The sequence below is a fragment of the Streptopelia decaocto genome (assembly GCF_964273445.1).
Source record: "Streptopelia decaocto genome assembly, chromosome: 1".
Classification (NCBI taxonomy): domain Eukaryota; kingdom Metazoa; phylum Chordata; class Aves; order Columbiformes; family Columbidae; genus Streptopelia; species Streptopelia decaocto.
Window position 1 is genome coordinate 128,097,386 of NC_138663.1, and position 211,983 is coordinate 128,309,368.

The 211,983-nt window shown below is 48.8% G+C and overlaps 2 protein-coding genes across 5 annotated transcripts; one reads left to right on the forward strand and one right to left on the reverse strand.

Annotated features, from left to right (window-relative positions):
* Positions 1-90,928: 90,928 nt before the first annotated feature.
* On the forward strand, positions 90,929-195,101 carry IGSF3 (immunoglobulin superfamily member 3). 3 transcript variants are annotated; one of them, XM_082043701.1, is made up of 10 exons: positions 90,929-91,413; positions 121,296-121,673; positions 158,122-158,532; positions 159,374-159,763; positions 161,424-161,825; positions 165,361-165,765; positions 183,611-184,021; positions 185,576-185,983; positions 190,843-191,274; positions 192,144-195,101. In XM_082043701.1, the coding sequence occupies exons 1-10, from the start codon at positions 91,371-91,373 to the stop codon at positions 192,392-192,394; spliced, it is 3,531 nt and encodes a 1,176-aa protein (XP_081899827.1). In that variant the 5' UTR covers positions 90,929-91,370; the 3' UTR covers positions 192,395-195,101. The 3 variants fall into 3 exon arrangements, with proteins under 3 accessions (XP_081899827.1, XP_081899829.1, XP_081899828.1); XM_082043702.1 differs by lacking the exon at positions 90,929-91,413 and adding an exon at positions 93,552-93,672; XM_082043703.1 differs by lacking the exon at positions 161,424-161,825.
* Positions 195,102-196,479: 1,378 nt separating this feature from the next.
* On the reverse strand, positions 196,480-206,813 carry ADPRH (ADP-ribosylarginine hydrolase). Of its 2 annotated transcripts, none has more exons than XM_082043752.1 (4): positions 206,351-206,813; positions 204,781-205,127; positions 197,741-198,101; positions 196,480-196,982 (listed from the first exon to the last, which is right to left on the reverse strand). In XM_082043752.1, exons 1-4 carry the CDS (start codon positions 206,422-206,424, stop codon positions 196,595-196,597), a joined length of 1,170 nt encoding a protein of 389 aa, XP_081899878.1. In that variant the 5' UTR covers positions 206,425-206,813; the 3' UTR covers positions 196,480-196,594. The 2 variants fall into 2 exon arrangements, with proteins under 2 accessions (XP_081899878.1, XP_081899879.1); XM_082043753.1 differs by having other exon boundaries at positions 206,416-206,810.
* Positions 206,814-211,983: the final 5,170 nt, after the last annotated feature.

The window sequence follows — 211,983 nt, forward strand, 5'->3', positions numbered from 1 at the left end:
TGGTGTTTCATTTCCCGTGCTGGGAGTATATTAGCATATTTTCTCTCCTTACTGTCACACGCAGCAATGAAATACGCTCTCAAACAATTGGCCTGGGAGCTTCCAGCGACCACTTATAGAGAGAGAAATACAGCATCTATATAAAGAAAATCAGCCTCCATATTCAGCTGGCACCGCTCAAAGCTGAAAGGCTTGCAAACTTCCTCTGCAACAGGGAAGAAAAGTCTTAGGCAATGGGAAGAAATACTGAGTGAGGAGTACAAGCCAGGAGGTACTGCTACAGCATCTGTGCAAGCAGCAGCCTGTGAAGACCCAGCACAGCTCCTACATGCAAGAGCCACAAAGTGCTTTCACTCCCCCAGCTCTCCAGTGCTCACCAGCATCATTCTTGTACCTCTGCAGCTCCAGGCTCATGGGGCAGCAGCAAACCTTCTGGGATATCAGCTGGGGCATTTCCCCAGGCGGGTACAGTGTACAGACAAAGACTGGCTTTCTGGAGTAATTTTAAAATGAGTTCTTCCATCAGAAATAGTTCTCCAACTCATTCAGGATAAAAGGGGATGTGGAGGACGTTTGTGTGCATTGACCCAAAAATACACATCAAAGAGAATGCATTTGGTATCAGCCAGAAACCCAATAAAAATGTCTTTATGGACACAAACGTCCTGTGGATAGATGTGAACAACCAGATTTCTCTGGCTATTACCTCTCCTGGGAATATCTGAGATAATACTGAGGCATGATTTTTTTTCTTTTTCCTAGAAGGGCAACACATCTGTGTTTTCTGCTGAGGTCAATTAGAGCTATGGGAGATCAGAAGCTGATGAAAAATGAGTGCCTTGCTATTGCCTTGCCTCCTGAACTAGCGATTCTTTGATTTCTGGGTTATAGTAATGCACTTACTTCAGAGTCACATGTAGAGCTCTTGTCTGATCCTGCCTCTTCCCCAAGAGATCCCCTCCTGAAGGAAGACAAAAGGATGGAAGCTGGTTTGGTTGGTCACCTTTCTTCCACCCCATTTCCTAGGTAGGGGCATGTCCCAGAGGATATGATCCTGTGGGTTGCTGGGGCTTGCTTGCCCCGTGGGTGCTTGCCCGCTGCCTCCTTGTTTCTTAACATCTGCAGATGCAACTGGAGGCCCAAGGCCTTGCAGAATGCATTGGTGAGGCAGAAGGGATGGAGTTGCCTTGCTGCCAACATGACTCCGCTCTTGGGGATACAGCTGGGCACAGCTCTGATCCATCGCCTGCTCAGGGGTGCAGCAGCACCTGGAAGAGCATGGTCTTCCTCCCCCCAAATGCCAAGGATGAAGCAACACTCAGCACTCAGCTTACACTGCATCTCCCTGCTTCCCGTGCCAAGGCTGCTGTGTTTTTGTCCCTAAGGGAGAGCCAGCCAGCTGTTCGCTGTACAACAGTGCCTGGCTGACATCCCAAAGTGTTTTTCTGCTTTCTCTCCTCTCTTGACAGAGAGATGAGTGGGATTATTTGGCTGAGGTTTTTGCCAGCACCAGCCTCTCTGGTGGCAGCCTTAGAAAGAGGTCATCCCTTTGGCAGTGAAAGAAAGGCATCACCTTTCCTAGCACTGATACGTACAACAGGGCAGTCCCTTGGCTGGCATCAATCTCTTTAATTCCAGCAAAATCAGACAGGTCCCTGGACCGATGTCAAATTGGGACCTGCCACCTTTCTGCTCAAGGATACATATGGCACGTGCTGAGGGCCTGTCATGGTGGTACAGAGGGCTTGGTGCTCTACCTCTTCCAGATGGGCTGGAGGTCTCCTGCAGGCAGTGGGGAACCCCTGGCAGCCAGAGGCAGGTGGAACCCAGAACTTCTGGGGCACCCAGTACAGGCAGGTCCCCTGATGCAGTGCTTGCGTTCTGCCTGGTGTAAGAAAACAAGTCTCTGAGAGGTCACTCAAACCCCAATGAAAAACAGGTCCCTGACAAGCCAGAGTCAATGGTGGGTGAACTAAACACTTGTAAAGCATTTCTGAGAAGTTCCTCTGCTTGGTGGCGTGCAAGGAAAAGCTCTGGGGGACGGACAAGGGGTCTGGCTTTGGCTAGAACCATGTATGGAAAGCTGGAGCTGTGGCTGCTCCAGTTAAACCCAAGAGACAAGAGAGAATGTCTGTGTGGTTTGAGGGCGTTTTAGGCAGGTTTTGTCCTATTGTGTCTGCAAGTTTTGTGACTGCAGTATCTGCAGTCACAGAAGGAGAGCAAAGCCCTTTTCCTACAGCACTGGCCAGGGTCATGCTCCTCTGTGCTGGCCCTGTGAAGCCTCCCCACACCCCCCTCCTGGGAAGAAGTGGCCCCTGCAAGTCATGAAAGAACCGATTGCCTCTGTGAGCTGCTGGTGGTGGACAGCAGGGGTCTCGGCTGGACCCCCCACAGCTGCATGGGATGCCAGCAGGAAACTCAACTAAGGACTCTGCCCGTGAGCTGGCTTGTGACACCTCAGTATCACAACGCGGTGGGGCTGCCAGGGCTCCAGGGCCTGGCGCCTCCCTCCCGCTTTTGCTTGCAGTGGCTGGAGGACCACACCAGCATGTGACAAGCTGATCCAAATGACCACAGATTGGACAAGTTTCAACACGTTTTTAATGCCTCACAAATCCTCCCCTTCACCATGCTCTAGCCACAGCTGCCTGACAGGCTTCCCATCTACTGATCCACAGAGACTTTCTCATCTCATGTTTGCCTGAGGAGTCCAAAGCATGTGACTAGCAGAAGTAGCAGACCAGTTTTTTTCCTCCCAAATGCAAACGAAAAGCAGCAACGCTTATTAGTAGCAGGCGGCCTCTCTGTGGCTTAGCTCCCCCTTGCAACCCTCCAGCTGATGCAGGAGACAAGCACTTGGTGAGGGACACTGAGGGCTGGACATCCTCTTGGTCCTGCTGCAGCCTGCTCCTCTGCAGCCTTTCCCTTGCGCCACTGCTCCACAGCTGGCACCCAGAAATGGACACAAAAATGGATAAATAGGAGTTGTTTCTGTGCTCGGGGCAAGAGGCAGGGCCACTTCCATGGAGCAAGTAGCACACCTTGTTGTCTCCCCATACTGTGCAAAGTCACTTATCAGCCTGGTTTCCTCCTGAACGGCAGTGTTCAGACAGCAGAAATCCAGAGGAGAATTTTACCTGCTGGCAGGGTCTTTCCAAGGCTTTTTACACAAAATGTAGGGGCTATACCTGCTCCTGACTGGCCAGGGAGCCTGTTAATCTCTGGAGATGTGTCCCCTTTTGCTATGTCCTGGTGGCAGAGTGACAGTGTGGCGGGGCTGTGATGTGGGGTAAGGACAGTGTCTTTGTGCTTGTTTCTGGGGTAAAAGCAGGAGAAGGGGAAAAGCCCAGCTCCTGTGAAATACTGAGTGCTCAAGGTTAGGTAGGACAGATGGATCCCTACCTCACCTGTAGGTGCTGGGTGTGGCAGTACCCCAGGCCCTCTCGTCAAAAAGCCTGACATCTCCAGCACCTTCTAATAATTCTAAAGGGTATTTGGGCTTGTAGCATGACTGGGTGTAAAGCATGTGCCTGTTACAAAGCTGTGCCAAAGGAGGTTGAGACCGGATATTAGGAAGCATTTCTTTACAAAAAGGGTGGTCAAAAACTGGAACAGGCTTCCTAGAGAGCTGGTTCATGCCCCAGTGTTTAAGAGGCGTTTGAACAAAGCCCTTAATAACATGCTTTAGTTTTTGGTCAGCCCTGAAGTGGTCAGCCACTTGGACTAGGTAATCTTTTGTAGGTGCCTTCCAGCTATTCTATTCACGTGCAGGTGGAGCAGTGGCTACCTCCTGGCAGAAGACACACCTCTCCTGCAGTGGTCTGTGAGGGCTCCCTGTGTGCCTGACAGTTAAAAGAACACTCCCAAGCTGGTGGAAGGGCTGGCTTGCTGGCCATCTTTCGTGGCAACCACCCCTCTCTGTGGCACGATGCCTGAGCTGGAGCTGGCGCAGAAGCGTGGCTGCGACAAGGTAAGTCATGTGGGCAGTGGTCTCTTTACAGGCTGTTTGTGTCCAGGTGCTGGAGAAAGTAGAGCTGGGCAGGAGGCTTGGAGACAGGAACAGGCAACCTGGCCCCAGACTAGCAACAGACTGTCCCCGAGGCAGCTCCCAATGCAGTGACTGCCTTGTCTGCCAAACCACAGCAGGGAGCGTGCCCCCGGGAATTGGGGCCACGTGGTGGGAAAGGGATATTTGCCAACTGGAGATTACACTGTGGTGGAGCTTGAGAACTAAAGGTTTGGGGAAGGGATGGATGAAGTTAAAGAACAGCAGGGCTGCTGGCATTGCTTTTGGGTCACTGATGCTGGGACTCATCCTCTCTTGGTTTTGTTGACAGGCACTGTGGTTGCCAAATGCTTGATGAGGGTGCCTGGAAAGGCGCCTTGCCCACTCCAGCAGGTGTGGAGTGGGGAGGAAAGATGCTCAAGGGAGAGAAAGCAAGCTTTAGCTGGTCTGGTGGGTCTACCCTAAAAAAAAGGTAGGTACTCTTTGAATACCACACAATGGGTATATTGATAGGGCGAGGACAGGAAAAGGAGTTTTCTGACATTTGTCTCTTACCATATTATAAATGTTTTTCAATGCCCTGCTGCTCAGGCAAATCATGGGATGACCTAAGCAGGACAGTCAGAGTACAGGGTAATTTCCTCCTTGTGCTAGATGGGTTGCTTCTCAGCCCCAGCTACTTCTCATCTGTCCTATGTTGCTGTTGCTTTCTCGCCGCTTTTCTTTTGGAGGAGACCAGAGCTAAGAGTGGGGCTTATCCCAGCTGCCTTCGGGAATGGTAGATTTGTAGGGAGAAGATTCCTTATGCTGTAAAAGGTAATCACATCTAAATATCACAAGAAGAAGCTTTAGTTCTTCCCAGCTATTGCCAGGGTGAGTTCTAGGGGAACTGTGAGCCTGGGGTGAGAAAGGGTGTGGAGAGGAAGAGATGGCTTCTGGAGGGAGGAATGGCCTCCTGTCTAATATTTGCGCGGCTCTTATGCTTGTGTAGAAGAGCAGCCCTCAGGCCATGCAGCCCCAAATCTTGAGCTGATTATTAAACCCTTATGTACACAGCACTTCACAAAATAAGAGATGCCCACACTGTGTTGTCAGGGATGAGATTTGGAGGCTCCTGTAGTGCTGGTCCCAGGGGAGGTGTGTCTCTGTGCTTCTCTTTGCCCTTGTCCTCTGCTGAGCCCCAGCAAAAAAACCCTCCAGCAGTGGGGGAAGGCTTTCTTGCAACAATGCTTATCCACGGGGACAAGGATTAAGCTACAGTGTTCTGCGATTCATTTACCACACTCCACCAAACAGCCTTTGGTTGGTAATAATTTTCACTCACTGCAGTTTTGTGTTTGGAGAATTAATTGCTTTAATAAGGAGTTTAATTTGAAGTGCAAAAGTAGGATAAACAGCAGAAGTGTTGGATAAGTGCTGAAGACTGTTTCCATAAAAAGAGATGCTGCCCCACTACCCCGCAGTAGGAAAGGGTGTTGGGGCAGGGGGGCTTGCATCTCCGTGTCCTGCAGCTGGGTTTCACACATGCTGCTGCTTCTGCTAACAAAATCCACCCAGCCAAGTGCAAATGGTGTGGCACAGGGTCCCTGTGCAGAGGGGAGCTCTGATGAGATATTCTATTGGGAAACAATATGCTTTTGCATGTGGCAAAACAGCATTTTCAGGGACCCCCGGCTCCCAGGGGCTTTCCTGACGTGTCTCCATGTGCAGTCCCAAATTTTGTAATGTCTTGGGACGTTAGGACACCAGAGCAAAAGCAAGGGCTGCAGCCCTCCCCCTGCCAGAGCACAGCACGAGGAGCTGTGTGGGAGTGATGCACCTTTGCCACCCTCGCCTCCAGGCTGATTTCGCAGCCTGGTCATTCCCACAGTGAAGATGAACATTTCTGACTCCAGCTGAGTTAAAGAGCTTCAAGAACAAATGAACTCCAAGGCAGAAATTGGCTATTTTCCCTCCATTCCCTGAAGCAGCTATCAGCAAGGGGAAAAAAAAAACCCTCAGTTTTCAGGGCAACTGAATCCGTTTGCAAATGCCTGTCAAGTTCGACAAATAGTTTGGGCTTAAATAATGGAGGGTGGCTTTTTTTCAATCTAAATGTTTTATTCCCACAGTTTCTAAACAAAACATTACACTTTTTCATTTTGAAATAATGTTCTGTTGTGAAATATGATTTTTTTAAAAAGCGTAAAGCAAAACAGAAGCCCTGAAAGTGCAGTAAATGGCAGTGAATTTTTGTGTCAAAAGCAAGGATTTAGCCAACCCACGGTGTTTATTTTTCCCATGGTAGGTGTCAGCAAGCAAACTGGAAAATCTGCATTTCTGGACAACCTGAAATTATATTTTTTTTCCCCGCCTCTAACAGAGAGCTCAGAAATCGATTTTCACAGGTCCATTTTCTGAGCAATCTCACTGCTGCTGTCAAAATGATCTGTCTACTCTTATTTGTACCCAAAACGGACAGATAAAGACTCCTAAAGTAGAGGTGTAGAGGTACAATACCTCTTCCTGCATTAGTCAAGCCTATTGGCATCACTCTGGTACAAATAAGATGGACCTTTTTCTACCCCTTTTCCCCAAGGCAGCTCACATTGCAGGTGGCCGTAGTCGCAGGATCAGTGCCATTGTCTTGCTCTGCCGTAGTTCCTGAACTTCCCAGGGCCCTTATTAATTAATTAAGCCTTGCAACAGTGCCATGAGGTACATGTAGCATACACAGTGATTGCTTTCCCCATTGTCAAGATCCGCATCTGTCAATGCTCAGTCTTTTCTCCATTCTTTTTCTCTCTTGGACTCACTCTGTGCTTGGGCTCTTCCAGCCATCTCTGCCTGGCTCCTTTCTGCCTCCATGGGCAAATCTATGGCATATCTATCCCACACAGTCAGACAAATCACAGTGGTGCAAATCGTTTGGCCCCCTAAGCATTGCTTGATTAACTTGGTTTGCTGGCACTATTGGGTTGTCCTACCAGTAGGCAGAGGGAGCTGATGACCTAAGTTACCTTAATTTGTTGTACCTCTTGTAAGCCTGGTAGCTCCTGCAGAGAACTGGCCATGTAAAAATCTCTGATGAAGCCCAGCCACCAGTGAGCTGCTGTGCAGCTCTTGATCCAGTGGCTGGTACGGCCCAGCCCGAGCAGTAGCCAGGCTTTGCTTGGACAGCCTGGGGTTTTAATTGCAGCATGCAGGCTGTTCCAGCGGGGTAAGTGTCAGCTGCTACCGCAGTACAACAGCTCTGCTTTACAGGAGAAACAGCTTAGGAAACCCTTCCCTGATATCAGAATGAACAAAGGTCCTCCTCCTTTCTCAACACTTCCCTCAGAGGCTCACTAGCCAGCTGCGAGGGTCTAATCCTTCTCCATCGAGCATTCACCTCATAGTCCCTCTGCCTGGTACTGGTGTCTGTCCAACACTCTGCATGCTGATACTAGTTCAAATGTCCTGTTCCACACCCAAAGCAGGGGAGAACGCAGGACCGTGTTCTCTTTGTTGCTATCAGCAAGCTGTAGCCATCGGCTCTCAAAAAAAGGTCCCCACATATTCCCACCCGCTGGCTGGTTTAATATGTTTCTCTGTGGTCCTCGCTGCCGGTCCCAGCAAGCATCCCTGCCCATCTCTTGCGGTGAGAGCCGGTGGTTCCTCCAGGCAGAGGAGCTGAAAGTGTGGAAATGCAAATGCAGCTGCCAAGAGAGGGCGATGAGGCACCGTCGGAGGCGAGGCTGGCTGGGGACCAGCCGGAGGAGCTCCATGGGCAGCTCTGGCCGGGTGGCCCTGCCAGCGCCGGGGCTGCTGTGCTCCCAGCTGCTCCAGCGCATGGGGCTGAGAGTTCTGCCTTGTAATTTCTGCTCTGCAGACACAGAGAAAGAGTTGGTGCTTTTGTGTAAGGCTCAGCAGTGAGAGGGTTGCACAGCCTGATCTGCTGCAACATCCCACCCATGTGGGCTATGAGAAAATCCATGTGGGCCTACCCGTGCCCGAAACTTGCTCTTTCTCAGTGCGCCCCAAACATACATGGGTGCTGCCTGCATGTGGGTGTGGAGCAGGCTGCTTGTGGAGGGGAAGGACAGGTGGTTATTCTCTCATACACCCTGCTCAGTGCTGGCTTTCTAACCCTTGTGAGGAGATTGCAGGAGTGGAGTCCAGGGACATCAGACCCAGTATGTATGTTGATGGTGATAGGACAAGGTTCTCCTTGCCTTCCTTTCTTCCAGCCTCAGAGGCAGGGGCTCTCCACATCCTAAACTATCCTCTGGCTGTGAGCCATGGGTCATGGATCTGCTGGAGAGGGTCCAGAGGAGGGTCACCAAGATGATCAGAAGGTTGGAACAGCGAGTTGGGGTTGTTCAACCTGGAGAAGAAACAGCTCTGGGGATACCTCATTGTGGCCTTTCAGTACAACGGGCCTGTAAGAAAGATGGGAACAGACTTCTTAGCAGAGCCTGTTATGATATGACCAAGGGGTAATGGTTTTAAAATACAGGAGAGGAGATTCAGGCTAGGCATGATGAAGAAATTTTTTACAATGAGGGTGGTAAAACACTGGAACAGGAACAGAGAGGTGGTAGATACTCCATCCCTGGAAACATTCAAGGCCGGGCTGGACAGGGCTCTGAGCAACCTGATCTAGTTGCAGATGTCCCTGCTCATTGCAGAGGGATTGGACTAGATGACCTTTGGAGGTCCCTTCCAACCCAAACTATTCTATGATTCTGTGCCCAAGCCAGCTCCCTTTCTGTGGAGGTGAGCTCCATCTGCACCTTCAAAGGGAGGGCAAGGGCTGTCCCCAGCCAAAGCACCCATCCAGCTCCTAGGCTTGCATCAGCCATGGTTGTGTTGCTCCCTAATAGAGCAAAACCCGCCACCTGTGCTTTAAGCAGCTCTCTGCACCACTGAAACAAACAGCAACATTTATAGTAATGTATATGTTGTTTAAGGTGAAGCCAGGGTCAGTGTATTACTCAGAGGAGAATCTCAGCAAGAGCATGAAAACTATTTTGTGTTGATTTCTGAAATCTTTAACTGTCTTTTCCTTAAGAGGGATGCTGTATTTGAAAGTGAACATTCAAAAGTAGCAAGTGGGACTTTGCATTGGAGGGGAAAAAAAAAAAAGGCCAGGGCTTGAAATACCAACTTGTTTTGCATCTCCCAGAAAGCTGCTAAGGTCTGGGGCTCTGCGCTCCTCCTTGGTAAGGGGCAACATTAATACTGACCTAGATACTCGTGAAGAATGGTAGATCAGCCAAATCTCTGGACTCTGTCAGTAGACCACAATAGGCAAACTTACAACAGTATTATATCGAATGCCAGAGCAAGAAATTTATGTTGGAAAAACTGTTCTGATCTTATTCTCTGGATATAAGCACTCACTGGCTTGTAAATGGGTTTTGACCAGGGGCATCTAACCACAGTGATGTGATGTCCTCTGTGTTTGAGTGACAGCATTTGGATGTATGTTTGCCCGGTGAAAATTTAAAGCTTTGATTCTTTGATTTTTTTTTTTTTTTTTTTTTTTTTTGCCTGGGATTCACATTTTGGAGCCTATGGGTGCCTGTGGGACAGAGGGAGAGAGATGTGAGCTGCATCAATGCAATGAGGAGGGAGTCAAAAACCAAGACATCTGTATTTGTTGCAAGTGAAATGGATGGAGGCTGTGGAAAGCAATCACTGCTAGGAGCAAGAGAGTGATGGTATCCAATCAGGAGACAAGGAGAGAGTACATTTTGGAGCAGTAACTGGTGTTAGCTTCCCGTTAACCACAATAATAACTATATCCTGGGGTGATTGCTGAGTTCATTTAGACCCAGATACAATTATTGCATCGTGTGCAACAAGCACCCTCAATTTACTGTGCGATATTGAGCTGCAGTCAGCTCCCTTACGGGCTCTGGTTTCCAGAGGCTGGGCTGCTAACAAAGTGCCCTCTCACTCTCACATACCATCACTCACCGCATGTTCACACACATCTATATTCTCTGATAAAATCATGGTCTTTGCAGCTAAATGCCAGGCAGTATTTCTTTCAGCAAATTCTCTGTCTTCCTGGCAGCAGCCTGGGCATCCCTCGCTGTAGACTCGGTGGCTTGGAAAAAAGCAGCCTGTTTGCCCAGTCCCCAGCCCCCCAGTCCCCAGCTTGGGACTGGGGCAGCTGGGCTTTGTTGCAATCGTGTTTTTTATGGAGAGTCACAGAAAGCATGATGCAGGACCCTCATCAGCCATTGGAAATGCTCTCATTAACTTCAGCTGCCTTGGTGTTGCCTCTGCCAGACACAACAGAAGCCCTTGGGAGTAATAAGGCTGACACACCCCAAGCTTAAATTTGGATGAGTTTTTTAATACCCAGCTGAAGAGATTACAGGAATGACCTACTTGTTTATATGTGGTGGGTCTGTGAAATGTACAGAAGGCTTTGCTCATTAGAAGAGGTCTGCAGGGTGGAGTAGTCACATCAGCACCAGAGCTGCAGCCAAGCGTGCAGATTAGATGTTGCCTCGAAGGAGCTGGGCTCTTGTGTGTGTTTGGAAATTCCCCATGCTTGCAGACAAAACACCTTGTGCTGTGAGGCAGGGGTGGCTAATCCTGGCCTGTAAGGCCATTAGAAGTTTGCAAGCTGTGTAGGCTCACCTGCAAAGCCAATGCCACCTTGTCTGGTGGGCATTGTGTGGTGGGACACACAGGACACACAGGCAGGGCGATGAACTCCTCCCTGTTGCATGTTTCCTCAGGAGGGAGGAAAATGTAACCTGGTACAAAGGCAGCTTCCTTGGGAGAACAGTTTGTCCCATCTTCTGCTGTCTGAAAGTATAAAGGCCTTAGGAGTATTGCTTTTGCCTAGGGACTTACCCTGATCTGCATTTTGAGGGTTTCCTAAAATAGCATCCGATGAAGGAGTAGAAAGTGTGTTGTAACTTGATGAATATAATAACTCGGGTTTTCTGTACGGTGATCAGCCTCTCCCATGGTGTGCCAGGCTGGAAAGTGCAGGGAAAGGGCATTTGTGGCTCAGGCAATGGGAACAGGTTGCCCAGCTCATCCTCTGAGAGCTTTGGATACCCAGAGTCTCTTCGAGTGGAGTCAGAGGAGCGGTTTCCCTCCACATTGACCATTTGCTGGCGTGCTCCAGCGCATGCTGTGTGTGGCTATTGCAGTGGCTCTCAAACCTCTCATGGTCTTACGACTTTAAGGAGAAAGGAGACATGCAGCTGAGACCTGTCTGGAGAGATAAGCATTTGGCTTGGTCAGTCTCTCAGCAGGGATGGAAAGTCAGTGTGAACCCTTCATTCTGTTAGTCACCCAAAGCATGCAACCATCTGCATGACTATATTGATGGACTTGGTCCTGGTGTGGCCGAAAATGTGACCCCTGCATTGTTCACATTTGGGCCAGCCTGACCCCAAATTCCTCTGTGCCTGCTGCCTGCCAGAGAGGGACCCTGGGCTGTGGTGTTGCTCTGATCCCTCTGCGTGGGGTGATGGGACAGGCCTGGCAGGGTGTAGGTGGCACCTACCAGGGTTCCTCCACCCTCACCGCTCCTCCTGTGTCCCAGCCGAGTGAACAGGCAGGTGGTGTAGGCAAGCAACAACCCAGGTCCCATGGGTCACAGCAGTGCAGGTGCAGCTGCTGAGTCCTTGGGCCAGTGACAAGGAGAAAAAGTGTGTTGTTATAAATCTACAACCTGGTCTTAATAGCTTTGGGCTACAGGCACGCAGATTAAATTTTAGCTCTGTATTTCACAGGAGTCACGTGGTGGCATGTCAAGGCGCTGTAACTGAGCAGCACTCTGATGGTGTGTTGGATGTCTGGTAGGTGAACTAACCAGGGCAATGAAATATAGCATTACGTAGGCTGAAGAATGAAAGAATTTCTTTGTGGTGAGATCAGAACAGTAAAACAGCATCTCAGGAAACTGATGGAAGCTTCCCCACTATGGGTTTATTTAAAAAAAAAAAAAAAATGGACAAATGCTAGATGGTGTATATTAGCCTAGTGGTGTTAAAATCATAGCAATTTTGTCAGAAGAAAAAGGATGACAGAGGGACATGCGGTTCCATTTTCAGCAATTTTACTCTGAATGCTTCTTACTTTCCTTTGGAGAGTTAGGAGGAAGTTTGGTTTGTTATTTTTTTTGTTTAGGAAGGGAAGGTTTCTTTAGCTGTTAATCCTATACAAAAAGAAATATTTTCATTCTGAAGTTTTAGCTTGTGCACTTTCTCATGGAAGCAAGAGGGACTGCAGGAAGGTCATCTACACATCATAAGGGTAACCTCCAACAATATATAGGTATGGACACACTCTATGCAGGTGGTACAGAAGGATGCTTCTCTGTGGTTGTCAGATGCAGAGAAGGGCACAGATCAGATACCCGTCAGATGGTGCATAGCTCGAAAGTGGGTACCACCTTACTGGATGCTGCTCTGCAGCAGCTTCCTTTTGTCCTGCCTGGTTTCCTCCATATGTTGCCCTTCTGGAAAGCCCCTTCATAGTGACAGGGCTATTTTCTACAGCTGTGCACAGTGGACAAGGGAAGCAGCATTGCAGCGATCAGGATTTCCCAGTCTTCTTCCCCTGAGAAGCCATCCCTGGTCACACCAACCTTACCTTTCCTACCTTCCCCTGTTTCTCAGATAGTTCCAGCATGGCTTTTCCCAGACTGCATGCCATGTCACCAGCTGGTATCAGCTCAGCCAGGGGGAGAGGCCAGCAGCGTTTGGCCAGCGAGCAAAGGCAGCACTAACCCCAGCACTGGAAATGAAGGGTCTTTCTCTTCAACAACAGCCTCCTTCAGTACACAGCCTGTTCCTGACTCTCCTCCCCTGTGTGATGGAAGCAAGCCCCTATATTTCTGGACACTTTGCCGCAACAGCCAGCTTTACCGAGTCCAGCAGCGATGCTGTGCCCTCTGCAGGCTGTAGGGACCAGCCCCTGGCCCTACCTGCCTGCTTGCACCTTGTGTCATTGGCGGCGCACCAGACCTCTGGGGTAGCAGCTGACCAGGACCAGGCAGGAAAGGGACATCCCTGCAAAGCCTGCCACAGCACACACGGTGAGTGCAATCTTAGCCATCCCTCTTTGGGAAACACCTTTTTCCTTCCTGTGAATCTAGAGGTAGCATCCCTGTTGCTGGCAGTCCCCAGCAGAGTGGAGGAAGGCACCCTCACCCCAAGAATCCTGTCTGGGTGTTGTGTTGGGAGGACCTCAGTCCTTAGTATAAAATGATGAGCTGGTAATAAATATTCAGTTTATTTAGAATTGCAAATACCAGGGGAAGGAAACGAATAAACAAAAGAGGCCGTAATCAGCATCCTGGCTAAAAATCAGGAATGCCAAACTTCAGTGATGGATATAGGAGGAACAGAAGGCAGCAAGTGGCCAGCCAGGCCTATGCACTAGCAGTCAAACCAAATTCAAGTCTGAGAAAGCAAAAACTCAAAAGGAATCTGCTTAAGTTAGGCTCTTCTTAATGAGAGACAAATACACTAGAAAATATTGCCTGCTAACAGTATTCATAAGCTGTTCCCAAGATGTTTTGATTAAACCGCTGTTGTCTTTCTAGTGTACTAATGGTTTTTAATCTCTCTTGATGCCTTGGGGTGAAGAGGTCTACTGATTCACAGCAGCTTGGTGAGCTGAAGCTTGTCCCTGGTGAATGCATCTCTCATGCCAGAATCACGGCTTTTAATTTTTAAAAATGTGAGTTTTTAGCAAAGGAAAAACCCTTAGCATGTGAGCGGGGTGTAACTGCTGCGCTGCCGCCTGCTTGAATATGAAGGGAGCTCCCCTGGAAGAGAGACATGTACTTCTCCCCCTTCTCCTTGGGGTACACTGAATTACAATGCTGTCACTATTTCACTGCTGGACAAAAGTGTAATTGCACTTTCCTGCCTGGCTGGGTGCTGTGTCTCCTGCTGCTCCCATGCGGACCTGCCAGCAGTGGGCACGGACCTGCAGGGGTTACACAAAGCAGCTGGCAAAGGAAGGTCAAGCCTCATCTTGGGGGGGCTTCACACCTCCCTGACAGCCATAGGGAGTGATACTGGTGTGATGGGTGATGCTGAGGGACCACAGTTGCCTCCTCTCTTGTGCGAGGCCTCTCCTAAGTGGAAGGGGTCCACTGTGCTTCCCAAAGCATTGACGACACGGGCATAGCATGGGGAAGTGTGGGAATTTGGTTGCAGCCATGCCACAGCCGGAATCGCTGTGGGAGTGAACTGCAGGTGTTCAGCACAGGGGCTTTGTGCCAATCCCTCCCCTTTACGCTTCCCTTCTTGCTAGCAGCTATGGGATGGACACGAGCCTTGACAGGGCTTCTCATGTCCTGGAAGCTTGGCTTCAACATCCCTGTGAGCTGGATTGTGCCACCCAGCTGGTTCATGGGCAGTGTTCTGATTATTGCAGTTTTCAGTTAGGACATGGGACATGAGAGGTCATATTTCTGGTGTTTGGTGGCCCTCACATCACACAAGACTCCTGGGAGATGAGGGCACCGAGTTGGGTTTGATTCCTGAGGAATCACTCTCCTCAAGCTGGGAAAGAAATTCCTTTCATGCCCTAAAGCCATGCTCTGGGCTTATACCAAATCTAAAGCATACCTACCCGTCTCCCAATGGGCAGTGCCTTTTCGGTGCTCAGCCTCCTACAGGGATGTCCGTACCTCCCTCTCTTTTGCAGCCCCCTTTGTCCCCCCTGTTTTACATTCAACCACCCTCCCTGCCCCGTTGCTCCACCAAAGTGGAGCTCCACCAAAGTTGCACCACCAGTGGTGACCCCTCTTTCCCAGCTCATCCCAAAGCCCACAGCCAGCTCACCATTCCTTCTCCATGCAACTTTCTGGCTCCTCAGTTTCTTCCCCCAACCTCACATTAGTGGCTTTTACAGAAAAATAGCCATGATGGGCTGGGAAGCGAGGAAAGGTTTTTTCTGTTAGCAGGTAGGAGGGGAAAGTTCTGTCTGGCAGGGGCTTGCACAACACACAGCGTGGGTTGGCCTCCTCTCTGGGCTGGGCACCAGGGAGCATCCCTGATGAGAGCAGACAGTTCCTCCATCCTCTGGGTAAAGTAGCTGCTTGTTGCTCATGGAGAATGAAAACATATTAAAGTACGGAACTGCTGCACTAGTCATTTTCCAATTCCCCACTCGGAGAACTGGCTTCCCTGGAAAATAGGTCACTTACATAAAAAGCACCTTATTATCACACCACAGCGGTGAAGGAAAGAAATGGCTCGAGAGACACTTTCATTTTGAGCCCCTCTTCCTGGGTACTTAGATATTTCTGGAAAATTGACCCTTTGGGCTGCAATTTCTCATGCTTGTTTTCAACCTGTAAGGTGAATATCAGGACCTCGTTCCCTCCACCAAGCCAGATGAAGCTAGGGAAGAAAATGTGTTGCATCTTAACACTTGAGAGGGCAGTGTATCCACAATCACTACTTTCCATGAAGCCATTATCCCTGATTTTTTTATCAAGAGTGGGGGAGACTCCCAGAATCAAGTAGGCTTGTGTCCTCCCTCCTCCTCCTGTAGTAACCCTCTGCCTCCCACCCTCCTCACACATTCCTTTGCTTTTCTCCTTTAACTCATAGTTATACTTAGCCCTCCTCAGGATGGGAAATATTTAGTGAGGAGCATCTGGAAGAGAAGGCATGAGGAGAAGGGTTCATGCTGAGCCTGGGAGTGCTTGAGATGTGGAAGTGGGCAAAGGGACAATAGGGACATGCCCTTGTGAGGAAAGAAGAAGATATGCAGTTTTCAGTAAAGACACCAGAGCTGAGAAGTGTTTGGTGGTGAGAAAAGAGGGACTCACTAGTGGGCTGTGTGGTTGGTCTTGGAGTCAGATATTTTTGAGAGGGAAAGAGGAGGTCTCTGGTGAACAGCTTTGGCTTGGCTCACTTCAAAGCTGTGGCATTAGTAAAACTCTCAGCTCTCCTCTGAAAGAAGCAAGCTCTGGCTTTGGGGAAAAGGCTGAGAGACTCCAAAAGGCAACACCCATCTCCTTCGTCCTGGGCTAGATACTATGTTCTGACTCCATCTCAACTGCGAAATTCAAGTGCTGTAAACCTCACAAGAGAAAGCCAGGAAGATTTCCTCAGTGTCTCTGTTTTAATGTTGCTGACTCCAGCCTTGGCCAGCATCCATTTCTCCCCACTGTGCAGTTCAGGCTGTAGAAGAAGGCACCTTCCTGGCAGGCGGAAAGGGGCCAGTGTGTGAGAGAGCTCCCAGAAGAGGAGGATGAGGAGTGGAATGGAAGAGGATGGGAAGGAGAGGGTACAATAACGTGGGCAGATGGGATGGGATGGGATGACTGAGGGTAACAGCACAATGAGAAGCCTGTGGAGAGAGTTGGAAGCCAAGGAGGGCAGATGGAGAATGGGGCAACCAAAGAGTGGGTTGCCAGCCTCCCACCCTTACCAGCCCAGTTGGCCCATCCCAAAGAGGAGCTTGATGCCCTGGCATACCATGGACAGTACGGTTCTCACACAGTGGGGGACATCTCTGCCACCGACACTGCTGCCAGAGCAGGGCAGAAGGCTGGGTATCTTGGCACAGAGGAGGTGATTCCAAAAAATATTAGCAATTACCTCCGCAGTAGCGGCAGCCAGTGAGCAGGAGTAATTTACATAGTAAGAGCTGGGAGATAGATGGCTCTTTAAACCAGATCTGTCATTCCCAGCTCTCTCCCCATCTCTGATGCTTTGATGTTCCTCTTTGAAGAGCTCTCCTCACTTGCTATTCCTCGCTCCCTTGGTGCCGCTCCAGCTCTCCAAATGACTTTCTCTGTCTTTCTGCCTGTGTGCCGTTGCTGCTGCTCTGGTACGCCTGCATCTCAGCAGGAAGGATGCAGAATGAGTGACAGCTGGCACCCTGAAAGCCAGCGCTGGCAGGGGGCTGTGAGGAGGGAACGTGGGCTCCGGCAGGCATTGAGGCATTTGTTCAGCACGAGATCTAATGCTCCATCAAGGAAAGCAATGTGAAACAATAACAGCAATAATGCCAAGCAGCTTTCAATCACTGCGTTGACATCTGATGGAGGATCCAAGTGTTCAACCCAAAAGTACAAAAAGACAGAGGCAGGTGGGGCTGGAACCTGAGTGTTACTGGTTCTCCAGACCTTTGAGGGCACTGTGGGCTTCCCAGTATTTCAGTGTGTGTGGCATCTCTCACTCCACCTGTGTCCTTGGTAAAGGGAAGGAAAGGAAGAATAGACTCATGTGAGAAAAATGGCTTTGAGTGGTTGAAGTTTTAGGAGGACCAGAAACTCGATGGAACAGGACAGAAGCTCTTCTGAGCAGCAGTGGACATTAAGTGGACAGCAACAAGGACCAGATCAGAGGACCCTCTCTGTGAAGAGGGTGTAGGGGAACAGAGAAGGGCAGATGGATTAGGAAAGGTAAGTCTAGGGACAGTTTTATAAATGTCAAACTAGAGGCTAAGTATGGCATGGGAGATCATGCAACTGCAGAAGAGACCATGCACATGCCTGAAACTAAGGACTTGTCTATAGCAGTAGGTTTACCAGATACTAAGGTGTAGCTACTCAGGTGAGGTTTTATCTTGCTGCAACCCATCTCCCACCCTGAGCTCTTGCATCCTGGGGTGCCAGTGACTGAGAGTTTAGGTTTTTTCAGTTTAACAAAAATCTCTTCACAAGCTCCATAAGCTAAAACACACAAACAAGACACTCTAATACCAGAATTTGTGTTTATTCAGGTTCTTCTTAAGGGATAAAAGCTAAAAGAGGTAAGAGCAGTGCTTTGGTTTTACCACTTTATATCAGTGAAGCGATAAAGGCCCTCAGTATAACTCTTTTCACATAAAGGAGATCCCTTGTGTGTGAACTTTGTAGCTCAAAGGTGTGTTATATCTGACCATTGCCTAATGGGTAAAGCTGGAGAGCAAATGACTGTCACCAAAGTATGGGCACATACAAATATCCTTCTGCTGGGTATCTTACTTGTAAGATATTTTGAAAGGTTTACACTTTCAAAATAAAAATTATGTTAGTGCATGCCCTGTACATGCAGAAATCCTAGTTCTGTCTGTTGCTATTACAGGTACTAAGGTCTATCTTGCCTTTGGGAACTGCACTTCAATTTGAGCTCAAGGTCCCAGAACCAAGAGGTGTGAAGCAGATGTTTTGATTGCAGGGACTAAGCAATAGTTTCTATTTCTGATGCTAACCCAGCCTAAGTATCCACCAGCCTAGGAGAGCCCATGTCTTCTTGCATCCCTGTCAAGAACCTCAGGCTTTTTTGGCATCACAGCCCACGTTTCCCAAAGTGGGCTGTATCTTTGTAGGACCACTTCAAAGTCTGCAAGAGATCTGAGCTTTTCAAGTTCCTGAGATAGGACAGAGAGCTGCTTGGTAACTCTCAAAATATAAACGCATCCCTTGCAGATAAATGGCCCTGAACTGGAGACTGCCTTTGGAGACACTGGGCAGTGTCAGGAAATGTAATTGTGAACAGCCTGTAGTTTATAAGCAAGGATCTCAGCCTTACGCAGGGGACACAAATCCCTTGTGGCAGGCAGGGCCAGGCAGAGGTAGACCGTGTCTCATCTTCCACCCTGGCCATGCTCGCAAGTGGGATTTTTGTCTCTGCTCTCGGCTGTAAGCAGAGTGATTGGTTTCAGTACACCCCTGGGTTCACCAGCTTGCAGGGATAAAACCCAAACTGCACTCTGGATGTTGTGGCTGTGCTACCTGCTGCTAGCCATGCTGCAGGGTGCTATCACTAATTTTCAGACCCACATTTGTGTAGTTTGCTGGCTAAGCTGTGCTTTCAAATGCAGTGGAAGGGCTGTTTCCCCTTCTGAATCTTTCTTCTGGCACAAAAAAGTCAAAAAGGCCCTTCTTGACCACATGTGGTTAGGCACAGTACAGCCAGTGTTCACTGGAGGTCAAACACTGTGGTGGTTTGTGGAGGCGGGTGAGAAGCACAGGTGCTAAAAATCACCAGGCTTTGAGCTCTTTGGGTTTCCTTTTTATTTTCTAAATAAGGACTGTTGCAAGGAGAGGGGGTGGTGGTTGTTCAAGTGTGTGGCTGTCATCATTAGCACAAAAACCTGCCATGCTCAGAGACTGCTTTAATCAAAAAACATGTCAGGTTTCACCCATGGGTTAGGGACCCTCTCTCTGTTGCCAGCACTGCAAATTAACTCCAGCCATGGTACCCAGAGTAACCTGTTCTCCAGCAGTACAGGTATCTGCATGGCAGAGCAGCTGGTAGCCGGAGAAGTGGCCCTTGGTTTATCGTGCAAGCTGGTAGCCTCAGGAGCTTAATTTTCTCCACTGCGGTGTTGGGGCATGACAAGGGCAGAATTTGGGCTCATGGTTTACCCCTGGAGAACAAAGGCAAGCTGCAGCATCAGCTGCAGCATTTCCTGTTCCTACCACAACATCTTGGGACCAAATTACATCATCTATGTGCAGGTCTGAATTAGGAGCCATGCTCTATTGGGAGGCTGATGGGGTCACCACTTCTCACAAATGCCCTCTGCAGTGACCTGTTGAGGGGCTTGTAGCAACATGTCCAACGAGCTTGTGGTGCTAGGAGGGAGCTACAGCACCATTTCCTCTGTGCTTTTCTTACATTTTTATTGTGGCTCTTTCTCTCTTTCCTTTGGGTTGTAGAAGACGCAGGAGTCGTACCCTTGGTGTGAAGTGAACCTCCATCTCCTGGATTCCTAGTGCCACCTGCGAAGCAGAAGGCTAGTCCCTTCCTGACGTGTGCCCACAGTCACTCGAGCTGAGGGTAAGGAAGGAAGATGGCTTACTGTAAACAAGTTGGTGAAGGAAAAAGCTTATCCTTCCTTTTGTGGGTATTAGTGAATAAATGGGCTGTGAGCACTGGCAAGTAAATATACAATTAAAAAAAAAAAAAAAGAGCACATAGACATTGTCACCTCACTTTAATCTCCTCTTGCCTTTAGTGATTATTTTCTCCTCGGCCATTGCAGACTATCTGACTAGCAGTAAGTACAGCTTACTCCGCTGTTCTGGCTCAACATTAACTGTTAATGATGTAAAGCTGTATTAAGCCTGAGCTACTCTGATCATCTCATTCAAAACAACCCTTGAATGCCATGGAACAAATTTCTCTGTATCAAGCTCTTGGTCAGTGGATTCATGCCTTCCTTGTTTTACCATTTTTGTCTTGAAAATAGATTTTTGAGCTGAAAACTGTAGTAGTGTCTGTGTTGCAGGAATAGAAAATGCCTGAGATGGACACTGACCTTCACTAGACAAAGTGTTTTCACAAATCTTACCATGTCTTTGGAAGTCATCCCGCATTTTCAGTAAGGATAGAGGGCCAGGACCCCAGTTGGCATAAATCGATGCCTGAGAAGGCCTGAATTCTTCAGCTGAGAATTTGCTGAATAGTTTTTGATAGAGGTCTATAAAATCAGAAGCAGCACAGAGAGGGCCAGCAAGGAACATCCATTCCCTGTCTGTTATCCTACAAGTATAAAGCAGCACCAGCTGAAGCTAGCATGCTGGATATTCAAAACAACAGGGAACGATGCCTAATGCAACGCACAGTTAATCTGGGGAACTCCTTGCCACAGTGTGGTATGGGGTTATGTTTAGATGGTTCAAAAAGCGTTTGGATGAACTAAAGGAAAAACTCCTAGGGCTATTAAACACAAGAAAAACATGCCTTCTTGCTCAGAAAGCCCCCTGAGCTGCAGGTTATGAGAAACTAGGGAGGAATACATTGAAAGATGGATCTTGGGCTAGCTAGAGCACAGAAAAGCAGGTTAGCAAAACCAGTGTGGGCAGAAGGTTACACAGTAGAAGAATAACCTTCTTGCTCTTCCAAATGTTGTTATGCTAAGGAGACAATGGCACCACACAACTAAAGCAGCCAGAATTTTCTATCCCACTCCTTGAGAAGTATTGCTCAGGCAAAGACCAGCCATGGTGTCAGGAGCTAGTCTACCACCGTGGACCTGGGAAAGCAACCCTCGCCACAGTGAAGATTTCTTAAGCCTTGCTGAGGAGAAGATGAGGTTCAGGCCATCCAGACTCCCCCACTTCCTTCAGGGAGAGGACAGCAGGAGAGAGTGTTGAAACAACAGCGGAGGAGAGAGGAAGAGAAAGGCAACAAGTGCAATGGCAAGGCAAAGTCCTCCTAGGAAGGGACTGCAAGAAGGAATGAGCCACTGTCCTACCTGTGATCTCACACTCCTCCTGAGTGGGGATGTTGAGAAATCTCAGCAGCCAGTAGGCCAGAAAGCAGCAGCCTCATGTTAAGGGGTGAAGAGGAAGGGCTGTGTGTGAAGGCAGGCTCTACACTTATTGTCACCCTGTCGTGAACTGTCCAGAAATGAAGCTTCTCCTGGGGCAAAAGAAAGGTGAGAAATCAGAGGTGTTCTCCCTTCCTGAGCAGGTCTGACCACCATATGGTGGTGAGAATTATCGTCACCATAATTAATTCCCTCTTGACGTCACTCTGGCAGATGCCCTCGGTTCTGTAGAAACAGGGCTGTCTTCCTAGCAGCTGTGAAGAAGTGGAGTAAGAAATAAGTGGCAGGGGGGTTCCTTCTGTTTCTCAGGCTAGCTGAGCTTGCGTGAGAAAGAAGCATCTCTTGGAGGCTGAACAGACTCTTCAGTCTCTTGCACTGCAGGCTTTCCGAGGGACGGGGACTCCCTTCTTCCCCGTTCCCCCATCACTCCACCGCTGGATCACACCAAGATTGCTGAAGGTGATACTTTCATGTGAAGCAAATTGTGTATTGCAACAAGGAAATCAAGCCAAAGCAGAGCACCTCTCTCATGCAAACATGACCTTAGTGTTCAGCAGCCATTTGACACTCTACGTTAAAACAACTCTGCCTGCAATTAAAACCATCTGAAGGTGGGGGGGGGGGGGGGGGTGTTGAACTGCCAGGCCTTAGGATTGCAGCTCCAGAGGGAAGAGTAAATGCATATGCATTTGCCCCTCTTGCCTTCTTTTGTGTTCCCCTATAAAGAAGGGTTCTGCATGGAATTGAAGGAGGGAACAAGAGGCACTTCTTGATATAATAGTTTAATGTTTCTGTTTCTAGTGTAGCATAACCATCAATCCTCATGTCTGGATTTCTGCGCACTGTCACTTTCCTTGCACCTTGTGTTGTGTAGTACAGGGAGTCACAGGCTGTGACTACAGACACCTCTGCTGGCATTTCCATGCTGTTGCTCTGGTATGTCCTGAGGACATGCTCTGTAACTGTGTGTTGATTTGGGGCTGGTCTTAGCTATAACCCATACTTTTGGTACAGATGCTATAGGCCTGGAAACCCTGAGTACACATGGCCAACTCCCCTCTTCAGGGCACATACAGGGGAGCAAGGGTAGTCTGGTGATCAGAGAGACCGGTGTAGGATATGCTGGTCCTCTCACATCAATGGCTTCTCTCTACATAGGGGCACAACAGGGTCTTGCTCTCTCTGCCTTTGCTGGCAGGTGCACACACCTGAGGGGGCTCCAGTGGCTTCTGGCACATAGGAGATGTTGAAGGATGCTATAGGGCTCTGAGTCGATCCACAATTATACTGCCCACATTCCTGTATGTTGCCCACAGTCTTACCTTGGCTGAGCTACTGTTATATAAAATTTTTAAGAAAAGATAGTTGAGATTAATTACTGATGCTTCTTAAAAACGACCAGTTCTTCAAAACAGTCCAGCTTTCTACCTTTTATCCAGAGGATTTAACTTTCATGAATTGAATTAGGGATTTTATTTTCCATTCCCTTCATGTAATTCCTGTTTATTATACAGCCTCTCCTTATTGACGTCGTATCTTTAGCTCATGCATCATTTATTGTTATCTGAACAGTTACTGGAAAGTGTCCCTGGGTAAGCTCTGGGGAGGAACGGTTGCCTCACTAATGGAGGAAAAACCTAACTACTTCCTAAATCAATTAACCTGAAAGGCCAGAAGACATGTCCAGGCTGCTCTAAGCACGTGCACACACATTCACACACGGCTGCGGTCTCTGCTGTGGGTAGCAACACGGTACCCACAGACATGCTCGTTGCTTCCCGTGTGGTCCCAGCCACACTGACAGCCCACTGAATGACATTTCCTACTCAGCACGTATACATTCACTCCATACATCCCTACTGCCCCATGTGCACTCGTAACTCACGGCTCAGCAGCTGCTGATTCCCTGCCTGCAGCTGACCCACAGGGAACATGTGCCTGTTCTCTAGCAGGCAGCCCAGCTTTCAGGCTGGAGCCATAAAAATTCATGCTGTTTGACTCTAGAAATCCTCAAGGTAATGGTCACCACATGCACACACATATCTATATAATGCCTCTTTGTTCCTGCTCGCTGCATGGAGGAAAAGGCTAACTGCCTGATGACAGACATCACTGCCACTGAAAGTGAGGGAGAATTTGGCAAAACTCATTATTGCTAACCATCAACATTCATTTTAGGGACTGCAGGGGAGCACACCTAAACATAGCACTGCCCTTCAGCAGACCACAAAAGCGTCCAGTACTGAGCACAGGCAGAGGCCAGCACAACCCCTTCAGGCTTTGGGAAGAAGTGGGGCAGGCATTTGCACCCCAAGATCCCTGTTCATCTTGCAGAAGATGGGAAAGAGAGCATGGATGCTCTGGTGGAAGGGGCTGAGAAAAGCAAACAGACTGCAGAGGAAGAACGTGCAAGGGAGAAAATGGTCTGGTAAGTGGGGTGAAGTACAAAGGAAGGAGATGTTGTGGGTTTTTAGAGCACGGGTTATGAACAAATGTGCAGTAAGAAAGTATGGGCACTGAGCAGAAAGGCAAGAGAAAGGGCTGAGCAGAGAAGCACGTGGGAAAGAAGGTGACAAAATAAAGCCAAGACAACACGCTCATCTAGAAAGGATGAAGGCAAGCAAGAATTACTGGTGGAAGCTGGACTGCACACTCTTTCAGGAGAGTGTCAACGCTGTGACTCCAAAGCTGGAACACCTGGAGGCTGGTGAATGGAGGGAGGGGAGGGCAGGGGAGAGCAGGGGAGGGGAAGGGAGGGGAAGGGAGGGGAAGGGAGGGGAGGACTGGGCTGGTGGCAGAGGATGTTTGGCAGATGCTTCTTCCATAGAGCGTGTTGTGCTGGTGGGAGAAGGAAAGTGGTTAACTGGAGACTGAGGCAAGCTGGGGATAAGAGTGTGAGGTTTGTGCAGCAGGGAGTAGACGCGAGAAGAGGAAACATTGGGCTGTGCATCTGTTGATGTGAAAGCCAAAAGAACAAGTGGCAGGGCAGAGTGAGAGGTCTCAGAAGACAGCCACAGGCATCAAGGGGACAAGAAGGAAATTTCCTTATGGCTTTTCAGCTCTGTTGTTGTACTACGAAGAAGGAAATGTAGGTTGTAGCCTGTGTGTAACCTACAGAAGCCGTGTTTTCAGGAGGCAAATCTTTGAGCCGTAAGTCAATTCTTGATGGGGCTCTGAGAGCTTTATAGGAAACAGGTCTAGACATCAGCTTTGGGTAAATCCCAGCTCTGACATAGCCAGTGCCTGAGGCTTTGGGAAGGAGAAGGAGCACTGGGACTCCAGCTTGGCACGTCCCAGGCCCTTGAGCTCAACCACCCCCCAGCATATCCACACGCTTATGCCCAGTGAGGAATAGCATGCTCTGGCCCTGGTGCATTGTGTCTCATGGCTGCAGAGTGGTCCACGGTCAATCCCAGGACCTCCTGGGGAAATTCCTCTCCTTGCTACCTGTGGTAGGAAGAAGGTCCCCAGCCTCATGGTGCGATCGAAGAGGTTCCTGCAGACAAGGCTGAGAAAACCAGCAAGCCTTATTTCCAGGCTTGCATCACTGACTCTTGGCAGACATGAAAGGAAGCTGAATCACCGTATTATAATTTCAAGCTCCATTAAAGAAACATGGGGTTGGGGATAGCGGCGGGAAGGAGAGGGCAGGGAGGGATGAAGAGAAAATTGAACAGAGCAGAGTAGCACTTGAAGGGGAAAGAAATGTTGCTCATAGGCTCAGAAGGGGGAATTGCAAACAGAGATGAGATTAAAAGGGAACCCTTGAGACCACTTCTTTAAATACAGCAAGATTCACTTACTCCATGCTGAGACAGGCTTGTTGAATGCTGGCAGCACGGTCCCTGCTGAGGTTTGCCAGATGATCGAGCAGTGGAAACCCATCTCTACCCATATACCAGCAAGTTGCCCTGTTCCACCTATGTTATCTAGGAAGTCCCATTGCTAATAAATTTACTGTGGAGTGAACCTAATGGGGAAGCTTTTTACTTGACTACCCTACAGCACTGAGCATTTTAAATGATCTTTTATCCAGGGGCATACAGTCACATCAGACTCGGTACTGTGTGTCTGGGAGTGCGGCCTGGGGTATCTGGATGGAGCTTCTCTTGTGTGGGGAGGGCTGTGTTCACCTGCTGGTCCTAAAGGTATGAAGGAGACCTACAGGTGGAAGAAGAAAGAGTCTGAGAGCACTGACCGTGGCAGCTGATCATAGAAGAAATTACCTGCTCTCAGAGCCAGGGAACAGAGTGCATGGGGTATCTTGGTTCAGAGGGAAATAAGATGTCCAACCCTGCTAGCTGACCCTGACCACTTCAGTCTGCTCGGGGGCAGCTGCAGGACATTTACATTGCAAATGTTGGTCTGATTGCAACCTGGAACCAGTCTGGAAAGTTTTTGCCAGCCACACTGACAGTCCATAAATATAACTTTCTCTCCCATAGATATAACTTCAGCGTATTTTTTAACAGTTCACAAGGGCCGGCCAGGCTCAGCATTTGGGTGCAAGGCAGACACTGAATTGCTTGTTGCTGTGCTTGTCCCACAGCAGCTACAGGTTTCTTTCTTCTGCTCTCTACCCAGCTGAGGTCCTGTCCGCTATGAGGAGCGACAGTGCTGGTGACTAAATGAAGGCTGTAGTGGTGTACAAATGGAGAAAGGATGACCCAAATGAGACCTGGTCACCAGAGATGCTCTTGTCAATGTCTGAAACACAGTGGTGTTCAGCCTAATGTCCTAGTCAGTTTAATGTGTGTAATGACATTCACATTACACCAGATCTCCTCACACCCTCAACTGTGATTTCAGTTCTTATCCCCACATCCCACATATTGAACTTTTACATCCAGACAATTGAAAGAGACTGAATTCCTTGGAACAGTGACTGGTTTCTGTTTGCTCTGACAAGTACTAATGGGGCTGAATAAATAGCAAAAAGTGGTCATAAAGTAACAGGACAATCATTACAACATTTCTTAAGCTGTTGCCTGGCACTGCTAGGTGCCATTAGGTATCTGCCACATTATGCCTTAGGAGCTCCTGGGTCTTTGCAGTGTTTGCTTTGTGTAAATGAGAACAACTGCCAAGCTCTTCTGGCTTTGGTTTTGTCCATACAACCCACGCAGAGGCTCAGGAGATGGGCAGCAGCCAAGGCAGATCATGCTCTCCCCACGCTGTTATCCTTCCCCGTGGCCATGCTGAGAGCGGAGCAGTTTGGCTGGGAGCCCATAGGCTGACCTGCAAGAGAAGAGCTGCTCCCCACCAGCTGTGCCCACCACCTTCCTGCTGCCATGTCAGGGCAGAGAGGGGCTGCCAACCTAAACATGGGTGTGGTTCTTCTTTGGGTTTGGGGGTCCTGGCAGACTTTACGATGTGTCTCCTTGGTTTCTGGACTGCCTTTTAATCCTGGGGGTGGTGAGGGAATGGCCAGGATCCTCTGTTAATCAGAAATAAAACAGTCCTGCTTGGCCTCTAAGGCTTTCCTAAGGCTGGTGGATCTCAGGAGGTGATAAGGCAGTAGGAAAGACTAAAACCCACTGGGCTAGAGACTCTTTTGTATTCACAGCAGTGCTTTTCCAAGGAAGTTTAAGCACACACCTTGTTCCCAGCTGCAAGTCTCTGGCTAAATATTCCCTGCACCCAGGACACCTGCATCCTAATTCGAACAGAGGTCCCAGGGTACTATTATAATGCAAATAATGACAAATAACAGTAATAATAAAATGCCACCAGCACTTGCGCCAGCTTCCTAGCAATCCCAAACCAGTCATAGCAAGTTTCATATCACCCAGGTTATGTAAAGGAGCCTGAGCATTAAGACTGGAGCTGTCAAGGAGGCGACCAATTAGCTGGTGTAGCTGCCTCCTGTGGGCTGCAAATCTGCTGGTGTGTGGGTCACCACCAGGGCTGGTGTGCATTTGAGTGTAGGGCTGGCTGCATGTGCAGGGTCATAACTCATCCCAGCACTAGGGACCATGCACAGATGTCCCCAGGCCACCAGGATGGAGAGGAGCCTGGAGAGAGCGTGGGGGATAACATACCTCCTGGTCCCTGCACGTAGGCAGGGGCACGTGGTGTAGGTCAGCTGCCTGTCATGAAATGCCTGTTCAAAGAGCAGTAGTTCATGCTGATGTCATTTAAATTGACTTCAAGTTAAAATCTTCTGTTCCTGTTTTTTTGACAGCCACCTCTTTGTGAGGGATCTTCTCCAGCCTGGAGAAAGGAAGGCTCCAGCGAGACCTTATTTTAGCCTTTCGGTACTTAAAAGGGGCCTATAAAAAAGATGGGGACAGACTTTTTAGCAGGGCCTATTACGATAGAACAAAGGGTAATGATTTTAAACCAAAGGAGGAGAGATTCAGGCTAGACATGGTGAAGAAATTTTTTACAATGAGGGTGATGAAACACTGGCACAGTTTGCCCAGAGAGGTGTTAGATGCCCCATCCCTGGACACATCCAAGGCCAGGCTGGACGGGGCTCCGAGCAACCTAATCTACTTGAAGATGTCCCTGCTCATGGCAAGGGTATTGGACTAAGTGACCTTTGAAGGTCCCTTCCAACCCAAACTTCTCTATGATTCTGTGTGAAAGGGGTTGCTGATACGCAGTGGTGGCTGGGAGGGTGTGGGAGAGTAGTGGGGGCCTCCCTGGTTGTAATGCGAAGGCCAGAGACAGCAGGCAGCCTGACATGGGACCTGTGGCTTCTGTGACCCATACCACCCACCCAGATTGTCCCTGGTTTTGGCCAAACACTGCTACCACACAGTGGGCTCTCTTGTGGGGCTGGTTGCATTTGCAGAAGGAAGCTTATCGCAGCATCTCACGGAGTTTGGAGGCCATGCTTGCATCACATGTGGAGACACACCTCCCAGGTATTTTCCAGGAGTTTGTGGTTGTCAGTGGCAACATCCTGTCATGCTGCCTTTTCTTCCCTGGAATCCCAGATCCTGATCCTGTGCTCTTTGGACATGAGTAAGCGTTTTTATTTGGTAGCATTTTTATATTCTGTTTATCTCTGTCGGTTTTAGCTATAAAGCAATAATAAATTGTGCTCTAGAGTCTGAGTGCCTCCCTTGAGAGAAAGGGGTAGGTTAAGAGGAAAATCAGCATCCTAAAATTTTGCCGTTTAGCCACTGAAATCTACTGTTATACCTTTAGGCAAGTTTAGCCTTCTTCCACCTATTTAGCACAGAGCAGCAGCAGACTACAGAAGGGAGCAGACAGGTGTAGGCAATTATTAATTATCAGGCTTCTTGCTTGCAGTTTGTTACAGCCCCACTTAAAAGAACATGCAAATGGGCATACTGGGAACAACTAACTCAGCATCCCTGCACTATCTGTGTTGTACTGTGAAGGACTAATACGATATGCTTAGAGAAGGAGTATATGGAGAGGGCAAAAGCAGGCTGTTGTGTCCTCAGGTAAACCTTCCAATCTTTGGGCAATAACTGGTTCAAAGGCTTCCTGAGCAAATGGACACACCTAGACCCTCCACTGGAATAGCTACACACAGGTCCAGCTTCCATGCATTTGTCTAGCGCCTTTTAGGCCATTTGTACTTCAGAACATGAAATTGGATTATTTCTGCAAGATACTATGAAATCAAAGCCTGAGAAGATGTTTCCTGACACAGGGTGCCTACATAGTAGATGGGAGAGGCAAGAGAGGACTCCAGGCAGAGGAGGAAGAAGCACAAGCAGGCAAGGGGTCTGTGCTGGTCAGCATGATATGTAGCAGCATTGGCACAGCTGCAGCCTGCTGCTGGTGACGCATTTTGCAGTTCTCAGGTATGCCATAGTGGGGATGTAGAGGAGAAGGAGGAGGCAATTTTCCAGATGTTTATGGAAGCTTTTTCCAGTGTGAGGGACAACAAGACAGAAAGCACCAGTGACTGTGTCTGAAAATATGACACATGAGCTGTTGAAGGTAGGAGTTGGCATCTCTCTGGTGAAAGAGATGAGACATAGGAGCAGAGGAGGTGTAGATCCTGTCTTATCGCAGATACCTGAGGGAGAGTTTCTTTGAATCTGTGTGGATGTGTCTTTCCACTGTGGAAAAGAACCAAGTGCTTTGGGGAGTGGGTAAGGAGAGAACTAGAAAATCAAACTGCATCTCCTTCTACCACCACCCAAAACCGTCATATCAAGGCCTCCCACCAAGGGGAAGCAGGCTTCTGCTGTATTTCATTTTGCACTATTAAACAGGACACTTTAAGTCTGAAATCAGAATGAGGTGTGAAACTCATTTAAATAACCAGCAGAGGAGATATCGCACATGTGGGCTCCAGGAGGCCCACGGCAGGGCTGAGGGGCCAGGGTGGCACCATGGCAGGGTAAGGCTGTCTGTCTGAGAAGGCGGGGAGAGGACTGAGCTGGGGTGCCCCTGCTGAGACTCAGCTGACACCCATTACCGATGGGGAAGAGCATGTGCCTGGGGAACAGTGCTCTGACTCAGCCCCAGCTGCTCAGATGTGGCCTCTTTTGTGGTCCTCTCTTGCTCCCAGGCTGGGGATTTTTCAGTCGTGAGACCTGCCCATCAGGAACCATAATGCAGTGTGGCTGGTGAAATGTATCTCGGCCATCTTCCCATTCAAACAGGGAAAACACGCGAAGAAACAAACAAACTATATATAGAGAATCTGCTGTTACCAAGACGTCTGGAAACAAGTTTCCCCCCTCTCCGCTCACACCCTTGCACCAAGTGTGGTAACTGAGACAGGGAGGGCTGGGTCTATTTAGAGGCAACAGGGCAAAGGCTTTTAAGTCTCCTCTTTGACTGTATTTCATCCCTGAGGGCAGCCCCACTTTCTGTGCTGGCCTTTAGTGCAAGCTGAGGTGTAGCTGTGTGCCTTTAGGATAAAGTAAGAGAAGACTATCAGCTGCTGAGACAGGTCAGTGTGGTGGCCCACAAACTGCCTGGGCACCCACAGAGAGCATTTAGCAGAGACCTTGCATTGCTTCCTTCCCTACAGTCCCTGTTTTCTAACAGTATTCTTTAATTTTCCCAGGGGCTAAAGTCCCTTGGCTTACAACTAGGTCAGCCTTGAGAGGAATGTAGGTACCCAAAATACATCTTTTATAACATCATTCCCAGCGTTTCTGTTGTCTTATTTATGTTGGCCAAGTGATTCAGGCCCCTCAGTTCCCAGATCTCTGCATCAACCCCCCAATCTTTTTTTTTTCTTTTTCTCTCTGGTGAACAGCATTTTTGGGTCCCACTGGCCCAGTGCAACTTGAGGAACCTTGTGGGCTTAGGTAAGGGTTTGTGCCATGGAAGCTGTCAGCCCTGGTGAAGGTCCTGGGAGTTGTGGAGGACCCTGGGATGCCCACCTTGGCCAGGAGAGCTCTTGTGCTCTCTGCTGAATACAGAGGGGAGGGGGCTGCCTCATAGTTGTGGGACTTCTGTCGCACGCTGAAGCTGAACTGCCTGGAAGAACAACTTAGTTGTAGCTTTTCTTTATCCCTTTTATTTTCCTTTGCCACACTTCAAATAATTTGATGTTTAATATTTAAGACTGTTTTGTTGTCTTCAGTTCACCTCATCTGACCTCACGATCTTCAGGATAATAGCACATGATGAGGAAGATGATAATATTCTGCTGTTTTACAGTGACGCTTTCCGAGGCTTCGCGAGCCCTTCAGCGACAGTTACTTGTTAAGGCCTGCAAGCCATCTAAAGTAGGTTAATTTATTACTCCCTCTCTGCGTATGGTGAGAAGTTGTGACTTGTTTAAGTCAGCTGGAAGGAGAAGCAGGACTTGTGAGCATGAACCGCGGGGTGGGAAACAGACCCTGTGCTTGCTCACTGTGTAGCGTGGCTCGTATAGCTACATGTCTGGAGACATAGCTCTGTCTAGAGTAGTTTACACAAGAGCAGACAGGATGTGAGGCTAAATGGGGAGGAGAGAAGGTCCTCGAGGAGCTGAATATAATAGCTACATGTGTAATAGTAGATAACCAGCTCCCAGACTTTATCAACTGAAGATTTGTATCGACTGCCGTGAAAAGGATGGTGATGGAGTAGTGTATGGATTAGAGATGAGGATGGTGAGGAGGAGGCTGTACGAGCAGCTCACATCAGGGCTCCCACATCAAGGGGGCAAAATCCTCCATTCTTAAAATAACTGAGGTCTTTCTAGTCACCATCGTGGCTGTTCCTCCAGCACAGCCGGCTCTTGTCGGCTCTGGAGCCACAAACCCTCGTGTATAAGAGCCCCATCCCTGCGCTGGGCAAGAGGTGGGGGCCACACGGCCGGGCAGGAAAGGGCACCGCAGCTGCCAGCAGCCTGAAGGGAACAGCGAGGCTGTGGGGAGAGGGCAGGTCACTCATATTTTAGCTGGGATGCTATGTGTGGGGGAAAAAACAGAGCAGTGAAATAGTTGCCATGGCTGAGCACAGCGCGGCCTGTGTCTGCCCCGGCTGCCTGGCGGTGAATCCCGTGCTGTGGCGGCGCAGGCTGCTGCCTGCCAGCCCGCTGGTGGGGATGGGGGAGCCGCCAGCTGGGTGGCTCTCCAGAGGGCTGTATACTTGTTTTTCTTCTCTGTGAGATTACATAATGTGAGGTGGAAAATGTTTGTACACTGGCTGTATCGGTCCTTGGGGCGAGGGGGGAGAGGAAGGAGGCGGCAGATAATTTGAGGCTCTTTATTAGACCAATAAATCATTTACAATGCACTAGCTTTCAGGCCAGTCCCTTATTGCTCGTGTCAGCCACAGCATGTTATGTGGTGACTGAAGCCAGCAGAGCACACTCTGGCTCCCCTAAATCAGAGGGGCAGAGCCAAGGAGCGGCACGGGGCAGGCAGGGCGCTGGTGCCGGAGACAGGACCAGGGCTCACCACCCACCAGGGCAGGAGGAAAAGGATGGCTTGTCCTTCATGTGTCCTGGATATGGGCATTTGGCCTTGCACGAAGCGTGCTGTAGTAGCGCTGTCCCCCCTGGGAGAAGGGGAAGCATCAGGAGCTAGTGATAACTGAAGAACCAAGCAATGGCCATGGGCACCTGCCCTCAGGTGCCCTGTGTGGCCTTGGGCACGTCACCAAGCCTCCCCATATCACCTGCAAGAGGGGGTTGCTGGTGTGATATGAGGGTAATGTACCGTAATGCCCCTGGGAGCAGAGCACAAGTAATGGGGGCATCCTGTACATGCCATCTTTGTATTTGGTGATTTTGGTGGAGCTTACCAGGCACAAATCTCTTGGGTTTCCTGGGTGTTCTGGGCACCAGTGATGTTACTGAGGAGGAGCATCACCCTGTAGAGAGGGATCATGCACTTGCCTAATCACAAGTGGGTGTTGTTTTGTTTTTTTTTTTAATTTGGATTTTGATGGTTTTGTGTTTGTGTGGTTGTTTGTTTTTTTTTTTTTTGGGAAGTTCCTTGTTTCATAGTTGTGTCTTTTTCAATTTAAAATCATCAAGTTCTGCAAAATAATGCCTTTCAATAGCCTGCCTGCATTTCCAAGTGCTTCAAAAAACATCAGTTGGCCTAATGTTTTGACAAATGATACCCCTATTGATTTCCTTCTACCTCCTCCTTTCCTCCTCACCCTCCTTCCCGAGCAAAGAAACCGCTTTTGATAGCTTATCTCTGGAGCGAGGCAAACACAACAGAGGAGACAGATAAACTTTCCTTCCAGGTGGGTTCACACAAGGGTGGGCTCCCAGGGCATCTGAACAAACATGCTTCCCTGTTAACCAACCAAGTGCTTTTGCAAGGAGGCCACTGAATTGGTTGAACACATACTCCTGCTAGTGTTCTGGGGTTTGAAACCCTCCCAAAAAAGCTGAGCAGCTTCAAAGGAACTGAATGGGGAGAGGTAAATGTAAAAATCTTAAGAAATACCATTCCCTGTTATGAAATACACATTTGGGGTGGGAGGGAATTACATGGCATGCCTGTTTCTGTGGGATCTGATTTAACTGTAAGCTCTTTAATATGTTCTTTGCATCCTTGTGGACTGTCTGATGGAAGCAGCAGCTAAAAGCAGATCATAGGGTGAGAGGGTGAATCTTGCTCGTGAGAATTAGCAGTGTCAGGAGAGAAATATCGCACACCTAACCGACTGAATTATGCATTATGCCGCAAAATGCCTGATGCCAATACGCAAATGCTATTCCTGTTGTTTTGCCTGTGATGATTGGCAGCAAAAGAATTCAAATCATATCCACAGAGCAATTGTTTTGCTGTAACTAAATCTCTCCTATCCAGACAGCTACATTTGTGCAGGCAAAATCTGTGCAATATACTAGGTGCTTTAGGAAGAGGTTAAAAAAGGATGCTGATAACATGTTCATATGTTCAAACAATACAAAATGTTGTCAGGTTAATGTTTACTCACTGTGGTACCTTCTCATTTTTCTCGAGGGCACTATGGGCTGGATGTTACTCCAGAACTCAGGAGGAGTAGGAAAATAAATTCATACCCAGGCAATGAAAATGATTTTGAGATACACACTTCCATGGCAAGACTTTTCTCTTTCCAAACAAGATTGGAGGATAGGAGGCAGAACCAAACAAAATGTCAACCCCAATACAAAGGAGCAGTGGGGTCAGCAGTGTACACTCTCCATGTGGCAGGATGAAGAGGATTGTGAATTTATGTGTAATGAATGGTAATAAAAATATTAGTTCAATGAACACAGGATAGATTACTAAAATTCCATGCTATTAGATCTTGCTAGTGTGATTTGCAAAAGAGCAGATAAACCTAGCATACAGAACCTGCTTTTATTTTTGCTCAAGTTGCCTTTGCCTGGCTAGCAGAAGACATAAATCAGTTACTAATCGCATTCCCAGTTTGAGGTGCTGTGAGTATTCATATGTTTCATCTGTCCTGGGTGCTTTAAGAAAGAATTGCACTAAGGTGAGTATGACAGCTGCACAGAATTGTCTTGCCTCTGTTAATACTTTAGCCTTCATAGAATAAGGCTATATGAAAACCTGACTATTTTTTTTTTTGTTTGATAAGCAAATTAAAAATTTGGACTGAATAGAATGCATATCTGAGGATTAAAATAACATTTGTTTGCATTCTTTGGATGTCTCTCCTTCTCTTTCAGAACAGAACTTCATCTTGAAACAACACCACTTCAAGATGTTTGGGAAACAACTAAACAAATCAGAAAATATTTTACCAGTGACCTGCTGAATTAGAATAGTTGCTGCAAAATAGCATTTTACTTTTTCTTCCCCCTCCCACAAGCGGAGTAACCTCTCTGACTAAGGAATGTAGCCCACCCCAGGTTATGAGCTCCTTAAAGGACTGTGTTATGGAAAACAAAACATGGATTTGATTAGATTGAAAGTGAGACCTCAGACCCCCATGCCACCACCGCCACCTGCCTCCCTGGTACCTGAGCTTGAGGGAACAGGGATGCTGGAGCTTGCTGGGGAGCTGAGAGGAAAAGCGGCAGCCTTTCTCTTTGGAGATGGTGGGTCTGCCTGCCGTCATCCCCGTGGGGCTTGGCAGGACCCCTCTCCCACGTTGGTGTCAGCCCTGCTCCCTATGGGGGGAATGGCTCCTGGGAGGGGGCACAAGCTGGTCCTTGGCAGGGGGCTAGGGTGTAGACAAGGTGGGAGAGCAGGGAAGGCGAGGGAAATGGAGATAACAGGTCTGAAGATAAAAGTAAATTAAAGACAGGGAGAATGGCAAAGATGCCTGCATGTACCCACCCTGAAGTGCTGGTCAGGCCAAGCTATACAGAGGACGGGGGCAGTACATGGCATCCCGGGGAGTTTGGGTACCATTAGCAGTGTCACACAGACACCTTAGAATGAGCCTTCTGTTGGAAAGAAAGAGTTAAAACAATTTTGAGCATTACAAGACTCCCAATCTCAAACCGTAGCTGTTGAAGACCAGAAGCTGAGTATTATAAAGATAAGAGCAAGGGAACACGCAAGAAGGAGCTCGTGGAGGATCAGACCAGAGAGTAATAACGACAACTCCTCCTGGGGCAAAACAGTAGGAGATAATCCCTGGGCCAAGGAGCGTGGAAATCTGCCAGTGCCTTTGCTCAGGCAGAGAGCATCATCAGTCTCCTTTCCGCCCTGCAGTTACGAGCGTTTGCTGTTGGGAGGACACTGGAGCTGGGAGAAGCCCCTTTGTGGCTGCCCTCTCAGGGCTTGACGCAGGAGCAGCAGTGGAGTCTCTGGCTCCCCTGGCATCAGGCAGCCGCTCGCTGACGGCGCTGCACGGCACGCTGGCTGCCCGCGGCGCAGGCAGCTGCGACCTGGCAGCCTCTCACGCACGCACGTGCTCCTCGGCTGCCACAGGTCAGAGCTGTCTCCTCTCATTTCAGCTGCTCCGCTGCACATCAGGCGTACTGAAGGGCGAGGGAATGATGGGGTAATCCAGGTTCACGTACAGGCTTCCCACTTCAAACACTCCCGCCAGAGTCCCTGAGGAGCAGCTGAGGGAACTGGGGCTGTTCAGCCTGGAGAAAAGGAGGCTGAGGGGAGACCTTATCTCTCTCTGCAACTACCTGAAAGGAGGTTGTAGCATGGAGGGGGTTGGTCTCTTCTCCCAAGTAACAAGTGAAAGGATGAGTGGAAACAGCCTCTAGTTGCACCAGGGGAGGTTCAGACTGGATATTGGGAACCATTTCTTCATGGAAAGCATTGCCAGGCATTGGAACAGGCTGCCCAGGGAAGCAGTGGAGTCACCATCCCTGGAGGTGTTTAAAAGACGCATGGCTGAAGTCCTTAGGGACTTGGTTTAGTGACACTGTGAGGTTAACGGTTGGACTTGGTGATCTTAAGGGTCTCTTCCAAACAAAACGATTCTGTGACTGTGGCTTCCACCAGTGCTCTGCCGCATCCCTGCCACTCAGCTTCCCTGGAGTTATCCAAGGGGTCATGCTGGCTAGCAGGTCCTCCAAGCAGGCAATGAAGAGCTGAGGAAACACTTCAGCTCTGACTTTGTAAGCAGGAGTTGATCACAAAAAGTGGATCCCCAGACACAGTTGCTCTAGGGCAATCCAACCTTCATGCTCATGCTGGCTTCTTCCAAAAGTCCCAGTGACACAGGTGTGCCACTGCAGCTTTCCCAGCTCATTTTCCAGTCTGTGAGCTGGATCTTATTTTCATCTTTTGTGAGGCAGTTTTTGACTCTGTAGGCAACCTGATCTCACTGTAAGGATTTGTGCAAGGAGTCTTGTGGCTTAAATAGGGCTGAAAAATGACTGTCTGCGTATATCCAGTCTATTTCGGGATCTGACTTCTGCTGTTAAAAGCTGAGGGATTACACGGACATTCACGTGGCCCAGCAAGAGAAACCTGTCAGGCTCCTCTCAGGATGTGGACTGACTTTCCTACACCTTTCAGACACAGTGTTAAAGACTCCATTGTGGAAAGCCTGGAAAATGGCTTTAAGCAGAAGTCAATTTGCAGGTCTAACCTGGCAGTCTGGCCATCTGCCATGGCTACAGTAAGGTAGAATTGCTTCCCATTTCCCCAGGATCTGACAGATTTGCGACTCTGATAGCACCTGAAAAGTAAAGGAAAGTCAGAGCCAGGTCTATGCTCACAGGCAAAGGAAGAAACAACCGGAGATTGGTTTTAGGCAGCTCAAAGATGGAGAAGGGATGAGTGGAATAAGTTTCCCTCTGCTGCAGGTTGGCATGCTCATACATGCTGTTCCCTCTCCAAACTGCAGGGTCCTTTGCCCCCTTGTTTTTTAACCAGGAGCAACAAGCCCAAAGTGAGTGAGTCTTGCCTCGTTATAAAATGTGGTTTGTGCTGGTGGATGTGCCTTACTGACTGTAGAGAGTTCTGAGATCTGCTGAGTCTGGGCCAGGAAGAGGGCAGGTACCCCAGGAAGAGTGTGCCTCATCCCTGCATCATACACCAGGAACAGATTAGGATTTGTGCTCTAGCTCTGGAGTCTCCAAAGTCTGGAGCTTTCAGGCAAGCTCAGGGCAGCAGGCATTTGCCCATCTGTTGCCTACTAGGTACTAGTGCAGGTAGAAAATACCAAAATCATGGAGTGATCCTCTGCATTTCTGACTCCATCACTTCTTGTTAGGAGCGTTTTTTTGTTTTAGTGACAGTCACGCTACATCCAGAAATGCATGTGGCGTAGGTGAGGCAGGGGCACAGTAAATGCTGGAAGAGGCAATGTGGATGTGTTTGGGAAGAGCTGCAAAGCTCAGAATTGTGGACATAGCTGGGATGCTTTGATCCAGGTGCTTAGTGGAACAGCCCTCAGGGGCCGCCGCACAGAACAGCACAAGCATGGATGCTTATCGAGAGCCTGTTCCAGCAAACCCTTTGTGGAAAGACTAAAACCATAAAATACTTCCCCGTGACTGTGATTTTGCAGCAAGGATTTGCTCTACACCACTTCTCTTTTGCAATATGCTTTTTTTGTCTTCATGAAAGGCTTCCTTGGCAAAAGGGAGCTGTCAGCTGGCGAGATCTGGCCAAGGGGCTAACAGAAGTATTCAGCTCTATGCAGTTGCACCAGTAAAATTGTCGATTCAAAGAAAAGTCATAGTTTTGATGCTGCTTTTTCATCAGGACTTATTACTCCAGGACCACTGCCAATATATATTCTTTTTAGCTAAAATGAAAAGAAAAAAATCCTAGTGTGTTCAAGTCATACAGTTTGAAAGCATCCTTCATCCTGGCTGGTATCACTGCTGATTCCCCTCCCTCCACTCTTTTTTGGTCCAAGTGGTCACCATCTTCTCAGTGTCACCTTCTTCCTTTCATCCCAGGAATGGAGAGAAACAGTGGCTTGCCCATTTCATTAAATTCTTATTTTTAAATAATGAAAGCATTTTAATTCCTGATGGCTTTAATACCATCCCTGCTTCCCCTCCTCTTTCCTTTTTAAAACTGCGTCTAAACCTTGGGGATGGGACTGGCTGACAGGATTCCTTTAATTATCCTTGCTCCCAATGCTCATCTCTTCCACAGTGCCTTCAAGGGACACCACTATGAAAGGTGCTATGCACACAAGCAGTACATCCAAATTGAGGCAGAGAACAAAAACAAAATGTCAAAAATTCCACCCTTAAAGAAATTAATAACAAATACAACCAGGCACATTTCCTACACCCCATTAGTCAGTAGTGCTCAGATACCATGGTGATGAGCCTCCTATAAATATTTCCACAGCAGCAAAATGGTCTTAAAGGGACCACATGGCAGCTCCTGTGCACCTGAACAGGGTGCTTGTCCAGAGGCACCTCTTGTCCTGTCCAGACTGCACGACTGGCACCTGAGCCACCCGCCTGAGGAGGAAGCCAACACCATCTGCTTTTCTTTTGCCCACCACAAGCACCGTGAGCAGCACAGCCCTGGTGTTAGGCCCGTAATTCTGCAGTTTGACCCCAACACATTGCTGGGGACAAGGGTGGTCTACGCCTTGCTGTTCAGTAGTCTCTCAAAGCCAAGGATCCAGGTGCACGCTGAGTCCCCTGGCTGCGTATTCTCAGCGTCACCCAACCTGAGGCTTCACACAGCACAACCACAAGCAGCAGCTTGAAGATATGGCTCGTTTGGAGCCAGACATATGCTTGTTTATCCTCCCTGAGGCAAATGTTTGTGGAGCAGAATAGCACCTGATCAGGTCGTTAGAAATTTGGGAGCTCTTGTTCACAGATCTCCTGAGCAAATAGGAAGTGAGCAAGCAGGACGGGGTGGGAGGGGAAAGAAACACATGCTCAGATGTTTAGGTTGCAGCCGCCAACTTCTGCCCACACTGCAGGAGAGCTTTGAGTTTCTTGCCCTTGATGTAACCACCACCAGAAGTTTGTTTTCACAAACATTTCTTGTCTTGAAAGCTACAGCTCACACCTCAGTACCTCATCTGAGAAGACATACGTAACCCCGTTATTAAGCTGTGGGCAGCATCACCTGGAGGGTGATTCTTCACACACCTGCCGCTGTTCAGAAATAGATGGGAAAATTCACATTGCAAAATAATTTTCAAAGCTCCAGTGGAATATGGGGTAAAAAAACAGAGAGAAATTATCCTGTTAAAAGAGGCTGGCCTAGCGTTGATGCTGATGGCCCAATGCATGGTTGCTCTGGAGATACAGGGAGCTAGAAATCAGTTGGAGCTGCTACCTTAAAGTGTTCCCAGTACAAAGGCCAGAATTAGGAAGAAAAAAAAAGCTATTTCTTGCCTATAACTTAGTGCACCCCTTGCAGCAAAAATTGGAAAGGGGTGGGAACAGGAGTTGATTTGCCTTGTACCTTCTTTGCATGCCCTCCCACAACAGCTGTAGCTAGTCACAAGATAAGGCAGAGAAAGGCAATGCTAAGGGTGTGTATAGATGCCTTGGTACCTATGGTGAGTTTGTTCCTGGTGTAGCCCTACAGGAGCACTTGGGGTGGGGATCAAACTCTTTGGGTGAAAGTATGGCAGTAGCTGTTGGGTGGCTACAGGATGATGGAGATGAAGAGACCTTCAGCCTTAATCAAGGAACTGCTGCTCACTCACTCCATTGCTGCAGGCAAGTCTTCTGCCTTCCCTCCTGTCTCCCCCACCGCATCCTGCACTCTTTCTGGCTTTTGAGCCCAGTGTTTGTATGGTAGTTCATGAGTGTGTCCCAGGTGTATTTTGTTTCCCTTAATTACACTGTTTAAATGATATCTTGAGGTCCTTGGTAAATGGTGGCTGTCTGGGTGTGCAAGCAGTATGGAAACATAGTGCTAACCCCCAGGTGCTGGGGTGTGTTGATAAGTTACTTGTCTGCCCTATTTACATGGAAGCTAATCAGCTCTCGGTGGAGTTTCTTTTTGATCCTTTGGCCTATCTCAGGGGAAGCACAGTACTAACTGACAAAATATGTATATTTTGGCTTTCAAAAACTATTATACTTTGCAACTGTCACCCAGACCTTGAGCTTTTTGGTTGCCAGGGAAACATCGCGGAAGATAACCTGATCGCAGCTGCAAACTACATCCCTTCCTCTCCTGGTGTTAAACCTGCACTTTCAGAAGTGCCCGCTCTTGGCTTGGGGTATTTCATTTTAAAAAAGCAAGGGCTTAAAAAATGAGATTATTTGCAGCCTGGAAAATACTTCCATCTGAAATGAAACTACCTGGGAGGTCTTTCTCTTTGGGTTTGAAGCATGTGCAAGGCAGCGGCTCAGCAGCAGAGGGTTTTGTTGTGCTCTGATATTATAAGTGGCTGCTGGAGGACCATGACCCTGCCCAGATAACGTGGAATAGAGTCAATGAGGGTTTTGTACAGTGTCAGCTCCGGGTTTGAAATGCTCAGGCTCTCTGGAGCCATCAGCTCAGAGCATTGCAAGCTTGAGTCAGTGCTGTACACTCCAGATAAGATAGATGGAGTCTCCTCTCTAAGACCCGCCATAAAAAGGGGTGTGCTGAGTTGTCCCAGAGGGCTGTCAGGGATCGCGTGCCTCTTCTCACAATGAGAGAACCTCATGCTGTTATTCTCATCAGAAACATTTCTTATTCTCCCTTTATGTACTGTGTGACATCAGGTGGAAGTGGGGTGTCAGAGAATCTCCAGTTTCCAATCTGTGCCTGCCAGGGCCAAGCCAGCAGAGAAGACAAAAGCTTGTACTGCGTTGTAAGCAATAAATGCACTGAGCATCCCTGCCTGCTTCTCCAGCCCTGGGAGAGGTCCAGCACCCCTGGATGCAGCTGGTGGGGAGCTGTCAGTTGGGGTCGGAGCAAGGAGAAAACAGGTAGCCCTGGGACTGGGCAGCCAAGCGGCTGGGGGGATGCAGGTTGTGAGTCTGCCATGTGTGCTGGCAGCAGCCCTGGTGAGGGAGAATGGGGGACGGGCATGTGTCCCGAGGGAAGCCGTGTGTGTGTCTTCTTCTTCTGGTGTGTCAGAATGGCACTGGAAACATGTGAGATGCAGCTCTTTTTCCTGATGCTCAAAGAACAGGTTGACAAGCTGCTGTCAGGGAAATGCTGTCTAACTCCCTTTCCCCCAGTAATTTCCCTGGTAAAGCTGCAGTGCGGTGGAATCAAGTGGTGACAGAAACCGGGGGGGGAATAGATGTGTTTTCCATTCTATTTTATTTTATTTTCAAGCGTGCCTCTGCATTGGGAGCCATGTGCACACTGGTAAATCTTGCCAGTTCAAAGAAATGTTTTTAGTGTTCAAATTCAACCTTTAGTGATTTCCTCTCTGCCTAAGAAACAACAAAGCCTTGAAGATGCTCTCAGCTTGCATAGTATTAAAAAAGACATCTTGGCTAAAGTGGAAAATAGCATCTCATGTTTTCCTTTGGGATACATGTGCAGAAAGCCCCTTTGCTACTCTTTTAGGTGGTGCTGTGAAAAGTCCTCTTTGCTGAGCAAAGGTGAAATGTAGGTGGAGGAGGGAAGCAGGGGGGAGAAGAGGGCTAGGGTTATACACCTACCTCACAGGCAGACAGCTTGTGTCCTGAATCATGCTAAAATAACTGGGAGCAAACCTGGGAGAAAGACTGGCCATGTTGGAGAGCTGCTGTGCACTTGGGTGTGAGAGTGAAGCCTGGCCCTTGGTGGACACATCACCACTGAAACCTCCCGGGAAGCTGCTTGCCCCAGTCATTTTCCTTAGATGGCTGACTGAGGTTCATTGATGCTTCCTCTCCTCACCTCCAAAAATGGGAGAGAATTTCCTGGGTGTGTGAGGAGAGGGAAGGGACAAGAGGGCTGCAGGCTCCCATCAGCTCTGTGCCGTGAGGCTGGCGCCTCTCCCCATCACCCAGCACTGGAGTGGATGTGAGTCTGCATGGCTCTGCCCCCCAGGCAGTACTTGCATGGTCTTTCATAGAATCGTAGAATCATTTTAGTTGGAAGAGACCCTTAAGATCATCAAGTCCAACCATAACCTAAACCTGGCACTAAACCATGTCCCTAAGCACCTCATCTACATGTCTTTTAAACATCTCCAGGGATGGTGACTCCACCACTTTCCTGGGCAGCCTCTTCCAGGGCTTCACAACCCTTTCTGTGAAGAAATGTTTCCTAATATCCAATCTGAACCTCCTCTGGCACAACTTGAGGCCATTTCCTCCTGTCCTATCACTTGCTGCTTGGGAGAAGACACCAACACCCTCCATGCTACAACCTCCTTTCAGGTAGTTGTAGACAGCGATAAGGTCTCCCCTCAGCCTCCTTTTCTCCAGGCTGAACAGCCCCAGTTCCCTCAGCCGCTCCTCATCAGACTTGTGCTCCAGACCCCTCACTAGCTTTGTCACCCTCCTCTGCACTCTCTCTAGTACCTCCATGTCTTTCTTGCAGTGAGGGGCCCAAAACTGAATACAAGATTTGAGGTGGGGCCTCACCAGCACTGAGTACAGGGGACAACCACTTCCCTAGTGCTTTCTCTGTTTTCATTATTTGATTTTGTTTGAAATTTTTACTCTAAAAGTCCATGTTTGCCACCGTAACTCCTGCCAGGCCTCAATGAGGGTCCCAATAAGAGTTTTGTGAAGGTGTGTTCCCCACTTCTTGGTCTTTAGTCTAAGCCCAGGAGAGCAGAGGAAGAGCTATTCACATCCCTCAGAGCTGTCGCCGTGACAGGCTGCCCAGCCCTTTGTTAATGTTCAAAGGACAGCATTTTAGCGTTAGGATGGATGTGAATTGCTTTAAGGCAAATCCTTGGGGTTTCATTTTGCACTCCAAAATGTAGCAGCTGCTGAGACTACATTTGCTCAAGAGCTGGAAACCCTGCAAGGGTTTGACCATGAGCTCTGGCTTGGGTCATTAGGATTAATCTAAGCAATTGCCTCGCCCTTTACTTCAAAGGGTTTAGGGCCATTTCACTCAGAGATGAATTTGGCCCCAGAATTTGTGTATCTAGAGGTCTGATATTCTTTTGTACTTCCCGTTCCAAAAAAAAACCAACCAACCAAAAAAACCACAACCAACCAACCAAAACCACCACCAGATACATCCTTTGGTAGAAAGACACCTGGCTTTCTACATAAAGAGACTAAAGCAGAGGGGCCTAAAATACATGAAAGGCTGCTTTTTTTTTTTTTTTTTTAATAAACTACAACAAATTCCCTATCACTCAGTTCTTAGAATCTGCCTTAGCACAGTGGAAGAATTGATTGCATAAATGCCAGCTGTAACTCTCTTATTTTTGGTAACAAGGCATTACTAAAGGCAGATTAATTCAGTGGCATGCTCCAATGAGGCCAGTGTGGTTTTGTCTGCGACTGGCTTGGGAACCCTCTGCTACCTAGTTTTTGTTGTCAGTCGTGGATGTGGGGAATCTAGTAGTGGCTCAAAACACACACCTCTCTTGTAGCAAGAAGTCATGAAGGGTGTGCATATATAGGTTAATTGTCAAGGGACACTGACTTCAAGTACTGTCAGGCTGTTTTCAAATGTAATCGTGACATCTAAGAGGATGATCTTTGAGAGATCAGAGAGAGGAAATTATTCTCTTGCTTTGCACATCTGAGTGCAGTTTGGCTACAGTCAAATTAGCTGTTTCAGCCTACACTGTCAGTTTGCTCTCATCTCTCTTTCCTCTTGTTGTATTATTAATTATAAAAAAAAAAAAGTTAAAGACGGCGGTAAAGACCTATCTGCGTGGGGCAGGGCTGGAGTCACCAGTTGCCTGTAAGTAACTGTGGATGGTGACCAGTGTTTGAGTGTCCCTCAGAAAGGACATGCTGGCCCTGAGGATGGCAGGAAGCTTTTTGCCATGCTGCCTGGGGGCGTTTGAAAGGCACGACTGCTGGATTTGAGCTAACTGATCTGCTTCATCTTCCCTCCCTTCCTCCCCTTGCACAGCTGCATTTAGTAATGAAGCTGGCAGCATTAGAAAGTCGCTAGAAGTAACCCAGCTGCCTCCGTCAGTTCACAGGGAGAACGACTTTGTAGCTGCTCTCAGTCAGTCCATTAATTGCGCATAATAAGGCATTTAGTGACAGAAGGATGGTTGATGAGCCTTAGCTGAAATAACAAGGGCCTGCCAAGGGCTGCATTTCTTTTGTCAGGGAGGAGCATGGAGGGTGCTAGAGCTGAAGTGTGGAGTTTGAGTCGTGCAGGGGTAAGAGCAGTGGGACCCCAGTGCTCCCTGATCCAGAGGGCAAACGGGTGGCCCAGTGCCTAGCAAAGAAGCCCAGTCCTGCACGCTGAAGCCAGTCTCCATGGAGAGAAGGTCCCTGCATTTCCAGCCTATGTGGCAGTGCTCACCTGGTGAAACCCATGGGGAGCTGCCCCACTGCCAGGAGGGCAACTGGTGGCTGCTGGCAGTCTGCCCACATGGGTCTCACTCAGGCAAAGTATTGCCTGCATCCTCACACCACCAAGCACCTGACAAAAGACAAGCTGTTCAAGAAGAGCTGGAGGTGTGACCTCCATCCCTGTGTAAAGGAACAGGGCTGGATGGATAGAAAAACAGTGTGGACTGGGAAACAGGCTCTCTAGTCATCATGCTGGTACCTGTGGGGTTTGATGGGATGATGGATAATGAGTAATGGGTTGGGGGGGATGCTGGCTCCAGCTGTCAGATGGCTGCTTCATAGCCCAAAGAAGAGGAGGTGGGCTGGGGATGCACTTGAAGGCTGTCCCTGCAGGGAGGAGTGTGAGGGGCATCCTTGCAATGCAGGCAGACTTGAGCAGGGCAGCTCAGCTCCCTCATTAATATAGCAGCTCTTCCCACAGCAGCAAGCCATCTCACCAGCCTCAGCCCCTGCTGCTATGGGGTTCCCTACACTTCACTGCCAGTTCAGCTCTGTGGGGAAGCAGGTCAAAGAGCTGTCATGCCAGAGCCATGCAGCTCCTGTAGGTCTCGGTAGGGAAATAGACAGTGACAGCAACCATGCTGGGAGAAACCGGCCCATGGAGGCAATGAGGAGCCCAGGATGAGCCCCCACAGCTAGGGAGCAGGCAGCACACGTCTTAGCATCTGCCCGGCCTGCCGTGGGGTTTCCCCTGTGAGGGAAGGTGTGTGTCTCCCGAAAACAGCCAGCCAGACTTTGCAGTGGGCATGTGCAGGTAGTCCCTCAAGGCCCACAGCTGGAGCATCTGCCTCAGTTTGGGTTTGTGCAGCAACCCAACTCATTGGCACATCCCTCACCTGCAAGGTCTGTGCTAACAGTTGGCAGGAGGTGTTTCTTTGTCTGAATGAGCACTTGGGAATGTCAACATTTCTCCAGGCTAGTTTGCTGTTTTCCTTACCAATTTATTTTGGGTTAACGTCTCAGTCCTGAGGAGCACTACTTCTTCTAGAGGGTCTGAATGCTTCACAAAGGGCCCCAAACTCTCACTCCATCATACAATGTCCAGAAGGAGCAGGAGGCAGGTCTGGCACAGAGACCTGCCTGCCTCTGGGAGGGAGGGCAGCATGCAGCTGCACAGCAGTGTGAAGGAAGAGAGGGAACAACAGTTTTCTGGGTCAGGCTACAGAGGTGCATTTTGGCTCTTACGAAAAGTCTTGAGAAATGCAGGGGATTGGCAGCTCTGCTGGCTGCCGTACCCATGTGAGTCTTTCATTCACCCCTTTGTAGTAGATGAAGAAGGGGAGACATTACCTGTCCCTCTGCTCAGGTGGACACATCCTGCGTGGATGCCATCCACGCTGAGGAGCAGGTGTTACTGCTGCCGCTTTTATTACTATCTTTAATTATCACCCTGTCATGACTTGGCAGCCTTCCCACCTGCCCTGTGCCTCAGGATGTCTGGCTGAGGGTTGGTTCCTTTCCTCCCCAGGGCACCCCTGACAGTGAGCCCAGGGCTGAGAGGCAGACAGCTCCTCCATGCCACAGTATTGAAGCACACTGTTAAACAGCCCTTCCTGCCCATGCTCAGCTCTGGCACTGGCCTTGTTCCCTCCTGCATCCCTCCAAGGTGAGAGGCAAGAACCTGTGCACAGCTGGCAAGTCCTGCTGGTGGCAGCAAGCTTTGCACTGATGCTTTGGTGAGGAGGAGCAGGGCAGCCTTGCTTTGCTGTGTGATTCCTTTGCTGTAAAACTGAGTGAAGGGAGAACTCATAGGCTATGAGTGCACAATCGGTGTCAGGTCCTGACCAGCATTCCACCCACAGCTTTTATTTTTTGCTCTGCTTGCCACCATCTGGGAGGAGAGCTGGAAAACTCTCCCTCTTTCTCCCTAAAGGCTCCAGGTTCCCTCTTCTGCTCACCTAGTCTAGACAGCCTTGTTCTTATATGATTTTTTGAGATTTTTGCCTTAAGCTTTTCAAAACCTTGAGACTTGAGGCACAACACTGCTCATAAGAGTGAGGAGCTCTGCAGCTGGAGCCCATGAGTTGCATTTCCTTTTCCATAGGGAAATACATCTGCAAATTGCCTCACAGCAGAAGTCCTGGGTAGATCTTAGGAGATTTTTGGTGAGATGCAGGGATGAGGAATATATTTATTCACAGAAAAATGTAAGTGTAGCTGGCAAATAATTTTTATTCCTTTCAGAATAAAGTGTTGCAATTTGTTGGGGGTTGTTTGGTTTGGGGGTATATTTTTTGGTGTTGGTGGTGGTTGGTCATTGTTGGTTTTGTGTGTGTGGTTGTGTTTGTTTGGTTTTGGTTTGCGGGGAGGCGGGTGTTGGTTGGTTGGTTGGGGTTTTTTAAATTTTGGGTGAAAGAGGGGAATTTGTCATACTCCTATAGGCTAGATTTAGAGAGAAAGGTCTTTGGTCCCACTCACAACATGGGGAAAGAAGCAGCACAAGGGCTGGATCCTCCTGTTCTTGCATTCGACCTCAGCCAAGGGCACCTCCACTGCCCTTGATGCGTTAGCCAGCAAAATGGCCCTTCAGACAGGCAAACCTGGATGAAGTTACCTTTGCTATTAAATGCAACAGGAGTGAAGTGGCTCAAGGCAGACAGCTTGGTGGAGTGCAACCTTGAGCAGAAGCAGGAGTGCTGAAGACAGTATTGGTGACCAGAGTAAAGGTCCTGGCCTGAGTTCAACATGGGAACATGAACTGGTCTCTTTCTTGCTTTGTAACCTCTTGGTTACAGGGTATGCTGGGTGGGAAACTACCTTTTCCACTGCTCACCTCAGTGCCTTGGTGATGCTCTACCAAGTCCACTTTACCCCTTTTCAGACCCAAGGGAACATCTCCATTGATGCAGTGAGCTAGGGCTGTCCTGGCTGGATACAGACTGGTCACTGTGCAGTCGTGGGGTTAGAGGCTTTGGTATGGGAGGTAGCAATCCACCTGGGTTTCTCGGCATGAGCTGCCATCTTGCCTTTCCTACATCTGCTGGGTAGAGGAAGAGCTCCCCCAAACACAGTAGTGGCAGAGTAAAGCTCTTGATCTCTGAACTTTGACTGTGCTCTTCCCAAAACAAAGACCAGACATGACTGTGAATCACAGCCACATGGGTATCATTAGAAATAATAATAATTAAAAAAAAAAAAAGCAGCATCCTGCCTTGGAAACCACTCTGAAAGAGCTCTGCCATTCCTGCCCCCAGCAGCACAGACTGCTGAGCAAATGGCTGCCCCTGGGCACGCACAAGAAACCTCCTGGCTCTGCATCTCCTGCGTGCTGGGGAGGCAGGGGATGAGAGCACTGCATCCTCGCCCCGGGTGTGCTGGGGCAACGTGCTCTCCCACACTGCCTTGTGCTGATGTAACATCTGAGTTTAAAGAGTGAAGACTGGACAGAATGCTAAATGCTCTGGAAATTCAGATCCTAGTGCCTGTGCCTGGACCCCCAAGGTTCCTGGTGGGAGGCCCCTTGCCATAAGACAGGTCCATTACGGAGATCTAGCTCTTGGACCGGGATTGCCACAGCAAACTCCTCCAGGAAACAGCCTTAATTCAATAAGTAGCTCTTATCTCCCGATCAATGCCAGACCTCTGCCCCCTCGCAGCTGCATTGCTGGAAATGCCATTATTTGGGCAGAAGGCAACACTGACGCTCTGACAGCTCCGGTCTCAGCCAAAGGGCACGAAAGGGCAAGCGAGCCTCCGGGCTTGTGGCGGCCACACAGCCCTGGTGGCACCGAGCCATTACTCTGGGCAGGTCTGGGGGTGCCCCTATTAACGCCGGAGACAGACACTGCTGACCGAAGCCTTCCCCTCAATCGTTCGTAGTATTGCCAGACCCCGAGTGTCACAGCTGAATATTTCCATGCCAAATGTCTGCCCCAGGCTAATTTTTTTTCCTTTAAACAGAAGCTTCAGAAAAACTGGTTCAGTTGTTTCTCAGAGTGAGACTAAGGAAAAATATGTTCATAAAGTCTTGTTATGCTTGAGAAATGCAAGCGTCTCCAGCCCCAGTGAAGACCTGCAGTCAGCCCTGTTCCTACTTCCCACATGGAGTTGTGAAGCAATGACCAGCCGGCTACCTCCGCTGCATGCACTGCATGCTCTTCATGTTTTAGATACTGTGAGATGCTGGGCTCTCCTTTGGAGGAGTATGGAGCTGTCTGAGCATATCATAGAATCAGAGAATAGGGGGTCACAGGTGCCATGTCAGGCTCCCTGCTGACTCTGGCCTTCACATGACAACCTTCACATTGCTACCAAATAAAAACACTTACTCATGTCCAAAGAGCACAGGATCAGGATCTGGGATTCCAGGGAAGAAAAGGCAGCATGACAGGATGTTGCCACTGACAACCACAAATTCCTGGAAAATACCTGGGAGGTGTGTCTCCACATGTGATGCAAGCATGGCCTCCAACCTCAAAGAGATGCTGCGATAAGCTTCCTTCTGCAAATGCAACCAGCCCCACAAGAGAGCCCACTGTGTGGTAGCAGTGCTTGGCCAAAAAACAGGGACAATCTGGGTGGGTGGTATGGGTCACAGAAGCCACAGGTCCCATGTCAGGCTGCCTGCTGTCTCTGGCCTTCGCATTACAACCAGGGAGGCCCCCACTACTCTCCCACACCCTCCCAGACACCGCTGCGTATCAGCAACCCCTTTCACATAGAATCATAGAATAGTTTGGGTTGGAAGGGACCTTCAAAGGTCACTTAGTCCAATACCCTTGCCATGAGCAGGGACATCTTCAAGTAGATCAGATTGCTCGGAGCCCCGTCCAGCCTGGCCTTGAATGTCTCCAGGGATGGGGCATCTACCACTTCTCTGGCCAACTTATTCCAGTATTTTACCATATTCATTGTAATTTCCTCCTCAATTCTAGCCTGAATCTCTCCTCTAGATGAAAATCGTTACCTCCTGTCCTATCATATATCAAGTGTTAGGTAACAAAACTTGTTACCTTGGCATTTTGTACTAGGAAAACTAGTAGATATCTGTGTCTTAGTCGCACCCCTCTCTCCTTCTGCTCTGTTCTACAGGGCTGCAGCGAAAATCGACTTGTTAATATATGATGTGAACCCAGGTGCTGTAAGCATGGTCTCAAGAGAATAGCCCACAAAAAGATTGAGTTTTTGGGAGACTACTGGGTAGCATGTAGAAGGCAAGGGATACCGCCTCACTCTGTGTTTAGCAAGGTTAAATCAGTATTATACCTTTGCTTGTCAGGCTGTCTGATCCAGCCCAGCACTAAGTCAGTTAGGAAATTAGTAGAGAAAAAGCATGGTAATGAACCCTAGTCTCTTTTTTTCTCTCCAGCTTCCGTAGCAATTTTTCTACTGAGTGAGAGGAATTCAAGCTATTTGTTCCTGGCTGCCAGACCTTAGCTTCTGGGCTGTTGTCTCTTATTTGTTTTCAGTTGCCAAGCTCTTCAAAGTGATCTATTCCTTCCTGCGTGTTTCAGTATTCCACCCTATGGCAATGCTCTCCTCTCTGTCACCAAAATATTGCATTAGCATATACCTGGCTTTTCTATGCTAGGGTTGTTTAAAAAACATGAAACAAGAAAACCAGCAGACTGAAAGGAGTTTCATCCTGTCCTCCTTTCAGTGCTGCCTGCTACCAGCTCCTTTCCAGATGTTTTGCTACTCATCTTCCAGCGCTTGCAATAAACCTCAGCCTTGCTGGCTTAACTGTTAATTTCCACTAGCAAACACTTTATGTGAAGTCCAGATAGATGAGATCTAGTGCTGCGCCTTTGTCTAGGAAAGTATTTCACGACAGCAGTATCATCTGTGCCAAATGTTACTTACCTGGTGTAAAACCCACCTTGCCTCTGAATTTTATTTACCTTTGTCTACTATCTAGGCCTTCCCTTCACATGAGATATGGAGGGCTTTAGTGCTATGTAGTGTCTGCATATCCATCACATGTTGTTCTTCAGTCTTCTAGTACCACACTTCATCCTCCTCCCCTACTTGTTAGATCCTGTAGAAACCTCTGCTACCAGCTCCTTCTTTTACCCTGACAACTCCCACTGAATTTTGGTCTGGAGCATCTCTGGCTGTCCCTTTCACCCAGCTGAGCACATCAGCCTTTCACTAGAAATGTCCACTTCCATTTTCTCATCTCTATCAATGTTTGCACCTTTCCTCTCTTGTTCCCCATGCTCCTCCTCACTGACAACTCAACCTGTCACTTCCTTCCCTTGAGGTCAACTCTCACTTTTCTTTTTGATAAACAAAATAAATCAACGGCTCTACATGTCTGCTGGAAGGGTTCATTTGCTTTGTTTTTCCCCCCTGGAGCACTGAGATCATTTGGCTCCTTCCATACCAGGTTCTTCCAGCAATCTTTTCAGAGTGTTGTCACCACAGCAGAAGCAATGAGCTGGGATTTGTCTTGCTAACATGACTCACTCATTATTCCCAGAGCATATGTCCATTATCACTCTCTTGCCACAACTTTATGCTGTTAGGTCATATTCTGTCATGCTCACCAAAGTCCTTTGCGGAGCCTCAGCTTTCCAGATGTGGCACCCTAGGAGTCTGACTGGCACTCTTTATTCCAGGAACAACTTTCTGCAGTAAAATGCTGCTTGTATAAGTGGGCTTTGCTCACTGAGCTGTAGAGATTGCTTTGCATGGTTGCCCTGTGCTCCTCATTATCCATCACTTTGAATCTCTTTGTCATTTATGCACTACAACAGCACTGAGATTTGCATTTGCTTCCCAGTGATCAAAATGCTGGAAAGTGTCAGGCCTCAAGCAGCTCCCTGAAGAACCCTGTTAGAAACACTCCCATCTGAAGATGATTCACCACTGACAATTACTTGTTGAGATCTGTCAGCCAGCGTTTAATCCAGTTAACGTGTGGTTTATTGATATTATATACTGCTAATTTTTTAATCAGCATGTTGTACAGTGGAATGTCAAATTCCTTACAACAGTCCTCCCTAAAGTTGACTTGGAGTCAGCCTTGGAGTCAAGTGGTAGGTGTGATATGTGTCAAGTAAATGTGTCATCTCATCAGAGAAGACCCACAAAACTAGCTGAGCCAGTTGTTAAATATATTCCTATCCTCTGATTTGCCATTGTTTGCTACCTACCATGAAAGTCTTGGGAACTTCATTCTGGTCTCACTGGGCTTGTTGCTGCCTCAGCATGTGCCCCTATGTCCTCCAGTACAGAAGGAGCTTTTCTGCCCTCATAATGAAGGTTTCCCTTTCTGCAGCTTTCCTCCATGCAGCGTTAGCATGTTGCCATCTTCAGTTGAGGGGTGTACTTGATATTCAAGCCTGGACATTCCCTGAGGAAATTTGGACATACTGCCTATGGTCCCCAATATGCTGTCTCCAATGGCAGTTAAATGTGTAGTCATTCATCTAGTCCCTCTTCTTCTTCTGGTGTCTGCAAGCGGAAAACCTGGGCTCTGTGGAAGCAGAGGGAACATTGAAGAGCACTCAGTCCTACAGGAGATGTTTGCTTATCCCCAGACTAATCCTCAGACTGATGCATCAAACTGAACATTTCTGCTCTGAAAAGGTCAGCGATGCCGTGTTCTTTTCTGGCCCATGGTGGAGCCTGGAGAGACCCTGTGCTGGGGGGTTCTGGGGGCGCAGAGACAGATAGGGGACAGGTGATGCTCTAGGGGCCTGTCCCCTCCTCTCTACATTGTCACTGTCCTCGTCGTAACTACAATTCACTCAGCTTAAGTCAGCTAGTAATTGCATATAGTGATAAACAGTAAGAGACAGGAGTTCATCATAAACAAATGAGCCTCAACTAACCTCATTTCCTTTTTTGACAGTATAACAAGCTTAGAGGATAAATTCTCCCTTGCCAGAATTTGTTTCTCTGCTGCCAGTCACCTCAGCAATTAGCAAAACCCTTTCCTTCCCCTTTGCTAACTTCCAGACTGCTTAAAGCAAAAGTGGGTTCAGACCGCCCTCTTTAAGTACTGGATTCAGTCCCACAGGCTTTTCCCCTTCAGGCTGGAAAGTTGTTCCCTATCCTCCCACCCTCTCATCTGGAGATGCTCAAGCCTCCCCACCACACACAGCGGCCAGCAGCACTGGGACTTCTGCACCATCATGTATGTTTGGCTTTTTTGTCATCGTTACTAGGATAGTTGGGCAAATTTGCTGAAACTGAGCCTGAAGTGTGAAGTCTCTCAGATTTTTCTCTGGGAACTGTAGGGTAAGGTGGGGATGCTGAGCTGAGTGGCTGTGCTAGGGAGGGAGCTGCCCAAACTTTGCTTGGAGAAGGCTGCAGCAAAGGAGGAGGTAGGGCATACACACTCCTAACCCAGGTGGCAATGAGCTACTTTGGGGCACCCCCTGTCTCTCCTTATGCCCCGCTGGTAATGCCTCTGCAAGCGTGATTCATCCCATGGCTGTGGCCCCACATTTTGGCTGCACATTTCTGCTGTAGCTTATCCAAGGGGACAGCCCAAAGTCCCTCCAGCACCCTCTAGGGCACTGTCATTTGAAGGCTTTCCCAACAGCCAGGGCTGCCTGTGCTGGCTTAAGAGCACTAACTGGAAGAGGTGGGACCAGATCCAATGGGACACCTTTTCCTTCCAGGGGTCTGAAAGAGCTCTTGAGAAGCAAGCCCTGCTCACCAGCGACATGAGGAACTACATAACCTCAGTCAAAACTTTGCATTTCACACCCTCCACTGCAGCCAGCTTGATGCTCAGAGACACTCCAGGGTGGTTTTTGCCTGGCCAGGAGCAGGCAGATGTACGGTACACAACCCCGTGGTCATGTTTCCACTCCTGGCAGCAGCTTGCAGGGACAACAAGCACAGGGAAGTTTCTTGCTGCCAGCTAAACCTGAGAAATGCTGCCTCAGTGGGCAAAACAGTTTGGGTTTCAATGAGGAGCTCTGGCGCAACACTGTGGGGGGACAGTGTGGAGCCCATGTTTGCCTGAGACCTCGTGGCAGAAGCGGTGCCTGCTGGGGTGGGGAAAGCCATCTGGGTACATCAGCAGCAAGGTGGCTTTTTCATATCAATGCTTGCAAGGTGTCTGAAGAGACTGATCCTGGGGAGCTCAGCAGCACTAAGTAAATTAACAAGAGAATTATGTTGCTTAGGATCATAGAATCATAGAATCATTTCAGTTGGAAGAGACTCTCAGGACCATAGAGTCCAAACATAACCTAACTCTGGCACTAAAACAAGTTCCTAAAAACCTCATCTACATGCCTTTTAAACCCCTCCAGGGATGGTGACTCCACCACTTCCCTTGGCAGCCTGTTCCACGGCTTCACAACCCTTTCTGTGAAGAATTTTTTCCTACTATCCAATCTGAAACTCCCCTGGCACATCTTCATGCATCTCTTGGATGTCGCTTGGTTTTGAGCCAGCTTGTCAGTGTTGGACACTGGAAGTGTCTCCTACCCCTCTGGAAGCCACAAAGACTCAGCTGTGTGCTGTGCCTCTAGCTAAAGGACAGAACTTAATTACTGACATAAGTTAAGAAGCTACCGAGAGTCCAGAAATGCCCAGGCATATTTAATATTTAATGTACTTCGCAAGAGAGGGCAGATTTACAGAAATCTGGGAAGACCCCTTAGTGGCTAAGGGGTTTGGAATACTCTGCCAGTGATTAAGAGAGGTTTTGGAGTGCTCTGGGTATCCAACACTTCTAAAAAATCCATCCACAAAACAGAGAGCAGCAGGTACACCAGTGTAGTGCTTCAGTAACATTCTGTTTATTAACAGCCAGAAAGGACCTTCTCCAGGCTTCAAGTGCTGGGCATGATGCTCTTCTCTGGTAGCTCTTTTCACAGTACCTTTGTGCAAGTGAAAGCCTGGACCTCTACCTCTTCTTAGGCAAAAGCACCACATAAGAGGTTGTATTTAAATAATTAAGAAGCACTTTTCTGCATTCATTGTCATTGTGTCATGTTCTCGCTGAGCACAGTTATGTGTGCAGCACTAAATGAGCCCTTTGCCAATTTTTCCCAATTGGTCAAGGTCTTGAAGAGTGAAATCAGCAGCATTGAAAATGAAGCAAAACTCTGCCGGCATTAGGTTTTATTACAAATTTGAATTTGCCCATGGTTTATTTTGAGGATTTGTTAAGGTGCGCAACCTGGGCCCAGATCCAAGCGGTGCTGGCAGGACTGAAATCCTCCCTGTGCTACAAAGGCATAAGTTTCTAGGGTGCCATTTGCAACATGGTCGTCCCTCTGCGTAAGGAAAATACCTGGCATTTCAATGTAGACTGATTTACTGCTTGCTTAGATACTTAAAGGGCCTGCCTGTCTTTCTCCAGAAGTGCTGAGCACGTATGATTCCCACTGACTCCTTCATGGGCAAGCTGTGAGTTTGACAGGATAGATCCATAGTTACTGGGATTTTTTTTTACACGTTTAGTGACATCTGAAAAATGGCAGATTAAAATACAGTTCGGTCTTAACCCTGTCTGCAGATTAGCATTTTAACCAAGTTCCCACTGTGCTGGATGAACAGCATCAGATCACCTTTCTTTATAAGAAACTACTGCTTGAGTGCAGCTCTGATGCAAGAGCAGATCAATCTACCCCTTCAGATTGTGGTTGCTTTGTAGTTTTGGACTTGTCCTGAATACAGAATTCAAAACAAAGCTTGAGAGACTGAAAACCTGTGTCGATTGAGAATAAGGTTTGTGCAAACCCCTACCAAGCAACAAGGCAGCTCCTCTGGCTCTGCGAACTGAACTTTCCTCCACAGAGATGCTCAGGTGTGAGGGGAAGAATGTTTCTGTGAAAACACCCAATCCTGCAGCTCTGGGTTACATGGAGGCTCTTGCAAAGTGCTGTGTCAAGTGTCTTTCACCTGCAGTTTTGCAGTGGGAGGGGAGGCAAATCAAAAATTTGCTCAAGAAAATCTTTACAATTCAGCATATCGTTATCAAATGTGTAACTAAAAGAGGGCAGGTCCGTTGCTTGGCAGGTATCTGGGTTTTGCATATCTTGGTTTGGATTCTGGCTCCACAGACACAATCCGGTTTTCCCAAAGCTTCTTCCTGCTGTGTGTTTGCCTCGGGCTTAGATCGGTCACTAGGGCTCTGGATTGCAAAAATCAGATCAGATGCTCCTATCTTTGTTTTCAACAACAGGGACAAACCTTGCCCTTTGTAGGGCCTGCAGGGCAACGAGTAATGACTGTTTATGGGAATATCGGTTAGTTCTGATAATAACCTGCCTAACCTTGCTGGGGAGAATCCCTTCTGCCCTTGCAGAGCCTCCATCTCTGTAGCTGCGAGTCACCTGCCTTCAAGGCCTTTTGCAGCAGAGGACATGGGGAGGTGGTGCAGGCCGGGGAGGCTCTTCCCTGCCTGCCTGCTCTGAGGGTACGGAGATGCAAGCTCTGTTGGGCTTCACTGGTGCTCACATATCGCTACGAGTATTGACATGGCAGTCCACAGCCTGTTAGCAGTGCAGAAGTTTACCTTAAACCAGCCAAATTTCCCTGTATATCTGGGAAAAAGTCATGCTCTATCCTGCTGTACTGCTACCCGAGCTACCTGCTTTCAAAGATGCTCCCAGCTAGTGCCTGTGTTGTTGTTCCTTCTGCTCCCCTGCTCAGCCGAATGCTGCCCCTTTCCTGGCTTCAGCGATGCTGTGCCTTCTGCAGTGAATAGCCTCTTGTCGCCCCCGCAAACAGGGAACGTGAGGCCCTCAGGCTCTGGACACAGGCTCTCCACCGTGAGTCTGAGGGACTGGGGACAGCCCAGCTCCTGCCTCCATACTCACCGGCATGCTGAGGGCTTTTTCTGCAGGAGGAGCTGGGAAAGCCGTAGGTGACTGGTAAGGATGCTCAGGCCTCACCAGCACTGGAAGGAGCATAGTGCTTGCTGGAAAAAAAAGAAGAGAAATCCAGTGTGGGTGTTCTATTCATCTCTCAAGGCAGGGCTGACAACTCATCACCTCTGCTACCTCTCTGCCTCTTCCCTGTTCTGTGTTGAGTGATATATGTTCACAGGACGGGTACATCAGTTTATTTCCACATCTTCAGGGGCTCTCAGGCAGTTCCCATGGAAGGAAAGGGCTTTGCACCTGGAGCCTGGTTTCTCACTCCAAGTTGCTTGAGGTCTCCCTGCTGACAGAGAAGGTAGGACCCAGTTTCAGAGACTGCATGTGTTCGTTTCACACTAGCCCCTGGGATTTAATTTTAGGATTCTGTTCAGATGCCTTGCTTTCCCTGCCCACTTCCACGGGACAATGTCACACTGCACCACTAGCTAAGGCAAGATCTGTGACAACAGGCAACAGAGCTGGTGACCTCTCTCATGGAGTCCCAGCCACTGGGCTATTCCAAAGAAGTGAATCAGATAATCAGAGCTGACACATGAACAAAATATTACCCTCCAAAAATCCTTCCCTTGTCATCCTTCTGCACATCTCGGTGCTCTCTGCGGTTTGCTTTTGCAGCCAACTACACTTCTTCATGTATGGTTCATCCTCCTCCATCCTTCTTGTTTAGCCCTCCTTTACTGAATCTGATTGACTCTGGGGCCATCGATTATAAATAAGGTCTTGGGGGAAGGTCTGATGGGTTTTGCTGTGTTTTTATGCAGTAGGCTTAGAGTTCTGGTTGGGAGACATTGAGCATTGCAGCTATATTAAATTATGATCACTGATGGTAATTCAGTCACCTCTTAATACCCCAAATCGCTGCTTTCAAGTGGGCAGGCTTTGGCTTTTGGCCAGATCTCTGTGCTTCTGGCAGAATGATTCATTACCTTGTTCTGGCAAATGTATTTTCATCTGCTAGTTTAAATCTGATTTCTAGTACTCTGTGCGGTTCTCACAGCTGAGGAATTTCCTGCCCTTTATCCGTCCGTTTTCTTCCAATCTAGGCTAAAATCAATACACTTAAATAAATAAAGCCATTGGGCTTGCGAGTACCTCCTGCTGTGTCAGCAGCAGAAGTTAAACTAAGTGACCAAAGATTAGTTAAGCTGTTTTCTTCCTCTTTGAGTAAATTTGCTGTTGTTGAGGCACGCCAGGCTGGCGTTTCACTGCCTGACCAGAGCGGGGAGAGTTTACCAGCTGGCAGATCTGAGAACATGCCTCAGCTTCCCAACGGTGGCGACTGCCTCTGTGGGGAAGGGTTCCTGTCACCATTCCTACCCCTTAGGGTTTGGTTATGGCTTTCTCTCATGAGTGCTTTGTGATGGGGATGTTCTCCCAACAGGTTCTAGAGGATGGGGGCCACACGGGGCAGCCCTGTCCTTAAAGCAGTTCCCAGGTGCTGCTTTTGCTTCTGCTCTTCCCCGGCAGGCATGCTTTTCAGGTCTGCTTCTTCTGAAAAGGTGGCAGTGACTCCATCCCACAGCTGCTGTCTGTCCTGCAGAGAGGGATGATGGCAGGAGCATCCTCCACCAGGATTCAGACACAGCCCTTTCTTCTGGGGCCAGGGTAAAAGGTGGGGGTGATGTGACCTTGAAATCTTCTCTTTCTTCCCTAATGCTAGGAGTTACACCCTCAAGCAACTAGTTCAAGAAGCAAGAAACCAGAGTGATGACTGCAAACAGATTTGGGATTTCTGGATCAAGCCTTAGGGTTTCTGCAACCCTGCTCTTGTGCATGGTGTGTGGAGAAACAGAGATCTTGTTGGTGAGCCATGTGGTATATTCCGTGGCCTGGACTCGGAGCACTGCCATGATCTGGACAGGAAAACTTCAGTGCAGAGAAAGACAGATCCTCTCCTGCCTTCCTGGGCAGAGTCCCCAGTTCTCCACAGACCCCAGTAAGGCAGCTTTGCGTTCATATGAAGAAGAGTAGCAGTGCTCTCAGGCCTCTGTCTGCTACCAGGTTCCAAATCACAGTGTAAGTCCTGGTCCAAAAGTTTCCCTTTGAGTCAGGGCAATTGTTCAGAGATGTCTCTATACAATAGCCATGATAAAACATTTAGGGATGGAAAGAAACTTCCTCTCTGCCATTTTTTGTTCATGCTGGGTATTTTGTTTGTTTGCTTTTCTCTTTTTTGAAATGAATATTATTTGAACTAAATTGAAAATGTTAGTGGCAAATATCAAAGTCTTTTATTCCTCCCCTCACCATTTGCTGCTTAGTTTTGTGATGAAGAAATGTTTCACAAAAACACATCTGACCTTTCCTTTCCTTATTGTCTACCCATCTCTGTCTGCAACTGGGAGCAAGTAGGATGTGCTATGACCCAGAGGTCCAGAACAGGCAGAGCAGTAAAAGTACAATGCCTTCCCTCCCTCCTCACTGATAATTGCAGATGTGATCTTGCAATTCCCTGTTATGATGGTAGGTGAGATTGCCAGAGCCTGCCATTCCTCCACCTCTCTGGGCTGGGTTGGGATTCTCTCAGATGCCCGGGGCAGTGAGGGCACCATGAAGGGAGTCCTGTTTGCCCAGTGATGGGATGAGGGGCAACGGGCACAGGCTGAATCTTAAGAGGTTCCATCTGAATATGAGGAGAAACTTCTTTACTTTGAGGTGCCAGAGCACTGGAACAGGCTGCCCAGAGAGGTTGTGGAGTCTCCTTCTCTGGAAACATTCAAGACCTGCCTGGACACATTCCTGTGTGATCTGCTCTGGGTGAACCTGCTTCAGCAGGTGGGTTGGACTAGATGATCTCCAGAGGTCCTTTCCAACCCCAACCATTCTGTGATTCTGTGCTGTCTTTGACAGGACATCCCCAGGAGTTCCTCTGAAGGTGAGTATGGGCATCACAAGCTGTGCCCAGAGCTGGAGAGATGCAATCAAGTGGAAAGGAGATGGGTTCTGTTTACAATCAGATACCTGTGCAGCCAGCAGCGTTAGTGAGAGAAAACAGAAAAGGACATGACAGTTACACTGGGTTTTCATTAAATATTAAATGGAGTGAAGTTTTTCAGAGTGTGCCTGGGCTGCTTGCAATTGTCTGTCTGACGGTAAGAGAGAGAAGCCAAGTGGGTGAACCCAGGGTCAGGAGGTTCAGGGCTTCCCTCTCGGGAGGCATGATGACAGGCTTCATCATACGCTGGGCTGCCCACGCAGCTCCTCTTGTCTCATTTAGAGCAGCAAGGCTCTCTCCAAGCTGTCCCACCACTGGTGCGGCCCAAAGACATGAGTTAACTCTCACAGGCATCTCCAGTGAGAGATTAGGGGAGGGAGGTCACTGAGGTCCTAGGGCCAGAGCATCACTGGCCCGGGCTGCAGCAGCGATTGAAAGCAGCAGACACCTCCTGGGTTGCTAGCTGGGGAATTAACCACTCACGTACCCCTTTCTGCCAGGTTTAATGCAAAGGAAATTTGCTGTGTGTAAGAAATTCCAAACAAGTGCTGTAGCCTATTTTGTGTGCTTCCTTTCCTCTGCTTTCCCCCTGCCACAGGAGCTGCGCAGCCATGACCCATCCCAGGCACAGCCCTTCCATCCCCACCACTCCCCCCACGTAGCCTTGCCTTTCCTTGCGCAGGAGCTTAGCAGGGCAGCAAGGGGAATTCTCCTTAACTTGGATTGGGTTAATAAGTTAAAATGCAGAGCCTTAATCCCTGCTGCTAAATCGGAACGTAATTCAGCTTATAACCACAGCCCAATCCATGTGAATTACAATCACTTTAAATACAGTCGGGGCTAGCTGGGATTTAACATCCTCCCAAGAGATCCTGAAAATGGAAACTGGGACAGAGTGCTGCTCCGGATGAACCTGCCATCAGGGGGAGCTGAGGCAGTGGGGCAGAGGGGTTTTGTTAACTCGTGGGCCCCCTGGAGAGAGACATCTTTGGGGGCAACCCTTGGTCAGGGTGCACGGCAGGAAGGTGCATGTGTGACTCAGACAAGAGCTTATCCTCAGGGAGAGGAACAAAGGCTGCCAGCAAACCCACAGTGCTTTTATCTTTAATTTAGGATGTTTATCTCAAGAGATTCTTCAAGCTTTAAAACCAACGTAAGGAGATCTTTGTTTGCCCGGCAGCATCTGGCCTCTGAAAGCAGGCAGTCCCAGCAGCAGGGCTGGTAGGGAGGGCTCGTTCTTTGCCTCCTTCCTCTCAACTCTAACCTCTGTCAGGATGAACCTTGCCCTTCCTCTGCCTGCTCCAAGAAACCAATAGAGAAAATGGGTCTTCCCACAGCTTGAAGCAACAGTGGACACCTGGCAAGTGGTCCCATAGGTGCCTAGTAAGATATCTTACTGCCGCTGGCTTTCACAGTTAGGTTATTCAGTCCTGGCTTTTGCAGCTTCATAATTCAGTCCCGATGGGGAAGGAACAATTGTTCACTGTCTCCTTGTGCTGCCCTGGCCTGGGAAAGCAGAAGTTTGGGTGCCTGCATGGGAGCAGCTGAGTTCTTCTGCCCCCACTGACCCACAAGCCTTCCCAGGGAGCCCTGGGCAGTGCCTGGGAGTGTGCAAATTCAAAGTTCCACAGAAATTGAAGGTCTTGATGGATGCTCTTCCAAGTATTGAAATGGAAAGTCCCTGTGGGAACAAGGCGTTACTTCTGTGGGCTGCCAGGCACAGATAACAGAGTTCAAGGAGTCCAAGTTACTACACTGGTGGGGAGAGTTTAGAGAAGGAGATCTTCTTCCCAGATTGGCGCCTATGTTTGGACCTTTTTTAGGAAGATCCTGATGTTTTTTTCACATCACTCTTTTTTGTGGTTTCCTTATATTTCCTCTTTTTCTGATGGTGAAAGGCTAGTGCTGTTGTGCTTGTAAATAGCCAAAATGAGAATTCATGGTAATTTCTCAAAGCTGGCATGTAAAGTGCCTGGTGTACTGGGCTGGAGAGCTCGTGAGTTTTCTGTGGGTGTGATGAGGGAATGGAAACGATCTGAGTTCTTGGGTGCTTTCCCAAACCCAAGCTAGCCAGTTTTCTATGTTTAGATACGGTTTACTAAGCAGCATGGGTAACATGGAGAGGAGAGCAGAGAGTTTGCAGGCGCTGGCAGAGCGTAGCCAGAGTATCATGGGCTGGGATAGATCAGCAGTGGTACAACAAGGACCTTGGAGCCTTTTCCCTGAATGGTCACAGGGGCTTGCTGGGAGGTGAAAGCGGTGATGAAAAGAGTTTTGAATGGACCCCAGGGGGTGCAGCTCTTCCTCCCTAAAATGCAGCAGTATTCGCTGAGGACACTGGGAGTCTCCCGGGCCTTTCTTTCAAAGCTCCCCATTAAAAGCTCCTGAAGACTTTCTTCCATGCCATAAAGGAGGGCAGCCTGCCAGGGGAGATATGGGCATGGCAGGAGGAGTTGCATAAGCACTGAGATGCCAGGACAGGTGTATGGCCAGGAGAGGAAGGAATCAAGGGGATCTGGATGATGGAGCAGAGATGCACCTTCATTCACCTGACCTGCCCAAACAAGCAGTGGTGGGACAGGGACTGTAGCACGGGAGTGGCGGCAGCAAAGTGCAGAGCAGGGCAGGTGAGAGGGGCTGCAGTGCGTGCTCTCTGGAAAACATCGTCTCCCAGCAGGAGTTGTCTGCAGCCACCCGTTATCTGACTATGCCTTAGCACAGATCCATACCATGCAGGGAAATACAGATCTAAGGTAAGCTTCCTGCCAGGCACTGAGATTTTGGGGTCTGAGGCCAACAAAGCTGGAGCTAGAAGATGGTGAACTTCCCAGCTTCTCGCACAAGCTGTGCGTACAGCTCCCATCTACACTGCTCTTGGCTCCTTATAGAAATATATAATCAGCTGATGAACCTCTTGCCAGGCAGCTGGGCTGCTTGGCCCCACAGCCATGCTTCTGACATCCTCCCTGCATTCACCAGGATGTCCACGTGCACCACAGCTGTTGCTCCTCTGAGCATCAGACTGAGCGTTAACCAGAATTAGAGGTAAGGACTTTTATTTAGCTAAAGTCATCACAATATTTTGAATTTTTGCAGGGCTTTACAAACACCTCGTTAGTTTCCCCAGAGCCTTCAGAGAGCACTGTGAGCAATGCTCCCCCTTCTTTTGCTTGTCTAACTTTAACAGGGAGAGAAATGCTCTTCTGAGCAAGGCCAGGATGTCACTGCCTTCATTCTCAAAGGACAGTATCACACCACTTTCCACCAGGGCTGCCCATCCATGTGCACTACATGTCCGTAAGGAAGATCTTATCTCTCTAAGGGTGAACCACCAAATGTACTTTGGAAGAGGGGTGGCCCCAGGATTTTGTGTTGTATGAAGAGGTCAAGCTGACCCTGAAACTGGACGTTGCTTGGCTTTGGCCCATGGTGTTCCCTTTTTTACACCAGTCCCATCAGCAGGGATCTGTCTGTGGCGGACAGGGCAGGAGTTATGACAAAGCCCCAGCTGGCAGGCTGATCCCTGCAGCTATCTGCCATCATCACTTCATGTGACGGATCAGGGCAGAGGGATGCAATCTCTGTGATGGTACCAGAGCAGACACTGGGTAGCTTGAACCAAACATGCATACCTGCATGTGAGCCGGCTGCTGGGCTGGGTGCACACAGAAACTCACGTAGAGCATCTCCCCACCTTGGACAAGAGAGGTGTCCTCCCCTGGACCTACCTCAGCATGTGATATCCCCACAGCTGAGCTAGGAAGCATTGCTCTTTCCACCCTCCAGGCCGGGATGAGAGAGGGCATGCCTGGTTCTCTCAGGGGATGGTAGTATCTCACCTCAGTCAAAACACTTGCTTTTAACGGGTATGCTGCCCTGGCTGGAGGTTCACGCTTCCTGGAGAACTCCACTGTACAGGCCCTGGCAATTATTTCTTTATGAGATTGCTGCTTCTACGCATGCTCAAAGACGCCTGGCCGAAGAACAGCCTACAGCATCCAAAGAGCAGGTTTGGGGTTTTTTTATGTTTAGTTTTCTAATAAGCTGTGTTGCTAGGTTGCACACTTTAAAGTCTCTTCTTATTAGCTTTCCTCTCTGAGCAAATGTTAAAGGGCACCTACTCCACCATGGGGCTGCCCAGCCCCACCAGCGGCAAAACTTGCAGGCTGGCCTTAGAGAGGGCACGGCACAGCATCCCTACTGTACAGTGTGAAATTATCCCCTGTCCCACGTGCTACCACACACAAGTGGGTAGTGACAAAATAAGGCTTCCAAGTGATTCTAACAAGGAATTACAACCTTTACTCCAACCTTCATGCAGGCTGCCATACTGGGAGGATGAAGCAATTTCAAGTGAGAGTCTGGCCCCAGCTGCAGTTTCTCCTGTGATGGCAGAGCCATAAAGGCCACCACAAAGGCTCCAGGGAGATGACCCTAAAAGAGGAGGAGGTCAGAGATAGCAGAACCACTGTGTGCTCATCCCCTATCCCTACAGTGGAGTGACTAGAGCAGAGGGTAATGCCAGAACAGCCTGAAATCCTGTTCTTGCCTTCCCCAAAGACAACCTCAGGATCAGAGCTCTCTCATCAGCAATCACACTGGTCCTTGCTGATGCCAAAACATGGGTAGGTCCAAAACTGGCACAGGGCTGGCTTTGCTCTCCTCTGCTCTGGATGTACATCTCAGCTCTGTCACCTCTCAGTACTGAGATCCCTTTTGAGACTAACAAATAACCAAAATGCTTTGTCAAAGTGGAAGCCCATCACACCAGCAGCGGCTGTGTTTGAAACACAAAAGCAAGGCTGCTTTTGCTGAGGAACTCCCCCAGAGACAAGCAGCTCCTGCATTATTAACAATGGTGTTGATGAATCCCTGTTAATGAGATGTGCTCACTCAGCCAGCCAGCAAAGTGGCCATGGTCCTGCTGCTCTCAGCCCCGCACTGCAACACGTGCATTTCAGAGCAAGAGGTGACTGCTCTGAGGAGCAATTGGCAATTCTGTCTTGCGAGATTAGCTACTTTCCCTAAAATTTGCTCATGATCTGCCAGACTTGAGCTAGGTAGATGTGGAAATCCAGCATTTGTTCTTTGGCAGCTGTGAAAAGGGAAATAAAAGGCTACCTTCCCCATGATACAGGCTTATGACCAAAGAAAAGGATCTGTTCCTTGGCGAGTACTCTCTGCTCTGCTCCAGTGAGCAAGGTGAGCTGTGTCCTCTACTCTGCTCTCAAAGGGTTCAACCAGGGGAGTTCCTTCTTTTATGGCTCAACAGATTTTGCTGTTAGGAAAATCTTTATCCATTTTTTTTTTTAAACTCAGGTTCATCTTGCTCCATTTAGCAATTCTCCTTTTGGTTTCTGGATGCAATTACTTTCCCACTGTGGTCATTATACCTCCTAGGATACTTGTAGAATAAGATCTCACACACCCTTAGCTGACATCTGGCTAGAAAAGACATCTTAAACTCCTCCAGTTTTTGCTAAGTCAAACCTCCTCTGAGCTTTCCTAGCAGTATAATACTTCCCTGACAGTATAGCACATTGGATGGTATTCAGCAGCCTATGTGGATTCAGGAAGACCGGTCATCCTCCAGTGCATCCTATAATGCCTCCACAGTCTGGCATGTTATTGCCTATTGTGCTAACGCATTGCAAGCAGCATCATTCCCCCAGCAGTGCTGCCAAGCTACTTTGCTCCACACTGAAGACACTCGGATGCTTTCCAAATGTCACAGATGATGTCACACTTTTGATGTCATTGTCTTATGCAAAATGAATCTGATAACCTAAGGCGTTCATGCTACAACTTTCCATTTGTTGATGGGTTTCCCTAACGTGGACAATGTTGACCTCTAATGTTTGTCCGTGCAAGAAGAGGGCAAAGCAAACTCTGCAAGTGCTAAGAGGGCTGGTTAAGATTGCATAGGAGTAATTGGAGTAACTCTTCATTTTGTTTTTAAAGCAGAACTTCTTACAAATTCCTTGAGCAGTCTGTGAAGGAAAAACATAGTCAGGGCAATGAAGTGAAAGAGGCAATGTTGGGAGGGCACATAAGTTCCTGGCAAGGAATTTGCTTCCCCAAAATGACTTGCAAAATTAAAAGACTGAAGTTACCTCTCCTATACTTTCCTTTTTTAGGAATGTGACAAGAAGGGATGTTAAGGTAGACTTTAGGGCCTGATTTTGTCAGCAGGGTTTTACAAATGTCCCTCCAAGCTCATGTAAAAGATCAAGAAACCCTGACAAGACCTTGGAGCAGATTTAGGAGATGCCTGCAGCACTGCGGATCAAACCCAGAGGTGCTTGGGGCTAAAATAGTGGGAGTTGAGAGGGTTTGGTTCAGCATCAGGGAAGGCAGAGCTGAACTTTCAGAAGGGATCACACAATAAGAGAGACACCAAACAGGCTGTCACTTCAGAGGCAAAGTCTTATCTACATGTGAAGTGGTGCAGCCTCGGGTAAAACATTACTAGTACAAGAGTGGAATAGATCGGAAGTGTAATAAGTTAATGCAGAAATGGGATTGCTAATGCTCAGTCTGCAAGAGCAGCCCTGCACAGACCCCCCTATGCTCACCCGCCTTGTACGGCATCTCCCCAGCCATGGTGAGGGAATCCTCAGAGCAGCCCTAGGCCAGGCAGGGACAGCCTCCTCGCAATATGGGGGAAACAGAGCCTGAAAAGAAGCTGGGAAGTCCCTGAGGATGGGATGCAGAGATGGGAGGAAGCAGTTTTCCCTGAGAAGGAGACCAGCTTCCCTCCTTGCTTCTACCTGTAACGATAGTCCATGCTACAGGTTAAGAGTCCTCTGCAGAACGGAAATATCTTGCTAATTGGTGGCAGCAGGTTATGCTATCTAAATTTTGCAAGCACATTAATCATCCTAAAAAAGGAATAGGTTTAAAGTAAGATGTGGCCTACCACTGATCCCTGTAGCACCCCATCAGACACCTCCTCCAGCTCCCTGGCTCCCTAATTACCATTCCCCTTCTGCTTTGGTCGTCCTGCCAGCTTTTTGTCAGTGTGGCAAAGTATCTTGAAAAGCCCCACTAAATTCCTCATAAAAGCACAGTTTCCCCAGCAGGAGCATGAGCAGGGAGCCATGCTTAGGAGAGCTGGGATCTACTCCTGGCTCAGCTGCTGGCTGCCTGGGTAACTCAGGACATGGCTTTCACCTCTGGAATTTAAATATTGCTACCCACAGCCTTGTGCATCTTCTGAAGTGGGGCCACTGCCTGCCAAGGGTTACGGTCCCTCCATTGCCCTCCCCTTCTTTTGGCCCTGTTCCCCAGGCTTTGTGCTAAGATGGTTCTTTCCATTGGGCTAGGTCATGTTGTGAGCAAGCAACCCTGGTCCCCAGCACATCATCCCTGAGGGATGCCATGAGGCCACCTGGGCTGCCAGGAGGTTTTGGGGCCTGCAAACGCTGCCATTGCAGCTCACCAGTGAGCGAGCTCCGGTTGCGCTTTGTGAGGACCACAAGCCTGCCGAAGCAAACCTCGACGTGACAGTGTGGAGCCCCTGTTTTCAATTAGCGTTGCTATTTCAGAAAAGAATATCTGCGGTGCAGAGGTAACCCATGGCAACCATCTGCTGAACCGCCATTCCTGTTGCCGGGGCTGGTCGGGGAGTGGGAGTGAGGGTGAGATGGGGACCGGGGGTGATGCGGGGGGAACCCTGCAAGTATCAGGAAGGCAATATGTCCTCCCTCCGGGTCCTCCTCCTGCTCCCACCAGTTCAGGAGCAGTGGGAGGTGTCCGTGAGCCCCTCCAGATCCCACGCAGCTGGATAATTTATGGGCAGCAGCAGCTCACCGTCGCTTTGTTTGCAATTTGCCTCTAAATATAGCTGCGCTTTAAAGGAGGAAGGCGAGCTCCTGCCTGCCTGTCTGCCCGCGTCTCCCGCTCACTAATGAGGGGTCTCTCCTCGCCGAGGACAGCGGAGGCCACGCAGACGGTGTCGGCGCAGCAGTGCCCACGTGGCGTCTTCTCTGTCCCGTGTCCCCCATGCAACCTGCCTCGCTGGAGGAAGGGCGGCAATGAGACACAAGCCTTTCCAGCTGGTGGTTAACCCCCACCCAGCCTGGTGACAGTGTCCTGCCCTGTCAAAGCTGGTGGCTTGAGTGGGTATGCTGAGCCTGACCCATGGGGGGATTTTCCCTCCCCATCTCTTTTTTTAGCAAAAAGGGCGCTAATTGCATTAGTCCTAACAGAGATATAACACCAAGACCAGTCAAATGATTGTGTCTGGACATCACTTCAGCCAGTCCACATGCTAAAAAAGAGTATGCTCTCGTCTTATCCCCTTGCCACAGATGCCAGCTGGGGCAGGGAGCACATCATGGCCTGGGCTGCCCCACAGGGGTAGGGGTAGAGGCTGCGGGGCAGCCTGATGGGGACATTTTGGGGGGCACCTCCCCATCCTGGGACAGAGCACCCTGCAGCAGCCATGGGACCAGGTACACCTCATCTGCACTTGGGCAGGTAAACCCAGGGCTCACCTTGGTGGGGTACAAGTCACCCCAACCCTTGCATTACAGGAGCTGGTGTTGCAAGTTGCAGTTTTGACCAGTGCTAACACATCACGGGTTGAACCCAACTCCAGGGCAGGTGGGAAAGGCACTGAAGTGCTGACGAGGCATTATAATAAGTAGCAAGCAGAAATAAGAACCGACTTATGTTTTAAACATAACATTAATTAATAAAGAAAAGGGTACACTGTAGATACTAAAAGCCCTCGGATACTGAGCAGAAAAAATCTCTTTCTCTCATAATTTAGAAACTGCCAGAACATGGTTCCCTAGACCTAGATAACAGCAGCTACATGTCTCATCTGGGGAGAAGACCCATCTGCAGTGGCACACAGACCAGCTCTGCCCCACAGAAGAAGAACTTTCAGAAAACAGTAGAAGGATAAAAGGTAAAGGTCATTTTCTGACTGCACCACTTCATCAAATCAACATTAATTCATGTTGGTCTGTTACTTTGGATGTAACTGAATGCAGTGAAAAATTACTCTGAGATTCCCTGGCCCAATCTAGCAGTACACTTCAGCAAACCTATCTAATAGCTTTATTATAGTTTATTGAGAAAGTGTTAGCCCAGAGTAGATCAGAACAACCGCCAAAATGCTAAATGGCTTCGGGAATGATGGCATTTTGGGAAGAATTATTGTGGTAGGATGGGTAACTCAGAGTCTAGGGCCCCATGCTACCTCCATCCCTGTCAGAAGAAATAATGGCCAAATTTACTTCTGAGCCTCATGGCCCATTGGACTAATATATAGGGGCCAGCCTGTCCAGCACACATGGTACCTTCAGCTCCCTCAGCCTGGAGGATCCTTTACAGTTGCTTTTTATGAGCAGGTTATTCTCAGCGCCAGAAGCCATGCTCCTGCCTCTCCTGCTATACGCTGAAGGAAATTCTCTTCTCCCGGTGTAGCAACTAATGTTACTGGGCCCCAGCCCTTGTGGGAAGATGTGAAACTTCGTGTCCCAGCTCTTGGGAATTCCACAGTTAGCTCTGGTTGGGAAAGACTTGGAAAACACTTTACTCTTCCTGAAAAACACAAAAAACAACCAAAAAATCCCCCCCAAACAAACAAACAAACAATCAAACAAAACCATCGACATGCAAATCTGCTTTATAGAGGGACCACATTTTATCACCAGAGTTAATAGCAAGATTAGCTTACTATACCAAAATAAAAGTTAAACATCTGATTACTATCTTTGGAAACAAGGTTAGGGAGAGAGAAAACAGCAGAAGGTTCCACCAACATCTGCCTGTAACCTTAACTCCATCCTGCCTGCCAGATCCAAGTCTCTTTCATTCAGTGACCAAACTGAGGGTTTATTCTAGCAATGCTCTCCGTGGCAGAGGGAAATTTCAAGAAGCCACCTCTCCTTTCCTCACAGTTGTAGAGTGAAAATACAGCACTGAAGGGTATCACTTCGGATTTTGCAGGGACTCATGATGTTTCAGAGTAGATCTCCAGAATTTCTTTATTTTATGCTAATTTAGTCTCTCTCTTTGTAGAGTGGCATGGCTTCAGCCGTCCAGCATTTGTGAGACTACTAACAGAGTACTTGCAAGCTTATTTGAAAACAGACAGGACTGCTGAGAAGAGAGGCTGTGCACTTCTGATTCTTCAGCCTCTGATTCCATCTCTTCTCAAAGTAAGTCTCTTGAAGGGTACTCATAAAATTCCACAGCACCATTCTCCAGATTACTCAGTATGGGAGTTCTTCAGCATCCTACATCGGTTTCTCTTTTGGATCCTCTGTTCCTCACCAGAATGACTTGCAACATACTTTCTTAAGCGATTTCATAATAACCTGCAGGAAAATCCTGTACTTTTTTCTCATTACACCCCCTTCCCCTTCATAATTAATGCACGACTTCTGACAGCCACAACCTGACTTATCCTATGGCACTCCCACAGAGACCGCACCAGACATATTAATGATGCCTCTAACTGATTCAGGCCCTGTTATAGGACCATCTTCCCCTGTTGTCTGGTTATAAGGAACAGAGGCTTGTCTCACATTGCATTGATGGGCCACCTGTCAGCATCAGCCCGGAGTGAGCTTTAAACTCATGGTCCCCTTCTGTGCCTGCCCCCCTTTCATGAAAGTTCTCTCTGGCATCATGCCACTTTTCCCTCTCCCCTCAGTTCCCATCTTTCTCCCATCCTTTTCACAACTCACAGCCATGCCCCAAGTCCTCTCTAGCAGATCATTCCAGTGTGTAGTTTTCTGAAACCTAGCTGTCATACTCTTCTCCGTGCTCCCACCCCAGCAAGCAGAATGTCTCCTTCTCTGGAGACATTCAAAACCCGCCTGGACACATTCCTGTGTAACCTCATCTAGGTGTTCCTGGTCCAGCAGGGGGATTGGACTAGATGATCTTTTGAGGTCCCTTCCAATCCCAAACATACTGTGATACTGTGAACACACCCCCTTTCTACATCACGTGTTACAAACACTGCTGCTCCCACACACCCTGTGTTGCATCCCATGGACAATCAGGTACAAAGGTGGCCCCTAACAACATGCAATGCAATCAAATGTCAGTGTCAAATAGCACCATGCAATGAGCACCTTCGATGGAAGACCAACATGTGTTGTTCCAGAGGACAATGTTGGCACAACACCAACCTGGATCTTTCACCAACTGAACACTCATGCATTTGGAAAATTCCTCCCTGACTCTCCCAGTAGCAGGGACACAGCGTGCACGTGCTACGCAGGAGGATATCTCTCTGCCTCAAGAAAGTTCCACTTGAAATACACGAAGATCAGACATAGATGTACACTGGAATAAATAGAGAGAATGGTAGCAGCATATACACAGCCCAATAAATATCATCCCAAGCAGTTAATTGGCAGAACAAACTCAAATGAGATTATGTTTCTAAGGAGTGCTGCTTCTGCTTTTTGCAGAACTGGGGGTGCCAACAAGGGCTGTAACTGAAGTAGACATCTCTGCTTGGTGTGCAAGACCTTGGTGAGTTATTTGAGAGAAGCGACGAGAGGGAAGAAGGGCAGAAGTAATCAAACGTGGCCATGATTTTTCCATGTATGAGCATAATTGTTGTTGTTTGAGTGATCTGTTGATAGAAAAGGGCCTGATGACTTCTGGTGCAACTCTGTGTTAACAATTAAATTAAAGACCTTCCAGCTTTGTCTCATTATCCTTCATGTTAGCAGCTAAGGGTCTCCTTCCCCTCACCCCCATTTTTTTTTCCTCAGGGTAAGCAGAGGAATTCCCTTTTCACCGTGTTTTAATTACAGCAGCCACATGACCCTTCCTGGAGCAGCTGTCAGAGACCATACAACTGGAATATCACCAGGCCCCAGCAGGCTAACAGAAAATATGTAAGTAGGTTACATGGGGGTGGGGGAGACCATTAAACACAGCAGGACCCACTTAACTGAGCACCTGTTAGAGGAACGAAAAGCAGTAAGAGGATGAATCGGGTGGAGAGAGCAATAACTGTGGCAGCTTTACTCTTTCTAACAAACCCTGTGTAGGCTCAGAGAGGAGTGCATGAAGCCAGGCGGTGAGGGAAGCTGGGAGAGAAGGAGATGAGGGTGTTTTGATGTTCAGTGAAGCCAGCGCTGCTAATGACTGCTTACCAAAAAAAAAAAAAATTGGAGAGCTCAAATATGGTCCTACAGTCATTGTTCTGGGCTGGCTGGCTGGAAGGCTCACACAGCTCATACCTTCTCTGCTGTTGGTGGAAAGCCTTTGCTCTGCTCCAGGAGAGCATGGAGCAGCTTGCTCCTAACCTTGTCTCATCTGTGTGCAGAGGGGTGTCTGGCCAGGTCACACAGCCCCCAAAATGCTAGGGTGGAGGAATCTTGCCTGCATATCCTGCACATGGCCCATCCATCCCTCCTCTCCAGGCTGGACCTGCTCCTCGCAGCCCTGACCACACTTTGGGCTCTGCGCTGTCTCAGCGTTTCTACTGCTATGGCCAAACCAATCCATTTTTTCAAACAGCCCAGGGCCACCACCTGCTCCGTCCCTCACTGCAGCCACAGCAGGGGACAGGGCTGCGTACCCACCAGTTCTCTTCCTCCAAAGCCCAGCAAGAGCACCTCTCCAGACAGAGGCTTGCCTTGTGGCTAAATCAGCCTAACGCTACTGCTGAAACACACTTGGCTTTTGTCTGACCTGTTCAAGGCTTTAATCTAGCAGACAAAGACCCCTCAAAGAACAAGCGGACATCTTCCTGTGGGTTTCTCATTGTGAAACAGGTCAATGAGGAAGCCTCTGCCGGGCAGGCTTGGAGGACCTGGACCAGGACAGGTGACATGCAGGGGAGCTTGGGCTGTTGCATGTGCATATGCCAGAATCTGCAGCTGCTGCTGGTGGCACATGGGTGAGAACAGATTTGGGGTTTATCCATGTCATTGCACCCACTTGGAAGAGAGCATCCCCAGGGCAGGGGACAGCAGCAGCAAGGGAGGAACAACACTCTGGTTTTAGATCTAGTCTCCTTTTGTGAAGGCTTTCAGGGACTTCAGGCAAATTCAATCTTTCCCCACAAAATATATTTAAATTCTAAGCTATTAAGGGTGGTGTTTTGACATTGCCCTAGATAGATGAAGGATTGCCTTATCTTCTGGAGAGATGTCCCTCTGGCCACCTGGAGAGCATCTCGAGCATTTGACCAGCTGGGTAATGTGTTCCTTGTTTTGACCAGGATTGAAACTCCACTTGGTTATATTTCAGTATGAGGATTTTTTTCATCAAACCTTGTATTTATATAATCTGTCTGCTGACAGATATACCAAATCAAACATCTAAATAGGATTAATGCAGGCAGCTTATTACTGGCTCTTGAGGAGGACCAGGAATTATGGTTATCAACCATAACAGTGAAGTTGGGATGTCTGACCCCTACAACTTATCCTTGAAAAATACTATACAAATAGTTTCTGAGCCAGTGAAAAGTCATTTCATATTCACTGAATAACAGAGAAAAGCACAAACTAAAATAGCCGGATCTGAATATCAGAATGTATTTTGGGTTCTTTCTTGGTGACAGGAGAGCGAACATAATCATAAGCAAAATAACTGCCAAGCCGTATTTAACCCTCTCAGCACTCCAGCAAGACCAAACATAACTGCTTCAAGCTTTCCAAAAGTAAAAAATTTGCTTACTACAGAAAACAATACACTCTGTTCAGTTTTCGGTCCACCTCCCCTATTGCAAGAGAAATATTCAGTGATTCCCCTTGGATGGGATTTAGCTGTAGAACCCAGTGAGACCTGTGCAAAAGCTGCCTAGATGCCTCTTGGTTTCCAAAGAGGCAGGTGGGGTGACGTGTCCAGGACTCTCCAGATCAGGCTTGTGGCTGGATGTGATCGTCCTGTACAATTTTGTTTCAGGGAATGTAGTGCACAAGGGCACGGTAACGGATACATAGTTTTTTCCACTCCAGATGGCTAATTCAAATTCATCCTATGGAGACAGTGACTGAAAGTACAGTTCTTACCTCCTGGTGGCTACCAACAGCCTGTTTGAACACTGTTGATGAGTCCCAGTGGTGTTCTTGATGGGCAATGTCTCCATCTTTTAAAATCATCCTTACAGACAGGTGATTAGTTCCCTTATTGGCACTTTCACCTACAGAAATGAGAGTTGAACGGGGTGGATGATCATTTTGCACAGTAATTTATGCATGTAGTCCAGTATAGCTCACATTGAGGGTTTATTCCTCTCTTATAATTGGGGCAAATTCCATCTCTAGAATCTCTTCGTCCAAGAGAGGATGAATTACCTAAGCTGTCACCTGTCTAACTCCATTCAGCTGCTATATATTTCTGACATGTTCATGTCAGTAGAAGGCTTTCTAACCTCACAGAGATATTGGGAGATTTCATTTATACAATACTGTGAGATTGTCTGATCAAAGGCATACAAGCGGAAATCATTACTGTTATTTTTAGGCATGTCTTTAATCACATACTCTCCCTATTCATCGCAATCATTGCAATTGTAAATCAGAAGTGGGTTCCTTCACCACCTGGCCACTTGGTGCTCTTCTAACATCTGCCTGTTGCCTGTAAAGTGAGATTTCTCCCGCATCCCCCCTCTACCTATCTGTGACGCAAACATGCTCACTAAAATTTGCTTCACTTTATGTGGATTTGTTTCTGCAGAGATGATATTGAACTTCCTATATCTCTCCCACTAGGAAATGAGGATAATGCTTGGAGCTGTCAATGCAGGGGCCATTCATGGTGTCTGACAACCTTGCTGAAATGACTGAATTATATTCCTATCAGCAGAAAGTGTGAAATGAGTTACAGTTATTTAAACAAGGGAATAGAGGAATTTGCACTTCTAACTACAGAAAGAAATAAGCTTGTTAATGCCCTGTCTTCTTGAAAATGTACATCTTTTTTGCCTGATCATGCTCTGGGTCCCAGTGCTGCAGTAGCTTTAGGCCAGAAGAACTGAGGTGTCTGCTTTCTGTTGTTTCTATGGCATCTGAGCACCTCATATCAAGACAGAGCTAGCCTATAGTCTCCCCCAAAACAAATGCATGCGCAATTCTTTTTTCTTCCATCTCTCTTTCATCTGTAAAGATTTTGGGAAGTGTGGCAGGCGAGGGTGGAGCACCTGCAGAAAGGCCTATGTGAAGGAGGCCCACTAGGCTAACCTGAGATCTCTGCTGGGGAGCCTAGATCCACTAGAGCCAAGAAAGCCCATCCACTGCACTCCTGGGTTTTGTTTCAGAGGCTGGACCTTTTATTCCCAAAACGTTGCAAGCACACAGAATGGGGTGGCTTTGCCCAGTAGCTCAGGTCAACTCAGCCTGAAAATGTAAATGGAAATCTGGTTCGGTTTTGAGCATAGTGACTTGGGGTGCTGGAAACCATGAGAGTGCCAAGAAAATGTTGCTGTTGCCAGCTGCCTCGAGTGACAGCAGGCTTCACACACCTTGACCAAGGAAGTGCCTTCAGTCCAGTAGCTGCAGGTATCGACTGTTTCCATGTGTTTGTCCCATTTGGCTTAAGTCCCCTGTGCAGTAGCTGTTGCTGCTTTTATAAAGGCTAAGGTGTTTTCCAGGCTCGGGAGGTCAGGAACGGAAGGTGGAGCCTCCCCTTCTGAAATCACAAATTCTAGTCTGGACCCAGGTCATCTGAAAGTTGTCATCACCTAGAATTTCAATCTACTTATATTTGCCCTGCATGATTAAATATTCATGCCAGGATATTCTGCCATGCACAATGAGAATATTCAATGTAACCTCACTGGAAAGATTGTGTTGCAGATGTAGTCAATGTCCTGATGCTTTCTGCATTTGTCAGTTGTCCATCTGCCCTCTGATGGATATCTGACTAGTCCCTGATGTCCAGAAAAAAAGCCCTCTTTATCTTGCCTGATAAGGCAAAGGGAGTAACATGTTACATAGCCTTCTCACTCCCAGAGGTGAATGAACCATCTGAGAATTAAGAGACTGTTGGGGAGCAAACCCTTTGCTAAAGATCACAGCAGAGCAGCTTCTAGTGCAACTAGCTGATGGCTAATTTTCTTTGGGCTGGCAGCATGGTGCTTTAAACAGCCTGAACTTCACTTAAAAAAATTATAGTGATTAAGTAAACACAGCTATAATGGAAATCTTTACTCTGCATATTACAAACCAAAATGGCCATGAAGGGAGCAATTATGAAATCTCAGGACTGTGGTGAGGGGAGGAATCATTTGAGCTGTGCTGTTGTTTGTTTTTGTTCATCATTTATTTCCCCTGGGAAGCTTGGCTCTGAAGCAGTCTCTGCTGCATTGAGGGATTCTTTACATTTTTGTTAACCAAGTTTTCCAACCAGTCCTGAGCAAGATGAGAGGAAATAAAGGGGTTTTACATAAAGTCACAAGACATGATGGACTACCTTGGGGGAGGATTCCTAGATCCAGTTTCCGATTCCCATTGTAAACCCATGACACAAGTTGCATATCAATTGCTCTCTCTCTGTTAGTCTCCAGTGACATGACTGATTTTACAAAGACTTGCAAGAGTGGTGAAGATAATGCAGGAGTGGCAATGCTAAAGCTGTACTAATAGGAACTGCAATGATGGTTCAGAGACAGCGGTCTTCTTCCCTTTCTGGAGATATGCAGTCGATCCTAGTGGGTCTTCAGGACTTGCCTGATTCAGGAAAATTATTGTGTGAAGCAGCACCAGGCTTTCAGATTCAGCTGACTTTTGCTGATGTTTTTTTGAGGCCAGAGGGAAATCAGCTGGTGGACTACTTGGCTGTTAGCAGAAAATTGACTGAAAAATGGAGAAAACAGTAGAGAAACAGTTGGCGAATGATGGGATGAGTGGTAATTCCTAGGTAGCAAAAAGATTGATGCAATCAAAAAACCCGATATAATTCCCAATTTTATATAGTAATGCAAGTTCAGGAGCTGCTTCAAGGGCAGAAAACAACTTGGAGACCTTGTCCTTGACTGAACAGGCTTAACCAAAGAGAGAGGATCTGGCATCTCCTTTTGAGCCCTGCTAAAGCTGCAGACCTATCAGCACAGGCACTCAATGCTAGAGCCAAGTGATGTACAGACACGTTAGCTAAGCAAAGCAACTGGCTAGCAGATGATTGCTCTAGGTCTCCATATGAGGACAATCATTTCTGTTAATGGCTTAGAGTGTTTCAGGAATGAAGCGCAACACACGTAGACTTAGAAGAAGGGAACAGAAATGTTTGGCAATACCTATCACATGGCTGTATACTAGCTAAGGAAGAAAGCTGCAGCGGTAACCATGCAGACTTTCCCTTGGCACCATAGTGAGCACATCCCAGAGAGATGCTGTGTGAAAGAGGACAAACTTTCTTCTTCCCAGGCGAAATACATTCAATTCAGGTACAAGGCATCAGAGCTGAGCTAGCTGGCTGCCAAGGCAGTCTGAAACAGCAGCAAAGTGGGTGGTATCTAGGGAAGAAGGGACTGAGTTTGGAGGAAGCGAGACTGAGGGCTGAAAGCGAGGACTGAGTTTGGAGGGATGGGAATAAGTACGGCGGGGTTTTGACAGCAGGCAACAGCTATTGCCTCGGCAAGTCAACCAAAGCAAGGGAACCTCAGCATACATACACACAATGAATAATTACTATTACTCCTACTCCAGGGTGATAGACACATACCTGTAGGTTGTTCTGAAACCACCTTCCTTGTTCATCCTCACTTCTTCCAGAAGCCAATTAAGTCCTTCCCAAAGAGACGGTACATGAAACAGAGGCTTTTTTGAGATTGGTAATGGTTGTCACCCTGGCAATAATCATAATGAATCACACTCCGGCTCCTGTTGAGCTCATATTTTCAGAGAGTTGTTGGTTCTCAATACATTCATTAATATTAATTAGCATGGAGTCACGTTTCATTTCCCACTTATGTGTCCAGCCTGCAGCATCCTTGTGTGTCCTGTGCTAACGAACCAGATGCCATTTATGGCTGGCACAAAATAATTAGCTAATAGTTGAGGAATACGTATCTCACGTTAGTTAAATATTTATGCCAGACCTTTTCCATTTTGGCTCCCAGCCCTCATCTGAGGGTTGCAATGCAATTTAGGGAGGATATGAGAAAGTTTTCACAGTTGTATGCAGCAAGCTTTAATTATACATTCTCCATATGGATGCAAATGCTTGATGTTATACAGATGTTGGCAGGGAATTGACCACCAGGTACCAGAGTAGAAATTGCAAACTTCAGCAAGCAAATCAAAATCTAATTCCCTTGTTGTGATGGATGCTGCATAATGCAATAGTCACTCTTTTGCTTCTGATCCAGCCTCTTTTGCTCAGTCAGAGACCTTTGCTGCAAAATACTTCCAGGCAAACAAATTTTTTAAATTGCCAGGGCTGGAGAGAGGGTACATGTGGCTTGGAAGTAACTAGGCACATCCTGCCTCCTCCCTCGAGCTGATTTCTGACAGTGGGAGAGATATCTGCCTTTCTGAGACTTCAGATTTTGTTTATAACATCCCCAGAGCCCCAGGGGTCTCCAGGTCTTTGGCTTTGTCTGCTGGGAGCCCTCTCACACAGACCCGTGCTGTAACATACAAGAGCAATGACTATGAGGCAGGACCATGCTATGAAAAACAGAATAGCCACACTCAGGGTTGAGACAATAACCCCGAGCTGTTGTGCGGTGTGTTTCTGCCAAGCCACTGTCGTGCAGTAGATGTTTGGTCCTGTGCTGCATGAAGCTGCTGAGCAGAGAATCATGCTGCACTGACAATTAGCTCCAGCAGAGACATTTACCACCTTGCTCCCACTGGTTGCTGAAAGAGTCTGGGACCACAGTGACCTTATCAGGAAGAGTGAGGACATGCAGTGCTCCTCTGAGTTGTATGGGAGCTGAGGTGTGTTTGTGTAATTCCTGGTGCACCTCCCACCAAAGGAGCAGAGTATGAAGCTGGCAGGCTGTGACAGTGCAGGGATGTTACTGGGATTCCTCCCTGAGGTTGTGCACAGAACATCTCTGTTTATTACTTTATACATGAATGACATTGATATATGAGGTCCCGCTGAAGGCTGATTTTTGTTTAACTAACCTACCTCTCCCATGTCCTGACCTTCTGCTCTTACCAGCGTAGAGAGGGTTCGCTTTTGTGTGCTCAGAAGTTCAGAACCTCCAAATTATCTGTAATGTCTTGAGTACATAATTATATTGAGCTAATCACTTTGATACCTAGGCACTTTCACCATACTGTGTTTTTAGTCAGGTGCAGTCCCTGAACCAGCTTTGGTGGGGATACAGTTCTGCTGAAGCTTTCATTTTCTGGAGTAGGTTAGGGCAGGGAAATGTTGGGGGGGAAGGGGTAGTGTTTGGCTAATGCCTACCTTAGAAATCATACCAGGAGAAAAAGCGCTTATAATTAGTTCTCACGCCCTCTAATCAGGTAAGATGAGGTGGCTGCCTTGTGAGCTGCATCTGGGTCATGTGAAGGAGTGGGACCCACACCTTTTCTATTCCACCTGCAGTCCTTGCGCTCCAGCCTTTGAGCTTGTCCAGCTTCTCAAGTAAGCAGAAATGGGCTTACTCACTAGGTAGATGAAAAGACTTCTAAGAAATATGTGGGTGCTCTAGTAGATAGTGTTGCACTTCATTAAACAAAGCCCTTCCCTTTGAGTCAGCCTGTGCTTTGGTGATCCAGCCTTTACAGGCGAGTTGTGTGTTTTTTTTTTTTTTCTTTGGGCTAAATTATGAAAACGTGAAGGATTTCTCAAGGTTCCAGTTAAATTGCAGTTTTTGCCATTCCAATCTGCTGTTCCATCTCTGAAGGCAAAAACAACTGCATTTTCTCTGCCACTCCTTCTGTGCTGTGAAATAGCTGTCAGGCTCTACCACAGAGTTAGCTGCATTGTTGTGGGGGAAGAAATGTTTTTTTCTGTCCATGCACAAAAGTGAATAGATAAATCTCTTGAGATGAAGAGGCAGTTATTTTGTCCTAAAGAGTGGGAAGTGGATGGAGGAAACAGAGAAGAGTCTACAGTGAGCTACAGCTTAAGAATCAGTGCAAGATATTTATTCCTTGCAGAGGTAAAAGAAAGCAGTGCCACAATTTTTCTTCTCCTAGGTCAGGAATACAGGAGTGACACCACAGTAACTTACTTCTTTCCTCTTGAGAGATGGCTGTAAAGGCAGCGGCTTTAACTTATTGTATTTAATAAGGAGGTGAGACACAATAAAGCAACAAAATGAAACTTCTGCCCACAACATAGCAGGAAGGGGAAAGAGGTTAGACAAAAGTCCAAATGCCAAGTCTGAAAAGTGGAAAGTAGGAGTGTACTGGTTATAAAGCATTTACTTCACAGAGCTGGCCCTGAACACGACAGATGCACCCCCCTCTTTGGTTACCTACACCTGACATCTCTCCCATTAAAGTTTTCTGCCATGGCAAAAGAGCTCTGCTCTTTGCATTGCAGTGCAGAAGGGCTGGTGCTAGGAAGGAGGAAACTAAAGCAGCCTTGGCTGAGGGGTGAGATAGCCCTGTAGAGTTTAGTTCTTTGGGACCTTGTTTGTATGCTTTAGTATGTCCATCGGTAGCTTGCATGGCCTGGCTCAAAAGGATGCTTGTGCTGGAACACTCAGCAGGGCAGGGAAGCGATGCATGGGAACGGCTCCTTGGACCTTGAGAGCTCTTCTCTAGTTAAGGAGGTAGTTAGAGAGTGGGGAGTGGAAAAACCTGGGAATGCTGATAATGCAGCTACTTGCTTTTCCTTTGCTCTATAAACTTCTGTAAAAGTTCAATATAGGTGTTAGCCACACTGCCCACGGCACAAGAGGCTGGGTTCCCGTCTGCACAGAGGCTGACTGGAGGCCTGTGCATGTTTCTGCTCCCCATCCTCTGAGCTCCAGGGCAGAATAAGCTGATCTGCAGCCCCAGGATGCTAATGAAGAGCTAGAAGGAGGGTTTCAGTGAGGTGTGTGCCTTCCCTTCTCTTCTGGAGAGTGTCTCCTCTGTTCTTTGTGAAGTTGGAAAGAAGAAAAGCATGGAGGGCCAAAAAAAAGAAGGTGAGCAAGCAGCTCTGTAGCAAAAGTTTCTAAGTAAAGGAAAAATCCTCTCTCAGAGTCTGGTGAGAATAACACGCAGTGCTCTAGTTACTGGGGGCACGGGTGAAGGGAGCTAGTGTGGATGCCAGAAAAAGAGTGCAGCAGGCGTCATTGCATGGTGGTGATCTACTTTTAAGTGATACCAGAAAAACCTATTAAATATATAACCTCAGCGCCCAGAAAAAATGTGTTAAGAGGTTTATTCATGTAGGAAAAGCTTCATCTTATAAATATAGATAAGGTCTTTTTTTCCTTCTTCCTCTTTCAGATTTCCTATACAGAAAACATATTTGGACTGTAATTTCCCTTCTGGGAAGCTCTACTATGCTGCTTTATGTCTGGCAGGACTGCAAGGTCTGTGCTGCAAAGGGGGTAGCTCAGTGTGATGAGTCCTTCCCAACACGTATCCCACCACATCCTGTTCCAAGCCCCATCCTGCAAAACATTATGTATGTGCTGCCCTGCAAGAAAGCTGGTGGTTTCACCAAGCAGATGTAGGACCACTGTGTGCTGAAGGTGAAGGAGGGCTCTTGTTCTTTTCAGGATGCACCTCCTGCAGGGCTCCTGCTGACTGACCTGTGGGGGAGGGAAGGACACACAAAATATGGAACTGTGGATCCTATTCTTTTAGTTTTTCCTTCTCTCTCTCAACACAGGCACTTTCATTTCAGACCTTGCAAAGCACCTCAAGTGGAAATAATGTTGTGAAGATTAAATAAACCTGTTATCCTTCAGGTTACCACCTTTCCTCCTCGATGACTCTCTTACCTCTTTCAGGACCTGTCTCATCTCCCCAACCTCATCTACCAACAAAAGTCCAACCACCACATGGAATGCAAGTCAACCTGTGTCTTGTCTTTACCTCCATCTTCTTTAGTTCAAATTAAAAATTAATTCTGTTTGTTTGTGGATGGTTTTCAAAAGCTAAGTTCAGCAATGCTAACACCAGCCCATTCTTGCCCACACACCTCCTCCCCACTGATGCCTTTCACAATTTCCCCCCACATGGCCTGCACTCAGGACCACCGTGCACCTGGTTCTTCTACTCTGGATGCTTTTCTGTCTTCATGTCTTCACAACCTTGTCTTGTGTTATGTTGCTGATGTGCAGACTTCCCTAGCCATCAGCATACTGAACGACTCATCCAGACTCTCAAAATGGCCTGCAGCCTTTCCTCCATCCTTGACAGGGCAGCTCTGAAGGCACTCCTCGGAATGATGCTGTAATGGGTTCATCCTCCTCGAGCTTGGCTTTTTAGCTCCCTCTCGTTTCCTTGACTTCTCCTGCCTTCACACCTCTTGAGCTGTTCCTGGGCTGCCCTTTTCCAAATGACGTGGGAGGCATGGAGGCCTGTGCCAGCCTTCCCTTCACAGTTCTTCAGACAAACCATTGTTGAGTGGTACCCGTGTGACCATTCTTGCCAGGGAGGAGCCTGCTGTGGACATCCACAAAACTCTGTTGTCATCCCTTTCCACATCTCTTCTAAGTTCCTGTCATGTATGTCTACAAACAAGTAAACTAAATAACTGCAAATGTAGACACTCTTGTGGCTTAATCATGATGACTAACATTGCCTTATGGCATCTTTATACTCCTCTATCCACATCCATCTGTTGCTTTGCTTACCAATCGATAACAGTGAATCAGGGCATTTCCTCTTCCCTCCTCCACCCCGCCTGCATGGGGGCCCCGCTCCATGCCTGTTGCTCCTAAGAGCTATGACAGCTTCCAAAATCGCTCCATCCTCCAGACACAGGGCAACTCATATCCTGTTGGTACAAGGAAGCTTCCTCTTATGAATGCTAAAGACCATCCCATTCGTGCAAGTTGTGAAATAACATGATGACACCATGCTTGTGTTATAATGCTGTTGTATTTAACTGCTGAGGTGAAAGTGGAGCTAGCTTATAATCAGGTTGCGAAACTCAAGCTTTGCTTCTTCTCGGGTGCTGTTACCTGGTCTGTGACACAATTGCAAAAGTCCCATTTTACTCTGTTTCTACCACGATGCTTTGGGTATTTTTTTCTGGTTGTTTTTTGTCTCAGGAGTATGATGATATCAAATCTGGTCTTCCTTGGCTTTGTCTGAGGTCCATGCAGTCCAGTCTAAGCACTAGTGCAGGTACTGGCAGCTCTTCCTCTTCTGGCAGAGGTGCTTGCCAGAAAATTCACACAACACTGCAGTGAGCATTACTTTTTCCTACTGGGGTGGAAATCAAGGCAAAGAGAGGTGCAGTAGCTAGCTGATTATCCTAAAGCAAGCCAGGAGGAAAGCGATTTTATCCTTCCTCAGCTCTGGCTGCCCATTGTTAGCTCTAGCTTGAAACACGCATCTGCAGAAGAATTCTAACAGTACTTGAAAGAAAACAAAGCACAGCAAACAGCTCTTCTTGAAATACAGCTGGTGAGCTCCACTGGCTGGAACCAGAAGCCTTTTCAGGGCAAGTGACAGTTCCCCTCCTCCCCTGGGGAAGAAGGCTCTGCTATAGCTTATCTGTCAAGGGAGGTTAGCAAGGGAATCTGGCATATGTTTTACGGGAGCAATGTTTCAGACTTTTGGTTTGCAGCCCTGCTCTAAATCACATTTCCACACGGGTGGGATGATCCAGACGGCTCCAGCGCTGCAAACAAAAACGTGTCCGCGCTGGCTGGCCAGGGTGATTTGGCCAATAGTGAGTCAAAATCGGCATCGCTTGGGTGTTTGTGAGGGGGCCACGATCAAGTCCTGTCTCCGGGGAACCCACGACCTCTGTTCTCTCCCGCTCTGTCCCTTGAGCTGTCTTTTCAATCAGGGTAAAGTGAGAGTAAGATAATATCCCTACAATTTGGTAACCATCTGTACCATGGCCAGCTTTAGTCACAGCAGTTGCTTTCAGGTAGCAAACTGCTGAGGACAGCAAATCGGCCTGGCAATAAGCATCCTGCAAAACAGTTGCCTCTTCTCCCAGCTTTGCCCTCACCTGGCTCAACCCCAGCGATGCAGCTGCTGCTGGGGCAGGAGGCAGAGTGTGGTGAGGGCAGCAGCAGAAGGCTGTCTGGGCTCCCTCCTCCCCATGGCCACAGCCTCTAAGAAGAAGTGACAGGGTGCAGGGTGGGGGTGACACCGAACAAGCTTACAGACACAATAAGTTATTTTTTTCCCCATTCTTGAGCAGCAAATATCATGTCACTCATGTGGCAGAGGAGCTCTTCTTAGCACACAAGTGAATGGCATCGCGAAACGAAGAATCGGCACAAAACAGTGCCAGCTGTTGGCATTTCATGGGCACGTTGCTGGCAGGCTCAGCCCAGAGGACCAAGGAATGGCAGAATGGACCATTCACCTCCCCCAGGCATGATGCCTCTGGGGGTGCAAGATACTGTCAGGTGGGCAAGATGGAACACAGTGAACCAAGGTCACCCCTGGTCCATACTGAAACTGGTGGTAATGGTAAAAGAGGAGGGGCAGAGAGGTACTCCTGGTTCTCCAGAAAGGGTGTTTGACTCCATTTTCTTCTGGAGGTGTAGGTTCGATTTTCCATCTGTCTGTTCTATTGTTCTAAGGGTGGTGCAGGGATGCTTGGACAACCTTCTACCTACAGCTCACCACAAGGAGAAGAGGCAGCGTTTGCTCTGAAAGTGCACTAATTTAAAATACCTGTCTGCAGCGCTAATGCACAAAACCTGTTGCCTCCCTTGGGAGACTCTGGGAGCTAAAAAGTCAGAGGCAATGAGTCATTTGCAGTGTAGCAGAGAAGATATTTGTTGCCTGCTTGTGTTGCAGGCAGGTATCTGGCTGTCTGTGCTGTGTGCTTTTGGCTTGGGTTGGAAACAAGATAGTGAAGTCTCCTGTGTTTGGGAATGCTGACCCCATGGAGGTGTGCTGCTTGGAGTGGGTGGTAAAAAGCTGAGGGAGAAAGAGAACAAGCCAGTAGAGGGGATGAACAGCGAAACAAGTCTAGTAATTTAACATTCAGGAACCTCTATAGAAGGTGAGACTCCTGGGCTTTCATTCCTGCTGTCATGAATATTTTAGGGTTTATATAATGATTCTTGAATGTGAAATGCAAAAAACAATCCTTGGAGTAAGGGCATGGCGTCCTGCACACCTCCCTCCCAGATGAGTCCCAAATAATTTGGTTATTACATAAAGATGACCAACGCCCACAGCAAAATGCAAGCAAAATTGCTGCCGTCTTCCAATACCAGCTGCTATCTTGCTGTAAGGCCAATACTGCAAGAGGTATGAGTTGGCTTCAATCACATAAGCGAAGGTGTGGACTTTGAAACCTAATGATTACGTATTTCTTCCAGAGTAACAATCAAAGTGCTTATCGTAGCTAACCGGATGAAAGAAATGTTTTATGATAAATGACAGCAGCTGAGAGACTGCTTTTTTTTTTTTTTTGTACAGTTGCCTGGGACTGTTTAGAAAGAGTGCAGACACACCCAGAATCTCACATTGTTAGACAGGGCTAGAAAATAGATTTTCTTTCTTCAAAATGATTCTGTGGAAAAATGTGAAGTGCAACCAGAAGCTGAAAATTTTGTGGGATGGGAGGCTAAAAGTGTATTTGACAAAGGTGATTTTTTAATTTTGTTTTTACTGCTGAAACACCCATTTTTTTTGCTGGCTGCCACTGAAAAATGTTGATAACAGAAATGTCCATTTGCCCACTTTTCTATGCTACTTTTCTTCCCAGCGGGGAAGAAAACAAAGATAAACTGCTGCTCCATCAGTAATCATGTGGCTTGCAGTCAATCTTTTACTCACTTGCCTTATTCTGGCACACGCTAAAAGCATGAGGAGGTCTGAATTAACCTGCAAAACATCGCAAAACTTGAGCTTCATTTTTGTAGGTAGGATGAGAAAGCAGAAAAATGATGTGTTCATTCCTGCGTGTACTTCAACCAGAGCCTTAGGAAGCTGGGAAGGTCCCAGCAGCAGCTGCAGGTCCGGCTGGCCAGAGCAGCAGAGCCTAAGGCAGCTTGCCCAGGAGTGCCTGGGGCTTTGCCTGTGTCAGCTGTGCTTAATGAGCCCAGTCCTCTTGGCACTACAGGGCTCCCTGCCCCTGTAATTTGCGTGTGCCCGTGTCAGGACCAAGACATTTTACCACTGCAGTATGGAAGAACAGTCTTATGGACTGCTTTCTGCCCGCTCTTAGCAGATGAGCAACGCAACAGCTGAACTCTGCGAAACACAGCGTTTGAGAATTAAACCAGGAACAAAGGAAGATTCGCGCTATTCTAACTCTTCGCTCTCGAGCCACGTTGCGCTGCCCCTCCTGCTGTGTGTGGAAGGGACACGCGGGAGGATAATCCGCAGCTTTCTAGAAAGCGTTTGAAGCCAGAGGTGACCAACAGCCCAGCCCTGCAGCACAAGCCCTCTCCCCTGCACTGGCTTTGGCCAGCCCTGGAGCGAGCCAGCAGGGGTGTCGGAGAAGGTGGGAGCACTGTGGATATTTAGTCAGGTAGCTGCCTTGCCTCTGGCCTTCTTCATCTTCAGGAAACATCTTTTGCTTTGCGCATACTCCAAAGCTTGAAGCTGCTTCATGTTCCTCAGCGAGGTGTTTCCCTAATGTCATTTCTCAAGCTGGTAGTGCAATGTTTTTCCTTGCAGACAGATCGTAACCTTAGGCAGACCGCAACTTCAGGCGTGGGTACGTTTATGAAAAGATTGGCAGAGTCTTCTGTCAAGCAATAGTTAAAAGAAAATCTGCAAAGGGATTAGCTGCCATATACTCTGGGGCTTGCTGACAGATGTCCTGAAAATCTGGAAATGTGTTGATCTATCTTTACACAGGCTTTTTTTTTTTTTTTTGTTCTGCCTCCTTCTCCCTCTCCTCATCCCTCTGCCCAGGGCACAAAAATGGGAATTCCTTCATATCCCTCGGCTGCCTGAGAACTGCCTTGGTGCCATTCGTGGACTAGCATACTGGTCCTGGGATGCAGTCTAGGCTGAGCTAGACCCAAAACCTTAGTCTAGTTACGGATGTCAGCTTCTCTGCAATGGCAGCACTGCTGCTTTGTGCCAGGGCAGTTAGGATTTTCTCTCTGTTTCAACTGCAACCTCCCAGCTCATTTTAAAGGAGCTTAAATGTTGGCCATTAAATATAAATATCTTCTTTTTCCTCTGGGCGAAACTGATGTTCAAAACTTTGCAGTGTAAATAAGGTCTGGAGAAAATGTTTTAGGCAATGTTTCAGTCAAACTAAATGGCTTGGGTCGTTCCTCTCCACTTTAGCCTGGAGCTCTAGGAGTGTCTCCTCTCCCCTTCATAATGTGGCAGAGGAGCTTTGACCTGATTGTGACCTTCCCCAAACACATCTTCAGGCTTGGAGTAGCCAGAAGACCCCGGGTTCTGTGGATTGTGTTATGTGATCTTGGGTGAATCAAATACGACATTTTTTTAAGTGCTTTCTGTTTCTGGATGGTTTGGTTCTGATTGCTCAATTTGAAACACTCAGGTAGCCTCTGAGAGGAGGGGGATGTGGATTCACACTCCCCCCTCTCTGAGCCATATATACAGCCTTTTAAACTGTTCTCCAGCTCTGGCTGGAGTCACTGCCCTCAGAGAGGTAGTCACTCCTGCAACTGCAGTTGAATCTCCCCGTCATCCTTTTGCCCATGTGTCTTTTCCTCTTGTACAGGAAGGAAATTGCTCCTCCTGACATGCAGAAGACTATGGAGCCTCCTGTCTTGCGGAAAACAAGACAGGGGCCTGCCTTGCTTGGTTGAACCCAGTCCCCTTTTTGCTATAATCACCTTTAGCCATGCAGGTTACTGCCTGCTCCAAAAACTAAAGGCTGCAAATCTGTCTTGTGCCTGGTTCCCTCCCCTGCCTGATGATGAGAGGACTGGGATAAATACCCACAGGGTCCAGCACTTGAGGGTGTGCAGTGTTTTGTCCTGAAGAAGGACCAGCATTCTTATTTCATAACGTACATATGTTGCATTTCTGCCAAACTTCTTTTGTCTGAGGGCCAGACACTAGTATAACTTCACTCTTCATCTGTGGGTCACGGGAAGCCTTTGCACATGGGGCGAGCAGCATATTCAGACTCTGGATGTTGCCGTCACTTTGCTCCCCTAGGGCCAAGGATGCAGCTCTCAGTCACAGCTGTTGTATTACAGCAGCCTCTTGCACCCCAGAGCTTTGGGAAACATCTACCCTGATGGCTCTCGGCCACACAGCAGCCACCCAGTCTTGCCTGGTCTGCAGGTACGCGTTGGTTGAGCTTCTCCTGCCCAACAGGGAGCACCTGTGACTTGGTGTGAGCACAGAGCAGCTCAGCAAACGGCAGCCGGCGGGATGGTTTCCCCTTCGCCCCAAGAGTGAGTTGCCGCTGTCCGGCTCCTGTCCCTGCCTGCGGAGGCGAGCGATGGGGAAGCAAGCCCGAGCAGACCGCTGGCAGCGACTGAGCAACAAGAAAGACAGCGGTGTGGGTTGTGACCTAATGTGTATATCATCAGCATCGCTTGAGTCACGCCCGTCTGCCTCCAGCTATTACAGCCATCCTGCTGCCAAAGAGCAACCGCGTGGCCCGACCAAAATGATGTGGCTGCTGCTGAGGACGGCGCTCCTGAGTGACTCAGTTGTGCTGGGAGTGCGAGGAAGCCCAGATTTGTCTTCCTGGAAAGCTACTTCACAGCAACCTCGTGCTTGAAACGGTTTTGTCTTCGAGGTGACTGTGGTGTTTGTTCCCATTCGGCTGCGTGAATAAGCCACATGGACAGACAGACAAACGGCCACAGGGAGTCAGAGCCCCACCGCAGGAGCTTGAAAAGCTGGAGCCAAGCCCGAGGGAGGGCTGGCTGCCTCCCCAGGTTTGAGAAAGCCGCCCTGCCTGGGCCTCAGTTTCTCCACTGATGCAGGAGCGAGGCCAATGTTCTCCTCAGAAGACCAGAGAGTGTTTGTGAAGTCCTCTGGAGAAGGGCGCTCTCGTGAACACCAAGCTATTTTTGTTATTGGGGTCAGGGAGGAGAACACGCACAAAGGTGATGAAGTTTTTGAAACACAGGTTCCCATTAATAGTCTTTAGCACACACAGTTCTTATTATAATCTAATTTGACTGGAATTGGATTAATCTTATAATGCTATAATGTCATTTCCATGGTCTTTTTATATTTTTATTGTTACTATGCATTAATGCAATACCCTGCAAGAGCTCTGAGAAGACGATGTGAATGTTTAGTGAATCTCTGATAACATTTTTACAGTGCGTTTTTATGTTTCTGTTAGGCTTGTACGCTGTAAAGTCACACAGTGCCTAGAAATAGCAAGAATGCACCCAAATTCACTTTGAATTGTCTTGTTGACAGGCTTCACTGGCAAAAGCAATGTATTCAGAGCCAAGAAACAAAGTGTCTGCTCCTGGCTTGTCCCTGACCTGCGCCAGGACCTCACCTGAATCATGCTAGTGTTTTCCTCCCCATCTCTTCAGATGGAGATGGATATCATTTCTTAATTCAGGAATGTAGTGGGTTCATAGTCTATATCCCTTGCCATCTAGAAATGCTTTCTTGTATCACCAAGCTTTAACGCTTCCTTTTTATTGAGTTTATCCAGAAAAAAAATTTTTTCCTGCCTGTGCCCTGTATTTCTTAATTTGCCTTTCTTTTTCTTTTCCTGTTATTTATTTCTCTAGTTATACATCTTTTGAAGCATTGGAATAATTGATCTTTATCCTGCATCCATTTAAAGATACTGGAAGTTTCCTTCAAAGTAGCCCTATAGTGCTTGCTCTAAATATTCATAGGCTTGTCCATGAGGACTTCTAATAGGAGACCACACGTGAAAAATATTGAGCAAGCTGAGTGATATTATACTGGATGACGTTTCAGCCCTCAAATCACCTAAGAGAAAAGGCAAATGGACTGGTATTTTCTATCAACTCTTATCATCACCTCTGTTCCTTTTCCATGTCTCACTTGAAGGCAGTCTTGATGTAATTAAAGCTTATGGGCCAAAGTGTGAGTTTCATTTTCACTGCAAACACAATGCTAACCCTTTCTCTCCCACATGTCTCCAATTATTCTCTTCTTTGGCTCCTCTGTGCAGAGAGCATGACAAAGCTGCAAATTAAACCTCCCACTCTGAAAATGGCACAGCTTAACATTATTAGCCTGCAGAAACAGAATTTGCTGGGTCACTAGGAGCTGGCTATCAATGCATCTGCCACAACAGCCGTGTTGGGAAGCAAGTCCATATGGTAATACAGACAGATTCTGCAGCTTCTGACTTCTGATGGGTACAGCTTCTAAGGACTCAGAATAACAGAATGGTTTGGGTTGGAAGGAACCTTAAAGATCATCTAGTTCCAACCCCCCTGCCATGGGCAGGGACACCTTCCACTAGACCAGGTTGCTCAAACCCCTGTCCAAACTGGCCTTGAACACTTCCAGGGATGGGACACCCACAGCTTCTCTGGGCAGCCTGTTTCACTGTCTCACAACCTTCATGGTGAAGAATTTCTTCCACATATCTAATCTAAATCTCCCCTCCTTCAGTTTAAACCCATTGCCACTGCATGCCCTTGTAAAAAGTCCCTCTCCAGCTTTCTTGTACGCCACCTTTAGGAAGGCTGCTGTGAGGTCGTCGCAAAGACTTCTCCAGGCTGAACGACCCTAACTCTTCCAGCCTGTCTTCACAGGAGAGGTGTTCCAGCCCTATGATCATCTACATGGCCCTTTTCCAGATTTGATCCAACAGGTCCCTGTCTTTATGTTGGGGGCCCCAGAGCTGAATGCAGAACTCCAGGTGGGGTCTCACAAGAGCAGAGTAGATGAGGGGAATCCCCTCCCTTCACTGGGGACTCTGAGTTCAGGCAGAAGTGTCTCCTGCAAAGGGTCCTTGCAGGATCAGAGCACTAAGAGGGTACCTCACTCTGCTGTTGCTGTCACTTCTGGCATCTATTGAGCTAACATGCAACTGGGGGTTCCATTTGCAAACGTCCATTTGCAAACGTCCATTTGGGACGTTTGAACATCTGCACCCTTGAGAAGGGTTTTCTCATTCAGCTTTTATTTACAAACAACATAAAACCCAGTCCCCAGTGTTGCCATATTTATGCATTTCAGTGTTTCCTGGATGTACTTTAGATGCATTTCTGGTGTTGACACATTGTAGTGTTGATTGCCTGGGCAGTATCCCAAGTGCAGCAATGCCTGCACATGGGGAGGGCTCACATCTGGCAACCAAGGATTAATACCAGCCCTGGATTCGGGTCTCGGTATCAGTGCATCACAGTGGAATAGTCACGAGTTGGTCGAAACTTGGGAAGTCCGGCTGTTATTTTTGGTTTGCATGGGAACAAAAGGGAGCATTTATGCCATTTCCCAGCAATCCGGGTTTCCGAGGAGCGCCCGAGGACTCCCTTTTTCCCTTAAAACAAAGGAACCCGTTTTATCCCCGCGCTCTTTCAGGACCCGGGCTTCACCCCTGGCCTCGCAGACCCAGGCCACGACCCTCCAAAACACACGCTCCGCAGCGCCCTCTCCGACCCCCGCCCCCGGAGCGCCCACACGCCGGGACATCCCCGGCCCTGCCCGGCTCCGCGGCCGCGCAGCGCGCCCTACCCGCCGACCGGGGGCTGCCCGCCTCCCCCGCCCGCCGCCGGGGGGAGCGGGCGGCGGCGGGGCGGGCCGGGGGAGGAGTTTGGCGGCGCGGAGGAAGCGCCGGGCACCCCGCGGCGGCGGCGACAGCGCCGTGCGAGCGGGCGTGCGGGCAGGCAGGTGAGGGCGGCGGGCCGGGGCAAGCCGGGGAGCGCGGCGCCCCCTTTATTTTTATAACTTTTAGGGTGAGATCTTTTTGTTGTTGTTTCGTGCACACCCGCCCGCCCATTTTTTTCTATTTTTTTTTTTCCTGCGCTGCGGACGAGACGATTTCTCCCTCGCCTCCTGCCTCTGCCCCAGGAGCCGTCGGCGCGGAGCGGCGGCGGGGAGCGAAGCGAAGCGGAGCGGCGGGGCGGGGAGGCGCGGCGGCTGCCCCGCTGCGGGGGCGATGCCCCCGCCTGCCTTGGCGCCTCCCCGTGCCGGCCCCGCCACCTTCCCTTTGTGCCGCCGGGCCCGGCGCGACGCCTGCCCCGGGAGCCGGCGCCCCGCGGCGCCCCGCGGCGGGAGGTAAGGGCGGCCGCCGCCCCGCTCCCCGGCAGCCATGCGGACCCTGCGGCCGCAGCTGGCCTCCCTGCTGCTCCTCGGTAAGTGCCGGCCGCCGGCGGGGGCGGGACGGGACGGGGGTCCCCCGGGCGGGGCGGGACGGGACCGGACCCACGGCGAGTGCCCTCCTTCGCAGGGCTCCCGGGAGGGTCATTCCCTATCAGCGCTTTCCCCTAGGAGTTGTCAGTGCCCGCGCTGTTCTACGGTCGGAGGGAGGAGGGGAAATAAAAAAAAAAATAAATAAATAGATTAAAAAAAAAATAAAATCAGGGTTTAATCTCCTCCTGCAATACCCCGCTGACCATCCTCGCCGGGGCGCGGCGCGGGGTCCAGCCGGGGCGTGGGGGTTAGGGAATGGAAGGGACGGGCACCTCCTCCGGCATCAACTTGGGAAGGCGAGCGGTCTGACAGGGGGCTACTCCGTGCTGGGGTCAGGGGACGCGTCTCGGAGGGGGAATCGTAATGGGTAGGGAGTTACGGGTCGGCGTTGAGCTTTTTGCACAATGAAGGCAGATAAAATGCCTGGGATAAGGTAGGCTGCAGAAACAAAGTCCTCTTCTCTCTCGAAGAGTGCGTTGAAACGTAGAGGGAAGGCAGTCCCTGCTGTCGTAAAACGCAATTTTATTGCTTTGTGCTGTTTCTCCAAACTCCTCCTGTCGCCCCTTCTCTTTCTGCTTTGCGGTTTGTACCCTGTGAACCGTTAAACGTGTGTGTTTTTGTCCCGTCCCACAAGTGCCTGCCCAGGGGGTGACTGGGTGACTTCTGTGAAGTCCTTTGAGTCCACACTGCTGGGTTAGAGATGTTGTAGCAATGCAAGGTCCCTTCCTACAAATTTGGGAAAAGCAGAATGCAAGACAATTAAAATGCCTCTTAGGGTGTTTGTGGCAACCCGTGTGCCTGGCTTAGTACTGATGAGTTGATAGGAACGTTTGTGGAAAATACTGTACGGCACGTTCACGCTGCTTTCTGCCTGTGTATGTACAGTGTAACCTCGGAATTGTTTTGATTTGCCTTTTCATTGGTAAGACTTTCTGCTGGCATTAATGCTGTTGAGGGAAGAAGCAGCAAGGCTGGCAATTTTACTCTCTTGAGAATTGTCACATTCCTGCTCTGCCAATTTGGGAATGTTTTTACTTGAATTGCAGTCCTGTGTCCATGTCTCTAATTTGCGTGTCTGTGTGGTTTTTCATGCACTCTCTCTGTCTTCAGGAAAGAGAGGGATGACTCTTTGAAATGGTTTTGGAGGAGATTCAAACTTCCCTTAGCCAGTAGCTTTTTTCTTTGGGTTCCCTGAAAAAAAAGCCATCTTAAAGCTGAGTTTATCCAGGGTGACTTTGCTCAGGCAGTCTGTTGTAGCCTGCAAGATGGGTGTAGACAAACGGCAATCGCATGCTGTCGTGGCTTTGCATGCCTAGTTTTTCTCCCGTTGAAGAACAATAACACCGTTCTGGATTAAGTCTTCCTAATATGGAGTGAGCGAACGAGCGGCCGGTGTCCTGCACGGCGCTCCGAAGCGCTCCCAGCTGATGTAGCGCTGTATCAGCAGAGGGCATCGTCCTGCCGATGGGTTCCCGCAACGGGGAAGAAAAAGTGGGACCCCCAGGGCTGTGCTGGACACCCCTTGTGGGGGCTGACCCGGCATCTGGCTGGCTGCCAGGGCTGTCCTGGCTCTCTGTTTGCAGGAGCTGGCTTTCTGGGCTTGTCCTAAAACTGGCTATAAGGTACCTTCTCCCTCCCCAGGGGATGAACTGCGAGATGTCTTCCATCACCTGGAGAACTGGTTGCTTTTCAGTGGTCCGCAAATCCCATGGACGCATCTAGTTTCTAAAAACACTCTGCTGACCTTGTGTTAAACGCAAGGCAGTTTTTAACCGTAAGAAGCGTACCACATGCATGCTTGGAGTTAGTTTTCTTCTGGTGTTTTTAACCTGGATTTCTTCAGACAGTTGATCTGCATTTGCCCAGCTGCTGGCTTTAACAAAATTGGGCATGTGTGACTGTGCCTCAAAGCCTCGAGTTGCACGAAAGTTGCTTTTTGAAAACTGAGACATCATTTGACTTAGTGGGGAAGTGGCTGGAGTAAAAAGCCTTATTTCGAAACATAGATCTCTGACTGGCTAGAAAAAGACTGTTGCATTCAAAACAAGTAATGTTAATGCTAGAATATATGGATAAGGTACTACGGGTTGAGTATGCTGAAAAAGAAATGCAACTCATTTTTTTCCTTATCCTTTTGGAAACTCATTAGAATTGCTGAAGGAAGAATCGTGGTTATGGAAAGAGCCGGTGGATGATTTAATGTAATGTATCAGACATTAACTAGCTACCAGAATCCAAGGAACTGCAAAACCAGGGTTTGAAAACCCACATCTGGCATGTGGGTGTAACATTTGTAGATCTCTGCTGTTTTTCCCCTGTTGCTGCAGTGTTTGTTACAGGGTTCTTTAAACAAGTGGCACTTCATCACAGCAAGTACAAAATGGGAAAATAGAGCAAGTGCTGTAAATAATCCTCATGCAGCGATGAGACCATTAATACTTGTGCCAGCCAGTGCTAATCCTATGTGTAGTTGCAAGATTTACCTTCTTTTTTGCAGGGATGCAAAGTCTGATACTCCTCATATTTATAGTGTAATATATAGGAAACACAATAGGCTTCTGGGGAATGCTGAATTCATTCATGTCGGTGACTGGTTTATGAATAGTTCTGCTTTTGAGTCTCCTGCAGTCTCCAGAATACCACCTGTGAATGCAATTTACAGCTCTTTGTGTTCAAACATTGCATATGTATATATGTACATAGACTCATTACCCTCTTCCTCTCTCTATTCATGCATAGTAATTGGTGATTTATTTGCTATTCCTAGAGGGGAGTAGGGCCTGCACAACGTCTTGAAACTGCAGCTCACTTGTAAATGGCATTTTGGAGTGAAATAATGATGCAGAGGCGACTCTTGGAGAATGCAGGGATGATCTTAAAGGCCTGTCTCCTGGTGGAGGAGGAGTGCTGGCTGGGGAGCAGCAGCGTGCAGTTGCCTGACACTCAGTTCTGCTGTCGCACCCGCCTGCTCTGCTACTGCCTGCCCAGGCACAGGGGCTGGAGGGGGCAGTGGCTGAAACACAAGCCTGGATGCTTATAGAGCTGAGGGCTGCTTGGCTGGAGGGGAACAGACGGAGAGAACGGCAGAGTGGGTGTTTGCACACACAGGGTTTGGGGTGGTTTTGTTTACTGAAGCTAGCTGCCCGGGAGTGTTGCTGGCGCCTCATCTGCTCCTCGATGCGTTGTTAGCAACAGTGGCCAAGATCGTGATTTCTCCATCTGTGTCTGCCCAAAGTGCTCCGCCGCGAGCTCCGTTTTGCAAGCCGGTTGTGCCACTGCCACCCCTGTCTTTGCTGCCTCTAGGTCACCCTGGCGTGCACCGATCCCATGGGCCAGGGTGGGCTGTGTTTGGGGAACATGCCGGGCAGGGGCTCTGCCGATGGCCATGGCCATCACCTCGTTTCTGAGTGAGGTTCGGCTGGGGCTCTCTGGGTTGCCCGAGCCTGGTGGGAGGCTGCCTTGCTGCACCCTGACGCCCTGTCGGTGCCGGGCTGGCAGGCTCCACTCTTGTGCATCCTTAAAATGTAATTGTTTGTGAGGAGACTCCCTCTCTGCAGCCTTGGCCAGACTGGCCGACATCCTGAGGCTCCTGCAAATCCTGTTTATTTACACAGGAGGTTTTGGTTTATGCGAATTGTCGTCTTTTAGTTGACCTTCCGTCAAGTTAGATGTCTTTATTAAAGCAGTTTTTATTGTAAATCGAATGTGTGCTTGGAACACTTTTACCAGACCCATTATATAAAGTGAAAGGCAGAATAAACAGTGCAGCAGACCACAGGGAGGGGGCCAGGAGAGAGAGGGTCACAAGGAGCTTGGGAAGGGAGAGCATCACTTCTGTGGTGGGAGGCTTACTGAATGTTTTTACCCGGGGAACTGCCTTTTTTTTTTTTTTTTAATTCTTTCAAAGTGCTTCCTTTTGATCTCTCTTGGCTTCTTTCTTACCCCTACAAAATCAGTCATGGATTCAGCCGTGGTCTTAAAGGTTATGCAGTCTAGTATGAAGCCAGAGATGTTTCAGTTGCTTTAGTTCAAATGAATCAGAGTGCTACAACCTGGAAGAGTGCTCCTTGCAGTCGGATGGTTAGCAAGCTGCAGACCCTGCCAAAAAAACTTACAGCACCAAGAAAATTGCTTGAAGAGAAGGGGGAAGCTTTTCAAGCACAATTGGATTTTCTTCTTGTTGATAAGGTTCCTCTGCTCGTGATTTGACTTGTCTACTGGTATCAAGGACGTTTAGGCCCTCCAGCCAGTGTCTGGAAAACTGCAGTGTTGTGATTTGCCTCTGGCTTTTAAGATGCTAAATACTCCTTAATGATAACCTCCGAAATTGGTTTCGACTCCGTTTTTGTATTGGCATCTCTTTCCTAGTCTTATAAAATCCTCTTAAGGAACAGTTCTCTGGTTAAATGTTAGGAGACATTTAGCATCTGTTTCTTATCAGCTATGGAGCGGCTAAAATGGAGCCTTTCCTGACAAAGAGGGGTTTGCTCCAATTGTGAGGCAAAGAAATTGGGTCTGCAGCTGCCTTCGGTGGGTCTAAGATGTCTGCATGTGTATTTGTCATTTCCAGCTCTAACCTGTTGCTCACCCTGTCTCCATCAGTGTACTAAGAACATGTTTCCAATGATGTATGTTAGTAAGCTTTTTGTCGTTAGGAGGTTTAATTAGCAAATGGCAATGAGACGAGAGGAAATCTTGCCTTTCTAAGCTGCCGCTAAAGTCACATTTCAATAAGTAATTGAACATGAGCACAAAAACAGACCATCTCAGCTAAGTGATGGGAAGCTTTTCTCAAAAACAGAGAGGCTTTGACACTCAGTACTGTTGCTGTACAGTATTTGTACAAATGCTAAAAAAGCAGCGCTGCTCCTGAAAGGAGTTGTTCCAGGCTGGTTCCTGCCCAGTGCATGGGGGTTGAAGGTGCAGGTCAGGGTACTCACGTGAGGAACTGGTTGGAAGGACTTGCTTGGTCTGAAAACTAACTTGGCAAAACCAGTAGATACATAGAGGGATTGGGGGACTTGTCTGACTTGAAAGTAGATCCATTTTTCACGTCCTGCAGATGTTTATGGAGGCCCAAGGGAAGGGGGGGTGTCCTGGGGAGGCTCTCTGAACTGTTCCCAGCTCCTGACAGAGGCTGCCAGCCCTGCCCAGCATTCTGTTTAATCTGCAGTTTCTGCTTGAAGCTGCTGCCTGTACCCTCCTGTGGCTCCTTCTTTCCGACTTTACCCCACTGCTGGTGGTTCCTTGGTGTTTCCAGGTCCATTTCCCACTCTTGTTGGGCAATGATCCACAGGGAAGGAAGAAGGGTCAAGTGTAGGAGTGAGGAAAAGATGAGCCAGGGGAAAGCACTAGGAGGAGAAGGAAAGTAGAGAACCCAGCTGATAAAAAAGATAGATGAGAACAGGCTCTGGAGGATGAATCTAACGAAATGCTGGGTTTTCCACCACACCCGTAGCTTTTAAAGCCTCAAAGGCTCCAGAGTATTAAAAAAAAATGGAGATAGTGAGGATCCATCTGTATTTATTCTCTTGTTCCTGAACAGTGTACTTACCCCCGCTCTTGGCTGACTTCTTTCCTTCCAAGCTTTTGATTCCATTTGGGACTTGAAAAATCATCTAGAGCTTCTCCTGTCTCTTCTGATCTTATTCAGGCATAAGACTTTGCCAGTCAGGAAGGGCTGAGGCTGCTGCTGAAGCGCAGGAGATTCCTGCACAGTTTCTGGCAACAAAATTGGTCCCATCGGGATAGCAGAAACCATCCGGATCCAGAGCGTATGCCACAGAGCAACTGCTGGCCATTAGCACCATCGAGTGTTACTCTAATGCTGATTGTTCAATTTAGTGTTCTGGTTTTTCTTCTTCTGACCCTTGCAGAACTGCTCATCAGGGTCTGACGTGGTTGGAGGTGATTTTGATGTACAGCTGTTGTGGCAGTTCTAAGTTTTGTTTTGTTTTAACTGGTGGCACAAGTCTGGAATAGGTGTTGTTCACGAGGTGTTCCCTACTTCACACAGAAAAGCAGATAGCTCAGATAGCTTCGCTTCCCAGCAAATGCTTTCCCCTCTGAAGTAATTGTGATTACAGGGGAATAGCAGGGAATGGGTGATACATGTAGGTTTTTTGGGATATTTTTTTTTTTTTTTGTTTGCTATCTTGTTGGTTGTTTTTCCCTCTCTGCTGCATCCCTGATCTCTCTGCCTGAGGCACACTGTCACTTTTATGGCTTTGGGGCTTTGTATGGAAGTTGATAAGCTTGTTCAAGGGAGCTGGGAGCACAGTGTGAGGTAGGTGTGGTTTTTGATGGACTCTGTAGCACTAAGTGTCTGTCCTGCATTTGAGAGGAGCTTGGCACTGAGCCAGCGTGATGTGTGAAATGGATGATTTTGAGGCCCTTAGAGAAATGGAAACTTGTATGTGAGATACTGAGCTCCTGAAAAGCAAACAGTATCTGTTTACCTCTCAGGGAAAGAAGGGCTCTGGTCTCTCATTAGAGCATGGGTACCAGGATTAGGCTGCTTAGATAAACTGAGATTTTGACTTCTGGGATGAAACTTTCTGTCTCCATTCAGCACCATCACCAGGGCCACAGGAATCCTCCAAATCTCTCTGAAAGCGTAGCTAGAGCTTGAGTAAGAGCCACAGGAGAAGGCAGGTGCTTGTTGCCAGAAGTCGTCCAGAAGCTCTTTACTCCAGAAAACCGTATTGCTGGAATCTGGCACTTATTAACTCAAGTTACCCAGTACCTAGGATCTAGCCAAAGGGCTGTGGCTAGCTGCCAGGCTGAAATTACCCACCTGGGTGTCAGGCCCTGTTGGTTCCTTCTTGCTAGCTTGAAATAGGAGCTCCCAATGAACATGTGTGCCAGCCCTTCTTCTAGTCATGTTTCTTCTTACAGCTTTGTAAAGTGTTCAAGGTAATTATAGTACTTACTAATATTTATTCCCTTCTAAGCAATTATCTCAATGCATTTATCTCTGGTGTGCTTTCAAAGTACTCTACTCCTTCTCACTGTATCATTTCATCTCATCTCCCCAGCTCAGTGCTTTCTGCTCCCACCCTGCTCACACAATCCTTGGTCCTCAGCTTCCTCCACCTCCTGAATATGCTGTCAAGCTTTGCTTTCCCCTCCTAGATCTTCCCGTACCCTGTCTTCCCACTCTGCTGTCTAATCCCATTACAGAGGAGGGATGTTTGCTCCGTCTTGCAGGGGATGATTGTTTAACCACCCCACCAGGTGCTAAGACGCTTTGCAGTGAAGGGCATGGATACCAAGAAACCCCAGGCTGGCGCCGTGCCACCTCCCAGCTTTCTGCTGACTGCTTGTGGCCTGCAGACAATATCTTCAGGGCTCCTGCTGAAGGGTTTGACCTTTATGCCTGCGGTGTTATCCGGCGCCTACAGCAGGAGTCACAGCATGCAAATTCCAAGTGCTTTCTTCTGACTTGTGGTATAATTGCGGGCAAGTCGCTCTGTCTCTGCTCTCAGTTCCTTAAAGAGATGTCATGGGATTTTATTTCTTTTTTTTTGAGGAAAAGTGCAGTGTTAGGGCTGAGGTTTTGCTTGCTGTTGTTAAGCAAGCAGGCTGCTTTTTTCTTATACATGTTGGGAGCGTAGCGTGTAAGAGATTGTTATGCCCTGATTGATTTCACTCTTGGTGTTAGGAGAAGAAGAAAATTGATTTTTACTTTGAGCTCTGTGGTGTTACTTACCTGGACAAGCTCTCTCGCTTATCCTGTGTGAATGGGACCAGCCTCTCCTTGCCACTCAGTTACGCTCGTGGGGCACAGCTCCCGTGACTGTAACTTGGAGCTGATGTGATTCATTCCAGCCGTCAGTGTTACAGCAGCACAGTTAATCTATGGGTCACTGGCATGTAAGGAGCTGTTACGTCTAATCAGTCCCACGCCATGAGCTAGTCGGCAGTTAAATCCAATCCAGAGTGTGTAGCTGCCAAATGCTTTAAGTCGCCAAGCACTTGTTCCTTTCTGCTGTAAATAAGGCAGAGTTGAACAAGATCAGCTTCAAGTGCCCTGCCTGCAAGCAGGGATCAAGAGTTCAGCCTGAGGTGCCTGTGTTACAGAGGGGAAGAGATTGTCCAGAGTCTGAAGGGCTGCAAGCTGGGTGTAAATCTGCCTGCTCATCTTCATATGTATATATCAAAACACCTTCCTTTTTCTCGTCTCAAATTGCTTTTCCTCCCATATCCTTTCCCTTGCCTAGGTGTAAGGGCAGGTGTGTTCAGTGGTGGCCTCTTAGGTACTGCCATCGTCATTACAGTGTAGAGGCACCCTGTCTGCATTTTTGCATGTGTTTAAGTCTCGCCTGAGAAGCCTGGTTTTGTTTTGTTCTTTCCTCATTTCTGCTGCTCTTACACCCCATCCACTCCTCTTGATTTTTCCACGTGTGGCCTTCAGGGTCCCTTTGCAGCCACATTAGCCCCTTTGCCCTCCATAGCGAGAGATCTTCCGTAATGCACTAGGACGTACATCTCCTGCTGCTGAAGGTGGCAGAGGTGAGGCTAAAAACTTGCTCCCACTGCAATTTTCTTTGCCTTTGTGGGGCAAGTCATGGGAGATCATCCCATTTATCTTTTAAAGGGAATAACTTTGCCAAAGTAAAGGATGAACACTGCCAGTTGCTATGCACATGGGTGTGCTATTGGTTTGCTTTGGATTGAGTGCTCACGGGGAGCTTGGCAGAGGACCATTGCTGCCCTGTGACCACCATGCAAAGGAAGGGCAGCGCTTACTGCAGCAGTTACTTGGATTTGTGCCTGGCCCTGGTGCTCGGGCTGACATTTTTTTAAGCCTTTGCAGAGGAAAAGATGGTGGTGAACATGTGGTGGGAAGGAGGCTGGTTTACTCCTGTTGTCATCAGGTGGCCATGCCACGTGAGACAGCCCTGAGTTCCATGGGGTGGCAGCGATCAGGCAAAGGGTCCAGGAGCCGTGCCTTGGAGAGGTCTGTCGCCTCTTCTCAGAGACCTGCCCACGGCTGGTGCCACCCTGCTTCTCCCGTCTCTCGTCTGGATCGCGAAGCAGTGTAGCTCAGCCTGTCCCTGCCTTTCACCTGGCTTGTTTTGGGCGACGATGTAGGGATGAGAGTGTGAGCAAGGATTTACTGTGCATCGAATACCTGATAGCTGTTCTAGCGGATCCACAGGGATACATTACTAAAAGCGTCCTAATGATCTTGACATAATGGGTTTGAGCCTTGGGAACCTGCTTGCAGGGCAGGGCAGCCCAGGACTTTGCACTTGGCTCCTGGAAGAGGAGGGCTGGGCTCCCAGCAGGGGTCAGGGCAAGCAGCAGGAGGTGGCTTTTTGGGGTGCCAGCAGGTGCCATTCCCTCTGTGAGAAGTAGCTGGAGGGGAGCCATACACAGGGCTTTGGCATGGCAGAGGAATGACTTGAGAGGCTTGGCCAAGCACCAACTACCGCTGTTACCTCGGAAATGTAGATTACCAGCAGCTGCAGCTATGTGGAGGCCAACTAAGTCCCTAAAGAGATTTAATCCGAGGAAAGGGCAGTTTTCTTTAGGGAGGCATCTGGGTGTTGGTGGAAGAGAGGGAGATGTGCAGAGCAGTGTGGCCGTAGCCGAGGCCGGCTGTCTCTACACCTGGCCACTGGCAGCACGTGCGAGAGGGAGAGGTGCTGGGGGACACAACTCCCACCCCAGCTGCAGGAGCCGTGCCCAGCTCTGCTGCTCCCGCGTCTTCTAACCACTGCTGCTCCTGAGGTGACAACATCCAGCTTCCTCCTTCAGGTGTTGGTGGTGGCCTGGAAAAAGAGGTAGACTGTTTCTTGCCTGCCAAAGTGCTGGAAGCAGGAGTTGTGTGAGAAGGGAGGGTTCATCAGTCCTGGAAGTTACCAGTGAAGGCATGGAGACCCCTGAGATGGGTGGGGGTGAAGAGGAAGGGGTAGAAATAAGGGTGGGAGACAGCAGGAATCCAGTTTTCCAATACATGATCCTGTAAGTGCTGTGGTAGAGGTTCTCTGTAGTTACTGGGGTGATCAGCATCAATTTCTAAATTGTTCTGAGTACATGCATGCCAGGCTTGAGTGTGGGTAGGGTGAAGTGAGGCTTCTGGGGAAGTATGTTAGTGGGAGGCCAAAAATAAATTATCAAAAGAAAGAATTGAGAAATTAACAAAGCTAAATGGATGCATGCAGTTCTAAGAAAAGGGTGTCATATTTAAAAGCATATTTTTGAAAATCCATTTTCTTAGTCATCTTACAGATAACTTTGCTATTTTTACCTTCTTTGCTCTGATGACACTTTGCTGTCTATATAACAGGTTTAGCATCTGCATTCTCTTCTGGTGTACAGGCAAAATGTATTTGCCAATTTTGAGTTGGCTCTGTAGAATTGTTATACCTCTTGGCTGTGATATAAATAAAATACTGTCCTTAAAACTATTTTAAATGAGCATAGCTGGCATTACTTCCCTTCTAACCTTTTTTTTTTTAAAAAAAAACCCAACCTATCTCCCATGTCTGCAATCAAATTTGAATAGAGAATATATTCCCTTGCTGTTTTAAGTGTAATAAAGGCTGTGCCCTCAGCTTCCCCAAACAGAAAAGTACTAATGTTTGGGTTAAGCACAGTAATCTACTGGGGAATGACTGCAGGATTTGCAGATTTTTATTTCTGTGTGTTTGCTGGGACTGTGGCATTGCTAGCAGGTTGCTCACAAATGGTATCTTAGATTACCTCTCTTGCAGGCAGCAAGATTTGCATCTTGCCATTCCTATTTGATCGGCAAACGGTGATGAGAGCTGTATACTCGAGTTCAGATTTTCTGAGCGGCAGTCTGCAATCATTAGGACAGTGCTTAGACCCCAGAGGCTTTTTCCATGTTTTCATCCTGTTTCGGTAACTGTGTGTCTTGTTATCTTGTTCCTGAATATTTTCTCTTGTAAGAGGAGACTGTTTGTTGCAGCTGTTAAACCTCAAATGTCTTGAATCTCCCTTAGGGAAGAGGAGGAAGAGTTCCTGAGGTTTCTGCGTAAGTAGACTATAGAAATACCTATGTGTCTTTCCCAGGTATACAGCCAGAAGGTGTTTTTGGTACTGCCCTAACCAGTTGATGAATTCTGGCTGGTTCTCGCTCACTTGCTGTGTTGAAGGGACTTAGTAAAGGAGCTGGAGTTTCTTTTCTCTTTGGCATGTAATGGTACTGGATGCCTCTGGTTGCTTTTGTCAGAGCAGTGTAGATAGGAGGTGTCAGAGGAAATTATGGATGTTTGTTTGGTCTCCTGGCTGGGTATAAGGATGTGAGTTTTAGTGAAATGCGCGTTGAATAAACATTGTCTAAATATCCTAGGACAAGAGCTGCCTGGAAGCTGGAGTCAGGAGCCCTGCTTATCTTCATGACAGTATTTGGAAAAAAAAAAAGTTTATATAAGAGTTTTGCACCCTACGTTTGGTTTCCATTCGTTCAATGATTTGTAATCTTCCTTCTTATGTTCCCTTTAAGGCCAGCCAGATGACTTAAGGGAGGATTTTGAGAGAAAAATTCTCCAAAGTCTATATTCCCACCAGAGTTCCTTCTTTCCCCCACTTCCATGGTGCCCATGGCTAACCCAGGCCCAGGCATGACCCATTGCTGTACTAACATTTGGGGATCATTCCCTGGGCTTGCCAGAGCCCCTCGGTCCCACCTTGGGAGAGGGGTTGTGTCCAATTCGTGGCACCTTGCCAGGCGGCAGCACACAGACTGGGCCCGGCCCTGGCAGCAGCCCAGCAAAGCTGGAGCAGCCACGATATGGCAGCCTGACCTCCTCCTGGCTACGGTCACCACTTTGGGTGGTCACTGTTGAAATTTTCTCCTTTTAGGCTCCTGCAGGGTGCTCAGGGGGGGATGTGCGGCCATGCTTTGCATATGTTTTACTGGTATGGGAAACATTAATTTTTAAAAAGAAACCGCAAGCACGCAGCCCCTATCTCTGTGACAGCAGCAGTCTCAGTAGCTGTTTTGTCTCACCCTGTGATGTGCTTGACCCCCATGTCCCCGCAGCCATGCCTGTTTGGATGGCCCATGGCACCTCAAATGCAGGCGGGCCTTGAAGGGGCCTCCCACCACGCTGGGCAGCATCTGCAGTGGCACAGCAGCCAGCATGGAGCACAGGCACCCTGGCCAGCCGTGCCTGCCCCATATGTTGGGATCCAGGTCACCCTTTTAGCCTGGGCATGGCAGAGCAGATGTCTGACTTCATCATGCCATCATAGCTGCAAAATGCAGGCTGCAAAACTTATGTCAGTGCTGCTGTCTCTGGCTGTAAATCACCCCCCTGGGGTGCAGAGCCATTTGGGGAAGGCAGCCCTCAACACCGGGCGGGGTATGAGAAGGGGGCTGCTGCTGGCATGGGTTGCATGCACAGCCGTCCTGCCATGATCGTGGCCCCCTTCCTGCCTTAATGTGAGAGAAAATTCAGTGCCTTCCTGTTCATGGCCTGGCTTGAGAAGGAAATCTGGGGCAAGGTATGCCGTGGTCCTTTCACCCCCACTGCCCTCTGGACTGTCCTCCCTCCTCAGGGGAGACCCAGGGGATGCCATGGTGGCAGGAGGCCCTGGCAGGAGAGGCACCAGGTGCCATGGGACTTGGTGAGGAGCAGGCGGCTGTGGTGGAGCTGGGGGTACCTCCATGGCCTGGGGTGGCTGAAGCTTTGGGCAACCGGGGTGGCTTTCACGTGCTTTGGGATGTTTACTGGGAGCAGCCTCATGCCAGCGGTGCTCTTGCCTTGCCTTGCGAGCTTGTGCGGGGTGTTTAATTTTGGCTCTGTGTCTGGAGCTGGTATGTCATAGCCGCCGTGGTCACTCACAAAACTGTGCTTTAATGCAACCAGTGTCAACCCTTACTACTTGCAGTCCGCTACAGTAAACTGAGGAGCCAGGATGGAATCAGCAGCTCCTTTGGGCTTGTTTTTCTCTGCTTCCAGGCTCTGCCTTCCTGGCACTCCCTGCCTCCTCCCATCTTTACACGGGTCTCCTCCAGCTCCGTCAGCCCCCAACAGGTCTGCAGCATGCATGGTGTTGTGGTGTGGTCGATGTATCTGCTCAACTTGCAGCAGTCAGTCGCTGAAAAGGCTTATAATCAGTGTAAAATCTCTGGGGTGCAGCTATTTACAGAAAAAAACCCCACCCTTTCAGTCTTGCATCAAACAAGAGTTTTATTCTCATTAATTGAATTTCTCTAGAGTCTGATAACTTGGGCATGTTGAAATCAGATAAATAAAAAGCCTCCCTCCCTGGTAGCTATGTAAGCCTTTCCTTAACTCCATGATCAGAAGGGACTAGGCTCTGCTAAGTAAGCAGCTGAAGATCAAAACTTCTGCATACATCTGCTCATTGGGGACTGAAGGCAAGAAGATGCTAAGGGTGGTGTATTGGCAGAGAAAGGGTTTGATTGGGAAAGATTTTTTTTGTTCAGTGACAAATGCTGTTTAGTCACCTTCAGATGCATAGTCTGTGTCTGTAAACTGGGGTTGTGCTTTCTTCTAGACCTTCAGACAAACCTGCAGCCCTACAAAGGGGCAAGTTAGCTCTTGCTGAAGTTGGGGCATGCTTTTGGAGCATCTCTAGGGCCACACTGCCACATGTCCTCACGTGGGTGTCCACACGCATTGCCCTGGGAGGCAGGAGAGCGTTTGGACTTGGGCCAACGTGTGGTGTTGCTGAGCTGATGGTCTTCAAAAAATCCAACCTGCAGCATTTTTCAGGCTCTACACATCAAGTGAGACTTGTGGTCATTAAGGTCATGTCCCTTTCTCCATCACATCTCTGGTGTGTAGTTCTTGTTTCGGTGCCAAAGGCTGGGGCACCTCTTGTTCAGCAAGTGCTGTTGCCTTGTTCAAGGTCCTTCCTCCCCATGCTTATATCACCCATGCCATAACGAGGTATCTGGCTTGCCAGCCAAGCTCTCTCGCTTGCCAATGCCGCTCTCTCGCTTGCCAATGCCACTCTCCCACTTTGGGGTCTTTTCTGCTTTCCCCCTCCCCTGCCACCCTTGGTGCTACCTTTCTTCTTGCACCTTGGATTTGGATTTCCCTCCACCTCTCTTCTTTTGTCAGTATTTATGTCCCGTAGCTGTTTATACCATTGACGCAGTGGCATCTGCCCCTACCCCCCAGGACACTTTTTCCACCATCTCTCCCATCTCCCAGCCCAACCATCTGCTGCCTCTGCTCCTGCTGTCATGAGGTGCCGCACTGCCAGCATGAATCCCCCGACCGCACCGACTCATGTCAGAGAATGATCAGCTCCTTCCCTCTGCCTTGTTCCTCATGAATGCTTTTACTTCTTCTGCTTCACAATATGGTCGCTAACAATACTTTCCCCCCTCAACCTGGATAGCCCCTTCTCTACCTTCACATTTGCTCCTCAGACCTCAGCAACTTTTTGTACAAAGAGGACTGGCATACGAACAAGGGCCTGCCTTTACCTGGGGGTTTGCCCTGTGTTCCCCTCCATGCTTTTCACAATGGTAGATTTTCTAATCTTTTTGCTTGCCTTAAGGGTCCCAGCTCGTTTTCCCTTGTCTCTGTGGTTTGCTTTGCTACTCTTAGCTTCCCCTCTCTCAGTCCAAAGCTGCTTTATCCCCTCCTCCTTCAGCAGCTGCTCTGTCCTGTGCAAACCCCTTGGGATTCTCTGTCTGGAGCTCTTGCCTCCCAGCTTTCTGCCAGTTTAGTCTGTCTCTGTGATTTACTTCGCAAGGGTTTTCTTAACAGCCCCCGCTGCTCTATGTCTCAGTCATGCTCCAGCATTACCTTCCTTGACTTAGCAAGTGCCCTTGCAATGGCCAGTTTTGGTCTCTTTCTGGAGTGGTTTCCTCAGAGTCCTGTTGTCTTTGCCTTCCCCTGCCTCTCTGACAGAGCTCTTCTTACATCCTCATGAGTATACCATGCTCAGCTTCAGGGTCTGTTTTTTTTATGGCTACAAGAGGCTCTTTCTGTGACCCTGTCCACCGCTTCCTATAGTCCCTGCCTCTTGGTAATTTTATCCACTAATAAGAATTGGACTAGCCTCTCTCTGTTGATGTAATGAATTCATATTTCTGTTCAAATTAAAAATCTTGACCTCTATCTCTGGCGCTTACTTATGTGCATGTTCACCTGAGTCTTCCTGCTTAAGAAGTGTAAGCTGCAGCACTTCCTATCCATCTCTGCCTCTGCAATTTGTTCAGGCTTTTTTGTCTGCTCATTCCGCTGAACTCTCAAATTAATTCCTCCTCTTCTGCCTTGCCAAATACAAGATACTTGTCTTCCCTTCGAAAGCCCTTCTTAGCGCTGTTCTACCTTGTCTTTTCTAGTGCTTTTTCCCTCTGTGTGGTTTTCAGTTCCCAGCCTCAGCCTCTCGTTGGGTTTCTTCAGGCTGGGTTTTCAGAGAAGGATGGATTACCTGATTGTGCTGCCTCATCTGCCACCATTTCCCGGATAACCGGGTAGCTCTTTGGCCAGTTTCACACAAATTTGGTGGGAGCAGAGAGCTTGGAGATAAACGAGTTCCTGCAAGTCTTGTGGAGTGTAGGTAGCCCAGTTGGGGAGGTGGCATGGAACTGAAGGAGGCCGTTTTCTTCCAGGGCTCTAGCAGTGCCTCCAAATGACTCTGCCAGCTGAAGGAGAAGCTCCAGCTGAAGCTTGCAGTGAAGTCATTAGTCTCAGAGACAGCCTCCCTCCTGAAGGCAGGGAAAGCTAGGCTTCATTAAGTCTGTTACTCTTAGCGCTGTTTTTTAACAATGGTGGCTCAGAGCTCTTTTATTTTCTTCTGTGTGTTTGGGAGTAACCTGCAGCAAGCACCTGCAGCCCTGCTTCCCCTGATGCTTTGCTGCAAGGCCTGTTAGAGACTCACTCACCATCAGGGTCTCCCAGTGGAGAGAGACCATGATGCTCCCTCACTCTGCCTCGCTCCCTCCCGCTCCCTGGTGTCTCTTACCCATCTGCTGCCTGTCTGAGGTGCTGCCTCACAGCACTGCTGAGCTGGTGGAATATCCCAGCTGCTAATGAAAAGGGTTCTTTGCCCTTGTCCCCGAACCCCAAAGAAAAAAGTGTTCACGCTGTCTCAGTGGAAGCAAGTAACTCTTTCTCTGTGTCATTCTTTTTTCAGCTCACTATGGGGGTCAAGCATGGGGAGAGGAGTGCGTATGTTGCTAGGAATAAAGTGAGTGGGAAAGTGAGACTTCTTTTTTTCCATGGCAGCTGGTATCTAGATCAGCTGAAGTGCGATTGTGAAACCACATTTCTAGACTGAATTTCCTCAGATGAGTGTGCTTCTGCTGCACTTTTGTCTGTAGGGAAGCTGGCACATTGAGGCTGCTCTGAGTAGGTGCTTGGCACTGAGCTAAGGTAAATACGAGCCTATAACAGCAACGAATGCAGTCCTGTTGGAGTGTCCTTCACAGAATAGTTGAGGTTGGAAGGGACCTCTGGAGGTCACCTGGTCCAACCCCACTGCTCAAGCAGGTACACCTAGAGCAGGTTGCTCAGGATCATGTCCAGACAGCTTTTGAATATTTCCGCGGATGAAAATTTCATAACATCCTTGGGCAGCCTGTGCCCATGTGCAGTCACCCCTCACATTTAAAAAAAAAAAAAAAAAAGTGTTTTTCTGGTGTTTTCCAGCTGGTCTGTCGCCCCGATGCATGGTGGTGTTCCTACCCAAGGAGGAGAATTGCATCTGATTGTCCTCCTTACTCATTGGTAATAGTATTGTGTTATGAATGTGCATAGAGGGAATGATTGTACTTTGTCCCTCCCAGACTGGAAGTAATAGTAACATAAATGCTTCTGCATCTTTTTTTCTCTTGTTTTGTTTTCTGTTCCAAATACCAGAAAGCACCTGTCCTCCCATTTGAAATGGGAGCCTTGGTAATTTGGTGACAACTGCTGATAGTCTCTGTAGCATGTCAAACTAATAAATTACAGTGTAAGGAGATGAAGAGTTCTGAGATCTTAATTAGCAAAAAGAGGCAGCAGGTAGCTGAAGAATCTCCCTGCATCTGTGTCTCTTTTTCAGGGATGGTGTCTAACTGAATCACAGAGGTTTTTGAGGGGCAGCTTCTTGCTGGTGCTTAGTGAAGTGAAGAGAAACCAGAAGAATTTGGGAGGGAAATGGAAACTGTCTGCTGTTGTATGGCCATGCTTTTTATTCTTGTGATCCTTTATGGTGGGGTGGGAGAATTGTTTTAGAGAAATGCATGCTTTTAACCAGTACACTTGACTTCAGGGCTAACTTAATTTGCTGTTTACCTGAGAGCTCTTTCTGCTGAAGAAGAGGTGCAAGATGGCAGCTTTTGCCTTGCAAATTGGATGTTCTCTTATGCTAATAACTGTGGCTGAGGGGCACAAATGCTTCTTTAGCATGCCAGAAGGAAGTGGGAGAGATGGCTGGTGCCTGCATTAATTCCTAGATATTACACTTTAGAACTTTTTACAGTGCCACTTTTGCAGAACTGTGTGCCCCAAAGGAGGTGGGGAGCAGGTGCAGCGCCCATACCAAAGGACACAGCTGGAGTGCTGGAGGTACAGTGGGTTTTGGGAGGCAAGGAGGGGTGTGCAGCAGGGCAGTTTGTCATCAGCTCTTCAAACCTGTCCATATCTTGCAGATTATTAAGTCTCTCTCCTTAAAAAGCAGACAATTTGAGGTTAAGCAATTCACAAATGGCTGCCTGAGGGTGCGGATTTGGAGGTTGGAAAGGAGGTGCTCTGGCTCTGCCCAGAAGAAAAAGCATGCAAGTAGAGGTCCCAGAGAAAGTCAGGGTGCTGAATTCCCAAATGTCATCCTTACCAGAGATGGGGAAAGCCTGGAGTCACTTGGAGCACGGGGAGGGGAACGAAGCCAAATAAGCAACTTCCAGGAGTATAGAAAGATGGGCCAAAACACTGAAGTTTCTCTTTGGAGGTAAAGGGAGGCACTTGTGTGTGTTCTCCCTCCCTCCATTTTTTTCGAAGGAAGACAGCAAGAAGCTTTGCTTTTCTTCAGGAAAAGCATATTTGAGGGAAGGTAAGGAACCAAGCTCTCCATGGATCAGAAGTATTTTGAAAGACCTCTTCATGAAAGAGAGGGAATTCCTTTAATGAAAGGCTGGGTAGTAAATGTTGTTTCCTTTTGGCAAGGATAATGTGAAGGTGAGATTTGAGACACTATGCTCCTCTCTCCTGGCAGAGTATTTTTAAGCATCTGGGATGTTGTGAGGTGAATTACAGCAATAATAGGGATGTTCAGTTGTTTAATATTGGGAGAGATTGCAGAGCATGCAGGAAAATGAAAAAAAGTGACATTAAAACATTATTGACTGTGAAACAAAATGAAGTTTCTTATTGTCTGAGAGTGAGTGATCACAGAGGGAATATCATTTGACAATTCTAAGAGTGACCCTGGCTGTTGAACATGTAGGACCTGAAGACTAAAGAACGATAATAAAAAGAAATTCACAGGCTGCAGGGCATAATGAACTATGTCAGAAATTTCCTGGCTGGCTTCGTCGCTCAAACAATTTCATTTCCCCCCCTCCTCTTGATAGGTTGGAAGCCCATATCAGCTAAGAGTGCAGTGGTTTGAAATGTGTGTTGATGTTTCATGGCTTTGGTACTAGCATGACAATGCTGAATCTTTTAGAGGTCTGGGAGCAGTACTAGAGACGCCAGGGTAAATGGTGTGTCCTTACGTGTATTTTAAGAGCTAAAATAATAGAAGAAAAAGCACACATAGGAATCTTGGGAGACTTCTCTTTTTTGTGCAGGTCTACACTAAATCTTAAAGTGAGTACCTGTGGTTACAGCTTCAAAGCTCAGGCTGGGAAGGCAGTAATGAAGCTATCACGGCTTTTCATTGGAAAATATAAAAGTAGGCATTGCCTTGGGCATTCCAGCAGGCCACTGTAAATGCTGCTGTGTATTGTAGTCCTTAACCAGACCTGGAACCAGCAGTAGTGAAATATATAAGTCACTAGGGCATGTATTCAGTGGGCTGTAGGAAAGAAGAAACTCCTGAGGACAAGACACAAGGAGCAATGCAAGTTAGATGTAGTGCGTGGGCAAACCAACACTTCCTGCCTGCATATTCCCAATATAAGTATCATCTGCCAGTGAGCTTCTGCTTGTGTTTTTTTGTGTTGTGTTGTTTGTTTTTTTTTTTTCCCATAATAAGGGTAATGATGGTATGGTATATGAAGAACAAGCTGATCTGAGAGTGGGAAAAGAGCTGGGAAGGCTCTGTTTTGACCTTGGAGGAAGAGAAATAGTTGATTAAATATATTAAAGGGATGGGCTCTATCTTAAGTACAGAAAAGAGCCCATGGTGCTAATGGAGTGCCTTTCTATGGGATTAGTCAAAACTGGGAGGCCCTTAGGGGAATACAAAGACTGCAGGTTATAAGGGACTTGTTTTCTCAACATCTTTGCAGGAAAATAGTCAAACTATAATAAGCAGTAGGTATGTTGCACAAAGATCTGTGAGCTCCCCCCAGCAGTTGTTTACCTTTATGAATCTGAACCATCACAATATTCAGCTCAGCCTTTCCCTTGTACATCACCACAGATCGTTATTCACCTTTTACATCAGGTGCACCTTGATCCACCAGCCTCTTCAAAGCCTGTGTGAAGTAAGGAGGCTGAGCAGCACGAGCTGCCAAGCTCAGGGACCTGTGTGCAGGAGGGCTGCCCTGCTGTCCTCTTTCCTTTTGTTCATACGGGCTATCGCTCTTTTCTCTGACCACGGGTGTGGCTGGCTGGCTTCTGGATGCTTGGTCCCGTGACTTCTCAAAGTAAGGCTATACTAGATTAAAGACTAGTTTCAGACTTTAGTGCAGCCAAGTTGCTTTAAATCTACTTTCTGATGGGATGATTGAGGATGATAGAACTTTAAGGGCAGTGAGATCTCGTGTTGTGCATCCACCAGGGCAGGTTCGTCTCTACCCGTGGTATTTCTGATGAAGGTAAATGTCTGTTGCGGAGAGCTGTAGTGTGAGAGGCTTCAGTCTCACAAAGCAGTCTCTCTGGTGCCTCAGTTTCCTTGCTTCTGGAAAGTTAAAAATATGCTTAGCCCCATGTCCTACCAAATTTACCTCAGTAAGTTTGCAGATGACACCAAGTTGGGTGGGAGTGTTGAACTACTGGAGGGTAGGAAGGCCATACAGAGGGATCTGGACCAGCTGGATCGATGGGCTGAGGCCAATTGTATGAGGTTCAACAAGGCCAAGTGCTGGGTCCTGCACTTGGGTCACAACAACCCCAGGCAGTGCTACAGGCTCAGGGAAGAGTGGCTGGAAAGCTGCCTGGCAGAGAGGGGTACACTGAGGTGCTGGAGAGAGTTCAGAGGAGGGTAACAAAGCTGGTGAGGGGCCTGGAGCACCAGTCTGATGAGGAGCGGCTGAGGGAACTGGGGCTGTTTAGCCTGAAGAAAAGGAGGCTGAGGGGAGACCTTATCGCTGTCTACAACTACCTGAAAGGAGGTTGTAGCATGGAGGGGGTTTGTCTCTTCTCCCAAGTAACAAGCGATAGGACAAGAGGAAATGGCCTCCAGTTGTGCCAGGGAAGGTTTTGATTGGATATTAGGAAACGTTTCCTCACGGAACACGTTGTCAGGCATTGGAACAGGCTGCCCAGGGAAGTGGTGGAGTCACCATCCCTGGAGGTGTTTAAAAGGTGTGTAGATGAAGTTCTTAAGGGACATGGTTTAGTACCAGAGTTAGGTTGTGGTTGGACAGGATGATGTTTAGGGTCTCTTCCAACCAAAATGATTCTATGATTCTATTTAAAAAAAAAAAAAAGAAGAGAAAAAAATCGCAAGGGCAGATCACATTTAGCACCATGCAGCTGTAGAATGCCAGTGCTGTACTGTGGAAAGTAAGGAAGTTGGCTGTCAATATAAGGACCAGATCTGAGAAGAACCAAAGGATGAAAAGTGGCTCTGATCTTGGCAAGGGGGTTGGATGTCTGACTGGATGCATAATTCTAGCAGAGGTACAAGACCTTTTTTACAGTCAGAACTTGGGAAGCTAGTCACAGGCCAGAACAATCTATGGTGATTAAAAGAAATGTCACCTCTTTCATATTTATTAAAAACATTTTTCTTAAAAGACAGTAAACATCTGCTGTGGAAGTGAGCGCTGTGAGACGGAGCAGCCAGCAGAGATGAGTGAAAGCAGTTGTGTTGGAAGAACAAAGAGCTTCATTGGCGGCTCCTGTCTAGTTTCCCTGTGCTTTGATATTTCCCCACTGATTGTGATATTTCCATACCAATTATTGTATAAATTGTTCCTGGCTGACCTCTCTACTTAGCCGTCCTTAGCTGGCTCAGCAGTGGGAGGAATCTGAATGAGGAATGAATAGCTTTTTGAGTCGGTTCAGGAAGGACGGTCCATGTGCTGGGAGTGGTGGGATGGTGGCAGGAGTGGAGGAGGAGGATAGGGGATCAGGCATCCTTGGTAGCATGATTTAAACATCAAAGCAAAAGAGCGGAGGATAGGGACAGAGCTGTTCCACAAGTGGCTCCAGCCAGCCTTTCAGTACAGTGAACTCTCTTGGCATGACAAAAAATACATCAAGCAAAATACTGTATTTTCTCAGAATGAGGCTTTACAGTAATAAGAGGGGGGTTACCACATGTTTTCTTCTGATAGCATTGTGGGGTTTTTTTCATCTGGCAGCAGGTTGCAGTGTACAGAGACTGTCCCTGCTGTGACTCATTTATGCAAAAATTAAGCTCAAACCTAATTTTTATTTGTGCACATTAACAGGAGGCTTCACAGAATAGCAGGTGTGCATTGCTAGAAGATTGTCTCTGTTTGGTGTTGCCTGTTAGGGCAAGGTCTCCCATACAGATTATGTTAGTCTTCAGCCGATGAAAAATAAGACAGCTGCTTGGGGAAGTGTTCTCAGTGGCTGGACAATGGTGAGCGTGGAAGATCCTTCTTGAAATGAATCACTGTTTTGTTGATATCAGTCCCTGCTTTTTCTCTGGAAGCCACAGCACGGCTGAGTAAGGGGCTGGTCTTGGCAAGAGCCATATGCATCCTCCCCTGTGGTGGGAAGTGAGAGAGGAAAGGCCATCCCCCGGAATGCATCATGCCTAAGGAACAATGAAAAATTAATGTAAATTAAGATGGAACGTGAGCTGGAGGTTGTGAACTGTCCCTGAGCAACTCGCTGGAAGCAAAGGCCTGTGCAGGGCACGATGCTTCTGTTTTGGAGTAGAGGAATGGAAACACTGAGGAGGAGCAAGTTATGGGGGAGCTTTGCCTGCCAGGCCACAGTTAGCTGTGTGCACCCTGTTACTTTGTGAAAGTGGCCAATGCACCAACTGCTGCAGCTCAAAGGCTGTTTCTGCCTGCCCTGCTGTTCCCTGGGCCTGCTGCCGTGACCTGCAGGCTGTGGCATCGTCCCCAATGCTGCCTTCTCTGTGTGGTTGACTATGAGCGTATGGGCAGCAAGTAACAAATTAACAGTGCTGCTAATAAAGTAATAGCGCCCTTGGACTGAGTGAAAACACCAATTCCCTATTGTGGGTATGGCATCCTTTCCTTGCCTGGCATGAGTATGCCTGCTGCCTCCTGGGGCGTTGGGCCAGGGCTGAAGGTACCCGGTAAAGCTGGAAGAAGAGTCTGCTGGCACTCGTCTTGCCTCAAACCATGCTGTGCCCTGTATTGGAGACCAGGGGCCAGCCAGGTGGTGAGCGTGGGCTCCTGCACTGCTCCTGCCTCAGTGAGCCCCAGACCCACAGGAGAGCAGGAGCTGCCACAGCTTGTGGTGCACTAGGTGCTTGCACCTGCGCTTGGGTTTTGCGTGCCCAGAGCATCTTTCGAGCTAGGAAGTAGATGCTCTAGCATAACTGCTCATTAGCATTTGTGTCTGAATTGTGTTTGTTCCTGGGGTCTTTCTGCCAGGTCCTGTGGTCTGCTGCAGATGCTGATTTGTCATAGCCAAAAAGGGTTTATGCACACTCTCTTTCCCTTCCCATGGGCACAGACTCCCGCTTCAATTCTGAGGGTATTTTGAGGAAACCAGTTCAGGTGGCCATGTTCATAGCATCGTTGTAGAATAACAGAATGGTCTGGAATGGAAGGACCCTTAAAGATCATCTAATTCCAACCCCCCTGCCATGGGCAGGGACATCTTCCGCTAGACCAGATTGCTCAAAGCCCCATCCAACCTGTCCTTGAATACTTCCAGAGATGGGGCATCCACAACTTCTCTGGGAAACCTGTTCCAGTGTCTCACCACCCTAATGGTGAAAAATTTCTTCCTTATATCTAATCTAAATCTCCTTTCTTTCAATTTAAAGCCATTAGCTCTTGTCCTATCACTACATGCCCTTGTAAAATCCTTCTCCAGCTTTCTTGTAGGCTCCCTTTAGGAAGGCTGCTATAAGGTCTCCCCAGAGCCTTCTCCAGGCTGAACAACCCCGACTCAGCCTATCTTAATAGGAGAGGTGCTCCAGCTCTCTGGTCATCTTCATGGCCCTCTTCTGGACTTGCTCCAACAGGTCCCTGTTCTTCTTATATTGGGGGCCCCAGAGGTGGACATGGAACTCCAGGTGGGGCCTCATGAGAGTGGAGTAGAAGGGGAGAATCACTTCCCTTGACCTCCTGGTCACGCTTCTTTTGATGCAGCACAGGACATGGTTTACTTTCTGGACTGCAAGTGCACATTGCCATGTTCAGAGCAGTGATAGCCGTGTGTTTCTAGAGAGAAAGCTTAAATGATGCTTGTTGTAGTTTCTGTTGTAGTATAGCCAATGCATAGTCCGCAGACCAGATGTGACCTGAATGGCTGAAGAGCCTAGCCTGTAATGACACAGGTTGTGAAGAGGCATGAGGACAGCTGTACCAGTTCAGACTGAGGCTAGATGGAGAACCTTTAGTGTCATGTCTCAAAAAGCTGTAGGGAGGCATTTGTGCAATTGTAGCTTGTTTCGGCAGCCTCCGTAACCTGATGTGGTCTACCTATTTAGTAGTCCTCTTTCAAGTACTTGTCCCACCTACATTTTGACCCATGTAAACTTCCCATATCCACAGCATCCCTCAGCAAGGACATCCCCAGGTCTGCTATCTGCAGCTGCAAGAACTGCCTGACTTGTTATAAAACTGGATCTGACCAGTTTTGGTTGACAACCCTTGGTTTTTAAACTAGAAGAGATGGTAAATGGTCATTTCTTGATCTCCGTCTCCATGGCATGCGTATTTGTATAGACTTTTACCAGATCCTCCTAAAGTCATCTTTTTTTTCCAGGCCAGAGTCCTTGCCTGCTCCAGTATTTCTTACACAGAAGCCATTCCCTAGTGTTTGTCATCGTTGATCTTCTCTGACACTTTGTCAGGAGCACCTATAAATTGAACAAAAAATAGCAACAACAAAAAAGCCCTCAGTATTTGTGCAAGGGACAGGGAGTGGAGGGAGAGCCATCTCTTTGGAAATGTCTTCTTTTTAGTAACTGTAGTTGAAGGCACAAAGTAATTTTTAAAGGAATTTTAGGATTAGCATTATCAGTTATTGACAAATAATGCTTTAGAGCTTCTAAGTGAAGGAAAACTGCTGTAAAGCTACAGGGATAGAAACATCCCCTCAAGCTATGTTATCCATTTGGTGTTCAGCACTGTCAGCTCTATGCCTCTGGAAGATACTGAAAAATACAAAGAGGTTTTTGGGTTTTTTTAATTGCTCTCTAATGGTCAGAGACCCAGGATAGCATTCCTCCTAAGAACTCAAGTTTCTCTTTTAGGTTAAAGGTCTTCTGTCAGTGATTGTTGATAATTGAGGTACCTTGATGCAACTTGCCTGTACCACACCCAAAGGCGCCACAGCATAAGCCATACTCTCAGAGATGGGGAGAATGTTTGTGTAAGAGGTTCCTCGTCATTCTGTCCTTAATTTTTATTTATTCTTTTGGTGTGTCAGTGCTGTGGCAGAATTTCTGTGTACACAGCCATCCTTTCTTTCTTTCATTACACTCACCTATCCCTTGCGATAAGCCTTGAATCAATGTTCTCAGATAAAATTTCACAAACTTGTTCTTCCGAAGGGAACCTGAAGGTCCACCTCCTTCCCAAAGAGAAAGTGTTTGGCATGTTCTAAAACGGGGCATCTTCAGGGTATTTGAAATTGGACACCTGAAATGGCCAGTTGTGTCTGGAAAACCTGAGTTCTGCTTGTCTCCCCATGGAAAGGTCAGATCTTGCCACAGTCAGCCGATGCTGCTGGGAGGCTGCAGGTTTTACAAAGACAAAGTGTACTCAGAAGCTGACCTGCAGTGCTTCTGGGTGAGAATAAGACTGCACCTGGAATATTGTGTCCACTTCTGGGGCCCCTCAGTTCAAGAAGGACAGGGAACTGCTGGAGAGAGTCCAGCGCAGGGCAACAAACATGATTAAAGCAGTGGAGCATCTCCCTGATGAGGAAAGGCTGAGGGAGCTGGGGGTCTTTGGCTTGGAGAAGAAGAGACTGAGGGGTGACCTCATTAATGTTTATAAATATGTAAAGCGTGAGTGTCATGAGGATGGAGCCAGGCTCTTCTCGGTGACAACTAATGGTAAGACAAGGGGCAATGGGTACAAACTGGAACACAGGAGGTTCCATTTAAATTTGAGAAGAAACTTCTTTTCAGTGAGGGTGCCAGAGCACTAGAACAGGCTGCCCAGGGAGGTTGTGGAGTCTCCTTCTCTGGAGACATTCAAAACCTGCCTGGATGCTTTCCTGTGTAACCTCATCTAGGTGTTCCTGCTCCAGCAGGGGGATTGGACTGGATGACCTTTTGAGGTCTCTTCCAATCCCTGACATTCTGTGATTCTGTGAAATGCCTGGCTGGCAGGGGTGCTTGGTGCTCCTTTTTTGCCCATAGACTGAATGGAGAGGCGCTGTAGTCCTGGCTGTGCTATGACAAGGAAGACGCAAATGGCCGGGTGACTGACATCACATTTTTCTCTTGCTTATCACCTGCCTTTCAGAACTGTGTGACATTGGCCGTGGCCCTGGAGCCTGCTGGGCAGGTTGGCATAGGGCAGGCACTGGGGTCCCACCTGATCTCCTTGCTGCCTGACCTTGAGTCTGATCACCCAGCTGCACCGTCCTCTCTTGCCCCCACCCGCCTCTTGTCTCCCAAACAGGGCCTGGGAGATGGATGAGCCAGCGGAAGCAATGAGAGCTGCCTGGCTGTTGTTTGGCTTGCTGTAAGCTCAGAAGACAATGGGGAGCCGTGACAATAATCCTCATCTGTAGGGGATAAGGATCAGGGAACGCTTCCTCCTTATCGTGCTGCCTTTTGGAAAAAAACACAAACCTATCATTTCTTACTAATTTTAAAGTAGCTGTTGGCTTGCTACCTCCTCTGTATCAGCCCTTGCATTGTCAGTAAATTATGTTGGATTTGCAATTAAAAGCCAGCTGTGCCAGTGAAACACCAGCCAAATGCCACCATAACAGTCTCCTAGGCGTCCTATGGGAGGTGTGGAGCACACAGCTCCTCCTCCAGTGAGCATTTCTCTCACTTCAAGAGGGAAAGACGAGTTTAAAATGTGATCTCAGGCTCATTATTTTTGTTAATCGGAGTGCTCACTCGCTAAGAAATGCAGTTTTTTTCTTGATTCTGCATGTTTGTGGATATAGCAATTCCCAGAGCCTGAACACTGCCGAAACACCCTTCAATGCACGAAAAGTTAACTGTTTGGGGGGAAAACTTGAGTGGTGGATGTCTGTCTCAGGCTGATTGTTTTTTCTCCTTCCCTTTCTCAGTTAAAATGATTTACTGGAGAAGTATCTCTGCTTCTGCTGTGTGTGGGTTTTTTAAGTGTCAAACAGCATTTGTGCCCATCGGTGTTGGAGCAGGAGCTCATGGCCAGGCAGGGGAAGAGCTCTGTGGATTTGCCGTTCCCTGTCCCTCTGGAGATCCAGCCCGTTCAACCCACTGCTGAGCCATGGTGTCTCACCTCTCGGAGGCTGAACAGCAACTTGCTGCAAGCTGTAGCAAAACTCCCGCTGTTCTGTCTTCTGTCCATGCTGGAGCTGGGCAGGGCTTTTTCTGCACCAGCTTCTTCTGTCCCTCAATTCCTTGGGCTGCTGGAGCCAGAACAAGAAACCAGGAGCTCTTTGGCTCTTACCTCTCTCGCTTTTGCCGGGGTCAGGAAGGAGCAGCCATCCAGTGCAAGAGGGAATAGGAGAGGAGGAATGTAGAAAGTGAGTCTCTTACAGGCAAGGTCCCAAAAACCACTGGCAAGGGAGGAAGGAAGCCCACATTAGTGCTGGCTGTGAGGGTGGTGGGATTTGACACCTACCAAAAGGCTGCAAGCATCAGAGTGCAGAGATCTGCATTGTGGGTGCCCGAGGATGTGATCTTGCCAGTGAGCTTTAGAAGGGCCAATATGTGTCCCTCTTAAAATGTTTTTGAATTGGATAGTTGGAACGCTTCTCAAAGAATTCCTATGTAAGAAACAAACAAAAGAAAAACCAAACCCAGCACTGCATTTAAAGCCTGCAAAACAAGGTTGTGCACTCAGCAGATAAATACCTGAATGAGTTTTATGTGTGCAAGTTTTAATTCCTAACGCTGCATGTTTGCCTTGTGGTGCAATTTTAATTGTGTCATTGCATGTAGGGTATCTGTATGCTCTAGCGAGGCTACCTGTGCATACGAAAATTGTATTATGAGTTGTCTTTAGGTGTGCAATAAAGATCTTGCCCTTCCTCCTTCTTTGAAAACAGTTCACTTCAAAGGCTGTAGTATTTGCTTTGTCCTTCGGCCTTTACAGGGTGAGAGAAGAGGTTGTCTGCACCTCAGATGTATCTTTCAGCAGTATCTTTCCCCAGGATGAAGAGATTGGTACAGCAAACAGTGGGGGAGTGTTTGCCTCTCTTGTTTCTCTCCCTGTTGATTTTGAATATGCTAGCTTTCTCTGTCCTCCCCTTAAATCACATTATTTCATAAAGAGTAAAAAGAAACATAATTTGGAGCAGCAGCGAGCTGAGCCCAAGTTAATAGTTCGAATTGCACTCCATCTGTTCAGCTGCATGGCCTGATGGATGTGCTGAACCCATTTTTTACAATTTGTTTTAAGCTGGTAAGAACCATCTATCCTGGCTCTGGTCCAGGCTGGCTGTGGAGAAAAACTTCGTATCTGGACGTTTATGTCCAGAGGGCGGGATTGAGTCAGTAATCCCCAGATGCCAGGCTACCTCTTCCACCTGCAGGTTGGTAGTTTTTGAAAGGTTAAATTATTCTCTGGATTTGAACATTGTTATCAAAAATTAGAGGGGAGGGAGAAACCCCAACATGCACATGAGAGGATGAAATTTGCAGACGTGATTATGCAGGACCTGCTTTAAGTCGGCTTATTGCTGTTTTATGATGGCAAGCAAGCAGTCACAGTAGCCGGGGTGATTGGCCTCACCATGTGCACATGCTGCTGGTAACTCAATAACCGATGAACACCCACCGTGGTCTCCAGACCTCGAGTCTTTGATGTAGCAACAAACAAGATAGATTGCTGTAATTTATCCAGCCCCCGGAGGGCTGTGCTGGTAATGTGCCATGAGCCCAAGGGCCAGCCATCCATAATCTGTGTAAAAATACAGCAGATCGCGGTTGCCGTGCTGTGGGATTGTCTTTGTTTTGTGCAGCAGGAGTTTGCATGTGTTCAATGCGCAGCACTGGGTCTCAATTTCCAGCAGCCAGGGGCAGTGAGTCTCGGTGTAATATGCCCACTCCCTCCATTAACTTTAATTGTTTTTGTTACGTACTAAATATACTCCTTTCAAATAGACTTCGGAAGGTAGTGCCCGAAATGTGGTATTTCCCTGTGTGCCTTTAGAAGCGTAACAGACACTGGAGAAGCCGTGCTAGGTTTAGGGGAAAAAGCACAGGATTTTGTACCAGCCGAAGCCTCCGGTGGGATTGCTGATGGAGGACGAGTGTTTGTACCATCGCTGTTGGGTGGAAAGCCGAGGAGATGGAGCATAGACTCCGGCTTGCACGTGGGCCTCTCTCCTGGTGGAGAGGGTCCTGGTTGGGCTGTGCCAGGAGAAGAGGGAGTTGCTGTTGATCCAGGGGGCCCCACCAGCAGCACCGGGGTGCTGCAGAGCAACCATGGGCCACCTCCTGGTGCCCTCCAGCAGCAATCTGTGCCAGGGGTCGCAGGATGATGGGGTTGGAAAATAGTACTGAAAACAAAGTACCGTCAGCTTGAGTTTCTGGTTTGTTGCCGTGCGGCGCAGTACCTTTTTGTGCCTGGATTCTTATCACTACCGAAGAAAAGGTTTATGTTATCTCAACACCGCTTTTTTCACAGGATGTTTGGAAAAAAAAACACTTAACTTGGGTCAACAAGAAAGCAACAGCATGGCTGGGGGAGGTGTTGTGCCAGACCCCAATGTGCCAGTTGTGAAATGGGGTGCGAGGGCTTGCCTTGCTGAGCATGGCCATGGAAGGGGTAGCGCTGGTACATCCCGGGGGAGGTGTGGGGGCTGCTTCTGAGCAGTAATGCTGGGCCCCTCTCCTTTTGAAGGGAGGGGAGCTCTTTGCAACTACCTGAAAGGAGGTTGCAACGAGGAGGGTGTTGGTTTCTTCTCACAAGTAACAACTGATGAGAGGAAACGGCCTCAGATTGCACCAGGGAGGGTTCAGATTGGATATTAGGAAAAATTTCTTCATGGAAAGTGTTGTCAAGCACTGGAACAGGCTAGCCAGGGAAGTGGTGGAGTCACCATCCCTGGCGGGGTTTAAAACATGCATAGATGAGGTTCTTAGGGACATGGTTTATTGACAGTGTTAGGGTAATGGTTGGACTTGATGATCTTGAGGGTCTCTTCCAACTAAAATGATGCTGTGATTCCTCCTGCAGGCATGGCCTTGGCTCAGCGGCAAGTGACAGTGCAGGAAGGACCCCTGTACCGAACGGAGGGGTCCCACATCACACTGTGGTGCAAGGTGAGCGGCTACCAGGGCCCGGCGGAGCAGAACTTCCAGTGGTCCATCTACCTGCCCTCGGCCCCTGAGCGGGAGGTGCAGATCGTCAGCACCGTCGACCCATCCTTCCCCTACGCCATCTATACCCAACGTGTGCGCAGCCGGGGGATCTACGTGGAACGGGTGCAGGGGGACGCCGTCCTGCTGCACATCACGGAGCTGCAGGACCGGGACGCCGGGGAGTACGAGTGCCACACGCCCAACACCGACGAGAGGTACTTTGGGAGTTACAGCGCCAAGATGAATCTTGTGGGTAAGCTGTCCTGCTAATTATGTGGCTGGGGCAATGGGGCATCTCCCAGCTGTCTTGCAGCAGAAGTCTATGAACCCCACATACTTGATGTAGTCCACATAAGCCATCAGAAAAAACACCAGTGAGGAAAACAGGAGCAGAGAGCAGGTGGCACGGTGGCGTGAATTACAGGAAATCATGGTATAGAAGTGTAGGAGAAATCAAGCTTTCTCTAGTAACAAGACCCTTATGAAGAAGATAAACCAGGCAGCACAGCCAGAGAGAGGAATGTGAAGCTGTGGCTGAAAGCGAGAGGGATGTGGAACTGATTTACACAGAGAGAGAGGGGTGGGGAGACTGCTCCAGATGGCAGAAGCTGCAGAGGAGAGAGCTGTGTGCCAAAGGTGGTGAAATAGCAGAGCGGGGAAGAGAGGAGCGATAACAAGCAACATGTAAAGGGAACGGGAGAGACAGTTGTCTTCAGTTGTCTTCAGGCTCTTAACAGAGGGCAGTGCTGATTGCGTCCTAAAACCAGCACACTGATCAAATTGAGCTGTCTGTAGAAGAGTGTGGGGGAGTTGGTTTGGAGGTTGGTTGTTGTTTTTTTTTACTCTGCGCTAGAAAAATCAAAACCAGGATCTTTAAAATCTGGAGTATTTCCACAGCACCTCTCTGACTAGCTTATTTGACCTTTTCAAGCTTCAGCATGCTTTCTGTGTCTCAAAAGGGGCTTGCGTTTGAAGTGTCTAACTTCGCTAACAGCGGTCAAATAGCTTCCATCAAACTCTTAGGCTGAAGGACTCCTAAAAGAGCTCTTCCACAGCAGAGACACCCCTCTAGCAAATTTAAGCCCACAGAGAGCAGGCTTGCTTTCCTTAGGAGACATTGGTGAGCCTGCAGGTCTCTAGTTTGGAAACCACTTTGGCATTATTCAGAGGAACTAGCTGTTGCTGGTTCAGGCCCTGTTGACACAGGAAACCTATTGTGAAAGGAGCCGAGGTGTGAATTTAAATCACAATAGCCTTTCTTTGAGCTGTGTTAGGTGCTTCCTGCTGGTGTGCCCATTGACTCCTTCTCTTTGGAGCTGCCAGCCCAGCCACTCTCCCAGGCAAACCCCACAGCCCGGGTACAGGCACTTATTCAGTTACCTGCTTTCCCATCTGATGTCTGTGAGTTGGGAGGTAGATGCCTGAACACTCTTTTGCTATTTTGCTTTTTGTAGTTCCGTGATTTGCTTCAGGTGTCTAGGTCTGCAGTTCTCCTTTTAGTTTAAACAAGTCTGAGTCAGCGCTGCTACTGCAAAGTCACCTCAGGGAGTGAAACCCATTGAAAAAAGCAAAACCCGGTGGGGGGAAAAAAGGAAAAAAAAAAAAGGGCCTTGAGGCAAGGTGGGGTTGCGGGGTATTCAGGGTTTGCAGTTGGGTTCCTTTGCTGGGGGCTGCACCCCTTGTGGATGAGGGTACCTGTGCTCACTGCTGGTGTGGGATTCAGCACGAGATGGGGATGCCGGCGAGCACAGCCAGTGTGCCCAATGTCTGGGCAGCGGGGAACTCCTTTGCTGCTCCCCCAGGCGCTTGGGGAGCCCGTGCCCTCCAGGTTTTAACTGTGGCTCAGCAGCTTCTTCAGTGGCCAGCGTGCGGCTTGCTGGATGAGGTGCTTCTGCCCTGTCCCACCTTCACCACTGGTACAAGGCACAGAGGACTGGGGACTCCTTAGACACCCATGCATAGTGCTTTGAGGACATTGGCTTCGGGGCTTATGTGTGTCCAGGATGCTCAAGTAAATTGATCTGAAGTAACTTTTAGTGGATTAGTTAAATCACATTATGCCCCTTCATGGATGATTGCGCTCAGAATTTGGGGCTGTAATTTGGTTTAGAGCAATTCATTTCTGAAAATTCACTTCAGAAGGGACTTAGGATCGCTTGTGTTTTGAAAATGTGTATCTGCATAGGTGTGTACTGTGGTTTAACCAAACCGTGACAGAAACTGAATTTTCCAGAGTGCTCCCTTGTAGACAACAAGCCCTTACAGAAGGCCTCCCCTCTGGCTCCTGTTCACGTGAACCGATGCTGCCTTCAGCCCTGTGGGACCCTGAAGCTGTGCTGGGGAAACGGGCTGGGCAGAGCATGTGCCCTTTCTTTTTTCCTATTATTTTAGCTCTCAGCTACAGGTTGTACGTTTTCCGGCCGGCTTTGTTGCTGCAGACAACGTGCAAGAAGAGGTACATGAGAGATAAATGAGAGTTATTGTTCTCATTTTCTCAGAAAGAGAACCAAACTTGTTGTTTTTTTTTTTCTTTCATCCAGTTATGAATTTTTAATTGACTCATTAGATTGAGTGGCTCTTTTTTGGCAGCAGCGAAGCCTGGAGGGAGTCAGCTTTGTTAGCATGTGTATTTTGTCTGTTTATGTGTGAAATGGATGAGTTTGGAGCAGTGTTGATTTCAGACTTTCTGCTCTGGGAGCTTTGAATTGTTGTGTCCTGTGGTTTGAGGGAAGAGCTGAAGAGTTTCTCCCCTTTTTACCAGGCGATACAGCCCTGTGATGATACCGATACATACCCTGTGGTGGCCAAGATCGAGTACCACTCTGAGGACCTGATGTCTCTGATGACCAGGAATAAGAAGTGTTCCCCAGGCACTTGTGGGACTCACATGAATTTAGGCACGCAGTGCAAGTGCTAATCTCACTGAAGCTAGGAATGAGGTCAATAATGCGATTCAAGGGCCCTCTGCCATGCGGAAATGTGTATCAAGGCTTGTCCTTTTTCACCAGTCTTCAATTTACTTCAGTTACTTCAAAAATAAGTCTTTCTGTATCTCAATATAGCTTTTCTCATCTTCTGCTGAGCTACATCATTGGGAAGAAAGAGTTATACCTGGGCTGGGAGATGTAATAAGAGGAAGAATTTAAGACATCTCAGACTCAGTTATAGGTGTTGAGCGAAGTGGCCAAAAAAATGGGTGCAGCTCTTCAGGATAATGTGGAACCGTGGCCTTGTGATTGATTTATGAGAAAGGATTAGCCCACGTACAAAGTCTGCAACTCCATTGTTTGCCTTCAGAGTTCAGTTCCCTGAGGCTGACACGAAATTGCTGAGGCTAGTTCATGCTCTTTTACTAAGGATGGGGGGAAAAGATTTTTAGAAGATTGCACGAGTGGCCTCCCACTCATCCAACACCACGCACGTTGCCTAAGGTCTATGTTGAGGTGATATCTGCCATCAAAGGACAGAGAGGGACAAATCTGGAGAGCGACCCATCTTGGTTTAAATTAAGTGCATACTTCTCTAAATTGACTAAAGAGAGAGCCTGGATGTTAGACTTGGGCTGGGCAGCTGGTGATGAGTGAAATGAATTCTTGTAGTAGTGACTGAAGAAGTGTCTGTTTTTGGAAACTTTCCCCATGAGGCTCCTAAGCAACAGGTGGAAATTTTGGCTTTGTAGTTCTATTGGAAGACACTTGGTCATACTGAAGAGGGGAGTTACACAACTGGATTGGTTCAGTGGGGGATCTGGGGACCTCGTGTACCTGAGTGGCAATTGTGTCGGAGTCCTGGCCTCCTTGTTGCTGGCTATGAGAAGCACATGGGCTGTTCCTTCTCTTTTTGAAGAAATTAAGGAGAGCAAAGAATTTGCAGGTGAGAGAAAGCAACATCCCAGTAACATAGCATTGCCACTGGCAGGACAGCAGTATTCTCCAGATTGCTGTTGGAATTATCCCTTGTCTTAATAACTCTTGAAACACAGGCAGAAGAGAAGGTTTCTGTGCAGTAATTTAAGTGGTGAAGCTGCAGGAATGCTGTGCAATTTGAGATACTGGTTTGTGCTTCTCATCTGATGTTGGTGGGTAAATAAACATGTTTTGCTGTGGGGTAGAAGTGAGCACGTGGTAGTAACTTTGGAGTGCATGAGTCACTGCAAGTTTGTACTCCCCTATATCTCTGCAATGAGTTGTTTGTATGCCTGTACCCTTAGTTAGGTAACAGTGAAGAGGCACAGGTCTAACTTCAGAATCTTCAGACTTTTATCTCAGTGGTGTTTTATCTGTGCTCCCAAAAACATTGAGCTCTTTTTCAGAGTAAGTGTTTTGAGGGGAGAAATCAAGCTTTGAGGTTTTTCTTAAACAGGTAGTGACAGAGCAGGAGAAAAGGTTTCAAGGCACTTGAGGAGGTGGCAGCTCTTTTACTCTTTATTTTGGTGGAATCAGCTGTACAGCATCAGTCCTAAACAAGTAAAAGCAAAAAAATGAAAAGGGTTTGGATGGGGGGAGATACTACAGCCTCCATGGTACCGCAGGGTGGGAAGGAGCAATTTTGATGCAGACTTGAGAAACAAGCAGTACTCTGACACAGCTGCTTGGGCAGTGGGCAGGAGCTGCTGTGGAGCTGTAGTGCCTGCAGGGATGGTCGCCATTGTCTCCTTCCCACAACACCTGGGTGAAAAGGGGGCAGAGAGGATTCAAGCTAGCAAGGTACTATTCAGTGGCTCCCAAGCCCATGCTTTCAGCCTAGCCACACTGCTGCTCTCTGTTATTTCTCCCTGGCGGGCGGACTGGTGCCTTGATATCTGTTACGTTCCCCTGGGTCGTGCCTGGCTGTGATGGTTCCCAGGGCCTTGGTGTGGCTTTTTTGGCTGGCAGCCCCATTGTGGTGAAGTTTCAGCATCACACCAGGCTTGGGAGTGGTGGTGGGCAAGGGCACAGGTGGGATGAAGAAGCAGCTGCCTCTCTGCCTGAGGTCACTGCTGGCTGCACCTGTGCTTGGTGGGGTCTCGTCTCCAAATGCTGAGCTGCGAGTCGCAGCTCAGCGCACCAGAGCTCGGTCCACGGCCACTTTGACTGTGCTGTTAGGAGTCTGTCTTGTAGGGGTCCTCTGTGCCCGTGAGCTGTGGCATGTAACTGGGTGGCCAGTTGCAAGCCCATGGCTGGGATGGGAAGGACAGCTGGTTTATCTGAGAGGCTTTGGAGGTAGAAGAAAGATTTATGCAGGCCAGACACTTAACACAGGAAGGGAAAAGGCTGTGTGTGTCTCAGACAGGCGCTCAAGAGACAAAAACAGGTCTCTTTTGTTGAACTTGCAGCCAAAAATCTCCAGAATCTGTGGAGAGCTTATAGCAAGCAAAAAAAAAAAAGAAAAAAAATGAACTTTTATTAGCCCATACCAGCTGCTGCTGCTCATTGCCAGCAGCTTCCCCTCTTCTTCATCGAGTGCTGCCATACGTGATCTGTCTGTGCGCAGAGCAGAGGGAGAAAGTCGTGTTGCAGGTTTGCTGTGTTTGGGAGATCACCATCTGCTCCTGGGGACCTGGGGGAACTCGGGGTGAGAGCAATCACTTCTGCTCACGTGGGGCGCGTGGACCTTGGTGGCTGCTGGTTTATTCCAGCCGTCAGCTGGGCTGAAGGTGTCTTTGCTTGAGGGAGGTGTCAAAGAGGGAGATGGCAGTCTTGCAGACAAGGATCTAGCGGTTTTGATAGAAGTCTTTGGGGGCTCTTCTTTCTCTGCTGCCTTTTTCTTCTCCTGAGAGACAGGGGAAGGTGTTTGTCACTGTACATGAGCAAGCAGCTTGTGTCCTGGGGAGGCCAGGCTTTTTGCAGATGAGCAACAACAGGCAAAAATCGAAAGGAGAGCCCTGAGAGGTTGAACAGGCTTTGTCTCGGGAGGGCTTCAAGACCTGACAGGATCAAGCTCTGAGCAGCCTGGTCTGACCTTATAGCTGACCCTGCTTGACCCTGTAGTTGCACTACAGACCCCCAGGGTCCCTTCCACCCTGAATCGTCCTCTGATCCCATGATACACTGTGAAGTAGGAAGCACTGTGAGGCAGCAGTTTGGGGGGAGGGTGTTTACGGAAAGGTGTAAAATGATTTATAATGGTGATGTTGGTGCTAAATAATGGCATAACATTGGTGATCTCAACCAGGCGAGAACAGGAAGGGCCTATTCTACATCCCCAAATTCTTTTCTTTGGCATATTTTTTGTGTTTTGTGTGTTTCTTATTGCTTTAGAGAGGTTGCAGGAGTTTGTTGCTCTGCTTTGGCATATGAAGGTAGAATTTGGAGATCCTAAGCTCAGACATCCTAGTCTCTCTGAGGCCATCTTGGCGGCTTTGCCACCTCCATGAAGCATGTGTGTGCTTTATTTGGCCAAGCTGTCAGTTAACCAGAGTGAGGTCTGGTGGTGTTGAAATTCCTGCTTTGTGAGTTACATTCATCTTTGCCTGTTTGGGCTGTGCTTGTTGCAGTAATTAGCTCCCCAGAGGAGTAAAATGTCCTTCACTTTCAAATTACCCTTTAGCTGACATTAAAAAAAAATATATCAAACACCTTCTCCTAGGTGGTCTTTTGCAGCTACACACAGGGTATTTTGTTCTTACTGTCCTCCTTTACATGCCTAAATCTCTCTGTAGCAGCCTTGAAAAAAAATTTGACCTGTATTACTCAGCTTTTTCTTTCTATTCCTGTTATGGATGGAAAGGGGATGTTTGTCTATTAACAGGGGAGGAATGAGGAGGAGTAAACATATATACCTCTGACAGTTCTTATGGGCCAGCCTGGGGAATTGCCCCAGTGAACCAGAGTACCTGGGTTTTGATGCTGCAGAGCAGTGGGGGGCTGCGGGCATTGGGTCCCATTGTATTGCGGGCTCACTGCATGTCCCTGGGTACAACACTCTCTGTCTCCTTCACCATTTTCCAGCTGGTAAAATTAGGGATAATAGCATACAAGCCTCTCACAAAATCTAAGCCAAATAATTGTGAAGCGCTTTGAGCTCCTCAGATAGCGGGAGTTAGAAACAAAGGCTTATACTTCAGCTTTGCCTGGTAATGATGCTGAATAGGATTCATCTCCAGCCCTGCTTAGTTATTTCTGATGTCTTGGAAGTCTAGCAGCTTAAGCTCACCCAGTTTTGCCGTTGCAGAAGCCGTGGGGCCAGCAGGTGCTTTTGGCTGGAGGGGGCCGGTGGCCCTGGAGCTGACAGGGGGAGCAGTTCCCTTACACCCCCCTGTGGCACAGGTGGGCACAGAGCCCGTCCAGAGGCTCTGTGCCCCTGCCGAATTTAAAACTCCTGCTGGTAAGAGGTGGGTGCTAAGACCTGTTTAAATTTCCAGTCTTTTTTTTTTTTTTAATCTTGGCTTCAGTCATGTACACTCTGGCAATTAATTGCATGGGCTTGCTTCTTCCTTGTACCTTTTAAAACCACTTTTTTATAGATACCATTCAGGTTATAAGTGAAAGCTCATAACAGAAATCTCTGTACATGTCCCCACATTGCTAGACAAGGTTCACTCATTATTTTGTGTATCTTTATCTCATCCCCTGTTATTATGTTTTCCTGCTAAACACTTCTAGTTACTCCTGGTGATTGCAGTATTCCATCTCCTATTCTTTCCCATTGTAATTGCTTGCCTGATTTTTACTTTCTTATTGTATTACATTACATGGCTTTTCCACTGCTATCTGCGCAGGAGAAATGGAAAAAAATTTTAGGCAGACCATACCTGAAAAAAATGGGATAATCTTGTATCTGTTCTCTCCCTTCTTTGCTGTTCATTTTTTTTCCTCCCTCACCTTCCTGCCCTGTCCCTCAAAACTGCAGGCAGCTTGGTGGTGTGACATGCATTGCAGGCAAGGCTCGGTTGTGGAACTAGTTCTTCTTTTTTTCTTCCACTGTCCACCTACTAGTTTCTCAAAAACCTGGCGTTAGACACATTTGGGGCACATTGCTGTACTCCATATGTTTTTCCTACATTGTCCTTTTTGCTTTAAATTTAGCTACCGTGTGGAGAAGGCTCACAATAAGAATACATGTCCTTTTATTATGCATGTCTGTACACTTGTACCTATGCGTTGTAAGAAAAGATGTATCCTAAAATGCATTTCTAAAAATGTAAATGAATACAGCCTCAGGCAATTGCACAGCCCTCTGCTCGCAAATCTAGGCTGGTCTTTAAAAGGAGCCTTCTCACTTCCAGACTTTTCATGTCTCTTATTTGTCAGGAAGGGAGGCACAGAAGCCCAAACGCTGACTTGCCTTCAGACTGTAAAGAGCTGTGGCGTTCTGCTTGAGTAGGTTTCTGTGCAGCACTGAGCCTGCATAGTAAAATCAGACCAGTCAGTTAAAATGATCTTTGGAAACTGAAACAGTCTTTCCTGCAAAACCCCTCTTTCTGAAGGCTCGGAGTCTTGCCTTCTAGTCTGCTCTCTCTCCAGGTCCAGCCGTGCTTGACTCCACTTGGGCATCTGTTGGGTTGATGGGACCGCAGTGCTCCCTCCTCCGCCCAGCCCTTTGCCTCTAGGGTGTCAGTGGGGCTCGAGGCCGCGAGGCTTTTGGGGTCCTCTGCTGCCCTGAGCGGAGCTGCTGAAAAGGCAACACACTGCTCAGCCCATGCACCCCTTTGCTTGTCTTGATGGCTCTTCTCTCGTACGCTTTGGGAGTTCCCAGTGAAATGAGGTATTTGGTACCTGAAAATGTCCTATTGATTTACAGGATGCCTCTCAGTCTGTCACTCTGAGAAGAGCAATCGGTAGTAGGGGCTGTTTGTGTAGATTGCTGCAATGTCTGGTTGTTAAGTGCCGATAGGAGGTAAAGGACGCAAAGCTTTTTAACTAAGATAGAGAATTCTTTAGCTGGAGATCCTGGTGCATTTGAAGGCCATCTCTACCACTGGTGGATTACCTGACATCCTGGGTTTAAATCTTGGATTCTCCATCCTTTCCAAGAAAGTGAACTTGGCATGTGAGGGAGCTCTTTCAGGTTGGGGTCTACTTGCTAATCAAGAGAAGCAAAAGGTTGGCTGGTCTTAGAAACAGTCTGGTGCAACCTTCCATCCTGAATTTAACATTTCCTTCCCATGTGCCCTGGACAGCCCCCAGCATCTTTTTTCCCCAAACCGTTATTTTTTCACTGCATGCAAAACTGCAAGAAGCTCTGACTGATGAAAAAAATACACCGAGCACGAAAGGAGAGCCAGAAGGAGCCAGGCTGGCTTGGTCGAGCAGGTGGTGGAACCAGTGGTCTGTAACATGGGATGGGCAGAGCCTGGTACCTGCTTCCTACCTCCTGCACGCTCAGTGGCTTTCCAGGGGCTGCCTCTGACCTACCGATCACCTCACTGGGGGGTGGCTGAGGGGCACCCATCTCTGCCTTCTCTATGATGGGTACTGGTGGGGCTGAGTGACCAGCACAGCCTGGTGACCCCCTGTCATGGGGACCTGCTCCTGGACTTGCTGGCAGAGCCTGGTGGCATTTCTGGCAGCTTCGCCAGAGTACTGGGTGGCAGGGGAGAGGCACGAAGTGTACAGGTTTCTTTGCTTCTGTGCCTCCAAACAGTCTCTCAGCATTAAACGGGGAAAGTAATAACTGCGAGCACAGCTGGTAACATATGGCACCCGTCCCCTGCCTTAGCAATTGCTCAGTGAACTCTGAAAGTGGAATACGGTCCCCGTGGCTCCAGCCAGCTGCAGCGCTGAGAAATCCTGCGATGGAGCGGCCCGTTATTCGATTACCAGTGAAAATTTCACATTCCACGTTGCCTGTTTTTCCTGCTGCTTCCCTGGGGAGGTTTTTGCTCTGCTTACTCCTTCTTCCCACTCCTTTTTTTTTTTTTCTTTTTTTTTTTTAATTCATTTTCCCTGGAGGTTTGCTTTATTTGTTCTTTAGTTCCAGCCCCTTAGACTTGGTTGCTCTGCATTTCTGTCTGTCTGCCGCCCTGAGAGGCAGGGGCAGCTGTTTCTGCCATTGACGCCGGTGCTTTTCTCAGGTTCTGGTGGTTGAATGATGGGATCCCTATGCAGTAGAGGGGAAGCACAGTCCACTTCTGTGCCACAAAGCTGCATGCTCACTGCGATGTGGATGCAAATCTTTTTGTTGAAGATTTGCAAAACAAACAAAATGAAGTCAAACTGGGGGCCAGCACTCAGGTGAATCACAGAACAGCAACAAACTCAAAAGCCCCTGGCAGCATTACCAATTTTGCTTTGTGTGTTGAGAAGGAAGCCTGACCTGCATGGGGACGGAGCTGCCCCTCAGTAGGGAGAAACTGGGAGGATAAATTTTCCATCTTGATTCTGTGGCTGCCCAGTCAGTTTAGCCCTATAACAGTTTTACAATCTTTATCTGATATAGGTTTAAGAGGATTTCCCTGGGCGCAGTGGGATTATTATAAGTCAGAGCACAGTCTCCAGCTGATATTCCTTCGGCAAGTATTTATTTTAAGTGGGTTTAACAGTATTTAATTTTCTATTTTTTTTTTTTTTCCATGGGTTAAAAGTAAATTGTTTATGTTATCAGAGAAGTAGAGCCTGGGTGAAATGAAGAAATGTATTATTGCTTTCCAGGCTGGAGGTAGTGGAAGGAAAGCAGCAGCTGGAGGTGGGGAGGAAAGAAGATAAAATAATAATGTTGAGGGAAATGTAACATTATTCCACGCGGGACTGATTAGTAATACTGCCAAACAGCTGTTTATAAATAGGAGATGTGATGGGAGGGAGAGTACCAAGGAACATGAGAGCACTGCAAGCAGCTCTGGCTCATCATTTGAGGAGGGAATGGCTTCCCTCAACCATGTACCTGCCCCTTGGTGGCACGAGAAGCTGTGCTACAACCCCCCCCCCCCCCAGCCCTTGTGGGGTAGTGGTGCTCAGTAGTCAGGTTTACACTGTGTTCCCCCCAATTTAAAGTCTTCATGCCACATTCAGAAAAGATCAGTGGCGACCCTTGGCATTGGGAAAGCTGTGCCCATAGGAGAAAAATCTTCTTTCAAGCCACATGTGGGCTGTTTCTTTATCCTCTCCCTCCCTCCAGCAGGCTTTACTGAGGGTGGGTGGCTGTGGGGCTGGATGTGTGTGCACACATCCAGAAGTCATGCTGGCTTAGCGAGAGCCGCCTTCTGGCCGCCTGCACCCAGACAGCATCCCCGGTCCTTGGAGTATTTCAGAGGATGCTAATGGGATGGGATTAGCCACCCCACTTGCCCTTGCATCAACAAGAGATGTTTCTAGAGAGCCTACAAAGAAGAGCAAAGCCAGAGCTAACAGAGCGAGCCTGAACAAAGGCACTTTTGAATGCAGAGAGAAGCGTGATTTTACCCTCTGGCCCTATGGAGGCAAGAGGTGGGGCTGCTCTGCTCCCCATTTAAAATCTGAATGAGCCTCTGCCTTAAGGGATTGTCATGTGCTCAGTTGGTACTAATGGGCTGGCTGCTCTTCGGTATCCCTGCTCTGTCCTGCTCTGGTTCCCTGACACTGTGTTTCAACATACTGTGCCCTTTAGGGCTTTATTTCTTACTGCGTACTAGCTAAAATTATAACTTAGGGCTCTGCAAAGAAATGTTGTAGCTAGGGACGTCTGCCTTGGGGAAGCATGTCACGGTGGGGCAGTGTTTTACGAGCAGGGATGCCTCTGTCCTAGGCACGATGTGTTCTGTGCACTTAACTTCCTCAGACCCTGTCTGTCTTCATTTTTAGCTGCCTGTTCAGGAGAGGAAGATTTTTATGAAGCCATTCCTTACCAAAAACATTTCATGACTGTAACCTGTAATGTCAAACTTACTGAGAGTGAGAAGATGTAAACAAACTTATACATATATATATATATGTATGTATATATATATTTTCTTTTAATGGCATTGTGCTGCTGCATGGAAACAAAGAGGAGAGATCCCAAAGCATCAGGTTACTTATCAGAGGGTTCACATGAGGCTCTTGAGCCTTGTCTGCTGAAGAATTGTGTCAGCATGCCACAGATGACCACAGGCGCTCTGGCAGTCTGCTGTCACCTTTCGAGCTCTCTCAGGTGTACTGATGCCACCTGTCCACCGATAGTACTTCTTACAAAACTGCAGGTGATGGTTGTGCATGATGGGCAGCCCACCTGGCACTGCGGCTGGGAGGTGAGAGAGCTCGTGCAGCAATGCCAGTCTATAGGGAAGGGAAAGCTGGTGGAGAGATGGGTTGCTAGAGGCATGAGTTGTTCATTTGGAGAGCCCCTGTGCTTCAGAGAAGCTCCCTGGCTGTGGGTGCTGGCCAGAAGGACCTTCCTGAGGGGGGCAGCTGCTCTGGGACAGTATGGAGATGCACCATGGCCACAGGGATGCTGCCAGGCTCTTCCCTTCTGCAGTGATATCATGGGCCAATGTCTCACCAAATAGGGATGCTGCTTAGGCCACACCTGTGTGTTGGCACTGCAGAGCTTATCTAATGAGTAAAGTTACCCTTTTTCCCAAAAAATAAGACAGGGTCTTATATTAATTTTTGCTCCAAAATATGTTAGGGCTTATTTTCAGGGGATGTCTTATTTTTCCATGAACAACAATCTATATTTATTCTTGAACAAAATAGTCAACATTTATTCAAATATAGTCTCATCATTGCATTCTGAAACATCGTCATAACTCTCCAAACCCTGGATTTTATCATGAATTTCTTGTGACTCTATTTCCTTTGTCCATGTACAACAATCTATATTTACCAATATTCGTGAACAAAAATCAACATTTATTGAAATACAGTCATGTCATCATTTTCTGGAACATCATCGTAACTCTCTAAACTCTATCTGTCCTGCTGTATTCTGTTGCCAATTAATTTTACTTTTTTACATGTATAGCTGCCTGGACACTATTTAAATTGACTTTTTTATGAACTGTAACTAGGGCTTACTTTGGAGTAGGGCTTACATTTTGAGCATCCTGAAAAATAATACTAGGGCTTATTTTGGGGGAAACATGGTAGGAGCACTGTCTGTCATCCAAAAATCCCCACTCAGGCTGTGCAGCACCTGAAGCCCCATGAGGGTACCAGCATATCTAGAGGATACAGTGGCTGGCACAGGTAGCCCTGGGGGATGAGCATCCTTTTGCGTGAGGGGCTCCTGCCTCCAAGCCTGGGGTGCAGGGTAAGCTGAGCCAAAGATGGAGCCCTTTGGCTGCTGTGTGGTCCGGGGGAATCCAGGGGCTCCTGCCCTTGCTGGGGAAAGGGAAGGTTGTGGTCATGCCAGTGCTGGACTGGATGAGGTGAAGGGGAGCAAATGGACGCATGCAAGGCAGAGAGTGACAGGCTGAGGGAGACTGGAGGTGAGACAGTTAAAAACAAGCAAAAGGTGGGGAAAAAAAGAAAGAGAGCTGAAAAGGGAACAGGAAGGAAAGCAAGAACAGCAGCACTGGGAAGGCAAGAGGAGGAGGGGGTGTGGAAGTGGCAGGTGGGAAGGCTTTGGACAGGAGTTTTTGTGTCATGAAGAGCAGCAGGGCACGTAGGAGGGTGGTGGCATCCTGGAGGCACTGGAGCAGGGAGAGCTGTGTGTGTGGGTGACTGATGAGGGACTGCAGCTGGGGTGGAAGGAGCATCCTTGTTCCTTTCTCCAGTGGGAGGAGGCCCCAAAACTGTTGGAGACATGGGCTCTGGCCTCTCCACCTAGCCTCCTTCTGTAGGGACCTTTTGGGGCCTCTTTCCCCACCCTTTCTCTGCATCCTTGCAGTGCCCTGGATGTGCTGTCAGGCTCTTGACTCCAGAGCAGGCAATGGGGGGTTTCAGTGCTGTCTTCCATCAGGGCCGTCGGGATGTAGTAATTACCTTTGCACTGCCACCTCCTACCCTTTCTTCCTCTCCACCTTGTGACTGAGAAGTCAAAGGCAGTGATGGTGCTTTGAGGAGCTCCTTTTGAAGTGACTTTGTGAGTCACAGGGGCTGGCATGTGGTAGGGAATGAGATGCCTGCACTCCCGGCACTCTCAGAGCTCTCAGATCGTTTCAGCTCCCTTTGTTGTGTCTGTGGCCAAAGCAGTGTGAGCTGCGTGCCCATCCTCAGCCTGCGTGGGCTCCTCAGATCTCTTCTGTTTCTGTGGATGGAGGGAAGAGGAGAGGAGGAACTGGGACACCAGAGGCGTGCTGAGCTGGGCAGCAGTGCGGTGGCTTTTGGTCGTGTCCATGGGGACAGGCTTAGGCAGAGCCTGATGCTGTAGGCAAGTGCAGCTCAGGGTGCTGCATGGGTGCTGAGCTGCCCCGTGGCAGCAACAGGATGAGTTTCTGCAGGCAGCCCTGTCACATACCATCGGTAGAGCAAGATGGATTTGTCATTTCCTGTGGTATGTTCAGGCCACATGATGCTCTAGTAGGGCTAAGTTAAGCTGGATGACTGTGGACAGTTTGCACTAATAAAATGTTTCAGATAACATGTGTGCCCCAGGAGCCACCCCGGAACCCTTCGCTCCTTGGTCCTCTCCACAAAAGGCTAGAAGGTGCTTTCCATCACTGCTAAAGTATGATGGGTTTGAGCTAACCAACACAGTCCCAGTCCTATTACTGGTCCACTGAGCTGATGCCCAGAGGGCCACCCATCCTGTCCCTTATTATCTGCTAGTTGTCAAGACTGAAATGTAGATCCTCCTGTTGGCTGCCATGACACAGCGCTGCTGTTGAGTGTTCAGGGACGCTGTCGGGAGCAGCAGGACAGCCAGCCTGCTGCTGAAACCCCCTGTATGCCAGCCAGAGCAGAGCCTGATGAAGCTTATGAAACCTGACAAGATCACAGCCCAAGGTGGTATTGCTGGAGGCTGCTTGACTGGGAACTGTGTTCCCGCTCCAGCAGCACAAGCATTAGGGTTGTAGCACTTGAAGCCTGTCATGGTACACATCTAGCTGTTGAGTAGGAAGCATGTGAAAGTCTCGTGCAGTTGTTAGCCTAACAGCAGCGTGCAGGGAGAGCCTCCTCCCAAAAGAGGCACTGGCTGCATGTGCCTGCAGGTGAAGAACAGCCTCTCATTGTGCACTGAGTGATGCCCCATCTCAGCTTTGAACGGGTGATCTCACTGAACAAGTAAACGCTGACCAACACACAGCTCCTCCACCTCTGCATGTACAGCAGCCCCTCCAGCCTGGCTGCTTGTGTCCCCTCCCAAAATAATCAGGCTCTGTGACCTGTGAACAACATCCCCATAGCGCCGCTGCTCAGTCAGTAGCCTGGATTGCTTTGAGCCCAAGTGAGGACCTGTGGCTGGTTTGTTAGGGCATGGCAGTCGATGCCCAGGGCGCTGTGTGCTGCCCGCTGTAGGTCTGGCAGCTGGCAGAGCAGGGCTTGGTGCACGGGGCCCTGTGGCCTGCTTGCCATTAGATAAAATGAACTCCAAAGCAATGTATCCTGTGGTACAACCTGAGTAGGGGCCTACCTGCCTCACCTCTGCCATAATAGCTATGACAGGGATTTTTGTGCTGCCTGTTGTGGATCTGAATAAAATCAGAGGCTTTTATTTCCTAGCAATCAGTATTTCTTACATGGGCACTACCCTCATTCTTGCTGGTCAGATTTGTGTTCATCTGGGAGAAGCAGCAGAAGCAGCTTCTTAAACCAACCAGCTCTTATGCCTTTGTTTCCTTCAGTCCCACAGGGTTAATCTCCTTCTTGGCACCTGATTATTTGCCGCTGCAGGGAATGCACATGGGTTTGCCGGATGTGCGTTTGAAATTCTCATTTTGCTGGCTTTAATCCCCGTCTGGGAGCTGTAGCCGAGTCTCAGGGGCTGGGGGCAGGTTAATACCTGAGCCCCCGCAGGAACCTGCTCTGGAGCAGCTCTGTTGCTTCTGCCTCTCCCCACGGTGGGTGGCTCTCAGGAATATCGAAGGGAGGTATTGTAGTGAACGGACCGCGTCCCCCACACAGGTATTAAACGTTTTGTGTTCTCTGTGATACCAGTGAGCATCGGCATTGCCGGCTTAGCAGCAGGCCAGCTGAGAGATGGGGCTCTCAGGGCTGCATGGACAGGCAAGGGACAGAGCTCCTCTCCTCCACCTCTGAAACACGCCAGGCATTGACACAGCTGGCACAAATATCTCTGTACTCCTGTGAGCCACCAGCTTCTCTTCCCCTCCTGCAGCTCCAGCTCTTTGCCCAGTGCTTCTGGAGGAAACAGTCCCAAGAACTTTTCAGTCCAGTTCTCCACGTTGCTGCCGTCTCCTTCTGCCGAGACCCCTGGAGGTACCTGCAGTTGCCTTTTCAACGTTCCTCTGCCACCATGTTGCATTGCTGCCAGGGCAGGGCTGTCATGCTGTCCTCTTCCCCTCTTCTAGGCACCCTCACTGCTGTGGGGCAGAACCATTCCTGGTAGAGCTCAAGATGTTCTCCATCCTCTCCTGTGTGTTAGCCTTCTCCCCCAGCCCCGTGGGAAGCAGGTGTGGTCTCCCTAGTTCTTGGCCCACTGTTAAGATATCCATTGTTATTTTTATTTTTCTAGGATGCTCAGTTTTCTCTCTTTTTCATTCTCCTCCCTCCGGGTGCTTTTGTCGGTGTGTAATTAGCTGGCGCGGCACAGAGGCGTCGATCCCCGGAGTGCTCTCTTGCTGACATTAGCAGCAGACGGTGACTAAAACAAAGAGACAGCTCAGCGTGTGCCACACGCTCGCTTTGTACGTCTCGTACTCCTCGCTGCTGTTGGGAGCTCAAAAGGGATCGCAGATGTGGAATAAACGGGAGTGCTTTGAACAAGTGGCACAGTAATCCCTCCCTGCCCCCGCCCCTCTACCCCCCTTTTTGCAGACATTAGTTTGATTAAAATTGCATGAGCCCACACACGGGTGTATTTTATTTTATTTATTTATTTCCTCCTGGCGAGAGGCTGGTTTGAGGTCCGCCCTGTGGGAAAAGCAGCCGGGGGGGATGCTGGGGAATTCAGGGTGTTTTCAAGAACTTTCCCTCTGCCGGAGCTCACAGCCTGCTGCTGTGGGGCTGGTTGTACTGGTGAGACCTGCTTTTCCTGCTGGACGCTACATGTGAGCACCTCCTTCCCTGCAGAGCTTGGTGTGCTTGTTGGTGATGCATGGGTATGCGGCGGACGGGCAGGGGTCCTGTCCAGCGCTGGTGCAGGGCAGCAGCACCTGAAAGGTGTGGTAGGCTTGGCCTAGCAAATCTTCCCCAGAGGCTTTCCAGGTTACTGAAAGCATCTCCGTGGCGGAGGGAGGGTGTAAACAGCCAGTTTAAAACCTAGGTGACCATATGGGAATTAAATCAAAATATTTCTAAAAATAGATATATTATGTTTTCTTTTTCAGCCAGGTTTTGTGCACCCAGGTTGGTGAGAAGTGAAGTCTTCACTGCTGTTTGCAGTAACCTTGTGTCTTCTCTAGAAATGTGGAGACAGCACGGAGAGTTAGGAGATTACTTCATTACTCCAGTCCTATTCCACTCTGCAAACACAGTATTTTTGGTAGTGCTATGTCAGAACTGTTATACTCCTTGATGGGCATTTATAGGATAGGCTCTGTCTTACTGCCTCACCCAGGGGCATGTATAATTCAGTTTTTGCATGTTTTCCCCTGTTTCGGAAAAGATGCTATTTTCTTCCCTTTGGGAGGGGTTACTTATAATGAAATGTTCACAAAGTGCATTATGAGTCTCCAGAAAGGGCTCTGTTACATGCCACGTCTTGTTTCCTTGTCTACATCCTTGCTGTGCCCTCCTTGTGCCTCTGCATTTTTGGCCAGGAGGAGCAGTGAAAGGGGCTGGCCGCTCCTGCACATGCTTATCGCAGGGCACTGTGAGCTGTGTGCTGGTTTAATCGTTCTTCTCAGACATCAGCGAGCACCACGGGTCTCTGTGGAGCAGGGCCCAGGGGAGCTGGCATCCCAGGCACCAGCTGGCTGCTGTGCCCTGAAGCTCCTCCAGCTCAGCTGCTCTGCGGGCTGCCAGGTGCAGCTCACAAGCCCGTGCGCTTTTTGGAAGGTTCAAATTTGGTGGGAGCTGTACATTGCCAGCAGGAGACAGCTTCCTCTCCTTCTCCCAGTACTCAGGGGTGAAGTGGTTGTTCGTATTGTCTGGAGCGTAGCGAGGTTGCATGCAGTAAAAGTGCAAGACCCTGGTGAGTGCTCTGTGCAAGGAATGCAAAACCCCATGTGTCTCTCTCTGAGGCAAGAGGAGCCCCCCGCAGCCCTTCTTATCAGCTGGTGTGCGATATAACCATCGCCTGCTGTCCCCTGGCACTGAGGCCAGATTTTAGTGACACCTCCATATCTACCCCCATTGAGGAGGAGCATGTCTCTCTGTTAGGCAGTGGGACAGAGGTGTGCCTCGCAAAAGGCTCTGCCGATGCCTTCTCCAACAGGTCTTGCTGCAGGGCACAGATCCGTGGGTTTGAGAGGAGCACGGCTGCTTGCCTGTGCCACAGACTGGAAATTTTAGGCCAGCTAGAAGAGGTTAGCAAAACAAAGCGGCAGGTGAGAGGGAGGCATTGAATTTCAATAAACCAGCAACTGGGGAATCAAATCTCCTCGCTTATAATTCAAGCTCCCACCGGCTCAGGCATCCCTCTCGCTTACCTTGGAGCAAATCTGCTGTAATGCATAGGAAACAGCTCAGCAACTGCAGTCCTGGCTGCCATCGAGGTGGAAGATGAGGTTTATTAAAGACCTACAGAGCTCTGTAAAAAAAAAAAAAAAATTATCCTCTTGGACTTAATCGTTACAAGTCAAATATTGAATAGGTAGGGGCAAGCGTTTTGCTGAAATTGGATGATCCCTTTCATATTTATGCTTGGTTACGCTTGCTCCACGTGTATTTGGATGCTTGGCCGGGGGCGAGAGGGAGGTGAGGGATGAAAGGGACTTAGTACGGAGGAGGAAAATGGGAGCAGGGAGAGATTAGACCAGAGAAGAAAGCGAAAGAAACTACTGAAGGTTAAAAATAATAACAATTAGGCTTGGGAGACCAAAAAGATGCAGAAAAATAAAGCAAGGCCTTTGAAGAAATAGGGGATAGACAGTGAAGCCTCTTATTAAAATTTAAACGGCTGAGTCTGAAGATAAATGAGGAGCCTGCAATAAAACAGTGAAAATAATAATAGAGAAAAATCATGGAAGACAAGAAGGAGGGAAATATTAAAAGGAAAATGAGAGGTTCTCACAGGTGTATGCTGTTGAGGATGTCAGCAGAGATGCTCCATAATCTCCTCTAATAATGTGACGGATACTGAGGGCTTTGTAAAAACAAACAAAGCCCAAACCTTGCAATTATTTTTTCAGTGAGGCGAAGTTTCCTGAGTGTGTAAAGCTGAAGGTATCCTCCTTTTGCATGTCTCCCCAGCTGTGGGTTATGATCCAGCCTTTCCTTCCTGGGGGACTATATGCCAGGAGCTGCTACTGCCAATAAGCGCAGGTTCTCCTGGGGCATTGCCGGCTTGCACTCCACATGCGGGGAGATCAGAGAGGCAGCGGCTCAGTGCTTGCGTGGGTTTGCACATCCAGCAAGGTCCCTGCCAGGCAGTGAAAAAAGGAACTTGGATCGTACCTTGGGAAAATGCCACCATTCTCCACCCGAAAGCGTTGGGCTGCGGGGGGCTGTTTGTTATGGTTTGGTCTGTTCTGCTGTGTCCTGACGGAGGTGGTTGGGATTTGGGAAAGAGGGGTTGTGGCGCCCTGCTTGCTAAGGAGGAGTCAACCTCCCATTGGGCTACTGGGAGGATTTGTAAGATGGTCACCTCTTCTGTCCCTGTTTAGGTCCTTGTCACTGTGGGGAGTTTCTTGGCTTGGTGGGATATGGCTCTGACAGATGAAGATGTCACACTGCTCTGGGGAGGTGTGATACTGCTTGCGCTTGTGGGTGGCCAGGTGTAATCCACAGACAGACAGGTAGAAGAATGTGGTTGCTCCCAAGCCTGCCTGGCATCTTCAGTGCTGACCAACTCCGTGGGTAGCTGTGCACAGCAAAATGGGAAAAGGCTGATGTTGTGGTTTAACCTGAGCTAGCAGTACAACCACAATAACCGGTCACTCACCTCCACCCCTACCCCCCCCCCATAGGGGAGAGAATCAAAAGGGAAGGGAGAAACTTGGATTGAGATAAACACAGGCTAATAAAATAACAAAATACTAATACACTGCTAGTAAATATATGTACATATATACATATATATATATATAAATATATAAAAAATAGAAATAAAGGAGACTTAAGGCAATTCCCCATGAACTCTGTCCACACTAAGCAGCCAGTCCCAGCAAGCCACACCTGAATAGTCTGGAGTCCTCTGCAAAATGGCAAAAGGCTGAACTAAACATCCCAACTGAAACTCCCCTGGCTCGAGAGAGGGTGTCCCAAAGCAAGAGAGCAAGCGGAAGAACAACCTGGAAGGTCCCAACTCTCCTTAAATCTGGAGCATGACACTAATGGGATGGAATACTCTTATTGATCAGTCTGGATGTCAGTCAAGCTCTGCCCCATCTCTGCCACCCTGCCTTGATGCCTCACACCCGTGGAGACAGCTCAGAGTGTCCTTGGCTCTCAGACCAGAGCAATTAAAAACATTAACTCTGTGCTGGGGTGTTATCTCTTGTTCTCAAACTAAGTCCAAATAATGAGTATAGTAGCTATGAAAAAGGAAGGTTTCTAATTGCATGAAGAAAATTAATCCATTTTCAGTCAAACCAGCACAGCTGAGCTCCCTGATCTTGGCTTTCCTCCTCTCCCTAAGGGCGTCTTTCTTTATGGTGTGCGTGACTCCCACCAGGGACAGTCTTGCTGCCATCCATGCTGTGCATGAGGCTGCGTGTGTCAGTCCTTCCACAAAGATAACATTTTTAGGAGGGAGCCAGTGCTGCATAGTTTACTGGAAAAGTCTCAAAGACTATCTGAACAGTGTATTAGTCAACACCCAATGTAAGCTCACAGCAGCCACCATGAATTCTAGAGGTGGAAAGCAGAGGTATGACTCTTTTCCTTAAAGGAAAAAGGTTGAGTCACACGGATATAATTGACTATAGCTTAAAATAAATTAAAAAAAAAAAAGGAACTAGGAGTCTGGTGAGGTGAAACTTAGCAAGCCAGTCATCTCTGTTAGCCCGTGTTAGGTTGCACATCCCTTGCCCCCAGCTCCACTGCTGTGCTCAGGGTGAACGTAATAGGGGCCTAGAGCACCTTTCATATGAGGAGAGGCTGGGAGAGCTGGGTCTGTTCAGCCTGGAGAGGAGAAGGCTGAGAGGGCATCTCATCATTGTTTATAAATATCTGAAGGGTGGGTGTCAAGAGGATGGGACCAGTCTACTTTCAGTGGTGCCCAGTGACAGGATGAGGGGCAACGGGCACAGACTGAAGCACAGGAGGTTCCATCTGAATATGAGAAGAAACTTCTTTACTTTGAGGTGCCAGAGCACTGGAACAGGCTGCCCAGAGAGGTTGTGGAGTCTCCTCTGGAGGCATTCAGGACCCACTTGGACACATTCCTGTGTGATCTGCTCTGGGTGAATGTGCTTTAGCAGGTGGGTTGGACTAGTTGATCTCCAGAGATCCCTTCCAACTGCAACCATTCTGTGATTCTGTGGTATATTGGTGGAGGACTTGGCCACCTCTTCCCCACTCTCAGCCTGTGTTTCCAGGGTACAAACATCTTGGGGGCCATAGGAAAGGGTTCCTCCATCAGACTTAACTGAAGCTGATGGAAGACTGTGCTCTCGATGTTCTCAATATGATGGTGTGCACCTCAGCAGCTCTATGGGTAGAGGAGAAGCATTTGTCAGCCTCCTAATAACTTAATTGTCACATTTTTCTCCTGTTGTTCTTGGGCACTCTTGGGGATTGAATTTACACTGGTAGCATGAAAGGAATTGGATTTTCACTTGCAACATGTGAGGTATTGAGTTTTGCATTTGGCCTGTGTGTCTTTTCCACAACCTTATTACCTCTTGGCTATGTGGACATCCTTAAATTCCTTAAATTATCAAAGTAAACTGCATGGATTAAAGTCTGCTGCAAGACTGTTTTAACAGACAAGTATAAGAGGCTGCATTAGTTTAACTGAAATCACTTTGCATGGATTTTTCTGGCATAAACCAGTCCTTAATAGATCCAGAATGTTTGAGCATGACCAAGTACTCAAATAAACTTGCAATGAATTTGAAGGGGAGAATAGCTGACTGTCTGTTTTATGTTTGTTTGGTTTTTTTTTCCAGTTGTGGCTAAAAGAATTAACATTTTCCTTAAACAAAAGTGTTTCTTTGTTTGTTTTCTTTTTTTAAATCACTTCCCTGCTTGTTTATTTTGGGTGAGTAGTGTGTAGTGTTGCTGTATAATTCATTTTGCTGCGGAGTGGTGGCATTTGGAAGAATGTGCCTGCAAGGGCTGTTTGGAGCCTCAGGGATGAGCTGGGAGTCTTCTCCTGTCTCTGCCAAAGCGCTGCAGGTAGCGAGTCTTTCCCCAGGAAGTTTATTCCCAAGTGTGCTCGTTAATATTATAGAAACAAGCTGGGACTTGGGAACTGTAAGAGTCCAACTGAAGCTCTCTTCTCTTATTGATTTCTCCACTCTCCCTTCTGTGCTGTTGTGATTCCACTAGTTCTTCAGTCACCCTTGAGTCTACCAGGGCTGAATACCTAATGTGCTCCAATTCAAAATTGGAAAAAAAAAAGCAGAATAATTAAGGAAGAAAAATTCTTTCTTGCCATTTTAATGTGACAGAAGAAGAAACAGGCTAAAGCTCTTTTATTCTTCCTTTTTTGAAGGTTGTGTTTACAGGAATTTGGCTGTGATCTGAAATACGATAGCCTTTAAAACTGTCCCGCTTTTTATGTCTAGGGAACAAAACACTGATAGTCAAGGAGGGAGGACGTCACAAAACAAGTCTCCTGAGACTCCTTTTGGTGGATTTTTTTGTTTGAGTGGGTCCCCTGTTTTAGATAGGATAGCGTGCTGATATCAGTGCTGAGTTTGGAGAAGATTTATTTTATAAAAGGAAAAAGAATACATGTGAGCAGAGGAACTAGTGAATCTTGGCCTCCTGTGAGTTTGAATGGTTGAATTCCTAGGTATCTAATAAAGTGCAGTCATTGCTCTTCCCTGATTGAGGTATCCCCGTGGTTGTCTTCCAGGTGATGACTTGGGTGTCTAAAGGTTGACCAAACGTTGCGTTGATCCCCACAGAGAAGTATTAATATGTGGTGGGTATCTCCTCTGCTTCTCCAGCTGTTTAATGAAACCTGTAAAACTTACTCTGAGACTATCTATCTCTCAATATTTAGCCACTTGCTAATGTTTGGTGGGAGATGGAAGCACACACATGCATTGTAGTTGCATAGTCTTAATTTCATCGGTGGGGACACGCACTGTATCCTGCGCTTCGTTCAGCTGACACAGAAGGGTGATGCTCTGCAGAGCCTCAGCGCCTGGGTGCTCAGCCGTGCACAGGGACAGCTAGCTCCCTGTCCCCACGGTGGTGCCAAGAGGGGGTCAGCCTCCTTCCCCATGGCAGGAGAAAAGCGATTAAATGGGTTGTGGGTCTGTGCAGCTGCCCATGAGTTAAATAATTAATCTGCCCTGACCGTTTTCCATTGCTGTGCTCTGCTTTTGGTAATGCAATGATCACTCGCATCGACTAGTTGGACGTAGTTCAGCAGATCGACCAGTCTTGATTTCCAGTTCTACTTGTTTGTAAAAAAGCAACTTGAATCTGATCGGTGTGAGAAGTTTATTCCCCCCACAGACAGCGCAGGGCCAGGGTGATGTAAGAATAAATACCTTATCAGGATCCCATTGTGTTCTTTATTTGCATACCATAGCTCATCTGCATGAGAGATCTTGGGCTTTCAGACTTTAGACATGCTTGCGGAGACAAGCTGTTATCTTTGTGCAGCAGAAGGTGAAACAAGCCCTGAGCACATTCAGCCTGAGGTGAAGATCAGGCAGAGCTGGTGGCACTTCTGGAGGTGAAACACAGGCGGCTGAAATACTGCAGGAAAGCCTTTCCTGTTGTTGTCTCCCCGGGAAGCCTAAGTATCTGTAGAAAGAGGTTAACCTGATGATGCCTACCAGCTAGAGGCTGATACAAAGGGTGGAGATGTAAGAAGATACTGTCTAAAGATACTACTGTGACGACAAGCCCATAATGAAGACTCCTGTCTTTCAGCAGCCTAAAAGTATTACCTTTGGGTCTTGCTCCCTTATTTTTCTTTCATAGGAGTCCAGGACATTTAGAGATCCCCCGTTCTTGTTAACTGCTGAGGAGAACTTCCCTCTCCTTCCTCCTGCTCAAGGGTCCCTTCAGGCTGATGTGAGCAGGCGATATTTCCATTGCGCTGCGCTCTCCTCAATCTGCTGAGCAGGCAGTGACCAGCGGTGTATCTGCTGCTGTTCCTGGGCATGCCTCTCATGGTGTCACAGCCAGTTAAACTCCAGAGCCTACCTCTGCCCAGGGCATTCCCGAGAAGCAGCAGCACGAGTGAAATGCTTCACGCTAGTGAAAACTGGAGCTGTCTGGAGACCTGCGGACAGCAGTGTGTCATCTGTGCTTGGCTCTCACATGGGCTTCACCAGTAGAAGGCTGGAAGTGCTATAAATAAAGTCCTGGATTCTGCTGGAGTCAGTGATATTGATCCTGCACTGGAGACATTGTGGAAACTTCCTATTTACTAGTTTATTTCGTGACTTATTTTCTTTACTGTTTTGAGTGGGTTTTTTAATGCGCTACTTTGATGCAGTGTGTGCCTTTGGGTTAATGATGGCTGCACCAAAAGCATCTTCTCCTTATTTTAATGTGAGGTTTATTTCCTGAACACTTATTTTTAAATGCCCGCTGGCTCCAGCAAAGAATTTGGTGTATCCTGGAAACCTCAGAGAACTATGTCCTAGAAGACCTACCTGTATTTTGCAAGACTCAGACCTTTCCCTTCTTCCTGTAACCATCGGTGGCGTGCATCTGTGCTGCTGGCTCTGAGCGAGCCATCTTCCTATGGGGCTGCTCGCCTGGTGGGTGTCACTTGATGGGCGGGACAAGCAACCAGTGGCTGTGAAGCTGGAAGAAGTGTCCATCTCTTTCTGAAATGATGCTGCTGTTCATTGTTTAGTATGTGTCGTGGAAGACCAGCTGGTGTTTTGCCTGTGTCTTACTGCTGCCACTTCATTGTGGTTGTGTGGAGCACTCACTGCTGGGGATGAGCAAAGCTTCCTGTGGATAGTCATCACACCCTCTCTACATCAGAAGGGTCTGAGGGCCATTCCAAAAATGTTTGGAATACAATTTGTATGGCAGGAACTAACTATTGAGTGAATCTTTTCCACCTGTTTGTCTGGTTTAAGAGCTGCTGCCTTATAGTTGGTGAACACAAAGGTTTCTTCATGCACCTTGCCAGGGCAGTGCATTGCTTCATGATGGAGAGCCATCATTATTTCCATCAACTGATCCTTGTTGGCAGCTCTTCCCACTGCCTCGAGATGCCCTGTTGTCTTCCTCATCTCCTTGAAATATAGCACAGTTTGTAAGGAACAATGATGTCCTCTTCTGGAGCTGCGTGTAAGGATGCTGCTGGAGCATTGCAGACAGTGCCCTTTTGCAAGGAGAGCAACTCAGCATTGGCCATCTCTCATTGGCGTGATAACCAGAGAAGTTCACAGAAATCTGAAAGTGGAACGGGAGAAGGGGAAGAAAGAAAGGGCACTGTGTATTTTGAAATACCCAGATCGATGAATGTAAAAATAAATACATTTATTAAAAGATTTCAATATAAAGATGCCAAGCACTCTCATGCAGAAAGTCAACTGGTTGTGTGTGCCAGACTAGCTTTTCCAGACTAGCTGATTGCTGCACTGGGACAAGAGAACACCTTTTTACACAGTCTCAAAAGTGCTTCCAAGCACAGAATTTCATCTCCTCTCCTCTTACCCTCTGCCCCCTAGATCCCCACCACCTGAATCAGAGGAAGCTTGGAGCAAGAAGACCTTTAACAGGAGAGATGACCATAGCCATGTGCATAAGAGGCAAGATTGCAGAAGTAGAGTAGAAAAAGAAACCTCACTGGGAAAACAGATTTGCAGAAGTGGATGTTGGCTTGTTTTATCTACGATACCTTGATCAGATGGCAGAAGTCTGTCGACTCTTTGGCTAAATTTCCATTACTTGTCTTAATTCTGCTTTCCACAGTCTCTAGTGCAGGAGAAGAGCAGGTGGTCCTCATGGTTGGAGAACTTGGATTCCATCCTGCAAGAGCCAGACTGTGCCTTTCATTCATCACAGGAGTGCCAGCTTTAGGATAATGGTTCTGAGCTGCCAAAACCTTGTTGGAAGAAGGTAGCTTGGAAATACCCAAAAGAACCAGCATCCTTCATTCCAGCCCTCAGAAAGCTCTCCAGCTCACAGTGACTTTGTGGCTTTGTAGATGGTTTTTGTCTGGTAAAGATGTGTGTTTGAATGTGTTATGAACAATTTCCATGCTCTAAACGGGACTGTTAAAGAAAGTTCTCCACTGTCTTTGTATGGGGGATTTTTTTGTGCTTAAATTTCAAAACCTTTTCTCATCTACTTGTTAGTCACCCTATGTCCTTAGTAATCTCCATGCGAAGAAGATATGATTCTGGTCTCTCCTTCTCTGTCCATTCATCAGTATGCCATTTTCATTTTGTTTTCCCATGAGAACCTAAGACCCAGACCTGAGCTGAACAGAAAGAAATTTGGGCTGTAATAGACAATAAAGCCTAATTTTGTTCTTCCTTTGGTGCTTTGCTTCTGAAGGCTTGCCCAGAGAAGTTGTAGATGCCCCATACCTGGAAGTGTTCAAGGACAGGTTGGATGGGGCTTTGAGCAACCTGATCTAGTGGAAGGTGTCCCTGTTCATGGCAGGGGGGTTGGAACTAGGTGATCTTTAAGGTTCCTTCCAACCCAAACCATTTTGTGGTTCTATGAAATGCTCCATTCTTGTGTGCTCAGCAGGAAGGTGGAGTTTGGAGTGGATGGGCCCAGGTTCTCCATTTGGGATTCTCTGGAGTTTTTAGTTTAAAAAATGCTGCTTGCAAAAATTGTCTCCCAAGTATGTCTTGGTCTGTCCCATCTTGCCTCAGAGGCATAAATAAATCCCCGCTGCTGAGCTTAAGGCCAGAAGGGGAGGTTGGAAGCTCTGGTCTGTGAGCTTTGCAGCTTGGGAAAGGTCAGGTCCCAGAGGCAGATGAGAGAAAGGTGTTTGCAAGGTCTCAAAACCTTCATTATTGCGCAAATGAAGGAAAAACAGCTCTCACGTGCTCGCCTTGACCTCCTGTGTGATCTCTGCCGAGCCCTTGAAGCAGGGCCACTAATCTCTGAAAGCAGCTCTGCATTCTTATCTCCAGTGTTGCTCCTGCTCTTGCTTGTGTAATTAAAGTAGAGGAGAATCCTCCTTGAGAATTGATTTTTGAGATGGGTGACTTACCTGACTATAAAGCACCACAAACATTATTATAGTCCAGGGGGAATATGGCCTGAGATGTGTTTTGATTGTTTTGAAGTGATACTACACGACTCTCTCCCTGTTCAGCTGTTTGTATTGCCTGCCTAAGCACGCTAGGTTGAGCAAAATAAGGTTTTTAAAAAATTGCCGAAAAGAGGATTTTCTAAGCTTCCTACTTCTATAATTCCTTAACTTCAGCTTCAGAGGTGTAAAACATCAAGACAGCATTGCATGCGTGGCTTCAGAGGAGCCCAGTCTATGTTGCTCCTCAGCGCCGTGTTTGCTGGTTTTGGGGGGATTTTTGCTTTTCCTGGCTGTCCTGAGGGCTCTGGGAGGCTGTGGCTTAGCAGGTTGCCTTGTACCAGCTTAAGCCACAGCAAATTCCCCTGTCTCTGCTCTTAGCTCAAAAGTACTGTTAAGTAAAAGGCATCAGCTTAACCCCTGGTGGAAGAGGTGCACGCTGGTGTGCTGTGCCCTGCTGTTTGCAGTGGCTTAGGCTTGCGTTAAGCTGCGGTAGCTCGCTGGTGGTGCTCGGGATCAGTGGGAGAGCTAAACCCTCATGAAGGTGAGATTGTCCAAGAGGGAGGGAGACAGGGAAAAAGGGATTTGTGAGCTGACTCACCTTGGCTTGCTGCTGGAGATTATTGCCTCTGCAGGTGAATGGTCAGTGTGGTGCCTGGTGGTTTGCAGCCCACTGCTGCCCTCCCCTGATATATCCCCTGTTTTGGAGGGGCTTGGTGTGGTGCTTGGCGGTGCTGGGCTGGGCTGGCAGCCCAGCCAGGTGTCACTGAGCAGTGGGCACGGGAAGGTCCCACCGTCAGGGACACATCAGGCATTGCAGCATGCCTGGATCTCCTCTGGGTCTGCCTGGGGTGCTGGCCTGCTCAATGGGGTGGTTGTGGTTTAACCCCAGCCAGCAATTCAAACCCACGGTAGCCACTCGCTCACTTCTCCCCTCCCACCCCCAAATAGGGGAAAGAATCAAAAGGGAAGGGAGAAACTTGTGGACTGAGATAAACACAGTTTAATAAAATAACACTAATATACTACTACTAATATATATAAAATGAAGATAGAATATAAAATAAAAGATACTCAATGCAATTCCTCACAAACTCCATCCGCACCGAGCAGCCAGTCCCAAGCAGCAGCACCTGGTCCCGAACAGTTGATCCTGAAGAGAGAAAAAAAAGCAGAAAAGCCCAGAGACCTCTGCAAAGGGCAGGATGGCAAAAAGTCCGAGCTAAAGAAATTCCTGAACAGAACTACCCCAAAACAGAGCAGAAACCAAAATGGGTCTCCATCCCAGCTCCTTGCCAGAAGATCCCAACTCTCGGTAAATATGAAGCATGACACTGATGGGAGGGAATACTCTTATTGATCAGTCTGGATGTCAGTCAAGCTCTGCCCCATCCATGCCCCACTTCCTCAATGCCTCACACCTGTAGGCAGAGCACTCAGAGTTTCCTTGGCTCTCAGACAACAGCAATTCAAAACATTAACACTGTCCCAAAGTGTTATCTTCTTGTTCTCAAACTAAATCCAAACAGTGACCGTGCTAGCTACAAAAAAGAAGGGTTTCTGACTGCATGAGAAAAAGTTAACTCACTTTCAGTCAGACCAGCACAGAGATGCACTGCGACCACAGAGCCCAAGCACAGAGCCCACTGAGCAACTGTCTTGTCAGGTGCTGGGTAGCAGAGCACCGGCATCCAGGCTGTCACAAAGCAGAGTTCCCCCATTGCAGGGAAGGGAAGGGAAAACCCCTGTCCCTTTGGATGTCATCTCTGCCACTGCCTTGAGCCTTTTTTTCCTTGCAGGCTGGTTTGCAGGCTGGTTTGCACGCTTCTTCAGACTGAGCCCAGGATTGAAAAAAAACTCTGCGTGTGCGAGGGAGGAAGGATTTTCCTCCTCCTGGCTGGGAGATGGAGGCAGACGTGAGGCCTGTGCTCTCTGCCCCACCACATACCCGGCTCACCGTGCTCTTTGGGTGCCTCGGTGTCCCCAGTGTCTGGCCCTCAGGCCACCTCTGGTCAGGGTTTGCTCCACTGATGCTCTGGCTAATTTTTGCTTAATGAACAAATGACTCTCTCTGCTGGGTGCCTCCTTGTGCTTTTACCACCCCTTTCTGGTTTCTCTCTCTTTTTTTTTAATTAGGTCACTTGAACTTCTCCACCTAAATTAACTGTCCTAATAACCACATGTTCCTTGGGGTGTTTTTGGGCAGAGTGGGTGGGGAGAGAAGAAAGGAGCTTGTTAGTAGGAGCCTGCCTTCCCCTACTCCTCAGAGCAGCTTCAGCTCCAGGCAGAGAGGTGATGTGAGACAGCAAAACAGGGGCATGGAGTATGAATGTGCCCCTGGCACCCACCACACTGTGTCAGGAGCAGTCGATAGAAGAGGGCTAGCAATTTTGGAGGAGCATCCACTGCTTGTGGCGGGAGGAGGCTAAGAGAACTGCTCTGAACAGCACTGTGCTGGCAGGGCTAGAGCCCCAGGGTAAAACCCGGTGGAAAGGGGAAAGGTGGGTGTTTTCTTCTGGAGCCAAAGCACTCATGAGCAGCTGGGAAAGCTGTAGCTCCCTGGGGTCCATGAAGGACAAGCTGGAGCTGCGGCTGTGCGTATCTGTTCCCCTTGCACACCCACCCTGGGTGTATGGGGAAGGGGTTGCTGATGGGGCCACGGGGCACCCACTGCCAACCCTTGTGGGTCTGTGTGGGGCTTGGGAAGCTGCGGGAGGGGGTCCCATGCAGGGATTTGGCTGGAAAGCTCCTCTCACAAGGCACATCGCAGAGCAGGAGCAGGTTGTGCGGTGGCTGGGGGGACAGCACAGTGACAGCCCCAAACGGGGCAGGCTGGGCGTGTGGCTGACGGAGCCTGCAGCAAGCAAGCGGGAGTTCAGGCCCTGAATCAGAAAGCTGACCTAATTTCCAATTTTCACGTCTTCTCTCTGATTCTGGTTTTTTCCCTGTCTTCTACATTATTTACTTCTTTTTCCTGCGTCCTTTCCCACCGGTTGCTTGAACTCACCCAGTTTCTTTGGGAGATGCGTTTCTATAGGCATAATCGTTCCAGCCAATCGTTAATTTACAAACAAGGATACTATTGTAGTCGAAGGATTTATTACTACTGCTGCGAAACAACTGCCATGCCATCTTACTTAACTCTTCAGCTTCACTCTTGCTTTCTGCCAGCAGCAGAATCAGTGACAAACTGCCCTTTTAAAAAGCTGCAAGCATGCAAACTGGGGATGTGTTATTTTATTTTATTGCTCTTACTGCGGAACGTTGTGGCGTTATAATTAACTGCAGGTCATTGTAGTGTTTCACACTGTACTTCTTGATTGTGCAGCAACAAAAAGTAACTTCATTGTTCAACTTCTCATTTGAAATAAGGCTTAAATATTTACAGGAGGATTAAAAGTATATTCTGACTGCTTTTCTAGAGACCACAGGACAAGTTCTGCTCACACCTTCAGGAGCTTGGAGTGAATTCACTGACTAATTCCGAAAAGTGTAGGGTTTCTTTTTTAATTTATTTAAACAATTAGCCTTTCAGCTGCCTTTCATTTAAACCTGTCTTTAGGCATCCTTCTTTCTCTGTGCAGGTGGGGCTTTAATAAAGGCATGTAATCCCCAAACCAACCAGATTATTAACAGTTGAGGGGCTGGACTACATGACCTTTTAAGATCCCTTTCAACCCAAACTTTCTATTATTCTATGATTTATGTTTTCCCTGTGGTATCAGGAGCCTGTAGCTCTATGTTGGTGGGTGAGGAAGAGTGGACAGAAAGTTTCGCATAGAGACCCCACGCACTTAGTCACAGAAAAAGTACATCCCAGGGTGGTCGGTTTGTCTCCCCAGATTCTGGTAGGACCTTGGGCAGTGGGAGCAACTTACAAGCAGCAGCAACAGGAAATCAGCTTTGCCTGCCCCAGGCCACCTGTGAGTTTTTAGGTGGGACTTAAAAAGAAGGCAGGCAGAGGACCCTGCTAGAAGCATGATCTGCTCAGTTTTGTCCACTTCCAAAGGTGACATTTGAGGGTCTTCATTGGTTTTGCAGTATAACAGAGCATGTGTTTTCCTCCATGATTAAGGCATTACATAAGCTTTTGACTGGAGACATTATTGCAGCCTTTCAGTATTTAAAAGGGTCCTACAAGAAGGTTTGGGACGGACTTTTTAGAAGGGTCTGTTACGACAGGACAAGAGGTAATGGTTTTAAACTAAAGGAAAGGAGATTCAGGCTCAATTGTGAAGAAAAAATTTTTTACAAGGAGGGTGGTGAAATACTGGCACAGGTTGCCCAGAGAGGTGGCAAATGCCCCATCCCTGGAGACATTCAAGGCCAGGCTGGACGGGGCTCTGAGCAACCTGATCTAGTTGAAGATGTTCCTGCTCATGGCAGGGGTTTGAACTAGATGAGCTTTGAGGGTCTGTTCCAAACCAAACTGTTCTATGATTCTGTGATTGATGACAGAGAGCGGTGTCTAGTGTGCTGTAGCAGGTATGGATCGGCACGTACAGCTAATTGCAAGGCTTGAGAGGATTACATTGCTAATCTAGATATCTTCCCTGCCTCATCACCACCCCCTTCCTCCTGCCACACACATGCACACATATTTGGATCCTGTAAGGATCCAAATAGTGATGGGGGCAGGGATATAAGGAGAGTGGCTCCCTGAGAGCTTGCAGTGGCTGGGAGAGGACAGGTCCCTTCCAGTTGTTTCTGTGGCATCAGGCTGTCAGACTGTCCCTCCCTGGGATGGCAAGGCTAGCTGCAGGAGGGTTAGCAGCTTGCAGAGGGTAATAATAAAATGTTGCGTCCCCTCAGTGCCATTTGCGGTGCCATTCGGTGCCTGCCAGCGCTCACCTCTGGACCAGTGGCACTGGCATTGCGGTTCCTCTTGAGCAGCTTGTTTCTGTCTCGCATGCACAACCACAGGGATTGGGGAAGGAGGTTCATGGCACTGAGCTGGGATCCCTGCAGGGCAACAAGATGTCATGGGGCAGATGGAAACATAACTCTTCTACTAATTCCCTGCAAAATCCAGAGCAGTATTTCTGAGCCAGAAGCAGCTCCCTAGGAGTAGAGAATACATGTGTTTGTTCTTCCTAAATAGTTCACTCTTGACACTTGGCAAGCTTATCTCTGCCCGGGTAGTATGAACTGGGCAGTTGGGAACACAGGGTATCACCACAGGGTGCCTCTAAAGTCTGTCAGTGGGTAAAAGCTATAGTGAAGTCCAAGGGAAGAAGAGGCTGGTGGGTTTTACTTGTCTTACAGTGGCCCTGAGATGGTCCCACTGTGCTGAGTAGCCTGTCTAAATTATTTTTCTCCTGAAGAGCCTACAGTGTAAGGCTGCCCTGTTGCTAAGTGATTTTCAGAGTGTTGTTTTACCAGCTTCCAGGCTGATGTTCTTCCTGCATCACCTGACAAGGAACTGGCATCTCAGGCAGGTTTGCTGCCTTACCTGGGAGTAGAAGAAATGTTGGTATCTCTCTGGTTTGTGTCTGGCACATAAAAGCTTTGATAGCCTACCTCTTGGGGGTGGTTGGGGTTTTGGATACCCAAGGAGAAATCGGAGCCAGGCAGGGAGAAGGGAGACACCTGGGTGGTCTTTGTCCACCTGAGGCACAGTTCAGCATGGCTCCAGGAACTACTGCAAATGTAGCTGGTCCTGGGCCTCAAAGAAGAGCACATTGAAGAATTTGAGGTGTGTGCTGAGGCCACACCTAGGAACTCCAGTCTCGGCTGCCTGCTTGTTTTCTGGGAGACTATAAGCCTTATCCTAAACTAAACGGCCTTAATTCCCAATCTGTAAATACTTTATGTAGCTCACTGAGTGCTCATCTATGGGGGTGTGTACATTTGAGGTGGGCTTGACTGGAGCTGTGTGTGCAGGCTTCCTGAGGAGGGAATGCCCATGGGCACCACCCTAGGGGAAAGGGGAGCATCTCCAGGCTCCCCCCACCCTCCTCCTCTTTGTCCTGACCGCAGGGCTCTGGGACTCTCCCTAGCCGGGTCCCTGACACCCTCTAGTGGTAATATTTACATTTAATATTTCAGGAGCTCTCAAAACTTGGGGGTGCTTTTGAGCACCCTCTGCTTAGCAGCCCACCCACTGCTGAGTACCTACTCCAGTGCCCTATGCCGTAATCTGCAGCTTGGGGACTAACAGGAAATTCTGTATTTATTGCTGGCTTTGGGTTTGGCTGTAGTGCAACAGGTTTGTTCCCACCAAGTGCTTTTCAGCTGCTCATCCCCCCGTCTCTGCTTGCTGCCAAAGGTAACCTTGATGTTGGAGAGAGGGGAGCTCTTCTGGCACCTCCAGGGTGTCATGGCAGCTGCAGGGATAGCCTTGTGGTGGGGGACGAGGTTGCTGGGTGCTGGGGGAAGTGCAAGGCAGGCTGTCTGGATGGGATGTTGAAAAGAGGAGAGAAGCAGGCTGGAGCTGGATGAGAATGTGCAGGTGAGAGGATGTGTCCTATAGCATCCATCTTGGCTCTGATTCAGGTGTGGCCCTGCTCCCCTTCAGACAGTGATGACTCTCATCTAAGCTTACCCTTATTTTCAAGTGGAACCCAACTTGCAGGGTGCCCCTAGAAACCCTGGTGCTTCCCATGGTAGGTGACTGAGGGATGGGTGCGTGCAGCCTGGCAGCGTGATGGCTGGCTTCCAGGTGAACACCATGCAAAGAGTTACTTGTGTCCTGATCTACAAACTGATGTCCTTGAAGTCTGAGCAGGATAACTGGCTTGGGAGGAACTTCTCTTCTGATAACACACCTCCCCATGTGTGCTGTCATACCTTTGCTTGCTTTTCTGTCCATGACTTCCTGATCTGCTCCAGCCTGATGGGCTGAGCAATGCCTGTAGCCCTCTTGTTGGCACAGGCCAGCAGCCTCTGTGCCTTGGGGTGGTGCGTGAGCCCCAGTGGACCTGCAGCCCTCCTGCGGGACTCCCCAGTGCTCCGCAGCACTCAGAATGAAATGCTCATCGGGCTTCTGAAATGAGCTGTGACCTGCTGCCATGTTCAGCTGCCTCTTGAGAATGGCGTTTTCCCCTCTCTCCTACCCGCCTCCCTAGTCCCCAAACACGATACCCCAGTTGCATCTCGCGGTGTAACTAAAAAAGTTGTTCGTGCATCACTGGTCAAGCATGAGAGCGAAGCACAGAGCCCTTCTGCTGCCCCAGCCAGCTCAGGGCTCTTGCCTGTCCCTCTTGACATCTCATCCTTTGGAAACTGGGCTTTCATTTGGTGAGTGTGTCTCTAATCCTCCTGGGTTAGGAAGGTGACACTGACTGAACGTATGTCCATACCCAGCTGATGTAGACAATGTCCTCAAGGCGGCATGCAGCCCAAAAGGTCTTACTGATTCCTCTAACCTAGAGGGTCTCGGCTGGCTTTTTTAACCGAAAGAGTAGCAGGAATGCAGCACAGCATGTCACAGCACCTGGAAATACGAAGCCATGGTTCCAGTGGCTGAAGCGGTGCCTGCGCTGGCCTCTAACCTGCTTGGGGAACAGCATAGCTTGTTTGAGATCAAGCCTTTATACAGGCTTCCTGGCATTACTCGTGGGGAGCGGGCAGCTCCATGTCTGGCAAACAAGTGCCTGGCCTGTACTCGCCCTGCACAGCCAGGCAGGCTTTCTGGGTAAGCAGGGCACCCCTTTGCCTGTAGCCAGCAAGCGGCTGTTCTACTGAGCAGGGCTGGGGGGCACACAGGCAATCGGGGTGTACCCAGGGCTCTCAAACTGGGGGGGAGGAGGGCATGCAGGTTTTCTTCACAGCTGCCCGCTTTCGCCCTATACGCTGTTGTGCGGAGGCTGGTGTAGCAGCCTCTGCCTTTGAAGCACCTCAGGAGAAAAGTGTAATAACTCCCAACAAGATGATGATCAGGTTTAATTTATTCAAATAACGTAAGAAAAGTTATAAGAGCCCGTGGCTGGAGGGCAAAGAGAAAGGAGCTGCACGGCTATGGAAATTATTGAGAAAGGTTTGAAATGAGAAATTTAAATCTCATCGTGCAGGTGGTGTGAACCGGTGAAGTTAGTTGCTGCGTCACTGCGGGTCTGGAAGTCAGAGGGAAGTGGGAAAGGCGAAGTGAGGTGGGCTTCTGGCCTTGGTCTGCCAGAGGCTATCACTGGGACAGGAGCCTCAGCGAGGAAGATGAGGGGAAGGAAGGGAAGAGGAGACCCGGCTGCAGGGACAGGGGCAATGGCCTGCGATGTAAATGGCTTTACCAGGTACGTTCCCTGTCAGGGGCAGCGCATTGCCTGGGTAATGAGCATGTGGTAAAAGCAAATGCACCCATCTGGGCTGGATGTGGGAAGATCTCCCTCTTGTTTACTCCATTTCATGGCTTTTTTCTTTCCTGTCTTCTGACTTTTCTGCCATAAATAATCCCAGTAGTTGTCTTCACTGCATCTCATTGCTTTCCGTAGCCGTGCCTGAGCGGAACAGCTGCAGTTTTCGGCAGCTCAGCTAATTTCATCAAACCTTCCAGTGCTGTCAGTGAAACCAAACTGAGATATGTTAATTATATTCCACCAGTACGTGGTGAAACCGTGGGCATTAATAGGCTCTCTAACGCTGCCTTGTCTGCAGAGCTGGGAAGAAGCTTTGCATTCATCCTTCCACATGATGTTTCCTGAGACAACAAAGTCTAGAAGGGCTTCTTTTTAAGAATGTCTGTCTTCTGGTGGTAGAACCTCTTGCAAAAATTAAGGTGCTTGCTAAAATCCAGAAAGGTTTGGGGGCTGCAGTTCTTTTTCATTCCGATTTTAGCAGCTGTACGTCCTTTCCTCCAGTTAATCAACTGGAAAAGTACGCAGCAGTTTCATTACCAAGTGCCTTGACATGACCGTGTCCTGGGAGTGGGAGCTGGGCAGGCTGCAACTGCATTGCTGCCCTCAGAGGAGCCACTTCCCTCTGAATGCAGAAACCCCTTCCTTTGGCCTGAAGGAGTCATTAGAACATGAAGTATGATATAAACAAAGGAGAGGGGAATTGGATATGCTGACTTTTTCGTGGACAACCCTGTGCAGTCACTGGGGCTGTTGAGCAGGAATTTTAGCACAGCACTGGAGTGTGTGCTGCAGGTTACAGTCATTCCCAGCCAAGGGCTTTGGGGGCAATTCTCCCCTTTTTGGGGGACAGGTGTGAGCCAACAGCACTTTTCTAATAATTAATGATTAATTACAGCCTTAAAAAGAAACCTCTCCCCCATCTCTCCTTTAATATATCTGGACTTTAGACTCAGCATTGCTGACTCTTGGGCTGTGTCTCCCCATCCCCCTTTGCTGCAGTGATCCCCGACTCGCTGCGGGTGACGGCGGTCCCCCAGACGCTGAACAAAGTGGAGCGCGACTCCCTGGAGCTGAAGTGTGAGGTGTCCAAAAGCACGACCCAGCACAGCCACGTCTCCATCGCCTGGTACCGGCAGCGAGGAAGCGAGGCACCCGTGGAGATCATCTCCCTCAGCCGTGACTTCGTCCTGCGGGCTGGCAGCGCCTATGCCCAGCGGCAAGCCACGGGGGACGTTCGCTTGGACAAAGTTGGGGAGACCACCTCGAAGCTCACCATCTACAACCTCCACCCGTCAGATCAGGGCGAGTTTTATTGTGAGGCGGCTGAGTGGATCCAGGACCCAGACAAGTCTTGGTATGCCATGACCCGCAAGCGTTCCCAGGGCGCCATCGTCAACGTGCAAGCCACCGGTCAGTATTTCCTCTACCTTTACTCGCTCGGCTGGGTGGTGTGAAGAGGCGGAAAACAGAGCTGTGCCATGTTAGGTGGCTGGGGCTTGGCTCTCTCCTTTGCTGTGTGTCCCTGACAGGGTGAAGCAAGGCAAAGGAGGGTCCAAGTGCTGCCTGCGGGCAGGGCAGATGTCAGTAAATAGCAACTAGGGGACACTGGGGTAGCAAGGGGGCTTGGGTGGCAGCCCCTTTCTCCTGACATAACCAGCAATCTAGGGCTGATGCATGAGATGCAACATAAATCTTAAGCACTTGATGCTAGCAAAAGCAATGAGAATTTTGGTAAGTGAGGAGATAAGAGTGACAGCAGAAAATAAAAACTTTTGGCAAGCACTTCTGTATTGCACGAGGTCCATCTGCAAGTTGAAGTCCTTCTCCCAGCCCACACCACAGGTTCCTGCTAAGAATCTAAGGACCTGGCTGAGCTCTTTTTTCCTCTGTGATATCCCCAAAGACCCTGCCTCTCAACCCCGGGCTGTGTGGGGTGTGAGTAGGACTAGGCTCCAGCTTGCATCCAGCAGTGCCACTCGATGCTGGTGTCGCAGAAGAGCTGCTCCCAGGAGTAAAGGGTCATGACTGGGGAAGTCCTGAAGCTCTTGTGTGCTGGACAGCAAACTGTCTGTCCTGCAGCACAGCCGATCCAGTTTCTCACAGCAAAAGCAAGCCTGTAACCTGTGGATGTACATATCTGAGGGATGTTGGCCGTACAGGGAGTATCAGTTTGTAAATACCTCACACGAGGTGTGCTGGATTTCCTGATGGGCTTTGCCGTGCTGACATGAGTTGTTCTGTCTCTCCCTAGATAAGGAGTTCAGTGTTCGTCTGGAGACAGAGAAACGGACTTATATTGTGGGCGAGCCGGTGGAGTTTCGTTGCATTCTGGAGGCACAGAATGTCCCTGACCGCTACTTCTCCATCTCCTGGGCCTTCAACAGCTCCCTCATCGCCAGTCTGGGACCCAACGCTGTGCCGGTGCTCAACAACGAGTTCGCCCAGCGCGAGGCCCAGGGCCAGCTCAAGGTAGCCAAAGAAAGTGACAATGTTTTTGTGCTGAAGATCTACCGCCTCCGCCTTGAGGACAGCGGCAAGTACAACTGCCGGGTGACCGAGCGGGAGAAGACAGTGACGGGGGACTTCATCGACAAGGAGAGCAAGCGGCCAAAGAACATCCCCATCACCGTCCTGCCGCTCAGTAAGTAGAGATTTGCCCATCCCCTCCTGGGGACAGTGTTCTACTGGGCAGCTAGCTGGTGATGCCGTGAAGTGCCCAACCTTCAGTGGTGGGAAGAGGGAGGATAATAATTTGCATGCTGTGGGTGCTTGAAAACCCAGCTGGCAAGATTTGGCTTTTTTTAATGGGAAGGAGATACTAGAGAAGGAGGGATATGTGTCAGGTCTGTAGGTGGGTAAACATGCCCCCACCTTGGTAATGGCCCCAAGGCCATTGGCGGTTTTGGCCTTTGAGCTGAAGGTGTGTGTGATAGCTTCCAACTTGCTCCTCACACCTCTCTTTCCACCTTGCTCTAAAGTACTCAGAAGGTGTCGCGGGGAGACCAGGTTGGCTCTGGTTTATCCTAAGAGCTTCTAGGCTCCTGCAGGCCATTCAGTGGCTGTTGTTCAGCTGTCTTGCAACACAGCTGTACTGGGAGAAAGCAGGGTTCCTGTGCTCCTCGAGCCCCAGTCTGCTCTTCAGCGTGGAGGTCTGTCATGGTCATTGTGTGTCTGCCAACCCTGGTGAAAGCAACCCTGCTGGAGGCTTGCCTGAATGCCTTTTGTGTTTGTCAGGCAAACATCATAAACACAGAAATAATGGGGTGAAAGGAGCGAGTTCACTGACTCATGCCTTATTTTGCTTTCTGAAACTTAGGTAGCCATGGCATGATGAACCATGGACATGTTGGCCAGGCTACCTTGGCAGTGGGCTTTGGCCAAACAGAGGGCAGCTGCAAGAGGATTTCACATGATGTTTGCTTCCTGTTTCTCAGGTTTCTAGGGAAATGCAGCCCTTTCCTCTAGCTTTTTTTTCCATCCTCATTTCTCCAAAAGAAATTCTATTTTCTCCTACCAATATTTTGGCTCATTTGTTTGGCTTTTCGAAATCTTGCTCTGGACACATCTCTAAAATTTAGTACTTCTAGGCACAACTGCCTTTCAGAGAGATTCCATTCCTGCCATTTGATAAATCACCAGCTCTAGGAACAAATGTGATGATTTTTCAAGGGTGTTGAGTGTCCATAACTCTGACAGAAGACAGCAAGAGTAACCAGCACTGAGTATCTCTGAAAAACCAGCCGTAAAGCCTTACATCTCTGGGAAGCTCAGGATATCATTTTTTGTGATGCTACCAAACATTGATAGCTACCTCTGTTGTCATTAGCGATGGGAGTTTGGGGGAGCTTCTCCCAAAAGTTATTGTAGGAATGGACATGGCAAGATGGTGATCAGGATGATGTGAACTGAAAAGCCCAGGGAGCTGGAAGCTTTTTCTGGCAGAAGCCGGTTGCATGCAATGCATGTTGTAGCAACACAAATTGCCTCAAGTTTTGCTGAGATCCCATCCTGGACCTGCGACCAGAAGATGCAGCAAAGTCTTGTGAGCCATAGGCAGAGAGATTTCTCCCAGCTTTGGCCGACACATGGTATTGAGTGTGCAAGTCACCAGGAGCAGCTCGCTGCCCACAAGCTGGTTTTGGATGTGGTCACGCATGAAGTTAAGACGTGCCTGGACCCAAATGTGTGGGCAGTTTCCTGCACCTGGTAGAAAGCCTCTCTGGCCGGCAGCGTCCTTCTTGCAGACCGAGAAGTGGCGAGTGTGTGTCATCTCCCCTGTGTGTATGCGTTTCTCTCCTTAGAGACCAGCATCTCCTTGGAGATTATCAACAACGCCAGCAATGTCTTGGAGGGGGAGAGCCTGCGCTTTGGCTGCAACGTACGCTCCGGCATCGGGCCCCAAAGCCGCCTCTCCGTGGCCTGGCACCTGGTGGACAGGCTGAACCGGCGCAGCGAAATTGTGCGTCTGGATCGGGAGGGGACCCTGCAGCCAGGCCCCTCGTACGCCGAGCGCAGCAGCTATGGGGGCATCCAGGTGGAGCAGGTCCGGCCCGGCTCCTTCACCCTGGAGATCTTCAACAGCGTCAAGGCGGACGAGGGCCACTACGAGTGCCGGGTGGCCGAGTGGACACGGACGCTGGATGGGGAGTGGCAGATGGTTGGGGAGCGGCACACTGGCACCCCGGTGTCCATCACTTCTCTGGGTGAGTACTCAAGGCACGGGGGCCACGGGGCCGTCATTCCTGTGTGCCTGACCACCCCCAGGAGGTCACCTGTGAGTAAATGGGGCTGCTCTTGGCACTCCTGCCTTTGCTTGCTGGCAAAATGGAGGTACCTGGCAGTCCGCCTGCAGTAGGTTGATGCAAAACACCTGCATGCCCCATTGTGTGTGGAGGCAAAGTCTGAGGGGTGGCTGTGGCAGGAGGAGAGCAAGCGGGGTGGCTGAGGAGAGGGGCAGTGCTTTCAGCATCCTTCCTAGGAGGGAGAGAGGCTGCCAGTCCCATGATACGTCCCCCCAGCAGTGGAGCCAGGCTATGGTCAGGGCCACGGTGTTGCTCCATTGGCAGCCCATGGGCATTTGAAGCCTCCTTGCCTGCCCCAGGTAAACCTTAACCTCCACTTGCCAGACCAGGAGGCTAAAACACTGGACATCTGTTGGCCCAGCTACCAGAAATGGGGAACATCTCTGACAGCGTTAGAAGCCTGCAGGAGATATGGGTCAGGCACTGAGCTGCTGGCCCAGAACCACAACATCGTCCATGACCAAGTTGAACTAGGAGCTGGAATCATTGCAGCTGGTACTCTGCCAAAGAGCTCCTCCATTTCAAACACAGCAAAACCACATCAGTTTAGGAACAGGTGGGTAGGGCATGAGGGATTTTGCGTGGACCGTGAATTACTTTGGTCCCACTCAGGCCTTGCTGTATTAAGTCCTGGACTAGTTCCCAAAGTACTCTGCAGGAGACGGAAGAAGAGATGACTGCTCCAATGAGGCCACTGATTTGCAGAATGCCAGGGCTATAAACAATAGGAGAACGCTACTGCGAGGTCAAGATAGGAATTTTGGGTGGGCTTTTTTTTTTTTTTCGGTTCTCTGCAGTATTATGCTTTGGCAAGATGTGTGAGACCAGCCTTCAAAGTTGTATCATAGATTAAAATCTTGCTTTTTTTCCTCCTTTTCTCGCCTTCACTTTTGACCTTCTTTCAGAGACTGTTCTGTCCGGAGCTGGAAATCTTTTCTATATAGCTTCCAAAAGCAGATAGGGATGTTAGTTTGTAAAGGACTAAAGGCAGATTCTCATGTGGTTTCAACAGTATCTTCCTTGTGAGTTCAGCAGCCTTTGGCCTGCTGTAAGTCCACCTATCAGCCTTTCTTTCTCTTTGCTCTGCCCCTTATCACTTTTACTCTTGTTAAAATTTAAGGTGCTCAGAATTGCCCAGCAGTTCCAGAAGATGCAGTGGAAAGGTAGTGGTTCCTCCTCCACTCCTTGTCGCAGAGAAATTGCCAGCTGTTGAGCATGTTTTGTCAAGTCCTCTAAGAAATTCCTAGGTCCTCTTCCTATCTGCAAAGCTGAAGTAACTCATGAAAATTTAGTGAAGGAAATATTGAGTATCGTTTCGTTGCTGCTGATTCTGATATTTTTTGTTCAGCGTAATGTTTTCGAAGTGTCCTGAGAAATTCAAATTGAAGGTGCTGAGAAAGAACAAAAGAGGTTTATGGCCTACAGAAATTGCTAGTAAAAAAAAAAAAGCAGTAAATTTAGTGGCACTCATGTTTCAAGTTAAGGTCTAATCGTTTGCCAGTCTGCCAGGGTAAGAAACTCTTTAGCTGAAACAGCACAGATGATGTTCAAACCCATAAATCTTATCTACAGGGTGGTTCAGAAGCAATAGCCAGAAGAGGGATGTGCTGTCAGATGAGACCAGATGTCCCTGAACTTCTGAGGATCTCGAGTGCCTGGCAGACACTTCAGTCCCTGGCTGGCTGGGGAAGCAGAGTGCCAGCCGGGTGAGGGGGGAGACGCTGTATTCTTGTAGAGAGGTCTTGCAGAAAATCTGCCCGCTTTTATACCTGGCTTCTCTTCTTTTGTGCCAAGTCCTGCCTGAAGAAAGAAAGGCCTTTGTGTGTTAACCTAAGTGCCATGAGTATGTTGCCTTGAGGACCTGAGAAACACACCTGGTTTTCACACAGCAGTCAAGAGAAGTCCCTTCATGAAGCTGCCCAGGCCCACTGGAGGTTAAACTTTAAGAAGTCAGATGGTCTTGGTGAAGTTGACTTTCGAGGGCCATCTCAGGCTCAGCAGTGCTCTGAGCTGGTCCCAGTAACAACACTTGCTGGGGCAGGAGGACTGCTGCGGGGGATGAAGATAAGGGCTCTCGTGGGGATGATGCAGCAGTCCTGCAGGGCAGACAGCCTGGGTCTCTGTCTCTTCTCCGGGGTAATCACGGAACATGCTGCAAGCGGCTTTAATCCCAAAGATTGACCTGTTTTCTCAGTAATTACACATTCCAGAGCTCTGACACGGTGACGCCGTGGGGCTGCAGAGGCACTTGCTGCAGCATGCAGATACGGTGGTGTCCGTGCCGTGACCAGTCTCGCCTGTGGCAGCAGCTCTCTGGGTTGCAGTGAGCTCCCAGCTCATCTCTCAAACTATAACTTAAAGCTGGTGGCGGGCTGAAGCTCTCTGATGATCCAGAAGATGTTCCTGTTCCTGCTGGGCACCGGCTGGTGGTGGCTGTGCTGGGCACCAGTGCTGCAGGGAGGAGGAAAGCTGCCAGCCAGCGTGGGACACCCTGCGGGGCCTCCTGGGAAGGGAGTGCTTCTTGGGATGCTGATGATAGAAAACAAGGTCCCTGCCAAGTCTGCTGGATGCACTGAAGTGATTGGAAGAAAAGAAAATCTTTTTCTCTGCAGCTCAGAACAAATGAGCAATGGAAATACTCTGTCTCAAAATGTAAGCCAGTCAAGTGGGAATATGTTACCTTCAAATTACTAGTAGACTGCTGGTATTAAACTCCCCTAAACAAATGACATGCTGGAGGTAGACAAGTCAGTCCTTTTGACTGGCTTGCAGAGTGGTGAATGTGTGAGAATAACTGCATAAGTCATCCTGGAGTTGTGATCTGGAGGAAAACAAAAGCCTTGTGGTATGAAAGAACAGGAGCAACCAGCTTCTCTCTCTTTTAGTTTCCTCCATCCTGGGGTTTCGTAACCACTGCCTCCTCTCCCATGCATGGTTGAAGGCTGCTACTTCTCGCTTTCCTCATCTTTCCTTCACCTGCAGCAACCAGCCACAGACCTGAGGTGGGGGATGGGGTGGGGACCCCCTGCCCAAGAGGTGGATGTGACTCATGGTGTCTGTGAGGGGTCAGGCTGGCACTGGGCAGCTGCTCTGCCTGTCACTGCTCCCTTGCTGCTGCATTTCCATGCGGGACTTTGGCAGCGTGCAGGGGCTGCATCTTGGGGGATCTCGCTCCTCTGGGCAGAAGTTGAGTGTGATCCTGCTGCCACTGCTGCAGCCAGTGCTCACACAGGCCGTCATCACTATGCAGGCACTTCATTGTGGTTTTGCGGCTGCTGTTCGTGCTGCTTTGCAATTGCAAACGAGGAGCCGACACAACGCAAGTGTCTGGTTATTCCAGGCTCACAACTGGATGACCACGCTCTAGCATTTGCATGTTGACAGCAGGGTCTTGTTAGGCAGGTGTCTCTCAAAGCCCTTTTCTCTCTTTCCACAGAGGCCGGCTTTGCTGTCACAGCTATCTCCCGCACCCCCGGGGTGACGTACAACGAGTCCTTCGACCTCCAATGCATCATCAAGCCCCACTACCCGTCATGGGTACCGGTGTCGGTGACGTGGCGTTTCCAGCCAGCGGGCAGCACCGAGTTTCATGACCTGGTCACCTTCACACGTGATGGCGGGGTCCAGTGGGGCGACAGGTACGCGGGTTTCCGGACCCGCACTGCCATCGAGAAGGCTGAGTCCAGCAACAACGTGCGCCTGAGCATCAGCAGGGCGAGTGACACAGAAGCTGGCAAGTACCAGTGCGTGGCTGAGCTCTGGAGGAAGAACTACAACAGCAGCTGGACGCGGCTGGCAGACAGGGCCTCCAACCTGCTGGAAATCAGAGTCCTACGGCCGGGTGAGTGCTGAGAGTGCATGAGAGGGGCTGGGGTGTGAATTGTGGGGACAGGGTACGTAGCAGTGCTGCAGTGGCCTCTCCAGAGCAAGGACCACTTTTGTGGCTGTGACTGACATCTCACACTTGTGCATGGTGCAGGTGGGACTGCACAGTTCTTTGGCCATGGATATGTTGGAGCTCCCTTGTGCACCTCTGGGAAACTGGGTCTTGTCTTTGTTCCTCATGTGCTATTCATGGGGTTTCCTTCTGGGAGGCTCAGTCCATTCTCCAGATTGTTCCTGTGAGATGGAGGTGGCTTTCAGGTTGCCACCTCCATTCATCACAGCAGACTCAACCTGTGGAAGAGAAGGATGGGGCAAACAGGATCAAAGAGAGGGGTGCTCCTACCAAAGCCTGCAAGGGCACACACACCATAGGTGAGGTGCTGAAACTCTTGTCTAGTAACTAGCTGCATCTCTCACTCTTCTTGTGGCATCTTTAGTCTTGGCTCAGGTCCTTGCAGCATAGTCAGTCCTCCTTTTGTGTTCCTGGGCAGAGGGACTCCTTGCCAGGGTCTGTCTTATGGCTTGGGCTTTGTGTTTTTCCCCTCAGTGGCCCTGTTCGTACTCTCCTCCACCTTCCCCAACCCTTAGCATGTCTTTGGAAAAGTCAGGAGATGCTGTGAGCTCCAGGTGGCTCATGAGCTCCCTATCCTCTTTCTTTCCTCCCTCCCTCCCTCCCTCCTTGCCCTCACCTCCAGGTTAATCTTCTCCATTTATCTTGATTATCCTGCCTTGTAATACATGTTTTACTGCTCACAAGGTCAGTTTGGTGATGTTCTTCATTTTAGCTGATTTCCCTAGGAAACAGCATTGACTGGATATGGTCCCTGTAGTAATATGCTTCTTCATGGCACATCTCTGTGCAAGTATGTGTGTGACAGAGAGAGAAACAGAAATCCTTGATAACAGCTTCCAGAAGAGAGCCTCTGTGTCACCGCTCAGGGTGGCCAGAAGGATGTCTAAAGGATGCTTAAACCATGCTCTGACAACTGGTTCTTTTTTACTGGAGCAGTAAGCATCAAGCGATGCCTTAACAGAACAAGTCATCTTGTTCTCCGTGATTTTTGCCTCTCCCTGTCTCCCTGCTGCATGACAAACTACAACTACACAAATCTTAGCTGTCAGTCCAATGAGCCTTGCACAATGTTCGTGGTTTTATGGCCCACAAGGGGATGGAGGAGAAGAGGGAGGCTCCTCGGAGCATCCCCAGCACCATGGTTTTGCTCATTGTGTTTTGTTTCCACATCCCAGGCAGCCTCTGAGAGAGGGTGGTTGATGTTCTCCATGGATGCAATGCCAGAAGTTGTACTAGCAACTGCTGTGTTTCTTTCTGCTTTTGCAGACTGCAGAGGGTAGGGTCGTGTCATGTCATTGCTGGGTCTTTGGCTGGATAATCTCCAGAAGGGATCCAGGATGATGTGGGAGGTGACTTCCTCGGTCACCTCTGAAAGAACACCCTAGTGCCCCCACAGTCAGACCTGTGCTGATGAAGGAGATACTGGTTTTCAGATTAATATCCAGGGCTTCTTCAAAAGTACACCTGAATGACTGAACACCTGAGAGCTCTGTCAGTCTAATTTTGTGTCTCTACAGTCACCTTAGTCTGAGATAATTTCAGGCTGCTCTTGGATGTCTTAGTCCTAGTTTTCTCCTTTGCCTTGCTACTAGTCATGTATTTCTGCCTTGACCCATATGCCAGTGAGTGTGGGGTGAACTGTCTCCACTACCAGTCCACTATGGGACACTGTAAAGAAGGTTCGTCTGGAGGTCTTTTGGCAAACTGAGCCAGCGTGTGCTTCCAGATTGTAAGTTAAAGCTGGGATTCTCGTTTCCTCTTAAACTCCTACTCCCTGTTCGTCATAGTGACCTTTCCATTTGACAGGTTCCAGGTGCAGACATGGCAATCGATATTTGCCAGCCTTTAAAGTGGGTTCAGGTGAGAAAGGTAAAACAGCGGCTGCCTGATTGCTTCATTAATCTCTTTGTTTTGTGAAATCCCACATCCTCCAGGGACAGGCTGCTGGAGCTTCTCCTGGTGTGTCAGTTTGCCGTTTCAGCGCTCAGGCTGTCTCTCCTTGGCACTCTGGCAGTGTTGTCATCTGTGCTGAGTGGTAACTGTAGAGATGGCAGTGCTTCTTCTGAATTACACATATTAATGTGGCTGCAAAGCACAGGGTGTTTCAAAAAGATGGACCCAATTTCAAAGCAGTATATTTCATGATGGCAGCATGTTACAATTACACAAAAATTTACCGGCAGCATGTTACAATTACGCAAAAATTTACCAACAGTTTAATGAGTTATCCAGTTTTAGTAACCCTAACCCTGCCCTTTCAGGTGGTAAGAGTTTCACATATGGACAGTTCATGGTTGAGATAAAGTGATTTCAGATTAGGTCCATCTTTTTGAAACATCCTGTAATTTCACTGACAGCTATCTCATGGCCAACAAGTAATGTTGAGGAAACACTAGCTGCCTGAAACACTCCAGTCCTTTCCTACTCCTGGGAAGAAGTGAGCAGTATTTGAGAAACGAAACACGTAGTTTCTGCAGGAACAAGTGAATAAAGCAGGCAGTGGCAGTATTAGCCCAGCTCTGACATAGGGCCTGTAGGTGGGATGGCAGAAGTGCCCCGCATGGCATCCAGAGCCAGATTTGGCCTCTCAGTGTGACATTCCTGGCCCCATGGGCACAAAACCATTATAAGGACTGGCAGCATGAGAAGAAGCCCTGTGAAGGATGCTGGCTGTACACATGTGAGAGCTTACAGAGAATTTAGGTATCACGAGGGCATGGTGTTCTTGACTTGGTGGTGCATGAAAACTCAGTAGCAGATCTCGAGCTCTGGTATTTCTGTTTCATGGCCTGCTCCTCACTGTTGCACAAGCCGGTACATGCTGGTTGCACAGGAGGAGGGTTGTGCATGGGTATCGGCACACTGCCCTGTATAGCTCGTGCACGCTTTGCAGGGAGAGGGACCTGCGCTGCTGCGTGGTGAGTGCTGGGTTTTAACTTCTGCAGGCTGGAGCAGAAATCCAGGCTGGTGCTAGGGGTCTGTTGGGAAGGATTGTGGACCAGGCTGGCGAGTGGCTAGATCACCTGTGGCCGTTTTGTGTCCTTAGAATGCAGTGCTCTCTTTTTTTACTTCCATCTCTCGAGCTGTGTGTTATTTCTCGGTGAGCTCATGTTGCAGCAAAGGGGGAGGAACAATAAAAGCATGGATCGGTCCATGCCAGCTGCTTCTCCGAAGCCAAAGCTGGCAGGAAACGATGCACAGGAGTGCGGGCTGAGCTTGGAGTGAGCCCCAAGTGCAGGGGTGGAGATTTCTTCCCACCTGCATCCTTGTGTTTGGGGCTTCCCTTCTGCTGTGGTATCTGGCCTATCTTTGAAACCCAGGTTCTTTCATCCCTGAAAGCTGAAGCTTTCCCTGGGGGCTCACCACCCCTTTATTCTGAGGGTTCACCACCCCTTTCCCTTCTGAAGCCATTGCCTTGCCCTTTGTGTGCTTACCCCTTTCCAAGGTGAAGAGAACCCCCAAGCTTTACTAGGCTGATCTACAGGAGATCAGTCAGGACAGATGTGTCTTGTCCTTGGAGAGGACAGGTGTGGTGACTCCCTGGAGCTTGCTCATTGTGGGCTTTAGGGGACGCAGAGGTGCAGGCGGTTCTTTTTGAACCTAGGTGACCCTGAGAGCATTTGGATTCAGGCTAAGCTGTCAGTGTGAGGATGCTGGCTGAGCAGTACCCCTCACTGCTCTTTGTCCCCTTCCTCATGCAGGGGGGGAACAGTGCCCAGGCCCTGGGTCCAGCTGAGGGAGGAAGGTGATAGATGGATGCATCTGGGTCACAGGGAGACCCAAGGGCTGCCAGGCAGGCTCTGTTCCCAGCTCCTCCTTGGATCTTGCTTCTCCCTGCCAGATTTTCAGGGATGGAGCAGCTGAGACAGGAGGTGCTGTCTGGGAGCAGCGTGTCTGTGCGGTCTGCAGGGCTCAGACAAGGGCAGCAGACAGTCTCTGGCGGCATGATGGGACACTGCTGCGATCTGAGCAGTCTGGGACGTCTGGATAGGACTCTTGGCAAGGAGGCTTGAGCAGATTTGTGCTGGTGTATTAAATTGCCTTTGTCCTCAAGTGCATTACAGCACTTATCTTTCCCCTGCAGCGCAAGCTGGGGGTGATTCAGCAGAGCTTTGAGAGGGCCTGGGGTCTGAGCACTGGGGAGTTTTTCTAGCAACAGTGGGGTGAAAAAGCAGAGCTGCCACACAAGCAGGAGTTTGTGGCAAAGCCCTCTGAGCACCCCCTCACCCCTTTCATACTCGGACACAGAGCTGCCATCCCAGTCTGTATGGCACCCACCTCCCCGTGCCTCTGCGCTCTTCCCACCCCTCCAGCCTCGTGTTGTCCTTTGGCCAGTGCCTTCATGACTAATCCTGGATCAGGCACATGGGGAGAAGCCTCTATAAATCTGCCCTCTTGCTGATGGGTTTTTGACAGTAATGAATGTGGGAGGAGAGATGTGGCGGGGGATGATAACGGAGCAGACACCAGAGTGCTGGGCTCCTTGCTGCTTTTTTGTGAGCTGGGCTACAGCAGATTGATTGACCTGGGAGCCGTCGAGCAAACAAGGCAGTCAGGCTCTTCATTAGATCATTAATTAGCTTCCGGGGCTCTCCAGGGACTGCTTTGTAAAGTTTGGTCTTTTAGGAGCTGTCAGGTTGAAACCATCATGGAGGGGGAGGATGGAGTCTCCTCAGCTGGCCTTGGAGAAGTGAGAGGTTTATCCCTGAACCTTATTTTGGTAGCAGGATGGGTGCAGAGCACTCTGCCTCTTTCCAGGCTCACAAGAAACCACCAGTGACAGCAGCCTGATGGTGTTGGGGTAGCAGTGGCCAGAGGAACCTGAAGAGCAGAGAGCTGAGGACCCTTACCTCTTCGTTGAAGCCCATTCCTGGCAGCCACAAAGAGGCTGCTCAGTGTCCTGCTTGTCCTTCCCTCTGAAGACTCGGAGATGGTTGTAACCACGCAGGCTGGGGACTCCGGGAGGATGAGGAGGGGATGAGGCAGAGGAGAATTTGAAAAACAGGCTGCTTTATGGCACGCTTAATGTCCAGAAAGGAGGACTGATTTTCAAACAATTGCCAAGATGCTTGCAGAGTATAAGGAGAGGCTTTCCCCTAACAAATGAAAATCAGATATTACTGTTAGTGCCTTTCTTCCATCTCATTTCTTAGTAATGTCTGCATGTGAGGAGTCCTCTCATGGATGGATTCAAAAGGTGTCTTTTCTACTGTTGGTGTCCAGTAGGGTACTGACCTCTCCCAGACTTTTGAATGGAGGCTCTAACAAGTGTCTTCAAGGGCCACAAAGTGCCTGCTTGATAACACTTTTTGCTGCTGGCAACAGCCAGCAATAAAGTTAAACAAGGAAAGCTAATGACCTGGAAACTCCCTTACAGAAGTGAAGTCTGGAAATTTAAGTTTACTGCGTGCTTGATCCCAGAGTGCTTTTGCTCTGTAGAATAGCACTGCTTGCCTGCTTTACAGCTGCCTGCTCCATCTGGCAAAGAGTTGTACTCCTGCTTGAGCAATGAAGGAGTTCAAGGAGTGCTCAGGAGAGACAGGAGCCTGTTCAGCAGCAGCCACAACCGCAGCACAGAGCTGTCTCCTCTCCCCTGGGTGTTCGGGGCCTTGCTGCTTTCCCTTCCTGGTGGGCTCAGATCTGCTGTTCTGCCTCAGAGCTGCTGCTCTTTCCCGTTGGCTTCCAACACACTGAAGAAGCAAAATGAAGGGGTTTGGTGTTATGTGACCCAGGGCTGTCCCCTTGCATAGACCTGCATTAACAACCCACCAGCTGGGGCCTTTTTTCTTTTCCGGGTGGCACAGGTGGGTTTGCTTCTTCCACCTCATATCCATGATAGTCTCCTAACCCTGCACATTTGCCCTGGGGAGCTCTGTCCGCACACTTGTCAGGTCCCCTGGGACAGCTTCCCCACTTAGACTTGCTGCCACCTCCTTGGCACAGTTATTTAACCCAAGATACACCCTGGGGTGTTTTTTCTCCACACTTAGCCATCACACTCTGCTTCCAGCATCCCTGTCCACCATCTTCTCCATGTACCATTGCTGTCACACACACACCCGAGAGCCTCCTCTTCTTGCTCCTGCTGTGTGTTGTATAACATACTCTCTGGTGCTCAGGCACTGCTGTATAAATACAGATTTGAGGAGGAGTTTCATGGAATCATAGACTCCTAAAATATTTTGTGTTGGAAGGAACCTTCAAAGGTCATTTAGTCCAACCCCACTGCCATGAGCAGGGACATCTTCAACTGGATCAGGTTGCTCAGAGCCCCATCCAGCCTGGCCTGGAATGTCTACAGGGATCAACTACTTCCCTGGGCAAACTGTGCCAGCATTTTACCACTCTCGTTGTAAAAAATTCCTTCCTCATGTCTAGCCCAAATCTATCCTTTTTTAGTTTAAAACTGTTACCCCTTGCCTTGTGGCAACAGCCCTGCTAAAAAGTTTATCCCCATCTTTCTTACAGGCCCCTTTTAAGTACTGAAAGGCTGCAATAAGGTCTCCCCAGGGCTTTTCAGCTGTGGGTGTGCATCCATGTGAGGATGCTCTCCCTGCCCCTCTCCTAGCAGGACACTTGCTGTCTGGCCTTGTCAAGCTGGCTGTGGTTTCGCATTCAGGGGCATCAGAGAGGTGCTCCACCACATCTCTCAGCTGGGCAAATCTGGCCCAATGCAGATCACATGTGGGCGTGAGGTTACATCGGTGTCTGTAGAGCCGAAGCAACCAGAGCAGATTCCGTCTTGATCCCACAAAAATATTGCCATGTGGAAATGAGCCCATCAGTGGGAGCAGCAGGGCAGGGAGCTTGTGCTGGATGCACCAAAGCATTCCCGACCCTGTGGTGAGGATGCTGACACTGACCTAGCAGGGTCTGAGCTGCCTTTCACCTCTCCTTGCCTTTGGTTTCCCATCTGGGAGCAGTGATACTTGGCTTCTCTGCATGTTTGCCCATGAAATGTTTCGCTCAGAGCCAAGCGTGTTGAGCTGGCTGCAGTCAGTTATGTCCAGGACTTGCCTTGGGGCTTTAGCCTGCAAAATGTACACAAGGGTATAACCTGAGAAGCTGGATTTTAAGTGTGTGAAGCATCTTGGATGCATTTCACAAGGGTGAAGGAGGTAGGATTGCATCCTTGCATCTGGTGGGACCCTCAGCCTGCTCTGTGTGTGCCCATTGATCTTGCCGTGGGCACTCACGATCTTCAGCCCCTGAACAAGACTGACAATGCCAGGAGACCTGGGCTGTGTGCAGAATATGCTGCTCTGTTCAAGTAAACTCTCTTCATGGTTACTTTTTTAGGAGTAATTTTTTCACTTTGATTTCAAAGCACTCTCTGCTTCTCTCTTTGATATCTCCTGAGCAGTTTTCCACTCCCATTTGCAGCATGAATATACAGAACCACGGTGTCAGCCTGTTTGCAGTCTGTGCACATGCAGTGTCTTTGATGTTGTCTTGCACGTCTTCTCTCCACACACTTTAGCTTCTCATTGATTCCCTGTTTGCTCTCTGTGGACTGAAATACTTTGCAGTGAACAGCACTTAGACATTGTCCGTCTGTAAAGCTGTGTGCATTCCTTATGTCCTTGAAGTTTTCAAAAGCACAAGTCAGCCTGGGCAGCCCCTGGGGGAGAAGGGAGCGCCAGTGATGAACAGGTTTCCAGACAGATGTTGACCACTGTTCTCCTTCCCTGGTCTGTTCATGGAGCCCCAGCCCCTCCGCTGCCCTGCTGATCTCCACAAGGTGAGCGGCCCCAGGGCCAGCAGGCTCAGTGCTGCAGCAGCACAATTTTTCTCTTGCTGTGTTCTCAGCCCTCCAGTGAGCAGTACCCAACCCAGCTGTCCCTCTCTCCATGCCTGAGCAGCAGCTCTGGTTGTCTATCCGTGCGCATGGGACTTGTACCATTTTTCTAGCTTCTGCATCGTGTGGGATGCTTCCCCTCAGACGAGAAACTACATATTCCCAGTCAGTCCTTTGCACAGACAGGCTGTGTCCTGTTTTGAGAAGAACAGTGCTGAACAGCCAGGCATAGAGATGGTCCAGCCTCAAGCACTGTGAATCTCCTGCCTCCGGCCTTCCGGAGCATTGATTTGCCTGATGGTCTGGGGTTGTCTTCTGCTGTCTGGACACAATGGTTTTGCTCTTCAGTGCAACAGTGATTTGCATAGCCAGGTGGTGCAGCAATTCCCATGTAAAGGAAGTAACTTCAGTAAAATACAAGGCAACCATTTCTTCCCATGGCAGTTTTACCTTGTGAAATTAATAACTCCGTGTCAGCAGAATAAATGAGGGTGATTTTTATCTGAATGCTTTTTCAGAACTTTAATTCATAAGGGGCTGGTTATTTGGGGGTTTCTACCTGTTCTGGCACAGGTCGAAGACTAAATCCTGGGTTCATTGAACCTGTGATCTGTTTCTTTATGCAAAATGGCAGACTCTTGACATGTAGAACCTATGGCTTAGAGTTTTTATCTCAACATGTATGCATAAAATTTGGCTCCCAGGGCCACCTTACTTGCTTAAATAGGAATTTAGGTTGCTGTTAAAGAACATTCCTACAGTTTTCCCTGTCCCGTTTAATAGAGAACCCGGGAGTACAGATAGTGATGGATCTGTTTCCCATCCTGCTGTAATACTTCCTCAGTCCGTAAGAAGTCTGAGAAGGCAATTTATTGAGAAACAACAGATGGCTCATTTCATTTGGTTGTTCTTCCACACAGCAGACAAATCCTCCAGTTAATTTATGGAGGCAGCAGCATTGTGAGCGCTTAGGGTGCAAGTGGAGCTGATCCAGCACTTGGCTGCACAGAGGGGAGGTGATGGTCCTTATCCCTGACATGTGCTGCTGGCTTCATGGTGTCCTGTCCCGTTCCTTGTGCCAGCATCAGTCCAGCTGTGAGCCAGCTCAGTTTACTAAACCTGCAGAAAATTAACCCAGTGGAAAGAATAGTTAAAGGTGAGGGGAGCGAGTGAGCTCTTGGATGGATTCAGCTGGGTCCTCCTCAGGGGACTTCATCTTTGCACAGAGGGCAGCACTGACAACCTGGGGCTGGCAATGCTAGCACAGGCACCGTCCCAAAGACCTCATGATCCTGCCTGAAGTCTGTCTGGGAAGCTTGCGCCCTGGACAGCAAGAAAATGACATTTCATACCACCCTCAGCATCTCATCTCTGTTTAGCAGCCAGTTTTTCAGCAGTAGCCTCTGAGTCAAATGCAGGGCATGCCAAAGCCAGCCCCATGCTACAGGGTACAGCGGTACTCTAACATGCACCTACACAAACTTCTCAGGTGTCTTTGTGGAAATTTGGCTATTGATGGCCAGCCTCCATAATGAGACGAGAGTTTGTGTGTGGTGCTGCCGTATGTGTTCTAACTTGCTCTTCAAGTACATTTAATTACTTTTTTTTCTAATTGATGTAGCGCTCTTTTGTTTGAAATCATTCTGACGAGGGGTTGATTAAATGTCTTGGTATGTTATTTTTTTATTTCTTTATCCTCCATGGCTGAAGTTTGGTACTGAATTTATCTTCCAGTGATCGTATCTCCATATTTTAATTTACAAGAGATCAGTGAGCCGTGTATTGTTTTCTGACAGCAGGCACAACTCAAGCTGGGAATCTTTTATTCTTTCCTCCCCTCCTCTTTCTCCTGCAGAACTTTTTGCATTCATTTCTTTAGTGTTTGGCAGGAAGGTTTCTGGTTTTAGGTTTGTGGGGTGTTCTGCTTTGGGGTATATTTGTTTCTTGCTGTCCTTCAGAGAGACATGGTTTCTCTTCCTTAGGGAAGCTCTGGCTTTTACCAGGCCTGCCTTATGTCCCAGCTGGTGGTTTCTGGCTTATCCGTGGCCAGACCTTGGAGGCTGTGGGCTTCCCAGCTTTCTCCATCCCTGCAGCTACACACTACAGCGCCTTTTCCATATATGCTAACGGATGTATGGCTTCTGGGCTTCAAAGAGACTTTCTGGGTCACATATGTGTGCTTCCCCGAGGCCCTGCTTAGTTACCTGCTGATTAGTTACCTGCTCCGCAGACTCCGACATGGCATGGCTGGTAATCCAACGCTGTCCCATAGCTGAGCAGATGTCCTTGTCACCACCTGCAGTCTTCGTGCCACAGCACAAGACGTGCAGCGATGGACTTGACCCGCTACCTATGTGTTTGGTAGGTCAACAGGCTGACTGTGCTGCTTCTGGGGAGAGGGGAGACATCGGGCTGCTCATCAGTACGTTTGGCTGATGTGGTATTCGCCTTCTGTGAGGCTGAAGCCGGCAGGGACACAATGGAGCAGCTGAGTCCACCAGAGGGTTTGAGGAGAGATTCTGCTTTGCCACAGCACCCTGTGGTAGCATTTTGAGGGCATTGAGCTGTGCTTCCCCGAGCTGCAGTGGTACAGTGTGCTTCAGGGCATGCTTGGGGCTGAATTTTGGGCTGTGGCTGTTGGAATGGCTGATGGTCAGCAGGGATGTGCACAGCTATTTAAGTACCCAGCTCCTCTTGCTGCAGCAGGCTTTGAGGCTGAGGAACATCTGTGTCTGCTGGGCAATGGACTTTGTGGCAACTTCCTGAGCGTATTGAAATGGGGGCCACTTGGTGGTTTATTCCTGGCCTCTTTCTCTCCTCAGGAGGAGGTGGGTCACAGCCAGCTCCTAGTCTTGCTCCTGGGGCTGGGAGCACTCACTGGTCCGCACTCCAGGAAGCACTATTTGCAGCATTCACACAAAGAACAGTAAATTTGGGAGAGACGTGTCATGTTGCTGATTTTTAGAGAGCAGACTGGGATTAACAGCCTGTCTCATTGCAAACAGACAGTACTGTGCCTGCGAGGGGGGAGGGGAAAAAGAAGGTGACCCACATCCATCTAGACTAGCAGTCATTTGGTTTGGTGGCTTGTTCAGGCACCTGTGTTATCTATACCGGAAGGAAGGAACATGAAAAGTGAGGATTTAGTTTTACAAAATTAGTAGGCTACAGATGTTGCAGGAAGACCTGCAAAGATGGGAAAGCTCAAGCTGTGGATCTTTATTGCTGCTGCAAACAGACATGTATTCTGCTTTTGTTTGCATGTCCATCCCAGAGCAGCCTGCAACCAGGACCTCAGCAGTATGGGAACCATAGAAACTTTTGGTATTGCTCTGAAACCAGCACTGCTGAAGGTCAAGACATCAGGCTGGTGTTGAAAGTCAAATCTTTGGCTCTTTTGTCTGCCCACTTGCGAGGGGACAGCAGCTGAGCCTTCCTCAGGAAAGGGTTAACATTGTCTCTCCTTCCCATAGAGCTGCTCTCCCAGTAATTCAATCATGTCAGCCTGTTTGCAGGCAATAATTCATTGTTATAGGAACACTACAGTAAAGTGACAAGTTAATAATGGCAGTAATAATGGCAGGCAAAGTCTAATACTATTTCCCTTTCTCCTGCTCTTGTTGCACCAGCAGCCTCCCATGTTGACTAATGCAATTTGCAACCTTGTTAATCCAGTTTCAGGAGGAATTGTGTTCTGTTAAAAGAAAATAACAGGAGTCTGGAGCTGTGCTGCCATGTTCCTGCCATCTCCAGGGAGGCTGCCCCAGCACTGGAAGTCTTTGTCTTTATTTTGATGATTTCTATGCCACGGTTAAGCCTAATGAGCAACGTCCTCCTAAGAACGTCTCATCTTCCTCCCTTCTGTGAATACCTTTCCTCTGATGCCTCTTCTCTGAAAGGGCTCACACATCTTTCCCTTTTGAACACTGATTTGCTTTCAGCTAACCTCGCAAACCTCACCCACCCCTGCCCACACTGAGTCAGGAGGCTGGCGTGTGTTTGCTTGACTCCCGTTGCCCCAGTTCCCCATGGTCATTAATGCGGGTGTCCTTGCAGTGTGTGTGGAGGCAGAGGAGGCTCTTCAGCCCTGCTCTGGGGAAGGCAGAAGGTCTGAGCGTTAGTGCATGTCTCAGCCTGTGGCAGGGCAGCGACCTGCACATGGGTCTCCCAAATCCCAGGCAAGCATCCCCCAGGAGGAATTTGGGCATCAAGTGCATTTTGGGCCCTAGTGAGGGAAATGGTGAGGCATCTTTGAGTGGTGACTGCAGGCTGAGGGGTGTGTTTGTGCCAGGAGTTCGGCCAGTACCCTTCAGGGTTGTATGCTGAGGGGGCCAGGGAGGAATGCGCTCATAGAACCATAGAATAATTTGGGTTGGAAGAGACCCTCAGGATCATCGACTCCAACCATAACCTAACTCCAGCACTAAACCATGTCCCTAAGAACCTGATCTAAATGCCTTTTAAACATCTCCAGGGATGGTGACTCCACCACTTCCCTGGGCAGCCTGTTCCAATGCCTGACAACACTTTCCGTGAAAAATTTTTCCTAATATCTAAATCTAAACCTCCCTAGGCACAACTTGAGACCGTTTCCTCTTGTGCTATCACTTCCTCACAGGAAGAGGCACCTTGCGGCCATGCTTCTGGAAATGAGTCTCTCCTGATCGGCCTGCTAAAGCTTGTGTCTGGTGTTAAACCATGTCTGGGTTCAGGTTGGATTGGCCCCATTTCTGTTCCACACACACCCTTCAGCACAGTGAAGTCTTAGTGGAGGCTTTTAAAAGTAGGACATTCCCTAGGAAAACTTTTTGCGATGCTTCATCAGTTTCTCCAGGCGAGAGTGTCTTCTGGAGGAGCTCTCCCCAGAGGGCAGCAGCCTCCAAAGTGGGACACAACAGCCCTTGCCGCCTCCCTGCTGTAGTGACAGGGCTCCCCGGGGACTCTGTGGGCTGGTGGTGACTGTCCTCCTGCCCACCCTTTCTGCACTGTGGCCACTGGCTCATGCAGAGCTGGCTCCTTCCCTGGCTGGCAGCCACCTCCTCCTTTGCAGCAGGGCAGCATGCTGGGTTTTGGGGGGGGCTTTTTTAAGGGGAGGGTATCAGCTGCATTTAAACATCACTGTTCCCAGGACTTGGTAACAGAGGCTCCCCCGGTGGGAAGTAAAATCTTGTTGTATGTTCTTGCTGCCTACAAGGGAAGATGATGTAAGGAGTCCAAGACAGAGCATCTTTTTATCACAGCATTATTAGGTACAGATTGCAAAGTGCTTTAGTAAAGGTAAGTGTTGTAACCCCCTGCTTGATGATTAGCAAACAGAGGGGAGGGAGCCAAGTGGCTTCACCACAGCGGCAAGTCAGCAGAAAAGCTGTGAATCACTTCGCTGCCTCTGTCCTCCTTCTCTGATGGTTGCTTTCCCTTCCTTCCAAATATTTGTATAACTGTGCTTATCACATGCCCAGCTTGAGGAGACGGATTGCCTGCTTGATGGTGTGTGGAAAAACCCCTGCCATATCATGTATCATATATCAGATATATCAGTGTGTAAAGTACTTCACCATGTTGTAGCCTGCTGTGGTTGTAAGGTGTGTCAAACCAGTCCCCCCAGCCCAGAGATACAAGCTTTGAGGACCAGAGGCTGTATCCTGAGACAATGTGTGTCCCTGCAGATGAGTGGGAACATTTTCCCCAGCCTGGCAATTAGTGCAAAGGGACCGTGATGCTGGAAGGTGGTCTGTGAAGTGTCTTACTAGACACTTCATGGGCTTGCCATGGGCACCTGGTGTCTCTACCAGCCTCTTCCACCCCAGAAGGGTCCCCCAAGTACTGGCTGGGCTCCATCACATGTCATCACCCGTTGAACCTTCTGGAGCACCTCCAGCAGATGTGGCAGGATGTCCTCAGTGGTATGAGAAAGCCTCTCTGTGCCATCAGAGAGCTGGTGGCTTCTGTCCCTTCTGAGCCCTGCTCAAGCACCACAGCAGAGTTCAACACCTGCACATGTTCTTCACACAGGCTGCGTGACTTCACAGGGGCTGGGAGACCAGGCTGGCTTAAAAATAAATGGAAGTTGTAACCATGACTTGTTGCCAGTGTAAACTGAAAGCCTTAATAGCATATGTAGGGCCAATTACAGTACATCAAGGTATGATATCCTCTTTACTGGCACCCTCCAGGGAGCCAGGAGACATTGTGGCAACAGGATTACAGTTTGCAGATGAAATGCATGATTACTTCACCTAGACACATGCACCTGTTTCCCTCACTGAGCAGATGTTCAGGAGGCTGTTAAGAGAAGAACATCAGCCTCTTGACAACACCACAGAAAATGCCATGTAACTGTGCCTGTTCACATCGCTGCACCCACTGCCACCACTGCTTGACGGAGTGCTGGAGCAGCCCTGCCCTGGCACACCGAAACCCAGCCCCTGGGGCGGACTGGGTCTACTCAGCATTTAAGGCCAAGCCCTTTCCTGGCTCTTTGCCCAGGCAAATCCCCAAGCCAGGAAAGGGAGTTTCCTCTGTGTCAGGAGAGTGAGGTTTGGCTGGCTCAGTGCCTGGGGTGTCAATCTTGCAGTCTCACTCATGCACCAGCAGCTATGATCATTTCCATGTCATGGGAGGCGTCTTTAAACATGACCTGGCAAGCTGCACCAGGCATAGTGAGACCTGCTTTGTGCTAGAGTAGACATGACCACAATGGAAAGAGGTGGACTCCCTGGCTTTGTATTGTACCATCACCCTGGACTACTAACTTCAGGACTTATTGTGGGGTTTTTTTTCCCTTTTAAATAATTTTTCCTAAATGCAAAATGAACCTTTTAGATTAGCTTGTGTATCTGTGAATGGTGGCTGATGGTCATCCCAGTGGGAGAGCAGAAGTGTGAGCAGCCCTGCAAAGTCTGCCTTACCCAGACTGTGGGCAGAGGATCTCTGCCCGGCATGAGCAAGCAAACCAGCCTGCAGCTCAGAGGTGAAGCTGCCCCAATGTAACCTGTGAGCCACAGCATTTCCAACTCAGCGGTTTTCAACCTGCGTTCTTTAAAAGCCGTGAATTATTTCTGTGGGATCTGCAAAAGGTAATGAAGAAGAGGTACATGCACATTTACTGTGCAGGAGCCTGTCAACTGGATAGGGAAGCATTTGCTGTTCATAAATTGGAAAAGACTGAGAATGTCCTCTCTAATTCTGTGGGAGTGAAACAAAACCTGCACTTGGATCTTCTGTGGTGTGCCTCTGTTAGGCAAATAAGTCATGTTAGATGAGAAGTGCATTGGCAGGGTTGTCATTATGTACCGCCGACACCTCTAATCTAGATGAAACTTTGTACATGGTGTTACGAACCTGTGCAAGCGCCTGCAGTCTAGGAAAGGGAAGACCTGTAATTCCCTGCCAGGGCCTGCTGCCTCGACTGATAGCGGCAGTAGAAACAATAATCTCATCAAGATTTGGAGGGCTCTGTGCATGTGTGGGCAAATTCCTGAACACTTGCTGTAGTGACTGCCAAGGAGGGCTAGGAGCACTGGGGCATGCATGTGGAATTTAAGATCTCATTTTTGCCTGAACTAATAAGATTTCTTCCTCATCACCCTCACCCCTCACCATGCAAGAGCCACTGAATGGCCTCCAGGGTCCACGCTGTTTGTACGCAGGGAGAATTGCCGTGATTGTGGTCTGGGAGCAAACCCTCACCCCTCCAGTGAAATACATCCGTCACGTGTGAGGTGCAGGTGTGTTGCCCCAAACACTCGTCTTAAAAATACTCCGTGCCTTAAAAATACTCCTCATTTTCATCTCCCGGAGGTACTGCGATGTGGGAAGAACACTGGGAGGGATGCTTGCATCTCGGCAGCTCCGGTCTGCGCGTACCCACGCTCCTCGCTCTGTGTGTGTGTGTGTGTGTTGATATTGAGCAACCCCGCCACACATAGCGTGTGTGTATATACTGCATTTTAATAGATATAGGGCTGCTGACTTAACATACACAGTTGCTATAGAAACAGAGGTTTCCTTAGTAACGGTTGCAGAAAATAATCCAGTACCAATTAAAATAAACTGTTTGGAAAGGGGGCTGGGGGAGAAAGGAAGCTGCTGAGAATCACCTTCTCCTTTATTGGTTCATCTCCCAGGGACTCAGAAGATTGATTAATGCTTGAAATAACCTTTCTTAACCAACAGCGAGCCAAAAAGGTGGGATGAGTGTGGGTGGGGTGGCTAAGGCTGCCGTCCTGAAGTGAAACAAAGGGAAAGGAGTGTGTCTGAGGTACAGCAGAAATACAACAGGGTGATGCTAAATCTCTCCATTAGGCTGAAGTCGTTGGGGAGGAAAACCAAGGCACCGTTTCCCTCTTTCCCTTCCTCCACTGTCTGTGTACCATACCCATAACACAGCCATCGAGTCTTTATTAGCATACTGATTAAAGCCACAGGCGATCCAGGCTCCAGGGGAACATCTAATGCGTTACCAGGATGTCTATCTCAGATGCTGTGTTAGAGCAGAAAGCATCACTGCAGTGGGGGTTCATTCCTCCCATTTGATGTTGTTTGCCTGTGCCCATCCTCTCCCTCAGCCCTGTCGCTTGTCACTTGTGCCGACAGGCAGCTGAGACCCTGGGGCTCAGGGCAAGCTGGAAGCAAAGCATGATGCAGAGCAAGGAGCCCATGCCTTGGTGAGAGTGAGGACGCAACGCTGCTTCCCTGCAAACACGGGGTGCATGGGACAGGTTTCCAGGCTGCAGATGCGCACAGCTCCCCTGACGGCCTCCAGTCCTTCATGCCTGTGGTGCCACACTTCTGTTGTGCCCAGGGCGCTCACGAGGTTTTGTTAGAAGATTTTCCAGCTGTCAGCAGAATCCCTTCACCTGGCGGAAAGCCAGCGAGCCCCCTTGCAGAGGGAAGTTGCTGTGTGAGGAGAGGTGAAGGAGGAGAGATGGTGGCAGACCTGCTGGGAGGAGCGGAGTGTCTGGCTGGGAGCTGCTGCTTTCCTTGGGTCTGTAGCTGGCAGGGCTGCAGGGCACACCAAGCGTAAGTGTCACAGAAGGACACTTTGTGTCCTTTCCTGAAGATGTGAATGCCCTGGGTCAAGGCTTGGGCAACAGGCATAGGCTGAGCAGCAGCAGGGGAGGCTTTCTCTCCTGCTCCTGCAGGGAAACAGGAGTCAGAAACCCATGTCTCTGTCTCCTTGCAGGGACAAGAGCTAATGACATTGCCATGTCATCCGCGGCGCTGTGACCGCTTATCTACCTACGTGGGAGCCGCAGTCACACTTGGGAAGCCGAGAGAGGTGGCACGCCTGTGGCTTGTCTGGGCTGTGTGGTCTGTGGTGGACCTGGACCAGATCTCCTGGCTGCTGGAGCAGAGCTTGCTCCCTGCTGATCCTTCCCAGTCTGCTGCTCTTTCTTCTTTTCCAGTTGTGCTCACGTGTGCTCCCCTAGCTATTGCGTGTCTGTGGGTTACATGTCACTGGGATGGCTGGCGTGTGACAGCAGCAGAGTCTTATTTAATTCACTCTTCCTGGAAATGGTTTTCTCTGGAACTGGTCAACAGCTCGTTGCCCTGAGCTGCAAGTGGTATGATTTCACCATGAAAAAACCCGCTGAGGTTGGGTGTAGCCTTCTTGCTAGGTTTGGTGCCTTAGACCACACTGAATTAAGAAAGAGAACCTTTTAAAGGACAAACTGTGAAAAAGCAGCGTCTTGCTGAGGGACACAGTGGGAGGATCTAGGAATAGAGGGCAGGTGAAAGAAGAGAGAAGATTTGGTAGGAGAACATCAGAATGCCTTTATCCTGAGGGTCTGGTGCAAGTGGGACACAGGCAAGACTAGCTGTGCCTGCAGCTGGGATAGGACTTTCTGGTCCTCCCAAAAAGAAAGGAGTTTTTTTCCCATGTTAATGACCCACCTCTCCTCATCCTTATCCATTCCTCCCTCACAGTGACCAAGCTGCAGGTGAGCAAGTCAAAGCGGAGCATCACTCTGGTGGAAAACCGCCCCATCCCCCTCAACTGCTCAGTGAAATCCCAGACCAGCCCCGACTCGCACTTTGCCGTGCTGTGGTACGTCCACAAGCCCTCCGACGCCGATGGCAAGCTCATCCTCAAGACCACCCACAGCTCAGCCTTCGAGTACGGCACCTACGCAGAGGAGGAGGGGCTGCGGGGCCGGCTGCAGTTCGAGCGCTCGGCGTCCGGGGGGCTGTTCAGCCTGACGGTGCAGCGGGCAGAGGTCCGAGACAGCGGCAGCTACTACTGCCATGTGGAGGAGTGGCTGCTCAGCCCCAACCACGCCTGGTACAAGCTGGCGGAGGAGGTGTCCGGGCGGACGGAGGTCACTGTCAAACAGCCAGGTACCACATGCCACGCCACTGGGGTCCTATCAGCATCGGCTCTTGTGCATGGCTTGTGAGGTTGCTGAGCTTTTCTGTGGCAACAGGGATCCTCTGCTCTTCTTTCTGCTACAGCCTTCTCACCCCCTCCTTGCATCCTCCTGCCTGCATGTCCCTGCATGAAGAGGGATGTTTTCTCCCTTTGATGTCACCCTTCTCCATTTGAGGCTGGGTTGACATGCATTTCAGTGTCCCCACGTGAAGGTTGTCCATCCCTCACAGTCTAGCAGGCCATTGTATCCAGCCAGGGTTCCTTATCCTCAAGAGCATCATGTAGCAAGAGTGTCGACTAACGACCTACTCAGAGAGAAACGGTGCATGCCTGCCTGGGAAAGCATTTTTATGTTTTGCACGTAGTTTTATTTTACTCCGTGCCCATATCCTGTCAGGCGCAGGGAGCCTTGTCTCATTTCCCTCTGTGCTGTGCACATGAGATGCAAGTAACAAGTTTAATGAGGTGGGGAACTGGCTGCCAGGAAAAGAGAAATCTGCTCTGCTGGTGGTTTCTGTGGCACCTGACATCACTGGTAAAGGTGGGCTGATGGAGGAGCTGAAGAGGGCCCCCACAAGCTGGGGACCTCGATAGCACAACTGGACAATGCTTAATGCATAAACTCTGTCTGGATTGGGCTGGCTAGACACAAGCTCTGTGTATGGGGGTGCAAGAGGGATATTGAATATGGGCCCCAGCACAGCTTTGCCTGGTTGCCCAGGCCAGACTGCACCGCTCGCTGCTGGTCTCAGCTCCCCGTTTCTTTCTGCAAAATCCCGAGATGGCTGTGGGATGGTCAGGGAGGGGGGAGCTGTGACCTGCCCCCGCTTTTGCATCACCTGCCTCCGTCTGGGAAGTACAGTGCCCATCACTTGCTGCAGCGGCTGTACCAGGGAAGTCCAGACTTTGCCCCTGGAAAAGAAGTTAGGAAGGAGTTAGGAGTGTCTGACACGTCATTTCACATAAAAGAGCTGATTACAGTCACCCCCCATTGTGTATCAATGAAATCGTGGAGCAAAAACCAGGGACATTCCCAAGGCAGCAAAACACTGTGTGTGACTTTGCCCTCATGCCACTTCTCGTTTTGCAGTGGTGGTTCCTTATAATCAGCCGCCCGTTCTCCCCCTTGCTTTTTCCCTTTTTCTCACAACAGGAGGGCTTGCTGGTCAGAGTATGACCAAGCTACTGCCCTGCCCCAGGAGGAGGATGAGAAAAGATTGAGGTGTGACCTCACTTCACAAGGTGTCTGTGCACTTAGTATCCCAGAGTCCTACTGGGAGATGGTGTATTTCTAGTTCCCGGTGCTAAATGGGGAGTTGTTGGTGACTAGCCTGAGATTGTCAGAAGACCATAAAAACCACAAGTCCTATTTTCTTTTCCTCTTCATTTTTTTTCCCCATTTTTTTTTTCCTGTCTTGCCGTGTTTCTTTGATCACACCTCAGGATTGTGGTCATGCAGGAAGCGCTTGTGGGGAGACAAAGGGCCTCCATCACCTTGCATTTCTAATGGCCTTTTCCCACAGATAACCGCCTGCAGGTGAACCAGACCCACAAGAACATCACAGTGCTGGAGAACCAGTGGGTGACCTTGGAGTGCCTGGTCAGCAGCCGGACCAGCCCCTCATCCCAGCTGGCAGTGGAGTGGTATGTGTGGCGGCCGGGCCACCCGGAGAAGGAGGCGGTGGCTCGGCTGAGCCGGCAGAACATCCTGCGCTACGGGGACGTGGTGGCGCTGGGCGACCTGCGGAGCCGGCTGCACCTGGAGAGCCCATCCCCGGGCCTCTACCTCCTCTCCATCCAAAATGCCACCGTGCGGGACAGCGGGGCCTACAACTGCCGCGTGGAGGAGTGGCTCCTCGACCCCAGTGACCGCTGGTACAAGCGGGCAGAGGACATCTCTGGGCTCATCACCCTCACCGTCAAGCAGCCAGGTGAGGAGGGTCTCGTGCTGACAGCTTTGAGCAGCACTCTGCCCTTGTGGACAAAGCATGGGTCATCATCTGTCTGTCATAGACAGCGTGTCCGGGCAGAGGGCAGGACTGCTGCACTGCAGACGATGCTGATGCTTTCTTGCATGTCTTCTTGGGTGCACCCTTGCTTTTCTGGAAGAAGCATAGAGCAAGTCCTGCAAACACAGCTAGATGGGCTTTGGGATTTTCTCCCTTCTGCATCTGCAAATTTATTTTTTTACAGCACTTTTGGCAGATCAGATAAGATAGGCTTCCAATTTTATTCACATTTTGATTGAGAATGAGATGGGAGATGTCTGTGCTTCCCAGGCGTGTGCCCCAAGGGCAAGGTCCTTGCATGAAAAGAGGGCAGCAGAGGTTGAGACCCTTGCTGGTGTCCTGGCAGTTTCTCATGATGCTGCTCCCCATTCTGCTGGTGAAGAAGCAGATGTGGGGTGTGCAGCTCCATGGGCCTATCTGTCAATTGAGACAAGGGCTTGGGTTTCTTGATGGGGCAGGAGTTGGCTATGAGGAACCTGCCTCTCTATGGACAAGGGAGTACTTATGGGCTTCCTGGCCGATCCACTTGCTGGTGTTAGTGGTTCAGGCAGATCCTGCTGCCTAACACCAGCGTTTTGGCCATGCCCAGACACAGGGAGGCAGGCATCAGGGATCACTGCAGGTGCTTCTTTTTCTTCCCAGGATCTAGTGGGGAAAAAAAGTGGTACAGAAATTCAAACCAGGGAGTAAACTCCAGTTTCAAAGGGTTGTGAATAGAGTAGAATAGTATAGCATAGCATAGAATAGACTTTGAGTTGGAAGGGACCTACAATGAGCATCTAGTCCAACTTCGGGGCTGACCAGAAGTTAAAGCATGTAAGGGCATTGTCCAAATGCCTTTTAAACACTGACACGCTTGGGGCACCAACCATCTCTCGAGGAAGCCTGTTCCAGGGTTTGACCACCCTGTCAGTAAATAAATGCTTCCTAATGTCCAGGCTAAACCTGCTCTGACTGGTGCAGCTTTGAACTGTTCCCACATCACTGGATCCCAGGGATCTCTCCATGTCCCCTCCTCAGGAAGCTGTAGAGAGCCATGAGGTTGCCCGTCAGCCTCCTTTTCTCCAAACTAGATCAACCCAGAGTCCTCAGATGCTCCTCATAGGACACTCCTTCCAGGCCTTTCAGCAGCTTCGTTGTCCTCTTCTGGACACATTCAAGGATCTTCACATCCTTCTTAAATGGTGGGGCCCAGAACTACACATAGCACTCAAGGTGAGGCCATGCCTATGCTGAATGTGGTGGGACAGTCACCTCTCGACTGGCTGGTGATGCCATGTTTGATGCACCCCGGGATGCAGTTTGTGCTCTTGGCTGCCAGGGCACACGCTGCTGAGCTGTACTGAGCTGCTGTGGACCAGCACCTCCAGGTCCCTTTCTGCAAGGTTGCTCCCCAGCCACTCCTCGGTTTATACTTGTGCCTGGCATTACTCCATCCTAGGTGCAGAATCTGGCATTTGGACTTGTTGAATTGTGTCCTATTAATCATTGCCCAATGCTCCAATCTATCTAGGTCTTTCTGCAAGGCCTCTTGTCCCTCAAGAGAGTCAACAGCACCTCCTAGTTTGGTATCATAAGCAAACTTGCTAATGGTGCATTCAGCATCCAGATTGTTGATAAACATGTTGAACAGAACTGGCCCTAGAACTGAGCCCTGAGGAACTCTGCTGGTAACCAGCTGCCAGCCAAACGTATCCCCATTCACCACAACCCTCTGAGCTCTGCCCTTCAGCCAGTTGTTCACCCAGCCTACCATGAACCCACTCATCCCACAGCTGGACGGCTGGAAGGATGCTGTGAGGTACAGCATCAAAAGCCTCACTAAAATCCAGAAAATCTACATCCACCACTTTCCCTTCACCCACTGGGTAGGTGGCCTTATCGTAGAAGGATATAAATTAGTTGAACAGGACTTTCCCTTTGTGAACCCATGTTGACTGTGCCTGGTGATTGCATTATTCTTTAAATGCCTTTCAATAGTACCCAGTGTAATCTTCTCCATAATTTTTCCAGGAACTGAGTTTAGACTAACAGGTCTGTAGTTCCCTGGGTGTTCCCTCGCACCCTTTTTGTAGACTGGAATAACTTTGGCCAGCTTCCAGTCATCAGGGACCTCCCCTGAGTCACAGGGCCTTTGGTAGATGATCGAGAGGGTTCTGCTGTAACATCTGCCAGCTCCTTCAGTGCTCTGGGTTGAATCCCATCAGGCCCCATGGACTTGCGTATATTCACCTGATCCCTTACAAGTTCAGCGTCCACAGATGGAAAGTCACTGTTCCCACACTCGTTGTCCTCTGACTCGGGGAACTGTGCAGCCCAAGGTCTATCAATATTATTAAAGACTGAACCAAAAAATGTGTTGAATGCCTCTGCTCTTTCTCCATGTCTATTAGTCAGGTGACCATCTTCAACAAGTGTCAGTCCAATGTTTTCTTTAGACCTCCTGTTGCTATTAACATACTTTAAAAAGCCCTTGACACAACACTGGCCAGTTTCAGCTCTTAATTGAGCTTTGGCCTTCCACATCGTCTCCCTGCATGTTTGAACCACAGCTCCATAATCTTCCTGTGAAGCCTGACCTTGCCTCCAGAGATCAGAAAATGTATTTTTTCCTCTTGAGCCCTACGAGGAGCTCCCTGTTCAGCCAAGCTGCTCTTCTGCCCTGCTTGCCTGACTTAGGACACAGTGGAATTGTCTCCCCCTGTACCTCTAAAAGGTGGTTCTTAAAGACTGACCAGCACTCATGTACTCATAAGCCCTCAAAACCAGATTCCTGGGGTACTCTGCTAAGTCACATCTGCTTTAACAAAAGATAAGCTGCAAGGACGATTTCCCTGGAAAATACAGATTCCCTGTGTTTTGAGGCATGTGACTCAAGATTAAATGTCTGTCCTAAAGGCTATAGGTCAAATAACAGTTACGGTCCTCATTTGCTGGGTACTTTCCAGCATGTAAAGCAACCACTCTGCAAGAACTGCTGTGGTGCTTTATTCCTGTTCATTCCAGTGAGGTGTCAGCCTTGTAACTCTGCAACAGAGCTGCGAAAATGGTAAGATTCTGGAAAGGCTTTTGTGGTCATTCCTGGCAGATCAGATTGGTACTGCGAAGGAGAAGCTCTCTCAGGGCACAGCACGGCCCTTATCTACCCAGATCCATGCTTGGGAAACTTTGTTGGCCAAGGTGGCTTGAGCAGAGACCCCCCCCAGGTAATCCCTGTACCCCACATGCCTGCACAGTTTTAAGTACAGTTCTTCATCCAGGCTAAGAGCTGCCAGCCCTGACGGAGGGAAAACGGACAGCAGGGGAAATCCATGAGGTTCATTTTGAATTGTGGAAGGATGTGGAGTGGAAAGAAGAAAGGGAGTTGGGGGTGCACTAATTCAAGATAATTTTTTTCTAAAAGTGCCCTGTTGTTGTTTGTTTTTCTTTCATAGCAGCCAGTACTTAACAAAATTACTAAACTTGCTTATTCCTGTCTCATCAGTGAAGATCTCCATGCTCATCTTTCAGGACTATAGTCATGAACAAAGGGGGGAAAAAGGCTCTCAGCACCTTCAGACAGCAGTTCTCTTTCTGCAGAGGTGGGGGAGGCTTTGTGTTGGTTTTGACAAGCCATTTCTTTCCCTTCCTCCTTTGTACCTCGCTAGTGCCTGAAATCTCAGGACTTAACCTCATTCCTGTTTCTGCTCAGGAGTCTTCTGGGGAAAGATGCAAACTAAAACAATTGTGTTGCCTACGGCCTGGAGAGCTGTGGCCTTAATGAAGGTTTTCCTTATGGGACCACTTAAAAAGTGTCAGGCAGGTGCTATAATGAGAGTCCCCACTGGGCACAGCAGCCCCGTGGCTGATGAGAGCTGGGGGACCGTAGCTTCTTCCTGCAGGGACACCCAGTGTCTGCACAAGGGCGGGCTTACCCAGCTGTGTTTGCTGGAGGAGAAGGCACCTCTGTCTGTGCTGAGCTGTCAGCTCGCCCTTCCTGCTCAGCCTCCGCCTCGGAAAGGGCTTGTTAATCTTTAAATGAAACCTTAGATCCGGACTGATTGCGATCCCTGGAGTATGTGTTCCCCGGCAGGATGACTAAACCAAACGTTAATTGCTCTTGAAGTCAGCCTTTAATCAGCATATCTTTGGTTCTGGCCGTTCTATCTCAGTTGAGTGAAAACATCTCTCCAGCCTTGCAGCAAGCACTAAAGAAAGAAAAAAACAAGAGATGGAGACTTTTGGGAGTATCCTTGCTGTGCCTGTGCTGAGCACATCTGCATGGAGGAACCTCTTGCCTAAATAATTTCCCAAACTGCTGGAAAAAATCCTCTCCTCTTCTTGTCTTACTGATTTTAAAGTCCTTTGAGCACTTTCAAATAAATAAAAAATAAGCGTGGAGTGCAGTGCTATTTGCACTGGTGGCTGGGGAGTGATAGTACCTTGCTCCTCAGCACACACAACAGACCTCGATATTTTCTGACGCGTTCTTGTGGCGCATCTTGATGAGCTGCAGCAGGTTTCTGCTCTCACATGCACCCCTGTTCGCTGGTGTGAAGGGTCTGCATGAGGCGGTAACACGGTGCTCGCAGCCAGCACCTGTTCAACCCTGTGGCAGGTGGTGTGTGGTGGGGTGAGGATGCTGCGCCTCGGGGTTGACCACAGAGGTACCTGTGGGACTTGGCAGGGTTTCGCTTGGATGGCGCCAGCCCCGGAGTTGTGACGGTCAACTTGCGTCAGGGCAGGGTGGCTTTGACACAGCATTTTGCTCAGCGCTCACCTCTCCCCTTTTGCCATCTCAGACCCCACCTTGCAGGTGGACACGGCCACTGCCAACCTCACGGTGCAGGAGAAGGAGTCCTTCCCACTGGACTGCAGCATCCTGTCTCGCTCCAGCCCGGAGTCCCACTTTGCAGTGACATGGTACAACCTGCGGACCAAAGAGGCAGGCAGCCGCGGCGAGGAGGAGGAAGAGGAGGAGGAGGAGAGGGAAGTGGTGCTGAGCGTTGGCCCCGACGCCATCTTCAGCCCCGAGGCCGGTCGCTGGGAAGGCCGCCTGCGGTTCCAGAGGCTCTCGGCGGTGCTTTTCCGGCTGACGGTGCTGCAGGCCGGCGGTGCCGACACGGGCAACTACTCGTGCCGCGTGGAGGAGTGGCTGGCGGACCCCAACGGCGTGTGGTACCGGCTGGCAGAGGAGGAGTCAGGGACGGTTGCTGTTCACGTGCAGGATGCAGGTGAGAAGACAATCACAGAGTAGTTTAGGTTAGAAGGGACTTTTAAAGGTCATCTAGTCCAATCCCCTGCAATGAGCAGGGACATCTTCAACCAGATCAGGTTGCTCAGAGCCCTGTCCAGCCTGGAACTGAGCCTCTTGGGGATATGGCCCTGGCATCCCCTGTGTCTTTTGTTCAACCAAGATAAAAAGGCCAAGGAGTGAGTGGGACTGGGTCTCACCTGCACTGGGGCGAGTCCGTGGTGAGGGTGCTTTTCCAACCAGCTCGATGGCTGGTAGCCCAGCTCTTGCTTGGGCTTGAGCATCCACACTGTGCTTAGCTCTGTGCTGGGGCCGCCCGCCCCACAGCGCTTACCTCATGGTGTGTCCCAAGTGGGGCTTAACCCTTCCCATTGGGAAACACCCTTGGGAGTTGGCTTAGCTCTGCACAAGGGTGCAGGCCGTGGCACAAGGGTCTCCTCCCAGCAACTCTTGAAGACATCAGGTGGTCTAGAGGCCCCAGAGGTAACTGAGGCCATGAGAGTTTTGTGGGCCTTTAAGGGATTAAGTCCTGGGGTGCTGCCTTTTTGTACTACCACTGAGGGAATCAACACTTTGCGAGGCTCCCCACTTCATAAGGTATCATAAAATCTGTACCAGGGAAGACTCTTTCTGGCACTCATGAAACTCTTGTGGGCATAAAGCGAAAACATGCCCTGCAATAACTTTCTTCTGCTGCTCTGTTTTCTAATATTTGTATTTTTCTCAGAGTTTCACCTCCTGCATTGACCCAGATTAATGAGTATCTGTTTTTTTATGTTTCTGAAGAAATGTGTAGGCCCTGCATTGCAGAGAAGCCATGAAATGTGACCATATTTTGTCTCTTTGCAGGCTCCACCCTGCAGTCCGTCATCTGTTCCAATGACGCGCTCTTCTATTTTGTGTTCTTCTACCCCTTCCCCATCTTCGGCATCTTGATCATCACCATCCTCCTGGTGCGGTTCAAGAGCCGAAACTCCAGCAAGAACTCAGAGGGCAAGAACGGGGTCCCCTTGCTGTGGATCAAAGAGCCTCACCTCAACTACTCTCCCACTTGCCTAGAGCCGCCGGTCCTCAGCATCCACCCTGGAACCATGGACTGAAGAGGCAGAGGCGCCTGGGGGGATGCGCAGAGAGAGAGAGAAGCAGAGACACACCGAGAACCCCAAGGAACAGAGTGGGTTTTGTTGTTCTTGTTCATTTGTCTCAGTGTTTGTGCTCCAATGTGGCAGCTGAGCTTTGCGGAGCACCCAGACGGTGGGGACGGGAAGGTCCGAGGCTTCCTCCAGTGCCTGTGGGAACGCACCCCCTCACCCCAATGGACGGAGGGTCCCTGCGCTTGCTGTACATAGCAGATGTTCCTCTCCAATTAATTTTGCTCCCATCAGTTGCTGTCTTTTGGGCCATTACTTTTTTGTTGCCATTTCTTTTTTGGTCACTCAAAAAACTGTAGGCTTCCTCCACCCTCCACACAGCGAGGAGTTCCCAGCAGGTGTTTCGTCTTGGGACAATCTCTTTGGAAGTAAATCAATATGTTTTTCAAAACAGACTGGTTTTCCTCCTCAGACTCAGTGCCATGGTAAAGAAGGTCTTTTCCCAAGGTGCGCTGAGCTAGCCCCTCCCTCTTCCAAAACAGACAAAGCCAGGTCCACCTCCGGAGGGGTTAGTTGGGTGTAGCCTCAGCATCTTCTTGCCTCCACCTTACTGCTCTCTCAGGAGGGAGCAATTCACCTTTTATGAGCATTCCCAGGTCTTGGAGAAACTGAATATTCAGCACGATTGCGGTCAGGACGAAAGTAATTTAGTTTACCTCCAGGAACTGAAGGAGGAGATGGAAACCCCTGACTTTGTTGGTGGCAAAGAGGGTCCTTGTCCAGTCCAACTTACCAGAGTCATGCTCCTCCCTGGTGTCCATGCTGCCACCTCTGATGAGGTGGGTCCCCTCTGTGGCCCAGTTGCCTGGGGACAGGTGGCTGGATCCAGCCTCTGAAGACTTCAACATGACCAAAGCAATGACTCTAGGAAAAGGGGGCAGGGGAAGCTCCACAGGTTGCATTGACAGCTCCTGGATGGTTCAGCCAAGGAGCCCAGCTGCAGCCATTGTCTATCAGCAGGGACATGCAATTAACCACCACATGTCACGAGTTTCTCCGCAGCTTGCACTGCTTCCCGGTGTGAGCTTGGACAAGGAAAGGAGCCTGCAGCGCGTTGGCACCTTGAGGGCTTTGCTGTCCCCCTGAGCCAAGAGAAATCTTCCCCTGCGTGTGTGAGCGCATCTGCCATTTTTTCGTTTCTGGAGCTTTAGGAGGAGAAGCCATTTCTCCATAAGCTCCTCCTCCTGGCAAAGTCACCTGCTTTTGTCATAGGCAGTCGCTGTGGCAGGAAATGCTGTTCTTTCTGTGAAAGATATGGCTCTCGTGAACCAAACCAGGGCTCTCGCTGCGTGGGGCACCTGACGTCCCGTACCCCATAATGCCAAGTACCCCTGCCCTGTCCTGTGGAGGAAACCGCCTCCTCCCACATATGCCCTGAACATTATGTGTGGCGGAAGAAAATGTTTGCCAAAAATGGCCTTTTGTTGTCTTCCTTTATGTCTTCCTGGCAAATCCGGCCATTTATTCTTTGCAGCATGGCTGAAGCCAACCGGGGGTGACCAGGCGCAGCCGCAAGACCCCCACCTGGCCTCGCGTGTGAGAGGTGCCATACCCACAGCCATTGTCCTCTTCAGGAGGGTCGGACTGCTCATTGTGAAGAGAAGGGGACCTCAGCAGATGCTCTGTAGCCCTAGTTGGTTAGACCCTGATGCCTTGATGTTCCAGAGGTGGTGAAGCCTCAGGTGGGAGATCTGCACCATGCATCCTCCACGCTAGGGTGTTTGAAGTCAGCCACCTCTGCTCCTCCACCAGAATGGGATTGGTTTCTTCTTCCACTGGGAAGCCAAAATTTCACTCATCCCTTGGTGAAGTCTGCCTCCTCGAGTCATAACTGCTTACTGACCCCAGCATATGCGTAATATCACACTCCTATATATATATATATATATATACACACACACATATGTATCACACACCCACACACTTGTCTTCCCTTTCTGGATAAAGCATCTGCAAAGAGAGGAGTGGGATGAGAAGTGAATGGAAATGAAGAACCGAGGCACAAACAGCAGCCAGTGGGTATTGTTTTGTAAATGTAGTATCTCCTGTACATACTGCTCCCGGGCAGGAACTGCAACTCATTTCAGCTTTAAAGAAAAAAAGAAGAGAAAATGAAGTCACTGGGAGCCGTTCTCTCCTGGGCTAACACTGTGCTGCATCTGAACCATGGAGCAGGACTCTCCAGGAGGGCTGTCTTATGGCCCTGTCCCCCTGGCCAAAATGGGTCCCTTCCCAGCCTAGCGGTTCCTGCACTGAGCCCAGGCTTTCCCAGGAAGCAACTCCCACAGTGGTCCCTGAATGTACCTTGCCGGTGACATTTCTCTGTTGCTCTGGCAGCGCGTTGCCCAGTCTCAAACTTCTGTTTTTATAAAGGCAGACTCTTCCTGTAACAAGTTTTAAACACAAAGCTTGTCAAACCACTCTCTCTGCTGTAACTTTCTGTAACGAACCAGAGAAGAAAGAGAGATACCCTATCCATGCATGATGTGGAAAAATGTTTGGGGTTTTTTTTTAAAAAAAAAAAGAAAAATCAGCAAAAACTTTGTACTATGTTGCACTAAAACATGTTTTATACAACACACCTGAGAGCTGTAGTAAACTGTGTTGAAATTGTGAATCCTATTGCTGCTGGTTTTTGGTCAGACTTAGGCTTTCATTATGCCTTTATGTGCACTCCCTGCATAAAGCTGTGTTGAACTTCTAAGTCCACTCCCCTTTTCAGCAGCCTCTCCCACCACCCCAGTTCCCCAATGCATCAACTCTTCTCTCACCCCAGTAGTGCATCTTCCCTCTTGCAGGCTGGAGCTTGCAGATACCTTGCACCCTCTGATGCTTCATACTTCTCCTTCCCATCCCTTAATTCATCCCATAATAGAATATAACGCTTAACAGAGGCATATCAGGGTCTGGTTTTGATACACCATTTTTGAAATTGCTCCAAAAATAGTTAAGTACTTTGCTGTGTCATAGTCTGGATTTAAAGAAAAAACATACTTTTAATAGAATTATTCATAGCAAAGGTGAAGCAAGTAATCTTAAGTAACCTTGATGTAAGCAGAAGAATATAGTTCACTACAGAAGTTGCTTAAGTTGATGTAAAATGCAACCTTTTAATTCTCATTACCCACTTTTACCTTGAATAAGGGTTAGGTCAGTAGTGTTGAACTCCCCCATTAACTGAAATTGGGATAGTAGTGCGATGTATTCTTACCTGTATAGCAGAAGTGCTGTGAAATAGTGCAAAACACAATCCCGACGCAGCTGTCAGGTTGAGTTTGGGTTTTTTCCACATTGATTTAAAACAAATATCCTTTGCTAAAATAACTGCATGAGAAAGCTCAGACAGAACTGCCTGTTTGCCCCCACACTCCCCTGGTAGGTCATCTTGGGCTGTATCTGCTGTAACCTCTGTGCTAAGGAGCAGAGGTTTTAGCTTTACCCGTGCTCACTGCTAGATGGCAAGTGATGTCCCTGGCACTCCCCATCAGGGGCAGAGAGTGGCGAGCATGGACGAGCCATCATGGGTTGGCCAGGAGGCATCTCTGGCAATCCACGTATGCTCCCCACAGCCAGGCGTACGTCCCTGAGCCCCTCTGGGTTGCTTGTATGGGCATGGCCCTGGTTTGGGGCAGCTTGTGTGGGTTGTGCTGCCTGTCCTGCTGCTGGAGCATTGCTAGCAGTGCTGCAGTGGGTGCCCCTGAACCCCTTGAGGACCAGACAAGACGACCTGTCTCAAGCACTGGAACAGGCTCCCCAGGGAAGCTGTGGAGTCTCCTTCTTTGGACACATCCCTGTGCAGTCTGCTCTGGGTGAACATGCTTGAGCAGGTGGGTTGGACTAGATGATCTCCAGAGGTCCCTTCCAACCCCAGCCCCTGTGTGATTCTGTGAAGGCTTGGCTGCTGGAGGGACAGACGCATTGTCTCATGCTCCCATTAAACCCCTGTGTAACTGCTTTCCCCCAAGCTGATAGCTCCAAAATGGCCTCCCCACTGAAGCCAACACACCCAAACAGAAAAAGCAGGCCTGGCTCTGGCTTACACTCGCATGCTTTAATCCAGTGGGTTTGCAAACCGTTTGCAGAACCTTGAGTGAACGAGGTGCGGCAGGAGGGGCAAGCACATCCCGGGGGGCCCTTGTCACCCCCTGACTAGGTGATGCGGTACAAGTCCCTGGCCGCCTGCTCCAGGCGGTCCCTGTACTCCAGGTCAGCATAGAGGGAGGTGTTGACCCCCCGGAAGCCGTGCATGGCCCCCCACCAGCAGGCCGCGATGGCGGCGGTGGAGTCGCTGTCGCCCCCGTGGAAGAAGGCCCGGTGAGCCAGCTCCGTCCAGGAGTCCCCTGCGCCCAGCAGCGCGTCGTAAGCGATCATGGGGGCATCGTGCCCGCTGCTGCCCCCCCAGCCGTCGTAGCTGAGGGAGGTGTAGAACGAGTCTCTCTCTTCCACACCATACTTCGGGGGGAAGGTGGGCAGCGAGACCCCATCCGATATGCCTCTCTCCGCCAGGTATTTCTCCCATTGCTCTTCGAAGTAATGCCTGCACAAAGGGAAATAAGATGTGAGGGCTGTAAGAGACGTCCCACAGCAGGAGTGCATACCTGAGCTCCCCGCAGGCTCTCCAGGCACCAGGTGAAAACATGCCCCGGCAAGAGCCTGGAGCGATGGCTCAGCAAAATGGTAGGCGTCCCCCGTCTGTCGAACTAGGGATGTGATTTACAGTAAGAGGCACAAGGACATGTTTCAGTGAGTTAGATTTCCCCTCCCTCCAGCCACTTGGGAGAAGGCAGCTCAGCACCTGCTGCTGTCGCGCTGCACGGGATTCAAAGGCTCAGAGCGAGAACTGAGTCATCCTCCCAAATTCAGATTACCTCTGCCCCTGTCCATGTGCACCCCTGTGCACAGAGCCACACTCAATCTGCAGCCACATTTGGTTATCGCTTTCAAACTGAGCTCAGCCCCAAGCCTGGTGCTGTTCCCCAGCCTTGCTTTTCATCTCTCGTCAGATCACAGTTGCTTGAGATTACAAGTCCAGCTACCTCATACTGGATCCAGAAAAATGTCACAACTACATGACCCAAACACAACCCGACTTTTTTTTTTTAATAAGTTAGATGCATTTTTCCCCTGGGGGACTTCAGAGACTTTCTGAATCGATTCGATCCCACGGCATGCATCTGCTGCTCTAGGAGTTCAGCATAATGTGATTACTGAAGCTTAAGTATAACAGAGCTTGCCCTTTTGTACATGAAGTTGATTTTAATTTCACCAAACCCCAGTGCTGGTAGCGCAGCTCACCACTGCCCCATGTTCTCCTCCACGAAGAAGCCGGTGTCCCGCACGTAGGCTTTCGCTCGCGGCAGCACCTCCAGCAGCCTCTTCCCCCAGGCCTGGGGGGGCACGCCATTCACCGCAAAAGCCGTGAAGAGGGCCGAAGCCAGGGACCCCAGGTAGCCAGTGGGGTGATGGTGGGTCATGCGGCCGCTCTCTATACTGACTTGCACCAGGGTGTCCAGCTCGGTGGGGTGGCAGAAGCGCAGCCCGATGCACATGGAGCGCATGGCGGCCCCGCAGCCTCCCGCCCGGGGGCTGAACGGGACCCTCCAGCCATCCAGCCGCTCGGGATCCAGCTTCAGAGCGTTTGCCTCACACATGGCACCTGGATGGGGGCGGCAAAACCCAAAATGGAAGGGAAAGAAGAAGGGGAAGGAGGGAAAGAAGGGAAAGGAGAAAGGAGAAAGAAAGAAAGAAGAACGAAGGGAAGGGGAAGGAAAGGAAAGGAAGGAAAGGAAAGGAAAGGAAAGGAAAGGAAAGGAAAGGAAAGGAAAGGAAAGGAAAGGAAAGGAAAGGAAAGGAAAGGAAAGGAAAGGAAAGGAAAGGAAAGGAAAGGAAAGGAAAGGAAAGGAAAGGAAAGGAAAGGAAAGGAAAGGAAAGGAAAGGAAAGGAAAGGAAAGGAAAGGAGGAAAGATCAGTAGGCAATAACATCACATAACTCAGGAACTGAGGGAAGACAGGCAGGGTAGCAGGGAGGAAGCATTGCGTTCTGTGAAGTATCCAGCCCCCCTTGTGAAAACATCAGTTGTCTGCTCACATATGTTTCTTGCCCTAAATTGCCAGCAAATCCTGCATATTCCCAAGCAGACCTGATAATTCCTGTTTGTGAAAACAATTAAAAAGCCTAGGGGAGTAAAAAACATTCCGCTGCTGATTTATGTAATTTACATTGTTTATGTCTATATTTAATGTTATTTATTTAATAACTTACCCGTTTACCAACTTATCCATAAAGTGTATATATATATATATAATGTGTGTAGATAGATAGATAGATAGATAGATAGATAGATAGATAGATAGATAGATAGATAATCTAGATAGACATATATAAATATAAAGGAGCTTCGGAGGGCCATCAGACTGCACCAATCCCTGATCCAGCGCATGTCTAAGTACCACCGTGTTTCTTTCCTGAGAGTTGTTTAGCCTCTTTACAGGATCCTTTAAAGACAGTGACCCCCACACACCTCACTGATACGAATCGTTTCCCAGATCTCCCTTGCTGCAGCTCAGGTTTGTCAGGAAGCGATGAATGTAGCATCTCCCTCACCATGACACGGTCTGCGTAACTGGCATTACTGTACTTCTCATCAATAAGCCGAAGAAGGTGAGACCAAAGGTTTGTCCAGCCCACTGGCTCATCTCCAAACACAGCCACTAACAGATATGTACGGAAAGGCTATAAAATATGAGGCAAGCACAGTGTTTCCCCCAAGAGACCCTCCTGGCTTCCAGCAGACAGAGGAGCAGAGACTACTTGAGTCAGGAGATGTATCCCAAATGCTGCGTTCAATAACCCCAGCAGCCCCAGCCACCATGAAATGGTCTCTAGCTCAGAGCCATGCCTGCCTTTCGACTCCTGTAGCATCCCATGGTAACTGGAGCCACAACTTTGTTCTGCAAAGCCTTTCCTTTTGTTTTAAACTGCCATTTGACAATTCCCTCAAATCCTCCTCTAATTCCTATATTACAATAACAACTTTTCGTGCTCCCCACTATTCAAGGCTGCATATACTTTGTCCCTCTTCCTCAGTTTTCTCCTGTTACAAGCTGACACCCTAGTCTAATTTTGCCTCTCTTCTGGTGGGAAGCCACACCACAATTCCTTCTTGCCCACCTCCATCTCTTTCATAGTAATGCTATTTACTTTTGAAAGAAATGACTCTGCTTCTTCCACTGCTGCTTCTTCAGAAACTCACTTGCTAGTCCAGCACATTCATAAGATAAAGCCACCTGCACAAACACATCCACATTTCAGAGCCCAACCAGCTTCCCCAGCCAAGACCATGAAACGAGTTTTGAGAGCTAAGCCCAAATGCTTGTGTGCAAGGACAAGGACAAGGAAACAGGTCTGAAACATTGAATTATCTTTGATTCTCTTCTACCTTGCCTTTTCCTCCTAGTTTCTCTTCTGGCCAAATCTTAAATACTTCTTTTCCAGCAGAAAGGTAAATCAAGGGCAGGTTTCAAGCAGCTTCATTGAAGTTTTAATGTGTTAGACAACGGCAAAAGTGGACTCAAAAGACTAGTCTTCTCCTAACCACAGCATGGTCCTCTCTCAGAAACACAGGGCAGCAGCAGCAGTTGACATGCCCATGCACCCAAAATTAGACCATTGCTCCTATATTCTGCTGTCTAACCGGGATAGGTAGCTGATAAACTTGCAGGCACTCCGCTACTTCAAAAGTCAAACTAAGTAGAATGGGATAGCAAAGAAGCCTGGTCTAGCAACCTCACGTAACTCTACAATTCAATTACCTTTGTGCAATTTGGTCACCATGATCTAGGAGCTTGCTAATCACAGCTAGGTACTGCAGTAAGTGCTCTGCAGAGCTGTTTGCTTCTGCACTCCATGTATACGCTTAGTGGTAGGATTTGGTATACAGCAGTCCGTTTTACCTCCACACAGCATTTACAGCACCCTTGTAACCCAAATACCTCCACATCCAACCACAGCTTTAAGACTGGCTTCTGGACATGTGCTAAAAATAAATAATGGCTGGCTGCTGTCAGGAATAAGGTCATGTGGATCCTTTTATAGTTCTGGTCTGAGCGTCTCTAGCATATTTCTTTTCCGACAGCGTTGTTACATTACAGGCTCATTAGATCAGCGTGGGCTACAGCCCTCTGTGCAGTGCGAATGGGTGGACCAGCTCCCCGTAAGTGGTTGTCTCCAACTGGAGAAGCAGCTGGGTGCTGTGGCTGCCAGGTGCGGGTGGCACAGAGCTGTGCTGGGACCCATCGCCACCAACCTCTAACTCAACTACCTGTTGGGTTTTTTTTTGTGGCGTCTCAAAGTGGAAACACGTTCAGGCCTCTAAATCTGCTTCTCGTGTAGTTTACTAACTCAGTGGGGGCTGCTATGTATAAAAACCATTAAGAGAGATATCAGTACAATTTCCAAAATTACGATGATTAACAGAAAATTGGAGCACCTTTTTCAAAAATCTTACTACACTAGGCATTGCACTTATGAGCTATAATAGCACCTTAAAAAGAACCTGTCAAAGCCACATTTTGAAAGAGCTGTGCCCGCTAATCTGTTTCTATGTTCCTAGTAAAACACATGTTCTGCCAGGAAGACAAGGGGAAGGAGTGCAAAGGGACTAGGGCTGCTTAAAATCAAAATGTTCTCTGCAATCTTGCTGGAACTGTGAGAAAGACATTTCTTCAGGACATGTTTGGGCAAGCTGAGAACAGGAACCTCAGTCTTTGAGAAAAAGTGAGATTGTTCTTGCATTAACAGTAGTCAGAAGAAAATTAAGACGATGACAATGCTTAAATGGTAAGGAAAGAGGGGTTATTTTGCAATAACAACCTACTCACAGCTTTAAACCTGTGTATATTGTTTTAGAAGATGACTACTGATAACCTGCAAATGAAAAAAATGTGTAAAACAAACCGGTATACAACAGCTAAGACCCTAGTGATTTACGAAGTATTACAGGTATTATCCTCATGTGTTTAAACAGTTAAAATATTAAAACATTTAAAAGCCGATTTAGGAAGACTAAGTTCAAATCACATCAGGTCTTTTTTTAAAAACAGGTTTAGAAAATTAAAAAAAAAAAAACAAAAAACAACCTGATGTAGCAGTTTTTGAATAAGGAAATTCTGTTTTGGAAATCCACCAAATCCTGATTAGGAATCCTCTGTACTAACCAAAAGAAACTAAAAGTTATCTGAGGAGGGTACTGGTCTAAAGGAAGAAGAAATACAAGCAAAAAGCATTATGTGAAGAAAGACAACCTGGAAAAGTTTCAAGTACAATTGGACACTATTTCTGGAATAGGCTTCCATTCCACTTATTTAGACTCTTCATGAGCACAGACAATAACAGTTGTTTGGAATCAATCCATACACTTTAAAAAAGGTGAGTTAAAACAACCACATAGTGGTAAATAGCTCCACAGGGAGAGGACTTGGACCAAAAGACACGAGTTTTGAAGAAGGTTTCTTGGAGAGCTGCGGAGGCATGTGTTGTTGTACCATGAAAAAAGAAATATGGCCATGGTCGTGTCGCTTAATTCAGTGGCTTCATTTTCTGTGAAAAGCAATGAATTTGGGACTGTGGCACATCACAAAGACCAATAATGGGTGTAGGGATTAGCCTGCCATTGAATTAAGATAGTGAGTTCTCTCCTGGGGCTGCATACTCAAGAGACCCTACTGTCACTGCCTGGTGATTCATAATGTTGTGGGAATCTCTTTGTTACTGCGGGTTTTTGTTTTCAGGTCTGGACTCCCTTGTGTGGGCGAGCAATGTGACTTTCCCCCACTGTTCTGGGGAATATCTTCTGTGTTGGGTGAAAGTTGCAGCAGCAACTTTCCATTCTCAGCCCGAAGGGCTGCAGTTCCCCAGGGAGTACTTGCTTCGGCCAGAACAGCATCACCCTGGGTTATGTTCTCAGTTAAAATCCATTTGCTCTGAACTGCCAAAAGAAGTTATTGACACGCAATTTCTATCATTGGGATTTATCAGTACAGCACAGAGACTCCAGACTGCAGGCAGCTTTTCGGGATATGGGTTAGGTATTTGCTTTAGTAGCACATCAGTGGGCATTAAATTGTTAAGTGTCAGGATCTAAGGTCTCAGAGCTGAGCACCTTTCCTATGGCTGCAGCAGCAGCGCTCCAGAACGCTGCTCCAAGAACATTCCCAACAGACTTCAATTTTTCTCCACATTACTTTCCCCACTTCCTCCCAAATTTTATAAGGTTAAGTGTCCATGGACCCATTAATGAAGTTGCAGTTCTTTGTTCAGTGACCTTTCCTTGTCACTCCGATTAGCGTCCATAGCAAATCTACTTCAAAATCTTTCACCTCCAATGGGAACTGATTTTGGGCATACTGTAGCTCACTCACTCACAGGACTGCAGCAGGTTTGCTATTATCCTTAGCTACTAATTACTAACATTTCAATTTTAGGTTCTTCTCCTTTTCATCTTGGGTTTTAGTCACCAAGCTCAGATATCGGAGGCAAAAATAGCTTCCAGGTGCTGTCTGACTGCCAGCTGCGGTTAGTCCACCTCGTCAAGACCCCATCAGCTGGGGGAACTACAAGATGCTCCTTTTCCAAACAGCAGCGAGTCTCTCGAAGTTCAACCTGCCTACTCCTGCTATCCTGGCAAGCATTGTTACCCCTTCCTAAATATTTTATTAATTAGGCTACTCCAACTACTGAGACTATCTGTGTTAAAGAATACTGATAGTCTAGTTCTTTACACGAGGGCAGGTGGTCACTGTCGAAAGGCAAACAGATTACACTTCTGCTCAAGTTTCCAACCTGGTTTACCTTGGAAATGCACAGCTCTGTCACACTATGCTCAGTGACCCTGCAAGAGCAATGCACGATTGGGCCTTTCCCATGTTTAATGTCAAGCCAGAACACTCTTGATATATTATGGGCACTACAAATAGGCATATCTAGGCAACTTCTTTTCGATGTATAAACTTTGCATCTGATTGCTGAATTTTAGTGTTTCCTGGATACTTCACACTGCCTGCACTAGTCAAATTAGAGACTCAGACCCAGTAGCTCCAATTTAATTCAAGCACCCAGAAGAGGCTGGGCCATAAGCTGAGGGAGCTGGGGCTGTTCAGCCTGGAGAAAAGGAGGCTGAGACACCTTATCACTGTCTACAACTACCTGAGAGGTGGTTGTAGCATGGAGGGTGTTGGTCTCTTCTCCCAAGTAACAAGCAATAGGATGAGAGGAAATGGCCTCACCTTGCGCCAGGGGAGTTTTAGACTGGATATTAGGAAACATTTCTTCACAGAAAGGGTTGTCAGGCACTGGAACAGGCTGCCCAGGGAAGTGGTGGAGTCACCATCCCTGGAGATGTTTAAAAGGCATTTAGATGAGGTTCTTAGGGACATGGTTTAGTGCTAGAGTTAAGTTATGATTGGACTCAATGATCCTGAGGGTCTCTTCCAACCGAAATGATTCTGCGATTCTTTGAGTGCAGAGAGAGATGGGGTCGTTGGGGATGAGTTGGGTCAGCAGGCCTAGGTGAACCAGGAGTTACATGAATACGTTGCATATGGTTTGGCTACCGCAGCCTGCCAAAGGGCCCCTTTTGAACACAGCCACACACTGCCAGTCCCTGCGGCCTCTGGCTCAAACTCGCCACCCCTGTGTCTATCCAGAAAAAAGAGAGCTGGTGGAAGTACAGGGTTCAGAAATGATGATTGTGGCCTGACTGTCCTGGCACAGAAAGCAGGCATGCATGGCTAGCTAAAAGGAGACTTTGGGTTTAATAAACTTAATTATTCCAAGCAAGGATCTCTATGCCTTTTAATGTATTTATATGTAATTTATTGCATTTATTATGAGAAGCTCTGTATTAATTATCCGTTCAAATGTGCTGCTTTAAAACAGCATCTCAGCGTGCACATTACACATTGCTGAATGTGTTTTTCATCCATTGAGTGTGGGAAAAGACACATCTCCAATGCAATAGTCAGCATCTTTCCCCTGAGTTCAAGGCCAGGCCTCAAACATACCTGTAAGAATGTTTTGCAAACATGGGAAAAATAGCATCTTTTTCATCCAGTTTAGGGAAGCCCAAACCACTTCAGCTTGCCCTATTCTGTGGGGGTTTTTTTTGTTCATCCTGAAACAGGTACTCAGTGTGGAAAACTTTGGTCTTTACAAGAAATACAGTTAACGCTATCAACAGCCAAAAGCAGAGCCAGGGCCAGCGTCAGCTCCAAGCTGCAGGAAAGGGAGACATTAGCAAGAGCACAGCCCTGCCCAGACAGCACTACGGCAGGCTTACCTGGAGCTCTGCCCTTCATGTCATTCATGCACTCCTTGTAGTTCTTTGCAATCAGGGAATAGAGATGTGCCAAACTTGTTTTTTTCCCAGCAGCTACCAGGGCTTCAGCTGTGGCCAGGTGCATCACCGTATCATCGCTGACTTTCCAGCCTCGGATGCTCAGGTTGCCGAGTCCCCCCATCTCTGCCAGCTCCCTGTGGATGGCCGGGCCGCTCTGCAGGAACTCCCACCTCCCATTGTAATATCCCAGCGTGTCACCAACCCCGCTCAGCACCATCGATGCCACGTAGTTGTCCATCACCTTAGGACACAATGTTTGCCCCAGGACTGCTTCAATGTAGAAAACACTATTTAAAAAAAAAAGAGAGAGAGAGAGGGAGATTGAAGATAAAAATCTTTCCCAATTCAGTATGAGCCTCTACTTGTAGGAAACGATCATTTTGCCAATATAGTAGGCCAAGGCGGGATCTCTCAGCAAAGCATATTTTATTAACAATTTTGCAAGACCGGGTTTTCCACCTAAAGGCAGGCACACACAATAGGGCAAAAAGCCCTTGCTTACATCCCCAAAATCCTGGCCACAATTTCCCTCCCCTGCTCCCCATTGGTTGGGTACTTCAGGGTTTACAGACTACCAGACACCTACCTCAGTTTACATATTTTATTCATCTAATTCTAACAACTCCTTCCCCTTATCAATCTATTTAGAATATGGGTTCCTTGCTCTTTGGCTACCCTTCCCCCTAGGTTAACTTGTAAATACAGGTACCAGTTTGCATTCCGGGATTAGCTGGAAGAGACTTTGTTTTACATTAAGGATTCAAGCTCCAGGAGGCTTTCACGCCCCGGGGGGTACGGAGGCAGAGCTGGTCGGTGTTAGGGGGGCCCAGGGCCTGGTAGAGGCAACAAGCACAGGGGCTCTGGGCAGTGGCTCCTGGTACCAGCTTGTACCAGCACAGCTGGCTACCTCATGGAATCACAGAATGTCAGGGATTGGAAGGGACCTCGAAAGATCATCCAGCCCAATCCCCCAAACTGGAGCAGGAACACCTAGATGAGGTTACACAGGAATGTGTCCAGGCAGGTTTTGAATGTCTCCAGAGAAGGAGACTCCACAACCCCCCTGGGCAGCCTGTTCCAGTGCTCTGGCACCCTCACTGAGAAGAAGTTTCTTCTCAAATTTAAGTGGAACCTTTTGTGTTCCAGTTTGTACCCGTTGCCCCTTGTCCTACCATTGGTTGTCACCCAGAAGAGCCTGGCTCCATCCCTCTGACACTCACCCTTTACATATTTATAAACATACCTATAACATTTATAAAATTTACAAAATTTTATAGAATTTATAAAATACCCCCAACGGGTATTTTCAAGGATACACCCCTCCAAAAACAAAAACAAAAACAAACAAACAAAAAACACCCAAACATGCTCCTCCTCAGGCTCTGCTGGAGTCGCTTTGGCTGGGGGGGGGCGGGGGCAGGAGACCCGGGGAAGGACGGCGGGGCCGGCCGAGCCGGGGAGCCGCGCCGCCGGGGGAAGCGGCCTCTTCCCGGCCCCGGCGGGTACTTACGCAGCCAGCCCTGCCAGCAGGGGCCGCGGGGCCCTGCCCGGCCTCGGGAGCGGCAGGCGGCTCACCCGGAACATCCGTCGCAGGCCTCAGCGGTAGCTCCCCGCCCGAGGCGCCTCCGCCCGCCCCCGGCGGCGGAGACTCTGCAGCCGGCGGGCCCGGGGGCGTCGCTCCTAGAGGAGCCCGGCTCGTCCCTGGACTGACCCCGGCTCTCCCCCGCTTCCCGGCCCCCTGCCGCTGGTCGCGGCCACGCTGTGCCCTGTGCAGGCCGAGAGATCGGGAAGGACACGGGTGTTCTGTTTCATTTTCGAGGTTGTCTCTTGGCGCCCTGACAGGCGCAGCAGTCAACTCTGAAATTAAGCTGCCCCGTGGAAATTAAGTCACCGCGTGGAAATGAAATATTTCATGAAAAAAAAAAAAAAAAGTAAAAATGAAAGGAGCTTTCAGCATTTCCCCTGCTTTTTCCATTGAAACCGTTCATTAGTTTCATGAGTGGCCCCGCTCCCCTTGGCCAAGTCCCAGCTGGGGCAGCCGGCTCCTGTGTGGGAGCACAGCGGGTCTGCACTGGGCAGGGGGGAGGTGTCCCCATCTTTTTCAGCCTTGGTTTCTCTTTCCCCATGCTTTTTCAGCGCTCATTCACTGCAGCCTGAGCAGGGCCTTAAGTGGTTACCAGGCTACAAAAACGATTAGGGGCCTAGAGCACCTTACTTATGAGGAGAGACTGAGAGAGCTGGGTCTGTTCAGCCTGGAGAAGACAAGGCTGAGAGGGGATCTCATCAATGTGTAAGGAACATTTAACAAAGAACTGTTGTTTTTGCATAACTGAGGACCTGGCACCTGACCCCAGCAGGGGGGAAGGACTGAGAGACATCAGACTATGAATCCTTAATGTAAAAAACAGTCTTTTCCCGGAATACACTGGCACCTGTATACATACTGATACCTGTATTTACAAGTTAATTTAGGTGGAAGGACCGAGAAACATCAAACTATGAATTCTTGATGTAAAACACAATCTCTTCCCAGAATATATACTGGTACCTGTATTTACAAGTTAATTTAGGGGAAGTGTAGCCAAAGTACCAGGAATCCATATCTTAAATAGATTGATAAGGAGAAGGGATGTGTCAGGATAGTCTGTAAACCCTGAAGTACCCAACCAGTGGGGAACGGGGAGGGAAATTGCAGCCAGCATTTTGGGGGGATATAAGCAGGGCCTTTTTGCCCTATTAGGTGTGCCGGTCTTGCAAAATCGTTATTAAAATATGCTTTGCTGAGAGATCCTGCCTGGGCCTATTATATTTGCAAAATAATTGTTTCCTACAAATGCTTACAACTATCTGAAGGGTGGGTGTCAAGAGGATGGGACCAGACTCCTTTCAGTGGCACCCAATGATAGGATGAGGGGCAATGGGCACAGACTGAAGCACAGGAGGTTCCATCTGAATATGAGGAGAAACTTCTTTACCATGTGGTGCCAGAGCAATGGAACAGGCTGCCCAGAGAGGCTGTGGAGTCTCCTTCTCTGGAGACATTCATGACCCACCTGGACACATTCCTGTGTGATCTGCTCTGGGTGAACCTGCTTTAGCAGGTGGGTTGGACTGGATGATCTCCAGAGATCCCTTCCAACCGCAACCATTCTGTGATTCTGTGATGTGCCTGCCCTGTCTCTCGGTGTTTTGGGGCAGCGCTATCCCCGTGGCCCCCCAGCATGGCCCAAATTGGCTCCTGGGTGACTCCAGCCTCTGCCCAACCATGGCTAGTCTTTGCTATGTCCAGTGGTACTGCTTTACATTGCATCTTGAGGGGCTTGGTGATGCCATTGCCTTGCTTTATTCTTTCTTTTTAACAGGGGTGGTGGTGGTGGTGGTTAGGTGGTTGAGGACATCTACTGAAGGGGCAGGGAAAGGACAGCAGCAGGAGCCAGGAGTGAAAAAACAGGATTGAGCATGTTCACGCTGCGTTTTGTGGAGGCCGAACATTTTTACCAAATGGCGGTTGCTTGTCGTGCTGCACGCCAGGTCTCCAGAGCTCTGGTTCACCCCAGAAGGTACACGAAGGGAAAAAAAAATCCCCCCCTTGCCTATGAAAGAAAGTGGTGGTAGTTTTTGAGCTGCAACCCTGGGGGATTTCAGAGCAATCACGAATGTAGCACTGGGTCAGAGCAGAGTCCCTGGGGAATTTGGGGACAAGTGAGATCGGGGGGCTGGAACAGGGCCCTGGGGAATTTCAGGTAGCAGAGAGCACAGGGCTGCGCGGGAGCACCCACCCCGGCGGCTGCAGAGGTTCAGTATGCAGTGCCCATTCTGAAATCTGCTGCTCCTCTGCACTCTGTTGCAGACATGGACTTTGAGAAGCACCTGGTAGAGAAAATAGTAACAGAAAAGGAAGTGGGAAAAGAAGCTGCTGGTGTCTCAGTACTGCCAGTGGTGCCTGCTGACCTTTTCTGCTTCTCTGCTTCGTTCTGTTTTATGTAGAACAGCTCTGAATTTACTCAGGTTGGTGCAGAGCTTAAAAGCAAAGTGGGGTTTTTCTCTCCTAAGCTTTGAACCTGCAAGAGGGTAGACTCCTCCTGCTATCTGAGGAAGGATTTCTAGTGCAGCCGGAAGGGCAGAAGAACATAGAGGAAAGCTGCAGGGTTCCTCAAAGGGACAGGAAAGTGGGAGAATGTCTCTGCATCAGCACAAAATGCCTGCAGCCCTGAGGTCTTTGGATGTCATCATTGTTTCCTGGTTCCTGAGCTCTTTCAGCTTCCTAAAAACTGAAACCAAGATGCACAATGGAGTTAAGTGACATGTGAGATGTGTCATGGAAAAACTTCGAGGGCTCCTCGCTGGCAGATAACAATGAGCAAACCTGCAAACACGGGGTGGGGAGGGCAGCAGTTTTCAGGCTTGAATGCATGCATTGATGTCAAAGGGATCTCCTTGTGTGAGTCCCACAGGATGCCCACGAAGTGGGTGAGGAGAGCGCCTTCCATCCAGGAGCACCTCCAGCTCCAAGATGGTGCAGGGCAACGTTGCCCTGACTCACCCTGTGGCACGGTGAGATGGGCATGACCACTCCTGCTTGGCAAGGGTGGCTTTCTGGTGCTGAGCCATGCAAAGAGTTAAAGACTCACTGACCTCTCTTTTTGCCGTTTATGTTTGTTTGTATGGTTTTTTTTGTTTTGTTGGGGTTTGGGTTTTTTTTAATGAAAATTTGGGCTGTGGTGGACCAATGGCCAGGATATGCCTTCTGGAAAGTACCACGTTGGAGCAGCTCACTGATGTGCCCCTACCATGTGTTGGACACTGTGGTTAGCACTCGCTTAGACTCAGAATTTTCCTTCATATTCATCTGGAAAAAAAGGGTAATTCTTTCTGACTAAAAAAAAAAAAAGTGCCTTTCTAGATGAGCCCAGAGTTGAGGGCTCCTATTTGGAGGGGCTGTGAAGGGTAGCACTGCACTGCTGGAGCTATGTACTGGTTTAGACCCTGTGGGACATTGCCTCAGAACTACATGAGACCTTCAGACCAAGAGCTGGAAAAAGGCGAACATCACAAATGCACAGGGCACCCTCTTAAAAATGAAAGTGCCCCTGTTCTAGACCCTACAGCTGCCCCCAAAACAGGACTGCAGGATAACATCTAGAATTCTCATTTTTCACCTCTCCTATTCATCTTCTGTTTGCCCCTCAGGTTCAAAGGCGACTTTCCAAGGGACCTTCTGGAGCCCTCAAGCATGTTCCTTTTGGACCAATGCCAACCTCTTAACAGTCTCTCATTCTTTTAATAGTGTTTTTTTCTCTGTAAGGCCAGCAGGCACTTTTCTGAGTGGGGAATATTTGTGGGCTTACCCTAATTCTCAGTCCCCAGGTGCGTGTCTCTCTTTGTCACTGGCCAGTAAATAGTAATACGCTGTAATGGGAGATTCAAAACAGGGGCAGCAAATGCCACGTGAGGTCTGCCGGGGACCTGGCGGGCTCACTGCGGGGAGCCCGGGTGGCGATTGCTAGTGAGGCAGTGGGGCATGACCCCACACACACACGAGAGGGATGCTCGGGGCTGCTGCCCTCACCCTGGCTGGATGTTGGCAGCAGGAGATGGGCACCTGGCAGCAGCAGTTGCTTCGGGCTCTGCGCTTCCTTCACCCTAGGCATGGCAGGACGCTTTCTGCCTTGGTTTCTCCAGCTGACCCTAGTGAGGTGGTGACCCTCATTTGTTGCCTGTCTTCCCGTGGTAATGATGCGGGGAGGCCCTTGCATTCCTCTGTCCTGTCCAGGGAAGCACAGCTGACGAAAGAGAGAGTGTTCCTGCAAACTCAGCCTGTGCCTGAGGGGAAGCCAGTTGCGAAGAGGTTCTTCTGCCTGGACATGGGATCATGCATGGCCATATTTGGGGAATAGTGCGAGAAGTTCTGAAGGTCTTGGCTGAAGCAAGTTTTGGAGATGGCAGCAGAGGAGGTGCTGTTGGGTGACCAATTTGTTTTCAGAGAATACTGGACTTTGGCCTCTTAATCAAGAAACCAGATGTCACCGCTTAAATATCTGCCTCTTTCTGTCCGGTCTTACCTCCTTCCACAGACTGTCCAAGAGAGCATCTGCCTCACTGCCCAGGGCAAAAGGCAAACGGTGGAAAATAAGTGTGATCTGGGCATTGCAGCACCTGTCACTCTCCTCAGGATGCTTCCAAAAGCCCTCTTTAACACAGATTTTAAAAGAAAAATTCAAAAAATACAAAAAACCCCCACAAACCACTAAGTCTAGCTGTTTCAAATAACTGTAAGTCTGCAGACTAGAAGAAGTAAGCAGGGTAGTTGCTTTACCACAGAGAGAGGCACTGCAATACTGACTTGGGACAATCAGAAAGGTCGCTGATAAAGGGAACATCTCCTGGGTGAGCTGAGGGCTGCAATCAACTCTCTCATGTCCACATCTAGCAAAAGGAACCTCAGAATCATCTTTACTGCCCCTCCATTGGGTTTTATGGTTGACTTGTGGGTAGACAGGAGTGTGTGGGGACTGGGACCTCCCCAGGAGGCTACAAGTCCTGCTTTTGAGCCTGGGGACATGCACGAAGCAAACCTCACTGGTGCCTGTGCTTCTGGGGTTTGGCTGAAGCAGTGGATCTGAGGCTCCCGGGCTGGCAGGCCGGTTGCTCCTTGATGTAAATCAAGTGACATTTTCATTTTCGGTTGTGCGCCAGCACTGGCACTGTGCTCCCCACCTGCAGGGTGAAGGCATCTGTGGGCCTGCATTGCTGTCCCTTCTGCCGCTTGCTTTCCACAAGCTGCTGGTGGTTGCGACCATGCCATTTCTGAGTGTATCAGGGGTCTAGGGAAGCCCATTGGAGGGGTGTCATGCCTGTGAGGGGCCCACCAAGCCTGCCTTACAGCCCCCTCTCAACTCTACCTTACAGCCACTAGCAGGCCAAATTTGGAGGTTCCTGGCACTTGCCGATGAAGGTAAGTCCTAGAGGGATGTGGTGGGTTAAGCATGGCCAACTGCCTGGAGATGGGACGGGAGGAGATTTCATCATGCTGTAGGTTGTGAAATGTCATGTTCTTCCTGTATTGCAGAAGCAACAATGTCTGAAGTGTTAAATGTGCTTTCTGCTTTGAAAGCGTGTTTCGCTTTTCTATATAAAAAGATA

What these genes read in the sequence shown, in the direction of transcription:
- ADPRH (XM_082043752.1), bottom strand. Translation starts at nt 206,424, where the DNA reads ATGTTCCGGGTGAGCCGCCTGCCGCTCCCGAGGCCGGGCAGGGCCCCG. An exon ending in CTGCTGGCAGGGCTGGCTGC is followed by an intron (nt 205,128 to 206,350) that starts GTAAGTACCCGC and finishes TTTTTTAAATAG; the next exon opens with TGTTTTCTACATTGAAGCAG. An exon ending in CATGAAGGGCAGAGCTCCAG is followed by an intron (nt 198,102 to 204,780) that starts GTAAGCCTGCCG and finishes GCCCCCATCCAG; the next exon opens with GTGCCATGTGTGAGGCAAAC.
- IGSF3 (XM_082043701.1), top strand. Translation starts at nt 91,371, where the DNA reads ATGCGGACCCTGCGGCCGCAGCTGGCCTCCCTGCTGCTCCTCG. An exon ending in GGTGTCCATCACTTCTCTGG is followed by an intron (nt 161,826 to 165,360) that starts GTGAGTACTCAA and finishes CTCTTTCCACAG; the next exon opens with AGGCCGGCTTTGCTGTCACA. An exon ending in GGTCACTGTCAAACAGCCAG is followed by an intron (nt 184,022 to 185,575) that starts GTACCACATGCC and finishes CTTTTCCCACAG; the next exon opens with ATAACCGCCTGCAGGTGAAC.